This window comes from Macaca fascicularis, chromosome 14 (assembly GCF_037993035.2).
Source record: "Macaca fascicularis isolate 582-1 chromosome 14, T2T-MFA8v1.1".
Classification (NCBI taxonomy): Eukaryota; Metazoa; Chordata; class Mammalia; order Primates; family Cercopithecidae; genus Macaca; species Macaca fascicularis.
Window position 1 is genome coordinate 33,225,538 of NC_088388.1, and position 288,358 is coordinate 33,513,895.

General features: G+C 42.7%; 1 protein-coding gene, 1 long non-coding RNA gene and 1 other non-coding gene across 4 annotated transcripts; 1 reads left to right on the top strand and 2 right to left on the bottom strand.

The window, feature by feature from the left end:
* Positions 1 to 7,126: 7,126 nt before the first annotated feature.
* On the top strand, positions 7,127 to 232,394 carry LOC135967038 (uncharacterized). Of its 2 annotated transcripts, none has more exons than XR_010580845.2 (2): positions 7,127 to 7,180; positions 231,894 to 232,394. It is a non-coding gene; the product is annotated as an uncharacterized lncRNA (long non-coding RNA). The 2 variants fall into 2 exon arrangements; XR_010580844.2 differs by lacking the exon at positions 7,127 to 7,180 and adding an exon at positions 196,637 to 196,775.
* A 14,604-nt stretch (positions 232,395 to 246,998) lies between these two features.
* On the bottom strand, positions 246,999 to 261,028 carry RCN1 (reticulocalbin 1). The gene is made up of 6 exons (XM_005578289.5): positions 260,709 to 261,028; positions 255,162 to 255,355; positions 253,978 to 254,156; positions 251,907 to 251,967; positions 249,062 to 249,261; positions 246,999 to 248,183 (listed from the first exon to the last, which is right to left on the bottom strand). Exons 1-6 carry the CDS (start codon positions 260,960 to 260,962, stop codon positions 248,076 to 248,078), a joined length of 996 nt encoding a protein of 331 aa, XP_005578346.1. The 5' UTR covers positions 260,963 to 261,028; the 3' UTR covers positions 246,999 to 248,075.
* A 9,081-nt stretch (positions 261,029 to 270,109) lies between these two features.
* LOC123568988 (small nucleolar RNA U3) lies at positions 270,110 to 270,316 on the bottom strand. The gene has a single exon (XR_006692526.2). It is a non-coding gene; the product is annotated as a small nucleolar RNA U3 (small nucleolar RNA).
* Positions 270,317 to 288,358: the final 18,042 nt, after the last annotated feature.

The window sequence follows — 288,358 nt, forward strand, 5'->3', positions numbered from 1 at the left end:
ATGGAGGACCAGTCAGGGTCTTCCCCTGGGATTTTAGTATATAGTCAAGTAGTTACCCATCTACTCCGTGCTGTAAAACTGGGAGAAAAAACTGGGGCCGTAGAGGAGAACAGTGGAGATGGAGAGAACTTAGCAACACTTTCGGGCCCAGGTTCAATCTGCCTGAACAAAGACCTTAGTGATGTCCTAGTTAAGTGAGCCAATAAATTCTGTTTCTGGCTTAGCTACTGTGAGCTAAGTATCTGTCACTTGCATGGAAGAGTCTGCTGACTGATATCACCATTGATGCAAGTTACAATCCATCTTTCCAGGTTCAGCTTAAACTGAGTCCCCTGATGAAGTTTTCCCTGTTGACCCTTCCTTTTTCCAATAGCTATATCACTCACTGACTGTAGCAAACAGTACAATGTTGGATGCAATCGCAATATTCTCTTATTTTTTAGATGTCTTTTCAGCTGGAAAGTCCTATGGGAATGGATAATAGGGTCCTCAACTAATAAACAGGAGGCATTCTGAAGATTTATTTTTGGAACTTTTTGGTTAGAACTTGAAATACGTTTCTCCACGGAAGTAAGGTAAGCAATGGTTTAGTGCCCAGACTAGCTCACAAAAGCCTATTTTACGGAAGTGTCTGTACAATGGCAAAGAATAATAGAGGCGTCATGCAGAAATCTAGTGCTTGAAAAATAAAGTAAGTTTGACTTAAGAAAACAAGAAGGTCGAGGCAGATTTTTCTGGACTATTAGAAGGAAATTTAGAATTGTATTGTTCATTTTTTTCAGCATTGGTTTTAATTTTTACCAAACTTACACATCCATGTGGTTTAAAGAGTCAAATAGTTCTACAAGATTTATCAGAAAAAGTAGCAGTTTCAGAAACACCCGCCTTCTCAACTTCCTGCTTCTTGAAGGCAACTGCCTTTAAATTTTTTAACTATTTATTTTGATAGTTAACACATAGGTCTTATTCACTTCCCGATTTTTTCTCTTGTAGGTTTTATCTATTAATTCCCATTAAGGAATATAAGAATTTAAGAATCTGGCTTTCATCCTTGCCTGCCCACTCCTCCACACACTCCCCCGCATCCAGCAAGAACACACTGCTCATACACTATCTTCTTGATGTAGTTTTATCATGAATTTGGTTTAATATTTAATATTCTTGTTACTATGACTAGATATATACAATTCACTGCTGAGTCATGTAGTATCAAAGAGTACCAGGATTATTTTCCTTCAAGTTTTCCCAGGAATAATCTTACATTTTGCTTACTTGCTGAGATTTTAAAGTAATTATTAATTTAACCTCAAATTTACACCCAGCTGGTCTCATGTCTTTTCTATATGGCCAATACCCATTATGTTTTCTATCAATTTCATCTTTTTGGAGACATGGCTCTCAGAACCTTCTGACCTGCTCAATTTGGAATCACTGTTCTCTAGTAGCTTTTAAAGAAAAGTGTATGAGGTATATATATACACACACACACACACACACACACACACACATATATATATATTAGAACATTCATATCTCAAAATGTCTTTATCTTCTCTTTAATGATAACTTGGCTGCATACATAATTCCAGGTGGAATGTATTTTTCCCTTTGAATTTTGAAGTCACTGTGCCATTATGATGCACCAATTACCATGGACTCTGGAGCTAGACTATCTGGTCCAAATCTCAGCTCTACTGTTATTACACATCATATTGCAAAAGTTACTTTGCTCCTTTCTACCTCAGATGTGTCTTCTGTAAAATGGAGATAATGGTAGTAGCTCCCTCATAGGGTTACTGTGAGGATGAATTGTAAAGCACTTAAAATAGTGCATGGCATATAGTTCAAGACTACCCTAAATATTAGCTTTATTGTCTTCCAACTTCTGCTGCTGTTGAGAAGTCTATTCTGATTCTTGATTTTTTTTTTCTAGGTAACTTATTATTTGTCTTTAGAAGTAGTTAAAATCTTCAGAATGATGAAATTTCAGAATGATGTTCCTTTGTGTAGGTTCTGATCATTCCAACAACTCAAACTTGTTCTGGGTACTCAACAGGTCTTTTTTTTGTTTTTGTTTTTGAGATGGAGTCTCACTCTATTGCCAGGCTGTAGAGCAGTGGTGCAATCTTGGCTCACTACAACCTCTGCCTCACGGGTTCAACTGATTCTTCTGCCTCAGCCTCCCAAGTAGCTGGGACTATAGGCGCCAGATACCACGCCCAGCTAATTTTTGTATTTTTAGTTTCATCATATTGGACAGGCTGGTCTCGAACTCCGAACCTCATTATTCGACTGCCTTGGCCTCTCAAAATGCTGGGATTATAGGCATGAGCCATTGTGCCCGACCTCAACAGGTCTTTTCAATCAGGAGACTCATGTCCTTGAAATTGGGAAAATCCTATTGATTAATGAGCTAATTTTTTTTTTTTTTGAGATGGAGTCTTGCTCTGTTGCCCAGGCTGGAGTGCAGCGGCATGATCTCAGCTCACTGCAACCTCCGCCTCCCGAATTCAAGCTATTCTCCTGCCTCAGCCTCCTGAGTAGCTGGAATTACAGGCATATGCCACCACGCCTGGCTAATTTTTGTATTTTTATTAGAGACGGGGTTTTACCATATTGGTCAGGCTGATCTTGAACTCCTGACTTCGTGATTCACCCGCCTTGGCCTCCAAAAGTGCTGGGATTACAAGTGAGAGCCACCTCGCTGGCCAATTAGCTAATTTTAATCTAATTGCTGGGCGTGGTGGCTCACCCCTGTAATCCCAGCACTTTGGGAGGCCTAGATGGGTAGATCATTTGAGGCCAGAAGTTTAAGACCAGCCTGGCCAACATGGAGAAACCCCTTCTCTACCAAAAACACAAAAATTAGCCAGGTGTGGTGGCAGATGCCTGTAATCCCAGCTTCTCGGGAGGCTGAGGCAGGAGAATCACTTAAACCTGGGAGGCGAATGTTTCAGTGAGCCGAGATCGTGCCACTGCACTCCAGCCTGGGTGAGAGTGAGACTCCATCTCAAAAAAAAAAAAAAAAAAAAGAAAACAATTATTAATCTAATGATAGCCTCACTTCTATTTTTTCTGTCCTCTCTTTCTGGAACTTCTGTCATTTAGTTGGTCTGATCTGCCCTTTATTTTTATATATTTTTACCTACATTTTTTATCCGTTAGTCTTTTTGTCACATACCTAATGTTCAAGAACTCTGCCCTATTCTAATTTCCTTTTTCAAAAGACCAAACGAAACCAAACCAAAACGACAGCCTGTTCTTGTTTCATGGATGCATCTTTGTTGTCTCAAATAATTTTTTTTTTTTTTTTTGAGACGGAGTCTCGCTCTGTCGCCCAGGCTGGAGTGCAGTGGCCGGATCTCAGCTCACTGCAAGCTCCGCCTCTTGGGTTCACGCCATTCTCCTGCCTCAGCCTCCCGAGCAGCTGGGACTACAGGTGCCCGCCACCACGCCCGGCTAATTTTTTGTATTTTTTAGTAGAGACGGGGTTTCACCGTGTTAGCCAGGATGGTCTCGATCTCCTGACCTTGTGATCCACCTGCATTGGCCTCCCAAAGTGCTGGGATTACAGGCGTGAGCCACCGTGCCAGGCCAATTCTTTTGTTTAAATACATTTATCCTCTCCAGTGATTAAACCTTCAGTGTTTTGCTGGGTAAGGGGCTGTCACCCAGCTGCAATAACTTGGAGAGGCTATCTAAATGTTTCTTCAACAGACTTCCAATCAAAGCTCTGTTTTCTCCTTTGTTTCCTAGTTCTGCAGTGCAAACTGGGATTCTTCTCAGTGTTCACCATCATCAGTTTAGGATTCTGCTTCCATGGCTCTTCTGTCAGTTACCACTAGCCTTAAAAAAAAAAAAAAAAAAAAGGAAACAATTGTTCATGTCACAGTTTTCAATTTACTCATCAAGAACATCTTTTCATGTCAATAAATATTCTCTAATAGATAATTGTGCATAGTTGTCTTGTATTCCTTCATATTTATGTATCATGATTTATTTAAACAACTTTCTACTGTGGGACAAATTTTGGTTCTTTCCAAACTCTTTATATTATAAGCAACAGTGAGTTGAACATTTTTGTTGCAAAAACTCTGTTTACACTGTTATTTCCTCAAATTCAACTCAGTGCTACTTTTGACAGTTCTACTTTTGGTGGCTTGTAATCCCATGCTTTGTGAGATAAAGTCTCTACCAATCTATATGTTTGGGAATGCTACAATTCTATATGGGTCTGGAAACCAATTTTAAAAGCGCCACACATTTCTTCTGTTGTACAGTTCAGTTTGGAAGCCATCATGGTCGTAGACTCAGCTGCCATGTACCTAAGGAAAGCTGTGCCGATAGAGGCTGGAGTGAAGCAGTAGAAGAAAAATTGGCAGGGCAGGGGATGTCTGGCTTAGAATGACAAACAGCCCAAGATTAGTAGAAAGCACATGACATAATCCACCTACTTAGCACCTGGATGTGCTTAGAGCTCTATACAGTGGGAAGTATTGCTTTAGGCAGGATTTCATTAAAAATACTCATGACTCCATTGAAATAAGGCACATTGATTTGGAAGCAAAACTTAAGTGTGGGTTTTTTTTTTTTTTAAATAAAAATAGTGTTTTACACTGCTGAGATTTTTGAGTGAGGGCTCCAGAAAACAAGTACCATTTCAGCAAAGTCAAATAAAAGAGTCTAGTAATTCTTAAACCAGTGAGCAGAAACCTCAGAAGGCAAGCTTGCTACAATGCAAGTTTCTGGTTTCTGGACGTCACTTTTTTTTTTTTTTTTTGAGACAGGGTCTTGCTATGTTGCCCAGGCTGGACTGCAGTGGCATGATCATGGCTCACTGCAGCCTCGACCTCCTGGGCTCAATCGATCCTCCAACCTCAGCTGCCCAAGTAACTGGGACCACACGCATGCACCATGATGGCCAGCTAATTTTAAAATTTTTTTTGTAGAGACAGGATCTCATTATGTTGCCCAGGCTGGTCTCAAACTCCTGGCCTCCAGCAATCCTCCTGCTTTAGCCTCCCAAAATTCTGGGATTACATGCCTGAGCCACCCTGCACAGCTCATTCTGATAGGGATAGGAAGCAGCCAAACACCTAGATAGATAGGGGCGGGTACCCGGTGAAACCCCACCTCCAAACTGAAGACAATTTAAAGCTGAAAAGCCAAACTACAAGTTAAATCCTCCCACCAGATTGAGAACTTGTCTTCCTGTTTGGCGTGCTTTCCCGATTGGTCACCACCCTTCACCTATTTTACAAGTACCTACCCTTTCCTAATTGGTTTTCTACACTGTCATACTCACCTTTGAGTGGTGTCTTTGCTTTAACCTTTTTAGCATACTCACAAACCAATCAGCACACACTCCCCATTCTCAGTTCATAAAGGCCCCAGACCCAGTCACACAGGGGAAATTTCCCGCCTTTGGGTAGGGGGACCAACCCCACATCTCCTCTTTGCTGAAAGCCATTTTCATGGCTCAGTAAAATCTCCACCGTCACCACCCTCAACAGTCCATGTGACCTCATTCTTCTTGGACCTGGACAAGAGCTTGGGACTCACCGCGTGTGGGTACCCAGAAAAGGCTGTCACACTGGCCCTTGCCGGTAGAGGGCAGCTGCCCCAAGCCACCATGAGGCGAGAGGCCAACAGAGCTGCTAACTCACCGCCCTCCATATATCTGCCAATGGAGGAACTGAAGGCGCACTGTAACACCCTCTCTGGGGCTTCGGGGCCATGTCCCCGCACAGAGCTTGCTCCTGTTTTGTGCCTGGAGCAGCCAGCTGGGTTCTGCACTCACTTGTTCATGTGCTCCCTCCTGCAAGGGGTTGAGCCTGGCAGGCCTGCCGAGTAGAAGGGGTGCCCCCGCTGGCAGGGGGGCCGAGAAAAATCCTGCATCAATTCCTCATAGTCTAACACATCAGCTATAGTGTCGGCCCTAAGTCCTGAACCTGTAACAAGGGCCTCCAAGGAATCTGATGTCAGTGGTCCATGGATCACAGTTTGGGAAACTGACTTAAGACTGTTTTGTCAGAAATCACCAGAGTTGCTTGAATCTGGAAACTTCTCTGGAATTCCCTTGTTACCTGTCACAGGATTTTAGGCTTAAGGCTGAGAAGAGTTTTTAACACCAAACAGGGCACAACCCTAGGTTGACCCACTTCAAAGCGGCTTTTAAGGAGCCAGTGTCAAGCAAATGTTTGGGATGGTAGGGTTTCCTTTTCTTTCCTTTTCTTTTTTGGAGACAGAGTCTTGCTCTGTCGCCCAGGCTGGAGTGCAGGGGTGTGATCTCAGCTCATTGCAAGCTCCGCCTCCCGGGTTCACGCCATTCTCCTGCCTCAGCCTCCTGAGTAGCTGGAACTACAGGCGCCCGCCACCGGCCCGGCTAATTTTTCGTATTTTTAGTAGAGACGGGGTTTCACCGTGGTCTCGATCTCCTGACCTTGTGATCCGCCCGCCTCGGCCTCCCAAAGTGCTGGTATTACAGGCGTGAGCCACCGCTCCCGGCCGGGAAGGTAGGGTTTTCCAACCTTGTTCCGGCAGCTGTCTCTTTGCTAGGGGTACTTAAAATTCAGCAATCCCTTCAGAAAGCAAGGGATTCTGTCAGGCCGGAAGGCTGTATAGAGCTTGGTAATGGGCTTTGAAAGCGGTAATCAGGGAAACTGAAAAATCAGGCCGGTTTGCTTTTTGGCCTCAGGAATAGGAAATGGCCACTTATACAATTTGGAAGCCCATTTTTTGAGGTTACTGTTCCTCTCTGCGCCCTTTTCGCCCTTTTCGTGTTCTAACAACGCCTCTCGTCCTTCTGAGGCCTGTCGCTCTACTTTGAATAATTCTAGAGTTCAATTAAAGACGCAAACACTCGAATGTTTGACCCTAACAAGTAGTCAACGCCCTCAACGTAGAGAGTCGGGCTGGGGCCTGGCGGTGTGAAGCTCTCGCAGCTCTCAGGAGTTAATTATTGGGAGTTCCATGAGGGAACGTCGTTTTCGCTGCAGAGGGGCCCAAACACGCTCCCACTTCTGTCCCTCCGGGCCACAGGCTGCAGCGCAGGGCCTCTAGGGTCAAAGGTTGCGGGCGGCGAAGCCCACAGGGGCTGACTGGGCCGTCGCGTCACTCGCGACCTGTCCCCGCCGGACCCGCCCCTGCCCTGAGGCACCAGTGACTCCTGCTGCAGAGGGTAAGCGCTGCGGGGCCCCCGGACGTCCTGAACAGGGCGCCGGGTCGCGGGCGAGCCCCGAGATCTGCAGACTCCCTCCACCTCCTCCGCGCGCCCTGAGCGCGGGCCGGGGCGTCCGGTCCACCCGGAATTCAAGTTAAGATCCGCGGCGGCCTGGCTGCTTCTCTTCCGCCTGGATAGAGCTGTGGGTCCCGGGGGCCTTTCAGTGGTGCAGACACCGCTCCTGCGTGGCGGGGGGCAGCAGTGTCCATTGTCCCCAGCCGTGTACTCCCTCAGCCTCCCCTGCTGCCCTTGAACGCTTTGTCCTTACGCAGGCGGGGCCGAGGTCTGTTTGCAAACCTCCCGCGTCTCCCCGGTCAGGAGAAGCCGCCTGCTAGCTCCTCCGCTCTGCTCACGAATTCCCTCTAGAAAACACGCCGAAAGGGGGAGCTTTGGGTCAAACGAAAGCTTTTCTGTTCCGCCTTCTGCGCACCTGGTTTTAATAAGAGCCTAGGGAGAAATACGGCCGGGGTGGGGGTGGGGGCTGAAGGATCCCCAAGAAATTCTGTCCAGAGAGAGAAAGAAGGGTGCACGTGGACTGTACGTGCGCAGACGCACTCACTGTACAAGGCTTTGTAAAGACCTTGTGCACTTTTCAACTTTAATTGTAGCCTGGAGAGGATGTAGGTTGTAGTGATGTTAGAAATGGGATGTAAACCGCAGTTAAAAACACATTTATTAACATCGAGGACAAGGAGACTGCGCAGTTGTGCACAATGTATTTTTTTCTTCCCAGTTTTCATAACAAAAAAGGAATATTGAAAAACAACCGCCGCCCCTTCCTATACTCCCACCTTCTTGATCCTCGTGCACACTTGTTTTTACATAGTTGCAATTAGAGGTACGCGGCATTCTTAGTTCAAATTCTGGCACAAGGGAGGTAAATTACATTCCAGCAGAGCGGAAGTCTTCATTAATTCTAAGAAAAAGATCTCCCAATACATGAACTGGAAGTTAAAGATGATATCATGCTTTCAACCTATATTATAAAAGTTTAAAGGATAAAGGACATGAAAGGCTTTTAAAAAAGACCTTTGTCAGACGTATAAATGTAAATATGTCTGCCCAGATTATTATTGCATGTTCTTTTAAAGCCAGGGGAAAGTTCTTTCCAGCAAAGGACTTTGATCTTTACACTCTTAAGAGGATATCTCTTTTCCTGCCTTGTACTAAGTTTTGAGAATACTAAATTTCCATGAAACATTTCTATCTTTCTTTCTTTTTTTTTTGAGATGAAGTTTCACTCTGTCGCCCAGGCTGGAGTGCAATGGCGCAATCTCAGCTCACTGCAACCTCTGCCTCCTGGGTTCAAGCGACTCTCCTGCCTCAGCCTCCTGAGGAGCTGGGATTACAGGTACCCGCCATCTTCCCTGGCTAATTTTTGTATTTTTGTAGAGAGGGGGGTTTCATCATGTTGGCCAGGCTGGTCTTGAATTCCTGACCTCAGGTGATCCACCCACCTCAGCCTCCCAAAATGCTGGGATTACAGTCGTGAGTCACTGTGCCTGGTCTCCAAGAAACATTTCTTAAACTCCTAATCAGCATTTAATCAGAGCCCTCAGGGTCTTGTAATTCTGTTCCCTCTATCTAGAATGCTTTTCCCCTTCCTTTGTGTTGCTAGCTCCGCCTTATTCCGATCCCAGCTGACATAGCTGCATACCCCATGCAACATCGAGATTTTATGTACTTCAAAGCACTAACCACAATCTGAAATGGTTTCACTAGTTTCATTATTGCCTGTCTCCCATTCCCTGAATGATATAAGCTACACAAAAGTAGACACCTTGATGTTTTGTTTGCTGTTGTATTCTAGAACCCTATCCCCCCCAACACCACCAGCATCTACCAGGACTGGTATCTAGTAAATACTAAAAAATAAATAAATAAAAAGTTTGCAGTATGGAGTGAAGCCAGGAGAGCACTTGCTAAGAGATTGTGCCCCTTGAGGAAGCATCTTTGGTCCCCTGTCCCCCACCCTTGCCTTTCTCCTGGGTGGCTTAGGTGTAGTTGCTCACAGTTGCTGTCTGACTCGCTGGCCCTTCTTAGGATCCAACCTGCAGGGTCCCAGACCAGCTCCAGGAAATAAGACTTGGAGGCAAGCAGGGGCCTCGGGCAGTTTCTTCTGGATCTGGATTTTGGACTGGAGAACAACTGGGACTCTCCCCCAGAGGCCTGGGAACTGCTGGCCCCACGAACCCTCTGACCCTTTAGCACTTCCCAGTGCTTGGCTGCGTGTGTGAGGTTCCGAGGTTCGTGCATGGTGGGAGCTGCTCATGAAAGATGCTGTGTTTATTTTGGACTCCAGGCGCAGGGAATAATGAGGGGAGTGACCTGCTGCTAAAGTTGAGGTCTTTCCTTGTGGGCTGGGCCATGAGGCTGCTGTCTGGCCTGCTTGCTGGCAAAGGCCATGGATTCCTGTGGATTCTTGCATGGTTCTCAAGAACCACGTCTCTGAGAAAACCTTCACGAGGAAGAGGCTGGGAGTGGCGTCAAGAAAGTTTGGACTTTTCCAAACTTTTGGACGATTCTTTGGGGATTGGTGATTGTTGAGCACCCCCTGGGCAATACTAAAGTGGAGTGTCTGGGCCTGCTTGTCCTTTCTCAAGGCTGCACAGAGATCCCAGGGTCTTACAGGCGCCCCTGCCTCCCCCTGCCGCTGGGGCCTGCATGTCCAGTGGGTGGAGTTCAAAGACCACAGCTGTGGAAGGAACTGGATATTCTGGGAACTGCCAGTTGCCAGGTAGGGAGAAGCTTTTCCTTAAGCTTCACAGTGCCCGGCACAATGCCTGGCACACAGTGGGTGTTTAATAAATGTTCATGCAAGTATGAAGCATGGGAGTGCCCTTCAAACTGGGTTTCTCGTTCAGCTGTGTCAGATTTTTTGCAAAAGTAATAGATTCAGTGAAGGTAAACCCAGGGGGCCAACTGCCTGTGTTCAATTCTGACCACTCCACTTACAAGCAGGAGATAATAATGTTATCCACTTCATGGGATTGTTATGAGGACTAGAAGTGAGAAATTTTGTAAAGCACTGAGAACAGAGTCTGACACATAGTAAGTAACAGGGTACGTGCTAAAACAAATTTAGAATAGAATGTGGAGAAGGTAAGAATTACCTCAGGAAGGAAAGGGGATGGAGTCAGGGAGGGGCATACTGGATATTTCAAAAGTAGGTCATTTTCTTATTTTTAAACTGGGTGAATATATTGATCTTGTTATATTGTGATTCTTTATCCTTCACACATCTTTTGTAAATGTTTTGGTATCTGCTCAAGATATGATACAAAATTTAAAACAGCAGACTCTGATGTGTCATATTGTTCATTTTAATGCACTGAACACCCTGAGGCATTAACTTGTGTGACCTGTCTTGTTCTTTCACAACATTTTGAGGGAAATACTATTATTAATATTAAGATTTCCAATGCTTAAGGTCTGGACTATTAAATACTGGAGCCAGGATTTAAATCAGAGTCTGTGTTCTTAGTTGCTATGTATGGCATTTCTTATGTGTCATTGATATAGCAGGTTGTATCTGAGCTTTACCAAAATGAAATCCATTACCTGCCAGTGTACACTGACATGAAATTGCACATATGACTCATCTGTGTGAATTCGGATTTTTCTCAATGCATGAAACCAAGTTGAAAAGCAGAAATAAACTGGATACAGGAATGACTGACTGTAAATGGACACCCCTAATCTTCTATTTCTATTTAGCAAAACAGCCTACTATTCTCAGTAGTTCACTTGATGATAATAAGAAGTGCTATACATTTTCATTTAAAGTAAATATACAGACAGCCTCCCTAAAGTTATGATTATTCAACTTCACAATGATGTGAAAGCAATATGCTGTGCTTTGAATTTTATCTTTTCTGGAGCTAGTGATGTGTGGTAGGATACTGTCTTGCCATGCTGTTGTAGCTACAGGGAGCTATGACGTGTTTAATAAGGTAGGCTAAGCTAGGCTAAGCCATGATGTTCAGTAGGTCAGATGTGTGAACAAAAGTTCTTTGAAAAATAATTTAGAGGAAAGAGACTTTATTCCAGTAAACTGTTTGCAAACTGGGGAGAGGCAGCCTGTGATATAAAATTAAAGTACATTCTAGAAAACGCAGGGTGTGTTTTTTGTTTTGTTTGTTTGTTTTTTGACAGTCTCACTCTGTCGCCAGGCTGCAGTGCAATGGCGCGATCTTGGCTCACTGCAACCTCTGACTCCCTGGTTCATGTGATTCTCCTGCTTCCACCTCCAAGTAGCTGGGATTACAGGCATGTGCCACTACACACAGCTAATTTTTTGTATTTTTAGTAGAGACGAGGTTGCACCATGTTGGCCAGGATGGAAGTGGTTTCATTTATTTTTATTTATTATTATTTTTTGCCACATAGTTTTGCTCTTGTTGGCCAGGCTGGAGTACAATGGCGCCATCTCTGCTCACTACAACCTCCGCTCCCCCATTCTCCTGCCTCAGCCTCCCAAGTAGCTGGGATTCCAGGCATGTGCCACCACACCTGGCTAATTTTGTATTTTTAGTAGAGACAGGATTTCACCATGTTGGTCAGGCTGGTCTCGAACTCCTGACCTTAGGTGATCCGCCCACCTCAGCCTCCCAAAGTGCTGGGATTACAGGCATGAGCCACTGTGCCTGGCAGTTTTTATCTTTTTTTTTTTTTTTTTCCTGAGATGGAATCTTGCTCTGTCACCCAGGCTGGAGTGCAGTGGTTCAATCTTGGCTCACAGCACCACCTCCACCTTGGTTCAAGTGATTCTCCTCCAAGTAGCTGGGACAATAGGCACGTGCCACCATGCCTGGGTAATTTTTTTTATTTTTAGTAGAGATAGAGTTTCACCGGGTTAGCCAGGATGGTCTCGATCTCTTATAGAGAACATTTCAGTCCAGGTTGCCATTCAGATCTGCTTATGCAAACGAAGGAGTCAAGCTTGCTTAGTTCTGATTGGTTGGTGTTTGTTGGGCTCTGATTGGTCAATGGAGATAGCAGTTTATTGGTTGGTTCAGGTGGGATAAATATCAACATGTGGCTATGAAAGTACCAAAGTTAAGCAGAAGTGCAGGTTTTCTGGAAACTCAGAGTAGGTGTGTAATGTCTAGTCAGCAAATGGCCACTTGGCTCTAATCTAAATTTAGGCCCCATTTAGCCACTCTGGATTCATCCTCAGGGATGATTCATCTTTAGGCTTTTTCAGGGTTCACAAGTGTATTTAATGTATTTTTGACTTAATATTTTCAATGTACAATGGATTTATTGGGTTATAACCCAATCATAAATCAAGGAACATCTGTATATAAAATGAGATGCCACTTATATTTGTTTTAATTTGTAAATAAAACATATAAAGTCATCAGAAAAAAGGGTCTAGGGTGCAGGAAAAAGAATAAATGAAAATTTGCTATCACTGGCTTAAGAATATATTGAAGTTTGGGAATTCAATGGTGTGTGAAGTAGGACTAAATGTTATTCCTTAATTCAACAGACATGCATTAAATGCTTCTTATATCTAAAGCACTGTGTTAGCACTCAGGTAAAACACAGAGATGAATAAGACTTTAATATTTAAGGCTGTTTGCAGTCCTTTAATAAAGTAACACATTAATGTACAACTGACTGTATTGAAACATGACACTAAATACAAGCTGATTGTATTAAGAACTAAGAGATTTCAACAGTTGAAGAATTTTGAGGAGTTCAAAGCAAAGACTTATGACTTCACAAAGACTCAGCATTTGAGCTGGACTTGGAAGTTGGGTAGAGAAGAAGAGGAGGGAGAGAGCTCAAATCTGACAGAGGATGAGTAGATGTGCGGTGGCAGGAAACCTTGATATCTATTTGGGAAATGGGAAACAGCTGAGTTGACTAGACCATGAGGTTCCCTGAGATGGGAAATGAAGCTGGTTGAGGGGGTTGAAGCGACAACTACAAAAAAATCTCACATGCTAGCTGAAGGGTCTGGCTTTCCTTATTTCGTGGGCCATGGGGAGCCACTTGGAGTGTCCAAGTATAGTTGTGGCATGCTCAGCATTGTGCTCTGGAAGCATTCTTCTGTTGGTGGTTAAGATATTATCAGAGGGAAGAGAGCTGAGGGATATGGAAACCCATGAGGAGGCTATTGGGATAGTCTAGTGGGGAGAGTCATGAAGACTTCAACTAATACGGCAGCAGAGAAGATAGGAAGAAAGGAGATTCATGGAAAAGGTATGGCTGGAGCCGAATTTATAGATTGATCAGTGATGGAATGTGTTGACAGAAGAGGAAATCAGAAAAGACTATGGTTTTGAGATTGGGTGCCACTGACAAAATAGAGATGTCAAGAAAGGAACTGCTGAGCACATAAAAAAGGGGAGATCAGTGGGTGTGAAGCTGAAAAGTGAGAAAATGGGACGTCAAATTTCTACACTGTAGGACTTCTCCGATTTTTTAGACAGAATGCATCATCTGGCATTTCCCAGGCTGACCTTAGAAAATTCTCTTTCCTCCTTCCCAAACATTTCTCAGAAGAGTATGGAAATGTGTTTACAGGCCAGGCCTACAAGTAAGGAGAAAGCCAGGTGCTTTGGATTTTCAGGCTGTCGTCTTTAACAGTGTCAGGCCTACATTAGATAAAGAAAACACCTCACTGTAAGCCTGACGCCCAGGATGCTGGGTTCTGGAACCCAGATCAGCCTGCATTTGTCCTTGTCTTCTAGCTGCTATTCTAGGCCCTATTTCATCATGCCTCGGATCTATAGCATCTGGGGGAGTACAGTATCCTCTTTGAAAGAAAGTGAGTGAGAATTTCACACTCATGCCTGAAAGGCTGGGAATTTACTGAGAAAATTTGAATTTTCTTAAGAACACTGAAGGCCTGGAAGAGGTGGAGGCTGTCTTTCTATTATTGGTGCTTGGCTGCTGCTCTTGTTTAGACATTGTTCCCTTTAGATCAGGGCCCTTGGGTTTTGGGTTTTGAAACATCATGTATGTTATTTAACACTAGATCATCTAAACTGACTCATCTCTAGGTCAGCTGCAAGCTGTCCAAGTGATTTAAGGATGTAATTCCAGTTAAATCAAAGCCTCCCTTTACCAGAAAGTCATCCCTGTGATTTAAAAAAAAATGTGGTAAAATAAAATATATACAACATCAAATGTACCATGTAAACCATTTTTAGGTGTACATTTCATGGCATTAAGAACATTCACAATGTTGTGCAGCCATCAACACCATCTATCTCTAGGACTCTTTTCATCTTGAAAAATTGGAACTAGGGCCGGGCGCGGTGGCTCACGCCTGTAATCCCAGCACTTTGGGAGGCCGAGGCGGGTGGATCACAAGGTCAGGAGATCGAGACCACGGTGAAACCCCGTCTCTACTAAAAATACAAAAAATTAGCCGGGCGCGGTTGTGGGCGCCTGTAGTCCCAGCTACTCGGGAGGCTGAGGCAGGAGAATGGCGTGAACCCGGGAGGCGGAGCTTGCAGTGAGCCGAGATCGCGCCACTGCACTCCAGCCTGGGCGACAGAGCGAGACTCCGTCTCAAAAAAAAAAAAAAAAAAAAAAAAAGAAAAATTGGAACTCTATACTAATTAACAATAATTCCCCATTTCCTATTCCTCCCAGCCCTGGCAACTAACATTCTATTTTTTTTTTTTTTTTTTTGAGACGGAGTCTCACTCTGTCACCCGGGCTGGAGTGCAGTGGCACGATTTCTGCTCACTGCAACCTCCACCTCCTAGGTTCAAGCGATTCTCCTGCCTCAGCCTCCTGAGTAGCTGGGATTACAGGCACCCACCACTACACCCAGCTAATGTTTTGTATTTTTAGTAGAGATGGGGTTTTACCATGTTGGCCAGGCTGGTCTTGAACTCCTGACCTCCTGATTCACCTGCCTCAGACTCCCAAAGTGCTGGGATTACACGTGTGAGCCACTACGCCTGGCCTACCATTCTATTTTCTATGAATTTGACCACTCTAGGTATCTCATATAAGTGGAGCCACACACTATTTGTTCTTTTGTATCTGCCTTATTTCATTTAGCATATTGTCTTCAAGGCTTATCTATGTTGTAGCATGTGTCAGAATTTCCTTCCTTTTTTAAGGCTGAATAATATTCCATTGTAGAGATACACCACATTTTGTTTATTCACCCATCTGTCCTTAGACATTTGGGTTGCTTCTATCTCCCTGTAACCTTAAGTTCTTTTTTGTTTTTGGAGATGGAGTCTCTCTGTCGCCCAGGCTGGAGTGCAGTGGCGCCATCTCAGCTCACTGCAAGCTCCGCCTCCCGGGTTCACGCCATTCTCCTGCCTCAGCCTCCTGAGTAGACTACAGGCGCCTGCCAACACGCCCTGCTAATTTTTTGTATTTTTAGTAGAGACGGGGTTTCACCGTGCTAGCCAGGATGGTCTCGATCTCCTGACCTTATGATCCACCCTCCTCAGCCTCCCAGAGTGCTAGGATGACAGGCATGAGCCACCGTGCCTGGCCCAACCTTAAATTCTTTAAGTACTTCCCGCCACACAAGTTGGTGAAGCCTTTTGGGTGTGTTTTAATTACGTTTGTGTTATTAATAGAAAATTAATAGACAATCACATCTCACTAACTCAAGATGTGAAATTGCACATCAAACTTTAGAGAAAAACTTTAGAGAAGAAACCACTTTTTAATCTCCATTTGAAGCGGATTTGAATAGAAGCAGTTCTGTACTTGACTGGAAGTCGTGGTCCCAGAAGCTAACCAGTGATTCCTGGCAGAAGTAAATGCCTTTTAGTTCGGGAATTGGTTGTCTTACCAGGAAGCAGTTCAACATTGGGGCCCTTTGTGCTTCCCAGACCTTGAAAAGGCCATGGGCATTTGGAGAGAGAGGTGGAAAAGTCAGTAGGTTGGTTGGAAATCCAGTCCCAGACTCGTGCAGGAACGTGGGTGTTTCCCAGGAACTTGCTACTTTGGGAGCTGCTTGCTGGTTTAGTTTTGAGTGGGAGAGAAGAACAGAAGTAGAAGCGAAGAGCAGATTGGTGGAATGGAGGGAGATGGAAACCAGAGTCCTTTCCTCAGCCCACCTTCCCACACCATCCTTCTTTCCTCTTTCCCAGCGGAATTTGGCTCAGAGAAAACAAAACAAATTTTGAGCTATTAGGTGTGGCATATTTTCAAGGCTAGTTGGGAAGTAGACACTTGATGAGGTTTGTTTGTTTTTTGTTTTTTCCCTCTTGCCAGCCTCACAGGGAACCAGATTTTTTGTTTGTTTGTTTTGTTTTAAGACGGAGTCTCGCTCTGTTGCCCAGGCTGGAGTGCAGTGACGCAGTGGTGCGATCTCGGTTCACTGCAACTTCCGCTTCCCGGGTTCAAGCGATTCCCCTGCCCCCAGCCTCCGGAGTAGCTGGGATTACAAGAGCCTGCCATCACGCCCGGCTAATTTTTTGTATTTTTAGTAGAGACGGGGTTTCACCGTATTAGCCAGGATGCTCTCGATCTCCTGACCTCGTGATCCACCCACCTCGGCCTCCCAAAGTGTTGGGATTACAGGCGTGGGCCACCGCGCCGGCCACAGGGAACCAGATTTATCATTTGAATCCGCTAGTTCTCCAACTATGCCCTAAAGCACCTTGAGGCGCTACAGTAAACCCACAGAGATTCTGTGAGATATTTTTAAGTTTTTGAGGAAAACACAATTATCTTATTTATTAATTTTTTGAGATGGAGTCTCGCTCTGTCACCAGCCTGGAGTGCAGTGGTGTGATCTCAGCTCCCTGCAACCTCTGCCTCCCGGGTTCAAGCGATTCTCCTGCCTCAGCCTCCTGAGTAGGTGGGACTACAGGCGTGCGCCACCACGCCAAGCTAATTTTTGGATTTTTGGTAGAGATGGGGTTTCACCATGTTGGCCAGGATGGTCTCGATCTGCTGACCTCGTGATCCAGCCGCCTGGGCCTCCCAAAGTGCTGGGATTACAGGAGTGAGCCACCGTTCCTAGCCGGAAAACACAATTATATTCAGTATTTGCATGGGGATACGCGTGAACTACTAGCTTGAGGCGTTCATAGATTCAGAATTAGATCGTGCTCCATTCCTTTCAATAATATCATTTCTTTTTGAAGCTGGGATTTTGGTAGTTGCTGTGATAAAAATTGAATACCACATGAAAAGCAGGGTGGAATAGAAAATCAGGGTAGCAGTCAGTGTTCAATCTTATTCCAGAGTTTAAGAAATTTCCAAAATGACCAATGGGTTTACACATTCAATCAGTAAGTGATTGTGTTTAGTTAAGAATGGAATAAAAACTTTTTTTCAATGTGTGTGTATTAACCTTTCAAATGGCTACTCAATTGTTAGGACATAAATGCTTTTTAAGTCGTTTGGACTTCACCACTTAACAAATGGAACTGTTAGGTATTCCTTTCCTCCCTGGGGTACCATGAAAAATTACCAAGACCTTAAGGGCACTGTGTACCAAGAGAATTTGGGAATATCTGCTTTAATCTCTCAGAAAATACCCCAAATTGTATATTTGCTTTTAAATACATTAAACATGGAATTGGAGATGAGATGGCAAGAAAAATAAAATAAATATTTTGCCATAAAATGAAGATATTTCTAAAGTAAATACCTTTATTTTTCTGATTATGAAATTAGTATGTATAGGTTATTTTTAAAAATCCAGAAAAGTGCAAAATGGGAATTAAAACCTTCATATTCCCAACTCCCTGAGATATAACAGCTGCCAACTTCCAGGTTCCTCTTCCAGGCCTTTTTCTATCTGTATTTAAGATACGTATTTTACAAAAATTGAATCATATACATTCTACTATTTATTGTTTTTTTAAAATTAACTTATAACAGTCATCTTTCTGTGTTAACATGTATATATTTGTAATCATACGTAAGGCATATACGTTTACTTTAAACAGACTTACACTTTCAAGGGAGAAAAACCTCTCAATTCTAAAACCTTTATTACTAATTGTAGGCTGAGTCTACTATTAAGTGTAGCTCAACTGTGCCCCCTTGTGGCTTGATGCAATATTTAACATTTTTCTTCAAATGTATTTGCGTAAAAGCCCTGTATTATGTATGACATGAAGGATATAAAGATGAATGAAATAAGATCTACTCTAGGAGCTCATAGTCTACCAGGGGAGATTACACATATAATTAAATTACTATGACAGAAAATAAAAAGTATTTGGGAGGCCAAGGAGAGTGGATCACCTGAGGTCAGGAGTTCCAGACCAGCCTGGCCAATATGGTGAAACCCTGTCTCTACTAAAAAAAAAAAAAAAAAAAAAAAAAAAAAAGAGTTAGCCGGGCGTGGTGGCCGGCGCCTGTAATCCCAGCTACTAGGGAGGCTGAGGCAGGAGAATTGCTTGAGCCCGCGAGATGGAGGTTGCAGTGAGTCGAGATTGCGCCACTGCACTCCAGTCTGGGAGACAAAGCAAGACTCTCTCAAAAAAAAAAAAAAAAAAAAAAGAAAGAAAAACAAAAGAAAAAGTACTTAAGTATCATAAGAAAGCTATTGTTAAAATCCCATAATCCATCTATGAAGATTAAAGACTTCATGACACACTCACAACAGAGGCAGCAACAACAATAACAGAACGTTTACTGAGTGCTTATGATCTAGGAACTACTTTTTAAATTTTTTTTTATTTTTTATTTTTTTGGAGACGGAGTCTTGCTCCGTCGCCCAGACTGGAGTGCAGTGGCGTAATCTCAGCTCATTGCAGCCTCTGCCTCTAGGGCTCAAGCAATTCTCCTGCCTCAGCCTCCTGAGTAGCTGAGATTACAGGTGCACGCCACCATACCCGGCTAATTTTTGTATGTTTTTAGTAGAGACGGGGTTTCACTGTGTTGGCCAGGCTGATCTCAAACACCTGACTTTGTGATCTGCCGCCTCAGCCTTCCTTCCAAAGTGCTGGGATTACAGGCATGAGCCGCCGCGCCCGGCCCAGGAACTACTTTTTTGTGTTTTTCATATTTCATCTTTTGAAAGGTGGAATATTTCTGATCTAGGGCTTTAAACATGGATAGGAATCCCAGGTTAAGGAATGTGACCCTAATTCTGTTGACAGACGTAAGAACCAGTGATGCACATTTTTGATGGGGAGGTAATTTGATCAGAGCTGGAGAGATTAACCTTTCAGCAATGTGAAGGATGAGAGACTCAGAGCAGAGGGAACAGTTAGGAGGCTACTGCAGTGGTCCAGGGAGGATCTAATGCCGCTCTGAAGAGGTACCACAGAAAATGGAGAGGAGGGAATGAACTTGGGCTTTAATAGAACGTTAGCAATGACAGAATCTCTTTCTTGAGTTTCACATTTCATTCTGGTAAAGCCACAGTAACATTTGGTGAACTTTGAATGGAAGTGTTCATACTCAATGGGCTTGCTTTATAAGAACTAAGTAGATCGATTCACCAGCGTTCACATGCAGATTTCCCCCGTACTCCCTTCTCTAAGAAAATAGTTTAAGGACACCAGCTGGTTTGGTGGCCTCAGCTGTTTGGTCTCAGCTCTGGTAATTTTGCCAGAGACCAAGTCCTATGTTAGGGCACACTATTCCTAGCTAGTCTCTAAATTTGCCATGGTAGCATGGTGTTTGGAGAATGACATTACAATATGTTTATTTTTTCCCATTGGATAAAAAAACAGAGGAAATTTACTGAATTGGGGCAAATGGGATTTGGGTGAGACCTGAAGAACTGATTTTGGGGGTGAGAGGTACTGGCACTGCATGATCAAGGGGGCTTCAGCATGCTGTTTTATGGCCATTTTATTTTATTTATTTAGTTCTGCTTCCCTTGCCCAGGCTGGAGTGCAATGGTGTGATCGTGGCTCATTGCAGTCTTGAACTTTTGGGCTCAAGGGATCCTCCTGCCTCAGCTTCCCATGGAGCTGGGATTACTGGCTCTTGCCACCGTGCCCAGCTAATTTTTTTTTTCTTTTTTGGTGCCCAGGCTGAAGTGCAGCGGCGCTATTGTGGCTCACTGCAACCTCCGCCTCCCAGGTTCAAGTGATTCTCCTGCTTCAGCCTCCCAAGTAGTTAGGACTACAGACGTACACCACCATGCCTGGCTAATTTTTTTGTATTTTTAGTAGAGATGGGGTTTCACCGTGTTAGCCAGGCTGGTCTCAAACTCCTGACCTCAGGTGATCTGCCTGCCTTGGCCTCTCGAAGTGCTGGGATTACAGGTGTGAGCCACTGTGCCTGGCCAATCCAACTAGTTTTTAATTTAATTTAATTTAATTTTTTTTTTGGTAGAGACAAGGGCTTGCCATTTTGCCCAGGCTGGTCTTGAACTCCTACTCTCAAGCAATCCTCCCACCTTGACCTCCCAAAGTGCTGGGAGTATAGGCATGAGCCACTGTGCCCAGCCTGTGGCTATTTTAAAAGATGAGACAGTTCATTGAGATGATTGGAGTTTACTTTGTCTTCCAAAACAATCAAATTTTTATCTAATTTATGAATACTTATAAAAAAAATCCTGCCTTTAATATTATAAGCACCTACAGCAGTGATGATCAAAACAAGATCTGCAGTTCATTGGTGATCCATCAGAATATTCTTGATGGGCTCGAGCCTAACCCTAAAATATATAGGGCTTTATTTTTATAATAAAAGTTGGGTGTGTAAGCTTCCATTTGTCTCTGATAAAGCTAGTACAAAATGGTTCAGATGTCTTCCTCCCAGTTCTTTGTTACCTCCAGCTTTGTTACTCCAGTTCTGTCTTACGTTCCATGCCTATGTGACCATGTCACATAGGGGCACAGATGTGGAGAGAAGTGGTTATATTGATGTCTTTTTGTGCATTTCCCCAGTAACTAGTGAACTTCTTTGCACTTTAGGTAAGGGTCCTCTTAAATATTGTTCCCTAGAAACTACCTTGAGTTCTAACACCTTTTAAACATAAGTAAATTGAATGGGGAAAATTAAGTGAGGCATTTCTAGGGCATCCAGGACCTAGAATTGAAGAGGATTTACATGGCTTTCTCTTTCTCTGAATGTTAGAGAATATGCTTTTGCTCCTGGGCAAAGAGGTGTGACTGAATATAATATATAATGCAGTTCCTGAGTTTTGGATCACTAATTAACATGCTTGAGCTATTTCAAACTTTACTGGAATCATAATTCAAAACTGATTTGTCATTGGTATAGAGCAGTATCATATTTCAAACCCTATCAGATTAGAATTATGTACTTTATCACTTTTTAACCGTTCAAATTACATTTCTGTTAATAGGATCTGTGTTTTAACATCAACAGGCGGATGGTTGGATTGCATGGTTCATGTCTAGTTGAGTTTTTATGGCTAATTGGGCACATATGTACTAAAACCCCCTCTATTTAGAAATGACGGATTTTACTAAAAATGAGCAGATTTTTATAACAGGCAGCTTATTTTCATCTACTTAAGTAGCCTTTTAAACATGAACCATTTTTTAGTACAACTGTATCTTAATGTGTTAACTTTTTTAAAACACGGATTTCTTTCACTAGCTTAATGGGAATTCACAGAAATCATAGCCTTTTAATTAAAGCCAATATGTTTCAGTGCCAGATATTCTGAAGAATTCCAATGAACCAAAAAAGAACGCATTTCTGAACTGGAAGTGTGCATATGGGGCCCTTCAGAAGCCTGACAGAAATGCCTGATGGAAGCTTTGAAACTAGAAAAAGATTAATAAAAAGAACATTAGGGTGGTTTTCAGAATAGCTTAAATAATGTGTGTAGTGAAATCATTTTCTACAACAAAGGATGATGGATTGAAAAATTGAGACTCTTGCCTAGCCTTGATACTATAAAGTCTAAATTGGACTTCAGTCCATTTGAAATAATAAAGATGGTCTATGATAGTTGTATTTTTTGAACCTAAAACTAATATGAGTGACTGTATTATCTTTTTCTTTTTTTTTTTTTTTTGAGATGGAGTTTCACTTGGTCGTCAGGCTGGAGTGCGATGGCACAATCTTGGCTCACAGCAACCTCTGCCTCCCGGGTTCAAGCGATTCTACTGCCTCAGCCTCCTGAGTAGCTGGGACTACAGGCACCCGCCACCATGCCCAGCTACTTTTTGTATTTTTAGTAGAGATGCGGTTTCACCATGTTGGGCATGCCGGTCTCAAACTCCTGACCTCAAGTGATCTGCCCACCTCGGCCTCCCAAAGTGCTGGGATTACAAATGTTAGCTACTGCACCGGGCCGAGTGACTGTATTTTCAAAATTAGTACAAGTGGTCTGACAAGGAAAATCTGGAAGGCAAGGGAACAGAGTATTAGAAATTGAATGAAACCTTGAAAATGTGGGATGTAGAGCCATTGTAATGGCAGATACAAGGAAGTCGCAGATTCATTTTGTTATGGTTTGGCCAAACAGAAACAGTCTGGGACCAGCAGATGATTTAAATTTTAATCATTGCCCTGCGCTTATCTAGCTGTGGGACTAGGCAAGTCACTTAACCTTGACCTGTTTCTGTTTCTCAGTTTTAAAATGGTGATTATATGTACCCTGGCCATCTTATGAGATTGTTGTTAGGATCCTAATGAGCTATGGGATACGAAAGTTTCTTGTTATACCAGTGGAATTATTTCTGTGGTTCTGAATAATAATGGCCAGAGACCATGCTTTATTCTCTATTGCCTCACTCAAGTGCTTAGCACCTGCCTGTACAAGGAATGGCTCGTGGACAGTGTGCATAAATGAATGAGTGACTGGTTCTCTTTGCTTCAGTTTTATTTTCTCCCTCAGAGGCTTAGGCCAAAAAATAAAACTAAACATGTGGTTTGGGATTCTTCAGAGTTTTACACAGGTGCACTGTGCTGGTACCCATCCAAGTCTGAGCCACATGCATAAACATGAACATATTCTGATAGACATCCTAGTATTACATGTGTACAGGCTGTTTGGTGGGATTTTTCCTGTGGTATTGGATTTGGCAACTAGAGCCCCAGCTGCAATGCAACATTTTAAAGAAAGCCAATGGCAGTTGTGGTCTCTGCCCCTTCCCTTCTTCACTCCTCTACTGGCCAGTCTACTATGGGCAGCCCACTCAGACCTCCTAGCTCCGGCTGTTGACTCAGTCGCCTCTTAACCTGAAGGCCTTTTGCAAAGGTGCTGGTGGGAGGCAAAGAGGGAGAGAGTTCTCATGGTTGCTCCCTTTTAGGGGAATAGTGTTCATGGTTTTCTCCTCTTTCCAAAGGGAGGGAATGACGATGGGCAGGGGAATTCCTGCAACAAATTAAATGAGGGGAGATATTTCTTCTTACTTGCAAGAAGGGAAAACTGGCTTTAGGTTTACCGTTGGACATGTGCTTGGTCGGAGGGCTTGTAGATCTGTCCCTTGGCCGCCTGGTGCAGAGAAGAGAACTGGAGACAGATGGCAAGGTGCAGAGAGGGCCGGCCCTGGGGCAGCCTGCACAGCACTGGTTGATGTGGTAAGGATGCCTGAGTGTGTCACGGTCAGGAGCATACTGGTGCAGAGCTCTCAGGTTTGAGTCTCCTGCTTGTTCTCCCACTCAAGGGGGTGACCCACGCGGTGAAGATGCACCCCAAAGAGTCACACTTCCAGCTCCAGTGCCCTGCCAGGGAGCGAGGGGATGAGACTTAAACTGAGTCACGATTGACAAAAACTGAACGAACTAGCAGTAAGTGACAGGGACCAAGAAGTGATGGAACTTGCCTGAGATCCACTACTCAAGGAGGGAAGGGAGATTTGACAGCACATAGCTGAAAGCAGTGATGAGAAGATCAAAACACAGAAAACAAAGCAAAACCCTGTTTCATGTCTGTAAGGCACTAAGCAGAAACTCTTCCATAAAATGATTATGCTGATTAGAAACTGCCTTCATGTGGTTTGACTCCAGCCTACTTAAGCACTGAAGCCATAGTCTGAGCAGAAAAGACCTTAGTGAGAATTCCTTCAGACTAGTAGATTTCAAATGCTATTCCAGGAAGTCCAGGGTGGGCATGGCAGCCCACAGAGGTTGCTCAGGACCTCCTGGGGGAAGAAAAAGAATGAGGTTTAGGTGGTGGGAGTGTGGAGGAAGGTAAAATGCAGAGGACGTAGGACTTCTGGTCTCCCTCCCTTTATCCAGAAGTAAATTTGTTTTTACCTGCTTTTATATATCATGCTTCCTTGTGAGATGACTCTTGGACAAAAAAAGAGAAAAGGGCTTCCTCATAATCCATCCCCTTTATTTCTGAGATAAATAAACTGAAGTTTAGCCTGGGGAAGTGACAAGCCACAGCCCACAGAACCTTGAGTGGCAGGATCTGGACCCAGGTCATTCGGTTCTGTATCCCGTCCCACACAGGAGGGTAGAGTTAGCCTCATGAATTCAAGGTGCATTTATTGAGCACCTACTAGGTAGAGTCACACAACGTTTTTTTTTTTTTTTCTCTTTTTCCTAAAAGATTAATGCAGTTATTGCATCCATTTGGTGCCTTTACTGCCGGAAAAATAACAGCCAGCAAGGGCTTTCTTGGGTTACCACGGTAAGAGATCTCTGCAAGTCAAACACTATTAACTTTAATGAAGCGGCTTTGATGGTGGGGAAGAGACAGCTGACACCCTATTTCCCTAACAATAAACCACTCTGACAGATAAAAACAAACAGGCTCAAGATAACATATAGCATTTTGGAGAACTGGGCCTATAATGAATGCAGACGGATGTGAGCCATACTTTCCTCTAAAGCTGTGTTTCTCCATCTGTTGTGGAAACTTCTAAAAGGCAGACCAGGATGACCTAATCTGGCTTTTACAGAAACCACCGCTTGGTGGTTATAATATAACCACCAACCAATAAAAAAGATTACAATTATTATAAGGATGGCCTGGGGAGGAATTTTTAAATAAACCTAGTTCTCCTGAGGTTTCTTTCTGAAGACCCTCTTTGCTCTGCATTAGCCGTGGGGTCTGAGCGCTGATGGTTTGTTTATCCAATTCTGGAAACCCCGGTAATACACTCCTCCGCCTTCCCTGCCGTGGGGTGACCTAACCTGCTGATATCCTTGCTATGGGGAGAGCTTCCTAGCCCCCAGAAACAATCCTGTTATCACTTATCATTGCACATGGAGCTGCCAGGGCTTATTCCATCTTGGCAAATCCAATGGATAACTTGGCCTAAAACAAAATACAAACATAACTCCCCATGGTTAGACTAGGTTTGGCGCTAAAGCCTGTTGGAGGCCATGGAGATGGAAATGGTGTGCAATTTGGGGGCTCTGACATAATTTGGTCATTAGTCAGTCGACTCAGATTTCGGTTTCACTATGAGGAGTGACAAATACTAGCTTAAAAATGTTTATTTCAGTTCTTTGCCAGGCTGTGTCACTTAATGAAACACCCCATGTTATGTCTTTTCATTGGGGGCTATTTTTGTGTGTGAGGTAGGAGAAGGATCATTATAATTGCACTTTTGATTTTGTGAGTAATTTTTTACATGTATTTTCTCATTTGACCTTCACAACCTCCCCACTGAGGTAGTTTTTTCTGTAGTCCCATTGATTTGACTGGGATCATGGAGGAGTAAATGTCAGAGCCAGGATTAAATGGATTTCAAGGCTTATTCCACTCTGATGAAAAGCTCTGAGAGTTCCCCAATGCTCTTTCCTCTGGATTATCTTTCCTCTACTTAAGCAATGAACAAGTTGCACAAGTATATCTGCTTTCATAAAGATTATAATTATGTTAATATAATTATTATATAATCATATTATATAATGGACATAATATAAAATATATAATATATAATATAAATGTATATGGGTCTTGCCTGTAACTATATAGTTATGCAAATACTTAATTTTATCTTCACAATTTGCATCAGTCCTAGTGGTAGTCTTATGATCTTCAGGGTGTAGATGTGGAAACTGAGGCTGAGAGACATTGAATAACTTTCCCAAGGTCACACAGCTGGTAACTGTCTGGCTGTTAGCCTGTGCTTGTCCTACTGTGCCACATCCTGCTTGGGTTTCATTATGAAAATGTGGTCAAAGGTGAATAGCAGGAGGGACAGGGGCCCTGAATTGACCAAACTTTACATTATCACTACTACTACTACTACTAAAACCAATAATAACGTAATTACCATACCTGCCAGCCCCTATGCTCATATTTTTGCAAATCATCTCACTCACTTTGACAACAACCCTACCAGGTAAGGAGAGAGGGGTTCTCATGCCAGCTCCATTGCCAACTTATGGTGTGGTTTAGGAACAGCTGCTTGACTCCTCTAGGCTTCAGTTTCCTTGCCTGCAATATGGTGAGAATAACATCTCCTTCACAAGGAGGTTGTGAAGATGAATGCGATAATGCGTACAAAGCTCCTGGCACAGTGTCTGGTCTACAGGGAAGACTCTGTGAAATTAGTATTATGATGAGGTGGGCGTTATTGCTCTCTTTGTTTTACAGAAAAGGAAACTGAGGCCAAGAGAAGTTAGGTCACATGGCTGAGACCACATAGAAAATGGATAAACTGGACTCACTCTGATCCCTCTGACCTGAAAGGCCAAGTTTTTTGCCTCTGTGTCCTTTTGGCACAATAGAGCCTCCCCTCACCCATCATTGTGTCTACCCCTGGATTCTTGGTTCTTAGCTTTGCGTGGAAAAATCTCCTCCCTCTTTCGTTATTTGGTCATGAAAAGAAATGAGATGTTAGAAGCATGTAGCTTTGCCCTGGATACGCCCGCTCCCCTGCCATGTAGAGATGACTTAAAACTGGGAGAGGAGCAGATTCCATTCATGACCAAGCAGAGATTCAGCATGGTCTTACCAGACTGGAGCACTGCACTGAGACATCCAAGAAGAAAAATATCAAAATCCTCTTAAAGGACAGACATTCTGTTGGGGGTGATGAAGGCCTGTTTTAGGGATAGCTCTGGTGAGAAAGGTCTGGGGTTTTAAGTGTCCACAAGCTTAAGATGAGCCAGCCATGTCATAGGTCATGGGTCATGGCTGCAAAAGTGGTAGATGAAATCCTAGACATCATTTTGGATCATGGATTGTCCTGGAGCCCTAAGGGAATTTAGGAATGGTGTTGCTGCTTTGTTATTTTACAGATGAAGAAGCTGAGTATCTTTTTATGAGATCACAAGATGAGTATGGAGTCATTTTTAGGTGATGGGCAGAATGGACTTGCTTATACTGAGGCCACAGCCCTTTATGTCCTAGTCTTTGGTGGGAGAGCTGGCCACCCCAGGAGATGGCAGCCTCCTCCCCCTGGAGATTTGCAGTTACAGACTGAAAAGTAACCAGCACTCAGGGCTTTACAAAGACTACCGCATTATCTCAGTCCAGCCTCTTAGTGATTCATCAGAGCTAATCCTACTCTCTCCTTTTAACAGGTTAGGAAACTGAGGCTTAGAGCAGTTCATCAGAGGCTGCCTGGAAGAAATTTTTTTTTTTTTTTGAGACAGAGTCTCACTCTGTCGCTCAGGCTGGAGTGCAGTGGTGCCATCTTGGCTCACTGCAACCTCCACCTCCCAGGTTCAAGTGATTCTCCTGCCTCAGCCTCCCAAGTAGCTGGGACTACAGGTGCCTGCCACTATGCCTGGCTATTTTTGTATTTTTAGTAGAAACGGGTTTTCACTATATTGGTCAGGCTGGTCTTGAACTCCTGATCTTGTGATCTGCCTGCCTTGGCCTCCCAAAGTGCTAGGATTACAGGCATGAGCCTGGATGAACGTTTTAGTCATAGGTGGCCTAAAACTCCAAGTTTAAAAGAAGGGAGAAAATTCCTATTGCCCCTTCCCACACCCTTGGCTGAGATCAGATTTCTCTCTGCTAGACATGCTGGAAGGACTTGGGTAACAGGAGGGAGGTAATAGTCCTGATTTCCTGTCCTTTGTCACCCAACATTTTTATATGCAGATGAACTACAGTAAAAGGAACATCAGGGGTGTGGAGAAGGTGGGAAAGATTGCAGGAGAAGCAGACTCAGGTGTGTGAAGGGAGTGAACCCTGTCTGCCTAGGGGAAGCCCCTCCCCAGGGGCGAGTGCTGGGGCTGGTTCCACATCTCAGAGCCTCTGCTTCTCTTGATCCCTTTCTGCATGGAGGACCCCACTGTGGGCTGCCCTTTGTCAGGCAGTGATTGTGCCCCTGGCTGCCATAGCCTTGGTTTCCTTTGCCTAAGAGAATGATAGGGCCCTTCAGAGGTCTTGGCTGTTTCGCTTTATGTGGACATTGGCCTAGGGGATACAGTCACCGGCTTTCTTGTGATGACTCCTGGTGGTGGCTGCCATGACTCCTGGGCTGGTTGAGCAATTATTAATTTCAAAACATCACAAAGCTCTGCCCTCTAGTGGTTATTTGGGAAACATTCATATTCTCGGTGCGGGGTAGGGGTAGGAAAGAGAACTTTTAATGCAAACTGGGTTGAAACAGAACAGCCAGAGAGCAGGATGACTTAGAGAGAGCTGAATCCTGTGTTCGGGAGTCCGGGAATTCACAGCCGAACATCCCATTCTGTCTCAATCGCTTCTTCCTGGCCATTGATAAGCTTGAGAACTGTCCAGTCCAATTTAGACTATTTTAATTAAAAAAAAAAAATGAAACAGCCGGGCGCCGTGGCTCACGCCTGTAATCCCAGCACTTTGAGAGGCTGAGATGGGCGGATCACGAGGTCAGGAGATCGAGACCATCCTGGCTAACACGGTGAAACCCTGTCTCTATTAAAAATACAAAAATTAGCCGGGCGAGGTGGCGGGCGCCTGTAGTACCAGCTACTGAGGAGGCTGAGGCAGAAGAATGGCGGGAACCCAGGAGGCGGAGCTTGCAGTGAGCTGAGATCGCGCCACTGCACTCCAGCCTGGGCGACAGAGTGAGACTCTGTCTCAAATAAATAAATAAATAAATAATAAAACACCACATCCCTAAAAACAAAATTCAGTTTGGATTCCTTGCTTTTCCTCAGGGCAGTGCCTCTAAAGCCCTTTAACTTGTAACTGTTGTTTGTTCACATTACTGATAACACAGTTGATTCATGGATTGCATCAACCCTCCTCTTTATTTTCCTTATGAAACATCCCTTCGGCATTTCTCATCCCTTATAAAAGTATTCCTACTTTCTTGCTTGTTGATAAGAAAACGGCTTTAGTAACATACCCACCTTAATATTTGACTTTTTTCATTTCTTCAAAGTGAAGACAGATCTTAATTTAATATGGCAAGATGAACTGTGTGCTCCCTTCCTCAAGTTTTTAACTTTACCCTTAAGTTGACTCTTGCTTACTCAGTGACCTCGCACCCTAATTTTTCCGTTTACTTCCTGTACTGCATTTGAAGTGCCTATAAATCACTTCTTAGGTCAGCCCTTTGCTTAACATGAATAATATTTGTATTCTCGCTGTGCAATACAATTTTACAACAATGCCAATTAATTTTTTTGGCAGCCCGGACTTTCATTCTTTTTCTTTCCTCTTCTTTTTCTTTTTCAAAGTCCTATTACATTGCAAGCCTGTCTTTTAGTGTTTACAGTGATGACTGCTTTGAAGCACAAACTTTGCATTTTTCGAGGCATATCTGGAAAATGTCACATGTGATGTTCTAGGTGGGGTGACCCAGTTTGCTGTGGGTTCAGAGCAGAACTGGGCCCAGTCAGGGGCTGGAATGTGGTGGCAGAACCAGAAGAAGGGATTGGTGAGACAGAGACCATGCTAAGTAGATTCTCACCTGCTACTTGGGTTGGCCACTAACAGACTTACTGCCCCCCGCCCCGCCCCACCACATAGGACCCTCCTTAAATTAAAATAACACACTTTGATGATCTTGTATTCATTGGTTTGGTTCCAGAAGCTATCAAGTTGCATGTTGAAAAGCCAGTGAGGCAGAAAGAAGATCCTCTGACCTCATCTCCCAAGCCAGGAGAGAGGGAAATTCAGCATTTGGCATCGGAAGGGTAAAAACAGATAGATTTTTTATTTCAGTCATATCCTCTGAGAGCTTAGCTTCTTATGATAAACTCTGGCCAGTTCCCATCATACCATTCTTTCCCCTTGTGAAAACTCATTCAACTGTAGTTTGTATGCATCATTTGCTGGTGTCCTTGTGAGCTCTGAGTGTGTTGAATGTTCTCAGTTGGAGGGCTTGGAATTCCACTTATTTGTGTCCTTACATGTCACAAAATTCATCCAGCACTTGCCTGGGCAGTCAGCAGTATTCACAAGTTTATGGGAGCTCATAACTTGAAAGCATCATACCACTCATGAAATGGTGAGGGTGTGGCCCAATTTGCTTTTTGGGTAGGTGTAGGAGAATGACTGAAGGAAGTCCCTGCAGTCAGATGGCTTCCCTGTGTGGCCATGGGCACGTTACTTATCCTTTCTAAGCCTTGTTTTTGTTTTTGTGGTTTTTTTTACATCTGCAAAATGGGAATAAGAACAACATAGGGTGAGGATTAAATGAGGTGATGCATATAAAGTTCTTAGCACATAGTGCTCGATAAATATTCGTTATTATAGTTGTGGGGATGGAAGATCCATTCTAGGGGATCAGCTTGTGTGGTGTAAACTTGGAGTGTTGGATCAGAAATATAAGTGGATGGGCTGGGCACGGTGGCTCATGCCTGTAATCCTAGCACTTTGGGAGGCTGAGGTGGGCAGATCACGAGGTCAGGAGTTCAAGACCATCCTGGCTGAGACGGTGAAACCCCGTCTCTACTAAAAATACAAAAATTAGCTGGATGTGGTGGTGGGCGCCTGTAATCCCAGCTACTTGGGAAGCTGAGGAAGGAGAATTGCTTGAACCTGGGAGGCAGAGTTTGCAGTGAACCGAGATCGCGCCATTGCACTCCAGCCTGGTGACAGAGCAAGACTCTGTCAAAAAAAAAAAAAAAAAAGGTAGAAGTGGATACTAAGCTCGGACCCCTGATTCATATGTATTGGTTCAGTGACTCTGGAAACCACCTGAGCTCCCCGTTGGGGTTATTGTAAGGCTCATAGAAGATATAGGATGTGCCATGCTTGGCACATAGAACTCCTTAACCAAATGTTGGCTGATTCCAGGTCTCCAGCCTTCCCAAGATGACTTACTGGGTATTGGCTCCAGTAGGCATTTCAACTGTAGTTTTACTTGACATGACTCAGACATAAAGAAAAGGAGACCCTTTAGATCAACAGCCTCCAAGTTAAAAACAACAATTTAACACTTCCTTTCAGACATCTTCAAAAAGCCAGGCACCTTTGGCTCCATTATTTAAAATATTAAGTTAAGTGAAACAAAAATTGCTGTTTTGTTAAAATTAAATGAATGCATGTATTGTTCTGAAACAATGAATTAAAGTTTCTCCTAATCATTCTCTTGTAGAACAAACACCCTGATTGGGTAGTGGTACACAGTGCCACAAAAGTTCTTCGGGACGCCAAGTGCTCTGAATGTTAACAGCTTGGCTGGAAAGATGCCATTGCTGTGTACTTTCCCCTGCATCTTATTCTCCTGGTTTGTACCATGCATCTTATGCTTGTTGGTTCGTACCTAGCATACTTCTGGGCAGAATTATTGCTTGAGTGCCCCAGAGGCCTTTTTTCTTTTGTAAATAAAGTCTTAAGCCTGCTGATTATATATTATTATATATAATCAGTGCTTTCTGGAGGCTGGAGAGGTGAGAGCAGGGGCTTCCATGGCATGGCAGCGATATGAAAACTTTCTGCTCTGCTCAGACCTGGGGGCCTGCCTGCTCCGTGGGCAGGTCCGTGAGAAATAGTGACACCAGCTCTCAGCGTGAGCAGTCTGTTTTCTGCTTACATACACACACTTGATTTATAATCGCAGTCCGGACAGCATCTGAGTTTAATTACCTGGGTATATGAAAGTTCAGGAGATCTCAACTAAGTTAGCAATTCAGGGATGCGCTTTACCAGAAGCAGATGGAAAAAATAAAACACTTTAGTTTATGACTATTTTTCTATACGGGGGAAGGAGAGAGAACAAAAAGAGTTGCCAAATTGATCCTTGTCAAGCACTAATTAAATATTATTCATGATTAATTCTGATGTTGATGTATTCAGCGTTTTAGCCGTGTCATAAATATCTGAAAGAATGGAATAACTCACTTTGTGTAGCTATAATAAATCATGCATACTGCAGTCCCCACGTGGCCTCCTGAGCTAGCCTCTTATTATTATTATTATTTAATACATAAACTTCTTTTTTACTTTTCTGGAATGTTATTAGGGAGGTGAGGAAATGACTTCCTAATCATGCTTTGCTGTTGCCATTTCATCCAATTAAAAACAAATGCTTTAAAAATTATAAAAAATTAAGTTTCTATGATTTGTAGATAAACACTGATATATTTACAGATGAAATGACATAATATCTGGGACCTGCTTAAACAACATCCAGATTGGCTGAGAGAGGGGTCAATAGGTGGGGACATAGATGAGACAAGGTTAGCCATGAATTGATAATTCTTGAAGTTTGTTGATGGGTCCTTGGGAGTTCATTACAATAGTGTCTATTTTTGTATATTTTTGGAATTTTCTTTTTTTTTTTTTTTTTTTTGAGACAGAGTCTGGCTCTGTCGCCCAGGCTGGAGTGCAGTGGCGCAATCTCGGCTCACTGCAAGCTCCGCCTCCCGGGTTCACGCCATTCTCCTGCCTCAGCCTCCTGAGTAGCTGGGACTACAGGCGCCCGCCACCGCGCCCGGCTAATTTTTTGTATTTTTAGTAGAAACGGGGTTTCACCGTGGTCTCGATCTCCTGACCTTGTGATCCGCCCGCCTCGGCCTCCCAAAGTGCTGGGATTACAGGCGTGAGCCACCGCGCCTGGCTTTGGAATTTTCTATAATAAAAGATGTAAATGATATTTCCTTGAGAAGGAGCTCAAGTTTATTCCTTAAGAAAAATTATGGTAATCAGTTTTGCATGTAAGCATATGTTTAAGTTACAAATCATGGGTTAGAACATGTTAATCCAGGTTGGGATTGACAGACTGATGATGATGATGAAAATACCAATAGTAGCTTCTTTTTTTTTTTTTTTTTTTTTTTTTTTTTTTTTGAGACGGAGTCTCGCTCTGTCGCCCAGGCTGGAGTGCAGTGGCCGGATCTCAGCTCACTGCAAGCTCTGCCTCCCGGGTTCACGCCATTCTCCTGCCTCAGCCTCTCGAGTAGCTGGGACTACAGGCGCCCGCCACCTCGCCCGGCTAGTTTTTTGTATTTTTTAGTAGAGACGGGGTTTCACCGTGTTAGCCAGGATAGTCTCGATCTCCTGACCTCGTGATCCACCCGTCTCGGCCTCCCAAAGTGCTGGGATTACAGGCTTGAGCCACCGCGCCCGGCCTAGTAGCTTCTACTTAACTGAATATCAACAGTTTGCCAGATACTCTATTATACTAGGTGCTTTTACATACTTATTTTATTCTGAAGATGCCCATCGTGGCAGACATTGATCATCGACTGTGGCACTCCCCCACACCTTCTCAGAATCCCACTCAACATAGTGCCCAAGTCAGCTCAACTGGATCATAGTTGGCATTCATATGGAAGCCTATTCATCATGTCTCATCCATCTCACTACCATAACAGATGAGAAAGTGAGGCCTAGAGAGAATCAGGACTCACTTAAGGTCACACAGCTAATGGGTGACAAAGTACTCATTCCTACTGACATAAGTCCAGGGCTCTTTCCATCTCAATAGCTAAGGCTCCTTCCAGATGAAACTTTCTGTGATTCTGTATGTGCATGTGTTAATACCCAGAAACTACTTAGAATAGTGCCTGGTACATGATAAGTACTAGATCAATGTTAGTGATTATTATTATAAGAAGGGGAGACTTAAAAATACACCAACTCTGAGATATAAGAACTGTGATAAACTTAGGTCAGTTTGCAAAAGTATCTGCTAGTTTCCTAAAATGGCAACAGAACCCTGGGCAAAGTTAGCCTAAGAGCTGCAGCCTTAGGCCTTAGGGCCTCCAGTAGCACAGGCTCTGAGGCCTGCGGTCCCTGTCACTGCTCCTCGGGAATGTGCGTGGAAGGCTCCACTCTGTCCAGTCTAGATGGATGATGTCAAGCAGGCAACATTAGCATCCCCTTGTGTGACACCAGCAGTGACCCACCAGCCTCTCCTTGTCCATGCCTGGCAGACCCATAAACCACTCAGTCAACTTGCAGAGCTCTGATACGGCATCCAGATTCGGGCTTCTCTCTTAGTCTCAGGTCTTCTTCTCTTCCTCTGAAGACTTTTGAATCCTTGGGCAACTTTGAGCAACATGATTTCCACCATTCGAAGGAGAATTTTCCTACCTACAGACAATGTGCTGTTCCTGAAAGCCTTTAATTCTTTGGTGCTTTTGTGGGTTGGTTCTGACTTCTGTAGGAGATCCAGGAATGATGTAGGTATTGTGAGTGGAATTTGTTTTTTTTCAAAATCTGCGAATTAAGCAGCTAATAGGAACCCATGTAATTTGTGTGACAAGTGACAGCTTGTGTGAAAATAGCCTACCCATATCCTGTTACACATTTGCATCCATTATGCTCCGGAAAGCCGTCTGTCACTGGTAGACCATTAAGACGTACTCACCAGTGTTTTCCTAGGTGAAAGGGTAATTATTTTTGCTGTTTGTTCGTAATTTATTAATAGTCAGTGAAGAACATTAAGGTAAGGGATTATTTCAAACAAAGTGACAGATCAGATATGTGGAAGGCATAGTGATCTAGTGGTTGATAAGAAAAGCTATTATTGTAAGGATAAGCTTTAGTTTGGGATCTGAATATGCTACTACTGATTGGCATTTCACATAAATAAGGTGCACGCAGAAGATGGAATAGACACCAGGGAGGATACCAGTAACTAGTTTTGCTTCGGAGGGAATCACCAGGCTCTGGAGTAAAAGCACAATATCCCGTAATGTTACATGCATGCTAGTAGTGATATGCAGAATGTTAAGTGGTACGTGAACATTTAAAAAATGGTTATATATTCATCTTAAATGTGTTAGGGAAAAAGTATAAAAAGATACTAAACCCGTGATTTCTTGGATTATTGTTTATTTATTTCACTTAGGCTGAGGTTAAATTAGATATTTATGTTTCTAAAAAGTGAGTTGGCTGGGCACTGTGGCTCAAGCCTGTAGTCCCAGCACTTTGGGAGGCCCAGGTGGGAGGAGCACTTGAGCCCAAAAGTTCAAGACCAGCCTGGGCAACATGACGAAACCCTGTCTCTACAAAAAATACAAAAATTGGCTGCATGGCGTGGTGCATGCCTGCAGTCCCAGCTACTCAGGAGGCCGAGGTGGGAGGATGGCTTGAGCCTGGGAGGTAGAGGTTGCAGTTAGCTGAGACTGCCACTGCACTCTAGCCTGGGCAACAGAGCAAGACCCTGTCTCAAAAAAAAAAAAAAAGTGAGTTAAAGGAAAAAAAGAAGTAAATAATAGTAAAGTTGGTATTTCAGACATGACAAAAATGGAAACGATGATGTGCACACGAATGATGTTTAGGGAACATTGGACTAAAGACTGGTTCCCTTGGAAGCTTGAAATTAGCTTTTGTTAACTGGAGATAGCCCATGTCTTCACGTATCTTGTGATGAAACCATCTGGAGGTCTTACAACATTCTACCTTTTCCTTAAAATTTCAACATAATATTATTCTTTAGCTTGTGAAGCAAAAACCAAAAAAAAAAAAAAAAAAAAAGGAATGCAAGTCAAAGCAGCTACTGGGAGGAATTGCCTTGATTCTTCTGAGAGGAAAGGATTAAAGTTTTGAGTGAGTTTACAGATGAGCTGAGGTCTCAGCTGAACTCTGCCACCAGTTTCCTATTTGATTTCTGGGATGACCTCAACTTTCCCTGGACCTCCGTTTCCACATCTGTAAAAGGAGGAGTTGAGATATTTCCAACGTGCCTTCCAGACCTGATTTTTGATTCAATCAGAATGCTGGGAGACAGAAAAGATGATACCACCTTAGTGGCAGGATGTTCTGGGAAATTTTACACATTTCTGTGTCTCCCAAGAGGATTACTAACACCAGAAACTCAGCTGATCTGTTAAGATGGACTAAATGACTTCTTTAAAGGGGGCAACACTTATTTGGAATGTAAATTCGTATGTGCTTTTTTTTGTTTGTTTGTTTTGTTTTGTTTTTTGAGACGAAGTCTTGCTCAGCCGCCCAGGCTGGAGTGCGAGATCATGGCTCACGACAACCACTGTCTCCTGTGTTCAAGAGATTTTCCCGTCTCAGCCTCCTGAATAGCTGGGATTACAGGCACCTGCCATCATGCCCGGCTAATTTTTGTATTTTAGTAGAAACGGGGTTTCACCATGTTGGCAAGGCTGGTCTTAAAACTCCTGACCTCAGGTGATCTGCCCCCCTCAGCCTCCCAAAGTGCTAGGATTACTGGCATGAGCCACCACACCCGGCCTGTATGTGCTTGTTAAAGCAAAACCAGGTCCCATTTCTTTTCCATCACACCCACAGTCTTTTTGGTAACTGGTGTCACTAACTCAGATCAGGGAGAGGGTCAAAGATGATTTCCCAAGGGAAGAGAACTCTAAAGCTGATTCTTATAAAAAGGAGGAAGTTAGTGAAATGGAAAAAAACAATTCAATCAGAGAAAGTAGCTTGAACCAAGACCCACAGATGAAAATAAACATAGTTCATTTAGGGAAATGTAAGTATTCACTGATGTAGCAAATGATCATTGTGTTGCCTACCTTTGCCAGGCACTGTGAGGATACAACAGTGATCAATACAGACAGTTGTTGGGGCAGGCTGCAATGCTAGAGGTGGGGTGGGGATGGGGGAGAGGGGAGAGATTATTGAGTGAGGCTGGCTCATGAAGGGCCTCATAGGCCTTGCCGGTCGTGTTGGACTTCTAGCAAGACACAATCCACTGTAGAGAGGCAAGTGGCTAGGAGAGCTTTGAGATCAGGAGAATTGTGGGAAAGACAGAAGAGGCTTTGGAATGTGCTCACCCTTATTTAAAGGGATGGTCTTCTAGATGTCTAACATTTCAGTCTACTCTGGGGGTTTTCCTTGAGGGAGCCTTTCTGAATTAGATGACTGGAAGGCCTTCTAGCCTGTATTTATAAACACCCTTGGCCCCCTGGCTCTGGGAGTGAGGGATGACTGTACCTAGCAGGTGTTTCTGTTGGGACTTCAGATGCTGATTCACAGTCAGATTTGGTGAAAGCTAACTCTTTTCTTTGAGCTTTTCTCCTTGGACAAGGAAGCTCTTGTTCCAGAAGATATTTCTGTAGATGGAAAAACATGGGCATGCTTGCCCTTGCAAAAATTCTTTATTTGTAGCTAATTTGCACAGACCACATAAGGTATCATTCTAGAGGCAAGCTGCTTGTTCTTTCTGATTATTTTAGACACAAGCAGCCTGTTCCTTCTTATCAAGCAGATCTGGATAAGCTGGTTGCCAATTTGATGAAAGTGCAACATTGCAGTACATGAGACAGTGCTGAACAAGGAAGCCAGAGATGGGGACGAGCTTTCTAGAAGAAGTTAGCTACATTATGGGAGCGAGGATAAAAGAAACCTTGGAACACAGCATCTTCTAATGATTCACACAGCTATTTAAAACTGCAGTAAAGAAGAGATCCTGCTACCGCCCCCCACCAGAAAAAAGCCCAAACATAAAAAAGTGTCCCACCACCACTATTTGTTTTAAGCTTTGTATTTGATATTCCTCCATTTGAGGAGTTAAAAAACAAAGGAAGATTGCTTGTCTGGTGGACTTGTTGGACTTAACCAAGTTCAAAATGTAGCTCTGCTGCTTACTAGCTTTGTGGCCCTGTGCAAATGGCTGAATATCTCTGAACCTGCCTTTTTTATATCTTCTTTAAAGGATTTTGGGGAGGAGTAAATTTAAAGAACTTGGCAAAGCTCTTAATAATGTTCAACGAATTAGCTATTGTTATTATCCAGCAGACATTTTTGGGTAGTAGCAATCATTCACCCCTCAACCGCAAGCAATATAGTAATGATAACAGCTTACATACATAAAGTATAGAATTAAGCAATAGAAACATATTTTTGTACAAATGTGAGCTCAACTGGGATGGGAAGGGAAGTAAGGTAACTGTTCCTTCCACTTTACAGGAGTGTAAATGAGAATTAGTTTACTGAAATGAGAGCAGTTAACTGATTTGACTAAGTACTTGGAGTGAATAGGAGATAGAACTGGCACACAAACGTTTGTTTGTTTGTTTGTTTATTTATTTATTTATGGAGACAGATTCTCATTCTGTTGCCCAGGCCAGAGTGCAGTAGCATGATCTCAGCTCACTGCAACCTCTGCCTCCTGGGTTCAAGCAATTCTTCTGCCTCAGCTTCCTGAGTAGCTGGGATTACAGGCATGCGCTAACATGCCCAGCTAATTTTTTTTTTTTCAAATAGAGATGGGGTTTCACCATGTTGGCCAGGCTGGTCTCGAACTCCTGGGCTCAAGTGATAGTGATCCACCTGCCTCAGCCTCCCAAAGTACTGGGATTACAGCCGTGAGCCACAGTGCCCAGGCTGCTGCACAAACTTTAATCTTTTGCAGTACAATACTGTTTGCCTGAGATAAAACTTGAAAATCCAAAACCCAGTATTCTGTTTTATTTGAGCTTCTTGCAGTGTTGGAAAGGTTGTGTGCAAGTTAATATTGCTTGGAAAGTGAGTGTGATTAAATCTTTGCAGAGACAGCACACAGCTGTGGTGACATCCCCCAACAACCTTCTGCATCATCAACAGTGGATGTAAGGGTTGGACCTTGCATCTTTCTCAGAAGGCTCCTACTCAAGTCTGTATCTTCAACTTTGTTTTTTGTTGGTTCACTGTGGTTTATGGGGCTAGGTAACCTGTACATTGTAGATTCTAGTCTGGTGACCTTCAGGTTCCTTCTTGTTACAATGGGTCTAAAATTCTATGGTTTAAGTCATAGCTTAAATGCCATTCCTTCATATCTGCAGAGATTGATTTTTCTGCAGCTGAAGACCTCCAGCATAAGCTATTCTTGCAGAATGTCATATTACACAGCAGAAAGAGGACTGGATGGACTGTGGGCACACCTAACTGGGTTCTAATCCTGCAGCAAGATATTTCATCTCCGTGGGTGACATTTCCTCTTGTCTATTATGAGGGAGCTGAAGTCAGTAATATCCAACACGCTTTCAGCTTTTAAATTCTATGATATTTAAGAAGTAGTTTAGGAACAATTTTAAAAAATTGAAAGGAACACCTGACTGAAACTGTGAATTGGTACATTGTGGAGATGTAAATGTTTTTACCTTTTAAAAGTTTGTTTTGTAGCTATACCAGAGATCATAAAAGCATGTTATTAAGCAGTTTCTGTGTATTCTCCTTGCTTGAAAGTGAAAAGTTTTTTTGTTTTTTTGTTTTTTTTTTAATTCAAAAAGGCCTTTTATTCTTATTTTCTTCAACAATATTTTAAAATGAGTTGTCATCTGGTCCAGAAGTTCCTACACCTGGTTTATGGTCAGAAAGATGTAGAGATCTTTAGAAGGTATAGGATTCCTGGGTATCTCTTGATCTATGGACTCAGAATGTCTGCATTGTGGGGTTCAGCAGTCTATGTTAAAAATCCAAACAGATAGTCAAATGAACTCCCTGGGTGAGTCTGATGAACAGCCAGCTTTGGGAGATCACTGCTAAGTTAGCTTGAGTTCTGTGATTTTGATGGGGTCAGTTTCTGATCACTGGCTCTGCCTTCCTCATTCCAATAGTTTCCCAGTGTCTGCAGACTTTTCCCCCATGGGAATAATCTGGGAGATGGATTATTTAACTGTAAAATGCTGGTATGTGTATATGAGAGGAAGCCCAGGCCTGTGCCAAGGTCTGGGGATGGCTTTTCCAGTTTGTACAGGATGACTTTTGGGTGCAAATCAAACCCTGTCTTGGTGCCCTGCAATCTCACTTTGCCATCCTCTTCTCACTTGGATTCTGCCTTCTCACATGTTGAGAGAGCTGCCAGGGTTTATCCACATTGTAGCATGTGTCAGTGCATGCCTTCTTCATATAAGTCAGAAGTTCCATCATATTCAGATGGCATCCTTCTATTTTGGGGGTAACAACTTCATTGAGATATGATTCACATACCATAGTATTCACCCACTAAAATGTTCAACCCACTGGTTTTTAGTATATTCACAAATATATGCAACCATCTCCACAGTCAATTTTAGAATATTTTCATCACCCTGCAGAGAACCCTGTACTCTTAGCTATCATTCCCTTGGCCCTCCATTCTCCTGGCCCTAGGTGACCACTGATCTGCTTTCTCTCCTTGTAGATTTGCCTGTTTCTAGACGTTTCATATAAACTAGAAGTTTCATATAAATGAAATCATACAATGTGTGGTCTTTTGTGACTGCTTCTTTCACTTAGTATAATGTTGCCAGAGTTTATGCACACTGTAGCATGTGTCAGTACAGATTCTGTTTATGGTCAAATAATATTCCATTGTGTGGATATCCCACATTTTATTTATCCATTTATCCATTGATAAGACATTTGGGTTGTTTCCACTTTCTGGCTACTACGAATAATGCTGCTGTGAACATTTGGGTAAGAACTTTTGGATGGCCGCGTTCTTATTTCTCTGGGGTATACACCTAGGAGTAGAATTGTTGTGGGCCATATGGCAACTTTATGTCTAACATTTTGAGGAACTCCCAGACTGTTTTCCAAAGTGGCTGCACCATTTTGCGTTTCCATCAGCAGTGTTGGAGGGTTCCAATTTCCCCATGTCCTTGTCAACACTAGCTATTTACCCTTTTTTGTTTTTTCAAATGATAAACATCCTAATGAATCTGGAGTGATAGCTCATTGTGGTTTGCTTTCTTCCATTTTTAAGTGGTTCCCACCGAACGTAATGAATGTACTTAATTCTACCAGGGAATGTCTTTTTAAGATTAAAATAAACTCTTAGACCGGCCGGGCGCGGTGGCTCAAGCCTGTGATCCCAGCACTTTGGGAGGCCGAGACGGGTGGATCACGAGGTCAGGAGATCGAGACCATCCTGGTGAACACAGTGAAACCCCGTCTCTACTAAAACTACAAAAAACTAGCCGGGCGAGGTGGCGGGCGCCTGTAGTCCCAGCTACTCGGGAGGCTGAGGCAGGAGAATGGCATGAACCTGGGAGGCGGAGCTTGCAGTGAGCTGAGATCAGGCCACTGCACTCCAGCCTGGGCGACAGAGCGAGACTCTGTCTCAAAAAAAAAAATAAAAATAAACTCTTAGTTGTTCATTGTAGATAGACTAGAAAATAACAGACAGAAAAGTCCAAAACTCAAATCACCCGCAGTTGTACCATCTAGGGAAAACCAGTGTTACACTGTGGACTGCCTCTTTTTAGAATCCTCTCCTATGTAATAGTCACTTTTTAAAAGAGAACTTTTTAGATCCATTGAAATCAATTGGTAGAATTATGTAGCAGATATTTTTGAACAAGAGGAACCCTACTCCCCATCTGAGATGAATCTGGGGTTGGGCCTCTCTACTATTCATACCTGCAAAGACTCTGACCTGGGCAGTAAATACTTTAAGAATTGCCTTTTAAAAATCGACCCGAAAATGTTGGGTCAGTCATCAGAGACGATGTTATGACATACATTCGTCTTTGCATCATCTAATGAATCTAATATGATAAATATTTAAAAATAAAAATGTGAAAAAAACCCCACAAAACCATATGCCTCTCCCAGCACCATGTCAAAGGTTTTTTAGGTTCAGGATATGAGGGAATGTAGGTCACCTCCAACCTTCACTTCAAGGCCATATTCAATGTCTAAGTGGCATCAGGAATTTTCGTTTAGTGACAGGAAAACAAGATTGAAGAAGAAAGGTTTGCTTCTCTGGACTGCCTGAGCTGCGAGACATGTGAGTGCCTCCCCACCTCCCACTCGGAGGTCCCTTGTGTTTTCTGTTAGATATCACACATTGGCCGGCCTCAGGTCAGGGTCCCTCTCTCCTGCCCCTACCATTTGGAAAGAGGTTTAGAGTTAAGTGAGACCAACCTCTCCTGCAGGGGGCATCAGTATAACAGTAGCACTTTTGCTATTAATAATTATTCATTTTTCCTGTGAACGCCTTGGAAGAGTGTGAGGGAAGCTAGGATTGTTTTAACTCTCTTTTCTTGATCTCTCTCCTCCTCTGTCTCTCCCACCCCCACCCCAGCTACAAAGTCATGAAGGGATTTAAGAGCTGTGGGGAAAAAGAAAGCATAGCAATGTCGTGGGGCCCCTGGGAGAGTGGGGCAGTGAACCCCTTCAGAAGATCAGGAGGAGGAAGTGTGGACCTGTGAGAGGTCCAGGATGGTGGCAGAGAAGTGTTTACTGCCAGCCCCTGATGAGCCAGTGTATTAGTCTGTTTTCATGCTGCTATAAAGAACTGCCCAAGACTGCGTAATTTACAAAGGAAAAAGGTTTAATTGCCTCACAGTTCAGCATGGCTGGGGAGGCCTCAGGAAACTTACAATCATGGTGAAAGGGGAAGGAAACACATTCTTCTTCACATGGCAGCAGGACGGAGAAGTGCTGAGCAAAATGGGGAAATGCCCCTTATGAAATCATCAGATCTTGTGGGAACTCACTCACTATCACAAGAACAGCAGCACGGGGGCACCCTCCCCATGATCCAATTACCTCCCACCGGGTCCCTCCCAGGACACATAGGGATTATGGGAACCTACAATTCAAGATGAGATTTGGGTGGGGACACAGTCAGACCATATCAGCCAGGCACCGTGCTGGGCCCTCTTACATCACAAGCGCTCTTGTCGCAAATAGCTAAGAAATATTTTATTCAGACTACTGTTCGGTGAAATAGGTGTTATTAGCTGCCTTAAAGCCTTTTTGGAACAAGGCTGTGTGTAAACAGTTAAACTGCCATCCGTATTTAATGGATGCATTTGAAGGCTCAGAGAGGTGAGATGACTTGTCTGATATCACACAATACACAACAGAGCCCAGGGTTGCTGTTCTGCCTTGATTCCAAAGTCTTGTGAGAATGTCTGTTTAATTTATTTTCTGTAGCTTAGTATTCTAGGTCCAGTGCTCTCTTTGCAGCCATGCAGTGGAGTTGGATGAGCAGGCTGCTGGCCTGCCTGGTAGAAAGGAGGCCGTGATCCCAGCCAGGGTGTTTGGAACCTTAGAAGAGGATCTGGCTGGGGAATGGTGTTCCTACCAAGCCCCCTCCTTGCTCAGCCCCAGAGGCAAGTGAATGCTGTGATTGCTGACTTTATGTCCCACCTTTTGCCCCCAAAATAACTGGAGTGAAAGAGGGGAGAGGTTTAAGCAATGTTTCCAAAGCTTTTACAAAGCCTTTTGTGGTTAGGGATTCGGGTTTAGAGTCAGGTCTGGGTTGGAGTTCAGACCCCTCAGCCTACTGGCTTGTGACCTCAGGCTGCTTATAGCAACTCCATTTGCCTTCATTTATGGGGGATAATGCCATCCATTTTGTAGGACTGTTGGAAGGATAATGCCTGGCAAATAGTGAATGCTCAAGGAATATTCTTTATGACTCTTATCCCCCATCCCCACCCCCCGCCATAGCCTTTCTTCCTTCCCTCACTTTCTCATACACCTCTGGAAGGCCCTCCCTGCTACCCTTTGCCATCTACCCCCATGGAGACCCAGTAGACTCAGCTATTTTATGGAAACTTATCCAGGAAGTTCATTGATTCACCTTTTGTTTGGGGTTTCATGGTTGGCTGGGGGCTTTTAGGCTCTGGGAGACTCATTTGCTGAACACATTCTCCCAAGGCTGTGTGTAGCTTCCCCCTTGACACCTATCTGGGGCCAGAGCTGATCTATCAATTCTTTATTAAGACCAGTTATTTTTTATTTATGATGCTTGTGGGTTCATTAAAAATGGCACTCCCTGTTGGGGATAGCAGCAAGGCTTTTAGCCAGTTTTTATCAGGTTGTTAGAGTAGATATGAATATTTTAATAGAAAGAAAGAGCAAAGCCTTCAACAAACTTAATTTGTTCTAGAATCTAAGTGACAGGCTTAACAGGGGTGCCAAGTAATTCAGTATAATCAGCTCAGATAGTGGAATAAGGAACACAATTAAATGGACCAGGGAGCTTTTCCAGAGGGGCCACAGGGGTTTTTACCCCCCTGAGCAGCTGTAAATCACTATATCCCTGGATCCTTTTAGGCCATGTAAGATCTAGCATAGCCACAGGCAGCTTCTAGGCCCTGTTACGTTCCCAAGGAAGTCAGGAGAGTGTTTTTGCAGATTCCATTTTAACATTTATAGAATTCTTTTCCCAAGATGCTGAACTTATTAAATTATGTACAAAATGATGGATAAGCCAGGCCACTGCTGTCCGTCAAAAGCATATTTGAGGCCTCCATCTTGATTGCAATCAGAGAGATTCTGGCGTTTCTTCATGTAGTTTAAAAAAGTATCCACTTGGGGGAGCTTTATGATTGAATTTTAATATCCATATCAGATTTTATGTGCAACGTGAGATCGAGATGACTGCCCCCCAACACCCACTGCACTGACAAGCTAGTGAAGCAAGCAATGGTTGCAGAAATACAATGATAAATCAGTGTGAGTGGCTTTACTTTATTGGCAATTCCTCCCTCTGGATTTTGAAGTTATTCTTGATTTTTTAAAAGCTTTCCCTTCAAACTAAAATAGTTTAATAAAGACACAATAAAGAATAGCAGTACTTTCTGTTGTTTCCTGGACGAGTATTCTGCATATATATTCAGACATCAAATGCACACTTAAGTAAGTGCATGTCTCAGTTAAATAGCCAGAGCACTAGAAAAATCTCCTTTGAAGTTTTATGAAGATGGCCAATTGCAAGGAAGATAAAATCATAAAACCAAATGTCTGAGCAGGGAATGCTATTTTCTAGTGTATCCACCATGTAACTCTCCATCACCCTTTCTCTCTCTCAAATAGGTGGGGCATGGAGAGGTCTAATGAAGGGCAATCCACTGCTGCCCGGGCATAAGTCCAGGTTCCAGATGGTCTTTAGGGTCTACCCAGATTTGGACAGTTTTGAAATAATGGAAAGCGAGTTAGGGTTCCTAATTAGGACATTTACTAGAGAATGTTTTCACAATATGGACGCACAATTAACCTATTTTACTATGGACTAAAATGAAACCAATTAGAAAACCACATATACAAGTGTGCCTCTATGTGTCCACCTGCCCACATAGAGGGAGCTGGAAAGTGTTTCTTAGAGGGGGATGGCTTGGTTATTGTATAAATCTCAGTCTCACTCTGTTCTCTTCTCTTTCTCCTTTGTCCTCTTCTTTTGAGTTGCTGGAGCATTATATAGTCTCCTGTCATTTGCTTGATGTCCAGTGATTATGTTCATATGGCTTTGCTATCTTGACAAAGCCTCTTTATTATTTTTCCTGCTCTCTTTCTGGAAGAGGAAAGGAAAAGTCCATCTGGGCCACTTTTCAGCCTTTTGTCCTGTTGATGAACTTCCTGGCATCTGAGCAGCTCCTATTTCTTTCTACATTTGCTTCCTTTGATGCCATTCCCTCCCACTTCAGGGGACTCAGTCTCACCTTGCTGCATCTCTGTCTGTCTTATTGGACAGCCTGATTGTCTCCACACAAGCATCACACTCTCTGTTGTCATATGCCCTATGAGGATAAGCCTCAGATACCTGCTCCTGCGAAGATCAACCACCTGCCCTACCCACTTGCTCACCATCTTCATTGGTCACATTGAGCTTTCACTGTCTGCTCAATGGAGAAGAAATGTCATTTCCTCAGGAACCCTATGCTTCCTACCAGGAAGACATTTCTTCAAGAAAACAACAACAACAACAACAACAAAAAAGCCCCACATTCCTGTTTTCATGGTATTTTCTGGCCTTTTTGCTTAATGCATTGGTTTTCAAGCTTTCTCTTTTTAACCACAGACTCTATGATTTAACTCTTATAACTAAATCATATGCAAAAGCCCAGCCCAGTCTGCACCTGTCTTCAAAGGGCACTGTGGCAGCTCATTTCCTAAAAGACAGCTGCACCAGCTCCTGCCAGACCCCTTTGCAATGAGATTCTGCTGCTTTTCCCATCAAGGTGGAGCCTGTTTCCCCTCTTCTTGATCTGGTGGCCTTGTAACTTGCTTTGACCAACAGAATGTGGTGGAAGCAATGCTATGCAAGTCAGGAGGTGTTGCAGCTTCCACTTCAGTCCTTTTGGGTTCTTGCCCTGAGCACCATGTGAAGAAACTGCTCTAGCTTATTAGAGGATGAGCGGAGACATGGAGAAGAACTGAGGCCACCCAACCAACATCCAGCACCGGGTGCCAGACGCTTGAGAGAGGAGGCATCTTGGACTTCCCACTGATTGTCGCAGGATGAGCAAGCTCTAGGGAAGGCATCAGAGGAACTGCCCTGCAAAGTGCAGAAACTGGAGAAATGGCCAATTCTTATTATTTTAAGCCACTCAATTTTGTGGTGTTTTGCTATGTAGAAATAGATAACTGAAACAGATGCCATTCAGGAAGACCCTACATTAATAAGTCTCTCTCTCTCTCTCTCTCTCTCTCTCTCTCTCTCTCTCTCTGTGTGTATCTAAATCAGCTTAATTTAAATTGTAAAGTGAGTTAGTGGGTTTCTGCATGCTAACAATGTAAACACAGGCTGCTTCATGTTGCTGCCTCCTGTCCCCACTCCCCTGCCTTATAATGCCATACTACATTATGGCTGAGTTTACTGTGTATGTTCACATACCATGAATGTTTTATAGATGCTTTGTAGAAAGCTTATATAAAATCAGATTTATATTCAGTAAGTCTTACATCACTTAATGTCAGCTAAGAACGACCTGTATTTAAAAGCACAGAAAGGCTGATCGGCTCTGAAGACTGCAGTGGTGCTCCCTTGAGGCATTCTAATGAACCCCAGGACTGTGGATGGGAAGGCTGATCCTTTAACGCATCCCAGTGCCTGTTGGAAAATGTACAGTCATCAGGATCAGCCAAACTGAATAGGTATATTTAATGTGTGATATGGTTTTGCTGTGTCCCCACCTAAATCTCATCTTGAATTGTAGTTCCCATAATCCCTATGTGTCATGGGAGGGACCTGGTGGGAGGTAATTTGAATCATGGGGGTGACAGTTTTATGAGGGGCTTTTCCCCCTTTTGCTTGGCTCGCATTCTTTCTCCTGCCTCCCTGTTAGGAGGTGCCTTCCACCATGATTTTAAGTTCCCTGAGGCCTCCCCAGCCATGCAGAACTGTGAATCAATTAAACCTTTTTCTCTGTAAATTACCCAGTCTCAGGTGTTCATAGCAGTGTGAGAACAGACTAATACAATGTACATATGTTACTTTTCTCCTGAAAGTAGGTTGTTTTTAAAAGTTCTGTTTACACAATGCTAAGGAGACAGCTTCTAGGGCTGTTATTGCAATTAACCTGTTCCTGAAGGTTAGACTCAGTGTCCATTTTCCAAATACTACCTTGGTCATAATTGCCGTATTCTTACTCCGTACTATATGTCAGGCTCTATGCATACATTTAGTCTTCTGAAAGACCCTGCGAAGCAAAATGATTGGCATTGTTTTACAGATAAAGAAATGAGGACTCAGAGAGTTAAGACATTTGTCCATTAGAGCTATGGCACTGTACAACTCCAGGGGGTGCCATTCACATTGTTGTCTATGTCACACGATATCCCTGCTTAAGATAAAAATCTAGGGAATGGTGATGCTTTAATAACCTCTGACTTCCCCAACCTACTTTATTTCCTCTGTCTTTGTCTATCTATATATTTGACTAATGATCTATCAAATCATTGATTCATCTGTCCATCTATCCAATGATCCCTCCCTCCATCCCTCTCTCCCCCTCTATCCACCTACTTGCCTACTCATCCATTTGGTGGAATCAATGAAGGTGTTGAATACCCTATAAAAGGCCCGGGCTGGGCATGGTGGCTCATGCCTTTAATCGCAGCACTTTGGGAGGCTGAGATGGGAGGATTGCTTGAGCCCAGGAGTTCAAGACCTGCTGGGTAACATGGTGAGACCGCTTCCCTACAGTAAATAAATAAATAAATAAATAAATAAATAAATAAATAAAACGTGTGGTGGCATGTGCTTGGAGTCATAGCTACTTGGGAAGCTGAGGTGGGAGAATCACTTGAGCCCAGGTTCAAGTTGGCAGTGAACCATGATCATGCCATTGCACTCAGCCTGGGCAAAATGTACCTGGAAACATTAATTCTCTGCTGCCTGTTCTTATTTTCAAGTTCATTTGAGATAAAAATTTTAATTATGGAGTATTTAAAATATTTAGAAAAGAAAATAATTTTCCAGAAACCCATGCACCCACAACGCAAATTTCATATTGTACCAAATTTGCTTCAAATGTCCTTTGTCTCCCTTTTAAAGAAAGAGAGTAGAACAGAGTGAAAGCCCTGCCCCTCCCTTTCACTTCTTTCCCTAGCCTAAAGAGGGCATGTCATATCCCTGTCACATTCCCATGCGTGGTCTTATACTTTTACTAAATCTGTATGCATCCATAAATAATATTTAGTATTGTTCCAAGTTTTTGTAGTTTGCATCAATATGTATACTATCAATATACTTTTACAACTTGCTTTTGACCTTTAACATTATATTTTTGAGATTGATTCATTTTGACACATATATATCTACTGATAGTTAAATTTTTACTTCTTTTATGATTACAAATAATGCTGTGACAAACATCCTGGAACATATTTCCTTGTTCACATCTGCATGAGCTTCTGTAGGGAAAACACCAGGAGTGGAATTGCACATCCTCAGTTTTCCTTGCCAAAATACTTTCTAAAGTGGTTGTACCGGTTTACACCCACCAGTACTATATGAGTGCTTCTGTTTTCCCACATGCTCAGCTACATTCCATGTTATCTATCTTGCATCAAATGGTATCTCATTTTTGATTCCATTTCCCTGAGCATTTTTTTTTTTTTTTTGCGTAGGTTTGTTGTACAGTTTTGTTTATTTGTTTTTTGTTTTGTTTTTTTTGAGATGGAGTCTCACTCTGTTGCCAGGCTGGAGTGCAGTGGCGCATCTCAGCTCACTGCAACTTCGGCCTCCCAGGTTCAAGCAATCCTTCTGCCTCAGCCTCCCAAGTAGCTGAGACTACAGGCGAGTGCCACCATACCCAGCTAATTTTTTGTGTTTTTAGTAGAGAGGGGGCTTCACCATGTTGGCCAGGATAGTCTCAATGTCTTGACCTAGTGATCCGCCTGCCTTGGCCTCCCAAAGTGCTGGGATTACAGGTGTGAGCTGTTTGTTTTTTGAGACAGGATCTCACTCTATCACTCAGGCTGCAGTGCAGTGGCACAATCTCAGTTCACTTCAACCTCCACCTCTGGGGCTCAAGCAATCCCCCCACTGCAGCCTCCCATGTAGCTGGGATTATAGGCACATGCCACCATGCCTGGCTGGGGTTTTGCCATGGTGCCTAGGCTGGTCTCAAACTCTTGGGCTCGAGCAATCTGCCCACCTTGGCCTCCCAAAATGTTGGAATTGCAGGCATACAGGCATGAGCCACTGTGCCTGTCTATGTTGCATAGTTTTATAGGTCATCCAGGTTTCCTCTTTTGTGAAATGCTTATTCATAATTAATATTCCTTACCTTTTTTTCTACTAGGTAGTCTCACCTTATTGATTCATAGGCGGTTTTCTTGTTTTTGTTTTATTTTTAAAGTCTTTTCTGGAAACAGGTCCTTTGTCAGTTAATTGCATTGCAAGTACCTTCCCCAGTACTTGCTTTTTTAAAAATACTTGGTTCTGCTTATTTCTTTTTTTTTTCTTATCTTTTCTTTGTTCTTTTTTCTTTTCTTTTTTTTTTCTTTCTTTCTTTTTTTTTTTTTTTTTTTTTGAGACAAGATCTCATTTTGTCGCCAGGCTGGAGTGCAGTGGCGCAATCTTGGCTCACTGCAACCTCTGCCTCCTGGGTTCAGGCAGTTCTCCTCCCCTCAGCCTCCCGGGTAGCTGGGATCACAGGCATGTGGGGCACCATGCTTGGCTACTTCTTGTGCTTTTAATAGAGAGGGGTTCACCATCTTGGCCAGGCTGGTCTCAAACTCCTGACCTCAGGTGATCCAACCGCCTCGGTCTTCCAAATTGTTGGGATTACAGATGTGAGCCACTGTGCATGTCCCAGAAGAGACTTTTAGAAAGACATTTATGGAACTCCTATTATGGGCTGTGCACTATGCTAAGCACTTCACGTGTATTGACCAATCCTTTAAAATTTTTTAATTAAAACATTTTTATTGTATAAATTTAAGAGGCACAAGTGCAATTCCGTTATGTGAATATACTGTGTAGTAATGAAGTCTAGGCTTTTAGAGAATCCATCACTCAGATAATGCACACTGGTACCCATTAAGTAATTTCTCATTATCCACCCCCTTGGCAATCCCCTCTCACTCTCCTGAGTCTCCAATGTCTAACACTCCATCCTCTGTGTCTATGTGTACACATTATTTAGCTCCCATTTACAAGAGAGAAGATGTGATATTTGTCTTTGTGAGTTGTTTCACTTAATGACCTCCAGTTCCATCCATATATCTGCAAATGACATAATTTCATTCTTTTTTATGGATGAACAGTATTTTGTTGTGTATATGTACCACAGTTTCTTTCTTTCCCTTTTTTTTTTTTTTTTTTGAGATAGGGTCTCACTCTGTTGCCCAGGCTGGAGTGCAGTGGTGTGATCATGGCTCACTGAAGCCTTGAACTCCTGGGCTGAAGTGATCTTGAGTAGCTGTGACTACAGGCACATGCTACCATGCCTGGCTTTGTGTTTTTTTTTTTTTTGTAGTGATGGGATCTCACTATGTTGCCCAGAATGGTACCACATTTTCTTTATTCAGTCATCTGTTGATAGATACTTAGGTTGATAACAGCACAATGAGATAGGTGCAGTTATTGTCCCCATTTTAATGATGAGCAAACTAAGGCTTAGAGAGACTAAGTTATTGCCCCAAATTATGCAGCAATCAAGAAATGGTTTCAGAAGAACCAAGAAATTAGTCTCCAGGAAGTTAGTTCCAAGATTTGTGTAATCACTAAAAAGAAGTGCTTCTCAATGCCACAGTTCCTAAGCCCCAGGGCTCACTGGAAGAGAGACACATGTAAACAGGTCCAATCACACAGTGATCAAGCCTAGGAAAACGCATATTGCCCTAGGGGACTGGAGAGGGCTTCATGGAAGAAATGGCCTTTGAGCTGAGTGAATGAGAATGAGATGTTTGTGCTAGGAGCTAGGCAGACAAAGGGAATAGTGTGTGTATGTGCGTGTGCATGTGAACATGCACTGTGAACATGCACTCTTTATGTGGGGAGGGAAAGGACATTCCAGGCAGAGGAAGCATGTGCAGAGGCCTGGAGGCTAGAGAGAGTACAGCATGTTCTATGCATTGTAAGCAGCTCAGTATATTTGGAAGGTGGAATTTAGGGGTGGAGTGATTAGAAATGAGGCCAGGAACAGTGCCTGGCACTTGGCTGTCATTATTATTTGTTGAATAAATGAATAAATAAAAGCTTTTAGTGTTACAAATGCAATCATGAGGCAAGCCCTTAATTAACTTGAATGTTCAAGGCATTGTCCCTTATAATTAACAGGGCTTCTCAAAAACTTTCTTCCTGAACTTATGAGGAAATGTCTGAGTCTTATTTCCCTATATTGAGAAGCACAGTTTAGCAAGTCCAATTCAGTCTTTTGTCACTAAGACTCGTTCAAGTCTCCTAAGCAAAAATTCAGAATGTTATAGGTCATTACTTAAGACTGGAGCTGTTGATGCAGCTTGTTTAGAAGATTGAGTTAAATGAAACTATTCCCTCTAAGTTCATTCCCACAAGTGTTGCAATGTGGGTTATTTGCGTTATTTATGCTTAGGATGGGTTTGTTTTCAGGTAAGATAGACCTATTATTGAGCACGAACTCACTAATTAACCAGAGGATGGCACCAAGACAGTCATGAGGGATCCACCTCCCTGACCTAGATACTTCCTATTAGGCTTTGCCTCTAACATTGGGGATCACGTTTCAACATGAGGTTTAGAGAGATAAGCATCCAAACTATAGCAATGCTATACTTCTATAAAAGGCAGTATTTTTCAGACTATGTTTTTTCTTGCAGTGCAGCCTTTCTTTCACACACATATACAAGGAAGCACAATATATATATATAACAGCCTAATGCAGAACTGTTTGGGTTGAATGGGGATTGGGCCTTACAGGCTGAGTCTGGGTCCTTGAAATTCACTTTCCTCTTGGGATTGCTTCATTAATCACTGCTGTTACCACCCCTTCTGTCCTGAGGGGTCGCTGTACTCCTTACAGCTCCTTTGCAAGAGGGGATACACAGCTCTATGGTCAGTTCTCCAGAGGCCAGGTGGGTAACAGAAGGGAATAAACTTAGCAATGGGAAAAAGGAAAACTATTAATTTTTGAAAACTGGTCTATCCATCAGTGTAGGCTGGCTACATAAGAGTCACTCTGGAAATTGTTAAAAACCTGGGGTTATTCCTCAGAATTGCAGTTCAGTGACCCTAGGATGGGCCATAGAATCTGTACATTGAAAAGCTCCTGCGGAGGATTCTGATCTGTTGCTGTATTTGGAAATCTCTGAACTGGGTCATGTGGCTTTCTGAACACCACTTGGCCTTCAGCTGTTGGCTACCGCCTCTAGCAGGGGCATCTTCTTCTAACACAGGGCAGGAGGCAGATCTAGACAAGGGAAGAGAATACAAAGGAGAGAGAGGAGTTTCACATGGGCTTCTCATCTGAAAACTTGTCTCATTCCCATTAATTGCCAGTAGGAGTTTTTATAATCTTCTCTACATAAGGCTTTAGCCTCACCCTCAGGGCCTAATGAAATAAGTACAACAGAATCCAGTACTACACTTCCTCCGCTTCATCTCCCCCAGAGTGAAACCACGGTGAGGGTGGAAGGGATTTTTTTCTTATAACTAACCTGGGAGCTGCTAGATAATTTTTTCTTTTTGGGAAAGTGTGCTGTAAGTCTAAATGATCCATATAAAGGAACAGTCACAGCCACTAAACCTCTTGGATTAGAACCCTTAAGGTTGCATGTAACTCTGTCAAAGTAATCCTGCAGATTAATGAAATGTTCGTTCATTGTTATTAATTAAAATAGTAGGTTCCAGATCCTGAAGAAGGAAACAGAGGCTATTGATGGAGGAAATGGGAAAGAACCAAGAACTGGAGAGAAAGAAGACAGATTTAGAAGGATTAAGTATGTGGGTGAGTGGGATTTTGGGGTCCTAGGTGAGTGAAGAACATACTGGTTAATAATCATAATTATAGCTAATGCTGTGCTGAGTACTTTACAGAGTTCATTTCATTTGATCCTCACAGTAACCTCATAATAACCCAAGAAAGTAGATGCCATCCTTACCCCTAATAAACAGAAGGGGAACCTAAGGCATTATGAACTTAAGTAATTTACCTTAGGTCATATAGCTAGTTAAGTGTTGGACCAAAATTGAAACCACTCAGTTAAGTTATTGCAGAACCTACACTCGTCTGTGCACATGTGTGTTGTTTTTATGGTTGTGATTGTGACTGAAGTATTTAAGGCAAATCCCAATCCTTATGTCACTTCACTCCTAAATACTTCATTCTGCATTTCTAGAAAATATTAATATTTTCTTATATAATGTTTATGTGCCATTATGATGCCTAACTAAATACTTCATTATGCATTTCTAGAAAGTATGGATATTTTCTTATATAACTTTTATGTGCCATTATGATACCTAACAAAACTAGCAATAATTATTTGATGTTACATATAATCCAGTCATATTCACATTTCTCTGATTATACCAAAAATGTCTTCAAAAATCTTAATTCATACACATTACGCTGCAAATAATGATCTGTACATTGCAACATTTGCTACATCACTTAACCTTATTTTAATCTAGAGCAGACTTACCTTTTTAAAAAATGTCATGAACTTGTTGAGGAAACTTGGTCAGTTGTTCCATTGAAGTCCCCAATTTAGATTTGCCTGTTTGCTTCTCCATGGTCTCATTTAACTTGCAAAACCTATTTATTTTATCTTATTTTTATTTTTACTTTTATTTTAGTTTAAGGGGTACATGTAAAGGTTTGTTATACAGGTAAATTCCATGTTGTGAGGGTTTGGTGTACCAGTTATTTTGTCACCCAGCTAATAAGCATAGTACTGTATAGGTCTATTGTTCCTTTCTTTGTGTCCATATGCATTAAGTGTTTAGCTTCCACTTATAAGTTAGGACATGCAGTATTTGGTTTTCTGTTCCTGCATTAATTCCCTTAGGATAATGGCTTCCAGCTCTATCCATGTTGCTGCAAAGTACATGATATCATTCTTTTTTATGGCTGTGTAGTATTCCATTGTGTATATGTACGACATTTTCTTTCTACTGTTGATGGACATCTAGGTTGATTCTGTGCCTTTGTCTATTGTGAATGGTTCTGCAATAAACATATGCATACATGTGTCTTTATGGTGCAATGATTTATTTTCCTTTGGGTATATACCCAATAATGGGATTACTGGGTTGAATGGTAGTTCTCTTTTAAGTTCTTTGAGAAATCTCCAAACTGCTTTCCACAGTGACTGAACTAATTTATATTCCCACTGGCAGTGTATAAGCACTCCCTTTTCTTTGCAACCTCTCTAGCATCTGTTATTTTTTGACTTTTCAATAATAGTCATTCTCACTGGTGTGAGATGGTGTCTCGTTTTGATTTGCATCTCTCTAGTGATTAGTGATGTTGAGCATTTTTTTCATATGCTTGCTGGCTGCATGGTATGTCTTCTACTGAAAAGTGTCTGTTCATGTCTTTGTATACTTTTTAATAGGGTTGTTTGTTTTACGCTTGTTAATTTGTTTAAGTTCCTTATAGATTCTAGATATTAGACCTTTGTCAGATGCATCATTTACAAATACTTTATCTCATTTGGTAGGTTGTCTGTTTACACTGTTGATAGTTTTTTGTGTTGTGCAAAAGCTGTTTGGTTTAATTAGGCTCCATTGTCAATTTTTGTTTTTGTCGCAATTGCTTTTTGTGTTTTTGTCTGAAATCTTTGCCATGACCCATGTCCAGAGTGGTATTCCCTAGATTTTCTTTGAGGATTTTTACAGTTTTAGGTTTTACATTTAAGTCTTTAATCCATCTTGAGTTGGTTTTTGTTTATGGTATAAGAAAGGGGTCTAGTTTCAATCTTCTGCATATGGCTAGCCAGTTATCCCAGCACCATTTATTGAATAGGGAGTCCTTTCCCCATTGCTTGTTTTTGTCAGCTTTTTGAAGATCAGATGGTTGTACGTGTACAGCTTTATTTTGGGCTATTTTGTTCATTGACCTGTGTGTCTGTTTTTGTACCAGTAGCATGATGCTTTGATTACCACATCCTTCTAGTGTAATTTGAAGTTGGGTAATGTGATACCTCCAGCTTTGTTCTTTTTGCTTAGGATTGCTTTGGCTATTTAGGATCTTTTATGGTTCTATATGAATTTTAGAATAGTTTTTTTTCTAATTCTGTGAAGAATGTCATTGGTGGTTTGATAGGAATAGCATTGAATCTTTAAAAGCTTTGGGCAGTATGGCCATTCTGACAATACTGATTCTTCCTATCCATGAGCATGGATGTTTTCCTATTTGTGTCATCTCTGATTTTTTTGAGCAGTGTTTTGTAATTTTCATTGTAGAGGTCTTTCACCACCATGGTTAGCTGTATTCCTAGGTATTTTATTTTATAATGGCTATTGTGAATGGGATTGGGTTTCTGATTTGGTACTCAGCTTGAATGTTGTTGGTGTATAGAAGTCTTGCTGATTTTTGTACATTGATTTTATATCTTGAAACTTTGCTGAAGTTGTTTATCAGATCTAGGAGCTTTTGAGCAGAGACTATGGTATTTTTTAGGTATGAAATCGTATAATCTGAAAACAGTTTGACTTCTTCTTTTCCTATTTGGATGCCTTTTATTTCTTTCTCTTTATTGATTGTTCTGGCTAGGACTTCCAGCACCACATTGAGTAGGAGTGGAATTACTGGACATCCTTGTCCTGTTTTGATTCTCAAGGGGAATGCTTCCAGCTTTTGCCCATTCAGTATGATGTTGGCTATGCATTTTTCATGGATGACTCTTATTATTTGGAGGTATATTGCTTGAATGCTTTGAATGTTTGCCCATTCAGTACGATGTTGGCTATGCATTTTTCATGGATGACTCTTATTATTTGGAGGTATATTGCTTGAATGCTTGAATCTTTAGGGTTTTTAACATGAAGAGATACTGAATTTTGTTGAAAGCCTTTTCTGCATCTATTGAGATGATCATGTGGTTTTTGTGTTTAGTTCTCTTTATGTGATGAATCACATTTATTGATTTGCATATGTTGAACCAACTTCACGTTCCAGGGATAAAGCCTGCTTGATTGTAGTGGATTAGCTTTTTGATATGCTGCTGGATTTGGTCTGATAGTATTTTATTGAGAATTTTTGAAGCTATGTTCATCAAGGATATTGGCCTTAAGTTTTCTTTTTTTATTGTGCCAGGTTTTGGTAGCAGAATGATGCTGGCCCCACAGAAGGAGTTAGGGAGGAGTCCATCCTCTTCAATTTTTGGAATAGTTTTAGTAAGAATGATATCAGCTCTTTATATGTCTGGTAGAATGTGGCTGTGAATTCATTTGGTCCTCGGCTTTTTCTGGTTGACGTTTTATTTTCTGGTTCATGGGCTTTTTATTACTGATTTAATTTTGGAAGTCATTATTGATCTGTTCAGGGTTTCATTTTCTTCTTGGTTCAATCTTGAGCACTTGTATGTTTCCAGGAAGTTATCTATTTCTTGTGGGTTTTCTAGTTTGTGTGCATAGAAGTGTTCATAGTTGTCTCTGTTCATAGTAGTTTTTTTGTATTTCTATGGGGTCAGTGGGAGTAATGTCCCCTTTGTAATTTCTTTCTGAGATGGAGTCTCGCCCTGTCACCTAGGCAGGAGCTGGAGTGCAGTGGTGCGATCTCAGCTCACTGCAACCTCCGCCTCACAGGTTCAAGCAATTCTCCTGTCTCAGCCTCCTGAGTAACTAGGACTACAGGCGTAAGCCACCACACCTGGTTAATTTTTGTATTTTTAGTAGAGACAGGGTTTCACCATATTGGCCAAGCTGGTCTCGAACTCCTGACCTCAAGTGATCTGCCCACCTCAGCCTCTCAAAGTGCTGGGATTACAGTCGTGAGCCACCACACCTGGCCTGTAATTTCTTATTGTATTTATTTAGTCTTCTCTCTTTTTTCTTTATCAGTCTAGCTAGCAATCTATCAATCATATTTATTCTTTTAAAAAACCAACTGCTGATTTTGTTCATCTTTTATATGTTTTTTTACATCTGAATTTCAGTTCAGCTCTGATTTTGGCTATTTCTTGTCTTCTGCTAGCTTTGGAGTTGTGAGTGCTTAGTGCTATAAATTTTCCTCTTAACACTGCTTTAGCTGTGTCCTAGCTGTATATCTGTTACATCTTTAGAACCTGTTTGTTTAATCCCTACACTGTATGTTGCCTCTTTGGGACACGCGGTTCTGGGTCATGAACTACAAATCTCCTTTGTCATCTCTTTGAAGGCATCAGGAAAGATTTAACTTAATTTTCAATGCTTTCTCTTTGAAATTTTTGATTTATTTTTAAATATCAGCCTTATATTTTCTTTAGGGGTGAACCATCATTTATTTAGTAGTATTTTCTCTACTGTTTCATATTTTGTTTCTATTTTTTTTTTTTTTTTTTTTTTTGAGACGGAGTCTTGCTCTGTCGCCCAGGCTGGAGTGCAGTGGCGCAATCTCGGCTCACTGCAAGCTCCGCCTCCCGGGTTCACGCCATTCTCCTGCCTCAGCCTCCCGAGTAGCTGGGACTACAGGCGCCCGCCACTGCGCCCGGCTCATATTTTGTTTCTTTACAGCATTTTTTGTTTTTAAAATATGCTTCCTTGGATATCTTTGCCAATGTAATAGTTTTTATTATTTCATTAGAATAAGTACCGAGATGTGGAGTGTCATAAGTTATGATCACTTTAGTGGATATTGAAATATAAAAAAAATTACGTTTTACAGGAATGCTTTTTTTTTTTTGAGACAGGATCTCACTCCCATTGCTCAGGTTGGAGTGCAGTGGTCCTCCCACCTCAGCCTCCCTAGTAGCTGGGACCACAGGTGTGCACCACCACACCCAGCTAATTTTTGTATTTTTTGTAGAGACAGGGTTTTACCATGTTGCCCAGCCTAGTCTTGAACTCTTGATATCAAGTAATCCTCCCACCTCGGCCTCCCAAAGTTCTGAGAATACAGGCATGAGCCACTGTGCCTGGCTTAGGAGTGCATTTTATTTTTTTTTCACTAAAAAATTAGAAGTTTCTCAGATTCAGTTGGAAGAACCAGGGATTCTTTCATTAACCAGAGACTGAAGAGTGAATATATAACTGAAGAATTGTTCCTACAATGTTTTCTTCAAATAGAAGATAAAGGAGATTTGCATTGCATAACCCAAAAACACACACCCAAGAGAGGCAACATACAGTGTAGGGATTAAATGAAGGTGACTGAAGTCATGCCCAGACATACTGATGTAGAATGTCACAATATTATGTTTTGGGCTCACTTCAGTACACTTGTTTTAGAGGGGATTTTGCGTTGGTATATCTTAATGAATTTTAGCTGTGTCATTCTAATGCATTCTACTAAGAGCCAATTTATTTATTTATTTATTTGTTTTTTTGAGACGGAGTCTCTCTCTGTTGCCCAGGCTGGAGTGCAGTGGTGCGATCTCGGCTCATTGCAAGCTCCGCCTCCTGGGTTCACGCCATTCTCCTGCCTCAGCTTCCCGAGTAGCTGGGACTACAGGCGCCCGCCCCCACACCCAGCTAATTTTTTGTATTTTTAGTAGAGACAGGGTTTCACCGTGTTAGCCAGGATGGTACTGATCTCCTGAACTCGTGATCCGCCCGCCTCGGCCTCCTAAAGTGCTAGGATTACAGGTGTGAACCACCACGCCCGGCCAGATAGTTGTTTTTTGTTTGCTTTTTTCAGTTAGATGATGTTTTATAGGTGACTTTTGTGTAGAATAGTTTATCATCTTTTGGAGTGAATAATGTATTACAATGGTGATTTCATAGAAAGGAAACAGTAATTAGAATATTAGTGTTACTGGTTCCCTTATGAACACACACCTGCTTTCTTCCACATTACCTAAGTCTGTAGTTTTTTCTTCCTCACTCATGAGATAGTACTTGTTGGCTGTGTTAGAGTTTGGCTAAGCTGCTGTAACAAAGATTCCCTAAGAGTACAGTGGCTTAAATAATGTAGAAATTTATTTTTCTCTCATATAAAGTTCCAAGGTGTGTGGTCTAGGTATATGGAGCAGCTCTGTTCCATGTAGCCATTCAGGAACTCAGGCTTCTGTACTTTTTTTTGTTTTTTTTTTTCGAGACAGAGTCTTGCTCTGTCAGCCAGGTTGGAGTGCAGTGGCATGATTTCAGCTCACTGCAACCTCTGTCTCCTGGGCTCAAGCAATTCTCTTGTCTCAGCCTTCCGAGTAGCTGGGATTACAGGTGTGTGCCACCACACCCAGCTAATTTTTGTATTTTTAGTAGAAACGGGGTTTTACCATGCTGGCCAGGCTGGTCTCGAACGCCTGACGTCAAGTGATCCACCCGCCTCGGCCCCCCAAAGTGCTGGCATTACAGGTGTGAGCCACCGCACCTGGCCTCCTCTACTTTTTAAAATCTGTCATCCCTTAGGATATAGTCATTGTCTATAATGAAGAAATGCCTTGGCCATTCTGAATTCCAGTTCATGGGAAAGAGAAAGAGAGGAAGTCTGGGCAAAGAATTTCCTCTTGATTCAGAAGTTGCACATACTTCTACTTATATTCCTTTAGAGAAGACTTAATTAAATAGACATACCTCACTGTAAAGAAGACTTAGATTTGTAGTTGTAGCTTGGCAGCCTTGTTTCCAGGAAGAAGGGGTGAATTTTGGTGGGTGAGTAGCAGTCTGTGCCACATTATGATACTAGGTTCTAGAGTCACAGACATAAATTCCAATCTTGGCTCTGCCACTAGAGTCAAGAACAAATGATTTACCTTCTCAATTTTCTATCAGAAAAATGGAAGTAATTTCTATTATGGGAATGCTATAAGAAGTAAATTAAATGTGCAAATACATGCAAAATGCTTAAGAAAAAAGCATTAATGGTTAAGCACAGAGCACAGGGAATCAGACTGATTGAGTTAAACTCCTGGCTCTGCCTTTGCTAGCTATGTGCCTTTAGATAAGTTACACAGAATTCTCTGAGATCTACTTTCCTCTCTTATAAAATGGAGATATTACTAGTGACTACCTCATAGAGTTGTAGAAAGGATTCAACAACGTCCTCTATGCTGGACTTATTAAAATTATTTATCCATGCATGGTAAATAATGATGGTCTTCTCATATTTATTATTTGTTTGTCAATTCCTGAGTTTATCTGCAAAAAAGAAGTAGTAAAATTGAATTGTGTCAAGTTACACCTGTCATGAGTTGCTGCATTCTTTCATACCCCTTATTACTGTTTCCTTCTACATTCTGATAACATGTTTGTTTGTTCATGTATCTTTAGTTTGTGTTCTAGTTCCTCTTTCATTTCTTGGGTAACCATCTACTGATGGCTTTATATATATATACACATATATATGTGTGTGTGTGTATATATATACACATATATATGTGTGTGTGTGTATATATATACACATATATATATATATATTTTGAGACTGAGTCTCGCTCTGTCGCCCAGGCTGGAGTGCAGTGGTGCTATCTTGGCTCACTGCAAGCACCGCCTCCCGGGTTCATGCCATTCTCCTGCGTCAGCCTCCCAAGTAGCTGGGACTACAGGTGCCCGCCACCGTACCCGGCTAATTTTTTGTATTTTTAGTAGAGACAGGGATTCACCGTGGTCTCGATCGCCTGACCTCGTGATCCACCTGCCTCGGCCTCCCAAAGTGCTGGGATTACAGGCGTAAGCCACCATGCCTGGCCTGATGACTTTATATTCTAAGTCACATAGATGAAGCTATTTAGTGTGAATTCCACAGCCTGTCTCAGATGTTGAGTACATTTTTTTTCATAATGGCCTCAATCTCATGCAACCATTTCAAATGGCTTAAGCTGGCCAAAAATCTCTCTTTGGATAGCTAAGCAATGTAGTAAACACGGGAGATACAAGAAATGATACACAGCTGCCTATCCTCAGGGTTTACATCTTAGATCATTGCAATGACTCTGGATTACATTTTTCAGGTCAGATTTGGGGATTTATTTGCCGAACTTTACTTATCTGGTTTTATACAAATAACCTGAAACTCCTTGATTGTTCCTCTTCACCTTAGGGACCCTTCCACAAGTCCCACATGACTGCAGGTACACATTACCCATCTTGTCACCCACTACTTACAGAGCTGACATGCTGCCGCGTTGCCCCATTGTACTATCCTGAGTACTGTGGCATTCATCCTGGCTCCAATGATGTAAAATGAGGGGGTATGAATGCCTTTTTCAAACTCAAGACTAGCAAAAGACAAAACCCTCTTTTGTTTGAAGCCACTGGAAATATAGTCTTAGTTCTTGCTCTTTTAGAGAAACTATGGGGTGGGCCATTATATCCCCTATACCCTCACCCACTGGCAGCTGTAGTTTTACATGGAGTAATTGAGCAAATGAATATCCAACATATAAAAGGTAGCATTATCAAAGTGAATGAACGAATGCTTACCTAGCAGAACTGTAAGACATGGAAAAATAGGAAGACAAGTTAATGATCTAGAAATTGTATAGCTTTGCTGTCTCAGAATCATGGCAAATGGAACATATGGCATTGGGTCATTTTTTGCATTGATTTGAAAAGAAAATGAGTTTATTTTATAAATAAATGGAGTTTGTGTTTCTGTTTGCTATTCATGACTGTAATGTTTACTTCTCTTGAAATAGAAATATGTCACCTAAATATTAAATATAGAGAAAGATTTTTTTCAGCTATTAATGAAGAACTTTTCTTTACATGCCGTGCCTTCATCCACTTCAATAGACATTTTATGCTTTTCCCTTTGTTTGCTATTATTTTGTCTGTTGAGGTTGTCTGTGAACAGAGGCATCTTAAGAGAAAAAAAGGAATTGGTGAAAAGATAGACATGTTAAAACTGTTATTTGCCTGAGCATTAGAATTTTAGATTAAGGCCTAGAATCAAATTCAGTTTATTTTCTCATAGATTTTATGATACATGTTGTTTTCATTTCCTATTTTGAGATTTAGGATAGGTCCAGAATTGTAATAAAGTTGCCATTTAAAAACCTACCATTCATTGTTGTCATCCTAGTAGACATTTAGTATTTTTCTCTTCCAAACATCCTGTATTTCAGATAACAGAAGGCCTCTTTTCATGTAGAAATGGTCCTTGCCCTATTCTTAGTTTGTGTGATACAAGCCTAGTCATACAAAGTCTATAGGAATTGAGTTAATTATAGGTTTGTGTCTGAAGCTAGGTTAGTCTAAGTCGATTAAGAAACTTTTGAGAAAAATGGAGTTCTCTGCCCATTGAAATTGCTAGGCTAGAGAAGGAATTATGAAACTGACAGAGGTGGGCTTGGCTTCCACGTGGTGAGAGTCTGCCTGAGACTGAAGCCAGCTGAGGAAAAACTGACCCAAGAGATACAGAAAGATTTCTGGCCATATTGTTTGAGCATCCACACTGGAAGTAAGATTTATTCCTGCCATTGCTTTTTTTATTTTTCCCCATCAAACTCTCGAGTTGAATTTCTTTCTCTTGCAATTGAAAGAGTTCTGGTCAATACAAGCATCATCATTTTTCTCAGAGAGCATTTGTTCGATGCCTGGGTTATTGTGTGTTAACCACTTAAAAATAGTTTCACATGTAACAGGAAAATACAGTATTAATACAATGTTAGAATTGGAAGGGTGGCTGAGCACAGTGGCTCAAGCCTGTAATCCCAGCACTTTGGGAGGCCAAGGTGGGTGGACCACCTGAGGTCAGGAGTTTGAGACCAGCCTGACCAATGTGACAACACCCCGTCTCTACTAAAAATACAAAAATTAGCCGGGCGTGGTGGCATACACCTGTAATTCTACTACTCCGGAGGCTGAGGCAGGAGAATTGCTTGAACCCAGGAGGCAGAGGTTGCAGTGAGGTGAGATCACGCCACTGCACTCCCGCCTGGGCAACAGAGTGAGACTCCATCACACACACACACACACACACACACACACACACACACACACACACACAAAACCAAAACAACAACAACAACAAAACAAAACAAACAAACAAAAAACTGGAAAGGCTACCTAGTCCAGTCTCCCACTTAATGCAGAATTCCTCTTAATCTCCTTCACTTATAGGTAGCCTAGAATCAAAATCACTTTAATTTTCCAAGGATTTCAAGATACAACAATGCTTTTATTTTCTATTCTTAGTTTCAGAATAGGCCCTGAATATCATTATGGTCTTTTCTAAAAAATAAATTCACGACCATGTCAAGTAACTCACTCCCTTAGAAACTAGTGCATTCCAATTCTGGAAAGTTCTGATTCTCAAGAAAGTTTTCTCTTTTATTGAGTTAAAATATATTTTATTTTACTTCAGTCATTGGTCCTAATTCTGCTTGGAACCATCCAAAATAAAGTGATGGCACGTCAGATAAGTGAAATACCAGTCACATTTCTACTGTGTCTTCTTTGCTGTCAGCTACAGAAGCCAAGTTCCTTCTCCCATCCTTCACAGAATGGGGATATCTAGACCAACTTGTTTGCCCTCACCTCAATTTCTTTCTTTTTGTTAAATATACCTTTTAACATGGGACCAAAACTGAGCTAACGCTTCCTTTGTTTTGCTCTAGACATTTACATGAGTACAGCCTTATACTAAATTACATTTTAGGGCTTCTGTTTTGTAAGAGTTTGCTGTGAACTAGTACCCTCTTTACATCCTCTCATTTCCCTTCCAACCAAACAACTCTTAAACCAGGTCTGTGTTTGAGTTTTGACTATTTGAATCTGTATTAGGACTTTGCAAACGACCATAAGCTTTGTTCCTCTAAATATCCAACACTGTGGGGAGGGTATTTTTTTTCCCATGGGTCTCTGCTTTATTGGTACTTTTACTGCCTAGAAGGATGTAAGACTGTGGTGAAAGAGTCAGTCTGTTACTTGGGCCACCAAAATAGCCCACTGACCAGATAAGTGTATTCATTTTATCTATTAGGAACTGTATCCATGTGTGGGTAAGAAAGACCCTGAAAGAGTGGCCTAATCGAGACCATCCTGGCCAACACGGTGAAACCCCGTCTCTACTAAATATACAAAAAATTATCTGGGCGTGGTGGTGCTAGTCTGTAGTCCCAGCTACTTGGGAGGCTAAGGCAGGAGAATGGCGTGAACCTGGGAGGTGGAGTTTGCAGTGAGCTGAGATCGCGCCACTGCACTCTAGCCTGGGCAACAGAGCAAGAAAAGGAAAAAAAAAAAAAAAGAGTGGCTTAAATATACATCGTAAAAGAAGTGTGGAAAGAGGCAGCCAGAGCTGGTATGACGTTTCCATACATCCATGAAGGACTAAGCCTCCTTCTGTATTTGTCTTCTACTATCCCAGGACCTGGCTTCCATGGCGTCATGGTCTAAGAGGGCTCTTTCTAATGTTTTGTCCACGTTCCAGATAGTAGTAGGGAAGAAGGTTGCTTCTCCGAACTGTCAGCTCCTTTTAAGGTGCTGTCCACAAGTCCCCACAGTCTTTTCATTTATATCTCATGGGGCAGTAGTTAATCATATGGACACAACTAACTACAAGGAAGGCTGGGAAATACGGCCTTTTGTTCTGGGCAGCTGCATAACTAGCCAAAATTTGGGGTTCTACAGCTACAAAAGAAGTGAAAATGGATCTTCAGAGACCACCAGCCACATTCATGGAAAATGATATTGAAGTATTTTCCTTCTTGCCTTGGAAATAAAGAGTGATAAAAGATCTACTTAATTTGGACAAATCTCTCCCCACTTTTAGATGAACTTTAGGTTTGGTTATGCCCTGTTTTCCTTTCCAGGAATTTCCCTCTAGCCCTATGTGAAAGGTTAAAATATAGCTGTTTTCAGTCCTTCTTTCTCCTCTCATTGCTGCCTAGTTAGCATTAATACAGGGACAATGATGAAAATTGTTGGCACAGTTTCAACTTGCATGGCCATTTTTATGATCCTGCACTACAGTGCAAAGTGAGGATTGCCTGAAGTTCACAGAGTTTCACTATTTAATATTCACAACAATTCTGCAACTCAGGGCAGACATTGTCACTCCCCTTTTGATTTTGAATGAAAATCACAGAGATTAAGTAAGTTCAAAATTACACAGCTAAGTAACCTGCAGGTCTGGAACCAAGGCACTTTCACTTTAAATTTTGTGCTTCTTATACCCTCACTACCACGACACCCACATTCTTTCCAATTAATCCCATTAAGATATGAGGTATAAACAAAGAGAATGTCCCAGATGTTAAGGCCTCAACGATCTAATGTGTTTTGTGTCACATTACACCGATTGTGGATCAGTTAGTGTCTTTATGTCACAAGCAACAAACACCAAGCCCAACATGGTAGATTACTTACAGTAAGAGTCCCCAGTGATTCATTTTTTCTTGTATCCACTTTTCTTGGAAAGGTTTCTTGATCACTTCTCCAATTAAGGTGGAATCTATTCTCCTATCCCTTGAATCGGGCTGATTTAAAAATTATATTTGACCAATAGAATGTAGCAAAAGGGAAGTGCAGTTTTTCCTTTCATCCTCTCAGAACATTTCTCCATCATGCAAAGAAGCCTTGTTTAATTTACTGGAGGATGAGCGGACACATGGAGAACTAAGGTGCTCCAGCCGGCACTTCATTTGGTTTCTACAAAGTGAGCGAGTGAGGCCATTTGGGATCAGTCAGCCCCCAGCCGATCTGCCCACTGACTACAGATGCTTAAGTGAATCCAGCTGACACCACATGGCGTGGCGATATACCATCCCAGCTGAGCCCTATCCTAATTGCCAATTCGTAGAATGGTGAGTAAATAAATGATTATTATCTTAAGCTGTTAAGTTTTGGAATGGATTCTTATGTGGCAAACCACTAAAGTAAAAAAGGTAATTTACTGGAAGGATATGAGGTTGTTTGTAGGACTGAAGGGAAAGCTGAAGAACAGAAAACTTTGTAGAAGAAATTACTGCTTCTAGAGGGAATGAATGCTAGCTGTTTGTTTTGCTAGAGAATGCTACCTGTGTTGTTCTGCTAGAGAAGTCTTGGGGGAGAAAAGTTGGTAGGTCACATGTCCATCCTATGGATGTGTTGATTTATGAAGGGAGAGTCTGGAAGAAGAAACTTTCTGGTTCTTCTTAAGCTTTGTAGTTTGGGGAGGCAAACACTTAGATTTATCCCCTCAAATTGAATGCAGAGACTTCTAAAAGAAATCAGGTGTTGTAAAGGAGGAGGAATGGATGCTGGACATCTTCAGAATGACAACTGTCCATTACAGTAACTTCTCTTCTCTGATGAGGGTTTAAAAACATTTTTTTTTTTTTCTGAGACAGAGTCTCCTCTGTCACCCAGGCTGGAGTGCATTGGCACAATCTCAGCTCACTGCAACCTCTGCTTCCCGGGTTCAAGCGATTCTCCTGACCCAGCCTCCTGAGTAGCTGGAATTACAGGTGTGCACCACCACACCTGGCTAATTTTTGTATTTTTAGTACAGACAGGGTTTCACCATGTTAACCAGGATGGTCTCAAACTCCTGACCTCGTGATCTGCCCGCCTCGGCCTCCCAAAGTGCTGAGATTACAGGTGTGAGCCACTGCGTCTGGCCCTTAAAAACATTTAAAAGTCTACACAGTTTGTTATTTCATGGCAAATAAATTGTGGGAAATTGAAGCAATTTTATACCCACATAGTAGGCTTATAATTTAATATATGAAGAGAAATTGCATCTTAGACTCACAGAAAATTAAATGTATAAAGGACTTTAGAGCTCAGTGAGGCCAAGCCCCTCAATTTATAGATGAAGAAACTGATTCAAAGGTGACTAGGTGAAGGGTAAATTAAGGTCATGGCAAAACCAGTACTAGAACCTGATTAAAAAAATAGCCTTAGTGGGATTTGGGAAGGAAAAGAAAATGCATGTGGTATGTTTGAAATTTGCATTACCTTTCTGCTTTGCTATTCTCAGAGTCCAGACTCTTTTGAAAGCCTCCCCTGACTATGTGTGGTGTTCTCCTATCCTCCCTTCTGACCCTCCCACTACCCATCATTTCTTTCCCATTCCCAAACTCATTCAAGGGTGTGTTTCAGACAAATATTGCTCTGGGACAATCTAACCCCGAAAAATCAGATAAGGTTGACTGACATTCAACAGCCAAGTCAGCTGGCACTTGAATTGGGGTAACATTGTCCTGTCAAGATTCAGACATTCTTAAAACTTCAGCTTGGTGGCAGCTTCACTGTATTTTCCATTTTTTTGAACCTCCTAGCTTTTTGAAGGATATTTTCATAAAAATAGCATTTTCGGCTAGGTGCAGTTGGTCACGCCTGTAATCCTAGCACTTTGGGAGGCCAAGGTGGGTGGATCACCAGGTCAGGTGTTTGAGACCAGCCTGACCAACATGGTGAAACCCCATCTCTACTAAAAATACAAACAAAATTAGTTGGGCGTGGTGACAGGCCCCTGTAGTCCCAACTACTCAGGAGGCTGAGGCAGGAGAATCACTTGAACCTGGGAGGTGGAGGTCGCAGTGAGCCAAGATCATGCCACTACACTCCAGCTGGGGTGACAATGCGAGACTCCATCTCAAAAAAAAAAAGAAAAAAAAAAAAAGCATCTTCACACTCTTGTCAGTTCCTGAGGAGTACTGTTCCGTGAGGCATGCTGATTAGACTGTATCAAGGGAGATTATGGCATCTGAGAAGAAATAGCTGGTTGGAGAAGCTGAAACTCTGTACGAACATAGACCTATCCAGGAAAAAACACTCTGATTGTTATTAATGAAAACCATTATAAGAAGAGGGTAATGGGAAAGAACATATAGATGGAAAAACATTACAAAATTGAGTTTAAAGAGTATTTGGATCTAAGATCTGGAAGAATAATAAGAAATCAGTAACAGTGGTTGCCTCTGGGAAGGAGAACCAGTGGCTGGAGATCTGGATAGGAGAGGTACTTTTCAATTGTGAACATGTCTCTAAATGTATTGCCTGCTCAAAAGGAAATCAATGAAGTAAGTATGAAGTGCTGCAAATAGTTACTTCACCAAAAGCAAGTATTCGGATTTGAGAACTTCCATTGTGTTCGTTAACATTTCAAGCAAGTTTCGTAAATGGCTTTGGGGAAGGCGTTTTAAAAGCATCTCATTTAGCTTTGTTCTCTTGACTAATTATTAAGTAATATGGTGTCTCCGTTTGTTTTGTGCTGCTATAACAGAATACCACAGACTGGGTAATTGATAAAGAACAGAAGTTTATTTCTCACAGTTCTGAAGGTGGGAGGTCTAAGGTCGGGGGGCCAGCATCTGAAGAGGACCTTCTTGCTGCATCATCCCATTGTGGAAGGTGGAAGGGCAAGAGAGTGTGGTAGTAAGGAAGGGGAAGGAAGGGGGCCAAACCACTCCCTTCCTCGATAACAAGTCACCTCTTAAATGTCCCACCTCTCAACACTGTTGCATTGGGAATTGTTTCTAACACATGAACTTTGGGGGACACATTAAAATAATAGCATATGGGGTTTTCTTTGCCTAAACATTTGATTGTTGCTACCCCTAAGGGTTTTCTTTTTTCTCTCAACAGATCATTTCAGCATTTTCTACTTTGGCATTAATCGATTTTTTAGCCCTCTTGAAGATTCCAACAAATAAATAAAATCCCATTTTCCATCTCTGTAGTCTTCTTGCACACTATTGGATAATTTAAAAATACTTCCCAACCCCCCCCTTTTTAAAAATTATATCTCCCTTCTCCTCTTAAAATGTGGTATTTTTATGTAATGGACCAGTTGTTCTCATGCTAAGGTAGATTATTTTGCCATTTATTGACTGTTTCAATGTGTAATGAGTTAAATCAAAGTTTGTGACTCTAAAGGTTCCACACTGGCAAATATGGAGATAGCAGTTCTCAGTGGGTTCAGCTTAATGGAGATTTTTGAATTTTGAAAGACATGATCTTTGATGTTTTTACCATGCTTTTCCTCCTGTAGAAATAATACCAGGGTTGCCTTCATTTCTGATAGGAGAGGGTCTATAGAGAGAAAGGATGTTGGCTTCAAAGTACGGGTTTTGGCAGATTCAGTGCCATCTCATTGGTTACAAAGCCTTCCTGGAAAGCATGCAATTATCCAGCTTGCACAGCACAATTAAGTAAACAATTCATTTAGTCTCTCTATTGATACTCCATTGCAGAGGGACTGGGGTGGCTTGGGAGATTGGAAATGGGAGCTGTAGCCTTTTCTTTTGACGTAGGTGATTTGGATCTGTTAGCGTAGGGACCACATAGTGTTTCCATCTGATGGCTGTGCGGCGACCCATGTAAAACAGACTGGTGGTTTCAGGCCCTTGGAGAGGCGGTCACATCTCAACATCCAGGATCCCAGCTGGCAGAAATATGTGAGGATTATACCGACATGATTCTATTCAGTTTGTGCCTTAGTGAAATTCATATCTTGAAAATCCTACTTTAATCAAAGTGAGCTTTAGTGTATCTTCTTAAAGCTCTGAGCGAAGGTCTCAGCCTTCTACGTTTGTTGTATGATTAGCACACTTGGCCTATTTACTTTGGCTTAGAGGCTTTAGGAATCTTCAGGTTTTTAAGATTTCTTCCAGTTCTCTCCAACATTTGTGATGCCAGGGATAATATATCTACTCACAGTTAGGACAGACTGCTTGAAGAAACATAATATTTGGATATAGGATTCTGTTTTCAACTTGTAGTAAATCATGGCACATCTTGGTAGTTTTAGGCTGAATAAGGCTTCTTGTAAACTAAAAAGAGAGGCTTACAAACTGGAAAGTGCCATTAGGACCTAGGATATTCCTTAAACTGGCCTGGAAGGCCACATTATTTGATCCACTGGTTTTCCCTAGCATTTTTGTTTTCCAACCTTAGTATTTAACAGTCCTCTACCGCCCAGTGCCCTCCCCCGCCACACAGACACACACACATGCACTTACTAATTCTATTGCTTTTTCTAGTTGGAAGAAGGAATTCATATCTAGGCCTCAGAGAGCATTTCAAAACTGAATGAGATACTTATACTAGGCATATATGTGTGTGTGCGTGTGTGTGTGTGTGCGCAAAATCTCGGGGTGCCATAGTTACCAATGACATCTGCAATATGCCATAATTTTTTTATTTTATTTTTTCCTGGTTTTAATTAATTATTAAATCTTTCCACTAATTTTTAAATTAAAATTTTTTTTGACGTTTAGTTTAGGCTCAGGAGTTACATGTGCGGGTTTGTTACATGGGTAAATTGCATGTTGCTGTGGTTTGGTGTACAAAGGATTCCATCACCCAGGCAGTGAGCATAGTACCTGATAGGTAGTTTTTCAGCCCACATCCTCCTCCCACCCTCCCACCTCAAGTAGTACCCAGTGTCTGTTATTCCCATCTTTATGTCCATGTGTATTCAGTGTTTAGCTCCCGCTTGTAAGTTAGAGCATGTGGTATTTGCTTTTCTGTTATTGTGTTACTTTGCTTAGGATAATGGCCTTCAGCTGCATCCATGTTGCTGCAAAAGAAATGATCTCATTCTTTTTAAGGCTGCATAGTATTCTATGGGGGTGTATGTGCCACATTTTCTTTCTTTTCTTTTTCCTTCCTTCCTTCCTTCCTTCCTTCCTTCCTTCCTTCCTTCCTTCCATGCTTCCTTCCTTCCTTCCTTCCTTCCTTCCTTCCTTCCTTCCTTCCTTCCTTCCTTCCTTCCCTCCCTCCCTCCCTCCCTCCCTCCCTCTCCTCTCTTCTCCTTTTTTTTTTTCAGGATCTCTCTCTGTTGCCCAGGCAGGAGTGCAGTGGCGCAATTATGCATTACTGTAGCCTTGACCTCCTGAGCTCAGGTGATCCTCCCATCTCTGCAAGCACATGCCACCATGCCCAGCAAATTTTTTTTTTTTTTTTTTGTATTTTTGTACAGATGGGGTTTCTCCATGTTGCCCAGGTCAGTCTTGAACTCCTGAGATCAAGTGATCCACCTGCATCGGCCTTCTACTAAAGTGCTGGGATTACCGGCATGAGCCACTGTGCTGGCTGCACCACATTTTCTTTATCCAGTCCCTTGCTGATGGGCATGCTGTGATATTTTAGATAGTCACAATTTGCCTAAGGATTCTTTGAAGACACACAACAGGCACTGCAGTGTTGGGCAGAAATCTTAATAAAATATGGATAATAAAATCTTCTTAGAGCCTAAGAGGATGCCACAGCCTTAGTCCCTGGACTGTCTAGGCCCTTCTTTTCCACCAACCCATCCATCCCTAATATTTTTGTCGTGGTCTAAAGGCTTTCCTAAGGATTGGATGTCTCTGGATGTGAACACCAAATGGGTCTGAGATTTCTGAATTGCGACTTGTCAATGTCATGCATCCTGTTTCAGAAAAACATGCTCCTCCCCTTCTCTCCTGGTAAACCCCACCCCCTTTCCTCTTCCTTTTCCATGCATGCAGCTGCCTGGCAGCCCACCTGGTAGGTGATAAGTGGAACTGATGGAGAAGTCCACATGTGAGCTAATTAGCCCTGTGGAAGTTGAGAGCATAGTGACGCATCCGCTGTGGTTCTGGGAAGCTATGTGTGGGGTGGGGGAATGGAAAGCAGGGGCAGGAAACAACCCTTCTCCAGAGTGGTCTGTGATTGGCTGCATGCCAGACCGTTTTCAACTAGAGGCTTCTTAGCAAATGAGGTCAGTAGGCACCCACCAGTTCCTGTCTGGTGTCACCATGGGGCTATGAAGGTGGTGGGTGGGGTGGAAGGGAGTGCTGGGGGGAGGGAAAATGGAGTGGGTGGTTGGCCCTTAAGTGGTAAATGCGGCAATAAATGCATGTCTCTGTGAAAGGGGCATTCACCTAGTTGTCGCTAGTGGGCGTATTTATTTCTTTAATTTGTTAATTAATTCATTCATTCTGGGACAGGTTCTCACTCCATCACCCAGGTTGGAGTGCTATGGTGCTATCATAGCTCACTGCAGCCTTATAACTCACTGCAGCTTATAGTTCACTGCAACACCTGGGCTCACGCAATCCTCCCGCTTTAGCCTCCCTAGTAGCTAGGACTAGAGGCTCACATCACCGTGTCTGGTTACTTCTTAAATTTTTTTGGTAGGCAGGGTCTTACTATGTCGCCCTCAGGTCTTGAACTCCTAGCCTCAAGCGATCCTCCTGCCTTGGCCTCTCAAAGTGCTTTATGGTATTTCTTTATTTTGAAGATGATCTTGGACTGTTATTTTCTTATGGGTCTCTGTGAATAGTAGACTGCTATGTTGAAAATATTTTTAAAACTCCTTTGCTTTCTTTTTTAGAGAAAAATTGACCTGGCTAAAGAAAGGCATGGATAAAATAGTAGGCTTGGATGTTTTTCCTTTCCCTTTTCTGCCCAGCCTGAAGGCATTGGAGGCCCATGATTCCCTTGGCTATGGACTGAGTCCTCACACATAGGTCCTGAGATAGTTTGGGGATATGGTGGGGTTGAATTTGTGACAGTTCCCTTTGTTTCTGACATAATGAAATGCCCAGGGTTGCCTTGTTTCATTACTTGATTAAGGTTTATTATTTAAACTGCAAGGTGTCACTTAAATACAAAACTGAATAGAAAGAGAGTTAAGTTGGATCTTTCTGTTGACAAGAAAATTATCAACTCTCATAAATTTATCAGTGAATCACAAAAACAAAGTGGGATGTTTCTTCAACTGCTTTGGTGAATGCTGTACTAATTCCTTTTGCAAATTATGTGAGAAGAATCTTGTGGGAGGTTATAGAACTAATTCACTGGTTTGCAGGAAGACTGATTTGACTTTTATCTCTTGAGGCTGGCGGTAAGAGCAGAAAGGCTTTATCACCTCCTCTTTTCCATGACTCATAACTTTCTGAGCAGTCACATTGTGCTTTACAACGAGGGGTGCAGTGAGTGTTTGGGGGAAAGTGTTATCTAAATCAAGCCAGCCATTTTGAGTCTGAGAGCATGAAATAGAGGAAGAGAAACAATTGATCTTTCCAAACTTCACATTTGCAACGTACTCAGGCCCTAAGAACTAACTTTCCTGTTAAGAGGAAAGAAATCTGGTGAATATCTTAAAATTAATTCTAGCTTTAAAGCTTTGAAATAGACATTTTCAACTTGCACAGGCTACCCATAATTTTAGGAAAAGTGAGTAGCTTTAGGCTAGATTGTTTCTCTGTTGGTGAGTGCAAATATGTATGAAAGCTATTTGTTTCTCTTGTAAAATTGAATCAGTTAACATAAGCATATTTTTTTAAAGCCTGGAGACGGAAGTCTACATGAAAAACTTTACTCAGTTGTCTCTTCCTGAGAACGGGAATTTAGTCAAACATGTTACTATGAGATGAGGCACAATCTGAAAGAAATGTTTTACATTCATTTCTCTCTGAATTTGTATCAGAATGGGTTTGTAAAGCAGAGTTAGAAGTAAATGTCAGTAAATTGAGGAGTGAGAAGCCTCTCATGTTGAAATGTCATTTGGGAAGGGAATACTAGAGCTAAAATCATGATAATTTTGTGTTTTGTTTCTTCTCTTTGCATCTGTTGCCTCCTTCTGAATCCACAATCTGTTCCTCTTTTCACATTGAAAAAGAACTAGAATTGGGCCAGTAAGAAAATGTAGAAAGTTGAAAAATTACCTCCTTAGACTTAAGACATTGAAATAATAAAGTTTTCATATAGATTTCATTATCATTTATAGCCTAGAAAAGCAAAGGAGGAACCAGGGTGAACTAAAATAATGGTATTTTTTGAGTTCTGAATTAAGGTTCATACAGGGTCCAAATTTGTTTGTTTTCAACAACATAATTTGAGGTTAAAAATTCTTCCCTTCCTCTCCTTAAGTAACGTTTAGAGTTTTGCAGTTTAGTGTCCCATAGCATGTGTAGCAAGCTGTCTTCAAAAATTAGTGCAAAATTGTACCCTTCAATTTGCATTCAAATGCCATACCTCTTTCCCCAATGATCGGAGGAGGGAGGAAAGAAAAATACAAATATATAGCTATTAAGTACATGTAATTATTGTACCCATTTATTATGCTGCTACGTTCATATTTGTTCAATCAGAAGAATGGATTCTAGCCTTGGTTCTGCCATTGATTGACTGGCTGCTTAATTTTGGTCATGACTCCTTAATCTGAGTCACATTTTTCTTATCTATTAACATGGTTGGAACAGGTGATCAATAAAGACCTTTTCTTAATTCCATACATATTCTACTTCCTGAGGCCTCTTTCTGGGAACATTTTAGTTTGTTTTCTGTCTGATTTCCTAATTAATGGAGGATTTCATCCATGGCTGGCAAGATGAAAAGAAGCAGGAATTAGGTTCTGCAGACTTTTTCTCAAGGCAACTGGAAAGCTGTTCTCTGAAAGCAAGATGGGTCAAGTTGAAGTGCACTGCTCACCAGGTTGTTAATCCAAACACATGGAAGTCATCCAAGTAGAAGTTATTTCCCTGTTGCCCTCCCTTCATCTTTCCCTCTCTTCACCTCTTTCTCGCCACTCCCATCCAATCACACCTGTCATTTCTATTTATAGTATCCTGACCAGGCCACCATAATCTCTTACCTAAACAACAACAGCAGCCTCATAAGTTCAGTCCTATTCTCTCCATTTTCATACAGTAGCCAGTGCTATCTCATTTTATTCCACTCTCCGATTCACCCATCTGCTTCTTTAGCAGCCTCCTTTTGGTTCCTATGGAATGCCAAGTTCCTTCTCTGATGAGAAAACACACTTCTACCTGGAGTACTTTTTCTACTTTTTTTTCTACCTTTTTCTACTTTTTCCATGCCTGGAACTTTCCCTTCCAGCATATCTCAGCTTAAATATTAACTCTTTAGAAAGATAATCCTTGACAAAGCAGTTCTCTATCACTGTCTCTCTCTCACTTTACAGGTTGTGCTACAGTTTGAATGTGTCCTCCAAAAAGCAGGTGTTGGAAACTTAATCCCCAGTGCAACAGTATTAAGAGGTGGGAACTTTAAGAGGTGATTAATGGCTCCATCTTCATGAATGAATTAATGCCATTATTCAGGAATGCGTCTGTTACTGAGGGAGTAGTTTCCTTATAAAAGGATGAAGTTGACCCCCTACTGCTCTCTCTCTTCTCTTGCCCTTTCATCTTCTGCCATGAGATTGTTAATACAAAATCCAAACTCTGTAAAATATTTTAAAGAGGTTTATTCTGAGCCAATATGAGTGTGATGTTCGCCCAGGGGAAAACACAAGCCCAAGAAGCCTTTAATAAGTGGTCCTCAGGCAGTTAGGTCACAACTCTGTTTTTTGAAATATACATTTTAGGGAAATAGAAATTACAGGCAAAGTCATAAACCAATATATGGAGGTTATAGGTTGCTTTGGCCCTAAAAGATGGTTCTCTTCAAGGAGGGGCTTACAGGTCATAGGTGGGTTCAGAGGTTCTTTAATTTGCAGTTGGTTAAAGGAATAAAGCTCTGTTTTACACGTGAGAGTCAACAGAAAGAAACTATCTGCATGTCCTTGGGAAGAGACCACCAAACAGGTTTTGTGTGAGCAATAAAACTTTTTAATCACCTGGGTGCAGGTGGGCTGAGTCTGAAAAGAGAGTCAGCGAAGGGAGATAAGGGTGGGGCCGTTTTATAGGATTTGGGTAGGTAAAGGAAAATTACAGTCAAAGGGGGGTTGTTCTCTGGCGGGCAGGAGTGGGAGTCACAAGGTACTCAGTGGGGGAGATTTTTGAGCCAGGATGAGCCAGGAAAAGGAATTTCACAAGGTAATGTCATCACTTAAGGCAAGGACCGGCCATTTTCACTTCTTTTGTGGTGGAATGTCATCAGTTAAGGCAGGGGCAGGGCATTTTTACTTCTTTTGTGATTCTCCAGTTACTTCAGGCCATGTGGGCATATACGTGCAAGTCACAGGAGATGTGATGGCTTGGCTTCGGCTCAGAGGCCTGACATTCCTGCCTTGTTATATTAATAAGAAAAATAAAACAAAATAGTGTTGAAGTGTTGGGGCAGTGAAAATTTTTGGGGGGTGATATGGAGAGACAATGGGCAATGTTTCTCAGGGCTGCTTCAAGCGGGATTAGGGGCGGCGTAGGAACCTGGAGTGGGAGAGATTAAGCTGAAGGAAGATTTTGTGGTAAGGGGTGATATTGTGGGGTTGTTAGAAGAAACATTTGTCATATAGAATGATTGGTGATGGCCTGGATGTGGTTTTGTATGAATTGGAAAACTAAATGGAAGACACAAGGTCTGAGTAAGAGAAGGAGAAAAAACAGGTATTAAAGGACTAAGAATTGGGAGAACCTAGGACATCTAATTAGAGAGAGCCTGAGGGGGTTCAGCATAATCACTTGCTTGGTTGGTGAGTTTTTAGGCTCTAAGTTTTTGGGGTGCAGTTCAAGTTGGTCTGGTATCAAGAATGAGACTGGTGCTTACTAGAAAGGAGTGTCCACACAGGAGCTCAAATGGGCTGTAACCTGTAGCATTCTGAGGACAGGCCTGAATTGTCAGGCCTCTGAGCCCAAGCCAAGCCATCGCATCCCCTGTGACTTGCACGTATATGCCCAGATGGCCTGAAGTAACTGAAGAATCACAAAAGAAGTGAAAATGCCCTGCCCCGCCTTAACTGATGACATTCCACCACAAAAGAAGTGAAAATGGCCGGTCCTTGCCTTAAGTGATGACATTACCTTGTGAAATTCCTTTTCCTGGCTCATCCTGGCTCAAAAATTTCCCCCACTGAGCACCTTGTGACCCCCACTCTTGCCCGCCAGAGAACAATCCCCTTTTGACTGTAATTTTCCTTTATCTACCCAAATCCTATAAAACAGTCCCACCCTTATCTCCCTTCGCTGACTCTCTTTTCAGACTCAGCCCACCTGCACCCAGGTGATTAAAAAGCTTTATCGCTCACACAAAGCCTGTTTGGTGATCTCCTCTCATGGATGCGAATGACATGAATTCTGAGACAGGAAAGTGGTAAAAGTATTGTCTAGTCCTTTTTAAGTTGGTGAGTGAGTTTGGTGAGGTGTGTTTTTAAAAGACCCTTAGTCCCTTCTACCTTTCCTGAAGATTGAGGACGGTAAAGGATATAAAGGTTTCACTGAATACCAATAGCCTGAAAAACTGCTTGGGTGATTTGACTAATAAAGACTGGTCTGATATCAGACTGTATAGAGGTAGGAAGGTCAAACCGAGGAATTATGTCTGACAGAAGGGAAGAAATGACTGCAGTGCCCTTCTCAGACCCTGTGGGAAAGGCCTCTACCTATGCAGTGAAAGTGTCTACCCAGACCAAGAGGTATTTTAGTTTTCTGACTCGGGGCATGTGAGTAAAGTCAATTTGCCCATCCTGGGAGGGGGCAAAACCTCGAGCTTGACGTTTAGGGAAGGGTGGGGGCCTGGGAAATTCCTGAGGAGTAGTAGAATAGCAGATGGAACACTGAGAAGTGATTTCCTTGAGGATAGATTTCTAGAATGGAAAGAAAATGAGAGGTTCTAAGAGACAGGCTAGAGGTTTGTAACCTAGATGGAAGAGGTTATGAAATGATGACAGAATAGAATGGGCCTGTGAGGCTGAGGAGATATTTTCCTTGGTCTAAGAACCATTTGCCTGTGTGGGAAGAGATTTGATAAGTGGAAGTTTCAGCGGGGGAGTAGGTAGGAGTGGCCGATGTGAAGGAGGAAAACTGCCGTGAGGGATAGAAGTTGGAACGCTAGCTGCTTTTTTAGCTAACTTATCAGCATGAGCATTGTCCTGAGAGATGGGATCTGATGCCTTTTGATGGCTGCTTTTTTAGCTACCTTATCAGCATAAGCGTTGTCTTGAGCAATGGTTGGGGGAAGAAAATAGATTTTGGAAGTTATGAGAACTGTAGAGAGTTGAGCATAGTTTGTGATGTATAGGGCCTCTAACAGTATTAAAGCAGTGGCAGCCGCTGCACGCAGACATGAGGGCTAGGCTAAAACAGTAAGGTCAAGTTGTTTGGACAGAAAGGCTACAGGATGCGGCCCCGGCTCTTGTGTAAGAATTCTGACCGCACTAACCATGCCTAGGAATGAAAGGAGTTGTTGTTTTGTAGAAGGGATTGGGGTTCGGGAGATTAGCCGGACACGATCAGCAGGGAGAACGTGTGTGTTTTTATGAGAATTATGCCGAGATAGGTAACAGATGAGGAAGAAATTTGGGCTTGACTGAAGTAATGGGGGCTGTCTGTGAAGCCTTGTGGCAGTACAGCCTAGGTAATTTGCTGAGTCTGATGGGTGTCAGGGTCAGTCCAAGTGAAAGCGAAGAGAGGCTGGGATGAAGGGTGCAAAGGAATCGTAAAGAAAGTATGTTTGAGATATAGAACAGAATAATGGGTTGTGGAGGGAGGTATTGAGGATAGGAGAGTATATGGGTTTGGCACTACGGGGTGGATAGGCAAGACAATTTGGTTGACAAGGCGCAGATCTTGAACTAACCTGTAAGCCTTGTCTGGTTTTAGGACAGGTAAAATGGGGGAATTGTCAGGGGAGTTTACAGGCTTTAAAAGGCCATGCTGTAGCAGGTGAGTGATAACAGGCTTTAATCCTTTTAACACGTACTGCGGGATGGGATATTGGCGTTGAGTGGGGTAAGGGTGATTAGGTTTTAATGAGATGGTAAGGGGTGCATGATCAGTCACCAAGGAGGAAGTAGAGGTATCCTATACTTATGGGTTAAGGTGGGGGGATACGAGAGGAAGACGCAAAGGAGGCTTTGGGTTGGGGAGAAGGGCGGCAATGAGATGTGGCTGTAGTCCAGGAATAGTCAGGGAAGCAGATAATTTGGTTAAAATATCTCGGCCTAATAAGGGAACTGGGCAGGTGGGGATAACTAAAAAGGAGTGCATAAAAGAATGTTGTCCAAGTTGGCACCAGAGTAGGGGAGTTTTAAGAGGTTTAGAAGCCTGGCTGTCAATACCCACAACAGTTGTGGAGGCAAGGGAAACAGGCCTTTGAAAAGAAGGTAATATGGAGTGGGTAGCCTCCGTATTGATTAAGAAGGGGACGGACTCACCCTCCACTGTAAGAGTTACCCAAAGCGTCTGTGATGGTCCAGGAGGCTTCCGAGGCGATGGGGCAGCGTCAGTCTTCAGCCGCTAAGCCAAGAAGGTCTGGGAAGGAGTCAGTCGGAGAGCCTTGGGCCAGAACTCCAGGGGCTCTGGCAGTGGCTGCTGGGCGAGTTGCACATTCTGATTTCCCGTGGGGTCCCGCACAGATGGGACACGGCTTAGGAGGAATCCCAGGCTGCGGGCATTCCTTTTTCCGGCACTTGTAGCAAGCTCCTGGGGGAGGAGGTTCTGGAGGAACCCCTGGCAGCTGCGGTTCAGGCATTTGGAGTTGTGTGCTGGAGATGTGGCTGGGGTTTGTCTCACAGTGGAGGCAAGGAATTGCAAGTCAGAAATAAGTTGCTACTTGGCTGCCTCTACTGTATTATTGTGTACCTTGAAGGTGAGGTTCATTAAGTCCGGTTATGGGGTTTGAGGGCCGGAATTTAATTGTTGGAGCTTTATTTAATGTCCAGAGCGGATTGGGTAATAAAATGTATATTGAGAATAAGATAACCTTTTGACCTCTTAGGGTCTAGGGCTGTAAGGTGTCTCAGGGTTGCTGCCAAACGAGCCATGAACTGGGCTAGGTTTTTAATATTTGATGAAAAAGACCCTAAATGCTAACTGATTTGGGAGAGGTCGGATAAAGAAAAGGGAGCATTAACCTTGACTATGCCTTTAGCTCTACCTACTTTTTTAAGAGGAAATTGCTGGGCAGGTGGGGAAGGGGTAGTTGAGGAACGAAACTGTAAGCCAGACCGGGTGTGAGGAGGGGAGGTGATAAAAGGATTATTGGGTAGGGGAGTGGAGGCTGAGGAAAATTGGGACCTAGCTTGGCCTGGCGAGGAGGGAAGAGGTCAGATGGGTCTGTAGGAAAGGAAGATTAGAAGGACTCAGCGATGCTTGGGGTTGGGACTGAGGGGACAGGCGGGGAAAAGAAGGAAGATTTGGGAGGAGTTGCATTGGGAACAGAGACTAAGGAGGGACCCATGTGTAAAAGAATGCCTGGACGTCAGGCACCTCAGACTGTTTGCCCATTTTACGACAAGAATTATTTAGGTCTTGTAGGATGGAAAAATCGAAAGTGCCGTTTTCTGACTATTTGGAACTACTGTCGAGTTTGCATTGGGGTCAAACGGCATTGTAGAAGAAAATAAGGCATTTAGGTTTTAGGTTAGATGTGAGTTGAAGTTTTAAGTTCTCGAGAACACAGGCTAAGGGAGAAGAAAGAGGAATGGAGGGCGGAATGTTGCCCATAGTGAAGGAGGCAAGCCCAGAGAAAAGAGAGAGTAGAGACACAGAGAGAAGGGGTTCAGGGGTTCTTACCCTCCAGAAAAGTGGGAAAGCAGTTGGGACACAGAGATAAGGTGTTGGGGTGCAGAGATAAGGGGTCGGGGCATGGAGATAAGGGATCGGGAGGTTCTTGCTCCCCAGAAAAGCGGAGAAGGAGTCGGGGGTTCTTGCCTCCCAACAGAAAAGCAGAGAAGGGGTAGAGACAGGGAGAGAAGGGGTTGGGGGTGCTTGCCCGCCCCCCAAGAAAAGCGGTACTTGCCGCTAAGGGTAAAGGACCAAGGCAGGCGTCCCTGCGTGGTCAGATACCTCTGAAACGTAGGTGAGTAATTGGGCAGGCGTCCCCGTGTGATTAAATCACCAAGGGAAGACTGTCTTCCCAAGTCCATGACCAGCGCCAGAGTTTTGGGTCCATGGATAAAATGTGTCTCCTTTGTCTCTACCAGAAGAGGAAAGGAACTGAAATTAAGAGAAGGGAAAGATTGAAGTGTGGCATCAAGACTGAAAGGAGAAAGAGGTTGAGGGATAGTGAGAGAGGTTGGAGAAGAGAGTAAAAAGAGAGTCCGCTTACCCGATTTAAAATTGGTGAGATGTTCCTTGGGCTTGTTGGTCTGAGGACCAGAGGCTGTAGGTGGATCTTTCTCATGGAGCAAAGAGCAGAAGGACAGGGGATTGATCTCCCAAGGGAGATCCCCCGATCCGAGTCACGGCACCAAAATGACATGCATGTCCGTGTGAAGAGACCACCAAACAGGGTTTGTGTGAGCAATAAAGCTTTTTAATCACCTGGGTGCAGGTGGGCTGAGTCCAAAAAGAGAGTCAGCAAAGGGAGATAAGGGTGGTACTGTTTTATAGGATTTGGGTAGGTAAAGGAAAATTACAGTCAAAGGGGGATTGTTCTGTGGCGGGCAAGAGTAGGGGTCACAAGATGCTCAGTGGGGGGGGATTTTTGAGCCAGGATGAGCCAGGAAAAGGACTTTCACAAGGTAATGTCATCACTTAAGGCAAGGACCAGCCATTTTCACTTCTTTTGTGGTGGAATGTCATCAGTTAAGGCGGGGCAGGGCATTTTTACTTCTTTTGTGATTCTTCAGTTACTTCAGGCCATCTGGACATATAAGTGCAAGTCACAGGGGATGTGATAGCTTGGCTTTGGCTCAGAGGCCTGACAGAAATGTTTTAAGTTAAGGTAAGGATGCTACCAGGCAAAACTGATTGCCCGCAGGCATGAGTTAACCTTTGCCTTGTATGGCCTTAGGTCTTGTTTGTAGTTCGGTGTCTTATTGCCACAGACTGTTTTGTCAGTCTTGTGAGTTCTATTTTAACATTAATGTTGGTCATTTGTTGTGCCTAAACTCCTAAAGGGAGGAGGTATAATTAAGTATTTCTAACCTTTCTTCCCATCATGGCCAGGAATTCAGTTTTTAAGGTTTTTCTGGGGTTCCCTTGACCACTGACAGGTCTGTTCAGTTGGTGGGGGGCTTAGGTTTTTATTTTTAGTTTACAGCATAATGCAGCAAAAAGGCCCTTGCCAGATGCTGACCCCTTGATCTTGGACTTCCCAACCTCCAGAACTGTGAGAAATACATTTCTACTTTTTATAAATTACCTAGTCTCAGGTATTCTTTTATTGCAGCACAAAGTGGACTAAGACAGAAAGTGGGTGCCAAGAAGTGAGCCTGCTGCTATCACAATAAATGAAAATGCAGAAGCAGCTTTGGAACTGGATAATGGGTAGAGGCTGGAACAGTTTTGAAGTGAATGCTGGAAAAAGCCTAGACTTCCATGAGTAGGGAGTTGAGGGAAATTCTGATGAGAGCTCAGAAGTGGAGGATAGCGGGAGGGAAAGTCTGAAACTTCTTAGAGGTTACTTAAGTGGTCATTTTCAGAATGTTGGTAGAAATATGGATGGTAAAAGCAAGTCTAATGAGGTCTCAGATGGAAATGATGAATGAGATATTGGAAACTGGAGTAAAGGCCATCCTTGTTATAAATTAGCAAAGAACATGGCTGAATTGTGTCCATGCCCCTAAGGGCTTTATGGAAGGCAGAATTTAAGAGCAATGGATTAGAGTATCTGGCAGAAGAAATTTCTAAGCAAAATATTGAAGGATCTGTGTGACTTCTTTTAACTGTGTACGGTAAAATGAGAGAAGAAATAAATGATTTTAAAATGGAATTTATAGTTAAAAGGGAAATAGAACTTAAGGATTTGAAGTATTCACAGCCTGGACAAGTAAGAAACAAGGAAGCATGCAGGGGTTCAGCTAAGAAACCCTTTGATGAAAGGATTAGCATGTATAGAAGGAAGCCAGGTGCTATTCCTCAGTGGGAGAATGACCCTGAAGGCACTTCAAAGATCTTCAAAGTAGCCCCAAAGGAACTGCCATGGTGCCTGCAGGAAGGTAGCCTTTGCTGCCTGCACTGCCTCAAGTTTCTGCTCCCTGCATTCCTATGCAATGCCCCTCAGCCTCCCTAGTGATTACCCCTCAGCTTCTGTAGCCAGTACCCCTCAAACTCCCCAGCCATGGCTCAGATAGGCCCATATGCAGCTTGTGCCACCACCCTGGAGGGCACAACTGGTAAAGCTGGTGAACTTGGCAGTATCTGTGTGGTGCTAATTCTACAGGCACATGGAGTGCACAGGTTGTGGGGCTGTGGCAGCTTCCACTTAGATTTCAAAAGATGCATTGGACATACTGAAGGCCCAGGTAAAAATCTGCAGGAGCAGAACCACTGCAGAGAGTTCCCACTAGGACAATGCCTAGTGGAGCCCCAGGAGTGGGACCATAAAGACCCCAGAACTATAGAGCTACCAGTGTACAGTACCAGCCAGAGAAAGTTACCGGCATAAAACTCCAACTTGAGAGAGTTCTTCATGAGAAGAGCCCAGCAAGGCTATGGGGGCAGGGAGGCCTGAGGCTTTGGGGGCCCAACCCTTCTGGGTGTGTCCAGAAGATGGCACATGGAATCAAAGATTATTTTAGACTTTTAAGATTTGCTGTTGTTCACCCTGTCAGTTTTGGACTACCATGAGACCAGTTACCTTTTTGTTCTTGCCTATTTCTCCTTTTTGGAATGGGTATGTCTATACTATGCCTGTTTCACCATTATATTTTGGAAGTAGATAACCCATTTAATTTTACAGGCTTGCAGCTGAGGGGGAATTTACCTCAGGTTGCACCATACCTTGAATCTCACCCATATATTTAGATGAGGCTTTAAACTTTTGAGTTGATGATGGAGGAGTTAAAACTTTTGCGGCTATTGGGATTGAATGAATGTATTTTGCATATGAGAAGGACATGAATTTTGGGAGCCAGGGATGGAATGCTATGGTTTGAATGTGTCCCCAAAAAGCATGTGTTGGAAATGTAATTCCCAGATGTATGAGTTAAGAGGTGGGCCCCTCCCTCATGAATGGATCAACACTCTTGTTTTGAGAGTGTTCCTTGTAAAAGGATGAGTCCAACTTCCTCTTGCTCTCTCTCTCAGTTTCTCTTGCCCTTCTGCCTTCTGCTGTGGGATGATGTGACGAGAAAGCCCTTGCAAGATGCTGGCCCCTCAGTGTTGGACTTCATAGCCTCCGGAACTGTGAGAAATAATTTTTGTTATCATAACGTACCCAGACTCAAGTATTCTGTTATAGCAGCACAAGGTAGACTAAGACAGGTTGCAAAGCATTTATTTGCTTGTGTGATTAGTATAAATCTTTACAAAATTCAGTTGTGCAAAAATGGAATGTTATTTCTTTATAACTGAACCAACTTCAGCTCATGAGTTCCCAGTTTTATTGACTGATGACAATTAACAAAATCTTATTAATTCAAGGTAAATTGAGATTATTCTGGAGTTTCTCAGTTTTGTTTTTTTTTTTTTTTTAATAAATGCCCTATTAATTAAGAATGGTTTTCTTTCACTCTTCTTCTTTGCTTTTTCCTTAAGGCAATTATAATTCTGGAGGATGTTATATTTTTTCTTAGCTTCAGGGGTGCCATCTTCTGTCATCGATGGTCCCCAGTTGAAATATACAGAGTCTGAGTACCCCTCTTCTTCTCTCAAATTCTGATGAATTGAGATACAAGACAAAAGACAAAACTATACTTGCAAAGGCATATGTAGGCTGAAATAGCCCTATTATTATTATTAAAGCTAATATTAAAGAAGTTTTATATCTGTAGGCAAGTAGATTTTCTCATCACTGCTTTAGCCTGAGGAAACATTTTGAAAAATAGTCTGTAACAGTAAATGCTGAGGTTATTTCAATTTGAAAAGAACAATGGTTGTCTTAAACTTTATTCTCCATGTGTCTCTGCTTGCAGGAGAAGAGCTTGGCTATAGTCTTGGTGAAATTTTCCAACACAATTTTAGTTATTTCTTTCTTTTATAAAAAGTTTTAGAACAGAGTTTAATTCTATTATATACTCTGTAAGTATTTGTTGAATGAATGAAAGCATTTAGTATACACAGGCATTTTACTTAATGCATACATTTAACTTTAAAGGAAAAATGTTGGAAACAAGAATTATTTTGTAGATGTTCATTTGTGTATGTGCATGTGTCTGTGTGAGTATGCATGCATCCCTTTAGAAGCACAAAATGCAGCACTGCTGACTTTCTATGGTAGATAACGTCTAAGATGGCCCCCTGCCTTCTGGTATTTACATCTTGGGTAATTCCTTCCCCTTGAATGCAGACTGGACCTGGTGACTCACTTCTAACAAATAGAATATGGAAAAAGTGATAGACTTCACTTGTGGCATTAGATTACATAAATACTGTGGCTTCTATCTTGGAATCTCTCTCTCTCTCTCTCTTTCTCTTTCTGTCTCTGAAGGAAGCCAGCTGCCATACTGTGAGAGCAGCCCTGTGGAGAGGCCTATGTGTCAGGGAACTGAGAGAGGGCTCTGGCCAACAGCCAGCAAGAAACTGAAGCCTGTAACTGAACAGCTCTTAAGGAACTAGATCTTGCCAACAGCCACATAAGTGAGTTTGAAAGTGGAGTCTCCCTCATTTGAGTCTTCAGATGAGGCTACAGCTCCAGCTGATAGTTTGGCTGTAATTTCATGATAGAGATCTTGATCCAGAGACACCCAACTGAGCTGTGCCCAGATTTCTTACCCACAGAAATGGTGACATAATGTTTGTTGTTTTGAGCTGCAAAATTTTGGGGTCATTTGTTACACTATAAAAACTTAAGTAATACGTTGTCTACATGAAGTAGGAATAACAGAACATATCCTATCCAGCACCTAGTAGCAGAGAAAGAGCACTCAGGAGGTGCTCAATACGTGCTTATTAATGTTTACAAGTGGTAGACAACCAAAACATTTATTGAATTGTTCTAGGAATTACAATTTTCATGTTGCCTTAAAAGAAAATTAGGTCTTTTGGAGTGAAAGCAGACATACATAGAGAGATATTTATTTATCTTTCATCTGGATTGTTAAATGCAGGTGCCTGTATTTTTTTCTTCTGAAGGGAGGGAGGGACAGAGGGGGACCTAAACAATTATTGCGCATCAGGTTGGGTGAGGTGGCACATGCTTGTAATGCCAGCATTTTGGGAGGCTGAGGTGGGCAGATCGCTTGAGCTCAAGAGTTCAAGACCAGCCTGGGCAACATGGTGAAACCTCATCTCTACAAAAAAAAGTAAAAATTAGCCAGATATAGTGGCACTCACTTGTAGTCCCAGCTACTCAAGAGTCTGAGGCAGGAGGATCGCTTGAACCCCAGAGGATGAGGCTGCAACAAGCTGAGATGTCTCAAAAAACAAAACAAAACAAAAAACAAAAAAAATTACAGCACATCACATTAGGTAGAATATTGAAAACTATACTTGCAAAGGTAAATCACATTGAATTGTGGATCAGAAGATCTGTTAGAGGAGGATAGCTAAGCCAATTTAGACAGACTTAATATTTTGATGGGGTTAAGTTCAAGGGTAGTCTTTATAACCTTTAGTCATAACAATTTGCTGCCATTGCCATATATTTGGAGTATTAATGCAAAATATTTTCATCATGTTCCTTTCCATTTTGGAGGGGCTGAGAGGATGCTGACATCATTGTATCTATCCTCTGAAATAAGATCATACACATAAGAGGTGGGAAAGCATAGTGGTTGACATAGGTCCTGGAGTCAGATGGGTAGGATGCTAATCTGGGCTTCATCATTCCACTTACTCATTTTGGGACCTTTGGCATATTGCTTAACCTATCTGAGCTCCAGTTTCTTCCTAATTACAGCACCTAGTGGGAGGAATACACATACCATATAAAGGTATATCACAGTATTTGGCACTTAACTGAATGCTAGCTGTCATTAATTAGTCTTATTATTATTACAAGTACTGAACATTGTGCCTGGCACATAGTAGCAATAAATGTTTCCTGCCTTTCTTTTTTTCCCGGTTTCCTAAAATCTAGCCCATAATATTTTCTGAGTTCTATTTTTTGATTGTATATATTTCTTCCAATTCAAGAAACATTTTGGTGCAGGAAATTTTTTTAATACGCTGCTTGTTTCAGCGTTCTCTAATTTCTCTTCTTATTCCTGAGGGTTTTAATGTTGGTGAAGTCTTCTGAGAGCTTTCAACATAACGCTTCAAGCAGTAGTTTGGATTCACCAGGTAACAGTAGATTTTTTTTCTGTAAGTTTAGAAATTCTTAGTAGCCAAATGAGCTAAAGGGGAGATTTTTATTCTCTAGTTATTCTAGTTATGTAGGATTGAGTGCCATTTTGCATGTTCTCCATGAGTATCAAATTAGCAGGAAGGGCTATAGTTGTCTCAAATTGTGAGAGAAAGACTAGTGACATCAGTGCTTATCAACAGGATGGAATATTGAAGGACATTGACATAAGGGAAAGCAATGGGGAATTGTTTTCAACAAAATGCTGTGGGGCTAACTTACATTAAAATAGTCTTTAATTTTTCCTATTACCTTAAATGAAACTAATTTCAGTTTAACACGTTTAACATTGCAATTATTTAAAAACTCAAAATAATTCTGCCTTTGTTAGCTTTTGCACTTAAAATAATTCAGTTAAAGGAGTAATTTTTCCCCTCACCAGTTCAATGCCTATGATCAAATTGAATTCATTACCCCATTTCTAGGAAAAGATTAAGCATATTGATGACACACAAATTAGAGTGTTGCCAAGGATTTGAGAAGTGTAAAAATTCTACAAGATCAGGTTTTCACGAAAGGGAATGGAGAGATTGTTTAGGATATTTAGCAGTCGAGAGTTTAAATGCAGAATAAAGCTAACATAGGGAAATAGCACCTTGGGAGTTTCAATAGAATATAGGCGAATAGAACCTTGAACGTGAAACCCTCGAAATTCAGTATTTTATTTAAGTACCTTCAATTCTTCCCTAGTATGGACATGTTTTTGTTCATTTTTTAAAAATACAAATCTTATCAGTGGTCAGATTCAGGTGCCCAAAGATTATTCCTAAGCAAAGCCATTGGGAGTTCACGTCTTTGTTAATTTATTCATTCATGCAACAAGTATTAATGAGTACCGCTATCTGCCATGCCCTGTATTAGGCCCTGGGATATAAAACAAGCTTGGGTTTTGGAAAGTGGTGCCTTTTATATTGAATCCCATTCCCCTTCTGTAGGAATATTTACAATGTCTATTTGCACATTAAAGGCTCAGAGAAGGCCTGCAGGAAAGAAACCTATTTACCCTTTCTTGACGTATTTCCCAAACTTATTGAGGACAGAATGCTTTTTTCATGAGACATCTTTTACATCCTCAAGGGATTTTTAAAAAATATATACTATGGGAAATCTAGGTTAAGATGAAATTAGCTGCCTAGAAGGACAGAATGACATTGAATAGAAAGGTTAGTGTAACACTGCTTTAATTCATACTCATTGATTGCAGGGACTCCACTCAACAAAGAGGGAGCACGTTACTGCCATGGTTTTGTCCAAGACCCTTTCCATTCTGTATGTTTGCAATAGTCACATTTTTCCAGCTTGGGAAATAATACACGTTTAATATGACCAGGAAAATTTTCAGTTCGTTAAAAGTGGCTACTAGCTGTTTTCCACCTCCTTACCCTTCATGGCCCTCCATTTTATAGAAATAGATAAAAATGTTGAATGTGTGATTCCATAGGGTTCTTTTAAAAACATTCCAACAAATCTAAGTGATCTCAAAGAAGAGATACTCAGCCTTTTTTGTGAATTCCATGTCTTCATAAGGCTAAAATACCTGTCAGAAGTACATTAGTGCACTGCAAAAATTAATACATGCAAAGTAGTGTAAGCACATGGTACTTTTAATTTTTCAGTGGTCCAGGGCACTGTTATCTGCTCTTTTCTGGGAAATCACTCATCATGTAGCTGTTGGGGAAAGGGAGCACTTCGACCCCTTTTCTGGGAGCAATCCAATGCAGTATGGATATTAATTAAATTTATTAAACAAATAACACAGCGACTCGGGGAAGCAGGGGTCCATCTGCCAGCTCTGCAGACAGATCTCTGCAGAGACGCGAGCTGAATGGTAGTTAAAGCGAAGTTGCCGAGCTCAGCAGATGGGCTCTTGTCTCCAGTGGGGGAGATTTGGTGGCGGTCCAGCAACTCTCTTCCCCCTCCAGGTTTTTGTTCCTTGCAACTGTGATTGAAGAAGCCCTTTTCTGTCTTTTCCCAGCCTTGTCTCTCTCTCTCTTCCACCCCACCCCCCTTTGTTTATGTGAGCAATGTTTAAATCTGAGTGATTTGTTAGAGAGGCAAGTCCCGGCTGATCTCATTTTGTGTATGTGCTGTAAAGCTCAAGCAGAAAATAATTAGGAAAATGTAATCCCATTGACTTTACACCCCACTTGTGTACATTGCAGCAGCTCAGCCTCATGCCCTGGAATAAAGTCTCTGAACAGATTTGAATTTAATCGGCATTCCCATTCACTGCACTAGGAAGTTTATATTATTCTGATGTTTAGAGACTTATTATTCATCGAATTATTCCTTAGATTGCTTTTAAACTTTTAAACTATGCAATTTAAGGATGCTTGTTTTGTTCATTTCTCCCTAACATCTTCACATTCTGTTGGCAAGTGTCTAGGTACCTTAAATCCCAGTGTCTCCTTCAGTTGCCTTCAGGGATGAGATGTCATTTACAATGTTAGATCAGCATATTTGTGATTTGCTGTGTCTTTTAGAAACCTGGTTCCCCACCTCCCAATACACTTCTACCCCAAAAGGTGGTGAATTTGAAATCTTTTGGTAATGATGGACCAGTTTGCTTTCAGTTGATTATTGCTTCTCAGCATTTGGTGTAATTTTCACAAAAGCCCACTTGGATAGAATTTAATGCTAGGATGGTACAGTTTTGGAAACACCCTGCCCCCCACCTATTCTCCCTACTTGAAGCTTTGCAAAAATCATTTTGTGGAAGGACCTCTCATCTCTGGCTACGTACCCTCACTGGAGACTGATGCCTTTCCCAAGGGGAGCCACACAACCCTGCTAGGCAGATTGTGCGCTCTATTGATGGCAAAGTTTTGGACTAAATAGATACCACCTTGGGCTGAGTCCTGAAATGCCCTTGCCTTGGAGAGATAGGTCTGGTTCCAGCCAACCTGACAGTGGAACATATTTGCAGAGATAAAGGCTCCTCTGTGGAATAGAAACTCCTCCAATCCCAATGTATTCTCCACCTCCCCACAAAACCCACCATTCTCCGCCAGCAGAGGTCTCGGCTGGTTACAGAACCCAAAGAGAAGAGTGGATGAATCTGGGGTTATGATTCTCCCAAGGTGTATTTAATTTTATGGAAATGTGGAGGTCAGAGCTTTAATCTAGTTTGTAAGAAGAACCAACAAATGGATTAGTTTATTGAAGCACAAGGAAATCTTAGCCACAAGCCTCTGTCCATCTGGAATGGTCGGTTCATTTCTGCTGCACATGAAGGTGTTCAGCCAAGTGCTTCCCAGATATTGGTCCTTGTTTGTGCTTTTGGAACGCAACTTGAAACCCGACTCTCATGGGGTTTAACCAGGAGATGAAATATTTTAGCTGCTGTCAGTCCCTGCCCCTCTCTGAGGTTCTAGTTCTCCCTCGGGCCACACTAATATTAATAATATAAAGGTTTTTGTTGTTATGGCAAATGGTTGGAATTAGGAGTAGATTTTTGTTTTTCATTAGAGCCCTGCCAAAGGTTATTGTGAACTTCAGAATTATCATTACACCCAATCCTTTATGGAACTGCAAAAGGCTCCACTCAAAAGACGGTCATGAAGTGGCTGGTGAAAAATGTTTATCAGCGAATCGTAGGTGAACTGCCAATTTATTTCTCTAATTTGTTGGAAGTGAAAATCTGCTGGGGTTGGGGGGAAGACTGCATTTTGAATTCATACGTGATTTACCATGGTGTCTGCTCTGCCTTTCCTTCCACCCCGGTGTACCTGGACTAATTTTGTTCTCTGATTTAAATCGCAGTCTAGTTGCTCTGGCATCTCAATTTAAGGGAAAATTGGACGTTGTTTTTCAAAGGGAATTGCAAGTGTTCTACTCTTGTCTGAAAACAGATTGTGGCTTCTTTCCCAAGGAGAAGCTTAGAAATTACATACAAGTCTCAGGATTTTATTCGTAGCAAAATGTTTTGTACCCTTTTGTCCACACATTAGTATAAATGAATAAAACAGAGAAAAATCCAGAAAACACCCCGACAGACAGTGTGTGCCTATTTCTGATCAGCTTCCTGAGCCTGCCATTCTGCTGAACACATTTTGTTTACTCTAGGGCTTCCAATTGCTTTATTGCAGATTTTGTGGGCAGTGTGACAATTTGAGACTAAATGCATAAAAAGGCTTTTGATTGGGAGTAAAAGTTAACACTCATCTGTAAGGAACTGAAAGTAGCTTTAAAAATAACAGTTTATTTTATTTTTATTCTTTTTATTTTTACTTTTAAAATACAGACAGGGTCTTGTTTTGTCACCCAGGCTGGAGTGCAGTGACCCAATCATAACTCACTATAGCTTCCAACTCCTAGGCTCAGGTGATCTATTTCAGCCTCCCACGTAGCTAGGACTGTAGGTGCACTACCACACCTGGCTAATTAAAAACATTTTTTTTTTTTTTGTAGAAAGAGGGTCTCGCTATGTTGCTCAGGTTGGTCTCAAACTCCCGTCCTCAAGCAATTCTCCCACCTCGGCCTCCCAAAGTGCTGGGATTACAGGCATGAACCATCATGCCTGGCCAGTTTATTTTTGAATTGTCTGATAAGGACAGGCATCTTTCACACATTGTTTTTATTTATTTGGCTTTGATGTCTCTTTCTTCTAGGATCTCAAATGCAAATGTTAAAAATATTCAGTCCAGGGCTTCCTCTGTTGCTCCTAGTTCTCTCCTTTTTCTGATGAGCATTTTGCAAGGCTCCCATGTTTGGGAATACCATCCCTACCGCTATGCTGCAACTGTCCAGAAGTAAATGTGTGACTCCTCAAAATATGTACTGTATTGTCTAGGAGAGGGACTGAAGAATGTGGTGTCTCTGAGTAAATTCAAGTGAGACCCAGGCCTGTCCGTTTTTGACTGAAAATATTGATGTTTGACCTGTGCCTAAGGGAACATAGCCCAGTTGCTGAGATAAAAGGAAGGTTCATGGTCATTGTCATCTTTGAGGATCTCACACAGTCTGTTTCTAATGCTTCAGTCTGATTTCTGGGACCAAGTCTGGTATCTACTTTACATTACACCATGGAGCTTTGCACAATTCTGGATAAGATAAACATTGATTGATTGTCGATTAGATTTACATTTGTTTTCCAGGAGCCAAGCAAAATAATCCAGCACTCTGTGTCTTGGCCTCTGGCCATCTGAGTCTTCCCTGGTCCAGGAATTCCTTTTTTTTTTTTTTTTTTTTTTTTTTTGAGACGGAGTCTCACGCTGTTGCCCAGGCTGGAGTGCAGTGGCGCGATCTCGGCTCACTGCAAGCTCCGCCTCCCGGGTTCCCGCCATTCTCCTGCCTCAGCCTCCCGAGTAGCTGGGACTATAGGCGCCCGCCACCGCGCCCGGCTAATTTTTTGTATTTTTAGTAGAGACGGGGTTTCACTGTGGTCTCGATCTCCTGACCTTGTGATCCGCCCGCCTCGGCCTCCCAAAGTGCTGGGATTACAGGCTTGAGCCACCGCGCCCGGCCCAGGAATTCCTAATCTTTGCAGTGCTTCAGAGAACTGTCTTCAGTTCTGCTAATCCAGCCTTCTGAGGTCAAGCTGACTGGAGGGCCTTCCAGAGGCCAGCGTGATTCTTTTGTTCTCATTCTATAGCAGATTTGAATTCAAATTCAGAGACTTGCAGTGAGAAAAGAATTATTTCTAAGCCACATAGTCCAACTCCCTCCCAGTCATAATGGGGGACTATTCTGCTTGTCCACTTGTGGACAATAGAGTTCACCCCACATTATTGAAGTTGTAAATTTTGTGAATTTTTCATTTTAGATGTTAGAAATGTATTTCTGATATTAATGAGTAAAATTTCAATCTAAGGAAACCCACAGTTTGTTGCTAGAGGTGATGATGATAAAATCACAATTCAGCTGGGTGTGGTGGCTCACGTCTGTAATCCCAGCACTTTGGGAGGCCACGGTGGGCAGATCACTTGAGGTCAGGAGTTTGAGATCAGCCTGGCCAACATGGTGAAACCCCATTTCTACTAAAAATACAAAAAAAAATTAGCCAGGCCTGGTGATACGTGTCTATAGTCCCAGCCACTCAGGAGGCTGAGGCAGGAGAATCACCTGAACCCGGGAGGCAGAGGTTGCAGTGAGCTGAGATTGTGCTCCAGCCTGGGTGACAGAGCAAGACTCCATCTCAAAATAAATAAATAAATAAATAAATAAATAAATAAATAAATCACAATTCAGCTCACTTCTGTCACTATTTCCTTTGCTATACTATATATCTTCAAATATACATGGATTTAATGAGAACTAGCTACTTACTATGTGCTGGCCCCTGTGCTAAGCATTTGGCATATGCTATGCCCCTTAATCTTCACAACATATTGGTGTTCTCAAAGATGAAGACATTGATGTTAGAAGATGTTATATAATTTGCCCAAAGTCTGATCTAATAAATCTAAACTAAAGTCATATCTAATCACCAGATCTGGATTTGAAGTCAAGATAGCTAACTCTAAAACCCCTGCATTTAACCGCTCTGCTATATTGATGCCCTATAATATACTCATTTCTAATTTATAACTTATTTAGAGCCAAAAGGAAGTTGAGGTCTTCTCAAATAAAAGTGCACATAAAATAACATAGTTGAAAACTAAACTAAAAAGCTAAATCATATAGGAGCCCTTCACATTTTTGGAAACAAGAATCCTATCTCCTCTAAGTTTGTACTTTCTAAGTCAACATTGTTGGTTTCTTTAACTTTCTATCTATTGTTGGAAGAAGGCTGGGTTCGAGACCATGAACTCTTTGGGGGAAGTAGCCTTGTCTTATCACTGTAGCATTTCCAGTGCCTACTGGATGGTGTTAAGTAAATACTGAAGAAATGAGCCAGAGAAGATGAAGCTAAACACGTAGATTTGACTCGGGCTGCCATTGCTGAAGCAGGCCCACTCAGAGCAGATTCTGGGTGAAACTGAATGGTGGCTGTGACTTGGGAACCCCAGACAAAAAGGGGCAGGGGAAGGAGAAGAGGTAGAATAAGAGAATATTTCTCCTTCTTGTTTCTTCTCTACTGTGCACTATTTTCATTGTGTACATCACTGTAAGCCACCTTGAATCTCTTTTATTTATTATTTATTTATTTTTTTGAGATGGGGTCTCACTATGTTGCCCAGGCTGGAGTATAGTGGCTATTCTCATATGTGATCAAAGCACACTACAGCAGCCACAAACTCCTGGCCTCAAGTGATCCTCCTGCCTCAGCCTCCCAAGTAGCTGGGATTACAAGTGCACACCACTATGTCCACCTCTTGAATCCCTTTTAGAATGAGCAGAATATAAATAAATGCTTATATATTTATACAGAAAAACAGACATACATGTAAAATAGACCAAACTGACCTGTTGGTGAAGTCCTTTGTTGTCTGCTGAGATAGGTAGAGGAAGGGCGGTTTCACAATTAGGAAGAGGCTACTGATCGTCAGACTCACAGAAAAGGTAAAGAGGTACGAGCCAAGATGGTTGGGAAGGATGCACCTGCTGCTACTGTGGGAGCCATTCCTGCTGATCTCAAACCATGATCATCCAGATACCACAGTTTTTTGGCCTTTGCCATTCTGATCATTTTCCTCTGTAACTTCAGATAGTTTCCCTTAAGACCATAATGCTGTATCTCAAAAACATGCAGAAAGGATAGAACTGTTTCTGTCTTATTTATTGTAAACAGTTTTATATATGTTATTAATGCATCGGAGACTGTGTTTTTTAACAACCACATACATCAGTCTGTGCATCATACTGACCTTGTAATCATCTAAAACCCCTGGTTCTCTTCAGAGATTCCCCAACCCATGTTTGTGCAGTTGACATTTTGCACCAAAATTTGGGACTTTATGTTAATCACTTCCATTTTATAGATGGAGAAGCAGGTTCAGGGAGGCTAAGAACCCTTCCCTCTCTTCACTCCTACCTTTTATCTACCTCCCTTGTGACCCTGTCATTTTTTATTTGTTTGCATCCAGTCCTCTGAGTTGTGCCTCTTCCTATGCTGGCTGATTTCTCTGTGGTCTTGACCAGATGGTACCAGGGCACTGAATGGTGGGGTTAAGGGGAATTTTCACAATGGTCTTCTCAGTGGTAATGTCTCCAAAATATGATAAACCATCCAGCGGTTGTCTCCCATATGATCATTATGCTAAAATGATTGTCATCCTCTGCCATCTTCATATGCTGTTTTCATTCCCAGGAGAAGGGGAGAAGGCAGGAGAAACTCTACAGTTTCATCAGAACCTGGCAGCCCAGTCATCACGGGGTGCCTTGGTATACGCTTGTTTTGTTCTCCTCAGGGAACATTTGAGGACGAGCTTAGTGGGTGGGCCGCTACCACAGCGTGGCATTGGCTCCCATCTCTAACCACCAACCCTGCTTGGGCACAGTCAGGATGCCCAAGTCAAGTGGTGGGGTTTTGTGATGTTAGAAAGGTTTACTGCAGAGGGGAGGGTGCAAATCACTTGTGTTCCAGCAGGAGACAGGGTTGGCTTAAAGAGGGTTCTCTCTGCTCTCAGTCAGGCTTCTGCATCCGAGAAGTCTCCCAGGTATCAGAACCTTCTGTTTATGAAGACGGAAACAGAGGTAAGGAGGAGCCTGATGAAAAGGCTTCTTTCTTTGAACAGGTCACAGCACAAAGAAGAAATATTTCTTGCCCTTTCCTGTAATCCCATGGAGACCAAGGCTGCTGTTCCTTTGCTGGGAATAAGCATTTGCTGTTCCTCAGGGAACAAGAAGGTCTTGACCCGAATCATGGGTACCTGGTACTTTTCTGTCTCTGACAACTCTGTCCTTCTAGCCCTTACCAGAGGTCACTGAGGTACAAAGACAAGTTTTGGTTCAGTTCCTCAGAACTTCACTGCTTTTATTGATTTATGATCTATTTATTTAAATCGACAAGTAAAAATTGTGCACCTTTATTTGTACAACATGTTGTTTTGAAATCAGAACTTCATTATTTCTAATACTCAACAATATTCATTCATTCATTAATCAAATATTTGTTGAGTGCCTGCCAGGATCAGGGCATATCATAAAACAAAAACAAGGACAATGGGTCCCTGCCCTTGGAGAATCCTTGTCTGGAAAATAAGACAAATATTATACAAACACACTGACAAATATATAATTACAAAAGGTGGTAAGTGATGAGGGAGAGGATGGACAGGGAGCCCTCAGCTAGTCTGGTGGTTACATAGAAATCCAAGTAATCCCACCCCTGAATGTGGACATCTAGATGTGGGATGGGGATTGGGGTGGAGTGAGGGATCAATGTGGGTGGACAGTAGGGAACAAGCCATTGAATCACGTGGTAATGACTATTTGTAAAGACAACCTTTGAAGAGATGAAGTTTTTATTTAATGATCGTCTATAGTGCTCGAATATTTTACCAAGTGCATATATCACTGTTACAATAAAGAGATTTTACAATAAAAGTGAAGAAGATAATGGGTTGTACTGTCTTGCTCCTGTCAGAAAGGTCATCAGTTGGTTGACTCTTTTGAGATGCCTCTCTTTATCTATACCTCATCATAAAGTTTATGGGACAAAGGAAATATCCTTGTGGTCTTTCCATTAAAAAAATGTAGATGTGGGCCGGGCGCGGTGGCTCCCGCCTGTAATCCCAGCACTATGGGAGGCCGAGGCAGGCGGATCACGAGGTCAGGAGATCAAGACCATCTTGGCTAACATGATGAAACCCCGTCTCTACTAAAAATACAAAAAAAAATTAGCCAGGCATGGTGGCGGGTGCCTGTAGTCTCAGCTACTTGGGAGGCTGAGGCAGGAGAATGGTGTGAACCTGGGAGGTGGAGGTTGCAGTGAGCCAAGATTGTGCCACTGCACTCTAGCCTGGGCGACAGTGCAAGACTCCCCTCAAAAAAAAAAAAAAAAAAAAAGTAGATGTGGAATGGAAAAAATATGCAAATGTTTGTGGAATGTTGAATGATCAGTCGGTATATCATCTAATGGTGTTTATAGAATAGAAAAAGGCATTTTAGGCAGTTGCCATGTTGTTTTCTGCATATAATTTCAGCCATTTGGAAAGCAGCAGGAAGAACATGTTTCCCACTGATATGTGGCCTTTGTCATTTGCTGTTAAATTATAAACCTCAAAAGAATATTGTGTTTTCTGGGTGTAGCGGCTTACTCTTGTAATCCTAGCACTCTGGGAGTTCAAGGAGGGCGGATAGCCTGAGCTCAGAAGTTCGAGCCCAGTCTGGGCAACATGGTGAAGTCCCATTTAAAAAATATCGCCAGGCATGGTGGCATGTGCCTGTCGTTCCATCTCCTCAATCACTTGAGCCCGGGAAGTGGAGTTGCAGTGAGTGGTGATAGCACCATTGTACTCCAGCCTGGGCAACAGAGCAAGATTCTGCCAAAAAAAAAAAAAAAAAAAAAAAAAAGGAAGGAAGGAAGGAAAGAAGGAAAGAAGGAAAGAAGGAAAGAACAAAAAGGATATTGTGTTTGGCTGCATGTAACAGACACTTGACTTCAGTGGCTAGATTGAATAGAGTCTACTTTTTCCCACAGCCAGGGCTCGTCCTGGATGGTTCCAGACCCTTTCTATCTTTCTTCTTTTCCTTTTCATATGATGTTGCCTTCATGGCTGTTGCTTCATAGTCACAAGATGGTTGCTCTTGGTCTCACCTCAGAATTCCAGACCAGCAAAGGAGGGAGGGGTGTGGCCTATATTGGTAAAGCAAAAGCTGTCCCTGAAATCCCCAGCAGATTTTTACTTGCTTTTCATTGTCAAATAGGCATTGTTATCATAGGACACGTCAGCTCCATGAGGATTATTGCCCCTGAAGACCTTCTGGGGGATAAGATGGTGAAGGTGGTGATATAGGTGGTGAAGACAGTGATACTGATGATCTTGACCCTGTGTAGGCCAAGGCTCATGTGTGTGTTTGTGTCTTCATTTTTTATAAAAAACTTCAAAAAGTTAAAAAAATTAGGTAGAAATAAGGATATAGTCCTTATTCTTTTTGTACAGTTGTACAATGTGTTTGTGTTTTAAGCTAAGTGCTATTACAAAAGAGTCAAAAAGTTTAAAAACGTTAAAAAGTTTATACAATAAAAAATTACAATAAGCTAGGGTTAATTTATTGTTGAAGAACTTCATACTTAAATGTTTAAAAATATATTTAGCATAGTGTAAGTGTATAGTTTTCTAAAGGCTGCAGTAGTGTACAGCGATGTCCTAGACCTTCACTTTCACTCACCACTCACTCACTGACTCGCCCAGAGCAACTTCCAGTCCTGCAAACTTCATGGTAAGTGCCCCATACAGCTGTACCATTTTAAATCTTTTATACCATGTCTTAACTGTACCTTTAAAATCTTTAGATAAGTTTAGATACATACATCCTTACCATTGTGTTACAATTGCCTACAGTATTCAGTACAGTAACATGTTATACAGGTTTGTAGCCCAGGAGCAATAGAGAGCCTATGTGTGTTTTAGGCTACACCATCTAGGTTTGTGTAAGTACATTCTATGATGTTCGCATAACACTGAAATTGCCTAATGGTGCATTTCTTAGCACGTACCCCCACCATTAAGTGGCACATGACTGTTACCTTCAATCTGTGGCTTTTAAAAATGGCATCATTTAAAAGGCACTGGTCTAGGCTGGGCTCAGTGGCTTATGCCTGTAATCTCCACACTTTGGGAGGCTGAGGTGGAAGGACTGCTTGAGGCTAGGAGTTTGAGACCAAATGGGCAACATAGTGAGACCTCTGTCTCTACAAAAAAAAAAAAATAGAAAAATAAAAAATTAACCAGGTGTGATGATGTGTGCCTGTATGTGCCTATAGTCCTAGCTACTTGGGAAACTGAGGCAGGAAGATCCCTCGAGCCCGGGAAGTTGAGGCTGCATTGAGCTATGATTGGACATTGCACTCCAGCCTGGGCAACAGAATGACACCCTGTCTGTAAAAATAAATAAATAATAAAACCACTGGTTTATATGTTTAGGAGTAGATAATAAACAATGTATGATCTGTTTATCAAGAGCCGCCCTGTCCAAGTGGGGATGCTACTGTCTAGAGAGAATGCCTCCCTTCCCTTAGGATATCCCAGGTGTCACTGTGAGAGTGTCAATTAAGCCATAGGTTATATTCTATTAACAATTTCTCTCTTAGTTTTGATACTAAAAAAATCAACCTGAGTAGAAGTTCTAGTATTTCCTTCTTTCCTCCCATGCTTCTCATCAAGGGCTTGTTCTGTGTGGCTCCTTGATGTACATCACACACTTTAAAGATCACTGTTGAGAGAACAGGAAGATTATTTGGGGACCTGGGGATAGTTATTACATATTAAAGGTAAACAAAGTAAAGCACCGTTAAAAATGTTGGGGCAGGAGAAGTGACTGATTCTTCAACTATGGAGACTGTGAAGAGTTTCTTCCATTTGTTCATTCATGAATTGAGCAGTTCCTGCCAGGTGCTGTACTACATACTGGAAACAAAATGATAACTCCCTTAGTCCCTGCCCATGGGGAGCACCCAGCTTAACGAGGAAGACTGAAATGAAAATGAGAAATTGCAAAATGGTATGTGGGGAGAGGTAGTACGAAACGTTCAGAGGCCCTCACCTTCTGCATGTCTTTGTCACTTAATTGGATTAAATCCAACCCCTGCTTTTAATTACTACTCTTCCCAAACCACTCCCACTCACTCCCCAGTCTTACTGCAGTCTTTTTTTTCATACCCTTATCAATGTATAACATTCTATATAATCTAGTTTTTAAAATATTTATTTGTACTATCTTCACCCACAAAAATGTCAGCTTCCTATAAGGGAAGGGATATTTGTGCCTGTTTTGTTCACTGATGTGTCCCAACCCCAGGAGCAGTTTGCTTAAAGAATGAATGAAGGAGAGCAGTCATCTATCTCTGTCTGATTATTAGAGGTTGTAGACAGAGAGGGGAGAATGATCAGGGAGCATGTGACTAAGAAGGTGACATATGTGCTGGGTCTTACAGGGCGAGTTGAAATTTTAAGAGGGAAAGGCATGCTGTGCAGAAGGCTCAGCACATGCAAAGCATGGAGGTAAGAAGAAGCCCCATTTGTTCAACCTAAGTGTAAAATGTGCCTTCTTCAGCCTGGGTTCGTAACCTCCAAGCTATGCATTGTTGCTTCAGGGTGCAGGTCTACTGTGCTTATATCTTTGTTAGTGAAGCATAGCTATTTTCTTAACACAGGTAAGACCAATTTGAATTCCTGAAAGACACAAGATGTGTGTTTTTTCTTAGTCTCCAGTGCCTAATGACTAATTTAAGCTAGGAAAATCATTTATGAAGGTGACTCGGCCATCCGTCTAATGAGCTCAGTAGTAGACTGTTCTCTTGTTATTTGTTTGTTCATTCAAATGAACCTTAAAAAGGCCTACATGTACTCATTTAAATACTGAAGTCATACAGAGGGTAGGAAAAAGTGACATTTAATTTAATTTTAGTTACTCCTCTTTGTGATGGCAGTTTAGGTACAATAGGCATAATTTATGTATCACAGATCTAAAATAATTTTTAAAATTTCTAGCTTCAGATAAATATATAAATTTTATAATAAAAATGAATTGTAAAATCAATGAAATGATCATTTGAGTCATACCTCCATTTGAGATATCCCAAGCCAGACGCGTTAAAATTCTTTCTGGAGCTTAAATCAAGCATTTTGGGAAATGGCATCAATTTTTTTCAGGCTCATTCAGGGTAATGTTACAGCAGATTAATACTCTGTGATCCAAAAAGCCCAAACCATCTGATATTCCTAAAAGTCCTGGGCATAAGCCTGGGCGGCTATAAGTAAGCTTGATTCTTACATCTCTCCCTTTGCTTCACACAATTCCCTGGTTCTAGCCTGGCTCCAACCCTAACTAGATCTTATTTATATGTTGACTTTTGGTCTCACAATGGACTGAGTGAAATAAGACAAATTGTTTATGCAAATTCATCACTGCTTCCAAAAAAGAAAGCATGTCCCCCACCTCCCATGTAAACACATACCCCTTTGGTGACAAATTCACCAACTGTTCTTAGAGAGGAATTAACATCAGAAAATTTGAAAATTCATATCATGTGCTAGACTTTGACCTTTGTTTACTTAAACATTGTTCAACCTAAGGGTAAAACATACTGCTGGGACCCTTTTAATTTTTTTTTTTGTTAGATTTTTAATTCAACTATAAAGACAATTCAAGTGAGAAACTTCAGTACGTCGATTTTGTTCTTTGAGTCATTGCACTGTAATTAGCTGAGTTGAGTTTTAAATGCAGCGCAAGAACATCTTTCTTGTCTGTTTATGTCAGAAAAAAATGGCTAATGAGTACTTATCAAAAAGATGAACATTTTTTCATTAGATTAAGTAAAATCAAAACAGATTTATAATGTACTATTATGTTTCAGCTTGGAATAAATTGAGTAAAATAGCTAATATCTTCACAGCTTCCTGAGAATTTCTTTGCATGGCAGGATCCACCTCCCCCGCCCCTTCCCTCACACACTTAGACTTCAGGAAAGTGTCCATTTGTGGCAATTTTCTTTGTGGCATCAAGGCACAATTCCCAAAGGGTTTGGAATGGCTTTAATATTATTTGTAAAATCTGAATATCTACGAAGCAGATGTCAACATTGATTTTCCTTGGGTTTTGCCAGCGTGCTTTGGACAGTTCTTTAAAATAGTTTTAAAAAATGACTTCCTGGCCGGGCGCGGTGGCTCAAGCCTGTAATCCCAGCACTTTGGGAGGCCGAGACGGGTGGATCACGAGGTCAGGAGATCGAGACCATCCTGGCTAACACGGTGAAACCCCGTCTCTACTAAAAAATACAAAAAACTAGCCGGGCGAGATGGCGGGCGCCTGTAGTCCCAGCTACTCGGGAGGATGAGGCAGGAGAATGGCGTAAACCCCGGAGGCGGAGCTTGCAGTGAGCTGAGATCCGGCCACTGCACTCCAGCCCGGGCGACACAGCGAGACTCCGTCTCAAAAAAAAAAAAAAAAAAAAAAAAAAAAAATGACTTCCTTCTACTTCCTCATGGTGATGTGTCAAAATGCCACCTGGTACTCAGTGTCATGCAGAACTTTCTTTATTTTGAAATTTTTACATGTGTTCAAGTGGATGAACATTAGCTTATGTGTTACCAAAAGATAAAGATGATGAAGGCTGATTCCTTAGGAAAGTTTATGGTAAAAATAGACATTTAAGAAGCTTCTCATTTCAAGTGTCACTTGGATGGCAAGTTATTTTCAGGTCATCAAGGACTCTTACTTCCTCTTCCACTATGTGAAAGTTAAAGTCCATCTTCATCCCAGTGTCTGCTTATACTTATATAACTATGTGCACATCCACAAAGCAACTGGTACGACAAGGCTTTATGTGGGTAAAGAAGAATCTTGTGTGTAAGTTTTTTGAGTTTGCAGTAGAGTGAATGAATAAGAAATAAATTTCCTGTATATAAAAAATGAAAAGTAAACTGCTCTGGACACTAGAGACTTAACTCAGTGTAATCATATTACTTTTGTCCACATATCAGATTTTTGGGGAAAACATTTTCATTGAAGTATAACACGTTCATACACGTAAGAAGCTTGATGAATTTGAACAAATTTTGCAATGCAACATGCCTATGTAACATCCCCCAATGTAGAATATTAAATGTACTACAGAAGTCTTTATGTCCCTTTTAATCATTATCCCTCACTCAAAAGTAATCAACATTCTGATTTCCATCACTATAGATTACTTCTGATGTTTGGAACTTAATGTAAATGGAATCATATAGCGGGTATTTTTTTTTTGTGGGTTTTTTTTTGCATTTAGCTCCTTTCCCTCAAAATTTTGTCTGTGAGATTTATTAGTGTGATTCTTTGAGGCAGAAAGTCATTATTTTTCATTGTTGTATAGTATTCTATTGTATGATTACAACACTATTTATTCATTCTACTAATAATGAATGTTTGTATTGCTTCCAGTCTGGGGCAATTATAAACAATGCTGCTGTGGGTATTCTTGTATGTGTCTTTTAGTACACTTATGTATGTATTTCTGTTGTTTCTATATCAAGGAGTGGAATTGATGAGTCATAGGCTATGCATTTGTACAATTTTAGTAGATAACTGCCAAATAGGATTCTAAATTGTAGATACCAACTCATATTTCCACCAACACAGTGTTGAAGTTCTAGTTGCTCTGTATCCTCACCAACACTTAATAACATTTTACTCATTCTGAGGGGATTAAAAACTTAGTAATTGTGGTTTTAATTTGCATTATTTTGATGACTAATGATGTTTATCACCTTTTATTGTATTTATTGATCATTTGAATATCCTCTTTCATTAAGCACCTATTCAAGTCTTTTGCTTGTTTCTTTTAAAGTTGGGTTGCCTTTCATTTTTCTCATTGATTTGTAGGAGTTTTCTATACATTTTGGATATGAGCTCTTTGTTGGACATTTGTATTTCATAGCTTTATAGTATCTTTTGATAAATATAAATTCTTAATTTTAAAGAAGTAAGATTTATTAATCTTTTATGGTAAGCCATTTTTAAAAATTGACAAATACAAATTGTATTTATTTATGTTGTACAACATGATGTTTTGAAATATGTATATGTTGTAGAATGACTACCTTGAGCTAATTAACATATGTATTACTTCAGATACTTATTCTTTTGTAGTGAGAAGCACAAAATGAGGCTTCATATTTTTTCAATTTTTTAATTTCAAAATTCATTTCAATTTTTTTGTTGTGAGAACCACTTAAAATGTCTCTTAGCAATTTTAATAATATAATACATTGTTATTAAGTGTAGTCATCATGTTGTACATTAGATCTCTTGAACTTATTCTTACTATCTAACTGCAATTTTATGTCCTTTGACCAACATCTCCCAACCCCTCTACTGTGATTTTTGTGTCTTATATTAAGAGATTACTTTGCTCACTTCAATGTTAAGAATATGTCCTGTGTTACTTTTGAAAGCTATGTTGTTTTTCCTTTTACATTTAGGCCTATAATGCATGTAGAATTTTTTTTTTTGCATACTTTGAGGTGTGATAAAATTTCATTAAAATATTAATTATTAAAAATATAGTATTTTCCACCACTGCATTCTAACGGCACTTATTTCATAAATTAGGGAGTCTTATATGAATGAGTCTGTTTACTAGACTCTCTATTCTGTTTCATTGATATGTTTTTCTATAATGTGCCAATATCACTATTTTAATTGTCCTGCATTTTATAATAAATCTTGATATTTGGTAATGTAAGTTCTTTAACTTTGTTTTTTTTCATTTTTGTTTTGACTATTCTAAGTCTTTTGCCTTTCCATGTAAAATTTAGGATACGTTTATTAACTTTTATAGATACTAGCTGGGATTTTGATAGGGATTACATTGAACCTGTAAATCAATAGGGGAGAACCAGCATCTTCACACTACTTAGTCTTCCAATCCATGGACATGGTATATTCTTTCATCTATGTAGATCTTCTTTAATTTCTCTCAGCAGTGTTTTGTAGTTTTTAGTACAGCTCCTGCACATTTTTTGCTTTATTTCTAGGTATCTGGTGTTTTGATGCTAAATATTCTTAGATATTATTACTTTGCATTGTCCTAATGCAAATGGTTTTGTTTTAAAATGTCATTTTCCAGTTTTTTCGTGTTAGCATATATAAATACAGTTGATTTTTAACTATGATGTCTGTATCCAGTGACCTTGATAAATTCACTTCTTAATTATTTTATTTTATTTTATTTTATTTTATTTTATTTTTGAGTTAGAGTCTTGCTCTTGTTGCCCAGGCTGGAGTGCAATGGCGCCATCTCGGCTCACCGCAACCTCGCATGCTATTCTGTGATAGCAGTTTCTGTCTCAACCTTTATATTTTGCTATAAAACAAATGATAGCAAGTGGCCCTTTAAGGAATGATTTTCATTTGGAGTGATTCAAATATATTTAAAGGGCATCCAATAATTTGGATTTTCCATTTTTGTGTGTGTCAGTTTTGTTAAGTTAGTATTTTGAAAAACAAATTTGTCCATCTCATGTAAATTGTACAATTTATTGTCTGAAGTTATTCATGATATCTCTTACTTTTTTTTTTTTTTTTGAGACAGGAACTCACTCTGTCACCCAGGCTGGAATGCAGTGGCAGGATCACGGCTCACTGCAGCCTTAACCTCCCGGGCTCAAGTGATCTTCCCACTTCAGCCTCCTGAGTAGCTGGGACTACAGGAGTGCACCTGGCTAATTTTTGTATTTTTTAAATTATACTTTAAGTTCTAGGGTACATGTGCACAACGTGCAGGTTTGTTACATATGTATACCTGTGCCATGTTGGTTTGCTGCACACTTTAACTTGTCTTTTACATTAGGTATTTCTCCTAATGCTATTCCTCCCTCATCCCCTATCCTACACCAGGCTAATTTTTGTATTTTCTGTGGAGACAGGGTCTCCCTGTGTTGCCCAGGCTGGTCTTGAACTCCTGGGCTCAAGTGATCCACCTGCTTTGTGAGGCCTCCCAAAGTGCTGGGATTACAGGCATGAGCCACTTCGTCCAGCCTTTTATTTTTCTAATGCCTTTAATATCATTATTATTGTCTTATGTTAATAAAGATATCTTATATATATTTCTTATATATTTTTATATTAGTAAGTTGTGCCCTTTGTTTTTTTCTTTATAGTGTTACTGGACTTTTATCAATTCTATTCATTTTTGTTCAAAGGACCAACTTTTGGCTTTGCTATATTCCTCATTAGAGATTGGCAATATATGGCTAATGAGTCAAATCTAATCCACAATCTGTTTTTGTAAATATAGTTTTATTGGCACATAGCCACATCCATTCATATATGTTTTATCTGTGCCTGTTTTGCACTACAGTGGCAGAGTTGAATAGTGGTGACAGATTTTATGATCAACAAAGTCTAAAATATTTACCATTTGTCTCTTTACAGAAAAAGTTTGCCTACTTCTGCTCTATTATATGTATTTTTTCTATTTCAGTGATTTTTGTCCTGATCCTTATCATTGCTCTTTTATACTTCCTTTGAGTTTAATTTGCTATTCTTTTTCAGGCTTCTTGCTTGAGATAGATCCTTATATCATTGATTTCCATCCTTAGATTTTTATTCAACCATTATGTGTTCTCTGAGCACAGATTAACTACATTCTATAAGTTTTTATATTCATATTTTCATTATCGTTTAATTTTTTTCTTATTTTCATTTTAATTTCTTATTTAGTTCATAGATTGTTTACAACTTGTCTTCATCTGTTTGTGTTGCTGTAAAGGAATACCTGAAGTAGGTAATTTGTAAAGAAAAGAGGTTTATTTGGTTCATGGATCGCAGGCTATACAAGAAGCGTGGAGCCAGCAAGTGCTTTTGGTGAGGGCCACAGGCTACTTCCACTCATGGCAGAAAGGGAAGGGGAGCTGGTGTGTGCAGAGATCACTTGGTGAGAGAGCAAGAGAGAGAGGGGAGGGAGGTGTCAGGCTCTTTTTAACAACCAGCTCTAGAGGGAACAAATAGAGTGCTAATAGAACAAGAACTCACTCCTTATCTCAAGGAGGGCACCAAGCCATTCATGAGGGATCTGACCACATGACCCGAACACCTCCCATTAGGCTCCACCTCCAACACTGGGGATCAAATTTCAACGTGAGATTTGGAGGGGACAAACAAACCAAAGTATAGCATGGCTATATTGATTGATTTTCAGGCATTTGGGGATTAAGTTTTTTTTGATACTGATTTTTAGGTTAATTCCACTGTGGGAACATACTGTATTTGATTTTAATTCTTTGAAATTTGTTTAGACTTGCTTTTGGCCCAATATATGTTTTATTATGGTAACTGTTCTAAATGTGATGGAAAATAATGCATATTCCGCAACTGTTGGATATTGTGTTATATTGTTCTAATTTTCTATATTTTATTTTCTGCACGTTCTTTCAGCTGAGAGAGGTGTGTTAAAGCTGCCCACTGTGACTGGGAATTCATCTATTATACCTTTTATTTTTGTTAGTTTTTGTTTCACACATATTTTCTGCTATGTTATAAGAACTTCATGTTGAACTGATCATTTATCTTGATCAACAGTCTCTCTTTTAGATGTAGTAATATTTTCTGCCTTAACATCTATTTTGTCTTCCATTAGTATATCTACACCAGCCTTTTTTCTTGCTAATGTTTGTGTGGTTTCCACCCTTTTACTCCCAACTTTTCTGCATCCTTATATTTAATAAGCTGTGGTCTCTTGTAAGTGGCACATAGTTGGTTTAAAAAAATTCTTTTCTGACAATCTTTGCCTTTTATTTGGAATATTTGATAATAATTAATGGAATTATTGCTATATTTATTCAAATTCTCTATCTTACAATTTGTTTTATGTTTGTGTCATGTTTTTGCTCCATTCACCTCACATATTGCCTTCTTTGGGATTGAAAAATTTTTTTTATTACTTTGTTCTCCCTCTGTTAATTATACGTTCTTTTTACATTATTTTGGTGACTATCCTAGAGGTTACAACATGCATCCTTGATTTGACTTAGTCAACCTTAAATTAAGATTGTTATTACTGGCTGAAAATTCAAGGACCTTACAACATTGTAACTGAATTTACCGTCCTGTTTTTTCTGCTACTCTTGAGGGATATTTTAATTCTCTCTGTATTTTAAACCCCATAAGACATTATCATTATTGCTTTAAACTGTCAATATTAATTTAAATTTACCCACTTGCCCACCTTTTCCATTGTTCTTCATTCTTTTCTGCATTACGATTCTTTCATTAAGGATCATTTTCCTTCTGCCTAAAGAGCTCCCTTTGGCATTTCCTTTAGCATAGTTCTGCTTGAGATGAATTCATTTTTTTCAGGTTTTTCATTCATCTGAAAATAACCGCTTTGCTTTAATTTTTGAAGGCTATTTTTCTCTGCATGTGGAATTCTAGCTTTGCAAGTATTTCAGCACTTTAAAGATGCCATTCTGTGGTTTTCTGTCTTCCGTTGTTTCCATTGAATAAGTCAGATTCTTGTTATTGCTTTGAAGGTTTTTTCTTTTTACTTTGCTTAATTCAATTTTTTTTTTTTTGTCTTTGGTTTTTAGCTGTTTTGTTATCTTTGGATTTTTCTTTCTTTTTTTTCTGGGCAGTGGTCTCGCTCTGTCACCTGGGCTGGAGTGTAGTGGTGTGATCATAGCTCATTGCAGCCTCAACCTCCTGAACTCAAGCGATTCTCTCACCTCAGCTTCCTGAGTAGCTAGAACGACAGGCATGTGCCAGCATTCCTGGCTTTTTTTTTTTTTTTAATTTTTTTAACAGAGAAGGGCTTTTACTATGTTGCACAGGCTGGTCTCAAACTCCTAGTCTCAGGCGATCTTCCTGCCTTTGCCTCCCAAAGTTCTGGGATTTCAGACATGAGCCACTGTGCCTGGCCATGTTTGGTTTTCTTTAGTTTGTCCAGCTTGGGTTCATAATGATTCTTAGATCTGTGGTTTTATGTCTTGGGAAGAATTTTTGTGTCAAGTTTTGGGAAATTCTCTGCCAATATCGCTTCAAACATTGTTTCTTACCTATGATTTCTCTTCTGTCTATCCAGAACTTTATTTACACCGATTATGTTGTATTTTCTAAAGTGGTTTCCTGTATGTGTCTTATGCTTTATTTTGTATTTTAAAATTTTTAATCTCTCTGTGCTTCACTGTGAATATTTAAACAGACTTCTAGTTAATTCTCTCTTCGACTGTGACTGATCTACTCTGTAAAACTGTCTTTTAATCTAATATAATGATTGTATTTCATAGATTCCAGTGCTCTGGTAAAATTATCAAATGTTTGTTTTCTTAAACACATTAGTGGCAGCTTTTGGGGGTAACTTTTAATACTTTTGTACTTTCAATGTTAAGAAAACTTGTAGGAATGGTAGAAACAATTACTGTCTATCTACTGCTTAGATTCACCAATTTTTAATGTTTTTCCTCATTTGCTCAATTATCCCCCGCTCCACGCACAGGTATTCCTCTCTCCATTATTTCTTTCTGAACCATTTGACAGGATATTGTAGATATCATGCCTTTTTATTCCTAAATTCTCCAGTTTTCATTTACTAAAAACAATACATTTCTTTCATTATAACCACAGTACAACTATCAAAATTAGGAAGTTTAATATTGATACTGAAGGGGAGTATATATAATTTTTTCTCCATCCTCATAAGTTCATAGTTGGGACAAACTCTTGTAACAAAAGATTAACAAAAGAAAAATCAGCAAGTTCATTAACCCATGCAGTGCACACCATGTGGGAGAAAAGTACTCAAAAGTGGTGGCTTAGAGTCCTGGCTTATGTAAGATTTTCAACAGACAGTGATAAATTTTAGGTGACAAGACAAGGGGGAAAGTAGTCCCAGGCTTTCAAAGGCAGAAAACCTGTGGGAAGCAGTAAAGTTTGCTCCCAAATTCTCCTGCCACCATCTCTGACCTGGTAAGTGTTATCTGTATTAAAGGAAAATTTATGTCCAGTCTTTGGGTGGGAAAGGGGTCGGCGGGGGAGAAGTGTAGAAGACCTGTTTGTCTTTGTGTATCTGTGTCCTGCTTTCAGCTGAACAGAGAGAAGGCAAAGAGCTCACCTGCATCTTAATTGTCTTCAGCTCAATGATCCTTCATATTTTGGGGAAAAATAGTCTGATTTCCCTTAATATAATACTATCATCTGATCTATATTCTAAATTCAAATTGTATCAGCTATTCCAATAATCTTCCTTATAGCTACATATTTCCAGTATGTAGTCCAGGATTATGCATGCATTTAGTTGTCATATCTGTTTAGTCACTCTTAGTTGGGACAGTTCTTCAGCCTTTATTTGTCTTTCATCATCTTGGTATTTTTGAAGAGTACAGAACAGTTAGAATGCAGAATGTTCCTCAGTTTTCATTGGCCTGATTTTTTTCATCATAATTAGATTCGGATGCATTTTTGGCAGGAATAACACAGAAGTGGTGTCCTCTTCAGTCCATCATATCGGGAGGCACATGATATTCATATGATAAGTTATTGGTGATATCAACCTTGACAACTTGGGCAAGGAAGTACCTGCCAGTGTGCTCCGCCATAAAGTTACTAATATTCATTTGTAATGAGTAAATAATTTGTGGAGAGATACTTTGAGACAGTTTAAGTACTGCGTTTCTCACAAAACTTTTACCCGCTGTATTTTAGCATCCATTGATGATTCCTGACTGAATCAATTATTACTCTGATGTTTGCAAAATGAAGATTTTCTAACTCCATGATCCCTTCTACATTTATTACTTGGCATGATGACGTAAATAATAACTTGTCTTTAATCCCATTTTTTAATTTTAGCAAGACATAGGAATTCTTATTTTATTCAAAGGGTTTTAATTAACTGATCTCATTCTTAAGTTTGATGTTCAAATATTCCAGATGTAGCTATTGGGAGCCTACATTTAGTAGGCTCCTGTGAAATTTTGGCATGCCCCATTGTTCTCTGAGCATTTCTTCACTTTCTGGCATGATATGATATTCCAGGATCATCTTTTGCTTTATCTGCTCCAACACTGGAGCAAGTTATTTCTTCAAGAAGTCCTGATTCCTTTTTGTGAAGAATGGTATTTAGAAATTAAAATCTGGTCATTAAGTGTGCTTGTTTTGCTACTGAAGTGCCATTGTGTCTAGGCTCAACAAGGCTAGGAAACCTCTCTGTGTCTCTCTATCTCTCTTTAATCCATGAGTTCATATTGAAATTACCAAATCCAATCTAACACCAGAAGGTTCATTTCAGTCTTTCTACTTTCTATACTTGTAAGTACCTTCTCCAGGTGAGAAACCTGGCTCACACTATCCTCATTGTATTTACTTATTTGCCCAGGCTTAGATTCAGATTTAGATCATATGAGAAAACAGATTTAGAATTGCTAATCCTGTCACAATTAAAAAAAAAATCCACCTATCTACTAACCTGTGTTCAATATTTGTTAACACATCTTTTTGACTTGAGGCTAAGGGAATATAGTTTTCAATAGTTATTTTCTTCCCTTCAGTGTGATTATGGTGTTCATTTGAAAACAGTTATATGTCTCTTTATATTCTATTTTAGATTTCTCCCTTCCCATTGTTATTAATTTAACATCATCATCATCATCATCATCATTTTGTGGATGTAAAATGTTAACATGGTTCCAAAACCCCAAATCACCCACAAAGGTACATTCAGAGGAGTGTTACTCTCCCTTCTTCATCACATCCATTTTGTTAACATACCTTCATTAGTTTCATGTTTAATCTTCCTGATTTTCTTTTTGTAAATATAAATAAATACATTTATATTATCTTCTTTTGTTTCTTACAAAAAGATAGCATACTATATATGCTCTTTTGCAGTTTTATTTTTTAGCTTGGCAACAAATATATTCTGGAAATCATATCATATCTTTTTAAGTTTTTATTTTTAGCTGCTTAGTCCTCCATTGTATGAATGAAACATAGTCTATTCAACCAATCTCCTATGTATGTTTGTTCCCAATATTTTTTCATCAGAAAGAGGCATGCACCTTGTCCATTGGTATTCTTGTATTGCTGCAGGTATATCTCCAAGGTAAATTCTTAGATGTGAGTCAGGGGGTAAACTCACTTGTGGTTTTGTTAGATATTATCTGATTTCCATTTTCCCCCTTAATGGTGGGGACATTCCATTCCTACCAACAATGCATGATATGAGTGTCTCTTTTTTTTTTTTTTTTGAGATAAGATTTCACCTCTGTCTTCCAGGCTGGAGTGCAGTGGTGTGATCATGGCTCACTGCAGCCTCTACCTCCTGGGCTTAGGCAATCCTCCCACGTCAGCCTCCCTGGTAGCTGGGACCTCAGGCACCACACATGGCTAAATATTTTGTATTTCTTGTAGATACAAGGTCTTCAAGTTATCCACCTGTCTCAGCCTCCTAAAATGCTGAGATTACAGGTGTGAGCCACTGCGCCTGGCCAGGCTTTATAATTTTTACCCAATCTGTTAATTGAGAAATTATATCTCAGCATAGTTATAATTTGTGTTTCTCTTACTGTGAGTGAAGTTGTCTATATGTTTAAAGAGCATGTTAAAATCTTTCTTTGTGAATTATGTGTTCGTGACTTTTATTTTTCAACTGGAATTTTGGTCTTTTCCTCCCTGTTTTAGAGTTATTTATATATCCAGAATGGATATCAGGCCTTTATCTGAGATGCATTTTGATCATTTTTATTTTGAAGTCTGAGTGTTTGGGACTATTTTTATTGTCTTTTTAAAAAATTCTTTTGGGTTTTGGTCATTTGTACCAATTTCCTGGTAAGTCTTAGTGTTTTTTTTTGTTGTTGTTGTTAGAGTCAAGGCTTTGCTCTCTTGCCTGTGCTGGAGTGCAGTGGTACAGTGACAGCTCACTGCAACCTCAAACTCCCAGGTTCAAGTGATCCTCCTGCCACAGCCTCCTGAGTAGCTAGGACTACATGCACATGCCACCATGCCTGGCTAATTAAAATATAATTTTTTCTTTTGTAGAGACAGGTTCTTGCTATGTTGCTTAGGCTGGTCTTGAATTCTTGACTTGAAGCAGTCCTCCTGCCTTGGCCTCGCAAAGCCCTGGGATCACAGATGCTAGCCACCGCGTTCAGCCTGACCTTGTAGTTTTTGATTGAATGCCAGGCTCTGTATATTAAATGTCACAGAGGCTTTAAAAATGTTATTTTCCTCTGGAGATAATTTGGCTGACAGGTGATATGGGTAGATAACCTTGCTCAAGGCTGGTCAATGTCAGGTCTGTCCTCACTCCAAGGGAGTAGTGCTTCTCGGGTCACAACTGAAAGTCTGAGGTTTTGGCCCTCCTCCTCTGCAGCACTGAAAGCTATTTTTTTTTTTTTTTAATCCTCAGCACCCTAAGACTCCTATTTTCTTCTTAGGCTTTTGCCTTGTTGCAGTTGCTTTCTGTTGGTTTCTCTGTCCCATTCAGAGCAGGTGCAGCTGAGGAGTCAGCAGATGCCTTGAGGGGAAGTTGCATTATTAGGCTCACTTCTCTGCAACTCATTCTTCTCCGGGATGTTGACCATTCAATCTTTTCTTCTCTCCCAGCACAGCAAGACCACCACAAGCTCTAAGTTCCTGCTGTCTCTTCAGCCTTTATTCCTTATGTGGTGAATTGACAAATACCCCGAGGAGACAGAGCAGAGGCAAATGCAAAGCTCACCTTTGGGTGTCACTATCCCCAGGGTTGCAGCCTGTAAAGTCCTGCTGCCTTGATTATTTCCTTTAGAAATAATTCCTTCTAACAGCACTTCTTTTACATTTACCCTCCAACAGCACTTCTTTTACATTTTATCCAGCTTTTAGAGTTGTTCTCAAACAAAGAGGTTATTCTGATACTAGTTATTCCATCATAGCTAGTAGTGTCAGTCATCTTTTCACTTAGCACATTTTATTAAATTTCTATGGAAATGAGAGAACACAGTCAAATTGACAAAGCATTTTAAAATTGACAAGGAAATTGGCTTGCTCGTACATTGGTGGGGAGGGGATACATTGGTACCACCTTTCTGGAAGGCATTCATTTATATCAAAAGCCGTAACAATTCATTTGCCCTTTGACTCAGCAATTCTGCTGCTAGGAATTCACCCTAAGAAAATAATGGTGAATATATGTGAATATATGTTTATAAAGATTTCCATCCTATGACCAAAATTAGAATAAAAACCTTAAATATGCAACAACTGGGGACTTAATAACTTGTGGCACTTCAATGCAATGGAATATAACAAAATTCAATGTTGCAAATAATGTAGAAGAATATTTCAATATATTAGTGATCCATTGTTAAGTAAAGAGATTATAAAACAACACATGCAGTACGACCCCATTTAAAAATATATATACAGACTAGAACAATGCACATGAAAGTGTTAATAATGGGTATTGTTTGGTTGTTGGATTTTCTTCCTTGTGTTTATGCATATTTAAAACTTTCCTAGGCCAGGCACGGTGGCTTACACCTACAATCCCAGCACTTTGGGAGGCCAAGGAGGGCGGATCACCTGAGGTCGGGTGAAACCCCATCTCTACTAAAAATGCAAAACTAGCCAGTTGTGGTGGTGCATGCCTGTAGTCCCAGCTACTTGGGAGGCTGAGGTAGGAGAATTGCTTGAACCTGGGAGGCAGATGTTGTGGTGAGCTAAGATCACGCCACTGCACTCCAGCCTGGGCAATAAGAGCAAAACTCTGTCTCAAACAAACAAACAAACAAAAAAACCCAAAACTTTTCTATAGGGAATGACTTTTTTCCTAAAAAAAATAAATATGCACACACGCACGCACACACACACACACGCAAAACATATAGTCGGTAGGCCCCATTGATGTTTATTTTTTTTATACTGGTGACCTGAGTCTATTTTTATACTCTTAGTAGTTTTTTTTTTTTTTTTTTTTTTTTTTTTTTTTGAGACGGAGTCTCGCTCTGTCGCCCAGGCTGGAGTGCAGTGGCCGGATCTCAGCTCACTGCAAGCTCCGCCTCCCGGGTTCACGCCATTCTCCTGCCTCAGCCTCCCGAGTAGCTGGGACTACAGGCGCCCGCCACCTCGCCCGGCTAGTTTTTTGTACTTTTTAGTAGAGACGGGGTTTCACCGTGTTAGCCAGGATGGTCTCGATCTCCCGACCTCGTGATCCGCCCGTCTCGGCCTCCCAAAGTGCTGGGATTACAGGCTTGAGCCACCGCGCCCGGCCACTCTTAGTAGTTTTACAGATTTCATCAGAAATAGTACTCTCCTTGAAAATATTTTGTGGGCCAGGCATGCATGGCATAAGCCTGTATTCTCAGCTACTTGGGAGGCTGAGGTGGGTGGATCAACTGAACCTGGAAAGCTACAGTGAGCCGAGATCACACTGCTGCATTACAGCCGGGATGAGAGTGAGACCCTGCTTCAAAAATAAATAAATACAAATTAAAAATAAAAAGTAAAATACTTTGTGGAATAAAAGACCTCCATACAAATGTACTTTACTTCTCCACTAGTCAGATTCAAACAAAGACTTCCCCTGTGTCTGGCAGTGTGTAGCAATACCTTTTTAGGAAAGAGTCATTTTAGAAAGTAAGTTTATGACAAGGTCTTAGATTATAAAGGAAGGTTTGCTTCCTAGAAAAAAAAGAATTTGCTTTTGAAGCCAGTAGCCAACATTTAATGCAGTTGCTTTTGTTAGACTAAAATCAAGATTTCAGAAGAACATTCTTATCCGTTGTTGCTTTTTCCCTTGAATGTATTTTCCAAAGCTGCAATCACTACGACCTCTTGGGATCTAAAACTGCTTCCTAAGAATGCCCGTTCCTTGGTTACATCATCAAAGGACCAGACAGTTGAGGCCTACCATCGGGACCATGAGGCCTATGGGTACTTTGTGCCCATCCAGATGAGGTGGCAGGACAATGACCAGCATGGCCACATGAACAATGACGTGTACTGCAACTACTTCAACACCATTATCAACCTCTACCTCATCAGGTTGCTTGAGTTCTGCAGCTCCAGCCCCTCTCTTTGGCTCTCTGACATGCCCTTGGTTGGGAGTGCATGTAGGGAATTCTGGGAAGAAGTTCCCCCAGTTTTCCTCTGCTAGTGCACCTCTTTTGTTGAGCCATGTGCATATCAGACTCTCCAGAGGAGAACAGCAGAACTGACATGTGAGTGAGAAACGTGCCACCCTGTTGCTCCTGCAGTCTCAGGTGTTCATATGTCTTGGTCCTTTGCACTAAATTGCAAATGTGTAGACTTTGAATCTCAAATAAGCACCTACCAATAGACCACATAATGTTCAGCCCCTGTGCAACTTGAGCAGACATTAACATTAACCCTCAAGGCCTTTTTGTGGGAAAAGCAGCTGCTTCCGCCACAGAGGGCACACACACAAGGGGGAGGACAGAAAGCAAAGATGTAAAGATGTTTGTTATATCCTCTGGATGCCATGATGACATGATTGCCATTTTATAGGTATGTTTGCAAGGCTGGTTAGTGTATATCTGGTCAATATAATTCTGTATATGAAAGACTGTGTCATATAGAGATTGTGTAAATCCTAGCTCTACCCTGCATTAACTGGAAAGTTTTGATCAAATTGTTTAACCTTATAGAGTGTTCTATAAAAATAACTCACATTTATTGAGAGCTTTCTCTGTGTCTAACACTGATGCATTTTACATGCGCTTTCTTCTTTTATCCCAAGACAACTCAATGTGAGAGTGGCAGAGCCTGTCAGTGCAAGGAACCTATTTTGCCTTTTTGCCTGTACTCTTTTGGGGGCACGCTGGCCTGTCAACTGCCATTAGCAACATTTCTTTGCCTAAGGACTTTCTCTGGCTACCAGAACTCCTTTTATAGGCAGAACAGAAGTTCCGAGGAATGAATGCCCCTAGAAGCAGTTTTCGACTACTGACTGATGAGAGCTGGTGTATAAATACCCCACCTTCCTTCCCTCTTGGGGGAGATGATTCTAAGGTGCATACTTTACACAGGCTCCCAGGTTTCCCTGGTGGGATTCAGCTCAAGTTAACCAGACTGATAGTTTTTATTTGAGATAAAATTTATATAGCATAAAATCCAGCATTTTCACTATTTTGAAGTATACAGTTCAGTGGTTTTTAGTATATTCACAATACTGTACAACTATCGCCACAATCTAATGCTAAAACATTTCTATCACCACTCTTCTCCCCAGCAAAAACACCCTTGTCTATTAGCAGTCACTGTCAATTCCCCTCTCCTCCCTTCCCCTGGCAATCACTAATCTAATTTCTATATGTTTGGATTTGCTGATTTTGGACATTTCACATAAATGGAAGAATATAATATGTAGTGTTTTGTATCTGGCTTATTTTACTTGGCATGAAGTTTTTAGGGTTCATCCATGTTGCAGCATGTATCAGTACCTTATTCTTTTATATGACTGAATAATATTCCATTGTATGAATATGCCACGTTTTGCTTATTCATTTATCAGTTGATGGGTATTTGGGTTGTTTCACTTTTGGGCTAGTCTGAGTAATGCTGCTGTGAACATTTCATGTACAAGTTTCTTTTTTTTTTTTTTTTTTTTTTTTTTGAGGTGGAGTCTTGCTCTGTCGCCCAGGCTGGAGTGCAGGGACCCGATCTCGGCTCACTGCAAGCTCCGCCTCCCGGGTTCACGCCATTCTCCTGCCTCAGCCTCCTGAGTAGCTGGGACTACAGGCACCTGCCACCACGCCCGGCATTTTTTTGGATTTTTAGTAGAGACGGGGTTTCACCATGTTAGCGAGGATGGGCTCGATCTCTTGACCTTGTGATCCGCCCACCTCGGCCTCCCAAAGTGCGGGGATTACAGGCGTGAGCCACCGCACCCAGCCTCATGTACAAGTTTCTATCTGGACATGTTTTCAATTTTGGGTGTAAAGGTAGAATTACTGGGTCATACGTTAAACTCTTTGTTGAACTTTCTGAAGAATTGTCAAACTGTTTTCTACTGTAGTTGTGTGTATTAGTCTGTTTTTGCACTGCTGATAAAGACATACCTGGTACTGGGTAATTTATAAAGAAACAGAGGTTTAATGGGCACAGTTCCACGTGGCTGGGGAGGCCTCACAATCATAGTGGAAGGTGAAAGGCACTTCTTACATGGCAGCGGCAAGACAAAATGAAAATCAAGCAAAAAGGGTTTTCCCTTATAAAACCATCAGATCTTGTGAGACTTACTCACGACCATGAGAACAGTATGGGGGAAACAGTCCCCATGATTCAAATATCTCCTATCTGGTCCCTCCCACAACACATGGGAATATGGGAGCTACAATTCAAGATGAGATTTGGTTGGGGACATAGCCAAACCATATCACTGTGCCATTTATATTCCCACCAGCAACGTGTGAGGGTCCCAGTTTCTCCACATCTTCACCAAGACTGGTTGTCATCTTTTTGATTATAGCCATTCTGTTGTCTGTGAAGTAATATTTCCCTGATGACTGATGATGGTGAGCATCTTTTCATGTGCTTATTGGACTTCAGTGTATCTTCTTTTTTATTATTATTATACTTTAAGTTCTAGGGTACATGTGCACAATGTGCAGGTTTGTTACATATGTATACATGTGCCATATTGGTGTGCTGCACCCATTAACTCGTCATTTACATTAGGTATATCTCCTAATGCTATCCCTCCCCCTTCCCCCTCCCCACAATAGGCCCTGGTGTGTGATGTTCCCCTTCCTGTGTCCGAGTGATCTCATTGTTCAGTTCCCACCTATGAGTGAGAACATGCGGTGTTTGGTTTTCTGTTCTTGTGATAGTTTGCTGAGAACGATAGTTTCCAGCTGCATCCATGTCCCTACAAAGGACACGAACTCATCCTTTTTTATGGCTGCATAGTCTTCCATGGTGTATATGTGCCACATTTTCTTAATCCAGTCTGTCACTGATGGACATTTGGGTTGATTCCAAGTCTTTGCTGTTGTGAATAGTGCTGAAATAAACATACATGTACATGTGTCTTTATAGCAGCATGATTTATAATCCTTTGTGTATATACTCAGTAATGGGATGGCTGGGTCAAATGGTATTTCTAGTTCTAGATCCTTGAGGAATCGCCACACTGTTTTCCACAGTGGTTGGACTAGTTTACAGTTCCACCAACAGTGTAAAAGCGTTCCTATTTCTCCACATCCACTCCAGCACCTGTTGTTTCCTGATTTTTTAATGATTGCCGTTCTAACTGGTGTGAGATGGTATCTCATTGTGGTTTTGATTTGCATTTCTCTGATGGCGAGTGATGATGAGCATTTTTTCATGTGTCTGTTGGCTATATGAATGTCTTCTTTTGAGAAATGTCTGTTCATATCCTTTGCCCACTTTTTGATGGGGTTGTTTGTTTTCTTCTTGTAAATTTGTTTGAGTTCTTTTTAGGTTCTGGATAGTAGCCCTTTGTCAGATGAGTAGATTGCAAAAATTTTCTCCCATTCTGTAAGTTGCCTGTTTACTCTGATGGTAGTTTCTTTTGCTGTGCAGAAGCTCTTTAGTTTAATTAGATCCCATTTGTAAATTTTGGCTTTTGTTGCCATTGCTTTTGGTGTTTTAGACATGAAGTCCTTGCCCATGCCTATGTCCTGAATGGTATTACCTAGGTTTTCTTCTAGGGTTTTTATGGTTTTAGGTCTAACATTTAAGTCTCTAATCCATCTTGAGTTAATTTTCATATAAGGAGTAAGGAAAGGATCCAGTTTCAGCTTTCTACTTATGGCTAGCCAATTTTCCCAGCACCATTTATTAAATAGGGAATCCTTTCCCCATTTCTTGTTTCTCTCAGGTTTGTCAAAGATCAGATGGCTGTAGATGTGTGGTATTATTTCTGAGGCCTCTGTTCTGTTCCATTGCTCTGTATCTCTGTTTTGGTACCAGTACCATGCTGTTTTGATTACTGTAGCCTTGTAGTATAGTTTGAAGTCAGGTAGCGTGATGCCTCCAGCTTTGTCCTTTTGGCTTAGGATTGTCTTGGCATTGCAGGCTCTTTTTTGGTTCCATATGAACTTTAAAGCAGTTTTTTCCAATTCTGTGAAGAAAGTCATTGGTAGCTTAATGGGGATGGCATTGAATCTATAAATTACCTTGGGCAGTATGGCCATTTTCACAATATTGATTCTTCCTATCCATGAGCATGGTATGTTCTTCCACTTGTTTGTGTCCTCTTTTATTTCACTGAGCAGTGGTTTGTAGTTCTCCTTGAAGAGGTCCTTTACATCCCTTGTAAGTTGGATTCCTAGGTATTTTATTCTCTTTGAAACTATTGTGAATGAGATACATTTGGTGTATCTTCTTTGGAAAAATATCTATTCAAATCCTTTGCCTATTTTAAAAAAATTTTTTTAATTGTTCGGTTGTAAGAGTTCTTTATATTCTGGCTACTAGGCCCTTATCATATATATGATTTATAAATATTTTCTCCCATTTTGTGTTCACTTTCTTGCTATTGTCTTTTGACACACAAGAGTTTTTTATTTGGATGACAGAGTGGTAACTTTTAAAATAACAAACGCATTAGCCAGATGTGGTGGCTAACACCTGTAATCCCAGCACTTTGGGAGGCCAAGGCAGGCTGATCACCTGAGGTCAAGAGACCAGCCTGGCCAACATAGGGAAACCCCATCTCTACTAAAAATACAAAAAAATTAGCCAGGTGTGGTGGAGGACTCCTGTAATCCCAGCTACTCTAGAGGCTGAGGCAGGAGAATTGCTTTAACCCAGGAGATGGAGGTTGCAGTGAGCTGAGATCGTGCCACTGCACTCCAGCCTGGGTGACAGGAATGAAACTCTATCTCAAAACAAAAACAAATGCATTATTGATTATTTTCCCTTCTCGTTTCTTCCTCCCTTCCACAGGAGTTCTTCATCTACAAAAAGTACCTTATAATTCTTAACCAAATTACAGATTTGCTATGTTAAGCAATAAACTCTTTTTTTTTTTCTAAAGGATAGGTATAAAACCACTTTAACTTTGAAAGTCCCTGTTTCTCTCTTGTCCTGAATCTTCACACTAATTTTACTTTACCTGCACCTGCCTGTAATTTCTGTAGAAGTAGCTTGCACTTGCTTACTTATGAATAATAGAGTATCTTTTTCAGCACTCATTTTAGCTTTTAGGAGAATGTATGCTTTCTACTTCGAAATCCACAGCAGGAGGTAAAAACAGCATTTGAGGTTATTTATAATTTCTCATCATTTGTCACATTGGGAAACTTGACAGTGAATTTTCCAACTCGCTCAGGGCTACCCACTCTCTCTTAGGAAGGACCAGCCTTGTAGCTTCTTTGAGTTGACTCCTCAATACAAGTGAGACCTAGTGCCGTTTGGCTATTGTGGCTGTCAAATGTCTCCTATTCACGAAGGGGCTTGTGGAGAGACAATGTGCAGTTAATAATGGTTGAGGCCTTTATTCAGTGGAGAGCATGTCTGTGTGATCCCGTACTATAAACTGCTTCACCCAAGGTCAGCTTCTGCCAGTTTTGGGAGTAGAGATGGGGCTTGGCGGCAGGTAAGGAAGAATTCCTAATGGAATAATGCTGTGTCACAGGTAGAAGTCTCCAGGTGTTACACACTGACTCTTAAATTGTGAAAATACCCAGATTGTTGTGCCCAGGGACTTTGTAGTCATGATTTCATAAAGAAAATGGATTTACCTTTAAATGTTTTCTATGAGATCTGCAGACTGTTTAATAGGTTGTTCATGGACTGTTGGAAGCAAGCCTAGCACCCCATGCTCAGGTGTAAGAGCATGGAAAGAGCAGGTGAGGAGTGGCGAATTGCCTCATTTCAGGCAATGAGAGGAAGAGGAGGCTTGGGCCACAGTGATGGATCACAGCCTGCGTTGTCCTGTAGCCTCCTTTTCTCCTGGCATTCTAAGGGTGGCCAAACACCCATGGGGTAATCAATGAGCCACATCATTCCCTAGAACATTCCTTTTTTGGGGGGGGGTTTGTCCAGGAGGGGGTGCCAGGGGGATGTGGAGGACTGGGCGGGGAGGGGAGAAAGATGGTGGAACCGGCCACAGCCTGCCCCAAGTTCCCATCACTTTGACACGCGGAAGGGGTTAAGTCATTCTTGAACAGTTTATCGCTCATCAATTGTAATTAAATATGTTTATATTAAATTATGTTCTGTAATTAATGTAAAATCCTTTAGCCTGTGCTGTTATTAGAACCAGATGCTGAAGTACCAACAATATTTCAACATGACTGTGCTGCCTCGCCAGCTGTCTAACTGTAATTACTTTAATCTCAGCTTGTTATCTAATTATCACCTTTGTAAAGGGAAAAGTACTCTCTAATGCTTCCTGATTGTTTCAGATGATGATGAAGAGCGGGGAACAGCTGTCAGAGATCGTCCGCCCTGCTTATCACAACGAAGGAACTTATCCTGAAGTGTATTCAGGGCCAAACTGCTAAAAAAATTAAAAAAAGCTCTGCCAGGCAGGAACGGGGGACTAGCCAGTGAGGGGAGACAGGTGGTGTGGTGGTGAAGGGTGCAGCCCCCACGGATAAACTATCAGGTGACACCTGCCTTCTCCAGCAATGCCTGGAAACAAGTTTCTTAATCTGCCTAAGACTCAGTTGCCTCATCTGTAACATGGAAACGGTAAGAATTCTAGACTCTACCTCACTGGATTGTTATGAGGATCAAACGGGATAAGGTACCCGAAGCTCTAAGTGCAGTGCTTGACAAAATGTGCAGGCTTAGTCATTGTTAACTATTCTCCCTTAAAAGAAATCAATGTTAGTTTTCTCCATGTCCATCTTAGCCTTGATAGCCAAATCTGAAACAATGAAAATGGGCATCTAGATGCCAGCAACTTGGCGTCATCAGTTTGTTTTACAAATTATGTTTAAGTTTTCTTAGTTAGGGACTGATATTTAGCTTTGCATTACTTATTCTAAAATAGTTCACCAAATGAGCCCACAGTACACATAAATATTGTCAGGCAAATCTTGAAACTCCTAAGGAGGATAGACTGTTTTGGAATATTCACTGGTATGTATGTATGTATCTGCATGTCATGTGGTAACTGCAGTTCTTTCCTAAATAACCATTAAAGTAGATTTTTCATATTCTCTCATGCTTTACCTCTCAGGGCCTGCAACCCTATCAGGGGAGAGTTGGCACCAGATCTCCCTGCTGTGCAAATAGTGGAAGGCTAGACCACTTTTGGAGAAGGATCTACAAGTAGGAGGGGGCAGGGCTAAGGGGGGACTGAGCCAATGAGAAAAGACTAGGCCATGGGAGTTACTGGGATAAGCCTAGACTACTAGCAAGGTCTGAGAGAGTAGAAAATAATCCCCATCTTCAGGTACCAAGTAGTCAGAACTTAGTCCCTTTGAGGGTAGGAAGTAAGGGGCCTCTTAAAAGATAAACATTGTACTCAGGTAGTAGAGAGAAAGGAATAGGAGACAAAAAAAAAAAAAAAGACGTAGGAAAGCACAGATCAAAGAGCCCAGAACAGACCTTTGCAAAAGAGATAAGAGAGAAGGCAGGAGAGTAGAGTGAAGTGCTTGGGCTACTTCAGAGGTGCCTCTGTTCGTATGTCGACTCATTCTCTTTGATAGCCATGTGATCTTAGCCTTAAGGTGTTTTTTTTTTTTTTTTTTTTTTTTTGTATTTTTTTTTTTTTTTTGAGACAGAGTCTTGCTGTGTCACCAGGAGTGCAGTGGCATGATCGTGGCTCACTGCAACCTCCACCTCCTGGGTTCAAGCAATTCTCCTGCCCAGCTAATTTTTGTATTTTTAGTAGAGACTGGGTTTTACCATGTTGGCCAGGATGGTCTCGATCTCTTGACTTCATGATCCGCCCACCTCAGCCTCCCAAAGTGTTGGGATTACAGGCATGAGCCACCGCGCCTGGCCAGCCTCAGGGTGTTTAATTAATTTCTTTAAAATATTGCATAGCTTGGCCGGGTGCGGTGGCTCAAGCCTGTAATCCCAGCACTTTGGGAAGCCGAGACGGGCGGATCACGAGGTCAGGAGATCGAGACCATCCTGGCTAACACGGTGAAACCCCGTCTCTAGTAAAAAATACAAAAAACTAGCCGGGCGAGGTGGCAGGCGCCTGTAGTCCCAACTACTCGGGAGGCTGAGGCAGGAGAATGGCGTGAACCTGGGAGGTGGAGCTTGCAGTGAGCTGAGATCCGGTCACTGCACCCCAGCCTGGGCGACACAGCGAGACTCCATCTCAATAAAAAAAAAAAAAAAAAAAATTGCATAGCTCCCTGTGGTAGGCATGATGACTAAGTGTAATCATATTTGCAAAGTACATAATAAGTGGTCAGTAAACTGTGGGCTTTATTACTAGGTAGGACCAAAGCTAGGGGAGTATGCCCCAAACAGGACAATCAGGATGGTGAGGAGGAGTCAGTGAAAGTCCTGGAAATAGCTTTTCTAACAATTATGGACATACACATGGAGCATGTCAACTGGGGTCCAGTCAGGAAAACAGAAACTTCTCTAGGTCTTTCGAACAGGAGTTGAATACAGAGATTTGGCAACACGGTTATTGGAAGAATTCAAAGAGCAAACAAAAAGACAGTGATATAATACAGAGATTGGCAACTGCATAAAACCTTACTTTCAGTGCTGGGGGAACAACAGAGAGAACATAATATTACAAGAACCCAGAACTTCAGAGAACGGGATCCTGGGTGGGTGCTGGGACCCTGGAGGAAGGGCTGTGCTGAGTCAGTGCCGGGAATGAGGAGGGGATGCTAAGTGCTGGGGCTGGGATGGAGGAGGCCGTTATGAGCTGCGGGGGAAGCTGGTGCCTGTAGCTGACTGCTGCTGGAGGATTTCTGACACAGCTAGAATAAGGAAGGGTCCTTTCTTCCCCTCGTCCTGCCTTCCAAACTTCCCCAGTGTCTCCCACTGCTAGGACCAAATCGGAAGCCAGCTAGCAAGGGGGTTGGGGGGGATCCTAGTGCCCCTAAAATAAAAGCAGATCATGGAGGAGTAGGACTGGAACTGAGAGCAAGCAGGCAGATGACCTTCCTGTGGAGGGAGGCTGCGTGGTGTCCTGTCCGTTTCTCTGCAGCAGCTCCTCATACCATCCCTGCCCAATGTCCTTCAGTCGCTGGAAGAAGGAACACGAATTTGTCTTACGTGATTAACTCGTGGCTCTTACTAGACTTTCCAGGCCTGCCACTACCTACAGCCATTCTAGGGTGACTCAGGACAGGCTTATTCTAGGTCTCTCTTCATCCCACTAGCCCAATCTGGCATTTTGGAAGGAGGGCAGGTAGGCTGTTATTGATTTAATTAAGAGTTGTCTTAAAAAATTCTTTTCAAATGAAAAGCAAGGATTAGATCTATATTTTATTTTCTCATGGCAGCAAAGAGCAAGTCTGCTTTTAAATAAGTAAAAGCAACTCAGCTTATTATTATTATTATTATTTATTATTTATTTTTTATTTTTTATTTTTTTGAGACGGAGTCTCGCTCTGTCACCCAGGCTGGAGTGCAGTGGCGCAATCTCGGCTCACTGCAAGCTCCGCCTCCCGGGTTCACGCCATTCTCCGGCCTCAGCCTCCCGAGTAGCTGGGACTACAGGCGCCCGCCACTGCGCCCGGCTAATTTTTTTCTATTTTTAGTAGAGACGGGGTTTCACCGTGGTCTCGATCTCCTGACCTTGTGATCCGCCCGCCTCGGCCTCCCAAAGTGCTGGGATTACAGGCGTGAGCCACCGCGCCCGGCCTATTATTATTATTAATTTTTTTTTTTTTTTTTTTTTTTTTTTTTTGAGAGGGAGTCTCGCTCTGTCGCCCAGGCTGGAGTGCAGTGGCGCGATCGCGGCTCACTGCAAGCTCCGCCTCCCGGGTTCACGCCATTCTCCTGCCTCAGCCTCCCGAGTAGCTGGGACTACAGGCGCCCACAACCGCGCCCGGCTAATTTTTTGTATTTTTAGTAGAGACGGGGTTTCACCGTGGTCTCGATCTCCTGACCTTGTGATTCGCCCGCCTCGGCCTCCCAAAGTGCTGGGATTATAGGCGTGAGCCACCGCGCCCGGCCCTATTATTATTTTTTAATCTGTAGGAGGTAGCACCACTTAGCTGTTAAGGAGCATGGGCTGAAACTAGAAAGATGTATCTGGTCCCTGCTCTATAACTCATGTGAACCAAGGTATTTATCCTTTCTCTGCCTCAGTTTCCTCATTTGTTTAAAGGAATGAATGAGTCTTTCCTTGTGAGGTCTAACTGGGATAATGTTTATAAATCTCAACACAGTGCCTGACAATCAAAGAATGATGGCCATCATATTAATGTAATTTTTTTCCTTTAGAGACAGGGTCTCACAGTGTTGTCCAGGCTGGAGTGCAGTGGTACAATTATAGCCCACTGTAACTTCAAACTCCTGGGCTCAAGTGATCCTCTCACCTCAGCCTCCTGAGTAGTGAGGACTACAGGTGCAAGCCACCATGCCCTGCTAAATGTAAAATTTTTTTATGTTGCCCAGGCTGATGTTGAACTCCTGGCCTCAAGTGATCCTCCCACCTTGGCCTCCCAAAGTGCTGGAAATAGAGGCCTGAGCCACTGCACCCAGCCCATTATAGAACTGATATGATTCCTATGTCATCTACTGGATTACCTTCTCCATCCTCTTGGAGCTAGTCAACAAGTTTTTAGAGAGCGCCAGAGAGGAGCAACGCCTTATAACTGAATTCTGCAGCATCATGCTCTAAAGCAATACGCATATAGAAAACAAGAAACCCTCATTGGAGAAGCAGCATGACCTCTCTGACTCCAGAGGAAGCCAAAGCTCCAGAGGAAGCCAAAGCTTGCAGAGGGTGGGTGCTGACCTCCTTCATCAGGAGCAAGCAGCCTGGCCTCGTGTAGATGTTTAGATCCATTTTATTGGTTTTGTCTACATATGGGCAAAAGAAAAAGTGAGCTTATCTGAAATCAGTCAACCAGAAAGCTCTACTAACTGTTGTTTCTTCACTTATCAGTGTAGTAATAACTGATGTTTGTGGCAATGAACCTGGAGCCCCACGAGATGCTAAAATATGTTCCAGCTTAAGGCATTTGAGTGCCTTACAGTTCTTTGAAAATCAGACAGATGTGTAGTGGAAGTCAGGTCATGCTCAGGTGAGCAAACCATCATTCCAAGCATTTCCCCAGGTGAGACGCGTGATTCACAGCTTCTCGGCTTTGCACGTGCCGGGACTGCGCTGCCCCCAGGGCCTTCTGGGGAAGCCAGTTGAGCATCTTCTCTTCCCGCTTTCCCTGACCTTCCCACAGGCAGAGCCGTTTCCTTTCCTCACCCCATCGCGTGACCCAAGGAGTCATAGGGCAGCATTTCCCACTCTGGGGTGTGGGTTACGTTGCAGGTCGATCTCCCCCAGTAGACTGTGAGCCCCTCGAGGGAGGATAGTATCTTGATCAGTATATTACCTTGCCTGGCATATATTTTGGCCTGAGTAAATGTTCCTTGAAAGAACTAAACAAAGTAACTCACTGTTGACCTTGCTGGATCACCCAGGCCACGTTTTTCCAATGGTATAAAGAAGTGTGTTCGCTGGGCTGTGCAGCAAGTCTTCCATGATTGTTCTTGCCACACATTACTGGATCCTCAGACCCGGAAACCACAAGGCAGGCCAACCAGGGAGACCTCATTAGAGCACCCAGTGGGGTCTCACTGCCATGGCCATAACTCAGCTGTGGCTGGTTTAGCAGCAGCAGGAGCAGAAGACAGGAGCTGGCATACCCCAGGCAGGCAAAGGGGTGGCTCTTTCATGTCAGGAATGCCCAGGTGCAAAGAGGGTGGCTTTAGGAGCAGGGGCTCCCACTGCTCATCAGAAGAACGTAAATGAGACAAACTTCACATAAACTCCCTTCAGTAGAAGGTACATACCAGGCTCTGGGGATATTCTTTGTTATAGCATCTTTGGCTATTGAAGGAAATATCCTAAAATGTGAGAGATAACCCAGCATCAGAGAACTTAAAGAAACCTCTGCCTGGAGCCTCATGTGCCATCACTTCCAGTGTAGTTTCTTCCTCTCCTGCAAGAGTAAACTGCCTGTGACCACCTGCTTCTCACCTCTCTGCCTTTGGTTAAACCATTGCCTCTAGCTGGAATATTCTTTCTCCTGTTCATCTACAGTCTCTTTCTACCTTTGTCTGATTATACCAACCACCACCCCTCAAACAGGATTGGGCCCATATCCTGTTTTCCACAGGACTCTGAATTTTCTATATCAGGAGTCCACAAACTTGTTTTTTGTTTGGTTTGTTTTTGTTTCTTTCTTTCTTTTTTTTTTTTTTTTGAGACATAGTCTTGCTCTGTTGCCCAGGCTGGAGTGCAGTGGCATGATCTCGGCTCAGTGCAACCTCTGCCTCCTGGGTTCAAGCAATTCTCATGCCTCAGCCTCCTGAGTAGCTGGGATTATAGGCATGTGCCACCACATGGCTATTTTTTTGTATTTTAGTAGAGATGGGGATTTTGCCTTGTTGGCCAGGCTGGTCTCAAATTCCTGACCTCAAATGATCCTCCTGCCTCAGCCTCCCAATGTGCTGGCCCACACATGAGCCCCAGTGCCTGGCCGACAAACTTTTTCCATAAACAGTCAGATAGTAAATATTTTAAGTTTTGTGGGCCATACATAGGTCTCTGTTGCACATACTCAATTCTGTTTTTGTAATAGGAAAATAGCCATAGGCAACATGTAAATGAATAACATGGCCATGTTCCAATAAAATTTTATTGTAGGCTGGCATGGTGGCTCATGACTGTAATCCTAGCACTTTGGGAGGCTGAGGTGGGTGGATCACTTGAGCCCAGGGGTTTGACACCAGCCTGGGCAACATGGTGAAACCCCATGTCTTCGAAAAATACAAAAATTAGCCAGGTGTGGTGGCAGGCACCTGTAGTCCCAGCTACTCAGGAGGCTGACATGGGAGGATCACCTGGGCCCAGGAGGTCAAGGTTGCAGTAAGCTGTGATCGTGCCACTGTACTCCAGTAGGCTATGATTGTGCCACTGCATTCCAGGCTGGGTGACAGAGTGAGACCCTGTCTAAAAAAAAAAAGAAAAATTGTTGTAGCTTCGTACAATAATTTCTGCGTTCTCTTCTCTTCACTCTTGTATTTTCATAGCTTCAGTTGATCTTTTAGCTACTTAATCATAAATTCTTATGCACTGTTACTGAATTTTTTCCCTTATAATAATGGGTTACCCTAATCTGAACTCCTCAAACAAGGAACTGTAGTGTCTTAACCTTGATTTACCCCTAAAGCAGAGCTGAGCTAAGATCTTGCATAAAGGTTGTTTTTTAGAAATTGATTTCAAGGAAAAAGAGTGAGGGGCCAAGAAAAGTGAATGAGATGGATGAGGACTAACCTAGCACTCCTGAGCCAATGAACAGTGTGGGCCCCAGGGGCTAAATCCTGCTAGGATCTCTGAGGAGCTGTGTAGAACTGGCCTGAGAATTCTCTGCTCACAGAACAGAAATGGGGAACATTTATCTACTGGCTCCATCTTCCACTGGCCAAGGCTTGCCTCGTGGGTGTGAGCTCCCTCTCTCTTCCAAATAAGTGAACATGTCAGAATCATTGAGCAGATTCTGCCAGGCTCCCATGAAGGTTGGGGGAGAGACTCCCCAGTGGGGAAAGCCAAAGATTCTCCATATTGCCATGGCTGGGTGCTGGCAGGTCATACCTGAGCTGGCTGGTCGCTGCACCAATGGCTGGAGTGTAAAGTGGGGCTCAGAGGATGCCAGGCAGCTGGCGAGGCATCAAGTATGTGTCACTTACATGTTTTACTGCCTAGCCCGGTACGTTGCATATGTTGAGGGGCAGTGGGTAAGAGGGCAGCCTTTGTGTCAGACTACCCCTTTAGTCCTGGTTCTACTCCTTACTGAATGTGCCATCTTGGGCAAACTACTTAGCTTTTCCATTGCCTCATTTTCTTATCTTTAAAGTGGGGATAGTACTAGTGCTTACGTCAGGGGGCTATTGTGAGACATGAAGTAATTAGGAAAGGACCCATGCCACGTGCTGACCGGAGGGCAGTTATTAATTAGGCACCTAGTAAACACTAAGGATTTGTTTGAGACAGTCTCTCGCTCTGTTGCCCAGGCTGGTGTGCAATGGTGTGATGTCAACTCACTGCAGCGTCCACCTCCTGGGCTCATGCATCCTCCCACCTCAGCCTCCTGAGGAACTGGGACTACAGGCACAAACCATCATGCTTGGCTAGTTAAAAAAAAAAAAAAAAAAGGCCGAGCACAGTGGCTCATGCCTGTAATCCTAGCACTTTGGGAGGCCAAGGCAGGTGGATCACCTGAGGTCAGGAGTTTGAGACCAGCCTGACCAACATGGAGAAACCCTGTCTCTACTAAAAATACAAAATTAGCCAGGTGTGGCCTGTAATCCCAGCTAATTTAGGAGGCTGGGGCAGGAGAATCGCTTGAACCTGGGAGGCGGAGGTTGCAGTGAGCTGAGATCGTGCCATTGCACTCCAGCCTGGGCAACAAGAGCAAAACCCCATTTCAAAAAACAAAATTTTTTTAGAGATGAGGTTTCGCTGTATTGCCCAGGCTGGTCTCAAACTCCTGCTCAAGCAGTCTTCCCGCCTCAGCCTCCCAAAATGTTGGGATTACAGGCATGAGCCACTAAAGGAATTTTAACAGTGGCTTTTTGTAAGTCAATGCTTCTATTTTGGCACATTTTAAAAAATAAAATATGTTATTTTCAAATTGAACTTGAAGTGTTTTGTTAAATGATGCATTTAAATAAAGCTTTTCCACTTTATTGGAAAAAAAAATAAGGAAATAGCAAATAAGAAGGAAAATAGGTCCCAAATCCTAACTTAATGCAGCTACTGCCTGACATTCATCTCTGAGCTTCCAGGCACCCAAGAAAACAAGGGGAACAAGATGAGATGAGCTGCATAATTCTCATTATCAAATGAAAGAAAACAGTTTTTCTTCCAGAGAAACAGACTTTTTCTCCCTACCTCATATTAAATTCTAAAAGAAATTTACCAAGAAGTTTTGAGCAATAAAACCAGAAGAATGGAAGGAGCCTGGAACTAGGCTTTGTCTGTTTTGGGCCCGAGCAGCGCCTGGCACATGTGGGCACTCAATGAATGAATGAGGAGAGTTTTCAGTAGCAGATTTTCCTAAGAGCCAGTATCCTGCCTCCAATGACTAACATGAAAGAGTGGCTCCAATTGTAAGGTTTAGAGCCTGCCTGGAGGACAGAGGTGAGCTGGGTCTGCTCCTAGGGGGATGTTCTGGGGCGGTGGGGACAGGCAGTAGGTCTCCTGCACCCCTGCTTGCTCAGAGTGCTGGCCTGACCCCCGCCAGCCTCAACTGCTTTGCTTTTTGAGACAGAGTCTCTCTCTGTCGCCCAGGCTGGAGTGCAGTGGCGCCATCTTGGCTCATTGCAACCTCCGCCTCTCGGGCTCAAGTGATTCTCCTGCCTCAGCCTCCCGAATAGCTGGGATTACAGGCGCCTGCCACTGCTCCCAGCTAATTTTTGTATTTTTAATAGAGACAGAGTTTCACCATGTTGGCTAGCTGGTCTTGAACTCCTAAACCCAGGCGATCCACCCACTCGGTCTCCCAAAGTGCTGGAATGACAGGCATGAGCCACCGCGCCTGGTCCTCCACTGCCTTTTCTTTCCAGCAGTCTCTTTTCTTGTCCCCCCATTTTAGACGTAATGAGCAGATTCTTCTGCAACCTCTTCAAGGGAACAGGTGAGAGCCAGGGAGTCTTCCCGTGGCCCTCACCCTGTGGGGGTGGCCCTGACCCGTCCCAGTTAGGCATACATCTCACAGGGTTCCATTTTCAGTTCTCCTGCTGAGCTTCGTCTTTGAGACCCTCGACAGGGCTTCACTCCCTCTTTGATGCATTTGTGTTTCAGGGCTTGAGTAAATGTATGGATGCTCTGTCAGTCTGAAGGCCTCAGTTAAAATATTATGATCTGTCTCCTTGAGCCCAAGGAAATCTCATTATAAATAAAGTAATCTCATTTGCGGTTGTGCTCTATAACCCACAGGCTCAGAAATATACGGATGCAGTGTGCCTGGGAAGTCGGGCTGTCAGATTAATACATTGTGTGAAAATTGGGGCCAGAGGTCACCAGTCTCCTGATACACAAATCTCCCTCTGAGAATCTCATTTCATTCAGACTATCAGTTAGATTAGAAATACCCTAATTATCCCACTGAAATTAAATTACTTTATGTTAGGGTGATATAATGAACAACCATAAAGAGGATATATACAACCAATCATCTTATTAGTCACAGCAAGACCGGCCCATACACTAAAAGGACCTTGTTGATTATTGTCAGCGAGGCCCTGTCACACAAAAAAAGGGGTGAGGGAGAGAGGAAGAAGACGGGGGTTAGTGCTGACGCTGCCTCTGGCTGTTCTTGTGTTTCTCCTGGGTAGGTGTGGGGTTCCGGTTGTGTTCTTGGGCTGAGTTGCTAAGTTTTTTCCTAAAGGTGCTGCCTCCGGTCATGAAGAGTGAAAGAGCCCTGAACCCCCCGCCCCACACACCCTTGGCCTTTTTACCTCCATTGCCTTGTGGGCCTCGTGACTGAAGGACAGGGCCAGGCCTCCATTGCCCTTCACTTCTTTATTCCAGAAGCCTTCACTGTACCTGCCAAGTGAGGCAGCTGTTGCTAAGGGCAGGCTTGTCCTCCATGGAAAGATTAACCCCTGGTGATTGTGTTTGCTAAAGTAAATAATGCTAGCTGCTATAATGAATTATCCCCGAATCTCAGCAACTTAACACAGTGAAAGTTTATTTCTTATTGAAATTCCTAGCTCATACAGGTCAGTGTGTGTGTATGCGTGTGTGTGTGCCTACGTGTGATGTGTGTGCATGTATGTGTGTGCACGGGTGTGTGTGTGTGTGCATGCATGCGGGTGCGGCACTCTGCTCCAGGCAGTCATTCAGGAACCCACCTAGTGGCTCTGCCCCCTCTAGTTTGGTGTTCTCGATAGCAGTGCTGTTGACATTTGGGGGCTGGATGATTCTTTGCTGTGGGAGCTGTCCTGTGCACTGTAGGATGTTTAGCCACATCCCTGGCCTCAACCCACTAGATGCCAGTAGGACGTGCTTCTAGTTGTGTCAATGCAAAATGTCTCTAGACATTGCCAAATGCCCCTGGAGGAAGGGACAAAATAGCCCCTGGTTGAACTGAGAACTGCTGCTCTAAGTCAATGGAGGCTTCTCCATTTGTCAGGAGGGTGGGGGGATCGAGCAAGGAGGATTGTGCCGGAACTTTTTATGGGCCAGGCCTGGCACACATCACTTCTACTTACACTCTATTGGGTGGAAGTCACATGGTCTCACCTATCTGAAAGAGTAGATGGAATTGTCATGTAGGCATGTTCCCAGAAGGAAAAGGAAATAGGGTTTGCTGAGTATGTGTTTTTCCCTGCCACACCGATAAGCCAAGGGTAAGCCAAAGGTATACCAGATCTGGTACCTCCCATTCCTGGCACTTGATGCCTTTGAGTCTGCTAGTTGCCACTACAGGTACCCCTGGGTCTGCCTTTTTGTCTCTCTACCCTCATTTGTCTCCCAATCAAGGCTCATCTGTCTTCCCTTTCATTTGTGCAGATCCCTGATTTCTAAAATAATTGAATCTGTGCTGATACGGTCAAAGGATGCTGATGAGCTCAGGAGCACCTCCTTCTGGGTAGCATAATTATGAATTTTTAACAGAAACAATGGGAGAGTGGGCACATAAGTCACTCTGGCTGACAGGGCAGAGGGGGAAGGGGCAGGGTGTCTGGGTGGACTGTGTCTGTGTAGAATGGTTACAACACAATTGTTATAAATAGAAAAACAGAGTGATAACAGTTTAAACATTTATAATAACATTACCTTAAGTAGATATTTTAATTAAATGATTAGCAAGTGAGAAATAATTTAACAGAATGAGCACAATGTACTTTAACTCTTGAGCAAATAAATCACCACGAAAGTTGAGCCATAGTTCCTGTTCCTGGAATGTGTTCAGACAGCTTGGTCCTTTCGGTAACCTGCTTTCTTCCTCAACACAATACATAAGCACATAGGTAATGACTGGAGGTTAAAATTTTAAAATTATTATTATCATTTTTAAGAGCACACACTTAAATATCTCTCCTATGCAGGGGGTATGTAGATAGAGATAGCTGGAAAAGAGACTACCAGGTTGGTGGTGATGACCCCAGTATTGGGCTTGGTACTTGAAAGCTGATTATTGTCAGTGCTGTTACCTGTGTCAGGGGTTGCTTCCCAGAGAGGTGAAAGGATGTGCTGCCTGGTTTACCAACTTATTGCCCAGGTGATAACATGACATCTTGAAAATTATGCTACTACTAGGCAATGCTGTAGTAGAAGGAGCTCTGCGGTAGGAGACTGGTGCCCTGAATACCTGAGCTGGCTGTGTGATTGACGTTGTGATTCTGGGTGAATCAGTTCACCATCAGGGCAGGGAAGACTTTAAACATCTATTTCCTTCATGGGTTTTTGGCAAGCAGCTTATGAGCCCCAACCCAATACGACCTCCATGCTGCAACGAGAGAGACATTTTCCAATTGGATGAGGCCACCTTTCTGCCCTCACCTCCATTCAAAACTTTTCCATGCCATGCAATTTACATTGTAAACAAAGACAGACCTCCTTTGGGTGTCCTGTGGAACCCTGCGGGGTCTGCTTCTTCTGCAGGCTCCCCTCGCTCACTAAGCTTAATGCATGTGGGCTCTGTTTCCAGTCCTTACCATGCCCCTGCCACTCTACGGCTTTGCCCACACTGTGTCCTCTGCCTCAATGCTTTCCTCTTCTTTCTCCATTTGGTTAGCTCTTCCTTACCTTTTAGTTTCAGTTCAAGGGTCACTTTCTTAGGGCTGACTTGGTCTAATTAGACCCTGACCAGGTCTAATTCCCCTCTCCTGGGCTCTCTCAGGATTTCAATTATTGTCACAGGGGCTTTCAATTATTGTCGTAATTGCCATTTTACATGCGTCATATTATTTGAATACATCCTGTCTCCATCATTTGACTGTGACACCATGAGAACTGTGACTGATAGCCCCGCTTACTGTTGTAACTTAGGACCTGACATGGTGCCTGGCACATAGTAGAAGTTAATACATTTTTTGTGCATAAATGTATTAAACATTTGGGCTGTTTGAAAATATTAGTCAATCAGATTTGACACTGAAATGCAACCTGCTTTGGTTGATAAGCTGCCAACAATTTGGAAAGATGAGTCTCACAGAGTACCCCAAGAAAGCAAAGGTGGTCGGTGAAAACAGTGTGGCATTCAGTATATATCTTTGTCAGCTTGACTTTATAATTTCTATTGGAAATCTTACTAGACCCCCAAATCCCATAGCTTTTCAAAGCCTTTTACTTAAAATGCATGTACCTGGGCAATCTGTTTGCAGCTAGCAACCCCTAGGAGCCTGACTGTGGTACAAAGCACAGTTTGCAAGTAAGTAGCCTGAGTTGGGGAAGAGAAGATTACTAACCATGCAGCAGGGACTCCAGTGCTCTGAGATGAGTAATTCCCTTCCTAGGTTAAGGGATGGGGGTGAGTTGTCTGCGAGCATCTAGATGTTGAAGTCAGAGGATGGTTCGGCAGCCCCACGAGAGCCTCAGCCTCTTATGATTCATGGCATGTGGCCACCTCTCAGCTCTGAACAGAGTGAGGTATGAAGTCATTTCCAAAGCAGCGTCTATGAAATTCCATTACACGGTGCTTTTCAATTTAAGGGGAAAGACCTTTGCTGAAACTAATTTGCAGTTGCTTTAATCACGGAGCTCAAAGATGGCAGCTTCCCCATTGCTGTGGCTAAAAAGGCTCACACTGGCTTTGCAGATTGGGTGCTATCCCTTTTCACCTCAGCTCCTGAATTCCTTCTGTGGTTGTTGTACATCCCCTAATTTTTGCAATTTTTGAGACAAAAAGGAAGTAATTACATTCAGTACTCCTGGTGAATGTAAATGTTTTGGAATCAGAACCCATTTGAAAACATTCAGAGTTAAGTCACAGAAAATCGAATGTTCCTAAAGAGGGGGATCATTCCTGGTTTGTTTATTCTCCCCTGCCAGCCTCCCAAGGACTTTCTCCTGGATTCCTTTGTTCCTTTATTCACAACACCACTGGGATTTTCTCTACCTTAAAAAGGGCATAAAGAGCACTTGGCCAGGAATCAAGACACTGGGTCTAGTTTTAGTCTTATTATTGTTATTATTTTTTAGAGACAGGGTCTTGCTCTGTTGCCCAGGCTGTAGTGCAGTGATACAATCATAGCTCATTGCAGCCTTGAACTCCTGGGCTCAAGCAATCCTCTCGCTCAGCTTCTCAGATAGCTGGGACTACAGTCACCTACCACCATGCCTGGCTATTTTAAAAAATATTTTGGGCCGGGCGCAGTGGCTCACGCCTGTAATTCCAGCACTTTGGGAGGCTGAGGCAAGCGGATCACGAAGTCAGGATATCGAGACCATCCTGGCTAACACTGTGAAACCCCGTCTCTACTAAAAAGTACAAAAAATTAGCCGGGCGTGGTGGCGGGTGCCTGTAGTCCCAGCTACTCAGGAAGCTGAGGCAGGAGAATGGCGTGAACCCGGGAGGCGGAGCTTGCAGTGAGCCAAGATCGCGCCACTGCACTCCAGCCTGGGCGACAGAGTGAGACTCTTGTCTCAAAAACAAAACAAAACAAAACAAAACAAAAAATATATTTTGGCTGGGCACAGTGGCGCATGCCTGTAATCCCAGCACTTTGGGAGGCCAAGGTGGGTAGATTGCCTGAGCTCAGGAGTTTGTGACCGGCCTGGGCAACATGGTGAAACCCCGTCTCTACTAAAATACAAAAAATAAAAATAAAAAAATTATGAATATTAGCTGGGCATGGCGGCATGCACCTGTAGTCCCAGCTACTTGGGAGGCTGAGGCAGGAGAATTGCTTGAACCCAGGAAGCAGAGGTTGCAGTGAGCTGAGATCATGCCACTGCACTCTGGCCTGGGTGACAGAGTGAGACTCCATTTCAAAAAAAAAAAAAAATATATATATATATATATGTGTGTGTGTGTGTGTGTGTGTGTATATATATATTGTAGAGACTGGAGTCTTGCTATGTTGCCAAGGATGGTCTCGAACTCTGGACTCAAACGATCCTCCTGCCTTGGCCTCCCAAAGTGCTGGGATTATAGGTGTGAGCCTCCATATCTGGCCTAGTCTTACTTCTGTTTACCAAATTTAGTCCCTTGGGAAGTTCATTAAGCCTTTCTGGACATCTCATTTATCAACTGAAGATGATAACACCCTGAAGATTACATGGGGCTTAGGGGGAAGATCAGGTGAGATAAAGCGTGTGAAAGTATGTAAGATGTGCTCAAACCTATGGAGTTGACAAGGAGTTGGTGACATCAATTTAGCCAAGGTTATTTACTGAGTAGCAGTTGTGTCAGTCAAAAGACCTCCCTGTTGACCAAAAACTCCCTGAGGTAAATTTCACAGCTGCTTGAAATCCCTTTGGGTGGAAGCTCTGTGACTCCTGGAATCTTCTGTGAACACAGGAAGATGTAGAAAAGAATCAGACACCAACTAGAGCATTTTCAGTCATCCATAGTTAGCACACGTTTATCAGATAGCCATTAGTTCCTTGAGGAAAAAAATAAAAAGAGAGACTGGGATGTGGGGGCAGGTAGGTTTTATTGGGAAGTTCTGTTGCTGGGGGAAAGAGGGGGATGGTTATGAATATTTTTACAACGTGATCTTTTTTTTTCTTGAGATGGAGTTTCGCCCTGTCGCCCAGGCTGGAGTGCAGTGGCATGATCTTGGCTCACTGCAACCTTCGCCTCCTGGGTTCAAGCAATTCTCGTGCCTCAGCCTCCCGAGTACCTGAGACTGCAGGCGCCTGCCACCGCGCCCAGCTAATTTTTGTATTTTTAGTAGAGATGGGTTTTCACCATGTTGGGCAGGCTGGGTCCACCCGCCTCAGCCTCCCAAAGTGCTGGGATTACAGGTGTGAGCCACTGCACCCGGCCTTTTTTTTTTTTTTTTAGAGACAAAGTCTTGCTCTGTTGCCCAGGCTGGAATGCAGTGGTACAGTCATAGCTCACTGCAGAGTCCAACTCCTGGGCTCAAACCATCCTCCTGCCTCAGCCTCCCGGGTAGCTAGGATCACAGGTGCACACCACCATGCCTGGCCATTTTTTTTTTGTTGTTGTTGTTATATTGCCTAGGCTTGTCTCGCACTCCTGGCCTCAAGCAATCCCCCTCCTCTTCTTCCCAAACTGTTGGAATTACAGGTATGAGCCACTAAGCCGGCCTGATGGTCTCAACACAGACTTGGGTAAAGTACAATGGTGAAGGATAACATATCGAGTACTGGGATAAATATTCCATTGTTTAGTGAATCTTAGTCATTCTCTTCGGCTGTTGGTAGCTGAACACACTTCCTCTGACTATAGGATACTCCTCACCAATGCGCACAGTACAGAAGCTGAATATACCAGATAAGTTGCTTTCCCCATTTCCTTTGCAGCTAGGATGCTGGCATGAGACCCAGACTCTGCCTGTGGACCCACCCCAGGCTGTGAATCAGCAGCTGCTGATGGACCAAGGCTGCGACTGCTCAGGGTCTGTTCTGGCGAGGGAGAGGGGCCTATGGCAGTGACATCCCACTTGTGATGGCAGCCGTCACCGCTGCTCTGGAGCCAGTGAACAGTGTGTCTGGGGACAGCAGCTGTGGCTTGGCAGAAGTTTCTTCAGGGGACTAGCTCTGTGATGTGATTTTGGGTGTTATTCCTGGCAACATAGTATTCAAACCTGTTCTCCAGCCTTCCTGGAGATCTGGGGTCTCCAAAATCCTTTTAACAAGTCTCTTTTCTTCCCAAATTAGCCAGAGTTCATTTCTATGGATTGCAACTAGAAAGCCTGATAAAGACACATATATGCTTTAATCCTCACGACAACCCTATGAGGTAGCATATCCATTGCTTGCATTTTATGATCAATGAAACTGAAGTGCAGGAGTCAGGGGTCATGCCAGGCTGAGTAGCAGAGCAAAGTAGGGCTGTTGGACTCCAGCATCTGGGATCTGTACCTCTCAGGGCAAGGAAAGCATGAGGGTGCTCGGAATTAACCTGCTGAGAGGATGGGGGGTGGCCTGACTAAAAGGGTACGAGAGAAAGGAGCATGGTGACAAAGCCCCTCCTGCATGCACTCCTCCAGTAATCCATACACAGTTCTTTGTGTACTATGGAGGAGGCTATAGAAATGTGCCATGCTAGTGTGTGATCAAGGAAGGTCTTAGTATTTTATTATTATTATTATTATTAAGATGGGAAAGACATCAACCTGTTAAAATACTGACCTAGTCACAGTCAAGACAGAGGGAGAGGCTGAATGATAAAAGAGAAGGGATGGTTGATAATGAGATTACCCTGAAGGGCAGGAAGGGATAGGACCCAAAGCCCAGATGGAAATCCTGGCTATGATAGGAAGAGGGACACTCCCATGGAGTTCCAGCAGGGATGGGAGGAGCAGGTATGTGCAGATGTCACCTAAAAAGGTTAAGTGGTTGAAGCTGAGTGTTCCCACATGCTGGCTTCTCTTTTCTTTCTGAAATAGAAGATCAGATCATATCATCTCCTGAGAGTGGGGTTAAGTGGACAGGACAAGTCAGAGATTCAAGGAGAGTGGGAAAAGTTTAAATATTGAGTGCAGAAACCAAGAGCATTAGTTAGAATGTCAGTTAGGCTGCTGTAATAGAAGACACCCGAATATAGTGGCTTAAACAAGATAGTTTATTTCCCTCTCACATCGCAGTCCAGGGAGAAGATCTGGGACCAGCAGAGGAGCTCACCTGTGCTGGGTCCCCTTACCCTTTTCTTCCTGTAGCTCTGCTGTCCTTGGAGTGCTGTTCTCGCCCGTGTGGCTGCAGAGGATGTGCCATCACAGCCAGGCTTCCCTGAGAGGAGGGGGAAGAAAGAAGAGGGAAAGCTCCTGAAATTGCACGTTTCACTCACGTCCCATTGGCCAGAATCTCACCCTGTCATCACACCCAGCTGCAAGGGAGTCTCAGAATTGTAGTCTTTAGTGGGACAGCCATGAGTCCGAAAGGAGAGAATGGATACTGCGGGGTCGGTGCCAGGCTCTGCCACACCAGGATAGAGAAAAGCTGTTAGGTGCTCTGTGACCTGTATTTGCTGGACAAGGGATTCGCCTTCTGCTTCTGCTCTTTCTTCTCCCGCTTCTTCCCTCTCCTCTCCCTTTCCCCCTTCCCTCCCCTCCCTCCTTTTTTTTTTTTTTTTCCTTTCTTGGAAATCAATAATTGTTTCTTGCTTATTTGGTTTGCGATCGCACTGTTGCTCTGGATTGATTTGTCTTTGTTCTTCCTAGGCCATCCTGTTTGGGCCTTGCTTGGGCTCTTGACACATTCTTTGCTCAGCCTCCCACCATATATAGCTAAGTCAAGTAAACATTAGACAAGCGTGACAAGTTGGTGGGCAAAACGCTAGAGATGTGTCCCCATGGGAACAGGGTGAGCATCAGCGCCAGCACAGCCCATCATGTCCTTTGTCTTCCAGAGTAAACACAGGATGCTGAGTCTGAACTGCCTGTGCCTCTTTTCCATGATGGAACTTGCCAACTCTTCTCTAGGTGATGATCTTTCCTTAAATATTGCTTTACCTGTGCACCATGGGGGCCAAATCTTTAGTTCTAGAGAAGTCATAGTTTCTGTGCTAGGGGCTTTGAGAATCTGGGCTAGCAGGTTTGAGGAGTCTGTGGGGGAACCAGAAATATTCTGAATTTAGGGAATGAAAAGTAGGAAAAACTGAAAGCTCCCAATTCTCTTTCTACCACTGGAGGACATACCAAGAGACCAGGACTAAATTATGTGTCTTCTCTGTACCTCCTACAAGTTACACATCTCTTCATTAGAGAGTAGAATACAAAGCAAAACAGCTGGATTTCAGTGTTTGCTATATCCCTAACCAGCTGTGATATCTTGGACAAGGGGCCTTATCTTCCTAACCTATGAAATGTGGTTGGAGCAATGGCAGCTGAGGTGCATTCCAACGTGAGAGTGAGCCTGAGAATATTAGTTGGAAGCTGTTTTTCTTTTCTTTTCTTTTCTTTTTGAGGATGAGTGGTGTGATGCTGCATAAAGATAATGGCATGCTGGGGGCAGTGGCTCACGCCTATAATCCCAGCACTTTGGGAGGCCAAGCCAGGAGGACCACTTGAGGCCAAGAGTTTGAAATGAACTTGGGCATCATAGTGAGTCCTTGTCTCTACCAAAAAATAAAAAATAAATATACTCCAAGATGGTGGCACGACTGTGGTCCCAGCTACTCAGGAGGCTGAAATGGGAGAATGGCTGGAGCCTGGGAGATCGAGACTGCAGTGAGCTGTGATTACATGACTGCACTCCAGCCTGGGTCACAGAGCAAGACCCTGTCTCAAAAAAAAAAAAAAAAAAAAGAAAAGAAAAGAAAAGAAAAAAAGGCAGATACTTAGGACTGAAAAGAAGTAGAAAATGACATTTTTCTGATAATTCTTGCTTAATTAGTTTGGGTCAAACAACCCATCACGTACTATATTGTAAAACAGGGCAAGGGGATGCAACCTGGAGAATTGGGCGTGCATTTGACAGTGTTCATTGAGTGGCCTCAGTGGCGAGGTGCTATCTTACCTGCTAAGACAAGTGTGAGCGCCGGACGACGTCCCCGTCCTCACAGAGCTCCTCCTCTAGTTGGTGAGACAGGTAATAACGTATACAGACACAATGAAAGATCAGGTAGTGATAAATGCTGTGAAAGAAAATAAAGCAGGCTCAGTGGTCAGAGAGTGGAGGGGCTGAAGGGTGCATTTGGGCAAGGTACCTGAATACAGTGAGCCACGTGAATACCCAAGGACAGGCATTCCAGGCAGTGGGAAGAGTGAGGGCAAAGCCTCTGAACATGCTTGGGCAGGTCAGTGTGGGGAGAATGGTATAGATGAGGACACTTGGAATAGAAAAGGTAAAGGGAGAGCCAGAGTCAGATCATGCAGGGTCCTGTTTGCCAGGAGGAGGGCTTTGGATTTTGTTCTAAGTGTGACGGAAGGCATTGGAGGGGATCTAGAGAAGGCAGTAGGTGGGCATCACAAAGGGAGTTGGAGAGGGTGCCGAGGAACCCATGTCTCACTAATGTCCTGAAAGCTGGGAGAGTCTGGTGAAGTGAAAAGGGATGGAGGGTCCCACACCTTTGCCCTGTGACTACAAGGGAGCTGTGGGCACTCGCCTGCATATCCCCAAGTGTTGCCTGTTAGCGGAGAGAGAGAGAGGAGAGAATTTGACTTCCGTCTGTGTCCTGAAGTTCTTGCTTCTTGGAGAGTTAATTGCTCAAGGTGTCTTACTTTTTATGTTAAGTAATCTACACACACACACACACACACACACACACACACACACACAGAGAGAGAGAGAGAGAGAGAGAGAGAGAGAGATTAGGGGGCACAGGCCTCAGAATCAAGACTCAGATTTCAACCCCAGCTACTGTCCTTACTAGCTCATGTCCTTTGGGAAGAGAATTAACCTTTCAGAGCCTCCATTTTCTCCTCTGTAAAATGGTAGCATGAACAGAATACTGGTCAAAGAGTTGTTGTGAAGATCAAATTAGAGAGTACATGTGAAGCACAGTTCTTGGTATGTAGTAAGTGCTCAATAAATTGCAGCAATCATTATTAGGCTTAATAAGTAGCAGTATCATCATCATCATTATCATCATCATCATCATCTACCTTTTTCAAAAGATGTTCTTTATTGAAACAAAATGCCAAACAATTCGCAAGTTCCATTTGCACTTCGAAAAATGTCTCTATTTTGCGCCAACATGTCTTTTCCTTTCCAGGCCTGACCAGGCAGCCTGGAGCCTAGAGGGGAAATTAAGGGTGATGCTTTTGGATGGGAAACCACCTGTTCACCCTTTTATATTCTCCTCAGATAAATCTGTTGTCCTGGGAAGTTTTTTCTTTGGATGGCAATTTAGCCGCTAAAATGGAGCTGGGCTTTTTTGTGTCTGATCGCACACTGGTTCCAAGGCTCAGCAAGGGGGTGGAACAGCTTGTGTTCAGCAGGTGATGGTGAAGTGTCCTGCTGGCAGCCCCTTCTCCTCCCAGAGCCATAGGAAATCTGTGCCGTCTGTTCATGATCACGTTCATGTGTGTGTCTGTGTGTGTGTGTGTGTGCATGCACACCTGTGCACATTTGTATGTGTGGTGTTCCTGATGAACTTTCCCAAGGATCTGGTCTTAATTTTGTCTCCCACTCTGAGATGCTGTGTGGCTGTGTGTCACAGATATAGACAGCATCACCTCCTGTCTGAGCCACCTTCCAAGAGGTTAGGACATTTTGGTTTCCTCTGAGACTGTAAGATAGCTACAGATGAGGAGTTTCAAAGACTCAGGGACTCACACCTGCAGGATGTGGGGTACCCTGGCCAGGAGGCTATTCAGTGTGGAGAGTAAATGTTCAGATTTCTGAATCAGACATTATCAGGTTTGAATTCAGTTCTAAACCTTGGTAGCTGTCTAACTTTCGACAACTCACTTATCTGAGCCTGTTTCCGTTTCTATAAAATAAATCCTGGCAGATAGTAAGTGCTCAACAAACGCAAGTCATTGCTAAGAAGGGGTTCTTGGTTGTGTAGTTTGCTAGCTAAGTGGACTTACCTATGTGGTTTCACCTTGATGCTCTGCTGGTTAAAAAGAGAAGGGGCTTGAGAATCCTTTCGAGCTCTGGGGTTCTGTGATTCTACCCAGGGCTTCTCCAGAGGTCTTGGTTCCTTTGCCTGTTCCTCTTGAACTACTCCCTCTCCCTCTCCTGTGGATCATTCTTGCCAGTGTAGACTCTCCCATCTTTGAAACAAATCACGCTTTGCCATATGTCTGTTGTCTTTCCCAAGAAATACCCTGAACACTTTATATACACACTTCCTTAGTGTCATAGGAGCAGAGATTCTAGGGAAAGCAGAAAAAAATGAATCGGGTCAAGAATGGAAGCCGTGAGGCAATCTGACTTCCTCCAAGGTCTTGGCCCAAGAGACGCCTTGAGATAACACCAGCTTTGTTTTCCTCCCTGCTTGTGATGGTCAATTTTATCTGTTAATTCGGTTGAGCCACGATGCCTGGATATTTAAAGTGATTTCTGTGAGGGTGTTTTGGATGAGATTATGTTTAAATCAGTGGACTTTGAGTAAAGGCAATTGCCCTCCGTTATGTGGGTGGGCCTCACCCAATCAGTTGAAGGCCTGACTAGGACAAAAGGCTGACCACCCCGAGCAACGGGAATTCTGCACTAGATGGCACTTCAGACTTGCACTGTGACATTGGCTCTTTCTGGGTCTCCAGCTTAATGACCTTTGGACTTGAACTGCAACTCTTTCCTCAGTCTCCAGCATGCCGGCCTCTGCCCCCTCCAACATCCTGTTGGCTTTGTTTCTGGAGAACCCTGTCTAATATACTCCTCTAGGCCAGGCGCAGTGGTTCATGCCTGTAATTCCAGCACTTTGGGAGACCGAGGCAGATGGCTTACTTGAGGTCAGGAGTTGGAGACCAGCCTGGCTGACATGGTGAAACCCCATCCCTACGAAAAAAAATATAAAAATTAGCTGGGCATGGTAGTTTGCACCTATAATCCCAGCTACTGGGGAAGCTGAGACATAAGAATCACTTGAACCCGGGAGGCAGAGGTTGCAGTGAGCCGGGATCACGCCACTGCACTCCAGCCTGGGTGACAGAGTGAGACTGTCGCAAAAAAAAAAAAAAAAAAAAAAGAAAGAAAGAAAAGAAAAGAAAAGAAAAGAAAAAAAATACACTGCTCTACCTCAGCCTGCTAATGTGTGTCCTTCCCCCTCATTCTAGTTTCTTCTCTTCTGATAGGATTTATTTCCTAATGGCCATATAATTCGGGAGAAAAGGGACCTGATAAACTCAGTCATACCAAGGCATTAGAGACAGCTATGTGTTCCCTCCCATGTGGGGTCAGCCATACAAAAGGAAGAGGGCCACGCTTTACACAAAACTCTCCAAGAATGAACACTTAGGGATCAATGGGAATGTTGCCTCATTTTTCCAGAAAGCTAGATCAGTTAACAGTCATAGAGCTAGAAGGAACAAGCCTGCAATGAGAAAGAGAACAAAGCCTTACCTGCCTAGTCCAGCCTGCTGGAGTGATGTCAGGGAAGAAGCATGGGCTTTGGCATCTGATGGACTCAGGCTTAAATCCTTTGTCTTTGGGCAAATCGCTGGACTTCTCTGAGCCTCAGTTTCCTCATCTAGAAATTGCAGTTTTCATGCTGCAGAGGATTGATGTGAAGAGTAATGCATACATATAAACTTCCCAGCACATGATAGGAGCTAAAACAATGCTAGCTTCTTTATCCTCTTAAGAGAGAAATTTATTTGAAGGTAGGCAGGGGCAGTGAGACTTAAACATGTATGTGAAGTCGCAGTGACCATGGTACAAAGTGCGTCCTTCCCTGATGGCATCCATCATTCTGGGTTTACAGAATTTATTTATTTATTTATTTATTTATTTATTTAAGACAGAGTTTCGCTCTTGCTGCCCAGGCTGGAGTGCAGTGGCACCATCTTGGCTCATTGCAACCTCTGCCTTTCGGGTTCAAGCAATTCTCCTGCCTCAGCCTTCTGAGTAGCTGGGACTACAGGTGCGTGCCACCACACCCAGCTAATTTTTGTGTTTTTTTAGTAGAGACGATGTTTCACCATGTTGGCCAGGATGATCTCGATCTCTTGACCTTGTGATCCATCAGCCTTGGCCTCCCAAACTGCTGGGATTACAGGCACGAGCCACCGTGCCCAGCCCAGAATTTATTTATTTTTAACCATTTGTACATTTATTTATTTTTGAGACATGGCCTTGCTCTGTTGCTCAGGCTGGAGTGCAGTGGCATGATCATGTCTCACTGTAGCCTTGACTCCCCTGGGCTCAAGCCATCCTCCCACTTGAGTAGCTGGGACCACAGGCATGCACCACCATGACTGGCTTTTTTTTTTTGTAGACATGGAGCTGTCCTTGTGTTGTTGAAGCTGTTCTGGAATTCCTGGGCTCAAGTGATCCTCCTGCTCAGCCTCCTAAAGTGCTAGGATTACAGGTATGAGCCACGTGCCTGGCCCAGATATGCATTTAACTGCAGGAGCAGCAAACCTATAATGAGAGCTGCTCATTTTTTTTTTTTTTTTTTTTTTTTTTGAGATGGAGTCTCGCTCAGTCTCACAGGTTGGAGTGCAGTGGTACATTCTCAGTTCACTGCCACCTCTGCCTCCCGGGTTCCAGTGATTCTTCCACCTCAGCCTCCTGAGTAGCTGAGACTACAGGCGTCCACAACCAAGTCTGCCTAATTTTTTGTATTTTTAGTAGAGATGGGGTTTCACTATGTTGACCAGGCTGGTCTCAAACCCCTGACCTCAAGTGATCCACTTGCCTTGGCCTCCCAAACTGCTGGGATTACAGGTGTGAGCCGCTGCACCGGCCCTGCTCATCTTTGAAAAGTGGCCTGTAAGAGCTCCCCCTCTCACTCTGCGCCTACAGTTCCTTCAGGACACAGATTGGGAGCACGTTCGTCATCCCTTGTCGGCTTCGAGGGAGACTTTTTCCTCTTTTTGCTCTGTCATGGATCCCTGAGTCCACCTGATGACCTTTGCATTGATCTGAGTAAAAATGGCTCCAAAGTTCCCTTCCTTCTGTGGTTCCCTTGGAAAAATGGCCTAGACATTATGAGAATGAAGAGTCAACAAAGGGGCCAGGTGCGGTAGCTCACGCTTGTAATCCCAGCAAGCTTTGGGAGGCTGAGACAAGAGGATTGCTTGAGCCCAGGAGTTTGAGACCAGCCTGGGCAACATAGCGAGACTCTGTCTCTACAAAAAATTTAAAAATTGGCTGGGCCTGGTGGCACACGATTGTAGTCCTAACTACTTGGTAGACTGAGGCAGGAGGATTGCTTGAGCCCTGGAGTTGGAGGCTGCAGTGAGCTATGATCATGCCACTCTGGCCTGGGTGACACAGCAAGATCCTGTCTCAAAAAAAAAAAAAAAAAAAGTTAACAAAAGCCTCAGGAACAAAGAGAAAGGTATTTTATCTTACTCTTCTGCTAAACTAAAAGACACTTCAGTTTATGTCTGTTGGCCTCCTGGATAGATTTCAACCATGGCACCTCATGACCAGGTGGCTACATAAACTATCATCAGTAGTGGTGCACTTTCAAGAGTGAAGTGTTGCTATTAATAATTGCATCAGGACAGCAGAGATAAACTGAGCAATATGCTTACTTAGTGTTAAGTATTGTATTAAGTATTAATACTTAGTATTATGCATGCTTTTCTCATAGAACTTAGTGTTAAGAGCTCACTTAGCATGAAGAGCCATTTAGATGCTTAATAAGTCTGAATAAGGTTAATGAATGATGGCCTTGTACTGGTCAGGGTTCTCCAGAGAAACAGAACCAATAATATGTAGTTAGACATAGACATAGGTATAAATATGGATATATGGAATTGGTTCATGCAGTTGTGGAAGCTGAGAATTCCCAAGATATGCATCTTCAAGCTGGAGAACCAGGGAAGTCAGTGGTATTGTTCAGTCTGAGTTCAAAGGCCTGGAAACCATGTGCGGAGCTGGTACAGGTGCTGGAGTCTGAAGACCTGAGAACCTGGAATTCCCATGTTCAAGAGCAGGAGAAGATGACTGTGCCAGCTCTTGAAGACAGAGTGAATTCACCTTTCCCCTGCTTTTTGGTTCAATCTGGGCCCTCAATGAATTGGATGGCGCCCAGCCCCACTGGGTGAAGGTGGATCTTCCTGACTCTGTCCGCCGATTCAAATGCCAGTCTCTTCTGGAAACATCCTCATAGACACACCCAGAAATAATGCCTTACCAGCTATCTGGACATCCCTTAATCTAGTCTAGTTGACTTATAAAATTAACATCACAGACCTGATCTCTCTCTCTCCTCCTCTCTCTCTCTTTCATAAACATTCACTCATTTGGGTTGAAACTTGTCAAAAGTGATATTTTTCTCTACTTTTGCCAATTAGAAAGACAAGTCGGGGTGATGTGGAGTCACGAACCTAGGATTTGATCTAAACATTGGGCCGATCAGCATATGGACAAACTTCCATCAATACCTGTCACAACATGACGTGTTCTGGGCTAAACTGCAGCTGAGTTGGAATAAATTGTTCCTCAGCACTGCCATGGCTTAGAACAGTGGGCCTAGAATGAGGATGATTAAAAACAGCGGCGAGCTTTTGCTGAGCTCAGTGAGGGAAGAAACTTTCTGTGTTCATATGTTCTAGGAGAACTGAGCAGCTGGACCCCACTCTGAACTTAACCAGCCAAAATTTCCAAGAAGTTCAAGGAGGCCATAAGCTCAAGATATGTGTAGTGAATGGCTGGGCACTTCTCCCCCATTTTTGGATAACAGTTTTTATAAGTGACATTTTTGTTTCAAAGTCTTGTCCATCCATCAATCCTTGTCCATCCTTCTGTTGCCTTCCCAAGTCAGCAGTGCCCCTTCCCAGCCCACCTGGCACCAGATGTTCCGTCAGCCACCACTGTGTGTCCCGCATCCTCCACGAGGTGGAATGCGAAATCTCAGGCGACAGTCACCTGGAAGCGCTTAGCCCTCAACAGCTGCAGCCCCTTGATTACCTTGCCCGCCTCGGCAGCTCCGTGCCGCCACCGTATCAATTGCTTGTCAATTCGGTTTAGCGATGACTTTGACTGACTGGAACGAGGGGAGTGGAAGTGGGGTGTAGGCGAATGGTTAAAATTAATTGCTACATAAGAAAAAATTGAAAGATAATTATTCCTGCTTTCCTGTCAGTGCTCGAGGGTAGATGACCTCATTAACTTGCAGCTTGTACACAATTCAATTACTAGGAGATGGAAAATACATTTTTAATTACCTCAGTGGCCTGCGTACCATTCATCTCCATTTGCACAGAGGTTTTTTTTCTTTTCTTTTCTTTTCTTTTTTTTTTTTTAACTGTTGTGCTCTGAAGCACCATCTTAAGAAGGTTGCCCAGAAGCCAGTTTCCTGTTTCTATTATTTCTGTTTATAGTGGGATCAAAAATGTGTGAGATTAACCCCTAGATACCAGGTGAACTGCAAGGCAATGCTTGCTGTAGTAATGCCTTTTTAATTAGCTTGTTATGTCAGAAAATTCCCAGCTCTGAGTGAGACAGAATTAAGGAGGAGAAAATTGTGTATTTGGTTTTCAGTCATGGAAAGAGGAAATTAAAAGCTGTGGAAAGCATGGAAATCAGGAAGGTGGGCCAATACCAGTATCCATATGGATCCTGAAGGAGAATTCTGGGCCTATTTTCATGTCTATTTTTTCACTGATTGAGTTAAATGATGACTTAATTATCTTAAATGTATCTTTTGGCTTTTTCTTTTTTTAAATTCCAGGCACAATTTAGAAAACTCTGTATGCTGTGATGGTTTTGTAGCAATTCCTGTGTGTGTGTTGGCTTTTATTGCTGTCAGTATCAATTCTGAGAGTAGCTGTTGCCCCCTCTGCAATTGTCTCCCATTCCCAAAGTGCCCTGGCCTTAGATCCCTCAAATACTCCGAAACAAGGTAGATACAACACTCTCTAGATAAAAATCATTCATATAGCACCTGCCCCTACAATGCACAGCCACATGACCAAGGGTAGCTTGTTCTTCCCTCTACTCTGTAAGTATAGAACATAAAAAGCGGCATGTCTCTAGATCATACTTGTAAAGTATCTTTTTTTTTTTTTTTTGAGACGGAGTCTTGCTCTGTTGCCCGAGCTGGAGTGCAGTGGCTGGATCTCAGCTCACTGCAAGCTCCGCCTCCCGGGTTTACGCCATTCTTCTGCCTCAGCCTCCTGAATAGCTGGGACTACAGGCGCCCGCCACCTCGCCCGGCTAGTTTTTTGTATTTTTTGTAGAGACGGGGTTTCACCGGGTTAGCCAGGATGGTCTCGATCTCCTGACCTCATGATCTGCCCGTCTCGGCCTCCCAAAGTGCTGGGATTACAGGCTTGAGCCACCGCGCCCGGCCGTAAAGTATCTTTAGCCCATATATATTTGGGGATTTGGGGGTCCTATTTGCAAAGGCAACTTATTTGTATGGATGAACCCCATGGTTATTGTTCACTAATCATGATGGTTGTGTGCTTTAGTAAGAGTAACAATTACATGTAGTCCATTTAGAAAAATCTAGGTGATCTTGTCAGTTGACTTGCTATTGTACATATATTTGGATATAGAATCACAATAAAGGTATTGCTCTTGAGCCATACAGGAAACACCTAAATAACACAATGAGATGATGCTAATTCTGCCAATGCCAGATTTGTAAGGAGATCCTGCCCCTCTCTCTCTTCTTTTTATTCTGTTATTGTTGAGACAGGGTCTTGCTCTGTTGCCCAGGCAGGAGTGCAGTGGTGCAATCAGCTCACTACAGCTTCCAACTCCTGGGCTCAAGCAATCCTCCTGCTTCAGCTTCCCCAGTAGCTAGGGCTACAGCTGCGTACCACCATGCCTGGCTAATTTTTTTTTTTTTTTTTTTTTTGTTACAGATAAGGTCTTACTATGTTGCCCAGACTGATCTCAAACTCCTTGCCTCAAGTGATGCTCCCGCCTCAGTCTCCCAAGTAGCTGGGACTACAGGCATATACCACCATGCCCAGCTAATTTTTAGTTTGTCTTTTCATAGAGACAGGGATCTCGCTGTGTTACCCAGGCTAGTCTTAAACTCCTGGGCTCAAGCAGTCCTCCTCCCTCAGCCTCCCAAAGTGCTGGGATTATAGGTATGAGCCACTCTGCTGGGCCTCAATCCTCCACTCTTTTGTCATTCATACATGAGCTCAGGAACATGGGCTGAACTCTGGCTGGGCAAGGAAAGAATAAGAGACACTTGTGTTTTCATGGCGCCCGTGGTCAACACGGAAGATTAACATATAAGTTAGTAATTGACAATGTTGCATGACGGATACAGCAATGAAGTACTCACATGAAGAGAATGTGATTAATATTTTCCAAGGTTTCCAGGAATGCTTTCTGTTGCAGAAACCTTGTTTTGTTTGCAACTTGTGTTGCAAAGGAGGGTTTCTAATTCTATTGAGTGGTCTGTGGTTAGTTCTCTGAAAGATGGGCCCAGACTTCCAGTGATACTTAAGAAGTTGGGAATTGGGACAGCTGTAGTTGAGAAAGGACTAGGTCGGAAATGTCACTCACCCAGGGATTCCTTGGGAATCACTGAAGACCTTGTCTATAGCTCTGAGAATTTCTGAGAATTTGTTGCTAAAAGAATCACGTAGGGTGTCCATGGTTCTATGCAGTGGTGTGCTTTTGATGTTTAACAGCTGACTCTCTGGGAAAAAAAGAAGTTTATTATAAAATTTACTGATATAAAAGATGCAGAGCTCACAATTTACAAATAATGTTAACATATACAGCATGGATTTCCAAGGACAGGGAAAATAAAATATGAAATAAAAAGTTAAAAAAATACGACATATTGTATTGTAAATCTCACACAGTCAACTAATTATCACAGGATTCTTCCACTGATTTTGACTGAACTCAAGTATCAATAGCCAACCTGTGGTTGCAATTCAACTATAGTTTGACAAAGTCAGCTATAAATATGTGCTTGATTACAGTCTGGTTCAACACAGAGGTTGCTCACATCATTGGTGAAGGAGTACAGTTTCAATATGAAGGACACATCAAAGACATATCAGAACTTCACTCATTTGTCAGTAATATAAGATAATTCTTTAGAGAGGCAGATAATAGTTTTCAAATACTAGAAGTATATCTCAATGTTGTGTGCTATTCACAATGTAACAGCTACAAAGATGACACAGTTTAGGTTTAATCCACATTATTAACATTTTCTTTGTCACTTTCTTAAATCTGAACAATCAACAAAACAATCAGTTGAGCGCTGATTGGTAGTGTTTGCTGCTTTCCTTGGTGTAAATACTCACACTATAGCCAATTTCAAGCCATAATGAGATGTTGTGAAACATGGAAATGGGAAGAGGGGTGTAGTAGAACACTATTAGATAGCATCTCCACCACACAGGTATAAAAGCATAGTTAGCAGTAAAATGAAGTCAATTAATTAGGAAGCAATGAGTTCTGAGTACTATATTTACTATCTTGTTTTTAATTTAAATTTAAATGTCTAGCTTTATTGGGATATAATTAACAAATAAAAAATTGTGTATATTTACAATGTACAATGTGATGCTTTGATATTTGTGTATGCTGTTAAATGATTACCATAATCAAGCTAATTAGCATACCCATCACCTCACATAGATAGCTTACCTTTGTTTTTTAATATAATTTATTTGGTTTTCATAGTTGTCATCTATTACCTCATATCTGGTCACTTCCTACATGGAGGTTTTCATTTCAGTCCTAAGTCATTTGGAAAACCTCTTTTAACACATATGCATTCTCTATAAATATTAACAAATCAGGCCTTTAGAAGGACAGAATTGTATAGACATAAAGATTGAAGACTTTGAAGACTTTGGAACCAGACAGACTGCAATTTAAAGCCTGGCTCTTTCACTAACTGGTCATGAATGACTGGATGAATGGCTTATATCTCTTAGCCTCTGTTCCTTGTCTGTAAAATGGGAATAATGATACCTAACTTCCACAGTTGTGGAAGGGTTGAGTGAGATAATTGGAAGGTGTTTAGCATAGAGTCCTGCATGCAGGCAGTGCATAATAAGTGTTGCTCTTAATGTTAAATAATAACCTACAAAACTAGATATGAATTGAACTCAAATGCTTTTTTCCCCAATTAAATGAAATAGTGATGACGGCATGGAGAGCTTGGGAGGTGTATGTTCCAGTGGGCAGGGGGCCATTGAGTATTCAGTATCTACTTCTGATACCCAACCTTAAATTCTGTGCCTAGGAATGATCTGGGTCACAGAAACAGGAATCAGGGATCACAGCCACACACCTGTCCCTGATCTTTGAATCTGGGGGGGAAGAACATTAAACAATGACTGCTTGGTTTTCTTCATGTTTCAAAAGTGATAAATGTCTATTGTAGAACCTTTAGAAAATATACATAAGTCAGAATTTCCAGTAATTCCACAGTCTTCAATAATCACATAACCTCTATAAACACTTTGGTGTTTTTCTCCATACATAATTTTTTTTTCCTTTTGCAAGGATCGAATAATACCATAACACTATTGCATAATTTACCACACTTGCCTTGGACTGTTCAGTGCTGTTGATGGTAGGAAGGGTGATCAGTGCTGGGTCTTGATGTCTGTTTTGTTTTCGTAATATCACTGCTGGCTCAGGGAACCTTGCACACAGTCAATCATTACTAGATGTTTATTTAGTGGAATTGATTGATGATTGGAGGAAGATAGGAACCAGATGTGGTATGGTATTGTGTTTTTGAATTCTTTTTATAAATTAAATTTGAGATTTTTAAGCAGTGGAACTCTTTTATTCTAACAAATCCTCACCTGGAGCTGTGTGTTATAAAACAGATGAAAATGGAGCACTGGCTGACTTGAGGTTGCAACCACAGCCTTGCCCCTAAGTCTCTGCTCTTCACCCAGGCACACCCATAGAACCCAGGGATTCCTGGACTTGAATCAGGAGACCTGGCTTTCAATCCTTGCCCTGCTACTGTGTCCTTGCACAAGTGTCATCTGTAAATCAGGTCTAGTAAGTCCCACCTCATGGGGTGGTTGCGAGGACTAAGTAATGCTACTCACCAAAACACATAGCACGGTACCTGGTGCAGGGTAAGCACTCAGAAAATGTGCTTTTCTGGTTTATTTCCCTTTCTCACTCGCTTTTTTTTTTTTTTTTTTTTTTTTGAGACGGCTCTGTCACCCAGGCTGGAGTGCAGTGGCAGTGGCACGATCTTGGCTCACTGCAACCTCTGCCTCCCGGGTTCAAGCGATTCTCCTGCCTCAGCCTCCTGAGTAGCTGGGACTACAGGCGCCCGCCACCGCACCCAGCTAATTTTTTGTATTTTTAGTAGAGACGGGGTTTCACCGTGTTAATCAGGATGGTCTCGATCTCCTGACCTTATGATCCGCCCGCCTTGGCCTCCCAAAATGCTGGGATTACAGGCGTGAGCCACCACACCCGGCCCACTCACTCTTATTCTCCCACCTCCTTCCTCACTTCGCTCTCTCCTATTACCTTTTGCTTGGCTAACAGAAGTTTTTAGCCTAGGTTTATAGGTGGAATGGGCCCAACAAATTCAGGTGCTGCTGCTGTCCGACCTCCTCTTCTGCCTCTGCTGCAGGGAATCCCACCTCCCACTGTGACACTGTCCTCTTCCTGGTGCTGAGACTCTTCTGTGTCTGATTGAGGGGTTGAAGTGCCAGGTGGAAGCATGCGGCTTCCAATCCCCCTTGGGATACGTCTCTGACCCTTTCTGCTTTTATTCGAAAGGCTTAAGTGTCCCTTCTGACTTAGAAATCAAAGCCTCCATTAGGGGCTTGTGTACCAACTGCTATTTCTTTTGGGAGACATGAAGCGGCTCTTCTTACTGGCAGTTTGGTGTAGTAGTTAAAGATGGAAGATTTGGGATTTAAAACCCTGGGTTCAGACTGTGAACACCCCTCTTCGATCTGTGTCTTTGGGCAAGTCTCCGGACACTCCATGTCTCGATTTCTTCATCTTTAAAACAGGAATTATAATAGCAATAGTGCCAACCTCACCAGGTTGTTTTGGGACTAAAATGAGAACAAGTGTGTAGTATTTAAAAAAATTAACATTTTAAACATTGTAATGTCTTTAAATATTTTAAAATTTAATCATATTTCAAATGTACTCATATACATTCCTTTTCAAACCAGAAGAGAGCCTTCACCTAACCAGTGGAAAACAGGGGTGGGATAAGTGCACCCATGTGGCTAGGAGGAGGTAGGACCACGCCAAGGTGTGCTTAGAACAGTACCTTGCACACAATCAGTGCCAGCTATTATTATTCTGCAAATATCTATTAAGAACTTGATAAATAATTATATAGTACAATACAATGCAATGAATATACACTACAATAATTATATATATTCAAGTGTATTTAATATGATGTAAATAATTATATTGTATAGCATTGTACAATAAACAGTCGTATAATTGCATTCACTAAAAGATGCTCTAACTCACTGGTAATAAAAATGGGATTAAAATATATCTTTTTTTGTCCTTTCATTTTGGCCAAGATTAAAAAGATGAATAGTGCTAATGTTGGTAAGGACCCAGGGAAATAGACAGTCTTTTGCACTGTTACTGGGCATAACTAAAACCTACATGAAGTATATACCCTTTTGAACTAGCATACTACTTTTAAGAATTTATCCTAAAGAAATGATCATTTGTCTAAGCTGTAATTTCAAGGATTTTCATTGTAGCATTGTTTGTGATTATAAAAAACCTGAAACAATGTAAGGGTCCAACAGTGTAAATTTTGATATTTTAATACTATACTGCCATAAAAAATTATACTTTACATTTACACTTCTTTACAAGGAAGATTGTATGATTAAGTGAAAAGAGCAGGTTACAAAACAACATGTTATGGCCTGATTCTTATCTGTTTAAAAATATCTCTGGGGTATACGTATGTGTATGTGCATGTGTGTGCCCGTGTGTATGCATATAGTAAAAATTCTGGAAATGATACACCAAAAAATTAATAGTGGGGGAGTTTTAGAAGATTTACGTTACTCTTAAAACATTTTTATAGAATCTGGATTTTTTATAATAAATATGTACTGTTTTATAATCAGGAGAAAAGCGCTCATTAAAGAAAAAAGGAACTTACTGTTTATAAAGCAAAGTGCTGTGTGTGGATGATCACGAGAAGGAGTTGGCCTCAGGGATGGAGGAAAGCTATGAGATACACACATGGATGGGGAGCTAAGTGATGAGAGATTTATTCCAACTCTGCATGTATGGTGGGGAGGTTCAAGGAGGAAGTGACATTTGAACTTGACCTTGAAGGATGAGAATCAGCGGGACATGGAAAAAGCATCTGAATTGATAAGGCCAATGGTGATAAACTGCTTATAGTCTGAAGTTAACGGGATGGGTTTTCCCCCAAAATCTGCCTCTCAATAAAGAAAGAGTTGCCTTATATTCAAGTCCTTCAAGTTCCCCCACACTAGGAGATTCACTTTCAATTTTTTTACTTTGTAAAACTATATTAGCCTGAAATCACCTAAATCAACGTTAGTTTTCGATGCTTATACAGGTTCCCAGTACTGATTTAGGGATTATTTCTTTGAGCATGGCTTCACAATGGCAAGTGTTAGATTCTGTTATAAATGCACTTTTTAGAAATCATGTTACAAAGCAATAGAGTACGTGGTTACGAGTGAAGATCATGAATATATATACATATAAGTATGGAAGAAAGAAAGATACAACAGTTATAATGGTATGTGAAAATAATATTTGCAGCTTCGGATAAAATTTTTGTGTTATCATACACAGATTCAAAAGTGCTGCATCTCAAACGACTTAGATGGAAATGAAGATGAAGTTCTCTGGAAAACTGACTCAGAAAATGTTCTGGTGATGAAAAAACAGATGTTAAAATAAAATTGCTTCATGAAATATGAATATAGTTTCTAAAGCAATATGTGATTTTTGTATACCATGTAATTCTACATGTGTATAGGCACCTAAGTTCAATTAAATATAATATGTTTCCATTTGGCTATTTCTATATCTAAAAGGATTTTTTCTCTGATTTTCTCATTGACAAAAAGGTGAACTGGCATTTAGGGTGTTGCCTTATATTCAGACAATATGATATTTCCTGTGTCTAACATACACATTTCTGATATTTATGTTATATTCAACTTGTGATACTCTTAATAATTAATAATAGCGACAGTTACCAACTTTGCCACCTCCTATGAACTGTGGAATGTGTTTTTTACATCTTTTAAACTTTATTTTTATTCCTTATGATAACCCTGCAAGGCAGATGTATTAGTTTTTCTGAGTTGCCATAACAAAGTGCCACAGACTGAGTGGCTTAAAAACAACAGAAATTTATTTTCTCACAGTTCTGCAGGCTAAAAGTCTGAGGTCAGGGTGTTGACCAGGTTGTTTTTTGCTGAGGGCTGTGAGGAACAATCTGTTCCAGGTCTGTTCTCTGGATTCCGGGGGTTCGTTAGCAATCTGTGGTATTCTTGTCTTATAGAAGCATCACTGCAATCTCGCCTTCATCTGCACTTGGCATTCTTCCTGTGTGCGTGTCTGTCTCCAAATTTCCCCTTTAAATAAGGACACCAGTCCTGTAGGAGTTGGGCCCTGATCATCTTGTTTAAACTTGACTACCTCTGTAAAGACCCTGTCTCCAAATAAGGTTTCATTCTGAGGCACCAGGCCTTAGGATGTCAACATATGAATTTTGGAAGATACATAATTCAGCCAGTAACAGCAGGTATGCTGTTGTCCCTTTATGGGTGAGAAAATTAAGACTTGAGCCAGGCATGGTAGCTTACACCTGTAATCCCAAAACTTTGGGAGGCTGAGGTGGGAGGATTGCTTGAGCCCAGGATTTCGAGACCAGCCAGGGCAACATCGTGAGACCCCGTCTCTACAAGGAAATTTAAAAATTAGCCAGACATGGTATTATGTGCCTGTAGTCTCAGTTACTTGGGAGAATGAGGTGGGAGGACTGCTTGAGTCCAAGAGTTGAAGGCTGCAGTGAGCTATGATCACGCCACTGCGCTTCCAGCCTGAAACCTGAGTGGAAAAAAAAAAGAAAAGAAGAAAAAGAAAATAGAGATTTGAAACTGCACAACTATAAAATGCTGGAGCCAGGGTCTGAACCCAGTGTGGTCTGAAGCCAGCGTATTGCCTGCTGTCTGCCATCCTGACTTCCCAGATCTGTTGTGTCCTGATGGATACTACCTTAGGGAAATGCTCTCAGCAGCCATGGGGTCTGCAAGGTTTTATGTGAAGAGTCGATGCCACAGTTAATCTCTTTCATTCTGATAGCTTTATGTTTAAATGTGAACCAGAGTAAAAGCAGATAATCATGTCATATTTACATAACTAGACTTCACTCTTAGAAAACCCAGTAGCTAAAACCTAAATTTGTTCCTTTGTTTGTTTACTATTTATTATATTAGGTACCTGTAACAGGTAGAAAATTCTGAGAAAACCTAAAAAGACAGGATACTTGCCCTCATCCATTCCTTTTGCTAGACTCAGATGTACATAATCAAATGAAAATTTAAAATAGGAAGCCCATATATGAGCACAAACTTGTTGTACAGTACAGTACAAATCCCGGCAGATTTCTGATTTTTAATTAGTTTCAGAAAAATGAACCCACCCCATTCTCCGTGCTTCAGAACTTCCACTGCCTTGATAGTGCTTCTTTGAAGAACAGAGGATTAGGGTAGAAAATCATGGTACCTTTCAGGATTCTGAAAGAGCCACAGACTTGTGCTAGTTGTGAAAATGGAGATTGCAGCCACTTACTGAGCTGTGTGTCTGGTTCTGGGCTGTCAGCTTGATATGCGTGGTCTAATTTCATTTCATTCTTGCAATAACCTGATGTCCTAGGTGCTATTTTCTCTGTCTTATAGAGAAGAAAACTAAGGCTTACTGAGGTGAAACAGAGAAAGAGTGCTGCGTTCATTCATTCCCCAGGTTCTTCCTGAGCACCCTCTCTTTCCAGGCACTGAATGTGCAGTGGCTGATGGAACAAACCCTCCCAGAACTGGGAGTGCAATCTGGCTATGGCCACCTCCAAAGCCTATGCTCTTAACCAGCATGAAGGCAGAAACACCATTCCGGTTAAAAAAAAAAGGCTGAATAGGATGTCAATGCAGCCCCACAGACTGGATTAAAAACGGTCAGACTGGGCCGGGCGCGGTGGCTCACACCTGTAATCCCAACACTTTGGGAGGCCAAGGTGGGCAGATCACGAGGTCAGGAGATTGAGACCATCCTGGCTAACATGGTGAAACCCTGTCTCTACTAAAAATACAAAAAATTAGCTGGGTGAGGTGGCGGGCGCCTGTAGTCCCAGCTACTCTGGAGGCTGAGGCAGGAGAATGGTGTGAACCCGGGAGGCGGAGCTTGCAGTGAGCTGAGATTGCGCCACTGCACTCTAGCCTGGGCGACAGAGTGAGACTTCAAAAAAAAAAAAAAAAAAGGTCAGACTGGCCAGAATGGCATTAGCTTGCTCATGGTCTCCACCAGCACTGTGGCAGGATGCTCAAATGCTGCTGTCATACCATCAGTGGGTCCAAACAACTCCGCCCCGTAAAATAAGGGGCCACATTATTGCCAAGGAGAGGTGAATGGAAGGCTGGGGTGTTTGCTGCCAGTTGTTGATCATGTTATATCCAAATCAGCATTAATATGGGGCTTGGGATGGGAGTTCACTAAAGTATATCTAAAATCCTGAGCAGCACTCAGAGAAATACAGTTCAACCGTTCTACTTCTAACAATGTGTTGTTATTGTAATTGTATTACCCAAATCTTATTTCTTTTAAGTTTGTCTACAACTCTAGCACTGAGTCTCTCAACCTCCGCACTATTGGCATTTGGGGCCTGATAATTTGTGGTTGTGGAGGGCTGGCACATGCACTGTAGAACATTTAGCGTATCCCTGGGCTCTGCCCACCAGGTGCCACTGGCACATTCCCTGCCCCCAATTGTGACAACCAAAAATGGCTCCAGACATTGCCAAATATTCCATGGGGAGCAGAATTGCCTCCTGAGGCTTGGGGTTAAGAACTACTGCTCTATAGAACTTGAGAAACAAAAAATAAAAATAAAGGATAAAATAAAAAGAACGACTGCTCTAGGTCTATTGTATTATAGGCCTATGGTATTATACTTCATATTATCAGGCCAGTTGGCCAGCTAGCATTTATTGAGTATGTGCTAGAAGGCACTGGGGTCACAATGCTATTGGAGTTATGTTGGGAGGTGTCTCCATCGGCAGAGGGTGAGTGTGGCTGGGCCTTGAAGGGTTGGGGTGGGGAGGAGGAGTGAGCAGGCATGCGCATGGCCTGTTTGGGGCCCAGGAGCATTATGTGTGGAGCAGGAGTAGAAGAGAAGGCAGGGCAGGTGGGTTGGGATTGGAGAGTCTTGAATGGCTGCACGCAGCCAAGGCAGAGACTCTCAGGGGATAGGGGTTTCTTGTCAGGCTGTGGGGGCTGTAGATGAGTAGGGATCCCATGGGATTCTTTCTCATCCTGGGTCTGAGGTCTCTTCCTCAGCCCCTGGGGTGTGAGCTCCTCACCTCTGTCCTCTGCCGACCGTGCAGATGCTGCTCCTCCTGTGTCCTCTGCATCTTGATGCTTTCTTACTCCTGCGCCTGGTTTCTGTTGGTTGGCTTCTCTCTGAAGCTCTCTGTTTACACGCTAGAGGGCGACTTTGAGTCCGTTTGGTGTAACAAGTTACCATTATCTCCTTGGGCAGAGTTTTTGCACTGGCTACATCCTAGGTCATGGTTAGCCTAGCGTTGGGCGGCTGTGAGGTCAGGTGCTCAGCTGTGGTCCAGTTCTCAGCTGTCTTGCTTGTGGATCTGATTTGGGCTGCTTTCCACATGACAGAGTGTGACGATGAACGGCACGGCACCATGGTTGACGTGTCTGGAATGACAACCTAAGGGGTTGAGATTCTAATTCTGTAGACATTGAGCAGGGTCTCTAGGGTTCTGAGGTAGTGAAAGCTAAGCCCCTCCCCTCTCCAGGGGCTCCATTTTGGAGAGGGATAGTCCTGAGGTTAAACCTGGGCTGGGTTCAAACCCTAGCCTGTTCACTGTTCACTTACTTCAGGCAGATTTAACCACTGGAAGCCTCAGTTTAGAGGCTGATGATGATGATAATAGTATCTACATCTCCAGCGGGCAGGGACTTTGTCTTTTTGCTGCTGGATCCCAAGCTCCTAGCACAGTGCCTGGCACATAGTAGGTGCCGAGTACCTATTTATTAGATAGGAATAGAGGCATTTATTGAGAATTAACAACACCCCAAGTGCTGTTCTAAGCATTTTACATGCATCAACTCATTACTTCTCACGCTGGTGGGAAGGGGTAGAAACTGTTACTAACCTCTTTTTACAGATGAGGAAACTGAGATCTGGAAAAGTTAAGTCACATAATGGAGGCACCTACAAAAATATTCAGACAGCCTGGCTCCAGCACCCAAGCTCTTTGCTACTATGTTGTGTTTTTTTTGAATCCAAGATTCACTGATATAATCTAGAAAAAGAGTAAGCCCTTAACAGATAGTAGTCACTTAAAAAAAAAGAAGACACTTCCCATTAAAGAGTAGATCCTGAAAACACAAGAAGGAAAGAGCAGTACCTCAATACTAGGTATTATGCAAGTGCTTATCAGCCGGACAGTCTCTCTGACCCTCTGTCTCTCTAGAACATAGGTATAGTTAAAAACAATTCTTAGTGATGGCCAGGCGCAGTGGCTCAGGCCTGTAATCCTAGCACTTTTGGAGGCCGAGGCGGGTGTATTGCCTGCGCTTGGGAGTTCGAGGCCAGCCTGGGCAACATGGTGAACCCTGTCTCTGCTAAAATACAAAAAATTAGCCAGGCGTGGTGGCACATGCCTGTAGTCTCAGCTACTCAGGAGACTGAGGCACGAGAATCGCTTGAACCCAGGAGGCAGAGGTCACAGTGAGTCAAGATTGCACCACTGCACTGCAGCCTGGGCAACAGAGCGAGACCCTGTCTCAAAAAAAATTTATAATAGTAATAATCCTCAGTGATGATGCAGTGTTTACTGTGTTCTAAGCCCTTTTTGTATATTAATTCTTCTACAGATCGAATGAGGCAGGCATTTGGTATTCTGTGCATTTACAAGAGAAACAAAAAGAGGCACAGAGAAGTTAAATAACTGCTCAGTCACACAGCTAGGAAATAGTGATGCTGGGATTTGAACCCAGGTGGTCTGGCTCATAACCAGTAGGCTATGCTGCCTGGGGAGACTCCCCTGGGTGGACTGATGATGATGATACGGTCTACCAGTCACGTGCAGCAATATTAAGACTTTTCAGAGTCTCTGTTCCTCCAAGCAAAGGTGAAGGTATTTTAAATCTCAAATGTGTGATTCGGAGTCAGGGCAGGAAAATCCCTCTGTGTGTGCTGCATCAGTTGTGTGCAATCTCTGCTTCATTTGGCATGCATGCTTGGAGAACATTATTTTTCTTTCTATTGCTTGGTGGCTTTTTAGTGTCTGGACATTCACCTATATTATCTCAAATACACTGTGAATTTCTTAAGAGCCATTTTCTCATCCAGAACTGCTTCATACCATGATCCTGACCACAATGGCCTCCAAACCCATATGGACCTATTTAAACACAATGCAAAACTTCTTTGATTCACTTGTCTCATTTGCAGTTAATGGAAATACCCTGAGTGTGTGTCACGCCCAGGGCAACATGGAGGATTACAAAGGTGGATAAGGCAGGCTTCCTGTTTTTGAGAGTTTGCAATCTGCAGGGCCAGTTTGCTATGAAAACAGCCACATATAATGACGGGCAGAATAAAGGAGTGCTCACTTAAGATATAAGCTGTGTGTTGTGGAGATGCTGTGAACGGAAGAATTAATTTTGCTTGGAGAGAATGGAATATTTTATCTGGACTGAAAGGAGCAGGGATCATTCTGTTGGGAAGGAGGGCAAGGTGCTTGCAGCCAGGTGAGGTGATAAAAGTCAGTTGGGACTACATTGTTGGAGGATCCAAGTGGCAATGGAAGGAGTCTGAACATTATTCTGTAGGCAGTGGGGAGCCATTGAAGGAATTTGAGCAGCAGAGTGACATAATCAGCTTGTATTTTAGGAAGACAACTGGCTCAATGTGAAGGCCAGACAGGGGAAGGAGAGACTGGCTGCTGGGAGGTCATCTCCTAGGAGGTCACTTCAGTAGTCCAGGTGAAGGATGAAGGGGCCCTCGCTAAGTGGAAGTAGAAATGAGTAGGGGGAGATGGATATTCTTGACTGTGGAAGTGGGTTGACATGACCCAGTTACTTATCAGCCATCAGAGGCAATGGAAATGAAGGAACTGAAGTTAATGAGTTTGGTTTCCATCAAGATGAGTTTGTAGAGACAGAGGAGCCACTGAGTGGGCCAGATCCTTTCCTCCTTTCCCCTAACCCACAGCACTGCGCAGTAACAGCCTGATGCCACACACCTGCACAGGAGGTATTTGTCCTGTCTTTTGAATTATATCTGATAGAGAAAGATCCCAGGCCTTTTCTTCTGAAAGTTAAGTACTCAGAGGCCTGATGTAGGCCAAGGACATTTATACCAGCACCAAATCCACACCTAGGAAGCAATTGGGAATGGAGGCCATCTGAGGAGGTCAGGGTGAAGAAGATGTTTGAGGAAACTAATTCAGAAATGGAGAGGCGTGACTCAGGATTGTGAGAGATCTGGCCCAAGGGAAGTGGGAAGGCTCTGAAGTTAAAGCTTACCGAGGAGACTTGTCATTCCCCAAAGACCTGTCTCTGGCAGAGGACTCCTACCTGAGGACCACAAGGGTTTTTCTGGATGTCTCAGGTGAGTTTTCCTCCTTTGCCTGAGCCTGGCTCCCAGGTTAGTATCTGTGCATACAGTCTCCTCTTCTCCATTATTGCCATTCATTTCTCAAAGCTGTCTGACGCGAAATAGGACAGGTGCCTTATTTGGTGCTGGGGACAAAAAGGATGAATTTACACCCAGGCTCTCGACTCAAAGACCTCATAATCCCGTAAAGGAGGCAATTAAGGAAATTGGAATCAAAACATTAGAAAGGAATTAAACGTTACAGAATTCAAAGGAGGGAGTGATTCATTCAGCCTGGAGTAGGTGGAGGACATGATGTTGATTTGGATTTTGAAGAATGAGGAGCAAACCAAACAAGAATGTGGCAAACACACTTTAGGCCGGGCAACAACACAAACCCACTGAAAGTGTCCATGGAGATGGTCCTCAAAGGGATTGAGTGGAAGAGGAAGTCAGGGAAGGAACTGTCAAGATGCTGAAGAGGAGGGAAAAGTGGATTTGGTCTGGATTGTGGTTCTGAGGAGTTGGGTAGTGGGAGAGACATGATCACACTGTGCTTCAAGGCTGCAGCATGGAGGAGGGATGATAAGGGGAGAGGTGGGAAGCTGTTGTAGTAACACAGACCAGAGATGTTGAAGGCTGGCATTCTAATGCCAGGCACACAGAAGAGGCTGCAAAGCAGCTATTGCGGACACGGAGTTTGCAGAGCTTGGTGACTGCGGATGTCAGGGGTAAGAAAGGAGAAACACCAAGGAGGTGATGGGCCTCTGTGTCCCCAATCTACCTCGTTCCTCTTTGCTGGGAAGACGGATGATGGTCCTGCGCTATGTCCATTGTGGGGCCGGAGAGCTGCCCCCAAACACACAGCCTTAACAAAAGCAGCCTCGTTACACTGCCAGAGAAAAGGGGATTTCGTTTTCTTTTCACAAATGAAACTTGCAGTTTCAAGAAGGCTAGATTTTAGCCTGTGGTTAACTGAGGAGTCAGGGATAGCTTTTGTAACAAGAAGAGGGTAGCTGTTCAGGACTGGCCACTTCCGGCCCCTCACAAGGCCACATGGGGAGGCTTTTAAGAGGATGCTTTTTTGGAGAAAAAAAATGAAGTGGAGGGTGGGGTGGGGGAGATGTCAAAAATCAGGAACAAAAAAGCTCAGGCACCCCTCCAAGCCTGGCTGAGCAGTTGCCAGGAGGCCAGGTGCTGCTGCTGGAAACCATGCATCCCACTTGGCATGGCCGCCTGTCATGGCGACCATTTCCTGAGCCTGGGCTGGGAGGGCTGTCTCCCTGCTGGTGTGGGCTCGCCAAGATGGTTTCAGAGAGGGAGATAGAGAGGGATAAGAGAAAGAGAGAGAGAGAGAGAGAGAGAGAAACAGACAGACAGAGAGACACCAGAAGGCCCTCGTGGAGTAGTTCTGTCTGGAGACCCAAGGGACAGGCCTGCCTTTTTCATTGGTCCTGATAATTCACTTTCCTGCCTGGTTCTGTCTGGTTCTTTCTAGGGCAGGAATGCTTCAGTGTGAGGCTGAGGAAATTTTTTATTGGTTGAGCCCTTTCTGTTTCCAGCCCAAGCCGAATTGTCCCTCGGAGTGTCCAGAGCCTCTTGAAGGCCACCCTCTAAATCCAGTTCAGAGCTTGGAGCCATTGTCCTCTAGAATCAGAGCACAGGGCTGGCCAGCCTCCAGTTGCTGTTCCTTCCACGTTTTCAAGCCACTGTTGGTTCTATTTCATCTCTGTGAAGAATCATGAGGAAAAAATATGAATCTCTTTCCAACCACGTATCCCCCAGCAGTAAGGATGCACCTTGAAATGGTTGAAATGGGCTTCCTTCCTCAGCTGTGGGTTGTGTTCCTGGTAAACAGACTCCAGTTTAACCATATCTCTCTGGGGCTGCGTCTTCCAAGCATGGAGACTAATTCTCACTCTCATCTGGTAATTTTTAACCCAAGTCTGTGTAGTGGGATAGGAATGAATGATGCTGGACCAGGCACTTATTCAGCTGGCGTTTATTGAGTTCCTGCTGGATGCTGGGCACTGGAAAAGATGGGAAGTACACAGTCTATAAAGAGACTGTCCTAGTTTACAAAATAGTGTGACTTGGCCTCTAGGGCCAGATGACCTGGGTTTGAATTGTTGCATCATCTTTTACCAACTACAAGGCAGAGGACAAGTTGTTAGCTTCTCTCAGCCTCAGTATCCTCATTCATTTGAGGATCCCTGTTCCTTCCTCACAGGACTCTTACGAGGGTTATGAGATAGTCCCCACAAAGCACTGATGAGCGCAGTGCCTCGTGCATAACATGGAGTCGATAGGTGGTAGCTCTTGTTATGAATGAGGTTAGCAGTAGGTCATTTGGGAATGCCAGAGACGACCCCAAAGATTGGGCTTTGCCTGGAGGAGGGGACACCAGACCTGAAGAGGGTAAGCAGGAAAGAGGCAACAGAGAGGTAGCAGAAAGCTTCAGTTTGGGGAAGGTGTGGTTAAAAAGCCATCTGGAAGCCTGGTCCAACATCAGTGTTACACTCACTGACTAGGTTTGAGAAGTGCATGATTAAACATTCTCCAAAAGGTCTTAGGAGGTAAGCTTTGCCTTTTGAGAACTGCAGCATTTATAAAATAATGAAAGGACTAAACTGGCACAAAACAGTAAGCTTTGTGGTGGTATTCTGGCTTGTAATTTGCTTTAGACATAATTACATTTCCTAAACATAAAAGGAAATATTTGTGATCTGCAGAGAGGGGGCTCAAACACACAAAGGCAGGTCTCTCTTGGTTCCCTGACCCATTAAGTGACAATTATGGTACCTGTGTTAAACATCTTCTAAGTGAAATAACTTGCCTAGTAGCTCTGTGCTACTAATGCATTTCCTCCCTCAGTTGCATAAATGCCAGCATTTGTGATTTTAAATAATAGCACATAAAAGCCTAGAAGGAATCTCTGAAGTATTTGCTGGCTTTCTTTGCTACCACAATTTAGAATTTCAAGTTCCTTTCTTCCTTTATTTTTCCCTCCAGAGTAACTGTTGACCCCACTGTAGCACAGAGGAATAGGAATGGCCATGTATAGCAGAAAATCTAGAATAACAGGGACTTAAGATTGCAATTTTTTTCATGTAAAAGAAGTCCAGAGGGCAGACATGGCTGGGATGACAGGCATCTAGGCTTCTGTCTTTCCACTCCACCTAGGCTTCCATCCTAAAGTCACCCATGATTTAGGAAGGTTGCTGGGAGGGCAGGAGGAAGGAGCAAGTGGGGGAGGACAGGTGGACAAAACTTCCAGCTGAGTCAGCTCTCCCGGAGAGCTTTTCTGGAACCCCACTTAATACTTACATACAACTCATTGGGCAGCACTTGGTCCCTTGACCACACTATCTGCAAGGGAGGCTGGAAGATGTAGTCTGTTAGTTGAGTGCATTGGCACCTGGGCTAATACTGGGGTTCTGTTAGCAAAGAAGGAAAGAATGGACACTGGATGGCAGTCACAGTCTTGTCCATGCTGTCTTCTTTGAGGTATTTTCATCTACACCAGCAGCCTGTAATTTTACATGTACCTTGCTCATGAAAATGTGGTGTTCTTTTCAGTGAAGTGACTTTTTTTGTCCCCATCTCTGGTCTGGCCCCATCAGGTATCTCAAAGACTTTCTGCAGCCTGGAGAAAAATGCCAAGGCTTGCTTCAAAGGAATGTGAGGATGGATACCCAGCACTTCCTGTCTTGAATCTCAACTCTTAGAGATCTGTTCTTGGCTTCGTTATCTAAACTGCCTTCCTTTCAGCCTGTTACTTCTTCTGATTTAAGCAACTGCCTTGACTCTTTCTGTTTGATGAACCTACTGGCTGAGTCCACTACCCCAACTCTGCTTTCTTAACTGCTGGACTCCCTTGTCTCTAAAGCAGAGAAATCCCATGGGTGGTCCTTTAGGTAATGTCTCCAAAAGCCCCCCTTACCTGTGCCCTGTTTTCAAGTTGGATTCCCCGGGAAAAACTGAACCCTAAGGGGGTACTCAGACATTCAAAATGACGGGGAGGGGTCAAGGTTATCAGAGCAGCTGATGGCCACTGGGGTATGGGATGAGGAGAGGGCAATTATGTGGGGCAAATCATCTTAGCTGAGAAAGGAAACTCAAGTAAGATAGCAGTTCCATAAAATCCAGAGATTAGACCGGGTGTGGTGGCTCACACCTGTAATCCCAGCACTTTGGGAGGCCAAGGCAGGCAGATCACTTGAGGTCAGGAGTTTGAGATCAGCCTGGTCAACATTGTGAAACCCTGTCTCTACTAAAAACAAACAAACAAACAAAAAACAAATAAACAGCAACAACAACAAAACAAAAATTAGCCAGGCGTGGTGGTGGGCACCTGTAATCCCAGCTACTTGGGAGGCTGAGGCAGGAGAATTGCTTGAACCTGAGAGGCAGAGGTTGTAATGAGCTCAGATTGCACCACTGCACTCCAGCCTGGGCAACAGAGTGAGACTGTGTTAAAAAAAAAATCCAGAAATCATATTTATAATAAAGAGCAGGGTATCCCACGGTTGCATGGTCAGGTTTTTAAAGAAATCGTTAAAAATAACTCCTGTTGCCTTTTTCGTTTTACAAAAGCAGCACAACTCTATTGTTAGAAATTTTAGAATTGCAGATTAGCAGAAACATTGCAATTGAAAAGCACCGTGATTCCATTATATAACAGTAACTGCTATGAAGAGCATGGTAACTATCCTTCCAGACCTTTCTCTGTACATTCACATACATATATATATATATACAGTTATGCATTGCTTGAGGATGGGGATCCCTTCTAAGAAATGTGTTGATGGGTTATTTTGTCATTGTGCAAACACCATAGAGTGGACTTATTCAAATCTAGATGGAATAGGCTACTACACACCTAAGATACACGGTATAGCCTGTTGCTCCTAGGTTACAAACCTGTACAGCATCTTACTGTGCTGAATATAGGCAATTGTAACACAATGGTAAGGATTTGCATATCTAAACATGGGTAGAGGTACCATAAAAATATAGTATTTTAATCTTATGGAATAACCGTCATGTATGCAGTCTGTCACTGACTGAAATGTCATTTTTCATGCATAAATTTATCTTTAAATAAAATGGGATTACACTGTAGTTACTATTTTATTCTATGCTGCTTTGATTTAATAATGTAGAATGAACACTTTTTCTCTCTGTCCAAAAATATTAATCTACTTCAGACTGCTGGTGTTCCACTGAATGGGAACCATCATTTCATTAAGGAATCAATCTACGGTTAAGCATGTTTCCAGCTTTTCACTAAACAGTCCTGGGAAGACTATCTATACAGCTAAACCTTTGAACCTATCCACACTTATTTATTTGGCCTAAATTCCTAAATTGAGAGTCCTAAGAATGCATACATTTTTAAAGACTTTTGGCTAATATGCCAAATTTCCCCCAGAGAGTTTCTCCTCAGCGGTGTCGGTGTTGGGCACTGCCCTTTGGGTGGAGGGTCATCTACCCAGGGTGATGAAGAGCTGACATCTTTGGTAGCTTTGTAACTGCTCCAGCCCCAAACCACACGTTCTGCCCAAAGGCAGTACAATGTACATGTGCTTATTCTGCAGTAAAGGAGTGCAGTGAAGAGGGGCAGGGAGGGACCAGAGTACGAACCGCCAAAGCAAGACAGGATAGGATTGGCCACGTCTGTCAGGTTGTTTGGGGAAGTCATGTGCCCAATGAAATGAACCCAGCAGACAGACAGAAGCCAGAATTCAATGTGTGCGTATGAGAAGCTTTTGCTCACGTTCCCCTCAGCCAGTAGCAGAGAAACTTTCCTAGGAACATATTTGGCTTGAAGTGTCTGCATCTACTGAATCCTGTGGAAAAAGAGTGGACACCAGGCCAGATGCAGTGGCTCAAGCTTGTAATCCCAGTACTTTCAGAGGCCCAGGCGGGTGGATCACCTGAGGTCAGGAGTTTGAGACCAACATAGTGACATAGTGAAACCCCGTCTCTACTAAAGATACAAAAATTAGCTGGGTGTGGTGACACGTGCCTGTAGTCCCAGCTACTCGAGAGGCTAAGACAGGAGAATCACCTGAACCCGGGAGGTGGAGGTTGCAGTGAGCCAAGATCACGCCATTGCACTCTAGCCTGGGTGACAGAGCGAGATTCCGTCTCAAAAAAAAAAAAAGAAGTGGATGCCAAATGGTTAATGGAGAACAAGAGTCAGGAGGAGGAGAGGCAGGCCAGAGTTGTGGGGACAACAACTTGCCGACGATGTAGTCGAGCCTGGTCCCAGCCTGTGAGGCCACCGTGAAGTGTCCCCTGCCTTGCTAGTCTGCCCCAAGCGATCCTGACACAGCCTCAGTTCCCAGACCCTCGGCGCTTCTGCTTGGAGTTCCAACCCTGTCTCCTGCACTGGAGCCAACCGGATCCCTGTCTCCATCACTTTGACATGAGCCTGGTAGAGACACCTGAGTCACCTGGTTTGCTTGTTTGGCTAAAGGACCAGGCTTTTGACCCTGGGCCTTCTCTGGCTGCAAGTGACCGGAGGCTGTTAGGGTCAAGGCATCTCTGAGGGAAGAGACTTTGTCATTTATGTTCTCTGAGTTCTCTCCATCAGTCTCTTTTTCTGTAGCTAGTCCCATGGACCTGGTTTCCCTGTATCTCTTTGCTAGGCTTTTTTTTTTTTTTTTTTTTTTTTTTTTTTGGCAAATAAAAGCCATCGACAGACCTGATAAGGGATTGGAGAGGGGGTAGCCAGGTGGACAGACACAGAGAAGGGAAGGTTCTTCCTACAACAGCAGGCAGCTTAGGAGGCACACAAAGGCGCACAGAGAAGTGGCACCCTGGCACCCTCACCCTGGCACCTTGGCACACAGGCACTGTGAGCCTGGTGGGGGTGCTGCTGGTGGAGGAGCACCCGGTGATGTAGTTCTATGGCATCTGTGCAGTCCTATTAAGTGCCAGGCACCAGCAGCCACAGGAGATTTAAGAAAAGAAAAAGTGACTAAAACAGCCCACCTGCTACCAAGGAGCTGGCAGGGGAGAAGCTGACTTCAACATTCACAGGAAACTGTGACTGCTTAGGGAAGAGGTGTGTGCAGGGGGCTTTGGGAGCAGAGGGCAGAAGGAGCCTCACTCTGACAGCACACAGCTTCCCAGAAGTCTAAGGTGCACTGAGTCTTGGGAAGGAGTTTGCCAGGTTGAAAGCAGAGGCTAGACAGTAAAGCGGACGGGCAGGCAAAGGACAGAGCGTGGAGAGCTGAACATCGGTGGAGATCTGGGGAAAAGGGGGAGTTCCACAGCCTGGAGGGCCTGGTTACTGTGTTAAGGAGGAGGAACATGACCTTGTAGGTGGTTTAAAAGCTATTTCTCATGAGCAACAAAAAGGTTATTGAGACAGGAAAATTCGTCTTTGAGGAGAATGGGAAAGGTTTGGAGGAAGAAGAAGGATTTGAAGAAGTGGAAAAGCAGAGGAAAAGCAGGTCAGGGTGGGACGCGGGTGGGGGGGGGGGCATGAGCAATGGAGGTGATATTAAACAAGGCTTGTGGAGGGCATGAGGAAAGACCCACATGGTTGGCTGCAGGGTGTGTCAGGGGTGTTGGGAGATGAGGCTGAAAATAGATCATGGGGAGAGAGGAGGCACTGGAGGATCTTTGAGCAAATACAGGGACATTAAAGTAAATGTTACAGGAGGATTCACTTCTTGGCCGTGTATAGATGGTTTGGACAGGGGGAGAGACGGAAGGCAATCAGGCCAGTTATGAGGTTCTTGTACAAATCCTGTAAATTCCATCTTGAGAACAAGTCCTCTTTGCTTCCTGGTTGTCTGGGTCCTAAAGTTACCATTACCAGAGAGATTGAAGAAGGATTATCAGAAAACATATATCTAGACCGTATTATTTTACCTCCCTACAGAAATGGCTTTCTTGAGTTTCAATTTGAAGCTCTGTGCTTGCCAGTTATGGAGTGCTAACAAAAGAATCTCTGAAGAACATTTCTGTATATTTTGCTAAGCTGTCATTAAACACACTGACAGGGGCGGGTGTGGTGGCTCACACCTGTAATCCCAGCACTTTGGGAGGCCAAGATGGGCGGATCACTTGAAGCCAGGAGTTCAAGACCAGCCTGGCCAACATAACGAAACCCCATATCTACTAAAAATACAAAAATTAGCTGGGCATAGTGGCAGACACCTGTAGTCCCAGCTACCTGGAAAGCTGAGGCATGAGAACTGCTTAAACCTGAGAGGCGGAGGCTGCAGTGACCTGAGATCACGCCACTGCCCTCCAGCCTGGGTGACAGAGCGAGACCCTGTTCGAGAATAAACAAACAAACAAACACATTGACAGTACTCTTACTCAGTGACCTTTCTGTAAGTAACTATACAATCAGTTCCTCTCAAATTTAGCATGAGGAAGGAAACATGTCTATGCAGTCAAACTTACACATCCCATTAAGGGCAACAGGTTATGAGAACCATATATCCTAGTGCACTTGGCACTTTTTCCTTGGCTGCCAGGAAGCTCAGAACTAAATTTGCTTTGTGAATGTGTTAACTGCCTTACTCTGTTGCTCTTTGTTCTTTTTCATTGACTCTCTATCTTTAAAAAAAAAACAAAACAATTCTTTTAAAAATGTATTCTTTTTAGTGTGTTTAAATAACATAATCTGCCTTAGATACTTCTGGGAAATAGACTGTATGTATAATATGATTGCATATTAAATGAAATAATTTCCTCCTCCCTGGGCAGGCAGCCCTTACTGTGCTTTTCCAGGCAGCCAGAAAGCCTCTCTCTGGTCCTGTTGGCCCTGGCTCATGTCGACTCAGGATGCCCAGCCTGCCTCTCCATCAGTTCATCCCGGCCAACCTCCTTAGTGAGATACACTCGCTCTGAGCCCATCCGCCTCTGTTCGCTGGCCTTTTTGGCTTGAGATGTTTTCTATCTTTTCTATATTTCAAAGCTTTGTGGTAAATAATCAATTCAAACCAGCACCGAGTCTCTCTTTCTGTAATTCTAAAAACCCATTAAATTATATTGTTGGGAGAAAACAATAGCTGTGCTAATCATGCCCTGTGCATGCGCATCTTAATTTCCCCAGAGGCCTGAATATGAATTTTTACTAACATGTTAATTTTGTGTGTTAATCAGTAGCTGTAGGCCGAATGAATGGATTGACTATGTAAAACTGTTTGATATTGAAACAACTCCTTTTGACCCCCTCAAATTGGCTTCATTCCCCTAAAGACGGTTAAAGTTAATTAAGCACTCAATAGGTTTATGGTGTTTAAATTAAAATATATTACTCCTCATTGTGTAGTCATCAAGTGAGAAAGACATCCTCCTCCTGGCTGCCTGGCTGGCTAATGGGCTTATCAAAATTCATGATGTAATAAGAAGGCCGACAAGTGCATGAGAGACTCTGGCTGTCACTCAAGGAAAAACATGGATCACCTTTGTCCACTAGAGGGCACAAGAGAGCCATGGATGCCCATAGCTTGGCGGGTTGGTTTTGGGGATGGAAGTAGGAAAGGCCGTTTGTAGGCCAATTTCTGTCACTTGTAAAGAAAACAATTGATTCTTTTTTTTTTTTTCCTTAATAAATGTGGAGCTCTCTTTATTTCTCTAATTCCCTTATTTCTTTCCTTCCTGTTTATATTTTATGCCCCTCTCCTGGCTTCTTAGATTTATTTGTGACTCCGTTCCTGACAGTAGTATGCGGTAGAAAATAGCCCACATGGCTTTCGGAAAAAACAAACAACAAAACGTTGCCATCCTTCCTCTGGATAACTCTTCCATGAAATTTTCATTGTATGTGGGCGGGGGAGCAGGAGCCTTGTACTTCCCGAGAAAATCACTGACAGGGTACAGAGAAAAATATATAAAATAACACTTAACTCCTCTTTCCAGAAAGACACATGAAAGCTGTGATTGTGCCTGCTGACTTTCCCTCTGGGCCTCTCAGGAGCTGGGGGTAGGGACTGTGGCTTTGCAACCTGCCGTACAGTTAGCATTTAGATGGGGAAGAATTGCCTAATGAAACCGGCAGAGTGAAGGGAGAGGTAGTAGGGAATCCTGCAGGAATACCAGCTCTCACTGAAAACAGGACCTAGCCCCTGAGAGCTGGTCAGAGTGCTGCAACTCATGTCAGAGCCAAACCTGCCAGCAAATTCCATTCTTGACGATGAGGACATTAGTCAGCTGGGGACAATTGTCTGTGGTCATTTTTGGCAATGTGACTGGCGGTAGAGATTGTTGGGAGATTCAAAAGGATTCTTACCAGTGCATCTGTAGCTCATTTTTTTTAGAATGGTTTCAAGAAACTTGTACTTTTAGGTAGCTCTTAATTGTGTGTATGTGTGCACGCATATTAGTGTGTGTAGGGGTGAGTCACGAAATGGACATAAGATACCTCTTTTAAAGATAAGTAGCCATGAGTATCAGACAAGGAGAAAGCAGGTGACATGATAAATGAAATAGGAATCATTGCAAGGAAAACTTAAAGGATACTAGATTGCAAAAAAAAATTGTGTTTAAAGAGGTGGGATCAGGGCCAGGCGTGGTGGCTTATGTCTGTAATCCCAGCACTTTGGGATGCCAAGGTGGGCAGATTGCTTGAGCCCAGGAGTTTGAGATCAGCCTGGGCAACATGGTGAAACCCTGTTTCTATAGAAAATACAAAAAATTAGCTGGGCATAGTGGGACATACCTGTAGTCCCAGCTACCCGGGAGACTGAGTTAGGAGAAGAATCGCCTGAGCTAAGGCAGTCAGGCTGCTGTGAACCACAGTTGTACTCCAGCCTGGGTGATGGAATGAGGCCCTGTCTCAAAAAGAAAAAAGAAAAAAAGAAAAGAAAAGAAAAAAGAAAAAGGGCCGGGCGTGGTGGCTTACGCCTGTAATCCCAGCACTTTTGGAGGCTGAGATGGGCAGATCATGAGGTCAGGAGATCGAGACCATCCTGGCTAACACAGTGAAACCCCGTCTTTACTAAAAATACAAAAAACTAGCTAGGCATGGTGGCGGGCGCCTGTAGTCCCAGCTACTTGGGAGGTTGAGGCAAGAGAATGGCGTGAACCTGGGAGGCGGAGCTTGCAGTGAGCTGAGATAGTGCCTCTGCACTCCAGCCTAGGCAGAAGAGCAAGACTCCGTCTCAAAAAAAAAAAAAAAGAAAAAAGAAAAAGAGGTGGAGAGACATTTGAAAGGCATTGTTTGGCTATCTTCTAATCTTCTATTCATGTTTTCAGTATTAGCATGGGACTTTATTTTCAAAACACTTTTGACTTCCAATGGTTAATAGTGAATATTCCTCAAGGGCAGTGGTTTTCCAGCAATGAGGTAGGGACCAGAAACTAGAGGGTATGGCCAAGGAGCTGGGAGCTCTGCCCCTGCTTCTACCAGAACCCTCTGACTTTCCTATCTTACATTTTGGGGCTCCACTTAAGATCTAATTTGGAAAAGAGGGCTCCACTGCTAAAAGAGTAAAAGAGATAGGGGCGAATTTAAAACCTCTGGTTTAAGGCTGGGTGGTGGCTCATGCCTGTAATCTCAACAGTTTGGGATGATGAAGCAGGAAGATCTCTCAAGCCCAGGAGTTTGAGACCAGCCTGGGCAACACAGGGAGATCCTGTCTCTACAGAAAAAAAAAAAAATTAAAAATTCGCTGGGTATGGCGGTAATCTCTTGTAGTCCCAGCTACTCAGGAGGCTGAAGTGGGAGGATTGCTTGAGCCCTGGAGGTTGAGGCTGCTGGGAGCGGTGATCATACCACTGCACCCAGCCTGGGCAATAGAGTAAGACCCTGTCTCAATAAATAGTAAGTACATAATAACATAAAACCTGTGGTTGACTGCCTTCTGGTTTACAGAGTTTTCCCGCGATCTCACTTGGACCTCACACAAACTTCATCCTCCCCGATCTCTGTTTTCAGAAGAGGAAGCAAAGTTCAGCAAGGTGAAGAAATGTATTCCTTGTCACACAGTGAGTGGCAGAGCTTGCACTTGAACCTGAGCCTTCCAAATCCAAATTCAGGACTCCTCCCTTACAGCAGGATAGAGTAGAGTAAGAACCTCAGATCAGACTTGAAGAGGGACCCGGCGTATGATGGCACCCTGGGTAACACAAGGAGAAGTCTCCAGGGAGAGATGGGTGGTGATTAGCCGGGTGGAAGGAGAAACCTGAGATTTAATAGGCAGGACAGCAGGAGGCAGCAGTGCCCCAGAAAGAGAAGAAGGCACCGGAGCCTCCACGGTCCTGATTGCCGGCCACAGCCCTCCTAGCCAGTCCTAGCCTCTGCATCTGGAGGGAAAAGGGATACTGCCACTGGGCATCTCCTTTCATTTTGGGATCGTCAGCCTCATTCCAGTCCTTCAGCAGGTGGGAAACTGAGTCACTGGGTACCTAAGCTGGCCAGGAATCAGTCCCGCAAATCTAAGGGCCCAGCCCACCGAGGCTCCCATGGCTTTCTGGGGAAACGATTGACTTTATGGGAGTGAAATGGGAACAACTGTGGCCCATCAGCCCTGTTGTGTTTAGGGACAGCCCCTCTGGGTAGCCTCCTTTCCCGAATCTCCCATGGATCCTTTGACCACAAAGCCGTGCACACGGTCATTTCATTTGCTATTAACGTGCGCCCTTCCCCTGGCGTGGCCAGCTCTTTCTTAAAGTTAACCAGTAACTGGTCTTTTTGTTATCCAATTTCAGTGAGAGGAGCCCTGCCAACAATTCTCACCGAGGGAGCACTTCTGATTTTTGTTTCCTTTCTCTTTCGGGTCTGCGGAAAACCTTTCATGTCCCTTTGTGTCCTAGAGAACGGCACGCCGCCACCCAGAATGTGCCAGCCTGCTTGGCTTTTCTCAGCACTGCTGACGGCGCTCTCAACTATTCCCCTAGCATCACATTCCTGACGATCAAACAGGCCAGGGAGATTTAGAGCTCCTCGAATAGGTGGTACTTTTTGGAGATTCTCTTGGGAAGGAGTGACAGGCACAGAACAAGAATAATTACACTGGAAGTTTGTTATTTGTGTGCAGAGTTTTCTTCCTTTGTGTGGAGTTTATTCCCGGAAGCCCAAAGAGGGGCTTGATAAACAGTAGAAAGCCTACGGAGCCAATTGGCTGGAAAAGAAATGACAATAAAAGTCGCACAGAATGAAGTCTTCTGTCAGCACCCATTTAAGTTAAACAGGTTTACAAGTCGCAGCAGAGAATTAACTGTTTGATTTGCTAGAAACCAAGAGAATTTTCAGCACTTGGAGTGAGAAAAAAAAAAAAAAAAGATTTTACTTTTAATTTAGGTCTTCACACCTCCCTCCCCTCCAAAACCAGGACCTAATTGCAATGATTTTCCCATATGGATCAAAGGGATCATTGGAAAGTCCAAAGGCAAGGCCCTCAGCCCTAAGGATCTGTAGTTTGCAGCTTAGGAGTACACTCTGTGATAGAAACCTCTCCATGTCATCTCTCCTAATTTGTGCGTGTAATTGACAGCTTGTTAACAGTTCATTAGGAACACTGAAACCCATGTGGCAAAAACAAATCTATCTAGCAGAGAGGATGTAGTCTCTTCTTCTGAAAGCCTGTTTATTAAAATTTTTGCCAGAAACAAAATAGCGTGGCAGGAAATAACCCACTGCATCCTTTCAAAACAAGGACTTTCAGTCCCTCTCTGTTAAACTTCTCGTTTCCTGGGACACAGTGTTGTCTGGCTGGGCTTTGATCAGGCAGAACGGGAACCTGTGGGCCTGTGATGGGGACATACTCGAAGGTCCTCAGGGCAGCAAAGGGAAGATTCATCCATCCATGAACACAGATCGGCCACTCTTTAAGGCTCAGAGGATTGGGACTTAACAATCCTGTGATCCTCCTGCCCTCCTACTCACTATTTCTCTGGGTCTCTGGAGGTCTTAAATATTGTCTCGGTGGAAGCTTCTGGTAAAACAAATTGCAATCTAATATAATATAATTTTTTATATTTCTCCCTGATTCCCCTGGGGAAAATTAATTGCCCCTTCCTCTCTGTACCCTAGCACTTCACACTTCCTTTCGTTATGTGTGGCCACGTGTGCTCTTGCTACTTAGATGTCTCTCTTGCCCAGAGCATCAATGACCTCTTGTATTTTCTCCACCTCTGAATCCTCTGCACTGGGCATTGTTGCTTTTAGGCCATCTTTTAGCATCCCATTCATTCTCAACCACTCCCTCACCACCAACCCCTCACCTCAGTCCCAACCATCTAGGGGATTTATAGGGGAACACATGGACGAGTCTTCAGGCTGAGCTGTGTTGAAATAGGCAGGCTTCTACAAAATGCATTCAATCTCATTTTCCTTTCACTGCATCAGATATTTAAAGAGCACCTACTGTGTTCTAGGACTTGGGTACATAATGGTGAGCAGAACGGACCCAGACCTTATGGATGTCCTGATTGTTAACTACAGTAATTGCTACAGATGATAAACTTGGGAGGAACATTCCATCTTTCAAATGAATGTGGTATTTTAAAGCCCTATGGAGCAGAAACATACCAGGGAACACTCTAGTATTGAGAATGATTCTTTTTCAAAGTGCATTCCTTACTTTTTTAGCCTCAGATTCCCTGATACACATGGTGCAGTCTTATCCATAGAAAGAGCTTAAGAAAAAATTATTTGAAAACCCTTTCATAGAAATTTGACAGCACAAATTTCCTTGAGTCATGTTATTAGATCTTATTAGAAGATTTGCCAGCCTCACATTTGACATGGCTTTGTAAGGTACTAACAGAATACTCGTGCTTTGTTCCCAAAATCTTTCTGTAATTTTTAACTCTTAAGAGGTATCTGTGTCTTCATATCCCTGGATTATATTCAGGCTTTAAATGGAGCAGTCTGAGGATATCCCACCCAGGTCAGGAGGCTTGTTTTCTGAAAAGCATTGTGCTAAGAAGATTTTTCTCTAGCCAAAGGAGTCTAGTAGTTATGACAGTTCTCTGGAGGGATTGAAATTAATTCCATGTGACATAGTTGAAGTTACCAGAGAATTCAGCAATTCCCCAGTTGAATACCCACACATCAGGCAAGATAAAGTAACAAGTTTGGACATATTATGTTGATTGTGGTGGACATTTGTTGGGGCTTCTTCAATATCTAATCTTAGCTTCTCACACTAAGGGACCTTGAGTTTTCTCTTTGGTAATTCATCCCTCTCCATTTTCAGCCTACAGTTTGGGTGGGATTAACCCCTCTTCAACTCCTGTGGTGGGCCTCAATTGGTCTAACCAGTTAGGAAAGCCAGCAACCACTTGCACTGATTGGTTTGGAGGTGGACATGTGACTCAGTTCTGGCCAATGGCAAAGAGTGAATCCTAGGATTTGTGGAGAGCTAGCAGAAGGGGCACTTTCTCCTCTGCTGGGTGTGAGACCTGCCGTAGTTGAAGACACTCTGAGATCTCAAGTGATTTTCTGGAGCTGCAGGAGAGCACCGTGTGAAGCTGAGAGATTGTGCTGATGCAGAGGAACGCATAGTGGGAAGAGCATGAAATCAGATCCTTGGTGACGTCTAGTTACGTGGGCTGCTAAAGCATTCACATCCTCTGCCTATTGTTTGAGTTAATTTGAATTGGTTTTTCTGTCACTTGCAACTGAAGAGTTCCTAAGTGATAACTATTAATATCAAAGTGTCTAATACATTAAAATCAGTCACTTAGGCATCAATAATGGAATAGAATTTAACCAAAGACAACAACTGTGAAAGCCTTTGGGTAGGGTAGCTCAGCTGTGGGAACATCAACAGACCCTTTTTACCCTTTATACAATGCAGCTATAGCAGGAATCCAAGGATGGGGATGTGTTCAGGGTCGGGTAGTCTGAGATGCTGGTGATGCCTTGCACAGCTCACACATGTTCCACTCTTTTGGGTCTGTTCCATTGCTTGGCATAGAGCAGTTTATCTGTGTGTGTTAAAGGGTAGCCTAAGGAAATTTGCCTGGAAAAGTCCTGGGCGATCCTCCCCTGGGTAAGGGAGGGGTCTGAATATCACTTTACATGGAGAGGTAATTAGAGATAATGGGAGCATCATCTAGCTCCACTAACTGGAAGCCTCTAGAACTGTGCTGTCCAATACAGTAGCCAGAAGCCACCAGTGGTGATGTGCTGTAAGTGTAAAATCTACCAGGAATATGTAAGACTTTGTACAAAACAAAAGAGTAAAATTTTCATTTACATATTGAAGTGAAAATATGTGGATATATTGGGTTAAATAAATATATTATTCACATTAATTTCACCTGATTCTTTTTACTTTTATTAATGTGGCTACTAATATTGAAAATGTAACATTGCATACATGACTCATATTCTGTTTCGACTGCATAGTGCTCCTCTAGAAATTGAGATCACATTTTATTTGCTTTGCATGCTAATGGCCCAGAGACAGTTTTCCATGTTGTTTTTTGAGTGAATGAATCATGACTGACAGCTGCCGTTGAGAGCACCAGTCAGCAAGTACCCGCAGCCTGTGCCTCTGCTGTGTGTGAGGGGCCTTTCTGTAGATGTTATATCCTGATGTGGTGAGTCTAAGGAAGGCCACACCCTTGAGAATAAAAGGCAATGTCTCCCCTGTAGAAAGTGACACTCCTAGAGTCGAAGTCCAGGAAATAGGTGCCCTCAGACAGGAAAGAGGGCCTTGGAAGGGAGGCCTTGGTAGGTTGGAGAGTGGAATCCCACCCATCTGTCCCTGAACTTCATCCCTTTGGACCTGGACAAAGAGGATTCTAGAGATGGCTGAGGATACTTCTAGAGTGGGAATAGGGAATGTGGTTTCTGCTACACAGAGGCAGGCCGGAAGCAGGTAGAGAAAAGATCTTAGGCATGAGACAGCACTGAGCCTCACAGTCTGGATTTGCTTCTGTGCATGTTACTCTGTGTTAATGTCCTCAAGCAAAGCCTGATCTACCTGGTATGACCTGGCCTTCGTTGGGTGGGGACTTCTAGTCCAGGCTGGGTTGAGCCAAGGTGGTCACAGCAGCAGAGCTTAGTGAGACCAGCTGCCCTCTGTGCATGCTTGCTGCATGCACAACCTCCAAAGATCAGGCTGTGATGCTGATCAGGGTTGTTTTTCAATCAAATATTTCTGAGATATGTCTGGCAGGACCACCCCAAACTGGAGGTGGAACCTAAAAGTGATCAGATGGTAAGAAAGACATCCTCCAGCCTGGGATCGCTCAGCCGGCCTTGCTGAATGACTTCCAGAACTTCCCTGCTCCCAGACTTCCACAGCCCAAATCCATGAATCCCTTCTAGGGTGTCTCCTGACCCCATCTCATCGGACAGAGGGGGTGTCTTCTATACCATGTGTCTACTGCAATTATTGCATCTATTATTTGCTCATGCATTTGTTAGTGCCCCTTTTTCCTGTACAAGATTGTACTTCTCAAGGGGAGGGTTCATTATTCTTGGCCCTGGCATAATGTCTGACACACAGCAGGCATTCAAGTAATATTTTTAAAAGAAGGCAAGTAGATGGTTAAGGACATGAACTTATATGTGTAAACATATATAAATGCACAGCTATGCCTGGGTTCGAATTCTAGCCTTACTCCTTACTAGCTAGGGGACCTTTGTTAACCTTTCTCAGCCTCATTATACATGGGCATGATGATACCCACAGAGCTTTATTTCATTCATTCATTCATTCAACAAATATTTATTGAGCACCTTCTATATGCCAGGCTCTATGCTAGGCACTGGGATCAAAGGAAGTAGATAAAGTGCTTAGCACAGTGTGTGGCAGAAAGCAAACACATATATACATCCACATCTACTTAGCTGCATTGATGGCCACATTGTCCTTAATGTGCTGGGTCCTGTGTTCAATTCTTATTGAAAAAATACTGCCTTACTCCCTCATTGGGATAGACTGAGGAGACCCTGTATGTAAACATATTTGCTTTGCCTAGATCTAAAATAAAGATGATGAGTAGCTGAATTCAGGATTCTTTGACTTGGAATAGAGTGTTGGTTGAGGATGGAATTGTGGTTGAGCACTAACAGGAGCTTTACTTTCTGGCTTATCTGAATCCATCCACATTTTAAAGCTTGGTGTAGACAAGTGACTTGGGTCATTGCATAATCTTGGGAGCTGTGAAATCAAAGAATTCCCTATATTTTGTCCCTGAAGGAATCTTGTCCCTGAAGGATTTCTTAAATCTTGAATCCTTTTGCTGGCTTCTCCACAGTCCCAAAGGAACTCAAGTGGACAGATGACACAGGAATTATCCATTAGGGAGAAATGATTCAAACAAAGTAACTGATTTTATCAAGGCCTTAATAAATTTCCAGCTTGCCAGGATGGCTGTTCCCACAATTTTCTGGAGAGAAAAATGCAGCCCTGAGGAAGCTTATAGGTTTGCGTTGTCTGGGGGCTCAGGAAAGCCAATACCAGCTCTTTATTTTGAAAATATTTTTCAAAATTAGACATTTTCTGCAAATTATTCATGAAGTAAACAATTCAATGTAGTTTCTTAGGAATATCTGCGGTGTTGTTGATGTCTTAATCAGTATCAGGGTGGTGCTAACGGCACCAGAAACGCCAGAAACTCTGAGTGGAGCCTGGTGTTTACTTTTTGAGGAGAACTGTTGAAACTTGTAACGTTCTGGTTCACTGGTACATTCATCGAATCAAGATCTTTAGGAATGACACTAAGAAAGATTGACAGTTTAATAAGGAATTGGCATTGATTCTCAAGATCAAATTGAGTGCTGCTGTCGTTCTTTATCGATGCCAAAAGACTGAAAATCAACCCATACCCCAAATTCATTTTTGAGGCCCATTCTTCTCCTGCCAAAGACTGTCCATCTTCCTTGATTTGGTGTTTTAGCCTCTGTCCATTTTCTCATTCAATCTGTCAGTGCCTTGTAACTGGGTGGGCCCTTTTCCATCTCCACCGAATCCCATTGTGATAACTCAACCACATCACATTCCGGAATAAATGACCTTGTTTTCTGATTTCTGATTTACAGCCTCAGAATCCTTAACTTACCTCCAAACTGTTACGATCTTGATCCTATCCTGATACTTTCTTCTCTTCTCTTTGAAGTATGTGGTCTGGTGCTAAATGTGGAATGGAACGTGATAAGCTCAGTGTCTTTTATAAAGAATTTCCCCAGCTTTTTGGTCTCAGTTTTTGCTTAAGAGTCCTCTTTCTTTCTTAAATCTCAAGCCTTAAGCATACTTTCTAGGATGTAAGACTGAGTAACCTTGATCACTTTTTAGCTGTAGCCCAAGAATTTTGGCACTCTTTTTTTTTTTTTTTTTTTTTAAAGAATATTGTATTATCTTCACCCTGTAACTTCACAATTTGTTTGTTATGCTACTAATAATGCATGACCAGAATTGGAAAATGTTTACTCTGTATATAGTCTTTACCTTTCACTCTTCTTTGTCCTGGATAAGCTCTCATCTCCTGTGAACCCCCATCTTCTTTATTTTGAAGTTTTCAAACTACATATATATATATTGGGGTTCAAGCGATTCTCCTGCCTCAGCCTCCTGAGTAGCTGGGATTACGTGCGCCTGCCACCAGGCCAGGCTACTTTTTTAATAGACACAGGGTTTCACCATGTTGGCCAGGCTGGTCTGAAACTCCTGACCTCAAGTGATCCACCCACCTTGGTCTCCCAAAGTGTTGGCATTACAGGCATGAGCCACCATGCCCAGCCAAACTACATACACTTATTTTTGAGAACTACAAACTGGTGACGAATTCTGCACTTTTTTTAGTGATTCTCCTCATATGTACTGTGAGAATGGTTATTTGTGTATTTAAATGTTTAGTTGTCTAGTGTAAATAGAATTGATTGGACTTCACACTTGTTTTGTTACTAGTTAGTTACACGACCTGACTTGGGCCACTTATTTTGCCTCTCTGAGATTCTGTTTCCATAGCTATAAAATGAAGATAATGGTATTTACCTCCTAGAATTATTCTGAGATTTACATTAGCATCATATTAGCAAATACCTGGGCCAGGTGATCAATAAGATTAGATCTATTCACCCATTTCCTTAATGTTGTATTCATAAGAAGCTTTAAGATGAAATAGATAATGGTAAGACAAACTCCAGACAGTCTTTAGATAATGAATTACTTTGTGAAATCTATAAACTCTTGATTACTTAGTGGAAAGAAAATAAAAACCAGGCCAGATATTTTAGATATTTTTTTTTTTTTTTTTTTTTTTTTTTTTTTTTTGAGACAGAGTCTCGCTTAGTCGCCCAGGCTGGAGTGCAGTGGCGCGATCTCGGCTCACTGCAAGCTCCGCCTCCCGGGTTCACGCCCTTCTCCTGCCTCAGCCTCCCGAGTAGCTGGGACTACAGGCGCCCGCCGCCTCGCCCGGCTAATTTTTTGCATTTTTAGTAGAGACGGGGTTTCACCGGGTTAGCCAGGATGGTCTCGATCTCCTGACCTTGTGATCCGCCCGCCTCGGCCTCCCAAAGTGCTGGGATTACAGGCGTGAGCCACCGTGCCCGGCCTATTTTAGATATTTTTATGGAATTTGCAAGCCATTTTGGATTGAGCTGTGCTACATAAATTAAAAATTTTAAAAATTTTTCAAATGTTTAGACAAAAAGCCAAACTGTACCATTTTGCAAGCCTGATTTCTTTTAAAGGCCTACTAACTTACTGAAAGTTGGTTGGAATCCTTGTTTGGGAACACTCAGGTTCATTTCACAGGTATCTGCAAATTTGCATTGCATATGAAAAACAAGGGCTAGTAAAGTATTGCCAACATACTTCTTTTTTAAAAAAGAAAATTCATCTCAAACTATCTTATACTACAGTATCTGCCTGCATCGCGCAAGGAAAATCACCCACTAACACTGTCACTCAGAGTGTCATCCGCTTACCACCCAGTCTCATGATGCCAGGCATTCGTGCAGTTGGTGAGAAATGTTGTGAAGGGACTTAGCAGGGCTGGCATTTTGCTATCCATGACCTGGCTCAGATGCCAGCCAAGATTTATCTTGTCTACCAAGGAGCAGTTCGGGATGCATTTGAGAGGACCTATTTATTTAAAAAAAAAAAAAAAGACAAAATTACAAAGACAAAATTAGGTCTAGGACCTTGAAAAGGGCTTGAGCCATTGAAGGGCACTGCAGCTTAGGTTTCAATAGCCTCACATAAATCTCGTTCTTCTGATAATCATCCTGATACGTGCAAGGAGCTGAAATCCTAGAGACTGTGGGCAAGTTAAGTTTAAGGCTGGTAACATTTGATTGTCCCTCATCTCCAGTGCCTGAGCAGTTGTCAGATAACTGGGAACTGCAAAAGGTGAATTCAAGAATGAACACCAGGATGTTTCTAATTATAATTTGTGTTTCATTACACTGCACAAAATGTCAATGCTAAAATCATTTTTAAACTAATAAAAATGCCAAGAATTACTACATAATTTGTTTTCTATGTTCTATTTGTCATTCGTTTGTAGAAGCATTTTAGTGCCATATGTGGTCTTTTAAAATAACTTGCAAACTATGCATGGAATATTAGAATATTGCACCATAGATCATGATTTGGGGGCTCACTGTTATTTCTAAGCTACTGGAAATGTCTTTGTAGAGGGTGGAGCATAACTTTCCTGTAAATTCTGATATTAGCATAAATATCAGAGGGCTGATTTGTGAAGTTTCTTTTCAGACGAGATCAGGTGCATTCAGGGTGGTATGGCTGTAGATGTAAAGTTTCTTTTCAAACTCAGCTTTGGAAATTTATTATTTGGCTAATGTAATCTTCTTGCTTAAATTGGTATTTCAACTATCATCCAAATCTTCTGACTGCTTTTATAACTTAAATTGTATATTTCCCTTTTTTAACATTCCTTGGATACAGTCACATATGGATTCTGGCATCTGAAGATATAGGATTTTAGATATAGGATTTAAGATATAGGATTTAGGGGTAACACTGATTTTTCTCTTTTACAGATTTTCTTGATGGAACAATTTGCTAAATATCCTGAAACAGTTAATTTGGTCCTGGGGCAGCACAGGGTCCTATTTTCTCTGAACGCCAAGATAAAGTTACCCTCTTTTTTCTTTTTGGTGTTTCTTCCTCTGGCCCTTCCCTTGCCTGGACCCTAAATAGCGGCTGTTCCAAACCCCACACTCTCCTGTTTGGCTCCCAGCTGCCTGCTTACAACCATTGTGATGTACAATTAGCACTGAAGCACACGCAGATAATAAGAGAATCATCATAAAAGCACTAAACAGAGCAAATAACATTTCAGGCTGGATTTAATCCCAAATACCTGGTGTTCTGAAGCAAGGAGGCAAGAAACCCCGAAGCCAAGACAGCACTCCAGTTAGGGGTGGAGGATTGGAATTATATATAAATGGCATACATACACTCTACCACGATGGTCGAATTCAGGCATTAATCAGGGCTGCATGCAGAGTGAGTAAATATGGTAAAATCAAAGCTTAAAAGGGCTTTTTTTTAAAAGTGATTTTTTAAAGTATGCTTTTTAGGTTTAACGTAGCATTCAGATAGTTCTCCTGGCCTAAGGATGACAAGGGAGACACTCGGATTATGTAGAAAGAGTAAAACTGTCATGAGGATGAGACCCTGGGGTCTTGGACAGAGTTTTACACCATGGACTGGAGTTACCATCTTGACTTTGGCATGGCCATTTACATCTCTATGCATCACTTTTCTCATTTAAAAAAAACAAAACTGTGACTAAAAGTACTTGCAGATGTTTCCCGGGTTTTCAGCTAAAAACTTCATAGTAATAACTAAGAGTTAAGTGGTTACTCTGAAGTGCAACTGAGGTTTAGAGAGGTTAAGTTAGTTTCCTAAATTTCACACAGCCAGAAAGAGCCTGAGTTTGAATCTGTTCAGTCTGATTCCAACTTAAGAATGCTTTGCTCCCCCAGGGACCGGAACTGGTAGCTGCTCCAGCCCCCCCACCTGCACCCTCCACCCTCCACCCTCCACCCTCCACCCTGCTCCAGGTCTCCTCCTCCTCTGGGATTTCTTGAGGTTGTTATCTCAGAAGGGTGCCTTTCCTTAGGCCCCGGAGGCCCCTTGAGGTATTTCTGTTCTTCAGCCTTCCCTTCCTAGCTTCAGGAGAATAAGGTAGGTCCAGGCTTGCAGATTAGATTGTTAGAAAGAGCAGGGCATTCTATGCATCAGAGGAGAGGGATGAGTTTCCCCATGAAAATCTGAGCACCTGTTTTCCTAGAGATCCAGGGGTACTTTAGAAGACACACATGGCAGAGCTAGGGGCTGATATGTAATAAATAGATCTTAGATTTCCCTTCTCTTTCTTGTACGCTCTACAAGGCAGCGTGCAGAGCCGAGAACCGATGATTTATTAATTACGTTTTCCAGATGGAATGGCAGCCTAAGGGGTGGTTCTCTGCCTAAAATAGAATCGAAAATGCAGAGATGCTCAAGATCTGGTAACTGACCTTAATGTTTTCTTCATTGCAGCTAAGCTTCATTGCAGCTGCTGAGTTGGAGGGAACCGTTTCCTTTTCGGAGAGGTTGGTTTTACACTATGGATGAAATAGTTCTTTATGAACCATTTCCAGCTTCAAAACTTTAACTTTTACAGAATTTAATCAGCAGTCTAAGTTTTATTACCAACTTACTATTGCATGTATATCACAAGGGCTTTCCAATTAATTTTTAGAGTTCAGTAAGAGTGAGGTGAAGATGGAGTCCTTTGTTTTAGTAGAAAAAATGATTTGAAATTCTGCATGGTATTTGCCCAGAGGGACATTTTTGCCCAGACAGCTTCTTCCCACCTGTAAGCTGGATCTGACTTCAGCACATGGTGTTTTTATACCCAGAGTAAATGGGAATCTTACAAAGCTTAAGTGTGTGGTTTTTATTTTTATTTTTGCATCATTTGAAATCTTCTAATAAAGCTTCTGAACTACAGAAAACAAATCACTGGTCTCCAAAGGATACTTGAAGTTATTAGTTTTGTTTGTTCAACGTGAACATAGCTAATCCTCCAACATGTCACATTGTGTGTGTTTTTTTCCCTCATGACATTAGGGTATTACTCCTCAGCACAATATATACTTATCAGCTCTTTTTCCACTTTGCATGGTGTGTATTTTAATAGCAGAAAGGGATTTGCTGATGATTAAGAAGGAAAATAGAAGTAGAAAAATTCTTATTACATAAAATGATGCTTTGCTTACATAAAGAGGATTCTCTCAGGCTTAATTGGAAAAAAGACAAACAGGAGATAAGTGGCCTAGATGTTTACAGGTTAAACATTCCATCAGTGGCTCTGAAATCAACCCTTCCCTGGCAGCCTCAGCAGCCTGGAGGTGGCTAATTGCTGGAGCATTGAAACCATTTGAGCGACTTCATTTTCCCCCCGGGATCGACACTCACAACAGGGTAATGCTTACCCTGATAGAGGTGTCACAGTGGGGACTCGGCATAATTTGCTGATATGATATCAAAAATAGCATTAGCGTAATTACATTTCACACTTGTAATATTTCACAGGCAATAATACAGTAGAAAATTACATTTTTTTTTTGGTAACCTGGTCATTTAAAACTTTTTTTTTAATGGAGCTGCAATGAAGCTGATGTATTTGATGGGTTGTTGTTTCTTAAATGTGTGATGAATTGATAAATGCATAAATGCAGTCATTAGTCCAACCATTTGACAAGGGTTAAAAGACAGAACTGTTTCAATGGCTATCAGAAAAGGTGTCTTTTTTAATTGCAGTAGCAAAGCCATGAGGAAGGATAAGAACCTCCTTGGCCAGGCGCAGCTTGTTATAGTGGAAACACTGCCTTGAGAGCCAAAGACTTGAGATCGAGGCTCCATTGTCCCACCCTTGCTGTGTGACCTCACGTGAGTTATCGAAACTCTAAGCTACTGCTTCCAAGGATAGTGCTGAATAGACTGATCTCTTGCAGGCCATCCCAGTTGAAATATCTATATATAAACTTAAAATAAAATCCTGAGCACCCCCTACTGACTGAATGGACCCCCTTGTGGCCAGTGGGACCCCAGAAAAACCTTAGCACTGAGTTCCTAGCCATGTCAGGCGGGAGGTCAGACACACATTATTATACCCTATCCTTTCTGGAGTTTAGACACAATCATTGACCAGCATTAATGTTAAAATAGAGATCCTAAGACGGAACAGACTCTTTGTGGTAGTAAAATACCAAATCATAAACAGGATTGAAGGCCATGGCGGGCAAGGTTTAAGTCACACATCAGCCCTATCCCCAACAATTAAGAATAAGCTATGTTCTACCTGCTGCAAGAGTTTTCTTTTTCTCTAGGAGCTAAACAAGCACTGGCCTTGAGATTAGCAATATTAAAATAATTCAAACTCATCCAGCTCATAGACACTGACTCACTGAATCCCTGTTCCACCAGCCAGAACTACAGCTTTGATTGGACAAGAGACTGACTTCGGTAACATTCCTCCAGATAAGACCACCAACCATGGCCTGATTCTGGCTGGTTTACAGAGGATGCACACTTGCATGCCTTTGTATTCTGAAAAGACCTTTTGATGAATGGGGCCCAACTGTAATACATTTAAATGTTAAGTCTCCACCCCAAAGGAAACGTTATATACCTGTTTGTTCAATACGCATGTGTTAGAACTTTCATGAATATTCCTGGATTCTCCTATAACCCGTTGAATGTGTATGTTTAGCCAACCCGGTCAGCATAAAGCTCTAACCCTAATCACTACTCCTTTGAAGAGCCTGTCTCTGGTTTTGACCAGAGGCTGTGCTTCTTAGCCTGCAGGGTGGTCACCTTGCAGGCTATAACCGTTTATAAAAAATAAATTCTCCTTCTCCTTTTCTAAATTTATAGATTTTTTTTTTTTTTTTGACAGAATCTTGCTCTGTCCCCTAAGCTGGAGTGCAGTGGCATGATCTTGGCTCACCGCAACCTCTGCCTCTTGGGTTCAAGCAATTCTCCTGCCTCAGCCTCCTGAGTAGCTGGGATTACAGGTGCCCACCACCACGTCCAGCTAATTTTTGTATTTTTAATAGAGACAGGGTTTCACCATGTTGGCCAGGCTGGTCTTGAACTCCTAACCTCAAGTGACCCCCTCATCATCCCAGAGTGCTGTGATTACAGGTATGAGCCACCATGCTTGGCTGAGATGTTGGGGTTTTTTTTTTGTTGTTGTTGTTGTTTTTAGTTAATATATCATTCCAGCAAGAATTCCAAATTTTAGCTTTGCTACACATTTTTTTTGGTCATTTTAAAAAATCCTACATTTTATTTCACCACTGACGTAAATTTTCTTTTCACCAAGGGAGCATCGTAAGCTTCTGAAAATTGAGGCTTACACTGTATTTTCTTATTGGAATTTTACCAATGTGTTCTGGTGAAAAATGTTACTGGTTTAATTTCACCCTCATCTTTCTTGGAAAAATTGTGCCGGATGGACTTGGTGAGGAATCTCAAATACTGGCACTTTCTTAAACCACTCATTTCACAAGTTTCTCATCCATTCATTTATTTGGCAAATCTTCACTGAGCAACTACTATGTGTGGACACTGTGCTAGGCTCTGAGCATACAATAGTACATGAGAACAAGCTTAATCACAACAGCATATTTTTGCAAAGAACAGAAATCCACTCACTAAAGCTAATTTAAGCAGTGGGGAATTTATTATAAGGACACGAGAACATTTCCCACAAGCCATAGGTAGGAAGTGGAGCTGGGTGTTTGCAGGGACTAGAACAAAGGGTTCAGTAGCTTTGAGGACTACAGGTAACTCTTTCCTCCATCTCTCTTGTTATTCCTCCCTGGGGCTACTCGTCTTGCATCCAGGCTGCCCATTTTCTTCATTCTTGTCTCTATAGGCCATCTCTGCACACTCATCTACTTGCACACAGGTTCCACTGCTAGCCCATGTGACACCTTTGTGCAAATTAGAAGAAAGTGTCCACTCCAGGGCACACAGTTTGGCAAGCTGAGTTTCCATGCTCACTTGCTTCTCAGTTGGATGCCCTTGTACATGGTGGTCCTGCTTGCACACGGCCTTCTTCTGGCAACCCCAAAATGGTATCCTCAGCCTCCAATTCCACATGACCTTCCAGCTAGGCTCTCCACAGGTAAATGACTATGTCTTCATTACCCAAATTCAACTTCCTCAGAGACAGAAGTTAATTAGGCCAGGTGTCCATCTTTCATCCAATCAAGTGAGCCTGAGGTGAGCCAGGAGCAGCCCCATGATAAACAGGGCTCTGGAAGGAGACTCTAGGAACCGTACCTCTGCAGGGCTAGGGCAGTCCCTAGAGGGGAGACATTGCAGGGGATGCATGGCATCTGAATTAGATGGAACCTAGTCCTGGTCTTGCCCGTGAAACACTCAGACCCAGTGGGCTTGGAAAAGCAAAATGTTGGATGTTGACGACAGCTGTGCTTTATCCAGTGTCAGAGGATTTTAGGGTCTTCTGTGGTTCTGATTTTCCACATCCTGCTCCTCTAATCTCATTTGAGACTGAGACGTCTGCCTTGGGCATTTCCATATATAGCAGTTCCCACTGGGTCACCAAGACTCAAGGAAGCAGGGGCACAGGTCACAGGGAAAGGAAACTGCATCCATTGAAATACAACCTTCAAAAACCTCCACCTTGCACCCCAGCATCCTTTAAATATGGGAGAAGCTCCAGTGAAATGTGCCAGGATCCATCAGGGTCTCCATTTCCTCCTGTCAGCTGCAAGGCTTCTAGATCTTTTCAAAGACCCCTTTGAGCTGCTCCCTTGAAAATACTTCTGAGAAAATTCAACCTAGAAAGTACTCTCATTATACAGTGAGTTGTGGGAAAGCATATTGCAAAACATCTGATATTTTTATCTAAAAAAAAATCTAAGAAATAATAAAACAAAGGAAAAAGAAATGGTTGAATCATGTAGACTCTGCTTATTAAGCATTTGGCTTGAGTGAAGGTGGACAGTGAGTTCATGTTTTGACTCAATATCTTTGCTTCAAACATATAGAGGTGAGAGATTAAATGTGAAAGTAGAAAACCAAAAAGGTATAAGAGGCATGGCTCAGGAATAAGGTAAGTCCATGAACCAGAAATGCAACATGAATGGGGCTTCCTCATTGGGTCTGTTGATTCTGGGTCTAGAAGCTCACAATGGTGACTAGGAGATCCACCTCTGAGGGATCTCAGCAATTAACAATGCTCACCAGACCAATATTAACAGGCCACATTCACTGCTTAAAGCTGCTTAAAGCTGAGAGCTGGAGTGTAGCTCCCTTAGTTGTGAAAGGAAACTGAAAAGGCTGATCACTACCTGGGGCTATGGCAGAGTTTCTTACCCTAAGGGCTGTTGACATATTGGGCCACATAATTCTGTGTAGTAGAGTTGTTCTATGCATTGTAGAATGTTTAGCACGGTCCCTGGCCTCTACCCATTAAATGCCAGTAACAACAACCCACCCCCTTCAGTTGTGACAACCAAAAGTGTCTACAGACATTGCCCAATGTCCCTTGTGGAAAAATTCAGAATCTGGGCTATGGCTGTAAGAATGATGGGAACCTATAGAGGCTGGAGAACTCAGAGCTTTTTAAGTAAGAATTCAACTAAATTGGCCACTGCCTCATGATTGGATCTATGATTTTGCCAACAACACATGGGACAGGAGCCCTGAAATACCATTAGCAGATCTGACTGGGGGTGATCTTTGTGCAGGTAATTGCAAAGCTGTCAAATAAGGAAGTCAGGCAGGCAATAAAAGGTAAAATAAACCAACAAATGAAATAAGAACTAATTAGAAATCTTGAAAATAAAAAATATAGTCACCAAACCAGAAAGGCAATAGTATAAACTTTAGAGTAAATGTAGTTGGAGAAAGAATTAGTGAACTGGAAGATAGCACTGAGTTAACATGTGCTTTAGTTAGTAGCATGCAGCACTAATAGAGAGGACATTTTAAAAAACAAAACAATAATTTTTTTTAAGTTAAGAGATATAATGTATAGATCAAGAACTCCAATGTAAGGAATAGCAGAGAATCAGTATCTGACAAGAAATTGAAGAAAGGCATGATCACCTTATGTATAGTGAATTCCAAGCAGTACATATGAAGAAAAATTCACAGCTAAACACATCATAGTAAAACTGAAATACATAAAGTATAATTTCTTACAGGCACAGTAAAGGCCAACAGACACTGAAGGAATATGTTCAAAGTGTTGAAAAAAATAACTGTCAGCCTATAATTTTTCCACCTCACTAAACTATTATTCTAGAGGAGGGGCCTGCAAACTTTTTCTTAAAGGGCCAGAGAGTAAATATTTTAGGCTTCAGGGCCATATGACCATGTTTGCTCACTAAGATTTATGTCACATTTGGGAGGAAGATAGAAACAATGAGCAATTTGAGACTTCGTTGTACAAATGTAGAATTAAGTAGGTAGGTTAAAATACTAAGGATGGCAGGATGTGGTGGCTCACACCTGTAATCTCAGCACTGTGGGAGGCTGAAGCAGGAAGATGACTTAAGCACATGAGTTTGAGACCAACCTGGGCAACATAGTGAGATTCTGGCTCTACCAAATTTTTTTTTAAAAATTAGCTCAGTGTAGTGGCATGTAGCTGTAGCCCCAGCTTCTCAGGAGGCTGAGGAGGGAGGATTGCTTGAGCCTGGGAGGTCAAAGCTACAGTGAGCCATGATCACACCACTGCACTCCAACCTGGGCAACAGAGCAAGACACTGTCTCATTTTTCTGACGTCTCAAAAAAAGAAAAAAGAAAAAAGATTAAGGATGGCCCCTAGAAGACTAGAAATATACTCTATAACTTCCAAAATAACAATGTAAACAAGAACAATTATAGAAAACTTTGTCAATCTAAAAGAAGCCAGAAAATGAGGGGAAAGAAGTCAAGAAGTGGATAGCCAACAGAAATACACAAAATAAGATGGCAGAAATAATTCAGTATCTCAAGAAATGTAACTAATCAATTAAATGACAGAGACTATCAAATTGAATCAAAGCAAACTAAGAAATAAAATGCGACAAAGTCCAACTGGATATTGGCCCAGAACTCTCCTAAAGGGCTGTCTACCACAATTGCATTAGAAGCGAAAGATCTTCAGGTTATTCCCTTGCTCCACCTAATGTCCGGTTCCTACAGAAGATTTAGTACCTTGTGGTTAGATAAATTTACTTAGTCCCTTCCATGAAATGATAGCTTAAATGTGAGTGAATTGGTTTGGAAGATATCCAAGGTCTTTTAAACTCTAAAATGCCAAGACATAGTGATTCCCCTGGATAGGCAGAGCTTTGTGCCTGCATTCAGGAGCATCAAGGACACTGTGGTTACCACCGACCATGTGATGGAGGCTGGCCTTGGCACTTGGGCAGTGAGCATTTGCAGTGCAATCTCGGTTTGCATGTTGTCATTGGCCTGTATTAAGAGTCTTTTGCAGATGGACAGACGCTTGTGATTACCATCGTGTATGGGCAACATGGAGATTGGCCTGTAAGAGGAAGGAGAGGGCTTTTTGCTCCTAATGTGTTATGAAAGTTTGATCAGAGTGGGAATTTTCTGTCATGGGTGATTAGTATCATCTCCTATTAATATTCACTTTCCCTAATTCAGTATGAAAAGTGCCAACATAAAAACACTTTGCTGTGCGAGGGAAAGAGGATGCAGAATGATGCCACATACAGGTTCTAATGTCTCCTTTCTTTAAGATGAGTGGTTCCTCCCAACCCCACTGCCACCCTGTTTATTCTTTTCCATGAGAGTTTAGCCTCTTTTTTCCCCACCCTCACAGTAATTCCTGAATTCATTGGGCTATCTATCCCAAGTCAGGGAGGAATGTCAGAGTTCCTCCATGAGTCCAATGACAAATACATAATAATAATAACAACAGCAATAACGTTGATACATAACTATCGTGCATTGAGTGCTTACTGTGTGTCAGGCATTGGGCTAAGTTCTTTATGGCTATTAATTCATTAAATTCCCTCCAACAGCCCTAGTGTCCCATTTTACATTTGTGGAAACTAAGACTTAGAGGGATTGTGGCTTGCCTGAGTTCCCGCAGCCAGTAAGCAGCCGTGTAAGGCTCCAACTCAGTGGGTGTGACTGGGATTCAACTATGTGGAACAGTGTCACCCATGCTGTGGAGGAGAAGACCATAACTTATTTTATTATTATTATTTTTTGAGGATTTCTTAGGCTCTCAACCAGAATTTCTCAGCCTTGGCCATTTGACATTTTGGGCTGGAGAAGTCTTTGTTGTGGGGACTGTCCTATGCTTTGTAGGATGTTTAGCCGCATCTTTGGTCTCTATCCATTAGATGCCAGTAGCAGCCCTACTCCTCACCTCCAAGTTGTGAAAATTAAAACTGTCTCCAGAAATGTCCAAGTGTCCCTAGGGGGCAAAATCACCCCTGATTAAGAACAACTGCTGTGGACCAAGCTCTTCAACCCTCTGCCGCAGTGTCACATGGGAAGGAAGCCCTACTTCCTTCCTGCCCTCACACATTTGGCAGGAGCTGCTGTTTGCAGAGATGGGAGTAGTTCTGAGTTTTGTTTCAGGTGATAGTGAGTTTCCTGAGTGCTGAGCTTCTGCTCTCTTAAAGGCATCTGGTCTTCCACTAGTCCAGTAAAAATGCAAGACTCCTTTGAGTCTCACGGCAGTCACACTGGGTGACTTGCCTAGCTCCTGTTCCCTGGGAATGGCTCAGTGTGCTCAGGGGGCAGCCATGTGTCTAGCCAGAGCTGATGGGCCCAGGGTAGATTCTTAATCCACTTGAGGCAATGAGTTTTGTCTTCCAGGAAGCTGAAAGTGGGACCAGGTTGAGTCTCTCTTGGTGGCTATGACTGTGACCTGCAAATATGGCAGCTCCATTGACCTTCTTCCCGCCCTGTACACTAGCTGGTACAGAGAAATGGTTCTCAAATTTGGTGCCCACATCAGTAGCAGTTAGCATCACTGGGAGCTGGTCAGAAACACACATTCTCAGTTCCCATCCCAGACCTACAGATTCAGAAACTCAGAGGAGGTGTCCAGCAACCTGCAGGTTACCAAGCCCTCTGGGGGATTCTGATGTTCACTAAGATTTGCATAGAGGGTAAGAGAGACTCAAGGAAATATGATCTATGGAATAGAGAGAGGAAACTCCTGTTCCCAGTTCCAGTTCTTCCTGCTGCCCAGCCACATTCCTGTCCTTGGGTTTATGAGATGCTTTTATGTCCTAATTACAAAATCTACCTCTGACTTTCCCCCTGCCCTTAAGCTGACTGAAGTCAGTTTCTGTTGCTTGCAACTGAAAAATTCTTACTCATTCATCTCACAATACAATTCACATGGAGAGGAAATTATATGGAGCAATGTCACCCCAGTTGCTCAGGAAAATACTGTAATTTTATCAAGTGCTCTTGGAAATATTTAAAAGCTCCAGAGAAAATACCCCATGTTTATTTTCTTATTATCAAGAGCAAGAATTGTGTATTTGTGTGTCTATTTAAAGAAGCTTATGTACTGACCGCCTCTACCCCTTATCTTTCTTTGTATGTTTTATTCTTCAGTGCTAAAGGCTTGGTGTTTTCTTAGCTCTGCCCTCACTTTTTTCTCCCGATTTAAACCTGGAATTAAGAGAGATCTCAATCAGCCAACAAATATTTATTCAAGGCCTACAATATGCCATGTGTTTGGAGGGTTGGTTGGTCATGATTCCTACATAGTCTCCCCTCAAAAGACTGATAGCTTTGTAGGAGAGAATGCAATCATCCTACTCCTGTGACAGTAAGACGCACAGTGTGGTAAGTCCAGGATTAGGTCTGTGTTTAAGGTTCAGAGGAAACCCGAAAGACAGAATGATAAGCCACCAGGATGGGAGAAGTTCTGGGAAAAGAGGAAGGAAGGGTGGTAATCAGGGAAAGCTTCCTAGAGGAAGTTCCACCTAAATTAGACCTACAACTACGACTAAATGTCTACCAGGCAGAAAAGGCAAGGGAAGGAGAATGTTCAGTTTGTGGTTCACAAGCCCCAGAGAGAAGAATTTGATGCTTTATTACTTATCTCCTTGATCTGGCTGACTTGGATGGCTACAGTATCATATACATATTGACAATAAGGTAAGGACTTTTTGAAATTTCTCAAAGCCTCTAGAAACTATCTTTTATAGCACTGGCAGTGCCTCTTTTTGGACATAATTTATTAGCTGGACTTTCAGTGTGACATGGCTGAACATCACTGGCCTTTAAAGTCATCCTTGTAAGGAGAATAGGCTGTCTGTTGGTTTATCTCAACTAGAAGAAAAATAAAGAGTATGAAGGGGAAGAAAATTCCCTATTAAGTTTTATAATTATAATATGAAAATTCAGTTAATTTCTTTTATCATAGTGAGTCATTAAAGACTGAAGTAGGTTCCCAGCCTTTTGTTTCCCCAACAATCCCCCAGAGGCTGAGCGCTCTGTCATTCAAATGGGCCTGATTAAAGCAAGGAGCCTCTATCTTCAGATTACTGCTCTTTGTCATTACCATTACGTTATCTTGCTCTTCAGACTGATTTTTAATTTTTATGCTTGCAATTATAAATGATTTACAGGGACATTCATCGCCCGACCTGTCCTGAGTCATTAAATTCACCTAGGTTGAATAGCACGATGTGCACCTGAAATTAACCAAATCAGTGACATTATCTTGCTGGATTTTTCAGAGGCTTTAGAAATAGGGAAGGGACTCCATTCTCTCTCTCAACTCCTCGCCTTAATGGGAAAATATTTTTAATTGATAAAAGAGGTAATTAGGCAAGGCTAAGAGGTACGCACTAATTATGCAGTATATCTCACACAGTTTGACCATGGTTTTTGGAATAGAAGAGTAGAAGGAAAGTGATTCAAATACACACTTGGCTGCAGTCACATGGGGCTAGTTTGAGTGTGTTTTATCCTCAATCAAGTCTAGGAAGAGAACTGTGAGGATTTTTATTGAGCACCTACTATGTGCCAGGAAGATAACTCTCCCAATGGTCTTTTTGCCCCCTCTGTGTTTTGCGTTGCATTGTTCTGACATAAGGAATGGAAACTTCCTCAGGCTGGCTCAGATGAAATGGAGACTGTGACCTCACACAAGCTAAGGAAGAAGGAACCAATGGCAGGCTCTTTCATGCTCTTTCTCTGTTATTCAGGAGCCACATTACTGTTCTCATTCTGCTTCTCTCTCTCTGGTATCTGTTTTCCTCCCAGCTCTCTTTTTTCTTCACTGGCTTTCTCTACTCATTTATTTTGTGCTTGAACTCAAATAGCCCTTCCAACCCCCTTCGCCCAGGACCTTGCACCTGAAGTGTCTACCACTGGCTGGTGGACTCTCCACTCCTTAATTGATGCTCCCTATACAATGTCAGTGGTTTCTTATTAGCCAGTGGGTTTTCTACCCTCGAGTCAGGAATATGTCCCTGGTCTGCTGTGGCCAGAAGGGACAGAAATTGTGGGTGGAACAAGTAGAATGGGGATAAAAATATCTGTTTGGTGCATCTTTAAAAGAGGTATGATTTTCCCATTTTACAGAAGAGGAAACTGAGGCTAATGGAGGTTAAGTTACTTGTTAGAGGACAACTGACAGGTATCAAAGGCAGGAATTAGGGACTAGGTAAGACAGACTCCATCCTCTTGCTTCCACTTGATGTGCTGACTGCAACATCCATGCTATTTGTTGCATAAGATGTGTGAACAGGGGACACTCAACATCCAGGCTGAATGGTGGTTAATGTGGTTGGAGATCCAGTGACTCTTTGGGCAGTGTAAACAACACTAGATTCTGCCCCATTCCCATACCTTTTTCTGTGTCTGTCCAGGGACATTGAAATAGCACATCCTGCCCTCCAAAAATCAGAGATGAAAGGGAAGATATGTTGCTTCATTTGAGCTTTGGAAAGCATCCAAAGAAAATCTGGTTGAAGGGTCATGAAAATATTTTTAAGGCTTTGACAGTGAGGTATGCTAAGTGAGGGCACCTGAAATTAACCCTTTCCTCCCTGTTGGAGGATGGAGACCTGTGCCTCCCTCTACCAGCTCTAATATTTTCTAGCTGTATGACTTTGGGCAAATTACTTAACTGTCCTGACTGTCTATTTCTTCATCTGTAAAATGAGGATGATATAGTTTCAAAATTAGACCAAGCGGTGTGTACCAACAAGGAGAGGCCCTTAGAAACAGCAGTCATCTTGTGACTGTTCATTCTCCCTTTTTCCCTTTGCAGAGCCTGGCCCCTTCATAATGGTAGCCTTGGAGTTAGCTATTGCTCTGGGTCTGAGAATCCCCTGGAAAATCCTACTGATCAAGGAACTCTACCTTTCATTTTTCCAGCATCTCTTTCCTCTGTAAGGACCAAGGGAAACTTTCCCTTCACCCTCTGAAGGTTTGCTGAAAAAAATCAACTCAAAAAAGACAGATTAATTGGAAAAAAAGCATATAAACTTATTTAACGGGTGCATGGGGAAATCACACTGGTTGCCTGTTCTTCAGCAGGTTCAGAAACTTATATGCCATCCTGGCAACACAGGTTATGAGAGCGGGGTGGAGAAGAGGGGCAATAAAGGATTATTAGGGAGAATGAGTGGATCCCTAGTAATCCACTCATTAGTGGATCAAAAACTCACTTGTAGATAGTTCTCTTTGACAGTGAAAGGGTCTGTTCAGGTATGGTTACATTCTTGGTGTTTCAGGGAAGGGAAAAAAACAATTGTTCTCCTTGGTCGGTCTGGATCCTAGGGAGATAAAGGAATGTCAGATTCTTTGGGAGAGATTATGAAGTTTGGGGCGAAGGTCAGAAAGACCTTGAAGCTTCTTCAGTTGATGATGTCAAAGTATCATTTTTGGGGGTTTGGTTTCCGATCCCCAACACCTCCATTACATAAAACAGCACCCCCTTACTTGGAGGGCAGTGCCGTTTTCTTCCAGTGTGGTCCTGACAAGGCTGCCAATTCAGTACCACCCCAGGCCTGGGCAATGATAAATGCCATCTGCCTGGCCTCCTTGATTGGGCCAGAGATGGGGACATGACTGAAGGTGTTACCCAAAAAATACCAAGGTGGCGGACTAGTCACCAGGCAGGCATGTCCTGAGGTCCTTCTCCTATTTCCCTTTTGGCAACACACGTGAGTTAGCCCAAGTGTGCTTCCTCAGCTCACTGCCTCACCCGTCAGCAGCCTATAAGGGATGCTAGCTCAGTCTACAGTCCCACCCAGCTTTGTCCCACCTGGCTTTACCAGATTTGTTACCTGAAAAATACCAGGGTTTCTTACCTGGTGAATAACAAACAACTCTCCACGAGTATACAGGTTTTGATCTATAGGAATTTTATTACTTGGCACAAGTAAGGATGACACTGGGAGTATTCTCCAAAGCAGCATCTCTCCGAGGGAAAGTGACAGTAGGGTTTTATGGGGTCGGGGAGAGGGAAGACAGGGGGTCATTGCATGTCGAGGAGGGGTCCTAGTTGCGTAGATGCAGTGAGTCATCATGTCAACACATAGGTTGCATGTTATGGTAATGAAGCTACAGCTCCGCCCAGGGTGGAGACTTTAGCATGGTCCTGAGAAAGTTCATAAGAGTTCATCTGTGTTGCTGCATGTCTGTTGAGGAGCTGGTTTAAACCAACAAGGTGACTGCATTCCAGCTAGGGTTTGGGGAAGAACAGGCTGCAGGGCAGGAGGCGGTAAGCCAAGCTGATGGGTGGTTGATTAAATTCCTGTTGTTCCTGGAGACCCTCCCTGTCTGCTTATAAATCTTCCCCCTAGAGATGTCATCCTCATTCTTCAGGGGTCTGAGTCAGAGGTCATTCTTCTGTAACTTCCTCATGCTGACCAGGGCTGCCTGTAACAACTGTAGTATTTGTTTTGCATGCTTAATCTACTTATTGCCTGCAGTCAGGAGGCCTCTTTCTTTCCAAATTGCCCCATGGGCGTGGAGTACATAGAGGGCATAAATGACGTGGTTTGGCTGTGTCCCCACCCAAATCTCATCTTGAACTGTAGTTCCCATAATTCCCATCTGTCGTGGGAGGGATCCAGTGGAAGGTAATTGAATCTTGGGGACGGTTACCTCCATGATGCTCTCATGATAGTGGGTGAGTTATCATGAGAGCTGATGGTTTTATAAGGGGATTTACCCCTCTTCACTCTGCACTTCTCCTTGCTGCTGCCATGTGAAGAAGGATGTGTTTGCTTCCCTTTCTGCCATGATTGTAAGTTTCCTGAGACCTTCCCAGCCCTGTGGAACTGTGAGTCCACTAAATCTCTTTTCTTTACAAATTACCCAGTCTCAGGTATGTCCTTATAGCAGCATGAGAACAGGCTAATACACTTAGAGTCTGTGTAGAGGGTGATGGCCTTGCCGAGCCCTAAGGACAAGACTTCAGTCAGGGTTATTATTTCAGCCTTCTGGGCCAATGTCCTGGGAGGTAGGCTGTTAGCCTCCTTAAGCCTAAGTAAGCACATCACTGCACACACTGCTTTTTGCTGGCACATTGTTGTGAAACTACTCCCATCTACAAACCAGACCTTTTAGAGTTTTGAAGGGGTTCACTTTCTAGGCCCTTTCCACTGGAATATATTTTATCAGTAGTGGTTGAGCATTCATGTAGGAGGGGCTGGGAGGTGGGCAGAAGCATGGCAGGGTGAAAGATCTGGCACACCTTGATATGGATACTGGGGCTTCTCCAGGCAGGTTGTAGCCACTGCCCTGAGACATAAGGACCATTCCCTGGTGTTTCAAATAAATAAGCCACCACTCTTCTCAGTGGTCCTAGCATTTGGGTAAGCACACCCACAGCCATTTCCTGCCCTTCATGGACAAATAAGCAAAAAAGGTTTAGCCAAGTTAGGCAGGGCTAAAGCGGGAGCAGTGGTCAGTGCTTCTTTTAGTTTGTTGAAGACCCGCTTACATTGCCCACCTCATTCAAAAGGGTCTCACTCTGGCCCTTGTAGCTTTTCATGTAAGGGCTTTGATGAGACACCAAAATTGGAAATCCATATTCTACAGAATCCTACCGTTCCCAAGAATCCATGTAACTGCTTTTGGTTCTGAGGAGGAGGCATTTGACACATAGCCATTTTCCTGTCCTGGGGAAGACTTCTCTGTCCCTGAGAAATTAAGTAGCCCAGTATTTAACCTGATCTCTTGAAATCTGTGTTTTCTTTTTAGATACCTTATAGCTACTTTCAGCTAGAAAGTTTAGGGTAATGACAGTATTTCTACCAGATTCCTCTTTAGAGAGGCTACCGACCAAGGTATCATACACATATTGTAAGATAGTTCCCTTTCCTTTTTTTACACACCTTTTTTCCTCTTTTTATGGAGACAGAGTCTCTCTATGTTTCCCAGGCTGGTCTCAAACTCCTGAGCTCAAGTGATCCTCCTGATCTGGCCTCCCAAAGTACTAGGATTACAGGTGTGAGCCGCTGCACTCAGCACCCTTTTCCAAATGTAAATATCTCAAGTCTTTACTTAACACACTATCCAAAATAGGGGGAGAGTTCTTGAATCCCTGAGGCAAGGCTGTCCAGCAATATTGTTTCCTTTGATGGGACTCAGGATCTTCCCATTCAAAGGCAAACAACTCCTGGGATTCTGGGCTCAGGGGGACACAGAAAAAGGTATCCTGAAGATCTAGCATGGTATACAATTTGCTTTCTCCTGGAAGGTTAATCATAATGGTATAAGGATTGGGTACAACTGGGTGAATATCTTGAACAAACCAATATTCTTTAGTTCTTGGCTTTTTGACTGGCAAGATATAGGGCAACTGGCAAGCGTGGATTACACCTTGCTCTAGGAGGTGATGGAGCACCAGTAGAATGCCTCTCAGTGCCTCAGACCTCAGTGGGTATTGCTTAGCCCTGGGTCTCCCTTCTGGTTCCTTCAATTGTACTGATACCACTGGCCTGGCCGTTTTTGCTCCTCTGACCTCTCCCTGAGCTTACACCACAGGGTTAACCAAGTTAACCTTTTCTTAAATTGAAAAGATTCTCAATTTCTAAAGGAATCTCCTCTGGGTCCAGAACTTCCCCATGAACCAGGGCCAGCATGGTGGCTCCATGGGCCCAGAGAAACTCCACCGTGTCCTGTCCTGATTTAGAGCAACTGTAGCCCCAAACTTAGTCAGAAGGACCTCTCCCAAAAGGAGAATGGGGCATTCAGGGACATAGAGGAAGAAATGAGTCAAGGTCTTAGATCCCCTTCACAGACCAGATACTCCAGGAATCTTAGAATTTCTTTTAGCAGACATACTTTTATATTATATTCCCTCTTGGATAGGGGTTCCCTTTTAGTGAAACATAAAAAATGTAGCCCCAGCATCAAGAACTCAACTGGCTGTTCCCCTACTTCTAGGGTTACCCAGGGATTCTTGAGGGAGATGTGGAGCTTGATGATCTAGGTGAGGAGCCCCAGCACCCCATTAGTTAGTTTTCTCTCCAGTTAGAGGGAACTGGTGCTCGGATTCGTCCTCTGTTTTCCCCCTCTGGGGAGAATCTGGACACTTCCTTTTCTGGTGTCCCTCCTGTTTGCAGTAAGCACATTGTTTGGGTCCCAGCTTAGGCAGCCTCTGAGTCCCATGGCGGGGTTTCTGCTTACTCACTCATGCTTTCTTCTTCCTTCCTCCTGGGTTACCTGGAGTAGTCTGTAGGGCTACTGCCAGAAAATGAGCCTGTCTCTCCATCTTCTTGTCCTCCCTTTTGTCAGATGCCACATCTCTATTCTTGTTGACCTTGAAGACAATGTCTATTAGTTGGGAAGGGAGAGTGCCTGGATTTATCGCCAATTTTGGAGTTTCCTCTGAATATCTGGGGCACTCTGAGAGATGAAGTGGGAGCCAAGCACTACTCGGCTTTCAGGGTCATCTGGGTTCCAAAGGGTGTAATCCTGGAGCCATTCTCATAGTCTCTTTAGGAATACTGATGGATTTTCTTTAGGGCCTTGCTCTATTTCCCAGAGTTTTCCCCAACTGACCAGGGGCTGGCTAACGTAAGCAGCATGTTCCTATAATAATCTAGCTGCTTTTGATCCCTATTACCACTGGGGGCTCTGTGAGGATTGGCTCTTGGGACTGACACCTTAGCAGCCCAGTAGATTTTGTGACCATGGTTATCAGCACACATCTTGTCTGCCTCCTCCTTGGCTTTGGCCATGATGGCAGATTTCCCTTCTCCCATGCAAGGTTGCCATTAAGGTCTGCATGTCTGGCCACGTGGGGGTTATGTGTGGAGAATATTGCCCTTATGAGAGTTGTGAACTCTTCTGGGCTCACCCATAAGACCTTAGTATGGAATTTCCAGTTGTACAAGTCAGCAGCTGTAAAAGGCACATAGACCCATGCAAAACCTCCATGTCCATCAGGCACCTGCCTGAGGGGGAACAGCTCCCTTTAGGGTTATATGTATTCCCACTATGAGTGGTGCTCCCAGGCAGGGAGGGGTACAGTGGAGGAGGGCTTCTCTTGCCATAGTGGGAGCTACAGTCAACTCCTTAGAGTTTGGAGGGCCCAGCAAGTGATACGGTTTGGCTGTGCCCCCACCTAAATCTCATCTTGAATTGAAGTTCTCATAATTCCCATGTGTTGTAGGAGGGACCCAGTGGGAGGGATCCGGTACTTTACCTGAGACTGGTAAATTACCTGGGGTTGGTAAAATACCCAAGACTGGGTAATTTATAAAGAAAAGAGGTTTAATTGGCTCACAGTTGTGCATGGCTGGAAAAGAGAGACTCAGCTTCCCCTAGTCAGGTACCTAGATGAGGCATGGTTCAGGTCCCAGTGATGACCCCTTCCAGCCAGAGCCATTCAGCCATTGGAGATCATAAAAGGCTCCTTGGAAGAGTGGTACTGCCACAGTGATGCCCCTTGCTACTGATCTTCCAGAAAGTAGGCATGAACCTTGAGGCCCTTACACTCTCTTCTATCCTCACGTCCTAAGCTGTAACATTAGCAAAAATGCAGTGCACCTTATGATCAACTAGCACTATTCCCAGCCATGGCTCAGCACCTGCTATTAATCTCTGACTGCATACTGCTTGAAAAGCATGCCTCATTTCCTATCACAAAACCATTTAATTGGATTATAGATGCTTGCACTCACAATTTCTTCATGAGTATAAACCATCATTGATGAAGTGAAATGTGCTTACTGTTGCAGCCCTGACACGAGAAGTCCCACATCTCCGCCCCCATGCCCGCATGTTTGTTCTCATCCACATCTGTCATCTGTACCTGTGGGTGTGCCCCAGGGCAGCTTCCCCTTCCCTTAGGCCTGTGGGGCCTTCACCTGGGTGTTGACTCCTCTGGAATTTCTCCAAGCCTCCTCTTGCTGATTTCCAAGGTGAGCCTCACTAACATCTTCCCTGTATTCTTCTGAATGGTTTCTAATGAGGCAACCTCAAGGGATTGACTTTGGAGTCAAATAGACTTATGTTTGGATTTCAGTACTATTAATAACTAGTTATACAATTCTGGATACGCCTCAGTTTTCTTTCTGTAAAATGGAGATGTCCTAGGATTCTCAGGCAGTGTGGGAGGAGATATTTGGCAACAGCTTCCTCCCCTTGGATCCATTTGCATCTGTTAAGTTGCATCAGAAACAGGTGCCTTCTGTTCGAAGGTATGCGGGTAAAAGTTTTTAACCACCAGCATATATGTACATACATAAGTTCATTATGCATTTACTGATAAAAAAAAGATGCTTGGCACACAATTTACAAATTATAATGAAATATACAATCTTCTTTATTATAAACTCTTTATGGCCAGTTGGTTCTCACAAAATGTCTTTATTGATTTTTGGCTGAATTCTTCTATCCTTAGCCAACTTTTAGCTGCAACTAACAAACAATTGTACTCCTGGCATGAATGTTCGTTGATACTTTTGTGTGCATGTTAATGAGTAAGAAGTATGTTGTGAGCTAAAGATAATAGTTTTTGAATACTTAAAAATATTTCCTTGGGCTGAGCACAGTGGCTCACACCTGTGATCCCAGCACTTTGGGAGGCTGAGACAGGCAGATTGCTTGAGCCCAGGAGTTTGAAACTAGCCTGGGCAACATGGTGAAATCCCATCTCTATAAAAAATAAATAAAAATTAGTCGAGTGTGGTGGAGCACACCTGTAGTCCTAGCTGTTTGGGAGGCTGAGATGGGATGATCACCTGAGGCAGGGAGGTCAAGGCTGCAGTGAGCCGTGATCGCACCACTGCATTCCAACCTGGGTGATGGAGTGAGACCCTGTCTCAAAAAAGATAATGATACTAAAAAAAACTTTCTTAATTTTTGGTGCTGTTTACACTGAAGACATGATGCACTTTTAAACTTAATCTGCATTTTTAATATGTTCTTTTTTTTAAAATTTATTTATTATTATTATACTTTAAGTTCTAGGGTACATGTGCATAACGTGCAGGTTTGTTACATATGTGTACTTGTGCCATGTTGGTGTGCTGCACCCATCAACTCGTCAGCACCCATCAACTCGTCATTTACATCAGGTATAACTCCCAATGCAATCCCTCCCCCCTCCCCCCTCCCCATGATAGGCCCCGGTGTGTGATGTTCCCCTTCCCGAGTCCAAGTGATCTCATTGTTCAGTTCCCACCTATGAGTGAGAACATGAGGTGTTTGGTTTTCTGTTCTTGTGATAGTTTGCTAAGAATGATGGTTTCCAGCTGCATCCATGTCCCTACAAAGGACACAAACTCATCCTTTTTTATGGCTGCATAGTATTCCATGGTGTATAGGTGCCACATTTTCTTAATCCAATCTGTCACTGATGGACATTTGGGTTGATTCCAAGTCTTTGCTATTGTGAATAGTGCCGCAATAAACATACGTGTGCATGTGTCTTTATAGCAGCATAATTTATAATCCTTTGGGTATATACCCAGTAATGGGATGGCTGGGTCATATGGTACATCTAGTTCTAGATCCTTGAGGAATCGCCATACTGTTTTCCATAATGGTTGAACTAGTTTACAATCCCACCAACAGTGTAAAAGTGTTCCTATTTCTCCACATCCTCTCCAGCACCTGTTGTTTCCTGACTTTTTAATGATCGCCATTCTAACTGGTGTGAGATGGTATCTCATTGTGGTTTTGATTTGCATTTCTCTGATGGCCAGTGATGATGAGCATTTTTTCATGTGTCTGTTGGCTGTATGAATGTCTTCTTTTGAGAAATGTCTGTTCATATCCTTTGCCCACTTTTTGATGGGGTTGTTTGTTTTCTTCTTGTAAATTTGTTTGAGTTCTTTGTAGGTTCTGGATAGTAGCCCTTTGTCAGATGAGTAGATTGCAAAAATTTTCTCCCATTCTGTAGGTTGCCTGTTCACTCTGATGGTAGTTTCTTTTGCTGTGCAGAAGCTCTTTAGTTTAATTAGATCCCATTTGTCAATTTTGGCTTTTGCTGCCGTTGCTTTTGGTGTTTTAGACATGAAGTCTTTGCCCATGCCTATGTCCTGAATGGTACTACCTAGGTTTTCCTCTAGGATTTTTATGGTATTAGGTCTAACATTTAAGTCTCTAATCCATCTTGAATTAATTTTCATATAAGGAGTAAGGAAAGGATCCAGTTTCAGCTTTCTACTTATGGCTAGCCAATTTTCCCAGCACCATTTATTAAATAGGGAATCCTTTCCCCATTTCTTGTTTTTGTCAGGTTTGTCAAAGATCAGATGGCTGTAGATGTGTGGTATTATTTCTGAGGACTCTGTTCTGTTCCATTGGTCTATATCTCTGTTTTGGTACCAGTACCATGCTGTTTTGGTTACTGTAGCCTTGTAGTATAGTTTGAAGTCAGGTAGCGTGATGCCTCCAGCTTTGTTCTTTTGACTTAGGATTGTCTTGGAGATGCGGGCTCTTTTTTGGTTCCATATGAACTTTAAAGCAGTTTTTTCCAATTCTGTGAAGAAACTCATTGGTAGCTTGATGGGGATGGCATTGAATCTATAAATTACCTTGGGCAGTATGGCCATTTTCACGATATTGATTCTTCCTATCCATGAGCATGGTATGTTCTTCCATTTGTTTGTGTCCTCTTTGATTTCACTGAGCAGTGGTTTGTAGTTCTCCTTGAAGAGGTCCTTTACATCCCTTGTAAGTTGGATTCCTAGGTATTTTATTCTCTTTGAAGCAATTGTGAATGGAAGTTCATTCATGATTTGGCTCTCTGTTTGTCTGTTACTGGTGTATAAGAATGCTTGTGATTTTTGCACATTAATTTTGTATCCTGAGACTTTGCTGAAGTTGCTTATCAGCTTAAGGAGATTTTGGGCTGAGACAATGGGGTTTTCTAAATATACAATCATGTCATCTGCAAAGAGGAACAATTTGACTTCTTCTTTTCCTAACTGAATACCCTTGATTTCTTTCTCTTGCCTAATTGCCCTAGCCAGAACTTCCAACACTATGTTGAATAGGAGTGGTGAGAGAGGGCATCCCTGTCTTGTGCGTTTTCAAAGGGAATTTTTCCAGTTTTTGCCCATTCAGTATGATATTGGCTGTGGGTTTGTCATAAATAGCTCTTATTATTTTGAGGTACGTTCCATCAATACCGAATTTATTGAGCGTTTTTAGCATGAAGGGCTGTTGAATTTTGTCAAAAGCCTTTTCTGCATCTATTGAGATAATCATGTGGTTCTTGTCTTTGGTTCTGTTTATATGCTGGATTATGTTTATTGATTTGCGAATGTTGAACCAGCCTTGCATCCCAGGGTTGAAGCCCACTTGATCATGGTGGATAAGCTTTTTGATGTGTTGCTGAATCCGGTTTGCCAGTATTTTATTGAGGATTTTTGCATCGATGTTCATCAGGGATATTGGTCTAAAATTCTCTTTTTTTGTTGTGTCTCTGCCAGGCTTTGGTATCAGGATGATGTTGGCCTCATAAAATGAGTTAGGGAGGATTCCCTCTTTTTCTATTGATTGGAATAGTTTCAGAAGGAATGGTACCAACTCTTCCTTGTACCTCTGGTAGAATTCAGCTGTGAATCCATCTGGTCCTGGACTTTTTTGGTTGGTAGGCTATTAATTATTGCCTCAATTTCAGAGCCTGCTATTGGTCTATTCAGGGATTCAACTTCTTCCTGGTTTAGTCTTGGAAGAGTGTAAGTGTCCAGGAAATTATCCATTTCTTCTAGATTTTCCAGTTTATTTGCGTAGAGGTGTTTATAGTATTCTCTGATGGTAGTTTGTATTTCTGTGGGGTCGGTGGTGATATCCCCTTTATCATTTTTAATTGCGTCGATTTGATTCTTCTCTCTTTTCTTCTTTATTAGTCTTGCTAGTGGTCTGTCAATTTTGTTGATCTTTTCGAAAAACCAACTCCTGGATTCATTGATTTTTTGGAGGGTTTTTTGTGTCTCTATCTCCTTCAGTTCTGCTCTGATCTTAGTTATTTCTTGCCTTCTGCTAGCTTTCGAATGGGTTTGCTCTTGCTTCTCTAGTTCTTTTAATTGCGATGTTAGAGTGTCAATTTTAGATCTTTCCTGCTTTCTCTTGTGGGCATTTAGTGCTATAAATTTCCCTCTACACACTGCTTTAAATGTGTCCCAGAGATTCTGGTATGTTGTATCTTTGTTCTCATTGGTTTCAAAGAACATCTTTATTTCTGCCTTCATTTCGTTATGTACCCAGTAGTCATTCAGGAGCAGGTTGTTCAGTTTCCATGTAGTTGAGCGGCTTTGATTGAGTTTCTTAGTCCTGAGTTCTAGTTTGATTGCACTGTGGTCTGAGAGACAGTTTGTTATAATTTCTGTTCTTGTACATTTGCTGAGGAGTGCTTTACTTCCAATTACGTGGTCAATTTTGGAGTAAGTACAATGTGGTGCTGAGAAGAATGTATATTCTGTTGATTTGGGGTGGAGAGTTCTATAGATGTCTATTAGGTCTGCTTGCTGCAGAGATGAGTTCAATTCCTGGATATCCTTGTTAACTTTCTGTCTCGTTGTTCTGTCTAATGTTGACAGTGGAGTGTTGAAGTCTCCCATTATTATTGTATGGGAGTCTAAGTCTCTTTGTAAGTCTCTAAGGACTTGCTTTATGAATCTGGGTGCTCCTGTATTGGGTGCATATATATTTAGGATAGTTAGCTCTTCCTGTTGAATTGATCCCTTTACCATTATGTAATGGCCTTCTTTGTCTCTTTTGATCTTTGATGGTTTAAAGTCTGTTTTATCAGAGACTAGTATTGCAACCCCTGCTTTTTTTTGTTCTCCATTTGCTTGGTAAATCTTCCTCCATCCCTTTATTTTGAGCCCATGTATGTCTCTGCGTGTGAGATGGGTCTCCTGAATACAGCAGACTGATGGGTCTTGACTCTTTATCCAGTTTGCCAGTCTATGTCTTTTAATTGGAGCATTTAGTCCATTTACATTTAAGGTTAAGATTGTTATGTGTGAACTTGATCCTGCCATTATGATATTAACTGGTTATTTTGCTCGTTAGTTGATGCAGTTTCTTCCTAGCCTCGATGGTCTTTACATTTTGGCATGTTTTTGCAATGGCTGGTACTGGTTGTTCCTTTCCATGTTTAGTGCTTCCTTCAGGGTCTCTTGTAAGGCAGGCCTAGTGGTGACAAAATCTCTAAGCATTTGCTTATCTGTAAAGGATTTTATTTCTCCTTCACTTATGAAACTTAGTTTGGCTGGATATGAAATTCTGGGTTTAAAATTCTTTTCTTTAAGAATGTTGAATATTGGCCCCCACTCTCTTCTGGCTTGTAGAGTTTCTGCCGAGAGATCTGCTGTTAGTCTGATGGGCTTTCCTTTGTGGGTAACCCGACCTTTCTCTCTGGCTGCCCTTAAGATTTTTTCCTTCATTTCAACTTTGGTGAATCTGGCAATTATGTGTCTTGGAGTTGCTCTTCTCGAGGAGTATCTTTGTGGCGTTCTCTGTATTTCCTGGATTTGAATGTTGGCCTGCCCTACTAGGTTGGGGAAGTTCTCCTGGATGATATCCTGAAGAGTGTTTTCCAACTTGGTTCCATTTTCCCCCTCACTTTCAGGCACCCCTATCAGACGTAGATTTGGTCTTTTTACATAATCCCATACTTCTTGCAGGCTTTGTTCATTACTTTTTCTTCTTTTTTCTTTTGGTTTCTCTTCTCGCTTCATTTCATTCATTTGATCCTCAATCGCTGATACTCTTTCTTCCAGTTGATCGAGTCGGTTACTGAAGCTTGTGCATTTGTCACGTATTTCTCGTGTCATGGTTTTCATCTCTTTCATTTCGTTTATGACCTTCTCTGCATTAATTACTCTAGCCATCAATTCTTCCACTTTTTTTTCAAGATTTTTAGTTTCTTTGCGCTGGGTACATAATTTCTCCTTTAGCTCTGAGAAATTTGATGGACTGAAGCCTTCTTCTCTCATCTCGTCAAAGTCATTCTCCGTCCAGCTTTGATCCGTTGCTGGCGATGAACTGTGCTCCTTTGCCGGGGGAGATGCGCTCTTATTTTTTGAATTTCCAGCTTTTCTGCCCTGCTTTTTCCCCATCTTTGTGGTTTTATCTGCCTCTGGTCTTTGATGATGGTGATGTACTGATGGGGTTTTGGTGTAGGTGTCCTTCCTGTTTGATAGTTTTCCTTCTAACAGTCAGGACCCTCAGCTGTAGGTCTGTTGGAGATTGCTTGAGGTCCACTCCAGACCCTGTTTGCCTCAGTTGAAAATGCAGAAATCACCGGTCTTCTGTGTCGCTCGCGCTGGGAGTTGGAGACTGGAGCTGTTCCTATTCGGCCATCTTGCTCCGCCCCCCCTTAATATGTTCTTAAGTCTTTAGTCTGGCTCAGGAATCAACAAATTATGGCCCTTGGTCAAATCTGGCCCACTGCCTATTTTTGTAAATAAAGTTTATTGGAACACAGCCACGTCCATTCCTTTAGGTATTGTCTGTGGCTGCTTTCATGCTACAAGAGCAGAGTTTGGTGGCTGCGACAGAGACCAGATGGCCCACAAAGCCTAGAAGATTTACTATCTGGCCCTTTAACAGGAAAAGTTTGCTTACCCTCCTTCCCTGTCCCTACAACCAATAAAATAATACATTCAATCAATAAATCAAAACAATAAATCAGCAGTGTTTGCTGATTTTCTTGGTATTAATAGTCCCACCATGTTAAATTTCAAGTTCTAACTCTATGTCACTGAATACAGAGTGAGAAGGAGATTGACAGAATATAATATTCTCACTGCACAGAAAGAGTAGATGTAAATCAGCTAAAGAGCATAGATAATAGTAAAATGTCATAAAATAATTAGGGATGGTAAGTTTTGAGTATTACTTTGTTTTAACATAATTTCTTTAATTGTAAATCTATATTGTTTAATTTTTAATAATGACTATCTTTAACCAACTCATAAAAAGTTCTGAGAATATAACAATTGGCTGTCGTGAGCTGGTACACACCAGCTCCCTGCCCCTGGGGAAAAATGGGAACTGTTTCTATGCTGAGGTTAGAATATACAAAGGGTGATTTAGTTAGAGATGGGGTGGGCAAGGGGAAGGGCAGAGGTCAACAGCAGGCAAACGGCAAAGGAGCAGAGTAGACCCCTCTAAAGAGAATTCTTCCTGAAGAGCAAGTGTCTGATTCCATTCCAGAGTCTGAGAACCAGAGGAGATAAGCCAGGGTCCCCATGCAGCTGTTGCTTTAATCCACCCAATCCAGTTTTTCTGGTGGAAGTTGCATGCCTGACTAGGAAGGGAGCTATAAGTAAACCTAAAAGAGCTGAAATATCTCTGGATACATCAACTTTGCTGGGGGACCCCCCCCAAGTCAATGGGTCTCAGATAAATACAAAGCACTTCTGTACCCATGGTGCAGCTGGCAAAGGAGCACTGTTATCTGGGGTAGAATGGCAATGGTGGCCACCCAGACACTGGTTCAAGTGGAGCATTGCTTGGTTGCCAGAGCCATTCTGGTTACAGAGGTAATAATACCTCCTCACAGGGTGTTTTTGAGTTGAAAGTGAGATAATAACATGCCAGGCATCTAGCACAGCATAGATCCTAAGCTTCTGTCCTGTCTGCTGCTTGTTTTCCCCCTCTCTACTATTCCAAGGCAGCTACCTCAACTTTATTATCTTGGTCCCTGATATAATTAGGTTTTGTGTCCCCACACAGAATTGTAATCCCCATAATCCCTGTGTGTCAAGAGAGAGACCAGGTGGAGGTAATTGAATCATGGAGGGCAGTTTCCTCCATGCTATTCTTGTGATAGTGAGTGAGTTCTCACATGATCTGATGGTTTTATAAGAGGTTCTTCCCACTTCGGTTAGCACTTCTCTTTCCTACCGCCTTGTGAAGAAGGTGCCTTACTTCCCCTTTGCCTTCCACCACGATTGTAAGTTTCCTGAGGCCTCCCTAGCCATGGTGAACTGTGAGTCAATTAAATCTCTTTCCTTTATAAATTATCCAGTCTCAGGTAGTACCTTTACAGCAGTGTGAGAATGGACTAATACTGTCCCTAAGTAACTTGCCTTGCCTTCCAGATGCACAAAAGGCATCCAGCCCGGGTAACTCACTAAGCATTGTTCGGCATGAAGCCTATATTTCAGTCAGCTCCTGCTGTGCAACAATTCTTCTCAAAATCCTTGAAGATTCACAAAAACAATAATGATTAATGCTTGCTCATGAGTCTTTGATCTTTACTAGATAGTTCTTTTAGTCAGAGCTGGGCTTGCTCTGCACCTGTGGTCAGTTAGGTATCTTTATTGATCTTGGTTGTACTCTTTCACATGCTAGGTCTTGGCTGGGACAAGTGGGGTGACTTGGCACTGTTTCATGTGCTCTCATGCTGCAACAGGTTAGCCTGGGCTTATGCTCATGGCAGAAGAAAGATCTAAGAGAGCAAATACAAACACTGCAAGCCCTCTTGAAGCCTAGACTCGGAATTTGCACATCATTTACACTATATTCGATTGGCCAAAGCGAGTCAAAGGCCTGGCCAGAGTCATAGTGGGTGGGGACAATGAAATTACAGGTAAGGAGCATGAATACAGGAGGTCATTAATCAGGGCCAGCAATGAATCAATTCTTCACAAAGCCAAAGTGTTTGGTACCACCTGCATGACACTTTCCAATGTGGGTACACACAGGGATCCCGAACGGGGCTGCTTAAGGCTCTGCTTTGCTCTCAGGCTCCCTGCCTCTCCAGGCCTCAGAGGCCACCATTCTGGGCCCTTGGGATTTCCTTTTCAGGAGATTATAATTTTGGCTTATTTTCTTATAAATGGCCTTTCTGAACATGAAATATTCAAGGAAAGTCCTTGCTATATTAAAAAAAAAAAAACTGTGGGAACTGGATATGTATAGATTTAGAATTTTATTACTTTTAAGGGTATGTGACTTCTCAAGTATTTTCAGTGGAGTCCCAGCTCCTCTCTAATTTTCTTTTTCCTTGCTCCAAGGAAATAATTTCTCCTGGTTTTACGCCCATCTCCAGACCTCTTGGTCTCATTCTCCCTGGAGCATCCTTCTTTGTGCACTCTTGAGTTCTCCCAGAAGCAGATGTTGAAACTAAGATTTGAGTGTGAGTGATCTATCTGGGAGGTGACCATAGGGCACACCAGCAGAGCCACAGAGAAGTGAGACAGGGAAGTGAAAGATGCAAGTACAGGGTATAGTAATGAGGAGGTAACTGCTGTGAGCAAGTGGGGCTTGATTCCACCGGGACCTCTGTGAGATGGTGTGGAACACATTTGAGTTGTCCCACAAGAGTCCCATCAACATTGGCTGAGGGCTGTTTACCCTGGCATTTCTGGCCTGCACCATGCTTAACTTAAGAGAAAGCCCTTGGATGGAGTTGCGGTAGGATGCCATTGGCATGCTTGGAAACAGTGAGTGCTGAGCAGATTGGGCAGGGCACTGAGGCTTCTGTTACAACCCATAAATGCAGGTTTTGCCCTCTATTCTCTTTTCTGCCTGACTCAGTGCTCTCTGTGTGCAATCTCATACACTTCATGGCTTCAATATGAATCCACATAACAATTTTTGCCAAATGTCTGTCCCTAGCCATACTCTCTTTCTCAGGTTTTAAGCTTCTATTTTCCACCACGTAATGGAATTCTCCACTTGAATGTCCAACAGGCATCTTGAAGGAAACACGTCAGAAGCTAAACTTACCACCCTTTTCTTCCTACCCACCTCCGGACCACACATTCCTTTCATAATCTCATTCTTAGTGGATGACATCACCATCTTCTCATCTTCCTAAACTAGAAATTTGAATCATCTTTTTGCAACATCTCTATGATTAGTCTTCCTGCTATCATATTTTCCTGCTCCAACCTATCCAATATTTAGCAGCCAGAACGATTTTCATACACGATTTTCATGTGCTCATACCACTCTCCTGAAAGCATGTCTATCATTGGTTGTAAAAGACACCGTTTGAGATATCTGCCTTGCTCCTAATGGCCCCTGTAACTTACCTTTATATTCACAGAGATGGGTCTGTTGCAACCGTATTACCTTTAAGACTATCCTCATCTCCACCATCACAGTTAATTTATGAGCTTCACTAGTCAGAGTCTCCCAGGGACTTCTAATTGGAGGTAAACGTTCTTGAATAGAGAGAAAGTAAAACTTGAGCTGGGAATAGCAATATTTCTTCTGCCATACTGACTGAAAACACAGAAAACTGGTCCGTAGAGAAAGAAGGAAGAAGCTGTGATGGACATGTTTTGACTGTCCATTATCTCTATGAGAAAGGACCCTTTTCACTCTTAGTCCAAGGTTCATGTGGGTCTAGGCCCATCAGGGAGGCATGGCCAGATAACTCTGCTCCCTTGACTACAGTGATTGGCTTGAGGCTGAACACATGACTCATGCTTGACCAATCAGTGTACTCTGCTTTCTGGCTACAGTGATTGGTTCAGGAGTGGGTTTCTGGCCCAGCACCAGGCCAATCAGCCATTCCCAGAGCTTTAGCTGGAACTGTTAGGCAAGACTCTCTTTTGGCGGCAGTCATGAGGTCTATAGATGATTTGAGGGTGGCCATCTTTGCCACCAAATAAAGAGATTCTTCTTGAAAATGAAGCAAATAAAGAGGAAAGAACAAAATAGTGACAAGATGCACTTGAACTGTTGCATCTAACAGTGCCTGGAGTTGTATTTATTATACTTCCAGACACCTCACTTAAAAAAAATTATGGTAACCTATACAAAACATTTACCATTTTAACCATTTTTAAGTGTAAAGTTCTGTGGCATTAGGTATCTTCACATTATTGTGCAGTTGTCACCACCATCCATCTGTGGAACATTTTCATCTTCCAACACTTCCCAGTTCCTCCTTGGCCCCAGCCTCTGGCAACCACCCTTTTACTTTTTGTCTCTATGAATGTACTATAGGTACCCCACAGAAGTAGAGTCATACAATATTTGTCATTTTGTGACTAGCTTATTTCGCATAGCGAAATGTCCTCAAAGTTAACCCCTGTTATAGCATGTGCCTAGACTTCCCATTTTTGAGAGTAAACAAATTCCCTTTCTGGCTTAAACTATTTTGAGTTATATTTCTGTCACTTATGACCAAAAGAACGGGTTAATAGAAAATAGATGTGGAGGGGTGGCGGGAAAAACAAGATAAAAGATAGAAGAGATCACACCTGTAATCCCAGCACTTTGGGAGGCCGAGGCGGGTGGATTGCTTTAGGTCAGGAGTTCAAGACCAGCCTGACCAGCACGGCAAAACCCCATCTCAATTAAAAGTACAAAAAATTAGCCAGGTGTGGTGTTGCATACCTGTAGTCCCAGCTACTCAGGAGGCTGAGGCAGGAGAATCACTTGAACCTAGGAGGCAGAGGTTGCAGTGAGCCGAGATGACGCCACTGCACTCTAGCCTGGGTGGCAGAAGGAGAACTTGTCTCAAAAAAAAAAAAAAAAAAAAAAAAAAAAAAAAGACAGAGAGGAGGAGGAGGAGGAGAGTTTCTTTGGCTTTCCAGTTCCCAATTTCAGCCTCTTTTTAGGTCTGACTACATAAAGCCCTTGAGTTCTCTGAACACTGAAGGTCATCTTTCTCACTTTTAGGCCAGTTCATTTGGTTAAAAGCAGAGTTGTAACCAACACACCACCAACACACTTCCTCATTTTATCTAGGATAAAGCCTGAACTTCTCCAGCATGGATAAAGAGCTTCCATATGCTTTAGGGCCTGTCCCCCCAAGGTGAATCCTATTCTAAATCCTCACAGAAGCTCTTGCCATTTACCAAATAATCTCCCTTTCTCCTGCCTCTCTGTCCCATGCTGTCCTCTCTGCTAGAATGTCTCTCTTTTCCTAACCAGAAAACTCCTACATAGCCTTCAAGACCCTGCTCAAATGTTACCTTCTCTTTGTAGGCTTCTCTGACTTCCTTTCCACTCTCCCAAGCTAAGGACACCTTGTATTGCAACTGTTTGTAGGTTTATCAGTCATTAGACTAAGAGCTCCATGAGGTCATCGGTTGTGTTTGCTTCTTTGTGTCCCAGGACCTGGCACAATTGCTGCCACTTAGTGAGTTTTTCTTGAATAAATTAATATAAAAATTACCTGATAATTTTCAATATTTGATATCCAAATAATGCACTGAAGGCTTTAAAAATATTTTATCATCTAAATGGGTTAAGTATGTCTCTGAAAGCTTTTTAAAACTTACTACTTCCACTACTAATAAACAATTCAGAGTGAGCCTTCAGCCCAGTGCACACAGATTTAACAAACATTTCCAAGAGTGGAAACCCAGATTCATGAGACTTGACCATATTTAGTCAGATGGAGAACAGCATTTTCTGTGGACTGGCTTGTTCTTTGCAGTATTTATTCTTTTTAAGGACATATGATGCCAGTCACTTTCTAGTTATATTGGATTGTTCTTTAATCCTTAGATTCTTGGGTGAACTCCAGAACTGATGAGTCCTGACATCATGAAAAAATTCCACCTTCCTTTCCTGCCTAGCACTGTCTCTTTCTTTTTCTTTTTTGTTGCAATTGTTTCTCACCGATGTATTTTAAGGATATTTGAGGTAGAAAGCTCAACCAAATGATGCATTTTGCTAATATGATACCTTCTCCATAGATTTCTTTAGATTTATATATGTTCCTGTGTAACTTCTCATAGTGCCTCCTGGTTTACCATAGCTTTTGAAAGAATAGAGGATCTTTGTCATTTGAAAAGTTTCATGTCTTTGATTTTTTTTCACCCACTGTTTTTTTTTTTTTTTTTTTTTTGAGACAGATTCTCGCTCTGTTGCCCAGGCTGGAGTGCAGTGACCGGATCTCAGCTCACTGCAAGCTCCGCCTCCCGGGTTTATGCCATTCTCCTGCCTCAGCCTCCCGAGGAGCTGGGACTACAGGCGTCTGCCACCTTGCCCGGCTAGTTTTTTGTATTTTTTAGTAGAGACGGGGTTTCACCGTGTTAGCCAGGATGGTCTCGATCTCCTGACCTCATGATCGGCCCGTCTCGGCCTCCCAAAGTGCTGGGATTACAGGCTTGAGCCACCGCGCCCGGCCTACCCACTGGTATTAAGATTCACAAGTACAGACTATTTTCTTCAAATTTCTCTTTTCACCTAATTCTTTTTTTCTCCAAAAAAGTAGTTTGTATGATTTTGATATTATTACATGTTCATTTGGAAACTTGGAAAAGGATAAAGAAGAAAAGAATCATTAATAATCTCATGGACACTAATTTTGTTAAGATATTGGTATATTTGCTACTTGCTAAGATACTGCTATATTCCTCTCCACTCTGTTCTTTCTTTAAAATAACTATACTGAGGTATAGCTGACATAAAATAAGATGCACATATTTAAAGTGTGCAATTTGATGAGTGTTAGCATATTTACAAACTTGTGAAACCATCACTACAATCAAGATCATGAACATCACTACCATTGCCCCCAAGTTTCCTGGTGCCCCCTTTGTAATCCCTCTCTTCTGCTCTACCCCCAGGTAACCATGCATCTGCTTTCTTTCACTAGAGATTAGTTTGACTTTTCTAGAAATTTATATAATTGGAACCATACATTATGCATTCTTTCTTTTTTTTTTTTTTGGTCTGGTTTTTTTTACTCAGCATAATTATTCTGAAATTTTACATGCTGTTGTGTGTTCATTCCTTTTTATTGATGAGTAGTATTCTATTGTATGGATATGCCACAGTTTGTTTATGAGCCTGTAGACCAACATTTGGTTGTTTCCAGATATTACAAAAAAAAAAAAAAACCTACTGTAAATTAAAATCACGGTGAAATACCACCTTACTCCTACAAGAACGGCCATAATTAAAAAGTCAAAAAACAATAGATGTTGGTGTGTGGTCAAAAGGTGACAGTTTTATTGCTGGTGGGAATATAAGTTAGTACAACCAATATGGAAAACAGTATGGAGATTCCTTGGGGAATTAAAAGTAAAACTACCATTCGATCCAGCAATTTCACTACTGAGTATCTACCCAGAAGAAAATAAGTCATTATGGCCGGGCGCGGTGGCTCAAGCCTGTAATCTCAGCACTTTGGGAGGCCGAGACAGGCGGATCACGAGGTCAGGAGATCAAGACCATCCTGGCTAACACGGTGAAACCCCGTCTCTACTAAAAAATACAAAAAACTAGCCGGGTGAGGTGGCGGGCGCCTGTAGTCCCAGCTACTGGGGAGGCTGAGGCAGGAGAATGGCGTGAACCCGGGAGGTGGAGCTTGCAGTGAGCTGAGATCCGGCCACTGCACTCCAGCCTGGGCAACAGAGCGAGACTCCGTCTCAAAAAAAATAAAAATAAATAAAAGAAAATAAGTCATTATATGAAAAAGACACATGCATGTTTATAGCAACAGAATTCACAATTGCAAAAATATGGAACCAACCTAAATGCCCTTCAACTGAGTGGATAAAGAAAATGTGGTGTGTATACACCATGGAACACTACTCAGTCATAAAAAGGAATGAAATAATGTCTTCTGCAGCAACTTGGATGGAGCTGGAGGACATTATTCTAAGTGAAGTAACTCAGGAATGGAAAACCAAATATCGTATGTTCTCACTTATAAGTGGGAGCTAAGCTATGAGGACACAGAAGCATAAGAATAACATAATAGACTTTGAGGACTCAGAGGGGAAGTTTGGGAGGGGGTGATGGATACAAGACTACATATTGGGTGCAGTGTACACTTCTCAGGTGATGGGTACACTAAAATCGCAGAAATCACCACCAAAAATCTTATCCATATAACCAAAAACCACTTGTACCCCCAAAACTATTGAAATAAAAATAAATAAATAATGAAAAAAGCTACTGTGAATACTCCTGTACAGGCCATTGTGTAGACATACGCTTTCATTTCTATTGGATAAATAACGAAGAGTAGAATGGCTGGGTCATATGGTAAATGTATTTTTTACTTTTTTAGGAAACTGCCAAAGTAGTTTCTCAAGCAGTTGTGTAATTTTACATTCTCATCAGCAGGATGTGCGAGTTCTAATCCTCCACATCTGTATTAGACCATTCTCATACTGCTAATAAAGAAAGACATACCCGAGATTGGGTAATTTATAAAGGAAAGAGGTTCAATGGAGTCACAGTTCCACGTGGCTGGGGAGGCTTCACAATCATGGTGGAAGACTAAGGAAGAGCAAAGGGACATCTTACATGGCAGCAGGCAAGAGAATGTGTGCAGCAGAACTCCCCTTTATAAAACTATCAGATCTCATGAGACTTACTCACTATCACGAGAACAGCATGGGAAAGACCTGCTCCCATGATTCAGTTATCTCCCACTAGGTCCCTCCCATGACACGTGGGAATTATGGGAGCTACAATTCAAGATGAGATTTGGGTGGGGAGACAGCCAAATCATATTATTAACTTCCTTGTCAATACTTGGTATATTCCACCTTCTTAAATTTTTTTTTTTTTTTGAGCTTCACTTCTTTCTTTTCAACTTTTAGTTTAGGTTCAGTGGGTACATGTGCAGGTTTGTTACATGGGTAAATTTCATGTCACTGGGGTTTGGTATGCAAATGATCCCATCACCCAGGTAGCACACACAGTACAAGACAGTTTTACAACCCTCACTGCCCCCCACCCCAAGATGTCCCCCAGTAGTCCCCAGTGTCTATTGTTTTCATCTCCATGTCCTTGGGTATTCAATGTTTAGTTCCCATGTATAAGTAAGAACATGTAGTATTTGGTTCTCTGTTCCTGCACTAACTTGCTTAGGATAATGGCCTCTAGCTGCATCCATGTGGGTTTAAAGGACATTACTTCATTCTTTCTATGGCTGCATACTCTTCCATAGTGTACATATATATCACATTTTCTTTATTCAGTCTGTTGTTGATGGGCATCTAGGATAATTCCATGTCTTTGGTATTGTGAATAGTGCTGGGTTGAACATACGAGTACATGTGTGTTTGTGGCAGGATGATTTATTTGCTTTTGAATATATACCCAGTAGTGGGCTTGCTGGGTCAAATGGTAGTTCTGCTTTAAGTTCTTTGAGAAATCTCCAAACTGCTTTCCATAGTGGCTGAACTAATTTATATTCCCACCAACAGTGTATAAACCTTTCCTTTTCTCTGCAACCTCTCCAGCATCTGTTATTTTCTGACTTTTTAATAATAGCCATTCTGACCAGTGTAAGATGATATCTCATTGTGGTTTCGATTGGCATTTCCCTGATGATTAGTGATGTTGAGCATTTTTTCATACATTTGTTCACTGTATATATGTCTTCTTTTGAGAAGTGTCTATTTATGTAGTTTGGTCATTTTTAATAGGGCTATAGGTTGTCTGATTACTCTGTTAATAGTTTCTGCTGTGCAGAAGCTTTTTAGCTTAATGAAGTCCCACTTGTCAATTTTTTGTTTTGTTGCAATTGCTTTTGGGGACTTAGTCATCAATTATTTGCAATGGCCAATGTTCAGCATGGTGTTTCCTAGGTTATCTTCTAGGATTTTAATAGTTTTAGATCTTACATTTAAGTCTTTAATCCATCTTGAGTTTGTTTTTTGTATATGGTGAAAGGTAGGATTCTAGTCTCAATCTTCTGCATGTGGCTGCCTTGTAATCCCAGCACCATTTATTGAATAGGGAGTCTTTTCCCCATTGCTTGTTTTTGTCAACTTCGTTGTAGGCATGTGGATTTATTTCTGGGCTCTCTCTTCTGTTCCATTGGCCTATGTGACTGTTTTTATGCCAATACTGTGTCGTTTTGGTAGTGTGATGCCACTGACTTTGTCTTTTTGTTGTTGCTTAGGATTGTCTTACTATTCGGGCTCCTTTTATTGGTTATATATTAATTTTAGAATAGTTTTTTTCTAATTATGTGAAAAATGACTGTTAGTAGTTTGACAGGAATACCATTGAATCTGTAAATTGCTGTGGGCAGTATGACCATCTTAACAATATTGATTCTTTCTATCCATCGGAATGCAATGTTTTTCCATTTGTTTGTGTCATCTCTGATTTCTTTCAGCAGTGTTTTGTAATTCTCATTGTAGACATCTTTCACTTCCTTGGTTAGCTGTAGTCCAAGGGGTCTTATTCTTTTTGTGGCTATTATAAATGGGATTGCATTCTTTATTTGGTTCTTAGCTTGAACATTATTGGCATATAGAAATGTTATTAATTTTTGCACATTGATTTTCTATTACGAAACTTTACCAAAGTTCTAGGAGCCTTCAGAGTCTTTAAGGCTTTCTAGGTATAATGTCATATCGTCTGTGAAGAGAGAGAATTTCACTTCCTCTCTTCATATTTGGATGTCTTTAATTTCTTTCTCTTACTTGATTGCTCTGGCTGGGACTTCCAGTACTATGTTGATTAGGAGTGGTGAGAATAGGCATCCTTGTCTTGTTCTGGTTCTCAAGGGGAATGCTTTTGGTTTTTGCCTGTTCAGTATGATGTTGGCTGGGGGTTTGTCATAGATGGCTCTTATTATTTTGAGGTATGTTTCTTTGATGCCTTCATTGAAGATTTTTAACATGAGGGATGTTAAATTTTATCCAAAGCTTTTTCTATGTCTATTGAGATGATCATATAGTTTATGTTTTTAATTTTGTTTATGTGGTGAATCACACTTTTCTTGGTTGGTAGGTTTGTTTATTACTGATTCAATTTTGGAACTCATTATTGGTCTGTTCAGGGTTTTAATTTCTTCTTGCTTCAATTTTAGAAGGTTGTTTGTTTCCAGGAATGTATCAGTTTCTTCTAGGTTTTCTAGCTTGTGTGAATAAAGGTGTTCATAATAGTCTCAGAGGACTTTTTGTATTTCTGTGGGGTCAGTTGTAACATCACCTTTCATAGTCCTTTCACAGTCATTTCTGATTGTGCTTATTTGGATCTTCTCTCTTTTTTCCTTTGTTAGTCTAGCTAATGTTCTATCAATCTTGTTTATTCTTTCAAAGAACAATCTTTTGGTGTCATTGATCTTTTTTGTATGGAATATCACATCTCAATTTCTTTCAGTTTTGCTCTGATTTTTATTATTTCTTTTTTTCTGGTAACTTTGAGATTGGTTTGCTTTTGTTTTTCTAGTTCTTCCAGATGCAATGTTAGGTTGTTAATTTGAGATCTTTCTGAATTATTGATGTAGGTGTTTAGCACTATAAACTTTCCTCTTAACATTACTTTAGTTGTGTCCCAAAAATTCTGGTGTATTGTGTCTCTATTTTCATCAGTTTTAAAGAATTTTTTGATTTTTTTGAATTTTGAATTTTTGATTTCTGCCTTAATTTCATTCTTTACCCAAAACTCATTCAGAAGCAAGTTATTTAATTTCTATGTAATTGTATAGTTTTGAGAGATCTTCTTGGTATTGATTTAAATTTTTATTGTACTGTGATCTGAGAGTGTGGTTGGTGTGATTTCATTTTTTTTTAATTTGTTGAGACTTGCTTTGTAACTGAGCATGTGGTCAGTCTTAGAGTAAGTGCTGTTTACAGATGAGAAGAATGTAGATTCTGTTGTTGGATGGAGTATTCTGTAGATGTCTATTAGGTGCAATTGGTCAAGTGTCAAGTTTAGGTCCAGAATATCTTTGTTAGCTTTCAGCTTTGATGATTTGTCTAACACTGTCAGTGGGGTGTTGAAGTCACCCACTATTATCGGGTGGTTATCTAAGTCTCTTCTTGGGTCTCTAAGAACTTGTTTATGAGTCTAGGTGCTCCAATATTGGGTGTATATATATTTAGGATAGTTAAGTCTTTTTGTTAAATTGAACCCCTTATCATTGTGTAATGCCCTTCTTTGTCCTTTTTGATAGTTATTGATTTAAAGTCTGTTTTACATGACACAAGAATAGCAACTCCTGCTCTTTTTTGTTTGCCATTTGCATGATAGATCTTTCTCCATCCCTTTACTTTGAGCTGTTACATGTGAGATGGATATCTTGAAGACAGCAAACAGCTGGGTCTTGCTTCTTTATCCACCTTGCCACTCTATGCCTTTTAAGTGAGGTGTTTAGCCCATTTGCATTCAATTAATATTGAAGTGTGAGGATTTGATCCTGTCATCATGTTGTTAGCTGGTTGTTATTTAGATTTGATTGTGTAGTTGCTTTATAGTGATAGTGGCTATGTATTTAAGTGTGTTTTTTTATGGTGACAGGTATCTTTCTTTCATTTCCATGTTTAGAATTCCCTTAAGGACCTCTGACAGGTCTAGTGGTAACAAATTCCCTTAGCATTTGCCTGTCTGAAAAGGATTTTATTTTTTCCTTTGCTTATGAAACTTAGTTTGGCGGGATAAGAAATTTTTTTTTGGAATTTATTTTCTTTAAGAATGCTGAAAATATGCCCCCAATCTCATCTGGCTTGTAAGATTTCTGCTGAAAGGTCCACTGTTAGCCTGATGGGGTTCCCTTTGCAAGTGACCTGCCCTTTCTCTCTAGCTGCATTAAATTTTTTCTTTTGTATTATCTTGGAGAATCTGATGACCATGTGTCTTGGGAATGGTTGTCTTGCATAGTGTCTTGCAGGGGTTCTATGAATTCCTTAAATTTACATGTTAACCTCTTTAGCAAGATTGGGGAAATTTTGTGAACTATATCCTCAAATATGCTTTCTAAGTTGTTTACTCTTTTCTCCTTCTCTTTGAGAAATGTCAGTAGGTTTGGTCTCTACTTAGTCCCATATTTCTTAGAGGTTTTTGTTCCTTTTTAAAAATCCTTTTTTTTTCTTTGTTTTTGTCTGCTTACATTGATTCAAAGGAGTCTTCAAGTTCTGAGATTCTTCCCTCAGCTTGATCTATTCTGTTGTTAATACTTCCATTTGTATTATGAAATTCCTGTGGTGATTTTTCAATTCTAGAAATTGAGTTTGGTTTTTTCTTAAGGTGGCTATGCCATCTTTCAATGGTTGGATCATTTCACTGTTTTCTTGGAATGAGTTTCAACTTTCTCCTGTGTTTCATTGAGCTTCCTTGCCATCCAAATTCTGAATTCTGTGTTTGTCATTTCAGCCATTTCAATCTGTTAAAAAAATCATTGCTGGGAAACTAGTGTGGTCATTTGAAGGTAAGAAGACACTCTGGCTTTTAAAGTTGCCAGAGTCCTTGTGCTGGTTCTTTGTCATCTGTGAGGGCTGGTGTTCCTTTATCCTTTGAAGTTGCTGTCCTTTGGAGAGGGCTTTTTGTTTTTATGTTATTTACCTGGAAGGTTTGACTGTGGAATAAGTTGGGTATAGTTGATTGGCTCCATTTCTGGATGCTTTCAGAGGACCAAGGCTCAGCTTGGCACTCCTGGGCTATGTGCTCTAACCCAGCAGGGCTGGGACCAGGCCCACAGCTTTGTCTTCTCATTTCTCGAAATTGAGCACTGGCTGAGTTTGGGGGGGTTGGGGGAGACAAGGTGCTTCCAAGCTGCTAGCAAAAGTGCTCCATTGGGAGTAGTGGCAAAAGTGCCCCATTGGGGTGGCAGTGGCTGCTGGTGAAAGTGTTCTAGCAGGGCAGTTGGGGGAGCCAGTGAAAGTGCTCTGGCAGAGCAGTGGAGGCTGTGCTGTGTGCCTGCTCCCATGGCAGTGGCCAGGCAGGGACCCTGGGAGGTGCTGGTGGATGGGAAGTGCACAGGTCAGACTCGCCCCAGTCCTGTGGGAAAGATGGCCTTGCTGTCTTCAGGTCCAACAAATAACAAAGGTCAGAGGCACTTAAAGGAATAAGGAGAGCCTTGGGGGATGGGCACCTCTGGCTGTGTTCCTTTGCCTCTGTCCCCATGCCAAACTCCCTGGACTCCGAAGAGACTCAGGACCTATTTCTGCCAACACTGCAGGCAACCCCCATGCCAACTTAAATGTCCGTGATGATGTGGGATCTACTGCAGCTAGGACTCTGCAGGTGTGTGGTGAGAGTGGGCTGTCCTGCAATTATTTCACTTACTGTTTCCTTAGGAGCCATTTAGTGCCAGGAACAAGCCCCAGCACTCAGCAACCCTGTGCAGAGTTCTCAGCTTCCTCCCACTTCAGCTCCATTGTCTCCATCATCTCTTCATCTGCTCTCAGTGCTTCCTCTCAGAAAATCTGTTCAGAGTATGCTTGTCTGCTTGATAATCTGATCTCTCTCAGCAGGAGAAGCTCTTCCTGGCTGTATTTAGTCAGCCATCTTGTCTACCTTCTTAATTTTAGATGTTCTAGTGGATGTACAATGGATATCTCATTGTGGTTTTAATTTGCATATCCTTATTAACTAATGACATTGAACACACTTTTATATCCTTATTGCCATCCATATGTATTCTTTGATAAAATACCTATTCAAGTCTTTTGCACATTTTAAAATTGTACTGTATGTCTTATTATTGAGTTGTGAGTGTACTTTATATATTCTAGATCCTAGTGTTTTCTCAGATATGTTTGGCTACTATTTTCTCCCAGTGTGTTGCTTGTCTTTTCATTTTTGCAATAGTGGGTTTTGAAGAGTGTCTTTGTCTGTTTGGGATGCCATAACAAAATGCCTTAGATTGGGTAATTTATAAACAAGAGACATTTATTTTTCACAGTTCTGGAGGCTGGGAAGTCCAAAATCAAGGTGCCAGGAGATTTGGTATCTGGTGAGGGCTCTCTCTGTGCTTCATAGATGGCATCTTCTTGCTGCATCCTCAGAGGGCAAAAGGGGCAAGGCAGCTCCCTGGGCCCTTTTTTTCTTTTTCATCCAAAGAATTATGTGAGGAGGGCCTTTTTCATAAGGGCACTAATCCCCACTCATGAGAGCTCCACCCTCATGACCTAATGACTTCCCAAAGGCCCACCTTCTAATCCCAATTACCGAGGTGGTAATTGGTAACATATAAATTTGGGGGGACATAGATATTCATTCAGACTATAGCAAAGAGAAAAGGGTGTTAATTTTGGTGGAGTCTAATGTGTTGATTTTTCCCTTTATTGCTTTTACTATTGTGTGTCCTATTTAAGAATGTTTGCTAAATCCAAAGCAACTAAGAATTTCTCCTATATTTTCTTCGATACATTTTTAAAGTTTTAGCTCTTAAATGTTGATGTATGTTCCATTTTGAGTTAATTTTACATACGATGTGAGGTACGGATCTGATTTCATTTTTTAAGTGTGGTTCTCTAGTTGTGGCATTTTGAATAGTTTTGTATCATCCATTAGTACTCATACTAGGATGAACTTGCTATCTCTGTTGTGCCATTGACTAATTGTGCGAACTTTGACAAGTCACTTTGACTTTCTGAATCTCAATTTAAAAATCTGTAAAATAGGGATTATAGCTATTGGCTCTATTTATCTGACAGAGTTGTTACAAAGATCAATTTGAGATAAGTAATATCATATATGATTTTTTTTCTCTGAAGAGTTGGAAACTTGGGAGTTAACTCCTCCCTTCCCATCACCCCCACACTCAGGCACCTCTTAGAGATGTCTTGGATCTTTTGTCTCCTCACTGCTTCTACTCCCACTGTCCTGGTTCAGAGCAGACTCTTCTCTCACCCAGACTGTTGCAAAATCCTACTAGCTTATTTGCTGCTTCCAGGGTCTTGTTGTCTTCAGACCTAACCTCTCTGATGACCCCAGGGTGATCCATCAAACTTTATTGGTCATGTTCTCTTCAGCTTACCCTGTATCACCTGCAGGGTCAAGTCCAAGCTCTAGATCTTGTGTCCAGGCCATTCATGCTCTAGCTCTGCCTCACCTCCAGCCTCATCTCTCACTGCTCTCAGCATGGCATTTTACCTGCCAAAACACACTCCTTCCACAATCCCTGAGCATGCCCGCATGCACACACACACACACATGTGCACGCACAAGCACACACTCGTGCTATTGTTCACCTCTATCAATCTTGACTCCAACTATGAGATTTGCTACTTCTCTATGTTCCCAACGTTCTATGGGCCTTCCTTCATGCCCACAGCACCACGTTGCCTTTACCACACTGCATTATAAGTGCATACTTGTGTCTCTCACAATAGAATGTAAGTGGCTCAAGAGGAGGACTATTGTTTTATTCATTTTTAATTCTTTACATCCAACATAGAGTCCTGCTCAGAGTAGAACCAAGAGTTGTTTGAAGATCTAAACATGAGACCAGGAAAGGAATGACTATTATTATTAAGAATTATAGCAGTTTGGTGCAGAAATGGCTTAGAAATCATTTAGTGGTGTGGTTATGGAACTCCCCTTGCTCTTTGAAATACACACTGAAATATTTAGGAGAAAGTGGCATGACATGCACAACCTACTCTCAAATAGTTCAAAAATAATCAAAGTTAATCATAAAGCACATGTGACAAAATGTTAAAAATGGATGATTCTGTGTAAAAGATACCCAGGAGTCCACTGTACTGTTCTTGTAAGCCTTTCTGTCAGTTTGAAAGTATTTTAAAACAGAATCCGGCCAGGCATGGTGGCTCACACCTGTAATCCCAGAACTTTGGGAGGCCAAGGTGGATGGATTGCTTAAGCCAGGAGTTTGAGACCAGCCTGGACAACATGGAAAAAAACCATCTCTACAAAAAATACAAGAATTAGCCAGATATGATGGTGTGTGCCTATGGTCCCAGCTACTCAGGAGGCTGAGGTGGGAGGATCACCTGAGCCCAGAAGGTTGAGGCTTCAGTGAGACATGATCACACCACCACACTCCAGCCTGGGTGACAGAGTGAGACCTTGTCTCAACAAAATACAAAAAACACATAAATAAAAATAAAATTATTTTTAAAATTGCCTTTGGATTCATTAAATAAATGATGCTCTGCCCATACAAGGGCATATTCGGCAGTCATGGTAAGAAATATGTTTACTGGTATGGAAATGAATTCATGATATGTAATTGACTGAAGAAAGCAAGTTTCAGTATGATCTCGGTTTCATTAGAACAAAACAAAAATCTCCTGTCCTAAAAAAGTCTGGAAAGAGGTACACCAAAATGTTAATTCTGGTTATTTCTGACTTATGGAAAGGGTGACTTAAATTTTCTTCTTTTTACCTATACTTTCTACTTTTCTACAGTGTGCATGCATTAATTATGTAATAAAAGTTAATCATTTAAAAAACATGAAGAAACAAATGACAAACAAGCTTTAAAGCCACCCAAATGCTTGGACTGATGTTGGGATCCTCTTAGCTGGGGTACTTGACTTATTTAGTAACTTCTTTCTGGGGCAGAGATCCAAGTTCTTTCAACTTCCCAAATCACACTGTGGTGATTTCAAGAAAGAAAAACTCTTCATGCTCCATCCTCTGTCTCCTCCAATTTTGCCTTCTTCAGAGAGTTATTTCTAGCATATTTGGTATTCTAAATTGTTCTCCAGGGATTTTAAGTATTTTCTGACACTGGTGATTTGAAAGACAGTTTTACATTGCTGCTGTGCACATTCTCTTGGACTTGTCCATAACTAATTGCAAGATGCTGGACTTTGGGGACTTCACTGAGTTCTGTGGGTGTGGGAAGCATCACCACACTCTTCTGAGCTTCTGTTCTCACGGATTCACAACAGGTGCCCAGGAATGATTACTGTATCCCTAACCTGCTTAATTTTGAGGCTTGAAATATCCAGTAATCATTTTTCAGAGATGCTTTCTTAGAAATCTGTTGCTGAGAGGGCAATTCTAGCAAAGGCAAAAAGCACAACAGTTGTGATATCATTAGTGTGTAGATTCAATTTTTATCTAATCTAGTCTCTCTTTCAGAGCCATCTTTAATCGTTGATTCCACTTCTTGATGTCTGAAAAAGCAGATCATTATCTACCACATTTACCCTTTAAGACTGTATTTTCCTGTTAATTGAGCATAATGTCACGGTCTTCTTATTTTTACTCAAAATGTTTTAATGAATTTGTTTCATATCCATCATTTTTTTGTCTTGAATTTTTCATTAGCTCCTTTAACGTTCAATTTCTGAACACAGATTTAGAATTCTTTGCTTGTTATATATTGTGCCTCTTGAGACATGTTGGATTTTCTTGTCATTTTGACACTGATTTACCAGAATGAACTTCCTGTGAGAACACTGTGGCAAAGAAATTGTTCTTTCTGACAGTAGATGATTTTCATTATTTTTATTTTCCTCACTTTGGGAGCCCAATGCATGCACACTGAAATGTGAAGTAGCAGTGATCTGCAGCCAAGTGGGTCTAGCCCTTTTCCTAATGTGAACTCTTGCCAACTCGTTATATTAGCTTCTCAGATTTAGAGCTAGGTAACTTGGTTTGGAAATATTTTTAATATCAGCATATTGCCAAGTGGCAAGATAAACATAGCATGGGGTAAAGGCTTATTTTGATATTTGCTCAGCCTCACATCTTGCTAGAGTTGAGTTCTGAGAAATTTTTCTTATTACCTATATCATTTGTCCTTTAAAATAAAGCCAAATATACTAAAAAGCAGCATAAAGCTAAACAAAGGAAAAACACAGCATTCTCCAGGTCATGGCTCTTCAAACTATGAGATTGTCAGAAAACATCCCTTCCTGTTTTTGTCTTAATGGCCTCCAATATTTTTGGAAGCAAAACAGTTTATATGTTTCAAATAAATTTATTTATCTATGGGATCATCTCCTCTAGATTTGGAAGTACTTGAGAAACCTAGACTTAAATTATACTCAAATAGAAAATGGGACAAGTTCACAGGTATAGCCATGCAGAATAATAGGCAACTGAGGCAGAAATCTACTTAGGGAGTGTGCTGTTTCTTTATAGTGAAGAACCCTAAGTTTCATCAATAACCTCAAAGCCTGTAAGGAGTTGGTGGAGGCACCTGGTTTTGCTGGAGGTGCCATTGCTACCAAATACTGACCTTGGTGAGCGCTGGAAACCAGTGAGCCCAGGAAAGGTCCAAATATCTGTCCTTTAAGCCCTTCCCTGAATATCTCTGGAAGCCACAACTTTCATTTCCACTGTGGCCACTCAGCCCAGTTCTTAATATCTCAATAGTCTCCTAACTGGTGTCTCTGCCCCTACACTTGACTTCACTAATTCATTTCCTAGAGTGCTGATCTTGAAATAAAAAGATGGTCATGCCACTCCCTCCCCACAACAGAATAGCTTCCCATTCTCTTGGGATAAAATCCAGTTCCTATGTGATGTGGCCCAGCCACCCACTCCTGCCTCATCTGCTACCTTGCTCCCTTCCAGTCCTGTGGTCCAGCCACAGGGCCTCACTGGTTTTGGTTTCCCAGAAGCTCTTTGCTTCCACCTGCCTCTGTCTAGCTTAGGCTCTTTTGTTATTGCATTTCATACAACCATATACAGTTGTCCCTTACTTTCAGCAGGGGGTTGTTTCCAGGATGCCCTGCAGATACCAAAATCCAAGGACGCTCAAGTGCCGGATATAAAATGCCATAGTATTTGCATATAACCTATGCAGATCCTCGTGTATATTTTAAATCATCCCTAGGTTACTTATCGTACCTAATATAATGTAAATGCTGTGTAAATAATTATACTGTTTTTTAAAATTTGTATTATTTTAATTTTTTTCTTCTATTTTTTTTCCTGGATATTTTCTATTTGAAGTGGGTTGAATCTGAAGAAGCAGAACTGGCAGATACGGAGAGCCAAATGTATATAAACTTCCTGCAGAACAATCACATTTAATTTGTGATGAAGTATTCAATATTGTCTTTCTTTGATTAGTGTAGGGTCAAGAGAAGAGAACCTTTTATCATGGTATCACCAGCACCAAACCCAAGGATAATGTTAATGTATTAGTCCATTTTGCATTGCTCTAAAGTAATACCTGAGACTGGGTAATTTTTTAAATAAAAGAGGTTTATTTGGCTCATGGTTTTGCAGGCTGTACAAGAAGCATGGTGCCAGCATCTCCTTCTGGTGAGGATCTCAGGAAACTTTCATTCATGGTGGAAGGTGAAGAGGAAGCAGGCATCACATGGCAAGAGAGGAAGCAAGAAGAGAGAGCAAGAGGTGCCAGGCTCCTTAAACAACCAGCTTTCGTGTGAACTAATAGACTGAGAACTCATTCATTACTGTGGGAAATTCATGAGGGATCTGCCTCATGACCCAGACACTTCCCACTAAGCCCAATCTCCAACTGTCAGGGTTCCATTTCAGCATGGTATTTGGAGGGGACAAACGTCCAAACTACATCAGTTAAATTGGTAAAACTTAAGCCGAAGTCTAGATTGATTTACCAGTTTCTGTTGAGGAGTTGAGGAGATCTTAGCTCCACAAATTGATTATGCTTGAATCATTGCCACCAAGAGACCAAGCAAGTCTTCTGTTGTACCTCTTGAGCAAATTCCTGCTATGACAATGCAGTAAAAATTAGTTACGTTCTATAATGTTTACTATGCAAATTTCATTGTCTTAATATTCCTCTGGCTCAATGGCTGAACGGGTCCCCTCTCCCCTTTGAAGCATCCCTCAGCTTTTCCTGGAGGTTTCTAAAGTGTAACAGTTGCCACCCCCATCTCTCTGGCTCTTTCCCTCTTGCCCGCTCCCTGGTTTTGATGTCCATGACACTAGACACCACCTGAAGGAACAACACAGTGGCCTTCATTGACAATCACCACTATCTACACCCTAGCTGGTTACCAGGGTCCTGATGCAAGCAGTCTTCTTAAATAAGGGAAAAGTCTGGCCCAAAGGTAAATGTAAGTCTCCACCCAAAGAGACCAAAATCATTCGCAAATTTTGAAAAAAAAGCAAACAACAACTACCACAAAAATCTTTAGGGTCCAGAAATTAGCCAGGACATAAAAAATATGCATTGTCTTATTTAATTGCCACAAAATCTGATCAAGACTGTGTTATTATTTCCATTTTTAAAGATGAGAAAAACTGGCTGAGCACGGTGGCTCAAGCCTGTAATCCTAGCACTTTGGGAGGCTGAGGCAGGTGGATCACCTGAGGTCAGGAGTTCGAGACCAGCCAGGCCAATGTAGTGAAACCTTGTCTCTACTAAAAATACAAAGACTAGCCAGGCATGGTGGTGGGTGTCTGTAATCCCAGCTACTTGGGAGGCTCAGGCAGAAGAATCACTTGAACCCAAGGGGTGGAGGTTAGAGTGAGCCGAGATCATGCCACTCTACTCCATCCTGGGCAAAAGAGCAAAACTCCATCTCAAAAAAAAAAAAAAAAAAAGAAAGAAAGAAAGAAAGAAAAACTGAGGCTCTGGGACATTGAGTGACTTGTTGAGATCACACAGCAGCAGGGCCATGAATCAAATTCAGATCTAATGACCTTAAGCTTTTAGCCAGTATTCTGTACTGCATGATAACAGTAATATAAATGGCTGATATGTCATTTATTTCTATTAGTCTTCCTGGGCCCTATATACCTGAATAATTCTGTAATGACAATATTAAAATAAGCTTGATTGAAGATAAACTATTTTCATAAAGACACACAGAGTACATTCTTAAGTGCTAGTTTCATCTTAATCTTTTAACGTTATACATGTTTCCATTTAAGGTATATTCTATTTCTTTTAATTTTTTGTCTTTAAAGAACTTTTTTTAGAGACAGTGTCTCACTGTGTCATCCAGGCTTGAGTGCAGTGACACAGTCACGACTCACTGCAGCCTTGAACTCCTGGGCTCAAGTGAGCCTCCCACCTCAGCCTCTCAAAGCGCTGGGATTACAGGCATGAGCCACCACACCCAGCCTCTATTCCTTAATGTGGATATTTCTCCTTGTAACCACATAATCTTCTACCACCACACAGTCAGAGGCTTCTTTGTGTGGGGTCCCAAGGCCTGAATTGCCCTTCAGCTGCCCGTGCGATGCTTCTTGAGGACTCAGCAGAGTCTCAGGTTCATGCTGCCAAGCCTGTGTTTATTCTGATGTGAGGGAAGTGTGGGAGTGGACTTCCTGCCAGAATCCTGCCCTGATATTCCAGGTAACTGACAACAAGCCGCGGCCCATTCTATGCTATTTACAGTGAGTGACAAAAATAGGCTCACCCCTCTGAAAGGCATACCTGTGCCATCTGCCCACTGGCCTCCTACAACCTGACAGGCGCTTTCTCTCCCGACCTCAGGAGGAGGCAAGACTGTGTCCTCACACAGACCCAGGAGCACTGGGTCCCTCAGGTGCATGCCTTCTGCTCCAGAAGGACCCAGGGCTTCAGAAGACACCAAAGCAGGGCTTCAGCACAGGGGTCCAGGCAGAACCTAGTTATGGATGCAAGGAAAGAGGCAGGAACTTGGGGAAAGGGGAGAAGATAAGACCAAGCCCCATTGTTGGAGCTAGATACAAAGTCAGGCTGGGATCATGGGCACTGCTGGTCTGATTCTGAGCCATCGTTGCCTCGGAGATTCATTGTTCCTCAAGTTTGGGCTGGGGCTGATTCTGGGGGTGGGGAGGTTAATGAATCCAGCTGAAGGGGCTGGAGGGAAGTCCAGAGCATAGACTTCACTTGTCTTTCTCTCTTTCTCTTTCTTTTTTGTTTTTTCTCTCCTTCCTTCCCTCCCTCCCTTCCTCCCTCCCTCCCTCCCTCCTTCCCTCCCTCCCTCCCTCCCTCCCTCCCTCCCTTCCTTCCTTCCCTCCTTCCCTCCTTCCCTCCTTCCCTCCTTCCCTCCTTCCCTCAACAGAGTCTTGCTTAGTCACCCTGGCTAGAGCACAGTGGGGTGATCATAGCTTACAGCAACCTTCAACTCCTGGGCTCAAGTGATCCTCCTGCCTTGGCCTCCTGAGTAGTTGGGACTACAGGCACATGCTAGGCTAATTTTTAAATTTTTTTGTGGAGATGGGGTCTCGCCCTGTTGCCCAGGCTGGTCTCGGACTCCTGGGCTCAAGCTATTCTCCCACCATGGCCTACCAAAGTGCTGGGATTATAGATGTGAATCACTGTGGTGGGCCCCAATCTTGCCCCTTTCTGGCAGCGTGACTGTGAGCAACTGATTTCATCTCTCTAAGCTGTTTCCCTATCTGAGGGGTAGCGCTAGACAAGAATGTCTTATGCTCAGGTGTGTACATCAGAATCACCTGGGGAGCTGGTAAAAATAAAGATGCCTGGACCCTTCTGTGTAGGTTGATTCGGAAGGCCTGGCAGGATGATGCTGGGATCTGTAGGTTTGTTTCCCTAGGAGATTCTGACCCACATCAGTGTAGAAAGCCCCTGTCCCAGATGATCCCCAAGGCATCTGTCTTTCACATCTAACATTCCCTTATTCTAGCATATACTAAATCAGGGATAAGAAAGCATGAAGATAGGAATTCACCTCCTATGACAATTAGGCAGCATCAGAATCAGACACTTTATCAGTCACTTGTTACATCCCAGGAAACCCATTGGGAACTTATATTCAGAGCCAATTTTCTGTGTGGAAGGTTGAAACTCTGGGCTCAAGTTCATCATCCCCTCCTATCTTCTCTCCTGGGCAGTGTCTCTCTCCCTCATGGTTTGATGGCCGTCTGTCCCAGATGTCACGAACTGGAGGCCCACAAGGCAAACCGAGGCAGGCCATGCTGAGTTTTATTCACTCTGCCCAGTATTTTTTTAAAGTCTGAATTTGTCTGGTGTCAGACTGGTATTTGCTGGCCAGTGCACCACAGGCCCACCACAACTAGGTCACACCCAGCCAGCTTCAACTCTTTACATTGCCTGTCCGGACCCTGAGTTTAGACCTAATTTAGTCTCTCAACTCCTGTCTCCAGCCCAAAACTCTCTTCTGAGCTTCAGGCCCATCTATTCAGTTACCTCCTGGTGAGATCATCCAGTTTGTGTGCTTAAAGGAAGGCCTGGCCTGTAGTACATGTAGTACAGGGCTAAATAAATGTGAGTTAGTGACATTATTATTCCCGATGCTCACCTCTTCTTAGAATCTCACAGGCACCCAGCTCAACCTCTTCAAAATGTCACTTCATTTTTTTTTTTTTTTTTGAGACAGGGTCTCTCTGTCTCACCTAGGCTGGAGTACAGTGGCACAATCACAGCTCACTGCCTCCTTGACCTCCCAGGCTCAATTGATTCTCCTACCTCAGCCTCCCAAGTAACTGGGACTACCCGGCTAATTTCTGTTTCTTTTTGTTGTTGTTGTTGTTGTTTTTTGTAGAGACAGATCTTGTCATGTTGTCCAGGCTGGTCTCGAACTCCTGGGCTCAAGCCATCTGCCCAAAGTGCTAGAGTTATAGGTGCAAGCCACTGTGCAAAGCCAAAAGTTCACTTCAACCTGTCACTTTCCCCCCTCATCTTCACCCCAAGCCTCCCTTCCACCAATGAAATCATCAGCAAGATGCCTGAGACCGGAAGTCATCCTGGGCTCCTTCCTCTCCTTCATTCCAGTGTATCCCCAGACCTTCTGTAAAATCTCTCCTGAATCCATCCAGTTTTTTCCATCTCCTCTGTCAACACCTAGTCCAAGCCACCATTGTCTTTGGCAGGACTGTGGTAGAGGCCTAACTGCTGTCCCTGCAGATATTGCTGTTTCTATTGTAACCCACTCTTCAATTTGAAACCACAGATCTTTTTACTAAAATTAATCATTTAGTTTACAAAACAGACCATTTTACTAAACTGGATCTTGCTCTCCCACGCATACGACCCATTTATTGACTTCCCATTGCCCCAGGATAAAAATCCAAATTCTTTAACAGATCCTTCCCAGCCTGGCTCCCGCCTCCTCCCCAGCCTCCCCTGGCAGTGTGTGTTCCAGCCATCTGGGACTTCTGTTATCTCTGGGATGTGCCATACTCTTTCTGGCCTCCAAGCCATTGCATGCATTTCTCTTCCAGGAAGACTGTTCCCCCTACTATTCACTGGGATAGCTCCTACATGCTCGTCCTGTCTCAGCTTAGCTGTCCCTTCTCAGAAGGTCTGCCTGGACTTCCTACGCCAAGTCAGGCCCCTGCTAGATCCTGCAGAATCCCTGTGCTTTACCCAGCATTGCATTCATCACAATGCATCATAATCACATCCATCCATAATCGCATAATGCTTCCTCTCTAGACGAAGGCTACACGTGGGCAGAGACCTTTACCACCTAGCTTGTTCACTGCTGTCTCTTCCATGCCTACCACAAGCTTGGAATGTAGTAGGTGCACAATAAATGTTTGTGGAGAAAAGGAAGAAAAGGAGAGGAGAAAAAGAAGAAGGAAAGAGTGGAAGGGGGCAGCCCAACTTTTCTTTCCTCTGCAAGCAGAAAGTAACACAGCTAGCATCTACTTCTTGCCAGAGGAGAAAATGGGAGCTGATGCTACCCACACCCTTTATTGAGAACTCCCGAGGAAAGGCATTTTCCCTTGCCCAAAGATGTATCTTCAGCGTTTAACTAAGGGCAGGTGTGCAATAGAGATTTTTGAATGAATTCACTCCTTCTAAGAACTTACTGACCTAGACTATAACCAAATGTACAACTAGCCAGAAAAGTGGTGTTTTTGTTTTTTTTTTTTTTTTTGTAAGAAGACTTGAACAACTATTTGACTTTTTAAAAGCAGGCACATATACATAAACTTTAATAAAAATTGAAACCTAAAAGAAAAGAATCAGGGGGGAACATTCTCACTCAGGAGCCTATTGTTACTGCCAACCAAATCAGGGCATGAACTTGCAAACATGGGGCATGTTGCCTAAATGCGATGACACTGCTTCAAAGTCCCAGAACCACTTAAAGAAAATGCAGTTCATCCAACTAGACTGAAATGTAGATTTTGTTTTCGCCATCTAGAGATCCAGAATGGGGGAGAAAATGAGAACTTTGCATCAAGAGAGCCCAAATTTGGGTCCAAGTCCACCACTTACTGCATGCATGCCTTTGGGAAACTTATTCCACCTCTTTGCTTTATTTTCTTCCCTGTAGAATGGGGAAACTGAGACCTGCTTTGCAGGGTTGTTTTGAAAACAGAGTATAAAATGTAAAGCACCTAGCACTGCCCTGACACATACCAGGTGTTTAGTAGACTGCACTGTTTAAATGCAATTCAATTATTTAAAAATATAATTGGGCTCACACAGAAAACAGGGTGCTCATGAAATATTGCTCTCCTAGTGGGAAGAAGCATGATTTTTTTTTTACTGTCCAAGAGGAAAACAGTGGCAGAGAATAGAAAAGAAAGGTAAGGGAAATAAAAGCAAGTGATTTTGATTTTCACTGGATCTTAGAGTCATGCTGAAAATTAAGCAAGGCTTTTCTTTTCACGTTTCTCCTTTCCCTCTGCTATAGACTAAATGTTTGTCCACACTCCCCATTCGTAGTTGAAACCTCATCTTCAAAGGTGAGTCCTTTGGGAGGTGATTAGGTTCTGAGGACAGAGCTTTTATGAGTAGAATTATTACGTTGGTGCAAAAGTAATTGCAGTCTTTGCCATTAAAAGTAATGTATGATGAGCTGATGAGCCCAGCTTCCGTGTGAATTAAAAGGAATGGCAAAAACCACAATTACTTTTGCACCAACCTAATAGCACCTTTATAAGAGACCCCAGAAAGCTCTCTCACCTTCTTCTGCCATGTGAGCATTCAGTGAAAAGACAGCCATCTATGAACCAGGAGGCAGGCACACCCCAGACACCCACCTGCTGGCGCCTTGATCTTGGACTTCCCGGTCTCCAGAACTGCAGGAAATAAACTTCTGTTGTTGATAAGCATCCCCCGGGCTATGGTATTTTGTTATAGCAGCACTCTCGCAGTGCTCATGAGGAAGGCAGGGAAATGGGGGCAGGACCTTGGCAGAAGGAAGAAGGAGCCTCATTTATCCCACTGCTCATCCCTCTAGTGCTTCTTTAAAAAGAAATGATAAATAAATTTACACTCAGCCATTGAAAAAATAACATGTTCTCTTATTTCAAAGGCACATTATGTTCATTTGGGAAGATTCAAGTAAGCGAAAAGAAGAAAAAAATTATCCACAATTCCACTGCTAGATAACTACTGAAAACATTTTGCCATCTAGCTTTTCAACGTTTTTTCTAGGCAATATGTACATAAACTAACACGTTCTTGTATAATGAGTGAGATCACGTGGGGTAGTACATGCTGTTCTGTAACCTGATCTTTTCCATTGAACATCTTTCCCTGTTAGTCAGTGGACGTATCTCACGGCACTGTGGATGACCATGGTGTACCCTGACGGGGGCTGGCTATGTGACACTCTTGGTGGGTGCCCTCCCTGAGCGGAGACCTGTAGCTTGTTTCTCTCTCCCTTCCACAAACAATGCATCAATGAATAACTTTGTAGTCAAATTTTATACAACCCGTAATTCTTCCTTCACAATGAACTCTCAGAGTCAATGTTAATTTTTGTCAAGAGAAGAAGACAATAAGACTGTGTTTAAAATGTTTAAATCATCTGTGGGCCTCTTTGGTACAGAGGAGAGGGGGCTGTAACCCAGCTTGATGCTTTTTATTTCCGATTCTGTTCAGCCTCCAAATTTTATCTCAAGTGTCACCTTGTTCCTATTAGACAAACTTAAAAAGTGAACAAGACACAGCCCCTGTTCTTTGAGATTAATATCTAGCAGCAGAAATAAGAGACACAATAACTTATTATTGCTAATAAATGAGTTTTCCTTCTCATTTAGCATAAAAGCACCTGACTTTTCATCATGAGAAGCAAGAGAACAAAGATGGACATAAGTATTAGGTTGGTGCAAAAGTCATTATGGTTTTTGCTATTAAAAGGAATGGCATAAATTAATAATAGCCAATGTTTAAGAAGAACTTACCCTGTCTAGGAACAGTTAATATATTAAATGGTGTACGTTCATCGTTTAATTCTCACAGTCAGCCTATGAGGTAGGTTATGATGTTAGATTGTTGTAGAGACTGAGATAGAGTCTATTTTAAGGGATCATTCTATAGTTCATTACTAGAGATTTCTCTGAACATGAAAAGCACTGTATAATAAAAAAGTAAAATAAAAAGAAACAGAGGTACAGGGAAGTTAAGTAATTTGCCAAAGGTAATTTGCTTAAGTGGCGGAGCTGGGATTTGAACCAAGGCCCTGTGAGGCAGAGCCCTTTGCCACTGAAACAGGCTGCCTTTGGGTTGGGAGACAGCATCATGGTGACCCAGAATAAGCACTGTGATTTCATCTTCTAGGTACTGTGGCCTGAAAACCAGCTTGCAGTCATCCTCCACGCTGGGGTTCATGGTGGCCAATCGGTGTACCTACCACACACCTATCGGGTTTCCTCAGATTCCAGTGGCTACCTTGACTGTGGAGAAAGTGAGTCACTCCAGTGTGCACTACCTTCTTGCTCTATTTCCACCTAAGCCCACTGAGGAACTGCCCTCTGTAAATCACCATGACCTTGGTGATGGCTTTTTCTTTGGCCACCCTATGTTGGCACAGTTTGATGCTCTGGCCTGGTTCAAGTCTTTGTGAATCCAGCCACCGGCAAGCCAATAAGCCTTCTGAAGACTTCCGGAGGGGTCTCCTGCAGCTGATGAGGCCCGCGTCCGTGTGAATCATACATACTGTACATGGAATTGTGCGTGTCGTAAAATAAACTTCAGATTATTCTCTAGACAATTTCTTTTGCTTTTTTTGCATATAATTTTGCCCTTAAAATGTCAATTCATTAATACTTTTTATAACAGAGTCATCTAGCTCCACTGATCAAGTGCCTTCTTGCATCAGGGCTCGGGGCTAAGGGCTTTCTTCTCTGAGCCCTTGCAGCCACCTTATGAGGTAGGTACTCTTCAGACCTCCCTTTTACAGAAGATGTAAACTTTGGTGCAGTAAAGCCAGCTTTCTTTGTATGTTTAAAACAACAAACCAATAAACCTTTGACACTTTTCTGTTAAATCCGTGACCTCAGTTGGTCACTCATGCCATAGATTGCAGTCTAGAAGAACCTATGAATAAAATAAATCTTTGATGCTGAAATACATAAGGACCCTACTAAAATATGGTCCTTATGTATTTATCATAATAAAAATATCACCATAAAAATGGCTGCCATTTTCTCAATGCCAAAGACACAAAATGCTTTACAGTCATTGCTTCAATCGATCATCATGACTGTTCTATACAGCAGGTGTTGTTATCACCATTTTCCAGATGAGAAAGTTGAGATTTTAAAGAAGACAACTGAGTCTGGTTCCAGTCCAAGGTCTGTCTCCACCTCAGTGCCACAGGGAAAACCACGGGTTTAATCTCTCTGGGCCTCAGTTTCCTGATTTGGAAAACGTAATCTCCAGTGACCTTTTCCATCTGGATTCTTGAATGCTTTTTGCATGTATGGAGACTCTCCATCTGCTGTGGAATTGAGTTCCAAATCCCTGCCACGTATAAATATCTTTGGAATACCCTCACCATGATAAAAACAATTGCCAAGTGCTATTCCTTTGTCATTGAGGCCATTCAGTTCAACCTAGTGATAGATGGATTTTGAGGTTTTAAAAATGCTTCACATGAGTAATTCTAAAGCATGAAAAGATGATTAAACAGCACCCTGGTGTTTGCAGGCATTGATTACCTGAACTCTGGCACTTGACCTGCTCAGGAGGGTCAACAGGGAGCAATCCTTTTATGTGTGTGTCACTCCCCAGTCCTCAAGCTCCTTGCGCATACATTATCTCACCTCATCTGCACAGCTACTCTAGAAGCTAGATATTATGATGATGATCCCCACTGTACAACCGAACAGGCTCTTGAAGAGGAGGGTAACCTGCCGAGATCACAGCACTGCTGAGTGGCAGAGTTAGAACTCAAATTCAACCAGGACTTTGGACCTGTCTTTCCATGCTACCAACTCTACATCTCATCACAGTAGTCCTGAATTTTCAAATGACACCATGCTCTCCCACCAGTTTTCAAAATTGTGGTGATAGCCCTGTTGGTTCCACTAAGAGGCTCCTGAATCAGAGGCAGTATAGTGGAGTGATTAACAGAGTAGGGTCTATATTAGAGAGACCTGTAGTTGTATCCTTTATCTGCCATTTATTTTATTTTATTTTATTTTATTTTATTTTATTTTATTTTTGAGACAGAGTCTCGCACTATCGCCCGCTTGGGCTGGAGTGCAGTGCCGTGATCTCGGCTCACTGCAACCTCCACCTCCTGGGTTCAAGTGATTCTCCTGCCTCAGCCTCCTGATTAGCTGGTGATGTGTGCCATCACCCCTGGCTAATTTTTTTGTATCTTTAATAGAGATGGGGTTTCACCATGTTGGCCAGGCTGGTCTTGAACTCCTGACCTCATGATCCGCCCACCTTAGCCTCCCAAAGTGTTGGGATTACAGGCTTGAGCTACCGCGCCTAGCCTTATCTGCCATTTCTAAGTAGGGGAACCACATGTCTCTGTTTACCCAAGACAGTCCTGGTTGCCCCAGCATCATGGCAGGCCACCCCTAATACTTGTGGGCCCCATTATGGGAATAAAAAAATGGAGGTCACTCGATTATTGTTCTTCCTACCAATGGGCTCCATGTAGGTGTGTGTGTTAGTCTGTTTTTGTTGCTGTAACAAAATACCTTAGACTGGGTCATTTATAAAGAACAGAAATTTATTTCTCACAGTTCTGTAGGCTAGGAAGTCCAAGATCAGAGCCCTGATAGGTTTGGTATCTGGTGAAGGCTGCTGTCTGCTTCCAAGATGGTGCCTTGTTGCTGGGTCCCCACATGGCAGAAGGGCAAAAAGGAGGCCTAGTTAGTTCTCTTGAGCCCTTTTATAGAGGCACTAATCCTATTTATGAGGGCCCTGCCCTCATGAACTAATCACCTCCTAAAAGCCCCACCTCTTAATACTGAGAGGAAAATAAAAACTTGGGATCCCAATTTGTTCTGCCACAAGGAAAAGTTAAGCTGAAAGCTGAGTCATGCAAGAGGCTGCCTTTCCTTTTGCTCCTGAGCAGATGCCTACCGATAAAGGTTAAATATTTCCACAGGTAGCTACTCTATATTCCCCTTACTGTATGTAAAATACCGATTTACTGAGCAGGAGAGGAAGACATAATTCACTATTCCCCTACCTGCTCTTTTTTCCTTGCAACCTGTGGATTTCCATATCCTCTCTCTCTCTTTCCCCTGCAGCCTATTTTTCCCTTTAAATATTGAAGCCCTCGAAATCATCCTTAGAGAAAGGCACAGACCACAGCTGTTTCTGTGATTTTGTGTTTTGTTTTCTTTTTTCCTCCCAGGCACGTCCTTAACCTTGGCAAAATAAACTTGTAAATTGATTGAGATCTGATGCATACTTTTTTGTTTACAGTATCATCGTCTTGGGTCTTAGGTTTCAGCATATGAATTTTGGGGTGATTCATAGATTCAAACCATAGCAGTGTGTGTGAACACCCCAGCCTGCAGGTTTACATCGAGTCCACCCCCCAACATTTGCCCATTGGCCATCGTTTGGGACTAGAGGTGGGTATACCTGCCACGTTGCTTGCCCTTTGGAAGATATACCTGGGGAAGAGGCTGACCCAGGCTTTGGAAGAGACTTGGGGTCATTTGGGCAGAGAGTTCTGGAGTCATATGGAGACTTGGAGCATGGTCTGGAAGCAGGAGGCACTGGCTCTGAAAGGGCAAAATCCTTTGGCCCATGGACTTCTCAACCCTTAGGGAGGAACATAGCGAGAGGAGGAGTGGAATGGGTCTTTACTAGTCCCAAAGTGGGTAGGGCAGGTTGTCCAGGATTCAGGGAGATATTGATTAAAACTCCTCCCTTTCATTGGCAAAGGTGTCCTTGTCTGGACAATCAATTACACAGTCATCTCATTTGTGAGTTGTGTGGCTTTGGGCATTACTTCCCTTTCTAGTTCCCTGATTTGTAAGATGGGAAATCCACTGTGGTAACCACAGATGCTGCTCACCAGTCCTTTCAGCAGTAGGATCACATTCTCCTGTTCCCTTGAAGTTAGATGTGGCCACATGACTTGCTTTGACTGACCAATGTCAGTGAGCATGAGTGACAGGGGCCACTTTTAGGTGGCAGCATTGGATTGCCTGTGTGGGGTCTCCAGTGGATATGGGTGCTTGTGGAGATGCCTTGCTGAGCTCCCACACCACAGACAACTGGCCAGGCCACAGCTGGCTTTGCAAAAGCAAAGAATATACCTCTGTTGCTTTAAACCACTAAGATGTTAGGGTTGTCTGTTACTGCAATATAACCTGGCTTCTCCTCTTTCCTACAGGTACCAATCTCAAGGGCTGCCATGAGGGTTACATGAGAAAGAAATGTATGTATGTGCTTGGCATAGTACCTGGTACAGAGCTATCAGTGTTTATCCTAGGAGCAATGAAATGTGTAAGTGCTCACTGCACAGACACCTTTGAGGTAGAAGGGAGCCAGTCCTTACAGCTATTTTCTTTGACAGACTTCTGTGGGAGAATTAGACTCTATTTTCTATTTTATGTGAGAAAAATTATAGAGGTACTAAAAGCACATGGGGTGGTGGGACGCATTACACCGAGGGTTTGTGTCCCCAGCCGCAGACCCTGGGACTGACCAGAATTGAGGATGGGGATGGCTTCTTTGGAAATAGCCCCAAGTTCATGTAAATCTCACGAGTTTACTGATGACACAAGCTTTCCAGCCAGTGCTCAGACTTAATACTTCAGTGTGAGCCAAAGTGGTGAACGTTATAGCACTCATTGGTTTTTAGTGGGAATTCTATTGCTATAAACTCATTTCAGTACTTCAGAGACAGTCAAATCTCAATTGCATGTTCTTAGAGAAACCTGAGATTTTATTACGAAAGCGACAAAATAAATCTAGAAGGAAAAAAAAAAATCCCGTCAGCCACTCACTACCTCATTCCACGAGACATTTTAGCTGAACTGCTAACAAGCAGCCACACAGCAACTGTTTGCTGGGCACTTCTGAAAAGATACAACTCACGTGTTTGCTAACAAGGGAACAACTATCATATTCCAAGCAGGTGAAGAAAACCTTCAGGTATTGCAGATTTTCTAACTACATTTTTGTGACACTTGAATTCATTCGAAAACCTACAGTAAGAGACGAGGGGTGTAAAATGTGTGTTCATGTTTTGCTTGGACAGACTATGGCTCCTAGCAATTAATGCTTTCAGTCACATTAAGCATTAAATAATGCTTTGTGACATTACAGTATTTCCCATTACAGATCAATTTTGTAGCATTTGCTCATAATCAGACTTGAAATGTTACCTAGAAACAAAATATGTTTTCCTTGAAACAGTCAGACCTTATTAGAAATCTAAGGTTTTACAAATCACCATGTTAACAGTTATGTCCCCTAGCTAAGGTTTTCTTTCTTTAAATAGTGTTAAATTCAGCCCCAGAAGCTCTAGTATCTTTCAGGGTTAGTCTTCCAATGTGCACTGACTTGAAAGGAAAAAGTTAATGCTCCAAATATATTTAATGTCTTACTACATATAATAATAAATCAACTATATTCCTTTTTGGAGGTGAAAAATAATGTCATCACCTTTTAAGTTGTTGTGCTTATAATTAGGTTACACAATATTATTTTCTCATTTTTTAAAAAACAGCTTCTCATTACTTAAAAAAAAAAAAGCCATCAGCTTATTTATAGTAAAGCGGAGTTCTTCTCATTTCCTTACCACATTATCATATGCTGTGGGTGAGCAAAGAAAGATAAAACATGAAATTCTGAGATTTGGAGCAGCACAACTTAAAGCTAAATGGAAGAGAACTTCGGAGCCAGGAACGCCTGGAGTTGATGTCTTACCTTGCCATTTAATCATCGTGGAATCTTGGGCAAATCTCTCAAATTCCCATTTAGCAATTGTTAGCTATTTTAATATTTTTTACAGAATTATTTTCCTCTGAGGGATATTCCCTTTGATTAAAGCCATCAGCCTCTCACTCATTCAGCAAATAATTCCTGAGCATTTACTGCTGCTAGACTCTACTATTCTACGTCCTGGGAAGCAGCAGTAAATCAGAACTAATGAGACTGTTGGTCTCATGGTTTATATTCTAGCTTGGGAGAGACAAGCAATGTCCAAACAATATAATGTCAAGTGGTGTAGTAGGTTAGCTTGAATGGCGGCCCCCACCCCTGCAAAAGACATATTCACCTGCTAACTCCTGGAAACTGTGAATGTGATTCTACTTGGAAAAAGGGATGATATAATTAAGGACCTCAAGATGAGATCATCTTGGATAATCCAAGTAGGCTCTAAATCAAATGACAAGTGTCCTGTAAGAGACACACCAAGGAGAGACACAGAGAAAGGAAAGGCCTTGTGAAGACAGAGACAGAGATGACGCAGTGGAGTGATGTAGTCACAAGCTAAGGAACTCCAAGGAGTCACCAGAAGCTGGAAGAAACAAGGAGGCACTTTCCCTAGCGCTTTCAGAGGCAGAGCAGCCCTGCTGACACCTGGACTTCAGACCCTGGCCTCCAGAACCGTGTAAGTTTCTGTCACTGTAAATCTTTGCGGCAATTTGGACAGAAGGCATGGAAATGAATATAAACGGTAATGCATGACAAGAATAAAATGGGGACGTTAAACCGGGATTCAAGTTGGGATTACTTTAAATAGTGGGGTCTGGAAGGCCCCCCTGAGGAAGCATCATGTTACCCGAGGGTGTGAGGGATGGGTATTCTGAAGGTGAGGGGGCAGCAAGTGCAAAGGGCCCAACCTGGGCATGACCTCGGTGTGTCTGAGGACTAGAAAGTCTGTGAAGCCAGAATATAGGGGATGTGAAAGGGAGAGAGGTGAGGAGATGATGATACTGCTGGTAGGGGCCAGATCCCTTAGACCTCCTCCTGCAGGGCCTTGTAGGCCCAGGGAAGAAGTCTGGATTTTCCAGTTGAAACCTTTTTCAGGAAGATTTTATAGTTAAAATGACCTACAGAAGAAAGGGCATTAAGCATATTATTAAATTAGTAAATACGAGTCTATTCTGAACATTCTAGTTAACTGGATAAAAAAAACAGAACCTTTATAATCTTATTCACGGAATCCAACCCCACCGTTCTATACTATACGAATAATAATGTCACAAATAGCATCTGTGAAGTCAAACACCACAGGACACAGTAGAGAATCCTTAGGGGGATCCTTTATTTCATTCACTTTCTCCTTACAAGGTGAAATTTCAATCTGTACAGGTTGTGTCTGCCAGTTCAGTCCACAGCTCAGAATATCACCTTGTCCTCATTCCATGGTATAAGCTGTTCTGTGGGGACAGGTCCGAGGGTCGTGGATTCACTGGACTGGATGGGACATGATCCAGAACTCCGCTCTGTTTGGCTTCCCAAGGATCCCACCACCTCATTCTAATCAGTGATCATTGAGGAAATGCATTGTATTCCTATTCACTATTTCAAAGATCAGGCCTACCTCACTGGCATATCAAGAAAGTTTTCTCAAGTATATTTAGTGTTCATCATTTTACTATAGTTTTTCAAATGTCTGACATTCATCTTTTCCCTACCTCTAAATTCCTTTCTTTTTTCACATTATCTTTCTTGATTGCTTTTTAACAGAAAAACAAACAAAGACATGGATTTATTGTGCATATTAGCAGATTCATACTGGAAAATGCATGGAGGTTTCATACACACCACTTACAGTAAGGAACAGCTCAGAGTATAAAGTCGAGAAGAAAGAATCTGAAATATTAGACTTGTTCTGAAATAAGCTTACCTAGGATGATACCACTTTTGCTTAATCAGAATTTCCCCTTTCCAACTATTTAACAGTGGCAAATATAAAAAAATCTGGTAGTGAAAATACATAGCAGTCACTTCGTATCACTGCCTCCCCCAACCCACTCAACTTCTGAAGAACAGGGGTTTTTCAAGTTTTCTTCCCCTTTAAGTTTTAATGGGGGGAAAAAAAAAACAAAACTTTTAAAAAGTCATGTTGTACCACGATATCCCCAGAGAGAACTGCAATTTACCAAGGTTTTCATGTGTTTTGAGAGAAATCTTACTGAAAGAATAGTGATGTCCATTTTCCAGTAAATACTGAGCGAAAAACAATTTTTATACCCCAATCCGAGGTACAAACTTGCTTTTTGTGGGAACACAACTGCTGTAAATTAGACAATTGTAGCAACAATCCAAGACAATAACAGAATGCCTATGACAGTCTGCCATATTCTGGTGAGCGTCTATCAAAGCTCATCATGATTTTTTGTGAGATCTTCCCCATAATTGGTAGCTTGGCTTCCAACGAACATGTTCCAATTCTCCAATATTTCCTCTTTAGTTAGCTTCTCATCCTATAGAAGAGATGAAAGAGCTCTGTCACGGAAGCTCTGATAACTGTACTAGTTTAGCATGATGTTCATGTCATTTCATTGATTTGCAATGTTTAAAATACTATATTTAGTAATTCAGAAGCTACTGGGCACCTCCTTCATCTACCATGACTGCACTGCAAAACTCCAAATTGGAACAGCCTCTTGCTATGAAAACTGTGCTAACATGCGTCAGGGAAGTCCCTGAGTAATTCAGAAGCTAGAATCCATTCGTGTCCACAAGCAGTGTTGGTCTTCCCAAAATAGGCCCTCAAGAATGCCACTTCCCTCTTATGGCCTCACTGCCTAACCTGACTATTGGCATAACCTGAGAATTTGGGGGCAATCAGCAAAGCGGGGAATAGGCAGGAAATTTTTCTAAATTTATTGATTTGTTTATTTGAATGTTTATCAATAGATACCGAAGTACTAGGCATTAGAGCCAGAAACCTGAGTTTGCCTGAGGATGTCTGGGCTTTAATGGGATGGGCTTCCTTGTTCCTGACACATCACAGATGTTTGATAAATATCTGGTGACAATGAATGGATAAATAAGCTGATCCTAGGGCAACACGGGGTATACTTCTTAAATCGTGTCCTGCCCACAAAGTTCTGCAGTCCTAGCAAGTGTGACTTAATGTAAGTCTGTGGCTCATAGCTGACTTTCCAGGAAAGTTCGGGCCTAATAACTTTACTGTGGGTTATCATGGTATTAGCTCAAGTTTACAGGCCTCCACAAGAAGGAAAAGTCAATAAAGACATGGTGACATGGGTCAACGCTATCGCCGAGAAAAAAAACCAAACCAATCTTATGTAAACTGTCTCCCTTCAATCAGTGATTCCAGAAGAATGGGAAATACCTTGTTTTTGTCTGACTCATATACCAGATGCCTGGCCTCAGCCTGTGCATGATCATAATCTTGAGGGAGGATCCAGTGGCGAATCTCATCTTTGTCCAACTTCCCGTCCTTGTTCAGATCCCGGAATTCGTTAAACTGCTCCCGTTCTGATAAAACCCAGTCTGGCTCAGGGCCATTCTCCTCGTGGGAAAACATATCCGCTAGAAGGGAAGGTTGTTGTTGGTTACAAAGGAAAGTGGGAAGGTAAATCGCCCCTCCCCGCAAAAAAACTTGACCTCCTGAGCTTTAGGAAAGGCGATGACCAATCCAGAGACCTAACTCAAACAGCTGGTAGGCAGTTTCTTGGGGATAACGATGCAATAATTTATTCATGATGAAGGCCACATGGTGGAGTAGAAAGAACCGAGTTTAGAAGCCGAAAGATAAATCCCGGCTTTTGACTTAGTTCAGTGACTGAGCCTGAAGTTTCCTTGTCTGTAAAATGGAGACGATAATTTATAAATCACGGGGCTATTATGATCAAATGTGCCATTTTGACGTAAAAGCCCTCTACAATCCAAACTGGCACTACATAAGCGAAAACTAATAATAATGACTAACAGTGAACACTGTGGTCCAGATACTGTATAAAGTGCTCTACAGACATTTTTCATTTGATTTTCACACAACAACCTTACGAAGTGAGTGCTGTTATAATTCCCATTTTACAGATGAAAACAATGAGGTAAAGTCTTACCCAATGACCCACAGCTCATATGAGCTGGAGGCTGCACAGGAACATGGCCACTCTGCTTTCAACCCAGAGTCTCAGCCACTGTGTTTAGTACTATTGTTTATATCATTTCCAAAGGGCTTTCACTTGTCATTTTATTTCATTCTCATAACAATTCTACAAGATGGGTCATTATCCCCATTTTACAAAATGGCAAGGAAAAGAAAAAGGAAACGTTTTTGCATTGTGTGTGTGTCAGTAGCTCTTGGAAAAGAGAGATACTCTGCAGGCAGTTTCTCTGTAATGGAAGCAGAGCTTGGAAATGTCAGGTGGTGAAGGGAACAGGTTGTAAGAGAAGGAAAAAAAGAGACAAGACCCTTGACTACAAGGTAGACCCCTAACTGACATGTCTACATTGTTTTTGAGAAAGAGTTTAATATGTATTAGCTAATTCAAGCTTCATCGAATCCTGCAAGAATGGGCTAACTTTTTTTTCCCATTTTACAGATGAGTAAGCTGAGGTTTAAAGCCATTACATGATTATCCCAGGGTCACACAGCTAATTGGTTGAGAAGCTAGGGCTCCTAATTCCAGTGCCCTTCCTACTACACCCCCCACCACCCACTTTCCACTTGTCGCCTCCCCAAGAAGTGAAATGACGAGTCAATACATTGGGTTCCTCTGCCTGTGAGTCATTACGTATTTGATTTTCAAGCGCAACGCCTCCACCTCCCTCTCTCTATTCAGTGTAAAGAATGGGATGCTGCTTCTAGGCAAAGCCACTCAAAGAGTTCTGCCCCTGACTTTGCACCACTTCAATGTACAGTTCCGGAGGGCTGGGCAGAGCACACACTTTCAATCAAAAGCACTACATTGTTTGTTTTAACCATGCAGTCTTTGCTGTCAGTCTCATTTCATCCCCAGTGCCACGGTGAGAGGTCTGCGCCTCTGAACGTGACCTCGCATGTGGACCCAGCAAGAGGAAGGCACTACTGCTTCCTCTGATGAGGGAGCTGTCAGCATATGTCATTCTATCAGGGTAGTGCCACCAACATCACTTTAATTACTGTGGCGAGAGTTACGTTGTCTGTTACCAATGACACACGAGGAACGGTGTTCGGCTCACGATCAAACATAATTTCTAATGATTAGAGGAAACTCTGCTCTTCATTGCTGAAGCCACTTGTTCTTGTGTCTGGGGTGGCAAAGTAATACAACCACAAAACCAGAGACAGACAGCAACTCGGGCTCTGGGTTTTACATTTAAAGGTAATTAATGGCTTCGATTAAAAATCTGTACAAAAATTATACATATTTCATTCCTCTTGTCATAGGTCAACACCTAAATCAAATGATTTTCCAGATTTTACTTTATCGAGACTTGGGAAAAGAGCTGCCATGAGAAGGGAGCCTGCAGCTGGAGCCATGTGCCATAGCAGGTGGTAAGGATCAAATGGAATTGCCCTTGTTGCCTGCTCTGGTCCTTTCCAGCAGGGGTTGGACTGGGGGGATTTGGAGCTACCAGGAAGCGCTCTAAACAGCAATGGTGGGTTCAGACCCAAATATATTAATTTGACTCTATGGGACTCCCATCCTTCGGTTGGGAAACGAGGGGCACAAAATGACAATATTATTGGGCAATTGTGCACTCTGTAAAACATTTATCTCTCTAAGAAGAATGCCTTTCTGCAAAGAGCTCAGACACATAAACAGTTCTGTTAATCACAACTGCATCTACTCAGAGCTTTTAGGCCCCATTGACCTCGTCCAGTTTTAGAGTTTTTGCCCTGACAGTGTCTCTTCTATCTTCACTGTAAATCTATGGGGTCTCCAATGCCCTTTTGCAAAGGTAAAACCAGGCAGTGTGACGAAGGGCACCTCTCAGAGGCCTGGGGCCAACTGTTGGCCAGCCTTGTGTAGGGCCAGCCTTTTCCACTGAATAAGGTCTAATAATACTTCCCTGATACTACACCACTAGGGTTGATGGGACAAGCAGGCTGGAAGTTCACAGGAGTGACTTATAGACTTGCAGCTGTTGCTAAAAGAGACGTCTGGGGAAAGTAGCCAGACGTGTGGGTGGGGGGGCATGTGGCCCAGTCGGGAAGCTGAGCAAGACTCTAGGTCAGCACTCACCAATATACTCATCCTGATCCACAAACCCATCCCCGTTCTTGTCGATGTCCTCCAGGGTTTCCTAGGAAGCAAAGGGTGAAACAGAATGCAAAATGGCCATGTGCTCTAAGGAAGTCTGAGAATTCTATTGTCCTCCTTTATCCAGCTTTTACGGCTGAATGCTTGGTGACTTCTGGCTCATCTCCTTACTTCCCTGGGAACTAGTTTCTTATTTGTAAAAAACAGGCAATAGTTTCTGTTCCTAATCCCCCACCCCAATTTCAAGAGCAGAACACTTTCTTCAAAGCAAGATGTACCTGTAACCCCAGAGGTACTCTGATGATATCAGGCCCTGCCAGGCCAACCAACTCCACCATCCAACCAAAACACCCACTGGGGAACATGCGAGAAAACCAGTTTGAGAACCACTGGATTACATGACCTCAAGAATAGACTCCAGTGCTAACAGGACTATGAATACTGAGTTGGTGTCAGAGAAATGTGAAACAGTGGTCAACTCAAAAATAAAAGTATAACTGATTTTTTAATGTATTATGCTCTGTATTTAGTATACTTGACCCCTTATTTACATTTTTTGGATTGGGTCAATAATTAAATGAGTTTACTGTTCATTGGCACAGCAACTCAGAGGCATCCTGGGCCAAACCAAAGAGAAAACCTGAGAGCAGAGAGCCACCTCCAAAGGCTCATCATCCATTGTGGATCATTCCCCACCTGCACTGTCCTCTGCCACATTAGCTATCACTACATGGATGGTGAGTGGTAGAGGAATGATTCTTGGAGCCACCGCCCAGTCCTTACAGTCATGGCGATCACGAGGATGAAGCATGAGCTGACCCTTCCACCACCTGGATAACTAAAACCATCTACAGCTCGTGTAAACAAAAGCTCTAGCCATCTGTTTCCCAGGATTGAAACAGTTGGAACTGGCTTGGTGCATCTGCCCAGGAAAACAGGTGATGGCATTTATTTAATTGTCATGGAAAATGAAGACATTTGGGACCCAACAAGACACTATGGAAAGCAACTACATTCTGAGGCCTTACAAGCAGAGTCACTCCTCAAAGCCTAGGGCCTGATCCACCCACCCTCCAAAGACCTACCCCCTAAGGGTAGCATCCCTTCCAGCCACAATTTTTACTTTACATTTCCACACAGTTTTAACAATCCAATTCATCCCATTTCTTACTCTTTTCCCAAGTCCCTTAAAACTGAAAAATGGGGCAGAGGCTAGCTAGTTGCTCACTTAAGCCATTTGCTCTTTCCTTTTTTTTTTTTTTTGAGACAGAATCTCACCCTGTCGCCCAGGCTGGAGTGCAATGGCACGATCTCGGCTCGCTGCAACCTCTGCCTCCCGGGTTCAAGCGATTCTCCTGCCTCAGTCTCCCGAGTAGCTGGGATTACAGCTGCGTGCCACCATGCCCAGCTACTTTCTTTTCTATCTTTAGTAGAGACAGAGTTTCACCATGTGGGCCAGGCTGTTTTAAACTCCTGACCTCATGATCCACCTCCTCGGCCTCCCAAAGTGCTGGGATTACAGGCATGAGCCACTGTGCCTGGCCCCTATTTGCTCTTTCTAGGCACATATCTAAACTGTATTTCCCAGCCTCTTCATATCTAGGAGGGACTAGTGTAACATAAGAGAAGGGGATGTGTCATTCCCTGGGCAGAACAGTAAACAAAGACTCTATCTTCTCATTTCCTCTCTTTTCCTTTGTCAGCCAGTTGGGTGTTGCCAGGATGACTTTGAAGCTACAAGATGGCAGAGCACAAGCAGGAGTGCTTAGAGGAGAACTGGGTACCCAACTGTGCTCAGAGAATAGCCTGGGAGGTCCATCTGACTGGAACAAACTTTGCTAGTGTTAAATGGCTATAACTGGGGGCTATTTGTTACAGCAGCCAGCCTGACTTGACTAATTTACTGGGTAGACAGGTATTCCAACAAACTCTACTTTGGAATCCTTCTCCAATTCCCTTCAGGCTGAAAAATGTTCTCTCTTTGGAAGAGACAAGATTTGGAGGCAGTTTTCTCCCTGGTCTTTTCCCAGCCCAGGCCCTTCACTTATCTTACCAAAACCACAATTTCCTTCATGTGTTCAAACTCTTCAGGATGCAGAAAGGCAGTGAACTCCTCCCGCGTAGCTGTCAGGTCACCATCGAGGTCTGCAGCTTTGAATCTTCTCTCGTCACGTGGCAGCATCTTTTTAAAGGTGTGATGATCTGAAGAATCATGAAACTCCGCGGGGTTTCCTGCAGGATATATGCAGAAACGTTTTTCAACTGTGCTGCCAAGAAAGGCGTTTCCTGCCAGATCACTCATCCTTCATGCTCAAATGGTACACACAGGGCAAAAAGGTCCCGACCTACTGAGTTCTTTAAAACATTTTATGTCAGAATGCCTCTAATATCAGTTCCCTCAAGCCACCCTGTAATCTAGGCCTCAGGGCATATTAGGGGAATTATTGCAAGTGGTTAAGAGTGCGGGCTTTAGACTATATCACTGCCATACTTCTCTTTGCAGAACTCTGCTTTCATCATCTCATTCTTTGATCTAGAACATACAGAGGTTCTTTGGTACCCAAAACATCTTGTCTCAACACCGTGCCTGGCTTTCAAGATCTCCCCGATTCTGGCCGCGTGCGTGCATCTTTGGTTCTCCTCGGGCCTGTTTCTTGGCCATCCTCACCATGCACCCAGCAGGTCTGCACCCCGTACCTCTGTAATCTCACTTCTTCATTCTCCCGGTCTTGTTCGTCTTGGATCCAAGCCCTTCCCATTACTGCATGCATTGCTGCATCTTTGCCCCTCCAGTTGACCCACCTTCTCCAAATATAAATCCATTCTCCAAGGCCCCAGTTTCCAAACCACCCATACCAGGAAGCCTTTCCTGACTGCTCCGGCCCGCTCAATCCTTGCTATCTGGAATTAGGCAGCATTTTGAAAGCGTACCACAGACACACTTCCCTTCTGCTTTCTTCTCCGTGTGTGCCTCTGAGATGAAGTTGAGATGGGGTCGCAATCTAAGGGATTCTTTTTATTAGCCCTCATGGTCCTTCCCTCCCACCTGTAACTTCACTCAGTGTAAGGAACTCAGTACATTCCGAGTTTGCAGAGGAGGGTGTTATACAAGCATGTTCTACTTAGGAGGCTGTGACATCTCCCTGAAGGGAGTGGATACGATGAGAGAGGAGAGAGTCTACAAAAAGCTTGTGACCCGGGCCCCCGCTGTGTCATCGCTCCTGCAGCACCTCTTACCCAGGTAGTAACCATAGGTGGCTTGTTTGTATTCTTCCCAGGAAATTTTATCATCCTTGTCCCTATCATAATCCTTCCAGACTTTGGCGACATTATCGAAGATGTATCTTTTCTGCACCCGTTTGATCCAGGTTTTCAGCTCCTCAGTAGTGACAAAGCCATCCCCATCATTGTCGATTCGATCAACAATCTTTCTGCAGTACAAAAAAAAGGAAAAAGAAAAGAAACCCACACACATGCACAAGGCTATTATTAAGGCTTTGTGTGATGCTGGTCCAGCAAAAGATCAAACACCTGCACAATCTAAAATGCACAAACAACTACAACAGAATCAATGATCTAAGGAGGCTGGAAGGAATCTTCAAGTTTATGCTTTCACGGTTGATGTGCTTTCCCCCGACCAGTGCCGATGGCAGACACTGCTAATGGATTGTACCCCTCTGTCCTGATAAAACTAGAGGTGCTCTCAGAATTCTCAGCACTGTGCTCTGGTGATGGCCACTACCAATGCATCAGAGCTGATCTGTAAGATGAAACCTATTAATCTTCCCTGCTGTAGTCCAACAGCCTCATTTTGGAGTAATGGAAACTGAGGCCCAGAGAAATGGAATAACTTTTCTAAGATTACACAACCAGTATTTGGCAAAACTGGGGTGAGAATTCGTGTCTTCTGGCTTAGGTTCAATGCAAAAAGTGGAAAATTGTATGTAAATCAAAAGATAAGTGGGTTTTGTTTTGTTTTTTTAAATCCCACCACGGTGGACGCAAAAACTTGACACTTAAAGCAAGAGGACACCAGATGGTGGACACAGCACAAATGTCAGGGCTGAAGGAGCCTTGACATCATGGAATCTACTCACGAAACTTGACCAGCTGATCCGCTCTAGGAACCTTAAACCCTTTGCTCTTAGGGTAAAGACTCCTATACCAGCTCCACGGCTGGCCTAGGTTTCAGGAACTTCCCACTGAACTCCACTGAGGTACCCTAAATGCTAGCCCAGAGCAAACTTCAGGCTGGGAACTCACTTTTGTCATCTCTAGATCAGACGGTCCCAAACCAGGATAGCATTCTGGTGGGGAACTTCAAAAGCACCCCCAGGCTATTCCCAGTGTTTAAAAAAGTTTCACCCTTGTAGTCCATTTACCTGGGAGGAGGTCATACAGGCTAACTCTAGATTTCGTTCTTTGGGGCTGGAATTCTATCAGCTTCAGTGGCAAAACTTTCTCACTTTTCAACAGACCTTCTGATTGGCAATTAAGCTTTGATTAATAAAAAGTGGGAAACAAATTCATCAGTAGTTTGACAGAGAAAATCTCCTATAACTTTTTTTTAGGTGGGGGGAGGGTGTACACGAGACGGGGAGGAGTGAATAATCAATGTCTCCACCTCCTACCTGAACCCAAGAGCCCAAGCTCCTCTTTCTCAGGAAGGTGTAAACATCACTAACAGCTTGAAAGTGCCCCTTCATTTGCACGTTTAATAGGCCTCATTCCTAAAAGATAGGCTGGACCTGTGATCCCAATGCTTCAGAAGGCTGAGGTGGGAGGACTGAGGTAGAAGGCCAAGAGTTTGAGAGCAGCCTGGGCAACATAGTAAGATCCTGACACCACAAAAAATTTAAAAATTAGCCAGGCACGGTGACACATGCCTGTAGCCCCAACTACTCAGGAGGCTGAGGTGGGAGGACTGCCTGAGCCCAGGAGGTCAAGGCTGCAGTGAGCTATGATTGCACCGCTGTGCATCATAGCCTGGGCAACAAATCAAGAACGTGTCTTAAAAAAAAAAAAGACTAAAACACTAAACTTCAAGCGTCTTCAGGCTTCTTCCCCCAGGAAATCATAGTCAGACACAGCAGAATTATTTTAACATTGTGCAGTGTTGAGCCCAGGTATGTGCCAAGCACTGCTCCAATCCTGGGGACACAGTGGAGACATGCCAACGGGTTACCCAAAGCCAACTGGGAAACAGAATCTCAGGCTAACGACATCAGACTACAATCCTCTTTTGTGGAAAGGATAGCATCTAGTCTATGCCAAATAAACATCTAGGACGTAGCTCAGCCTGACACATAGTAAGCACTCAATAAATATTTGTTGTAAGAATAAATAAGATCTTAACCTTCTCTTTAACAATCTCAAATGAGATCCTGGGAAAGGCAGCTAGGGTGGAGATGAAGCCCAGCACTTCCATCAGAACACCTGGATCCCCGTCCTCCCTCTGGTCCCCATTATCTGCGTGATCTTGGGCAAGTGTATTGACTCCCTGAGTTTCTCCATGTATAAACTGAACACCTACTTCACAAGGAATGTTGTGTGGAATAAAGGAGAGAATGCATGCCTTTCCTCACTAAAGATGATAATCTAGATCAGTGGCGGATGGTAGCTGCTACACAGAAGCCATTCAAATGTTTGTTGCATGAATAAATTAATGAAATCAAGGTGTTGATACAAGGAGCAAACCCAGACCAACTCCATCATCATTTGTTCTCAACACCAACAGGTAACAGAATGAGCAAAACCTCTCAATAGGACCTATTGCCACTTGGAGATACCCTGCTAGCCGCCAAACAGGGCTGACCAACTCTGCTGCAGAGGATGACTGACACATGGGAATAAAGGTGTCAAGAGAAGCCAGATATGGGGGTCTGTATGTGAAATCATTCAAACTTTAAATGTGGGCAAGTAATTTACACTGTGTGGCATATTTGTGAATGCATGCAGCCTACGGGTTCCCACTTTGCAAACCTCTGGCCCAGGTGTCTTTAGGGGCCTTAGAGCTGTCACATTTTCAAGACTGACAGGTAATGGTGACAAAGTTGCCTAGATCCAGCCACACTCATTCCTCCTCAGCCCAATCACGGAGGGGACCACTGAAACAAGCTGTGGACAGAGGGGCAGCTTCTCACACACAGCCCCATCCCAAACTGGACCCATAATTTCCAGCACCTCCTACCCCGCCTCTACCCCAGATTTAACCTACAAGCGAATGGTGCATCCATCACCCATCTGGTGGCTCAGGCCAGAGACCCAGATGTCCCCTTGATTCCTACCTCCCTCCTCTCCCCCTTGCTGAGTCAAGAGCAAGAGCTGCCAGTTCTACCTCCCACTGGTGTATAGATACATCGCCTCCTGGAATCCGGAGAGACCAAGCCCCTTTGGCATTTACCCCCTCTCCCCTGCCACTGGTCTAGTCTATACCTCGATTATGTTCTTTGCGTACTGCCTCCTGCCAGCCTGACTTTCCCAGTGAATTTTGGGGATTATGACATTTTGACAACGTACAGGATAACATATCTCCATCTCACCAAGGTCCTTCCTGCTCTGTCCTTGGTTTCCCCTCCATTCCCACCTCTCATTTCCCTTCCCTGCCGCTTTGCAGACTCACCACCCCTCAGGCCCCAGAACACTTTTCAAACCCTTTAGAAATGGGCTGTTTTCTCTTCAGGAAGGCCTTCCCCTGCTGTACACCTGGCAACCTCCAAGTCATCCTACAAACTGATCAGGTGACAGCCCTAATCCCCTCTCTCTAACCTGCAGCCCTGGTGGCTCCTTCTCCTGGATGTGCTCACCATAGGTTTTATAGGCCATCATTGCAGCAATTGTGCATAATGGCTAGTTTGTGCTTCTCTCCTCCACATTTGCTTATAAGCACTTTGATGCCTAGAGCATAAGGTTTCATCTTTGTATCTTCCAGTTGTCTAAACTGGGGCCTGGTACACAGTAGCCATTCAAATGTTTGTTGCATGAATAAATGAATGAAGTCAAGGTGTTGATACAAGGATCAAATCCAGACCAACCCCACCGTCACTTGTTCTCACTACTAGGCTGAACTGTCATGATGAAGGCATTAACTGGAAGCTGTAGGACCACACCTTATAAAGTTTTCCAAATCCCAAAACCTCTCCCTGCCTCCTCTCCAGTGACAATGTGGCTACCACTCAGGGCTCCAGAATAAATCAGTCTCCAAGTGCCTCAAAGCAATACAATTGACTGAACTCATCAATGGCCCCCATTGTTAAGTCCTAACCGAGAAGAGAAAGTACTGTGCAAGATAAAAGGTAATTGTTTGGAGGTGACTTTGAAGTTCAAAGGTCTTGTTATCAGAGCAGGCAGATGGTGCACCTACACAATAGGTATAATTTATCCTCATATTCCAATGAAACACTTTGGCCTTTGGAGGGCCCCAGCACAGGGATGGCTGTGTTCTCTTTCATGTGGCAGAACGTGAAGATCCTCCACCCCCAGGAATCAGGTTCAGGGAGATCTGAGACCTGGTGCCCAGTGGACAGGACTGCTGGTTTCTTCCCCAGCCCTGCCTCCATCTGGGACCAGGCTGCCTGCTGGGTCCTCTGAGCAAGGACCAGCAGATATCTCCACACAATGCCCAAGTGTCTCCTCAGGGGGACCCGGGGAGGGTGTACTGAAATGTGCCAAAGTTTTGTTTCCCGGGTTTGGTTCCTGACTCAACTGCCTTTAACAGCCCGAGTGAAAATCCTCCACCACCAAGAGCACCCTCCAGCTTTTTGCCCCCAACAAATCAGTTGCCAAAGAACTGAGTGCTTATGCAGACATCTGCTGCCAACAGAAACGTTTCAGGCCACCCGTTTCCATTCCTGCTCCTTCGTGTTTCCAATCGGAAACTGCGTGTCCCCGGATTTTTGTATCCCTACACTAGATTTTATTTTATTTTATTTTTTATTTTTTTTGAGATGGAGTCTCACTCTAGCCTTGGCTGGAGTGCAGTGGCGCAATCTCGGTTCACTGCTACCTCCACCTCCCGGGTTCAAGCGATTCTCCTGCCTCAGCCTCCCAAGTAGCTGGGATTACAGGCGTGTGCCACGACGCCCGGCTAATTTTTGTATTTTTAGTAGAGACGGGGTTTCCCTATGTTGGTCAGGCTGGTCTCGAACCCCTGACCTCAGGTGATCCCTCCGCCTCGGCCTCTCAAAGTGCTGGGATTACAGGAGTGAGCCACCGCGCCCAGCCTCCTTACGATAGATTTACAGGGCGATTAGGCAAAAGGCAAGACCACCTGGCCGAGACTAGGAAGCAAGCCTGTCACTCGCCTGCCCCTTCATCTTTTATCCATTCATGTTCATCCCTGAGACCTTCTTAACGAGTGTCTCAAGCCCTTCTCGCCGGAAGTGGGGGATCAGAGAGAAACTGCGAGAGGGTAGGGAGGAACTCATGTCACTAACAGGCCACTGTGGACAAACTCTTCTTTTGTGCACTCTCTCCCTTCCCTTCTGATGCAACCCGGGGGAGGGGGCGGGCCCTCGCCGTCCTGGCTACCGCGGCCGCTGCCACGTTCTCGCCTCCCCGCGAGAAACCACCCAGGCCGGGGCGCGGCGGCGATCTCCACGCTGGGGTCCCGGGGCCCTCCGGCAACTCAGCCTGAGCCCCGGCGCCGAGTCGGGCAGGCCCCCGCCCTCGGGGCCGCGCGCGCGATTTCGCTTTCGCTTTGGCGGTGGTATCCCGCGTGGCTCCCGCCCAGACGGCCCCTGGACACCTGCGCCGCCCCCCGGGGGGACCTGGCCGCGGCCTCACCCCAGCCTCTCCTTGCTCTCGTCCGGGGTGAGCTGGTCGAAGGTCTTGGAGTCCTCCTTGCCCAGGAAGGCCTCGTGGTCGTACTGGAAGCTCTGGTTGTCCTCAGGGGGCCGCTCGCCCAGCTCCGAATCGGGCCGCACCACGCGCTCCTTGCGCACCGTGGGCTTGGCCCGCAGAACCCGCGGCGCCAGCACCAGCGCCAGCAGCAGTCCCAAGGCGAACCCCAGGCGGCGGCCACGGCCACCGCGCGCCATCGTCCGGAGGAGAGGGCGGCCGGGAGGGAGGCGCTGAGCAAGCGACAACAGCGGCAGCTCGGGAATGGGGGCTTGGAGCGCGGCGACGGCGGCGGGGCTGGGGCCGGGGCCGGCGCGGAGGAGGGGACGGCCCAGTCCCTCCGCCAGTGCCCGCCCTGAGCCGGAGCAGAGAGGCGCGTCGGGGCCTCGGGCTGGGAAGCTGCGGGCGGTCCCGCTCACGCGCCCATTGGTCGCTGCGCTGCCGGGGGAGGCCGGGGCCGCGGAGCCACGTCGCCAGCTGGGGTGGTGGGCGCGGGGCTAATGTTTCGCCTCGGCCCCTCCCCGCGATCTCGTTGCTAGGGGCGGGCCCGGGCGAACTGGGCTGGGGACTGGAGAGCTCGGAGGAGGACTGGGAAGAACTTCTTTGTCAAGCAACAGATGTTCAGGATAAAATTCCCTCTGACTTCCTACAGTTCCGGAAAACTGTAAGGAAGGAGGCACTGCCCCTCCTCGACTTCCAACTGACCCCTAGACCCTGCTCTAAAATGTGCTCTGAAACCCAGTTTAACCCCATTTAGCAAAATTTGGAGTCTGGTTACAAACGCGAGCCTGGAAGGAGACCAAGACGGCTAAGTCCCCTGGAAACGAGGGTCCCACTGTCAGTCGTCAAGGAGGGTCAAGCGGGAAACTTCTATATGACCGAGAGTCCCTCTAAAGGGAGCAGTACCGTGCGTTCCAGCTGCCAGGGGAACGCAGGCCCCACGCTGGTAGATAGTCCTGTTTCCCAAATGAAATCAGGATTTTAGATTTTTATGTTTTATTTCTAAATGTTGGCAACTCATTTTACAAAAGCACTAGTTGGATCCAATCTTACCTGTATTCAGGTGGTAATGCTACCAATACAGATATCTGTCCCATCAGACTCTCTGCAGTGATGGAAGTGTACTCTATCTGGTCTGTCCTGTAGGTCGTGGCTGTTGAGCACTTGATGTGTAGCTTAGTGTAAGTAAGGCACTGAAATTTTAATTTAAATCTAAACTTAAATTGCCACACCGGACTAATGGCTACCCTTTGGACAGTGCAGGTCTCCAGCAGTCTCAGCCTTTTGAAACTCATTGAAAGCCATGATCCTCTTCCAGAAAAATGCACATACAGCTACTGACACCGGTGCTTGATTAAAGAGTCGGAGGATTCATGGATCTTTTGAAGCCCCACCTATGAGCCCCAGGTTAAGAATCCCTAGAAGGCTGGGCGCGGTGGTGTCTCATGCCTGTAATTCCAGCACTTTGGAAGGCGGAGCCAGGTAGACCACCTGAGGTCAGGAGTTCGAGACCAGCCTGGCCAATATGGTGAAACCCTGTCTCTACTAAAAATACAAAAATTAGCCGGCCGAGGTGGCAGGCGCCTGCAATCCCAGCTACTCGGAGGCTGGCGCAGGAGAATCGCTTGAACCTGGGAGTGGAAGGTTGCAGTGAGCCGAGATTATGCCGTTGCACTCCAACCTGGGAAACAAGAGAGAAACTCCGTCTCCAAAAAAAAAAAAAAAAAAAGAAAAGAAAAAGAAACCCTAGAAAACTGAAACCATAGTTGAACCATGACAGCTAGATAGCTGTACTCCCAGAAATTTCCTCCATCTTGCCCTGCCTCCCACCTCCATCCCTGATGTTTTCAAAAAGATCTGGGATGTGCTTCTTGCCCTTGCAATAAAGATGTCGTTGCAGCATAGATGCAAGTCCCTTTCTTGTGACGCCCTCTTTCAGTCAATTAATGAATCATTACTCTCTTCCTACTCCAGCCTAAGCACTGGACTGGGTGCTGAGGATACAATGGGGAACAAGATAGTCGTGGTGTCTGTGTATATGAACAGATGTTCGTTCGTTCATTCGTTCCATAAACAGCACCTGCTAAATATCAGGCTATGCTGGATTCTGGCTAACTGAGATCCGTGGATCATAAGTCAGCATGACAAGGTCCTGTATGAGCTAGCAGAGGACAGCTCCACATTTGAGGCAATGTCTTTGTGACCCTGTACATCCCCACTGGCTGGCAGTGAGAGCTGGGAATCCAGTCTTTGAATCCCTGCTTCCCTTCCTAGTCCCCTTCTTTTCCTTGGATCCCCCGCCCCGCTTCCCACCAGCTGACTTTGCATGGGACAAGAAGTACTGTGCCTGAGACCAGACATGCTTCCCACAGCCAGCCTCGAAGCCTGAATTTCTAGCAATAGAGGAGCATTACCTTGGGCGTGTAAGAGCTCCCTGCTGAAATGCAAGTGTCCTAAGGTAGGCGGCTTAGTACTTTCTGTGCTCATCAGGCAAGCAGGATATGAATTGTTGAGTGAGTGAGGGAGAAGGAGGAGTGGGAGGAGGAGCAGGGAGAAAAAGATCGGGGCTAGAAAAAGAAGGGGACTAGGAAGGGAACGGGAAAGGGAGTGGAGACTGGTGACAGTTTTTGCATATTCACAACTTTGGCCACAGGCTGGCCTGGGTCCCTGGGATTGGTCCAGACTCTCCGAAACGGCATATCTTTTGCCCTTGTTATAGTTGGCTTCCTGCCAGACACTGGTGGTTTCCAACAGTTAGACTGTTTCAGAGGTAGTCTTGGCTCCTGTGGGAATTACCAGAGAATTTTAGCACTGCTGTGAATCCGGAAGAATTTACATAATTTCCCGTGGGCTTGCCTACACTTTTTTCCTTTATGTTTATTTTCATCTCTCCACCCTACCATAAGAGTTTAAGTCCTCCCAACCAAAGGACCAGGAAGGGTGATAGGACAGAATAGTCAAGGTATTGCATTGTGTAATTGCTTTCTTTCATTTTCAAAGTTGTTTTGCATCTCCCCCCATGTGTATGTTTGGAAAGAGTGACTAAGTGCATTGTCATGTCTTAGGTCTTAGGTTAACCTCCATTCTTGATGAAGCAGAGGAACCAGAACAAGAGAAGTAACATTTAGCAGAGGGTTGAATCAGTGAAAAGGAAAAGCGAGTTTCTAATGGGTAAACTGATCAGCTTAGGGTATGCTGGTCTCCTGCATCTGGCTGAAAGTAGCGCCATCAACTACAACAAAAATCCAACCAGAAGTTACTGAAACAAGAAGAAAACTTTAGCATCTCATGTAACAAGAAGTCATGACTTATATCAGTTTTAGATTCGTTAATGCCAGTGGTTTCAGGACATCATCAAGGAATCAGGTGTTTTTGTTTCTCTCTCAGAAACAGTGGGGGAAAGGAATGTTCTCTCCCTTTCTTTGAAAAATAAACTTTCCCAGCAGACTTTCTGTCATATCTCATTGCCCAGAATTGTGTCATGTGCCTATGCCGGATCCAATGACAGGCAAAGGGAATATAAATTCCATGACTGATTTCACCAAATCAAGACTCACTCCTAGGGACCGGAAAGTACTGTATACAGCATCCTCTGAAGCACATGATTAGAGTTTTGTGGGCGAGGAAGAACAAGCCACATAGCTGTGTCTGCCACATGTTTAAAAGCAGTTTGAGGCCGGGAGCAGTGGCCCACGCCTGTAATCCCAGCACTTTGGGAGGCCGAGGGGGGCAGATCACGAAGTCAGGAGATTGAGATCATCCTGGCTAACACGGTGAAACCCCGTCTCTACTAAAAATACAAAAAATTAGCCGGGCGTGGTGGCAGACGCCTATAGGCTCAGCTGCTTGGGAGGCTGAGGCAGGAGAATGGCGTGAACCCGGGAGGCGGAGCTTGCAGTGAGCCGAGATCGCGCCACTGCACTCCAGCCTGGAAGACAGTGAGACTCCGTCTCAAAAAAAGAAAGAAAGAAAGAAAGAAAAGCACTTCGAGCATCTCTACCTCCCTCCTGCTTCTCCACCATTCAAAATTACATGAACTTTTCACGTCCTAACTCAAATGTCACCTTCTCCATGAAGTTTTCCCTTATGCCTTAAATCAGAATTAATTATTTCTTCATCAATATGCCCAGAGTCTTTGTATGTCACATACTTTTCACAGTCAGCTTTGTATTAATTTTTCTTCCCTCCTAATTCTGAATTCTTTGGGAGAAGTGATCACAGCTGATTCATGTCTATGTTCATCAATCCAGGGCCTAGCATGTTTACTGCCTTCTGGCAAAAGTGGATCGCCATAAGACAGATTTGTTATGAGGCCAAGACCATATTCTTTTGGCTCACCACTGTATACTCAACCTAGCATAGTGCCTGGCTCATAGTAGGTGCCCCTAAATTATCCTGAATGAATGATAAAATAAAATAGCTACTAACTTCTGCTTCTGGTCAAGATGGAGTGAAGGAGGGACTGGATTTATTCTCCCATTTGAAACAAACAAACAAACAAAATATATGAAACAACAGTTTTCAAGACACTGGACACCAGGCAATGAACGACATTAGAAACAAACTAGTTGAGTCCTAGGATTACCCCAGAATTACCTTGGCAGAATTGCCAGGTCACTGTGCAGAGAGGGAGAACTAACATGGATTCAGGCCGACTCCTGAAGCTGAAAAGACAGAGTTGAGTGTCCACAGAGACCAAGTCAGCCATGGTTCTACAGAGAGAGTTCCAGAGAGAAGACGGCTGCTCAGAGAGAGAATCCCAGAGCTCCACAGAGGATCCCCTTGGCCATTCAGCAAAGTGGCGAACAGTGCATGCATGTGAGGCTGAGGAATGAGCCATCTGAAAGGATTAGAAGGAACAGTGGGTGCCAGGCATGGTACCTGTTCCTACCAGTCAAACTGGAAAAACTTATCATTCATGGGGCACTGGGTACTTAGTAAGGTCTTGCCTCAGTGGTTGGGAATAATTAACCCTAGACTGAGCACTGCTCCAGAAAATGCCTCTCAGAGCACAAAGGCAAGACCTGAAAAGCTCAAAAAAACATACAGGGGAAAAAAAAAAAAAATTCCACCACCCAACAAGGTGAAATTCACAATTTGTATTATCCAATCAAAGACACAACAAGGCAGAAAAACACAGCAAGGAGAATAATCGGTCTGTAAAAACTGACCCAGAACTGACACAGATGTTAGAATTAACAGAGAAGAACATTAAAACAATTATTGTAATTGTGTTAAATGTTTTAAAAGTTCGGAAGAGCCAGAGAAAATACAAAAAAGACACAAATTGAAAGCCTAGATATCAAAACTTTGAAATCTGGGATGAAAAATGTACCATATAAGATTAGCAGAAAGTTAGACATTGCAGAAGACACTATCTTTTTACTAATTAAATAGTTTATTGAATAAATATAATAGCAAAGAATGCATTCAGCTGCTTTCTAAAAAATCAATTTTAAAGGCCTTTCTATTCAGGCTAATGATAAAGGCGGTAAAGGCAGATGTGCTAGTTTAACATAATTGGCTTATTTCATACAGCACTTTTATCTTTTAGTCCACAAGTATATTATTAAATGATAGAGAACATCTAATGCAACCATTTCCATGGGAGTAGGAAATACATTTCTAAGAAAGAAAGATGTTACAGATCCCATCTTTTATACCCACACCCACAGTCTAACTCTAAAGAAGATAAAAACCAATGACTTTCTTCACAAGAGCTCACAAATAATGTCACTTTGCTATCAAAATCTGTATCTCTGATCCATTTTGAGCATTGAGACAAGATTCAAATATTCCCAAAGAAAGAAACACAAGGCATATTGGGATCATGTATTCAGCAACAGCGAGCCCTGCATCCAAAACTATCTCACTTAGGAATGAAATAAGGTCAGTCACATGTGTGGACATCTCTTCTGCTGTAGTATCATAGAAAGTCTCAGTGTCATGAACAATCTATTTGTCTTCTTCAGTAACAGTTTATATCCACACCTTTCCTCCCAAGTTAACCCCCTCTGCCAATTCTTCATTCTAATTGTGTGCTGTCTCACTTATGATTCCACATCCTAAAGTATGTCAATGCCATTTCTGAGTGCCATCTTGCCATCAACTGCTGCTGTCGACTCCTGTGAATACAGTTTTCACAATTGGTAGGTAGATCGCAGTTTGTAACCAAAGACACTCATTGTTCATCCATCCCACGAGCTGACAAGTCATTAGTGATCAGAAGACAGCTTGACCCTGATCAGAAATCCCTCATGCTAACATCTTTTTCCTTCTAGTCCATATCATCATGCAGAGCAGGAACTGTGAAGTCCCTGGGGTGCGTTTTCTCAGTGAGCCTGCTCACCTTGCATCTTGCACTGATAAAAATCACAGCCTGTGTAGTGGTCAGGGTTTCGTGGAAGTCACAAAGCATATCTAACTTTCATTCTTACAGTATTTCAAAGAGAAAGGTAACAGTCATTTAGTTTTCAACTTTCTTTTGTTAGACATTCATTCTGTTAGGCCTACTGATATATTGCACCAAATCTTAAGACAAAGATCACTTAAGAAAGAGGTCCCCCAGTCTTTACAATCAGAAGAAAACATTAATGAACTTGGAGGCAGAGCAAGAGAAACTGGCCTAAGTAAAAGACTCAGATAAGAATGAATTTTAAAAATAAAAGAGCATTAGTTATCTCTGGGACAAACTGAAATTTCTGTCTTCCTTGAGTTGCTGTGCCTACTGCAGGAGGGAGGGGCTGAAGATGTGTTGGTTGATAGAGTCTCCAGGGAGGTAGGACTATCCCACTGAACCCAGGAAGTGGGATGTACCACCTGGAATTATATATATAATTAGACTCTGTGAAGGGGAAGCAAAAAATATACATATTTGAAAAAATGATGTGAAAAAATCTCCAAACTTTATGAAAATTATAATCTGCCGATCCAAGAAGCTCAATAAACTCCAAGTTCAAGAAACATGAAGAAAACTCCACTAAGGCATCTCATAATCAAATTGCTTAAAACCAGTGATAAAGGGAAGATCTTAAAAGCAGCCAGAGAAAAAAGATAAGTTAGGAATCTATTGTCAGTGTAACAAAGATAGCAACTTTGATATCTTAAAACAAGTTATTTTTATTTCTGGTGCTATTGACTGAACTGTGTCGCCCCAAGTTTCATATGTTGAAGTGTTAACACTCCCTCTCCTCTGTCCTCTGTGACTGTATTTGGAGACAGAGTCTTTAGTAATTAAGGTTAAATGAGCAGGCACGACAGCTCATGTCTGTAATCCCAGCACTTTGGGAGGCTGAGGCAGGAGGATCGCTTGAGCCGCCTGGGCAACATGGAGAAACCCTGTTTCTACAAAAAAAAAAAAAAAAAAAAAATTACAGGCATGGTGATGCACACCTGTGGTCCCAGCTAGTCGTGAGGCTGAGGTGGGAGGATTGCATGACAGCATGTGAGGAAATTGTGAGAAAGTGGCTATCTGCAAGCCAGGAAGAGAACTGTCACCAAAAGCCAACCATGCTGGCACCTTGGTCTCAAACTTTCGGCCTCCAGAACTGTGAGAAAATACATTTCTGCTGTTTAAGCCACCCTGCCTGTGGTATTTTGTTATGCCAAACAGAGCAGACTAATACACCTGGTAATTATATTTCATAGTTGTCCATGGCCCTGGTACACCCAGGTTATGTGTAGATGGAGAAGTGGATACCAGTTGAAAGGGAGGGAGCCTAAAAATGCAAGAAAGAGAGGGTAACTGATAAAGCACTGTCCTAGATCTGTAGAGCCCTTTGGAAATTAAAAGAAAACTAGGGACTCTCACCTAAAAATTGACATAAAGATTCTGCATTGCTTTCTGAATATTTGTGGATCACCTGCAGGGCCTCATGGACTCCTCATGATCCCCTGGATCTGAACTGAAATAATCACTGTCCTAGGGAAAACCAGTTGGGTTAGGATCGAGAGCCTGGCCGGAGATGGGGGGTGAGGAGGGTGATACACTGGAAATAAACAGCAGGGAGACATTTAGAGATAGATGCAAGGGCAGTTGTTGGGCATGTTCTGAGTCAATGCCTCCACAGAGTATGAGGAGGGTAGGGCAGGAGTGCTGGGGCATAAAAGTATTGAAAAGATTAAGATCTACTCGAATTCGGGGAAAGGATAAGGAAGTAGGAATGAAGAAAAGAAGTGAGTGTTTTAGGGACAGCAAGCTGGGATCAGATTATATGATTCCATGAGACCCATCAGCCTGATGGGTAATTTTCACCGGCTCTCTGAGGAGAGTTTTAGCAACAGCAGCAGTAGTGGCAGAAAAAAAAAAAAAAAAGTATTTGGGATTGATTGCAAATTGAGAACTGGTAAGGAGAGTGCAGGGATGGATCTACTTGCTTTAAACTAGGATTTATTTTAGGTAAAAGGCTAACTGCAAATGATGGATAAGAAAGGAAGGAAAGAGGAATAATGAGAGAGAGAAAAAGAAAGAAAGAGAAAAATAGAGAGAGCAAGGAAGGAGGAAATGCAGACAGGCAGGAAGTCCTTTCATCCTTTATAAGGATTAAGGTGGTAGCTATCCTTGTCCTGCCCTGGGGCATTGAATTTCTTACTCTGAATATATGAAATTTGACTTCCTGTTAGTAGAAAACTTTAAAAGCTGTCTTTTGTTTTCCCAAGGGTCATAACTAACCTCTGTCGGCAGGAAGTTACTGGGAAGGCTCTACTCTGCTGTTAGGACAGTAGGGATCCACAGTGACCCCAACCCTTGCCTCCTCCGAGGTACAGGAGCTTTAAGGCTTCCCTGGCTCTGTGTGGGCTGGAAAGATGAAGCCACTGCCATCCACAGAGCTCGGGGTTGCCAGTGGGATCAGATAGGTGGGTTCTGCTACCTGCAATCCTTAGTGAATCCTGGACGAGCTGATGTTACCAAGTCTCCTGCACAGGATGCTACAAGAGCTGATAATGACTTTATCCACAAAAAATACTTGAAACACACTCAGGGTTGTTATGGATAAGCTAAAAGATTTTAAGTTTTTTAAATGCTGTACTCTATGGAAAAGAATTTTTTCTCCCCTTTGAAAATTGTACAAGTGACACATGTTCCTATAGGATAACTCGAAAACACAGACAAACAACAAATGAAAATTACCCCAAATCCTACCATTTGGAAATAACCATTTTCAGCATCTTGTGTATCAGACCCAACTCATTCATATGCAAATGTATAAACATATGTTTTATGAAAGTGGTGTCATATTACATACATTTTTTGCAACCTGCTTCCCATTCCTCCTACAATTTCTCAGTCTATGGTGAACATTTCAAGTCAATATACATCTGCATCAGAATTCTTTTTTTTTTTTTTAACCACCCAAACTGCATCCTCTCCTTATTCTCCTGGAAGAGAACAGTCACCAGTGAAAAATGGCTGTTTTAGTGATGCAATACCAAGAGCCGGCTTCAGGCTCAAGGAATAATGTTGTGCCTCCTCCTTGTGGTGTCCTGTGCTCTACATGTTCAGATAAACTTCTTTAGTAATGAACTATAGAAATGATCCCTGAAAGTATAGTCTTTGTATCAGCTTTCTTAATTGCTGCAAGGTATTGCACCATTCCTCAGTTGCTGGATGTTTAAACTGCATTTGTTTCCAGTTATCCATTGACATACTGATTCCTTGTAATGAACAACCTCAATAATTTGATTGGCGTGCAAGAATAAACTGTGTCATTTACAAGTGTGCTGGGTTTTAGCTGACCTGGGCTCAGCTTGGCTGATCTCTGCTGGGCTGGGCTCGCTCATGCCTCTGCAGTCAGCTGCCATTGGCTGGGCAGTCTTCCTCGTTTTCACTGTGCTCTCTTACAAGCTTGGGACTGGTTGGCTATTGGCTCTGCTAGGATGGCCACAGCTGGGATAACTAGGACAATTTGGCTGTCCCAGGTGAGTTATACTCCAGGAGGCTAGCCCAGGCATGTGCTCATGGCCACTCAGCAGAGCAAGGCCGAAGCAGAAATGTGCAAGTGCTTTTGTAAAGATCTGCTGTGTCACATTTGCTCACATCCTGTTGGCCAAAGCAAGCCATGTGCTAGTGACAGAGTGGACTTATGGGGCAAACAATGTGAACACAGGGAGGGGTGGAGAATGATGTATTAGGGTTCTCTGGAGGGACAGAACTAATAGGATAGAGGTATATATGAAAGGGAGTTTACTAAGGAGTATTGACTCACACGATCACAAGGTGAAGTCCCACAATAGGCTGTCTTCAAGCTGAGGGGCAGGGAAGCCAGTCTAAGTCCCCAAACCTCAAAGGTAGGGAAGCCGACAGTGTAGCCTTCAGTCAGTGGCTGAAGGCTCTAGAGCCCCTGGCAAGCCACTGGTGTAGGTCCAAGAGTCCAAAAGCTGCAGAACTTGGAGTTCAGTGTTCAAGGGCAGGAAGCATCCAGCATGGGAAAAAGATGAAGGCCAGGAGACTCAGCAAGTCTAGTCCTTCCATGTTCTTCCGTCTGCTTTTATTCTAGCGGCTTTTCCTCCCAGACAAAAGGGTGAGTTGGATTTCCCTAGGGGAAGACATTTAGCTGAGATTGGAAGTGAAAGAAACTAGAATATGTCATCCCAAAATATGCTTCTTTGACGTAAATATTTTTGAGCAAAAGGCAATTAAGAAGCAGCAAACAGAGGGAAAGCTCTTTCTATCCTCCTCTGCTTTTCCACCTAAAGACAGGATAAAAATTCTCCTTTACTGGGAACAGCTGTTGTCCACTCAGATATGGCACAGGAGTAATCTGGAAACAAACTTTACTCCATTACTTTACTCCCATATGTTTGCTTTCCCACAGTTTCCCACCTCTGGAAACCTACAACTGCTTTCCTTTGTCTTGTCACTTTTCTAAAATGTATTGTTCTTTGTTGAAGATGCTGTATAAGCCAGAGTTCTAAGCCACTGCTTGGAGTTACCTTTGTGAACAGAAAATTTCAGGACCTTCAAAATTGATTATGCCAAAGGGAAAAGTTAAACCTTGGAAATGGAGTCATATAACATGCTTGTTTTTCTTCTCTGATGCATGGCTGTTTCTTCCTGACTTTTGTGTTGAGAGTTATATTTTACTAGACTTTCTGTTCTTCATTCAAACCTAGACTAAATGACTTTGGAGACAGAGACCCTTGTGACTGTTACCTCTTCTCAATAGAATGTTAAGCAAACTCCTTAGAGCATAATTAAGAGTAGCCAATCAATCTTATATCTCTATGTTAGCCTTTGGATGGAAAATATTGTAGTTCTGTTCAGTGCCTCCAGTTTTGTCTGTATAAATGATCTTCACCTTTCCCCACACCGAGAATAGAGGTCACTATTCTTTGGTGTCCATGTGTCTTGGGATGGCCAAACTCACACTTTTTACTTAAATCAATTCATTTGAACTGGATCCTGAGCCTTGTGGTTACGTTAGGTTGACACCTTTTATTGAAGTTTCTCCCTTGTGATGTGCACTGCACATGTTAATAAACTTGCTTGTTTTTCCCTTGTTAATCTGTTGTCCCAAGTACGAATTTATGAGGGTTAAAGAGAGATTAAATTTCCTCCCAGACAGATGGATGAGTTGGATTTCCCTAGGAGAAGGCATTCTTCAGGCAGGGCAAGCGCGTGCAAGGACTGTGACAGAAGGAAGCAGGTGCAGACAAGGATGTGAAGACTGCTGCAGCTGCAGTGGAGAGAGTTCAGAGAAGCTGGAGTGAGATCACCTGGAGAGCTATAAGGTGGGGGACACTGGACATGCCTCCCTAGCAGTGCCTACCCCCTTCTTCCTTCCAACAGAATCACTGCTTTGTTCAGGAATCCATACGTCCCCTAACACAGCTTTCTGCATCCGGTGATGCTAACTTCACTCCCAGTTCCAGGTAGTAATTCCTCTCCCAGTTTATTAGTCCATTTCCACCTGCTGATAAAGACATACCTGAGGCTGGGTAATTTATAAAGAAAAAGAGGTTTAATGGACTCACAGTTTCACATGGCTGAGGAGGCCTCACAATCATGGTGGAAGAGCAAGGGATGTCTTACACGGTGGCAGGCAAGAGAAGAGCTTGTACAGGGGAACTCACCTTTATAAAACCATCAGATCTCACGAGATTTATTCACTATCATGAGAACAGCATGGGAAAGATCCACCTGCATGATTCAATTACCTCCCACAACATGTGGGAATCGTGGAAGCTACAATTCAAGATAAAATTTGGGTGGGGACAGAGCCAAACCATATCACGCAGTGATTGGTTTAGTTATAAGGGTGGGCCCCAACTCTGGCAAAAGAGAAATTAAGGAAAGTTTCACAGGGGACTTCCAAAAAACCTTTCCTTGCTCTCAAGAGCAAGTCACAAAAAAAGATGGCCCCTATGTGTTCCCCTGAGTGTTGTGAAATCTGGATGTGAAGCCTGGGCCTGCTGCAGCTATCTTCCCCTCTCAGGAGGAAGCCAGCACCGAGGATGGCAGAATAGCCATATGGAAAGAATCTTTCTCCTTGATAAAGGTTGGGTTGCTGAATCATTCTGCCCTAAAGGCCACCCTACCTCAGGACTTCTGTTCTATGAGATATTAGAATTCCTTATTGTTCAAGCAAGACTGAGTTTGAGTTTCTGTTACTTGCGTCAAAATGCTGTAAGAGGACAGACTGAGTTCCTGATACGGTTTGGCTGTGTCCCCACCCAAATCTCATCTTGAATTATAGCTCCCATAATTCCCACATGTTGTGGGAGGGACCCGGTGGGAGATAATTGAGTCATGGGAGCTGTTTCTCCCATACTGTTCTTGTGGGAGTGAATAAGTCTCATGAGATGTGATATTTTGTAAGGGGAAACCCCTTTCACTTGGCTCTCATTCTCTGTCTTGCCTGCTGCCATGTGAGACATGCCTTTCGCCTTCCACCATGATTGTGAGGCCTCCCCAGCCATGTGGAACTGTAAGCCATTAAACCTCTTTTTCCTTATAAGTTACCCAGTCTTGGGTGTGTCTTTATAAGCAGTGTGAAAACTGTCTAATACAGTTTCCTATTTATGTTGTAAGCTATGTTAAGGGTTTTTTTTTTTCTTTTTTTTTTTTTATCCCCAAATCAATGAAAAGTCATGAGAGAGTTTTAAGCAGAGGACATAATTCACATTTTCACTCTTGCTGCTGTGTGGACAGCAGTTCTAGGAGGCAAGAGTGGATGAACGGAGACCTGTTAGCAGACATTTCCTTTAGGAAGAGAATATGGAATATCTACCTTGGGCCCCACACTTGAGGTGAGAGGCTGCAAAATGCATATCTTTTTAATGAACCATCATTAAAATTCAATTTTGAGTTTCTGTTTTTAACAGTATCTCCCAGAGCCAATAAAAGATGCCAGTGCCAGTACAGAGTAGCTCCCTTTTAAGGGCCAGTACTTTGGATAAACTCTGCACTGGCTTGAGTTGCCATGGGTACCATATTCTTCTAGGGATAGCCCCAGAGGGTGGCCTGGATAGAGGGTGACAGCAGTGGAGGTGGGGAAGAGTGGGCAGAAACATTTTAGAAGTAATATTTTGGTGATAGAATTAATAGACTCAGTGAGAGAGAGAGAGAAAGAGATGACCCTCAAGTTTCTGTGTAAGTGGAGGCAGTGAGGATGCCATTAGGTGAAATGAAGAAATCTGTAAGGGGCCCAATTTGGGTCGGGGGTCGATTCTGAGTTTAGTTGAACATGTTAATATGCCTTTGGAATATTCAAGAAGAGGTTTCTAGATGGTGGGATATGGTGCTCAGAGGACAGTTTTGGGTTGGAGTGAATAATACTTTAGTCATGCCCATTTTAGGAATTAATTGAAATCATGGACCTCCATGTGAAAGGGCTTTGGGAGAGAAGAGGCTTGGAAGAGAAGAAATCTAGGACCAGGCCTGGAGGACTGGGCAGAGGAAGATGGGGCCTATGAAGACCACTGAGAGGTTTTTGTCAGAGAGGTAGAAAAGGAACAGAAAAGTGACTTGTTATGGGAGTAAGGGGTCAGAGTATTTCAAAAATCAGATAATTCACTGAGGTGCTGATAATTGTTGAAAAGTCAAAGGAGAAGTGTGATAGTCTCCAAAGATGGCCCCAGGGAACTATGCCTGCTGAAATTCATACCTTCGTGTAGTGCCCCCAACACTGAAGTGGGGCAGGACCTGTTCGTTCAATCACTAGACTGAAGCAGAGGGGACACTACGTGACTATCAAGGTCACAGAAATCCTTGCAACATCCACCGTGGTCTCTTGAAATACTTTCTCAGTGCGATGCCAGCCCCCATGTAAGAGGTCTGTTTACCCGTAAACCCCCATGCTGTGAGGAAGCCCAAACGACCATGTGAAGGTGAAGGTACCCTATGTAAGGGCAAGGAGAGCGAGGGAGAGATCCCAGGCCCCAGTTGTTCCTGAGATCCAACCTGGATAGCAGCCTTGTGAAGAAAATGAAGCCTTCAGATGATGCCAGCTCCTTAAGAGGCCCCAAGTGAGAACTCCTCAGCTGATTCCAGTCAATCCATGGAACTATGAGAGACAAAATAAATTCCTGCCTTAAGCTATTGAATTCTGTAACTGGAATAAGATGGAAATTGATCAAAGAAATATCTGCTTGATTTGAAGGAATGGAGGTCATTACTGTTTCTGGGTGTGACAGGAGCAGAAGCCAGATCTGAAGAGAGGGTGAAAGCTGAAGAAATTAAGAAAGCAAACACAGCAGCTTTCTGGAGCCTCATTCAGCTATGGATGGGGAGGAGGAAAGTTGGAGCTGGAAGAGGATGTGAGGATGAGGGACAGATTTTCTGAAAGTGGTCTCCACCATGGGAGTATGTTTAAAAGTACTGCCTATGAAGTACTCTTGATTAAAAAAAAAAAAAAGGCAGAAATATGGGGGATAGAGACAAAAGTTATCAGTGCTTTAAGGATGTGATCAGCCAAATCAAGAGTTTGGGACACTCTATGTAACAAATGGCCCCAAAAAATCAATGGCATTTAAAAAACATAAAGGCAGGGAGACTATTAGAGGACAAAAATAAGAGACAAAACAATGAGATACAGTATGAGAACCTTGCTCGATCTTGATTTGAACACCCCAACTATAAAAAGACATTCTGGAAACAACTGGGAAAATAAAATATGGACTGAGAATTAGGTGATATTAAGGAGTCACGGTTATTTAGCTGTGATAATGGCCTGGAGGTTATGTTTTATAAAATTGGCCCTTATCAATTAGAGATGCATAATGGGATGGCCCAATATATAGAATTTTCTTTAAAATATGGCCAGGCACAGTGGCTCATGCGTGTAATCCCAGCACTTTGGGAGGTGGAGGAAGGTGGACCACCTGAGGTCAGGAGTTCAAGACCAGCCTGGCCAATGTGGTGAAATCCCATCTTTATTAAAATACAAAAATTAGCCGGGCATAGTGGTGCATGCCTGTAATCCCAGCTACTTGGGAGGCTGAGGCAGGAGAATCTTAGAGCCTGGGAGGCAGAGGTTGCAGTGAGCCGAGATTGTGCCACTGCACTCCCACTTGTGCAACAGAGCAAAATTCTGTCTCCAAAATAAAATAAAATAAATAAAATACATACATTGATAAAATGGTGACAATTGTTGAGGCTGGCTGATGGGTAAGTAGGAGTTTATTTTACTAGTTTCTCTATTTTTGAATGTATTTGAAAATGTTTATAATTTTTATAATAAAAAGTTTAAATTTTTTATAATAAAAAGTTTTTAAAACTATATTGAAACACACTATTATTATTTAAAAAAGGATTTAAAGGTAACAATCAGGTTAACATTCTATTGTGGTAGCCAGGTATGTAGTATGTCTTCATTGATGTAATGATTCTCCTCCTGGGATATTGGAGAGAATACTCACACTAATTGCCACTAATGATACTCTACAAAGCCAAAAAGAGCCAAGGGGAAGGATTGATTGAAAGGAGGTGACTGAACACCAGGAAGACAGGAGGCATGTTGATAGTGTAAGGTTCCAAGAAGGAGTTGGGGTGGGATCCTGAGTCAAGGTGAAGGAAGGGGCCCATGGAGACAGGGTTACATGTGCTGGTGTCTGAAAGAGGAGAGACATCTCATTTGGTAGCCTCAAAATCTCAGAGAATTAGAAGTCAGGTCAAGTGCAAGAAGATTGGAGGATCGGCAATTAGGAAATTTTAGTTTGAAGAGATTTGACAAAGTTATTGAGGGGGATGGGGAGTGTGTTTACTGGAGGAACACAGTAGAATTGCAAGGAAGTTTACAATATTTGCAAGATTTATTATTGAAACAATGGACCAAGGACCTTAAGCTGGATATGTTGAGAACAATTGAAGGAAAATGCCCATGGACTAAGAGGAAAAAGAGGTGTTGTTAGTGTGGCTACCCTGATGATGCTGACGACTAGAACTACCTCTGGCTGGGCTGACATGTTGACTCATGCCTGTAATCTCAGCATTTTGGGGGGCCGAGGTGGGCAGATAACCTGAGGTCGGGAGTTCGAGACCAGCCTGACCCACATGGAGAAACCCTGTCTCTACTAAAAATACAAAATTAGCTGGATGTGGTGACACATGCCTGTAATCCCAGCTACTTGGAAGGCTGAGGCAGGAGAATCACTTGAACCCGGGAGGGAGAGCTTGCGGTGAGCCAAGATTGTGCCATTGCACTCCAGCCTGGGCAACAAGAGCGAAACTCCATCTCAAAAAAAAAAAAAAAAAAAAAAAAAAAAAAAAAAAAAAAAAACAACCTCCAGAGATTTGGACTTGGTAATGTGGAATGGGTATCATTCATCTGTGTGTTTAACAAGGAGTCCAGGTGATACTAATGCAGGTGCACGTGGTTCTTAGACCATACCTTGAGAAACGCTTCCCTGGTGGTTGGATGGACAGTGAAGCTGGCTTGGGGCTGGAGGCCTGTCATTTCCAATGGGAAGTATGCAGGATAGACAAGAGAACATGGATCTATTCGTTATTTTTGGTGGCTCTGTAGCTTTCTTGACCTGATGGATTGCAATTTGGGGGCCCAGTTTGTCCAAATGGGCACCTTTGCCAGGGTCCCGGGTGGGCTCAAGCACAAAGGTAGGTGGCCCTGAAAGGAACCCCACCTGTGTTCTTCCTAGGGACTTCTCATTCAAGGACTTTAACCACTGGGGGTTTTGTTGTTTGTTGTTTGTTTTTGCAATTTTTGATTCTAGAAATAAAATTGAGCTTTCAAAATCAACCAGCCAATCAACACTGTTGAGGTTGGCACATTTGGGCTAATTGTTTTCCTTTTCATTTAGACTTATTACCCACTGCGTGTGAGGTAGCACTTTCAAGTAAATCTTTGGTAATTCCCAGGAATAAAGCAATTGCCTTCATTTCCCAGCAGGGCATACTAAAGTGGGCTCATTTGCAGAGAGAACAGGAATAGCAGTTTTTATAGCTTAAGGCCTGGAAGAAACTGCTTTTTTTCTGACAATCATAATCCACTCATGCTTTAAAAACATGTTTCAAAATCAAAAGGACTCCAAGAGTCTGGGATATGCTAGAAGGATATATTAAGACATAGCTTGTTTGCCAATTCATCTCTAATCTAGATAAATTTACCTCCTATTTCTCCTCTCTTGCAGCTTCCACAGCCACAAACCCGATGAGTTGCCTGGATGTCAAAGAACTAAGCCTGCCTTGAATTAGTAGAAGCAACAGGAATCCAGAGGGAATTGACCTTTTTTCTTTTTTCCCTGGTCTCCACTGTGATTCTCTGATTCAAATTTGCGGTGGCAGAATGAAAGAAAGGCGGGCGCTCCTGGAAGGGAGCACTACCCCAGCAGAGCCCCTGAGGGGAGCAGGTCACGTGGCTGATGTCCCGAAGGCCTGACTGAAGCAGAGCAGAAGCAAGGCTGCCTGGGTTTGGGGAGTGCTGAGCAGAGGGGCTTTGAGTGGTGTCTGGGGAAATCCGAGCCATTTAAATGAGCCATTTAAATCTGACAGACAAATTGGTGTTTTAAGAAGATTTACCAGGCAGTGATGTGCAGGATGAGGTGGGGGTGGGGCCGAGGCGGGGTTAGGGGAGTGCGATGTTAACAGGGGTAGGAGGAGAATGAAGCTAGGAGAATAAAGATTCTGCTTTGAGTCAACAAACACTTACTAAGCACCTACTGTGTACCTTGCCTTGCACCAGGCACCACCTTCAGGCATGCGCCCTCTCAGTGAATAGAATCAGCATCTGCCCTTTTATCTAAGCCAGAACCTAGTTTCCTTGGTGATGCCTTCCTCTCCCTTTTCTCCCCAGTGGATGGAGTCTTCCTGTAATGCCGCCTTTTACCTCTGCCTCCTCTCTCCTACGAGCCACTGACATCTCTCAGCGGATCCCAAGCCTCCAGTCTGCCCTCTGTAACTGCTCCACCTGGAACTTATTGGGGTGGGCTGGTGGGGGTGGGTTGAAACATATGGAGGCAGGCTGCCATCCCCAACATGAGCCTTTCAGTGGGCTCCCCACTGTCCTCAGGGAGAAGTCCAAACTCTTTAACAGAACCTGGAGGCCCTTGATATCTGGGTCCTACTTAGCTCTCCTTTGTTTTCAGGGCTCTTGCCCTGAATCTTGCCCTACCTTGAATCTTGTGACTCAGCTGTGCAAAAATACTGTCAGTACTTCCTCTGAAGGGTCACATTCTCTGTCCTCTCCCCTGTGGTGATAATATTCTCCTTTGTACTCCTCCCCACTGACTTATTCTGCAGAATACATTTAGAGACCCCTTCCTCCCACAATTCTTCCTGGTTCACAGGTCCCTCCCAGTGACTTCAGGAACTCTCTCTGCCGCTCTCCTGGGGCTTACGACATCACATTGTCACTGACTATTCTCCTCTATATGTGAGTTTCCAGAAGGCAGGGACTGCCTCTTCCTCCTCACCCAGCGCCCTCCTGACACATAAAATGTGCTTAGCAAATATTCACCAAATGTGAATGAATAACTTTACCAGAATCTGGGGTGGAGGCAGGAGGGAGGTGTTGGTCCCAATTTACAGATAAAGAAAGTGAGATTCAGAGAGTGATTTAACCATTGTTCAAGGCCTCTCAGCTTCAAAGCTCAGAATCCACTTCAGGGTGCTGATTTCCTGACCAGGGCTTTTTCTTCCTCTTTGCAGCCACAGAAATGGAGGTCATTAAAGAAAAGAGTCCCGCACAGTGCATTCCAGTCTGGCTGGTCGTTCAGCAAGCTTCCTGTAGGGCCCACTGAGGGAATGAATGCAACAATAGGTGGAGAGTCTTTGATATATTAGGAAGGGAGTTCATAAACTGGAGTATTATTCGGGTTAGAGCTTGGAAGGGGCTAGGAGTCCAAATGAACCATTTTCCAACATAATTTGAACATTTATTTCACTATGTATCATTCAAAACACAAGCCCTCTCTGTTTCTGAAAGCTGAAGGATCTGGTTGCATGTGTTCATTACTCTTTTTTTTTTTTCTTCACTCCTATAAATGCTCTTTGCCTACCTTTTTTTTTTTTTTTTTTTTTTTGATTTACTGGAAGAACCACATTGCAGAATGATGGATATTGTTCATTTAACGCCAACATTTGCTTCTCCCCTAAACTGGCATTCTGTTTGTGATTGATCAGACTTCTCCCCCATTTAGCACCCATGTAAAACATTGCAAAAGATTGGGTCTGCAGCTCGGATAACATTTTTGCAGCGATCTATTCAAGCCACAGCAGGCTTGCCGAGTGGCATGGAAGCTCTTAATGAAACGTCGGCGGATATTAGGGTTTTATGGACTGGAAAACAGTACAAATCAAAGCACTTTGCTTACTGTTTATCTGTTTAGAACATTTTTATTTTCTAAACCTAGCAATGTTCATCTTTTTCATCCAGCATTTTGGTTTGTTTCTTCACATATTGATTTTCCTGTTCACTGGCATGCCCTGATGAAGTCAGAGTACTCAGGTGTGCTGCCTATATGAGCATGGGACAGGAACAAGGGCAGTGGGGAGCATTCTCTGCCCTGAGACCCCTTAACTCCAAGGATAGGAGAGAGCAGTGCTCACTGTATTTTTTAAAAAGAAAACTTGTCTTTCTCCTGTGTGGTTTTCCCTTGAGCCATCAGGATAGCTAGGCCGATCATTTTAGTATCATCCCAACCTTCACATACAAATCCTACAGCAAAAGCTGTGTTCTCGCCTTACATTTTATAAGGAGATGTAATAGTCAGGGTCCCAGCATGAAACCAAATCCATCAGGTGGTTTACCCAGGGGTTGGCAAATGTTTTCCATAAAGGGCCAGATAGTAAATACTTTTGGCTTTGCAGGCCACATACAGTTTCAGTCGCAGGTATGTTTAGACATACCTAAACAATGTACGTGGCTGTGTTCCAGTAAAACTTTCTTTGCAAAAGGAGACTGGGAGGGTGGTATTTGGCTTGTGGGCTAAAGTTTGCTAACTCCTGGTTTAAATGAAAAGACTTAAAGGAAAACATACAGATACTTGGTCAGGGTCAAAGGAACAAACATGGGATGCTGAGATGTCTAGAGACTAGCAGCAGCAGGAGACTATTACTCCCTCAAAGGCTGATAGCCATGGCGTGACCAGCACCCAGAGGGAGTGGGTTCTGGGGAGGCACTAAGACAAAGAGGATGCAGGGAAGAAATACCCCAACCTCTTCCTCCTCCCTCCTTCAGATCTCCTGCTGGTGCCTCCCATTGTCTAACTCAGTCAGGGGCCAGCCAGCAAGGGGCTTGGTGTTGGAGTCCTCCGGGGTCAGCATCTAGGAGCACAGAGCAGGTGGAGCCGAGTGGAGAACAGATCAGGGAGGGTGGACGCAAAAGGAGGCAGAGCCGCATGGAGGTCTATTTGGGGACTAATTTCTTAGACCCACTCCTTTTTGAAGTGAAATTCAGTGTGACTGGCAGCATCCCTTGACCCTGGCCATGCACCATGACTTTATTCCAAAGAACTAACCGTCCGCCTCAGGTGATAGGTAGATGATCCAATTCGGGCCAATGAGACACAGGCAGAGAACTTTTTGAGCTGTTGGGAAGTAATCGCTCCATCCAAGGTTTGAACTTTGGCAGCAACTGAACACGTGGTGGGGCCCTCACCAGGGAAGAGCCTGTGGTCATTATATACAAGTGAAGGCAGAGTGCATGGGGGTGGGAGGAGCCCCGGTCCTGATACTGTCTGTCCCTGAACCCCTGGATCAAGTTGTACGTGAAATGGACACCTCATTTCTTAACTATGTGAGGCAATGCATTTCCCCCATCCCATCCCCATCTTTTTATATTTTTCTTTTGTTTTGTTTTCTTTCTTTTTTTTTTTTTTTAACCCAGACCAGTTCTCTGTTTCCAGTAACTGAAGGGATCCTGCCTAAGAGAGAAAATCTAAATTTGTCTCTGGAACCAAGGTCTGCCCATTCCACAGCTGTGTGAACTTCAGATAAAGTACATCTAATCACCAACGCATGCAAAAAATAATGATTCTCCTGTGTGCATAAATAGTTTCATGTGTGTGTGCAGCTGCGTTCAAGCAATGATATTTATTGCTAGCATGTTCATTTCTGAAACACATAAAAAATCTTTCTGAATATCTATATGGTAGGAACCTCATGTGTCACAAAGCTAATACATAGGTATGGTGAGATAACCATAGCAACTCAGCAGGTTCTGCGAGATCATGTCATGTGAATCACTGCAGCTCAGGGACACTGATGGTACCTGCCTAGGTCTATATCGTTTGGGTGACTTTTCCTTTGCTTGAACAGAAAGCTTCTTACCATGCCACACCTCCCATCAATCAGTAATTCATTCCCCAAATTTTGAATTTTGTGGACCAGTAAAATGTCCAAAATAGAGAACCGGAAGAAAGTTGTCAACTTTTTATTTTCCTAAGTGAGGACATTTAACAAAAGAGATAAAACAAGCAACTACCATCTACTCTCACCCTCATTTTGTGAAAGAAAAGACACTTTCAGTCTGAAATTACAGAATAAAAGAGAAGCCCTTAAACAGAACCCGTTTATCTTTAAGAAAAATGCACAACTTCAGGGATGCTGTCTGGATGGACGCTTTTGCACAGCTGGCACACCTGGATGAGGGGCACGCAGGGCCCAAATCCAGTTCTCTGCTTGCCAAGCCATGCTCCCTGCACGGGCTGTGTCCACTCGGATGAAGAGGCTTGCTTTTCTTTACACAAAAGGTCTCCCTGCTTGCCAAGCCATGTGCTGACAGGACTGTGTTTGCCCAGAAAGGGCAACCTTCTCTAATCTGTGCAAAACACTTTCAGAGCTGGCAGCGGCCCTGCACTACATTGTTCTGCTTTAAAAAATTTCACGGGGGCTGTGCTCTGACCAGTGCCTGGAGCTTAGTAGGTGCTCAATAAATATGTGCTTAATGGATGTTGAATGGCCAACGGGAACTCCATCAAGGACCTATCCTGGTCTGCAAGTTGACATTAGGGGCCATGGTGGTAGTATGCAGTGAAGCTATGGGAGTCAACTTCACGTAACTTTCTTATCTCATCAGTGTTCAAATGGAAGGGAGTGGAGAGAAAGATAAGAGAAGCCCCTTCTGCTTCTTCACTCTTTGAGTGGACCATAAGGAAACCAGCCTTGTGCTTGCTATGTTCCTGTTATCTTATTTAACACATTTGGCAGCTCAGGCAACTGAGCCTTTGAAGGGTTAAATAACCTGCTCCAGATCACCCAGTGGCAAAGTGAGATTTTGACTGCAAAGTCGCAAATATGGCTGGGATTTGCACAGAGAGTTACCCCAGGCTCTTGCATTCAAGGAGTGTATCTGTGGACGTCTGCCCTGTGTCCCTAGGAAATTGCTCAGCTGTGGTGTTCGTGGTCAGTGTCTCCCCATCTCACTTTTCACCACCTCGGTCACTGGCCACCCCTATCAGCTCCCTGTCCCATCCCATCTGGAGTCATGGATACCATGACCCAGAGAGGGTGTACTAGTTTCTTAGGATACTGTAGCAAATTCCCATGCACTTGGTAGCTTAAAACGATTTAAGTTTGTTCTCTCACAGTTCTGGAGGCCAGAAGTCCAATATGAGCTTCACCGGACTGAAATCAAGATGTCGGCATGACTGTACCCCCCAGTGTTTAGGGGGAAATCTGTGCTTCTTCCAGTTTCTGGAGCTACATTCTTTGGCCCGTGGCCCCTTCCTGCATCTCCAGAGCTAACAGTGTGGCATCTTGAGATCTCTCTCTGCTTCCGTCATCACTGCACCTTCTGATGTAGTGAGCCCGATACCCTGTCTCTCCTTTTTTAGGGACATGTGATGGCGTTCAGGGCCCATCCAGATAAGTCAGGAGAACCCCTTCATCTAAAATCTTTAATTTAATAATATCTGCAAAAACCTAACTGTGTAAAGTAACATTCACCACTTCCAGGGATTGGGACTTGATACCTTTGGTCATTATTTAGCCTACTACAGAGGGTAAGGACCTGCCCAAGGTCATACAGCAAGTGTGGGGTTCAAGCCCAGGCAGACTCCCTCCAACCTTGACCACCCAGCTGTCCTGCTAAAGGGATAACAGACCAAACCATGGTTCATATCAAGGAAGGGATGATTTAACATCCAGACATGGCTATTTGCATGAAGCTATTAAATTGCCTTGCATATTTTTGGAAGTGAAAACTAAATTAACCAACTCACCCCTATGTGCAGCTAGGCCAGGTCTCTGTCATTTTTTTTAAATGGACTTGTGAAGAAACACAAGTTTGTTCTGCTGTTTGTAGCTCAGTCATTGGACTTGGGACTATTAATACATTTGGAATATCTGCTTAAGGGCCAGAGAGGGGAAAGGGAGGAAGGCACTTAAGGAGGGGGCAACATTAAATGCCCATGAAACTGGGTTTCTTCTCAGCCATAAGCCTGTCCTCCAAGCTGAAACCAGTGGAATCTGGTGTCTTCTAGGAGGACCCGAAGGCTGATGAGTGCAGAGGTTGAACAGAGGTGCCTGATTGTCTATTCACTGGTTGGCCAGCCTAAAAACTCTCCTCTATCTGACACTTTTCCTGCTTTGTCCTGTGTTTGCTAGTCACGGAACTGAGTGAAAAGAGTGAGCAGATGGTGTGAAATCTCAATGATCTAATGATTCTGATCTCAAAAGACCAGGGAATAGGTGAACAAATCCACGCTTAACATTTATTAAGAATCTACTACGTGCCAGACACATTACATAGTATTAATCTTCCTTAACCCCATTTATAGATGAAAGAACTAAGGCATAGAAAGGTTAAGTGACTTGTCCAAAATAAGACAGTAAAGCAAGAATCTGAACCCAGGTCTATGTAGCTGCAAAAGTCATGCCCCATGTGACTGCTTTTAGAAGGCCTGAATTCTCCCATTCTTTCTTCACCTGCTCTTTAATGTGGAGAAAGCTTACTCAACCTATGGCCCAAGACGACTTTGAATGAAGCCCAACACAAATTCATAAAATTTCTTAAAACATTATGAGATTTTTGTGTGTGTGATTTTTTTTTTTTTTTTTTAGCTCGTCAGCTATCACTAGTGTTAGTGTATTTTATGTGTGGCCCAAGACAATTATTCTTCCAGTGTGGCTCAGGGGAGCCAAAAGATTGGACATCCCTGGTAGAGGTTTAAGATCTGGCCTCTGGAGGCAGAATACAGGGGTTCAAACTCTGATTCACCTCCAGGCTCTGTAAACTTTGCCAAGTAACCCAACCTCTCTGTGACTCTAGGACGTTGAGATTCATAGCACCTACTTCAATGGAGTTCTTATAAAAAAGTAATGGATTATTACAAATAAAGTGCATGGAACAGTAACTGGCTCATTGCAAGTTTAGCTGTTACTATTATTATTACTATTGGCACATCCAGTAACTTAGGCAAGAGAGATAGTTTATCATCAGGATGTCACTAAAGGTCATTGACGTCAAGCCAGAATTGAGTACAACTACTAGGTAATAAACAGGACAAAAATCCATCTCTTTACCTGGTAAAAGGCATGCAGTTAATACAAATAAACAGAAACCCAGAAGCTGGAAGAACTGAGTAGTACAATAATTATAATACAACTCTGTTTTCTTTACTTTCTTGCAGATTTTAACTGAGAAACACCCCCTTAGTATCTATGACGTGTTTTCCAGAACTCAGGGTCTCAGCAGTACCACAGTACAGGACCTGCACAAAAACAGTTTCCCGAGTTATCAGCATGATTGAATGCCTATGTGACAGAGGCAGATTCTCAGTCACTTCCCCATTCACTGCGACGGGAGCAGACCTCACCAACCACCTTGCACAGCCTGTGCCTCAGAAACAGTCAAGAGGCTGCTCTGTGCCTAATGCTGGCCTGGGTGCTGCCAGGGAGGCAGAAAGCAAATAAAGCATTGTCCCCATCCTCCAAGGTGACTTGTAGAGTCAAATCATCACACATGAAGTCAGACAACAGTGTGAGCTCCAAGCGTTAGCACAGGGATGTAGGCAGGGTATGGCTATGGGTTGGCTGCAGAGGTGTGAATGTGCCCCATAGGAGGTGGGAACTGAGCTTGACATTTGAAGAATAGTTGGGATTTGGATAAGGAAAGGGAAAAGGGAAGGGTGTGCCATCAGAAGGGACTAGAATCAGCAAAAGTGCTGATGGGGAGAAACTCCCATTGAACGATCACCTGCTGATCCTGCGCACTGCACATCATCTCTTCGTTCAACCCCTTCCTCAGTGTTTCCCATCGGAAGCCTATGGTGGCGATCACAGAAGAAACCTTCTCAGACTGGTCTCAATGTAAAGATTTATTGTTTGGAGCTCAGATATGGGACTGCTGGCACACGTGGTCAGGCATCCGGCAGTGGAGTTGGGTTCAGGTTCTTTGGAGGAGGAGAATGAAGAAGGCTAGGATAATGGAGAAGTAAATTATGAAGGCATAGAGCTTGTTGAAGAATACAGAGGCCAAGAGTGAAATGGAGAATTTAAATAAGAAGACAATGAATAAGTGGAGTAACACATTTTGCAAAAATCTTACTGTGGCTTGACTGCTTTTGCCTGGTGACTCTCTGTCCTCTCACCTGAGTGGAGAAATTTAGTTCCTTCATCCATTCCCTTTGGAGTCTACCTGTCTGTAGAGAGCATGTGCTTGACTCGGCTCTTGGCTGCAAGGTAAACGTGAGAGTAAAGGCTTTGCCCTCGTGCTCGGGAGGAAGCCTGTAGCTTTTCTAGTGATGCCTGTTCTAGGGGAACACATCTGATTAGCTTTGGAGTTCAATGCTGGGGGCCTGTGGTCAGAGAGCTAACACGTGGCCAATGACAGTTGAGCAGAGGTGATGGGTCACTTCTAAGTGGAAGTTCTGAGAGTCAATGTGGGGCTCACTATACTTATGCTTCCCTCTCCTCCATGATAATTGACAATGTTCCAGATAGTGTCTGTTCCAATTGCTGTGACTCCAAGTTAAGGTGCCGTAGAACAGATCCTCAGCTGGGCCACAGTGGATCCGTAATGTCATAGAGAACTAAACTTTTGTTTTTAGCCAACAAGACTCCTGGGCTGTTTGTTACCTCCCCTGCCTAACACGAGACCTACGGTTGCTCCTACACATCTAAGCAACTTTCTGCAGTAGCCCTATTAGTAGCAGATTGACATTTGCATCTCCATCTGCCCTACTTTTTTTTTTCCTTTTCTTGAGCTCTGTTGGGATAGAGGTTGTTATTATTTGGATTCCCTCATACTCTAATAAGTGCCCAGTCTGTGAACTCCAGGTAAAAATTAATATTGCATCTCACTCTACAAAAAGGAAAGTTGGAAGCATCAACAGAAAATGTATTGGTGAGTTTTGATGCTGTGAAGTGAGTGGAAGATTATTTAGATAAATGAATTAATCTGATTGAAATGGTTCCCAGAAGTAAATGTCAATGACCCAGACGTGGTAATTTCTTGCTCATGAAGTACTGTTAGTATGCAAGTGACTTGAAGTTTATGTTAAAACACAAGTACCGAATTACCTCTTGAGGCATGGATGGTGTAGACAGGGCAAGTGGCCACCATGAATGGAAACTGTTTGTGTCAAATACAGTTAGCTCAGGCAGGATGATGGGCCAGACTCAAGGTTCCTAGAATTTAGTCGTGAATCATAAACAATAAGGCAAGGCCAGAAATACATCTTTTATGTAGAAATTAACATCAAGCTGTCTGTAAACATCTGCTAAGCAACATCCAAGTGGCTTCTGTGTGCTGGCGGCTTCGCTTCAGTGCTTCAGAATAACAAGTGTTGCCTTCAGAGGGAACAATTGCTCTCTTAAAATATGTGTGGGAATCTTAGGACATAGTTACCCAGTCATATACACATTTCCAAAAATGGGTTGCTGTTAAAATGTGTGCCTGAAAAAGGGATTAAACAAACAAAATATCAAGAAAATGCTGAGTTAAAGTTTTTATGTTTTGTTTTGGATTTTGTTTGTTTGTTTGTTTTACTGTAGAATCTTCTCAGAGGCTCTCCAGAAGGGGTTATGTATTAGTAGGAAGCAACTTCTTGAAATTTTTTAACCACAGAACAATCGAGCAGTCAATCAATCAACTGATAGATAGATAGATAGATAGGTAGATAAACAGATGGAGGAATGGAAGGATGAAGGGATGGATATGGGCATAGGTAAATAGAAATATTTGTCATTTTATTTGACT

Coding starts and splice junctions, on each gene's coding strand:
- RCN1 (XM_005578289.5), bottom strand. CDS start 260,962: ATGGCGCGCGGTGGCCGTGGCCGCCGCCTGGGGTTCGCCTTGGGACTG. Junction 249,262..251,906: donor GGATCAGGATGAGTATATTG/GTGAGTGCTGAC, acceptor CTTCCCTTCTAG/CGGATATGTTTTCCCACGAG. Junction 248,184..249,061: donor ATGAGTCAGACAAAAACAAG/GTATTTCCCATT, acceptor TCTCTTCTATAG/GATGAGAAGCTAACTAAAGA.